The following is a 288358-nucleotide window of genomic DNA, read 5'->3' as shown; positions in this document are numbered from 1 at the left end:
CTCTCTCACTAGTTTATTTCCTCTTCTTCTCTATACCCAATCCAAATGTCAGCTTTATCATCGTGGTATGTGGGGAGGATGGGCAAATGGGGGTAGCTGGACCAAAGTTCTAGCTCTTTGAAATTCGTGCCCTAAGATCTAAATGAACACGAAGAACACAGGGGTGAAGGGAGGGAAAGAGAAGAATATTCTGCTGCTTCCCCCCCACCACCACACTCTGCGATGGCTGGCGTTGAAGCCAATGTCTGCAGTAACTTTCGACATCACCAAGTTTTAGTGGTTTTTGAGCTTTTGAAATTGAGGAACTTCGCCAAAACAACTTATTTGGAACAAAGAAAAACAGTATGTAGTACAGATGCAACCACTCTGATCGCTATTCAGGACCCACAAAACAGGACAGAAAATAACTTCAGTCCCCCACCCTAGTCCACCCACTGCCCCCCCGCAGGATTATTCTTTGAGGTTGGCATTTTCCAACTTTGGATGCAAAGTAGCTTCAACCTTTTCTGGTCCCCCTGAGATCAAAATCAAATAACAACAACAACAACAAAAGTCCTTTGTTCAATGTACACCTCCAAACAGTTTCAGCTTCATTACTAACTGAATAAGACCCAGGGAGTGAAAACCGGAAGCTCCTTTCAAAGCACTCCGCTTCTCCCAACTGTCCCCAGTAAGGACTGCTTCCTGCTAGACTCTAGAACTGAGAAAGGAGTTGGGGGCTGATCAATTCTTTAGCTTTCCAGGAGTTCCTACCTGTTTTGCCACCCCAAAATCGAAAGGTCAGGAGAATAAGTGGGGGCAGAGCGCAAGAACAGTCTTACTTGACAGGTGCCGCCATGGGTGGCACTGGCCCTTTCTGGGTCTGAGAAGTGTCGAGAGTTGATTCTCTATAATGGTGTGTTGTCATGGGTTCTTGGGAGATCCCCTCACTTCTATGGCCTTCCATCTGCTGTTCTTGTGACAGTTGTAAGTGAATGTCTTTATTTTTTTTTTTTTAAAGAGAGAGTGAGAGAGGAGAGAGAGAGAGAGAGAGAATTTTTAATATTTATTGTTTAGTTCTCGGCGGACACAACATCTTTGTTGGTATGTGGTGCTGAGGATCGAACCCGGGCCGCACGCATGTCAGGCGAGCGCGATACTGCTTGAGCCACATCCCCAGCCCTAAGTGAATGTCTTTAGACTGGTGACGATTAGCATGAACTTTTTCTACCTAGGTCTTCTGGCTCTCCTAGGGAGCACTCTGAGGTAGAATCTAATGTTACCCCAGACCATCACTTGGGTGTGGTTACTCCCTGAAGTATAGCCCTCTACTTCCCAGCTCTTGCTCTGACCTCTCAGAGTAGAGTCAGATACTGGTCCACTAATTCCCCTCAAACTGCAGGGGACACAAGTCAAGGTCTCCAAGTGGTGTCCCTGAAGGTCTTTTCACCAGTCATGGTGAGGGAAAAGCAACCCCTTTCCCTTCACTGTGGGTAAAGAGTGCTAACAGCACTCTAATAACTCTATCCATGATAAAGATCTAAACATCTTCAACTTTCTAACTATTCTTGGCCTCTTCAACTTTAGTCTTGTTGCATTCCAAAGTGGGTGAAGGATAAAGGTTGCAAAACTAGTTTCAACATCTTTTGTTTGGTTCTGCCCAGTAGCACTTTCCTACTACATATTTTGAGTTCACTTTTGTAACATTTGAACTATGATACAATTTACAGGAACTCGGGAATTTCAGAACAAGAGTTAAGAATGATCAAACATCAGCCTTCTCCTCCACAAAATCAGAGTCAGGTGTTTGTAGAATCTTTGACACACCTACTTAGAGCCATCCCTTCGGACAAATGCTCATCTTGTTTGAGGTCCTGCTCTCAGAAAGGAAGAACCTGAGGCCTAGATGAATTAAGAGACTTACTCAAGATCTCATAATTACAGACAGCAAAATGATGACCAAATCATGGTCCCTTGATACCTACTTTCGTGGATGTATTGACACATGGTATTGGCCAGATCCCATGAGTCTTGGAGAAAGTATGAACTTTGTATAGCTTGGGCAGACCCCATGGCTCTGCAGTCTTGCCTTCAAACTCTGGCTCTGTGAGTGACTCCAGGCATTTCTCTTGTCCTAAGACTTGATTTTTCCTACCCATTTAACATTGATAATAGTATAAAAAAAAATGGTTAATTTATAGGAAAGTACTTCTTAACTGTCTATGCCTTAGGCAAATGCTAGTTGTCATTATCATTATGGTGTGTATGGGAGTGACCCTGATTTTTTTTTCAGGATAACCTTGCTCTTCAAATTACAAGATTTATCATGAGATCACTAATTTGTGATGGTCTTTGGTTATAAGAAATGCAAAACCTAAATAATTCCAAACATTTTTCACATATCCCTTAGGCAATTGGAAGTCTATTACCTTGCTTATTAAAAACAAGATAAAACAGACAAAAAAAACCCCAGTATTTTAAAGAGAGTGGTTTGTATGTTATACTAACATAGTGTTAGAGAACAGCAAAGGAAATATACATTTATTTATCCTATATTCAAGAGCTGAGAAAAAAAATCTAGCTAAAAGAACAGGCCCAGAATGCAAAGCACCGTGAAATAAAGGCACAAGCATGATCACTGGCCTGGGCAACACAGTGTCTAGAGCAGCGGATGTCCACCACCCCCAAGGCTGTGAAAGGGGACACAGCCATTCTCTGCAGAGTCTATCTGTACCAGACCCACAAGGCACACACTCAAATGCCACATGGAGCCTGAGAATCTAACACAAAGAGGAAGAATACACACCAGGTAGCTTCCCCAAAAGAGTCCCTGGAACTAATCAATGTCAAAAGCACAGAGCAACTGAGGGAAGGTCAAGGCACCTCTTACTGAGGCTCAGAAGGAAGGCCATTGGCACAAGCTTCTTCCCCAGGCAGGAAACCCCGCCCTTTATCCTTGCTTGATCTCTTTGGATTGCAAAATACATGAAATGTGTTAGTCTGACCTAAGAGCCCTCCAGATGAAGAAAAAGGTAGGGGGGAGGAGGAACGCTCAATAGGGGAAAAACTTTAATCTTCATTGTCACCATTTTCTGAGAGAAGTGAGAGAGATCAAAGGAAAGGGCTTCCCTTAGCCTGGAAAACTCTAGTTACGATCCAATTTCAGCTTGGCTATAGGGGAGAATATGACCAAAATTGTATTTGTTCTTCTTTATGTTTATTTTATTTTTATTTATTTATTTTGGTACCAAGGATTGAACCCAGGAGTGCTCAACCACTGAGCCACATCTCCAGCCCCTTTTATGTTTTGAGACAGGATCTCACTAAGTTTCTTAGGGCCTCGATAAGTTGCTGCGGGTTGAAATTTCAATCCTCCTGCCTCAACCTCCCAAGCTGCTGGGTTTACAAGCATGAATCACTACACCTGGTGATTTATATTAGAGAAGCAAGTTTGCAATTGGCCATGAACACTGACCTAAATGATCCGTACGTGGGAGACTTATGTCTGATGCAGGCTGATGTAACGTGATACAGGTAAGCCACAGGGTGTGGTGGTCCAGTGAACAGGACCCAGATCATTTATTTCTGCTGTTCAAGTATATTTCCTCAATATAATCATTCATGTACACATTAAATCATTTATGTTTTCTACTATGATTTATAGGACATGTTCAAAGGAGGCACACCAACTTTACCTTATTTTTTATTAGAAAAGCCACTTTTCAGGCAGATGGAGAGGCCCACATCTGTAATCCCCCCAGCAACACAGGAGGCTGAGGCAGGAGCATCACAAGTTCAAGGCCAGCCTTGCCAATTTAGTGAGACTCTGTCTCAATATAAAAAATAAAAAAAGACTAGGGATGTAGCTCAGTGGTAAAGTGCCCCTGGGCCTGGAGTTCAATCTCCAATACAAAAAAAAAAAAAAAAAGAGGTGGGGGCATTTTCTTTTCAGGACTAGTTAGAAGTTTTCAGGACCATCGCTAATACTCCACAGGTCTAGTAACCTACTATTCTAATAGTTCTATTCGAAAGTACCAAATGGCTCCACCCAGACACTATGAAATTTATTCAGGGAATTTGGGAGACTCTGAGACAGGCAGGTAAGATGTGATTTAGTGCAATCAAATGGGGCTGAAGACAGCAGCAAGCATCCTGAAAAGTGACCTCAAGACATTAAGTCTGTGTTAAGTCAGTGTCTATTTGCCAAGTTGGGGGCCAACTCTGAATATCCTCCCTCTGAATTTATCAGACTTATTGAGCCACCCTGCTCTGTTCTATGACTATGAGTCCTTCCACTGGAAATGGGTCTGACCACCCTATGTTCTCCTAGGGAGGAACCTGGTTCCTGGAACACAGAAGTGGCTCAGTAGACATTGAACTGCTTGATCATTAAACCTTAGAGTAGTTTTTTTTTAATCTAACCATTCTCTCCTCATTTACTTCTTATCTCCCCAGGGACTAATGCTACACAGGCAGCAACTAGTGAGTGAATGAACAAATAAATAGATATGATAATAAATGCATATTGTCTGATTATATATAAAAGCATTTGTATAGCTTGTGCATGTAATAGTGTTTTTCCTAATGTCGTTTGCTTGAATATAGTACCATTATTCATTGTGATAAACACCTTAATAGTTATAAGACTGTCCTATTTACAAAATGCTTTCACATGCATTACCTGATTTAATCCTCACAGCAGTCCTGCAAAATAGATATTATTATCCCCCACTTAAGATAGGTGATTTGTCCAAAGTACACACTAAGCCCACAGCTGAACTCGAACCTAAGTTTTGCCACACATGCCTACGGTAATCTTTTCCCCAGGTTGAATGGCAAGTAGGAAGGCAAAGGTTATACTCATTTGTTAACAGATGTTTGTTTCTGAAGATCTAGCTGTGTGCTTCATCCAAATAAGGGGATATGCCATCTCTAAACTCCTGCCAGACTCTCCCACAAGACACCTGGCTTATTGCTGGCTATACCTGCTTTTGAGTGCACACCTGATCTTATGCCAGGTCACCAGACAGAGCCCATATTTGATTATTGCTACTTGATATCAAAACAACTAGCAAAAATGGGGAAAATTCAGGCAACTAACCAGTGACTATTTTTTCCTACACAATGACAAACAACCTTTGGGGTTTATTTATTTATTTTTTTGAGTTGAGTTACTGTATTCATGGAGATGCCACAATTATTTATTCTCTGCTTAAATGTCAGCCCACGACAAGAAAGCCAGCAGGCTTGAACAGCAGGATTCAATATTTTAAAACTATGTTCAAAATGTGGCCTGCATCCTAAGGCCCCTGGTGCTCTTTTCTGTGCTGATGATCTGTGGTGTTGGCATTGTTGCAGCAGACACACTTGGTACCCTAGAGCTGTAGGACCTTAGAAATCATTTAATGTACCAGCTTTCAATATTTGAGAAAAAAAGGGGGGGTAACTGAATATTTTATCTAAATGAAACATCATGTAGAAGCCCAATAAGCAGAGTAAATCCAAACAGATCTGGTTAGAATGGAGATTGTGATGAGTGTGAGCTGGCCCTTCTCCAAGCAGCCTTGGAGATATCCAACAGTGCCCTAAAGGGAGGGTAACCACATCATTTTATTTGAGAGGCCCTGAAAACAACTAAGGTCAAGAACTTAGCAATCCACCAACTTGATTCTGCTATTCTTTGAAACTCTATGATCCTCATCTCTGATTAATTTCTGCCTAGGATCCAGCCTCCTCCTGTGTCCCATCCAAAGTCCATTCACTTACTTCTGTTCCCTGTACAGAGAAACCCCCGCAGCAGTCTAGAGAACATCGTATTTCCCTAAAGCCCTGGTCAACAGAGTTAACTGGAGCCCTTGTTAAACACGCAGACTCCTAGGTTCCCTTCTTTTGCCATTCTGAGATGAAACCCAGGTGATTCTTGTGACTAGTGAAGTTTGGACAACACTTGCTGCGTGGAACTGCCACAGATATCCTCTCATACAGGATGATTTAAAGTGGACCTAGGTGGGCCACAATGCCAGAGAAGATCTAAGTACTGCCAGAAGAGTGTCCCCATTTCCTCACAATTGAGGAATGTCAGTTCTCTGGCATAAAGGGAAACCTTCCTATGTCTGTTCATTGTTGAGACCACAAGGTGTTGAAGGTACACCACTCTATAATGTCCTGTTTGACTTGCTTCAGTAGGAAGGTGAACTTCAAGATGTGGTCTCTACTCTCTTGCTGACCATCAGCTCTTGACCTTCCACTTCTGCTTAGGCACTCCTAGCTATTTTTTGCCTCAGAGTTGACTCCAGATCTTTCTTCCTACCCAGATGGAACAGGCCATTCCTAGCCTCCCAATGCAAACTGGACTCCAGTATCAGAGTGGCCACAGTTTGCTCACTGGTCCACTCCAGATATACCCACTTAACTGTGTTTACCTGCGTTGTGACTCAGGTGAAGTATCCTCCAGTCTGCTGGTATCACCCTTTTCTCTAATAATTGCCTTAAAATTGCTTGAGTCCCATCCCCACTTATGAGAGTCCCTCACCCCATTTGTTTTAGGAAAAAACAATTATTTAAGTATTTACGTTTCAAACTCTGAGCTTGTCTTATTTCCATTTCAGAGACCATCTGACCTGTCTCCTCACTGAACTTGATTCCAGGTCAGGTTGACTCTGCTTTGGCCCTGGTTTGATCTTCTGATGGTTGGAGAAGGTAAGACCACTCCTTCCTTTGGTGTAATACTGTCATTTTTAATGCTGGCCTCAAAGGACAATCAGAGAAAATAGCGGACACCTCAATGTCACATTATCCAGGATTGGGGAACAACTTGAGGAATTATAAGCACAACTATTTGCTGAATTTGATTGTTTCCAAGGTCCAAGGAAAGAAGATTTTAAACCCCTATGATAAGGGTTTCCTTAGGGACAAATTCTTATTCCCAGACTTTCTTCTGTCCCTTGAAATCTTCAGAGAGAGAGTCTTCACAATCCTTTACTCATAAATAAGTACTCTCTACCCCATAGATTAAATATATTTACCCTCTATTTTGTCCCAACCACATCCTCATTGCTTTCCAATGTGTATGCACACAAACACACACATGCATATGTGCACACTTCAGGAGAATCCAGAGGACAAATGATCTATCTACAAGGGGCACTCTGAAAATATCACCAACATTTGGAAGCATATGGAGATGAGGGCTGTTTGGGGTAGGTGCCAGTGTTCCATAGCTTTTCAATTTCAGAGTCACTATGCAAATGTAAGGTGAAATTACACTTCCTTATTCTTTATATCCACTGTGGCTCATTACTGGGTCACTTTTATTTATTTTTTATTGGTTCTTTTTAGTTATACTTGACAGTAGAAAGTATATTCGACATAATTATAAAAGCATGGAATATATGTTGTTCTAATTCAGACTCCAGTACCTCTCCTTCTCTTCCCCTTTCCCTTCCCTCTCCCCACTCCGTGCTCCCTTCCATATATTAGTTTTTCTGCCATTTATCCAAGTATGGAGATTCCTCAAAAAACTAGGAATGGAACCTGCACTTGATCCAGTTATCTCACTCCTCGGTATATACCCAAAGGACTTAAAATCAGCATAATATAGTGATGCAGCCACATCAATATTTATAGCAGCTCAATTCACTTTAGCTAAGCTCTGGAGCCAGCCTAGGTACCTTCAACAGATGAATGGATAAAGAAAATGTGGTGTATATACAATGGATATTCTCAGCCAAAAAGAAGAATGGCTTTATGACATTAACCAGTAAATGGATGGATCAAGAGACTATCATGCTAAGTGAAATAGGCCAATTTCAAAAAACCAAAGGTCAAATGTTCTAATATGTGGATGCTAACACACAATAAGGAGGTGAGTGACAAAAGTTCATTGGACTAGACAAAGGGGAATGAAGGGAAGGGAGGAGGGATGGGAGAAGAAAAGACAGTGGAATGAATCTAACATAACTTGCCTAGGTACATACATGAATATACCATGGTGAATCTCACCATCATATACATCCACAAGAAATTGTTGTTGTTGTTGTTGTTGTTGTTATTATTTGGTACCAGGGATTGAACTCAGGGGCATTCAACCACTGAGCCACATCCCCAGCCCTATTTTTTGTATTTTATTTAGAGACAGGGTCTCGCTGAGCTCTTAGTGCCTTGCTTTTTGCTGAGGCTGGCTTTGAATTTGTGATACTCCTGTCTCAGCCTCTTAAACCACTGGGATTATAGGCGTGTGCCACTGAACCTTTCTCAAGAAATCAATTTTTTAAAAAGTAACTCTGGGTCACTTTTAAACAACACACACATGCAGACACATACATACTCCCAAGAAGAAACAAAAACTCATTTTCCTAAAGCAATCTAATATTCAAAATTTTTCCAAACCTAAGAGAAAAATACATTTTTAAACAATTATGTAGAGGAGTTACAGACCCCTTTAGCCAAACTTCCACACTGCAGCCAATGTCTTCTTACCCATGACAGGCTGAGTGGGTTGCTCACATAGCATAATGGCAGCACCATAAAAACAGGATTAAAATCAGTCCTGAGCTTTTTCTACTGGCCTATTATTTTATCCTTTCCCAAATACTGTAAGGTAGATAGGACAGATAAAGCAACTTGATGGTTATCTTTCAATATTTCTCCTCCTCCTCTCCCATAGTAATAGAATTTTGGTTGGCCATATGGCCACCTTGTTGAAGACTGCTATTTTGGCTACTCCTGCAGCTGGAGAGGTCTTATGACTGCTTGATAGCTAATGGAAAGTGAGAAAGTGTGCCATTTTTCCTAGTCTTGCCTTTAAAAAAAATCAAGTGCATATATTTGACCCTTTACTTCCTTTCTACTTGCCATGAGATGGCCAGAACAAAAGCAGGCATCTTAAATTACAGGGATGGTTTACCTGTCTCTGGAGTTCTGCAGAGAAAGAAATAAGCACCTACTTTGTAAAGCCTGTGTATTTTGAGCCTGTTTGTTACAAAAGCTCAGGTGAATCCCTTTCAAAGACAGTGAAGTGACCATCCTCATGATGCCATATTTCTTTGCAGGTACACAACCAGTAAGAGGCAGAGCTGGGGCTTGGACCCAGCTCTCTAACTATGGTGCTTCCTTAACTTTCCTAAGGATGTCTTTGTCAAAATTTGTGTGCTTTTCAACAATCATATTATGATATCTGATATTTCATTCCAAGTCTTTCTGTAGTTTCCGCATAAATAGTGAGAAATTTTTCTCCATTTAAGATACCGTTGCCCAATAATCTTTCAGCTTCTATTTCCACAGTGGTGTCAACTTGGCCTGGGAGCTCAAGAGTGCTTTCTGGAAGCAAAGCTTTCTTTCTCTTTAATAGACTCGTCAGGTAATTTATAGTCTTGGAACATAAAGCAGAAAACTTATAACCAACAAGAATAAAAGAGGCTTTACAAATAAGTAAATAGGAAATAGAGTCCAGGTAATGAGCGCTAATTGCTCTGGACTCAGTGAATGTTCCTCTCCCTCAGTCCTCTCCAAGAGCCCTGCCGAGGCCCACAAGAAAATGGAAGTGAAATAATCTTTTCATTGCCAACAAAAATACAGGGAGGCAGAACTTTAATTTCAAACCATCATTCTTCATCCTCACCGGGAAGAATAAATCACACTTTGACAACCTGAGACTAATTCCATCCAAAGAATGGATGTTATTAACCTTATTCCCTGATTTGCTTAAATAACCAATAATAGTAAAGTCTTACAGCATTTATTATGGACCAAACAACATTCGATGTGATTTTCACATATTAACTCATATTAACTCTACGGGGTACATACAATTATCTTACCCATTTTATGGACAAAGAAACCAAAGTTACATATATGCTGGTTAGTAGACTAAATATACTCTGGTAGGTGTGGAGATTTTCTGCTGACTGAGCTGCTGGTGTGGTGGGAGTGCTCACATTTTATTCAGTAGCCTCCCACCCAAAATCACACTCCCCTGAAACTAGCCTGCTTCCTCAGCAGGCAAAAACTACTTGGCTGCTGGGCTCGGTGGCGCACACTTGTAATCCCAGTTGCTCAGAAGGCTGAGGCAGGAGGATCATGAGTTCAAAGCCAGTCTCAGCAAAAGCAAGGTGCTCAGCAACTCAATGAGACCCTGTCTCTAAATAAAATATAAAGTAGGGCTGGGGATGTGGCTCAGTGTTCAAGTGTCCCTGAGTTCAATCCCTGGTACCAAAACAAACAAACAAACAAAATTATATGGCTGAACTGAGTATTTGCCTAAAGTCAGCTTATTCTCAGGTGGATCAATTGTCCCTTTGTTCAGAAAAATGGTATTTTTGTTTTTGTAGAACACATCTAAGTGTTGGAAATTTTTGTCTTGTTATTCATCCATTTATTCTAAGGTTGTTTTTTTTTTTCTTAAAACATCTTGGTTATTGCTATCTAAATTCCTATAAGAACTGGAGTACTAGTTTTGATCTTTGTTGTAAAAATAAGTATCTTTCAAAATAAAAATGAAAATCCAAAGTTAACAAAGAACTCAAAAGGTGATTTTTGACCATATTAATCATGAAAAAATTCTTCTAATTTGGGCTGGGGATGTGGCTCAAGCGGTAGCGCGCTCGCCTGGCATGTGTGCGGCCTGGGTTCGACCCTCAGCACCACATACAAACAAAGATGTTGTGTCCACCGAAAACTAAAATAAATATTAAGAAAAATTCTCTCTCTCTCTCTCTCTCTCTCTCTCAAAAAAAAAATTCTTCTAATGGAATTGTTATACAATTCCATGTTTCATTTGAATAATTCCAAAGATTAGTTTAACTTTTTCGTATCAAAGCAAAATCACCATGTTCTATTGTCACATTGCTTTACAAAATCCAGTTCTACCCCTGAAATTTTAAAATAGTCTTACTTGTCAGTTCAATATTGGAGAGTCCATATAGTCTTCCTCTTTAAATAATATTATTTTGTCTATGCTTTATGTGACAAAAAAATTATAATTTTCTCTAGTCTTATTCTCTGTCACTTTGGGACAGCAAAGGGATTAGCTACCCCACCCCATGCAAAAAAAAAAAAAAAAAAAAAAGACATTAACCAAGTTTCTTAGTAATCTTCCATTGTAGATAGAAGTATCTATGTGTTCTGACTGATGACTAATTTTTGTCCCAGTACCACAAAAAAAAAAAAAAAAAAAGGCAGGGTGGGGGGAACAGGCATTAGGAACATATAGGTTGTACATTTAGAAAATGTACAATTTATAAAATTCAAATGTATAATTTATAAAATTCTTATGATTAATAAAAATTCTAAGAATGAGATTTGTCCTACATATTTTTCATGCTAACAATAGCTACTATGTTAAATATATCAATAATAGGCCAAGTTCTATAGTAGATTTTGGGATTTAGAGGCAGGCCTTTTGACTGATCTCAAAACCTAGGCTTTAAATCACTGGACGGAACATAAGAATCCTATCCTTGAAGAAGAGTCGCATTCGGTGGACTCATTGACTTATGACCTAGTTTATTCTTCTCCTGCCTGCATATCTCCAGGAAAGTATTCCCAATGCATATATAAAGTGAAGAGATTTGAAGAGGCATTTTTATGCCGCTAATAATTCTCTCATTGATGGATCCTAATCACATCTGTATTCATTTTCTATTGCTGTATAACAAATTACCACAAACTTTAGCAGCTTAAAAGATACCCATTTATCACCTAGCACTTTCTGTAGGTCAGAAGTCTGCCAGGGCATGCTGGGTTATGTGCTCAGGGCCTCCCAAGGCTGAAATCAGGGTTTTGGACCAGCTGTGTTCTCATCTCAAGCTCTCTGATGATGTGAGTAAAACTCAGTTCCCCTGGTAGAGGCCTGAAGTCCTCGTTTTTCTTGCTGGTTATTGGCCAGGACAGCTCTCAACTGCTCAAGATCACTCTCAGGTTCCAGGCACATGGCCTCCTTCTCTCACAACTGGACAGCCTGCCTGTCCTCAAGCTAGCAGGAGAGCATTTCACTGATGCGTCACCTTCTTCTAAAGATCTCATTTGATTAGTTCAGACCCACCCAGGATCAGCTCCTTTGTGACGAACTCAAAGTCAACCAATTAGCAACCTCATCCCAGGTGTCCATGAAATTGTGGACTATGATTCCATCATGATCACTGTTCCCACCCAGGGCATGTACTCCGGGGGGCAGAATTGTGGGGATCACTTCAGAATCCTTCCTGCAACAATCTAGAGCACTTTGTCACATAAGGGAGTAGCTATAATGGTTACTTTTAATTCTTAGCTCTGAAGAGGGAGGCAATGCCCAGATGGAACCTAATTATGTGGAAATGCCATTGGCAACTCTGCACTTGTCACTACCATTTTGAAATTTGGTATTTGACAGTTTAGCATGACTATTCCCTCAAATTAGGATAAACAGAGATGAACTGTCCCCCTTCCACTTTTCCATAGATGTACCTGAAGCAATGCACTTTCAGACCTCTCCTCATGGGGATGGGACCCAGAACTTTTCTCCTAAGAGAAGTTCTGTTGCATGTCCTAGAGCTAGCAATGAGAAACTGATGTGACTCCATTTTTGAGAAACCAGCTTCTACCTCAAGGCCTGTCCTAAGGAAGGGGGCGTGACCCTTGTCCTGGGAAAAATCCACAGAGCACTCCTAGGCACATACCCATCATGCTGAGTTGTTTGTCTGCAAAAAACAGGAGAGATCTGTGGCGCCAGGTGTCCCTGACTCATTTAGGCTAGCTGAAGACCCATTAGCAACCCCCTAGCAACCATCAATCAGCATGAGACAGGGAAAATACCTGGGATGCCAGATGACCCCCCAGTAGTTTATGGTGGTTGGGAATGTTGGGAAACCATGTAGTTTAGCACGTACACCCCTCATGGCCTAAACCTATCGTTCAAAGGAATCCTCCTCTTGTACTAACCAATCACCCCTACCCAAGTTGTTCCAGCCAGTGAATGTGCTAATCAATGTTAAGAGTTGTTGTTTGATTTTTTCTGTGGTATGGAATGATTTGCTGTGTGATGTTGTGACTCATAGAGTATCCCTCCAAAACCTATAAAATCTCACTGAACAAAGGACCGGGACTCACTCCCTGGGACCGCTGCATCGGGAACAGTTGTGAGTCCAGGCTCGAGCTTGCAATAAAGACTCTTGTGTGATTGCATCGGAGTCGGCTCCTGGAGGTCTATTGGGGTCCCATGAATCTGGCATTACAGCAGCACTGGGGGCAAGTCCCTCCGTAGGCCAGTTCTTCAGTGTGGCCCTGGACTTTATGGAAACTGAGCAGTTTACTCTAGCCTTCTCAATTATCCCATGAGTTCCTTGATATCATTTATTAAATATATTTCAGATATATTTAATAGCAAACTCTGTTATTTGCAAACAAAAACCTTGACCATAAATATAATTGGTTTTATTATTAACGGCAGATGTGTTGGAAAGCAAGGTTTTCAGGAAGAGCCTATCTGATGTGGTTGGGTTAAAAGGCAATGAGGCCCACACCGTGGCAGCTGTGGAGAGTTACTCAGATTATCATTTGGTCCCATGGAATGAGAAGCTTATCAAAGGCAAGTCTTTCAAGGACCAAGGAATTGCAATTATACAAAAAATAGAAGGACCTGTGGGGAAAAGGGATTGCACTCAGTGCAGTGGTGCATGTCTGTAATCCCAGCAAATTCTAGAGTCTGAGGCAGGAGCATTGCAAGGTCATGGTCAGTCTCAGCAGCTTAACAAAGTCCTAAGAAACTTAGCAAGACCCTGTCTCAAAATTTAAAAAGGGATGGGGATTTGGCTTAGAGGTAAATTGCTCCTGAGTTTAATCCCCAAAAACAAAAAGGAAGAAAGAAAAGAAGAAGAAAAAAAAATGGCAGATGAGAAGAAGCCTCGATGCTTCTAATTGTTATGGAAACAAAATGACAGTGTGATGATTAATTTTATGTGTCAACTTGGCCAGGCCATGGTATCTAGATATTTGGTCAAATGTTAGTCTGGATGTTGCTGTGAAGGAATTGTTGGAGACAAGATTAACATTCAAATTGGTCGAGTCTGAATAAAGCAGATTACCCTCCATAATAAAGGTGGGCCTTGTTCGATCAGTTGATGATTTTAAGAGAAAAAGACTGAGTTCCCTGGAAGAGAGAACTCTGCCAGTACATTGGCTTCAGAGCTGCAACAAGAACATTTTCCTGAGTCTCCAGCCTGTTGGCTTGTTCTACAGATTTCAGATTTAGATTTGCCAGTCCCTATAATTGCATGAGCCAATTCCTTTAAAATCTCCTTCCCTCCCCTGCCCTCAGGGAAAGAGAAATCTGACTAACACAGACAGGCTTAAAGTTTGACAATGACCTGAATGAAACTATAGAAGCACATAGGCCCCCAAAAGAAAGCCTAGCTCTGTGTGGCCACAGGGCTGTTACAACTGAAATTATAACACTCGGTGTTGTCCCATGGATTGTTGAATTACAACATCAGTTGATTTCACTGCCTCATCACTTCTCTAATTACTTCCCAGTCTGTAATTAGAATGGGACATACGGGAGGAGTTGGATGATTCACGGTGTTCCAAACTCCTAAATTCCATTGAGTTCCCAGGCCAGCTGAAGCTGAAGTAGCCCTTCCTGATCTGTCCGATGAGGCAATTTCTGCCTTTCCTGAACTCCTTGTAATTACTAGACAGAGGCCATTACCATATAAGGGAAATATACTTCTCTGCATGCCCCTTTCCTGAGAATCCTCCTTGTCTATAGGCCAGAGACCTATTGCAAAGTCAAATCAGGAAAGAGAAAGCTTATACATACATGTGTATGTGCACACAGAGGTGTTTGCACACATGCAAGCAAACAAGATTTTACGAATGTTTATCAGCACAAATCTGGTGAATATCTGTGGGAATGACATGAAGGTGCAGAGTAGTTTCTAGTGAGGACAGAACACTGTTCCCCCTCCCATGTGCTGCTCTTTGACACTCCTGCCTTCAAGAGGTAAGGCCTCTCGTTCCTTCCTCTTCAATCTAAGTGGGCTTATGGCTGGTTTGGGGACAAGGACATAAAAGACAATACATGTTTCACCTTGGCTGTCTTTGGGATGCTCAGTCTTAGATCCCAACCAACCATGCAGTGCAAAAGTCTGGGCAACCACGTAAAAAGGCCTCAGGTGGGGATCCAGGCTGCAGCCTCCACTGAGGTCCCAGGCGTCAATCAGTAACTATCCTCAGGTAGGTGAGCAGGCCTTCCCTCATCACCCCAGATTTCACATCTTTCATGTTGAGGCCTCAAACATCATGGAACAAAGACAAGCTGTCCACTCTTCGCCTTTTCCCAACTCCTCTCAGAACCCATGAACTTAGCCATCTTTTTACTATGGCGCTGAGTTTGGAGTGGCTTCTCACACAGCATTAGCAACCGAAACAGTACTTAGATCAGTTAAGAAGGGACATTAATTTAGATTGGGCTGTTATGAATATTAGTGCATTTATTACAGAGCCTGGAGTCAATGCATTAGGTCATACAGTTAGAGTCTAAGATTTTGCTCAGTTAGTTCAATGAAACCTGGGTTTGGTGGTAGTTTTCCTTAAGTGAAGATGTAAAAAAATTTAAAAAATAATATATATATATATATTATTTTTTAAATTTTTTAAATATATATATATATATGTATATACATATATATATATGTATATATTATGCAGTATAAATACCCAGATTTGAGATAAATAAGAACATTGGTGAATAGTTATAATTTGAAGCCATTCGCAGACATACACACACACACACTCACATAACTATTGCATTCAACAGAACGGAGAAGAAATTCTTTTCATCACATCACTGAAAAATATGTTGGTAAGAGCCAACGTCTTTGAAAAGTGTTATTTGCTCTGGGCAAGGGACACTGCCATGGAAACATGCTCTCTGATGAGTAGATCTTAGGTTGACAAGGGTGGAGTAACGGTTAACTTCAGGCGGGCGACCAGGGGCACAAGACTGTGATAATATTTACTACGGTCAGCACAACAATCATTTATATAAGAGTGTCACCTTTGACAGTGCTACCTGATCATGGGATTGCCAGTGCAAAACAGGGTCAATCTACTAAGATTATATATATTTATAAAAAATAAACAGCAACAAAATAATGAAAACCTCTAGTTCTGAAGAACAGAAACATAAAATGATCTGCCAAGGCAGTCAAAATCCAAAAACACATGTCAAGACTTGAATCAGTTCATTGGCCACAAAGCCCATCAGTGAAGGAGATCCCAAAACCCTTGAGGAAAGAACTTATACTGACATCACATGAAGGCAATATCTAACTCCTTCTGATGGCCTCATTTCCAAAATGTTCATGAGGTTTATGGCCACTGTGCAAGGATGACTATGCACCACAGGAAAAGGAAGACACTTGGGGAGATGCTGAGCATTGGCTCTGAGCTCCAGTTTCTACCTGGGAACCCAGGCTTTTACTATGGTTTCCTGGCCAGAATGGGAACTCTTAGGGCCAGGTGATAAGTTAGTTTTGAAGAACTAATCAGTCTTAAAGTGGATCCCATGCTTCCACTAAACTATCTTGTAGATATTTTCCCAGTTTTCAAAAGAGTTTGAATAGATACACTCAAGGACTCTCAAAATCCTCACATTAGCTCCTGATTCTCAGCCTAAAAGCTATTATGGTTGATGTGGTCAAATATAAGCCTCTGGACTACCTTCCCTCCCAAAATGTTTAATCAAAATCAGTAACACACACGTGAGATAACATCACCTAGTGCCACAATTAAAGACTTAAAAGATGCATAACTGGTTGATATCATCATATTCTCCTCTAATTTACCTGTCTGGCTTTTGCAGAAAAGGGATAGGTCTTATAGAATGACAATGGGTTATGTTTAATCAGGTTGTCATCGGGCATACATCAAACATCACATCAGAACATTGGTATGTTAGAGAATATCAGTTCAGTCCTGGACCTCAAAGGTAATTATTGATCTCTCTGATTCCTTGTTCTCTATTCTGATTGTCAAAGAACCCAGGGGCAGTTTTCTTTTACCTGGCAGGGACAGATACACACCTACACTGGTTTACCTGCCAAAGCACATGAACTCTCTGACTCTGTGCCATAATTTAATCCATAGAACATCATAGGAATTCATAGACTAATAACATTATGCTAATAAGTCCCTAGCCAGGAAGACTATGTATCCTAAATACTTTCATAAAACATACATACCAAAGAAATGAAAAATGCAGAGACTTGTCACTTCGATGAAAATTCTGGGAGACCAGCAGTTTCAAGCTTCTCCAAATATCCCTTCCAACATGAAAGAAAAGCATTGCACTGTGAATTCTTTGTCACCAAGAAAGGAAAACAATGCCTGCGTGCCCAATCTTTTTGTATTTTGGAGAAAACATATGTGACGTTTAGCTATGCCTCTCCAAATGCCTGAACAAGTCACCTGAAAGTCTTCCAACTTTGCATGAGGCACAAAGCAATGGAAGGTGTCTAACAGAATTATACTGCAGTGCACACCTTCTCAAAGTAAATAAGTAAGCACTTTTGAGAAATCCTGGGCCTGCCATTGGACCCTGCAGAGACTAAACATGTGTTACAACATGTGACTAGAAATAAAGCTGCCCTCCATGAGCTATGTGTTATCTAATTTACTGAGCTAGACTCATATTTCTTGCTGCATTTCATCGCTCCCCTGCAATTGCTTCTATCTGGAAAGATTCAAGAAGGTCCTGAAGAACACAAGTTGTAAGAGCAAGTGGCATCTACTCCTGCCATACTGCCATTGCTCTCTCAAGCACATCTCTAGTCTTGTTGACAGACTACTGTGGCCAGGTGATAGAAAAGACAAATATTCCAGCTTAATTTACTCTTGGCTCCATGGCCCATGCAATACTAACAGGCACCCTATACAGATCCCTGTATAATGGAAGTACCCTTTTGTGCCCATTCTATGTAGTAGATCCCTTTGTCCTTTTTTAATGCAGCACTCAATCACCCTACTTGCAGGGGTGAACTGCTGTAGCATGGAAACCCTACTTAGAGATGTCCTGATGGTCAGCATATAAAAATAAATATTCCCAACAGGCAGAACTTCAAATAGTACATCTCGCGATCCATTTATCTAGAAGGAGAGATGAAATGCAGTTCTATATTAATTTATAGGCACTAGTTAATAACATCAACAAGCCAGGGATTTGAGAGGAATAAGATTGGAAGACTGGTGATAAAGAGAATTGAAGCAAAAACCTCTCAGCCTAAGTCTAGAGTTTGAGAATATTTATGTCCCATGTGAATAATCAAAAAGACTGACATTGTGGATGGCTTGCAGTAGATGACTGGACAAGATGATCTGCCCTATGAATTTGTTAACATCTTCTCATAGTCACCCCAGTAACTATTTAATGATCTCATGAAAAGGTGGTCATTGTTTCAGAAAGGTTTTATTCATGGGCTTACCAACCTGGCCTTCCTCTCTCTGCTGAGTGCACAATTTGAAGGCAGCAGTGGACAAATATGAGCCCTGTCATATGGTACCATATCCCGAAAAGAATAGCCAGCCACCTGATGGCAGGTTAATTAAGGACCTCTTCCAACATGGAGAGAGTTGGAATCTGTTCTCTCTGAAATTGATCCATTCTTGACATGAATTGGTCTACCTGGTCTACCAAGCTTCTGCCAGCAACACCATCTGCGGACTTACCAAATGTCACTGTAATTCACATAACATTGCTTCTGACCAAAGATTTTATCTAAGCAAAATGATTAAAATATTGGATCGATGCATTTAGAATGCATTAAGGTTTCTAGCCAGAAGCAGTTGGCTTTATAAAGCAGTAAAATGACTTAGTTTTTATGCCTAATGGAAGATTTTTTTTAAAAAAAGAGAGAGTGAGAGAGGGGGACAGAGAGAGAGAGAGAGAGAGAGAGAGAGAGAGAGAGAGAGTTTTAACATTTATTTATTTTTTCTTGGTTCTCGGCGGACACAACATCTTCGTTTGTATGTGGTACTGAGGATCGAACCCGGGCCGCACGCATGCCAGGCGAGCGCGCTACTGCTTGAGCCACATCCCCAGCCCTTTTTTTTTTAAGTTGGGATACTTTCCTGTAGAATACGGTATATGTTATAAAACAGCAACTAATACATGTTGTTTTTTTTTCTTCCATGGTCAGAACAGATGGGCTTAGAAACCAAGAAGTGAAAACAGGAATTGTACCTCTTACTATTTTTTCAATGACTTGTTAATAAAAACTTTATCTGGGGCTGCAGTATAGCTCAGTTGAAGAGCATTTGCCAAGTATGTGTGAGGCCCTGAGTTCAATCCCCAGCACCTGGAGAAAAAAAAAATTTTTTTACTTCACACCCTCTGAAACACAACTTAGACATGCAAGGATATTTTGTTAACATTAGCATTTCTATAGAGTGTTTCTTTGTAAATGTTGATGGGAAACTAGAGCTCCCTCATACAGGCAGAATGACTAGAGACTCAAATTCCAAAGAATAAATGTTTGTGTTACTCTACACTAAAGAAATCCCAGTTAACTGAGTCAACACTTATCTGAAAATAAAAGTCATATGGAATGGTTAGTTGATGGAGAAAGTTATAAACATTAACTAAAGACCATTTGCAAAAAATACTACTGACTTTATGTTTTACCCTTGGTTAATTTAATGTTTTTATGGTATTCAATAATAAAATATCAAGGCAGAGTTGAGGAAACATAATCACCACTACATACATTAGACCTATGAACAATTTTACTAAGAGTCTTAGAGTCTTCTTGCTTGGGGAGAGGGTAAAATTTTTTTTCATTTATGTGAGAGATTTTCACCTTGTTAGGTGGGGACATAGTTTTTGTTGCTATCTTTATTTTAAGTTTGGAAAATGGATGTATGTCCAGACAAAGGGTAGACCATAGTAGATATCTATCTTGTGTGACTGCTCAAAGTGTTTAAATAATTTGCTTTCTTCTTTCGGTACTAGGGATTGAACCCAGGGATGCTTTACCACTGAGCTACATCCCAGCCCTTTTTAATTTTTTATTTAAATCAGGGTCTTGCTAAGTTGCTGAGGCTGCCTTCGAATGTGCGATCCTCTTGCCTCAGCCTCCTGAGTTGCTGGGATTACAAGCATGTGCCAAGGTGCCGAACATAATCTTCTTGCTTTTGATTGTTTCTTATTTTGCCTTATTTTCTCCAGCTGGAATTCCCCAAACCTATCTTTATACTCTTACAAATCATGCAAGGAGTTACCTGTTTTCAGCAATGTGGGAAAATGAGACTATACAGAGAATTCATTTTTGGATAGTGATGGAGGCTTCCTTTTTAATTCAGTGCTGAAACATGGATTTGGAGTCAGCCCCAAGGACTCTGGCAGCTCCCTCCTCAGGCAGACATGTGACATGGTTCTGGAGTCAGTGGTGTGACAAGTGACAGCTCCATGGTGTGCCTCAAGGTATCGCTCCTGGAGCTTAATCTGTTCCTCCTGCTCTCTCCAGGATCCTATGCAGGGTGACCAGTAGTTTATGACACCAAGTGAAGACACGTGATGTTGAAAGGGAGGCTATTCCTAACCTCCAGGGTCAACCAGGACTGCATTGAACACTGGGACGCACTGTAACCCTAATACTGTGCTTTACCAAACACTTTTTGCTACTTAAATTAGTCAGAGTTGACTTAACTTGCTTTTAATTAAGAATCCTAACCAAAGTACCATAGGGTTTTTTTAGGATTACAACATTATTTTATAATCTAAATGGACCCTGTGTACTATATATGATGCCAGATAACACAGGAAAAACAATATACATTATTTATAAAGAAACATAGATTATATCAAATTTGTAGAATCTATAATAGCAATATTAGTTGATAGTATAGTCATATGCATTTTTTTGTTTTGTTTTGTTTGTTTTGTTACCCAGGGACACTTTATCACTGAAGTACATCCACAGGATTTTAATTTTAAGACAGGGTCTCACTGTACTGTTATTTAGAACCTTGTTAAATTGCTAAGGCTGGCTTGGAACTTGGATCCTCCTTGCCTCAGCCTCCTCACTCTCTGGGATTACAGGTATGGGCCTCCAGAACTGACTTGTCATAATGCTTCTTGACCAAAAAAACATTACTTACACTGATGTTATATGTTGTTAATGAAGCTAGGAAATGGAAACAGAGTATCTCATACAGTGATTCACTAACATAAATGTAAGCTGAAGTTTGAGAAATAAAATATTATTAGGAAAAATATATACTTAAGGAAATGAATAAGTTTATCTATTAAAATTGTCATTATCCAATTTCTGCTATAGGTACAAGTTGTTATTTTATACTACAGATACATAGCTATGTGTGTGTAAATGCATACACATACGTATTGCTCGATGTTAATACAGGAATTTGTGCTGTACTACAAGAATCAAATACCGGTCTCATTCATCATTCCAGTATCTACATTTCAATGACATTACTGAACCTTTACTGGAATTTTACTTGTTCGTTCAAAATTTCACCATGCTGGTAGCTGAGAATACAATGAGCAATACAGATGTGATCCTCGGGCCATGATTGTGAGTCTACCAATCTCAGAAAAGATAAGTATTAATCAAACTATAATACCTTTAAATCAAACTACAAAACATAATGAATGTCATGAAAAAAAATGCTGTGATGCTCAGGGACCAAGGTCATGTGGGGACTCAAGAAAGATCTTTTTGCAGAAGTAGCATTGGAAGTGAGACCTGAAAAGGACTAAGCGATAACTAGAGTGAGTGCATATGGAATGAGCTGCTCTAGACACAGAGAAAAACACACAAAAGGTTGTGGAGCAAAACAGCATGACTCTCGGTTCAAGGCACTGAAAGGAGATGTGCCCCTGGAGTTGAGAGCAAGGGAGAGCTGGGCCCAAGTGCAGCTAGCTGCCCGTACCACAGGGCAGTACTGATAAAACAGGAAGGAGGCCTGGCCTAGATCCTCTCCCATTCTCAGGAACTGGGCAGGTCAGTAACAGCATTAAACGCAATACCAAAAATAGAAATTGGGTTCTGAGACAGCCAGTGGGAGTATGCCACTAGAAACAGTAAAAAGCAAGAGAGGTAGAGAGGGAAGCCAAGCCAAAGTCCCAGTAGGAAAGGAAAATGAGGAGTCCAGATGCCAACAACATCAAAACCAAAGTCAAAGATGAAGTTTAGGCCAAAATGTCAAGCTGAATACAGAGATCTACCTACCCTTACTCTCACCAATCCTTTTAGCCTGAATTTTTTTTTAAAGAATAATTATGATAAAACCCTAAAATACTGCATCATCATCTGAAGAGAAACTTCGGGAAGAAACAAAGTGATACAAAATTGAATGGAAAGGGGGTTGGGGTGTAGCTCAGTGATAGAGTGCTTGCTTAGCAAGAGTGAGGCCTGAATAGCTTTAGGAAGCCTGGGATTTCTGCAGGGTTAGTATATCTAGAAGAACAGCCCTGGGCAATTATCTCCAACTCACCTTTTCTTACAGTAAGCATTCAGGAATGTGCTGGGTGGTCACAAGTTAGCTTGCATCTGCTAAGCTTTAGAAACATACCCAACGTCTCCCCAACAGTTGGAAATGATTAAGTAGAAATCTCTGAGAAGGGCAGAAAGAGAACTCTTGAAGATGTTTGAGAGTGCTTTCCATCAACAGGTGGTACAAGACACTTCTGTGGGATATGACAACCAGGTAAGTTTCCCCTCCAACGAGACTGCTACCATGCCTTTTGCCCCAGATAGCTATCTGGATGTAGACACAAATCTTTTTCTACTGCTATTCCAGGTATTTGAGTTATTCACCTGAAACATTTTTGTTTTCCAACATTTCATCTTTATGAAAACTGCAGTTACCTATTTTTTAAATAAATAAATAAAGATAAATGATCCTTTAAGAGCACTTGGAGAAAAAGCCACATTACACATGACGGTAGTGTTGTTTAAGTTTCAAGCACAAATGGTTTTCCCTCAACATTGGATCAGAATGGTATTTCTTTGGTTAAAGACCTGATGCTGTGCTTAGCTTACATTTAGAAGCCATTTTATAGGAGAAAATCTGTATCCTCTTTGATCATTACTGTCATATTAAATATGGTGACTACTTCTATTATAAGAGGCACAGGAAGAGAAACAAAATTGAAAGGACAAAATTAAATCTCCCATTCAAGATTTGCTTATTCCAGAACAAAACTCATTGAGTTGAATGAATGACAGGAAAAATCATCTGCCATATTTGAAAATTTGTTTTCTCTTTATTTTTACCCTACAATGTAATTGAATGGGGAAATTAAATATAATATAATTCTACAATAAAAGTAAAAGCCATTCCAGGTATACTGTAAGCCTAAGGGCAACAAAAATGGAAAGTAGAGTAGTTTGGACATAAAGCTACACAGACTAATTCATTAAATTGTGGCCTTTGTATAAGCTACATGAGTCATAGCTTTTTCTCCTCCTAGCAGTTAGTAAAGGTTAGCTGCTACCACTTTGTCCCCCAAAAGTGAATAATCTGCTTGGAACAAGTGAGAGGAGTGTTGGAGCTGGCGAAAGGGGAACACTGAAGTAACTCCCAATCTCCATTGTGGTAAAGTGAAAAAGAGAAAGTAATGGGGGTGGGGGTGGATAGATCAAGCACTTGTCTGCTGGAGAGAAAATTTTAGGATATTGTTCTCTAAAATGGGCTGTCAAACACAGCAGGATCTAATAGGGGCCAGAGAAGCAAGGAAGAATTTCAGATAAGATCCTAAAGAATGATAAGGAACCTTGCCCCGATATTCAAAATCAAGCTATTCACAGACCCTACACAGACACATACACTACACAATTCTCAAAGAGCACTGAAAACATGAAGCCTTTGGGAACAAATTCTAAAATTCAATCTAAGAAAACATTGCTATGAAAATAAATAAAAAATTTTCTACATGTTTAGAGAATTGCCACGTATCTATTGTTGCCTAAGCAACTGAAACCATTTTACATTTTTAATTTGTTCCTTTTTAGATATACATGACAGTAGAGTGTTTTTTGACATACATACATGAATATAACTTATTCTAATTAGGATCTCATTCTTGTGGTTGTACATAATGTCGAGTTTCACTGCTTGTGTATTCATATATAAGGATAGGAAATCTGTGTCTGATTCTTTCTACTGTCTTTCCTATTCCCATCCCCACCGGCTTCCCTTCATTACCCTTTGTCTAATCCAGTGAATTTCTATTCTTCCCCTCTCCATCTTCCCTGTTTTGGGTTAACATCCACATATCAGAGAGAATATTCAGCCTTTGGTTTTATGGGACTGACTTATTTCACTTAGCATGATATTCTCCATCTTCGATCCATTTACCAGCAAAAGCCATAATTTCATTCTTCTTTATGGCTGAGTAATCTCCATTATGTATATGTACCACATTTTCTTTATCCATTCATCTGTTGAAGGGCACCTAGGTTCATTCCATAGGTTGGCTAATGGGAATTGAACTGCTATAAACATTGATGTGGCTGTGTCACTGTAGTAGTATGCCAATTTTAAGTACTTTGGGGTATAAACCCAGGATTGGGATAACTGAGTCAAATGATGGTTCCATTTCAAGTTTTCCAAGGAATCTCCATACTGCTTTACATAGTGGTTGCAGTCCAATTTGCATATATTCCCACCAGCCATGAGTGAACCTTTTTCCCCACATACACTCCAACATTTATTGTTACTTATATTCTTGATAATTCCCATTTTAACTAGGAATTATTTCATCTCACTGGAGTGAGATGAAATCTCAGTGTAGTTTATTATTATTATTATTATTATTATTATTATTATTTGTTTTAGTTGTAGATAGATACAATACCTTTATTTTATTTATTTATTTTTCTGTGGTGCCGACAATCGAACCCAGTGCTTCACATGTGCTAGGCAAGCGCTCTAACATTGAGCCACAATTATAGCCCCTCAGTATAGTTTCAATTCACATTTTTCTAGTTGCTAGAGATGTTGAACATTTTTTCATGTATATGTTGACCATTCTTATTTCTTCTGTGAAGTGTTTGTTCAGTTCTTTGGCCCATTTATTGATTAGGCTATTTGTATTTTTGATGTTAATTTTTTTGAGTTCTTTGTATTTCCTGGAGATCAATATTCTATCTGAGGTACAGGTGGTAAAGATTTTCTCCAATTCTGTAGGCTCTCTTTTCATTTTCTTGATTGTCCTTTGCTTTGAAGAAGCATTTTAGTTTGAATCCATCCCATTTATTGATTCTTGATTTTACTTCTTACATTTTAGGAGTCTTCTTGAAGAAGTCGGTTCCTAAGTGAACATGATGGAAAGTTGGGCCTACTTTTTATTCTAGTAGGTGCAGGGTCTCTGGTCTAATGACTAGGTCCTTGATCAACTTTGAGTTGAGTTTTGTTCGGGGTGAGAGATAGGGATTCAATTTCATTCTACTACATATGGATTTCCATTTTTCCTGGCATAATTTGTTGAAGAGGCTATCTTTTCTCCAATGTATGTTTATGGTACCTTTGTGTGGGTATGTCTCTGTGTCTTCTATTCTGTTTCACTGGTCTTCATGTCTGGTTTTTTTTTGTTTGTTTGTTTGTTTGTTTTTGTTTTTTTTGTTTTTTTGGTTTTTTTTGCCAGTGCCATGTTTGTTACTATAGCTTCGTATTATCATATAATGTCTGATGTTGTGATGCCTCCTGCTTCACTTTTCTCACTAAGGATTGCTTTGGATATTCTGGGCATCTTATTTTGCCAAACTAATTTCATGACTGCCTTTTCTATTTCTATGAAGAGCATCATTCGAATTTTAATAGGAATTGCATTAAATCTGTATAGCACGTTTAGTAGTATGGTCATATTGACAATGTTAATTCTGCCTATACAAGACCACTTCCATTTTCTAAGGTCTTCTTCAATTTCATTATTTAGTGTTCTATAGTTTTCTTATAGAGGTCTTTCACCTCTTTTGTTAGATTGACTCCCAAGTGTTTAATTTTTTTTTTTTGAGGCTATTGTGAATGAGATAGTTTTCTTAATTTATCTTTCTGCTAATTTGTCATTGGTGTATAGGAACACAATTGATTTATGGTTGTTAAATATATATCCTGCTACTTTGCTGAACTCTAAAACCATTTTATTATCTCACCATTTTTCAGGGCAGGAAATCAGGTATGTTTCTGTTGGGTGATTTTCCCGTTCCTTGTCATTGAGTGAGAGATCACTTGGATTATACATGGTTGACAGATTAGCTAGTCTAGAGGGCCTAAGACTAATTTCTACACACACTTGGTGCCTTGATGGCAATGGCTAAAAGAAGGAATTTAGTTGAAACTGTCAAGCAGAACACCTAGAAGTTGCCACTCAGCAAGGCAGTCTCAATGTAACCAAGTTTCTTATATGATGGCTGATGTATTCGTTGTTTTTGTCACACTGTGACCAAAATACCTGACTTAGAGGAATAACCTACAGGAGCAAAAGCTTATTTGGGGCTCACAGCTTCAAAAGTCTCGGTTCATGGTTGACAACTCCTTTGGAAGCAGAGAGGGGGCACAGAAGCCAGGGACAGGATATAATCCTCAAAGACACACCCCCCAGAGACCCACTTCCTCCAGCCACACCCACCTTTCTACAGTTACCACCCAATAGTCCATTCAAATTATTAATCCATCAGTGGATTAATACACTGATTAAGTTACAGCTCTCATGATCGAATCTAATCTGAAAACCTCTAACATGAGTTTCTTGTGGGGTCTTCTCACATCCAAACCCTTATTGGCCAGCCATTGCTGGCTTCCCCAGAGCAAAAATTCCAAGAGTCAAAGATTCCAAGTGTCTCAGAACTGAGCTCACCTTCTATTAGTCAAGCAAAACTAAGACAAAGCCAGATTCAAGAGAAAAGAATTCAAAGGAAATGAGCTCACCTCTCAATATAAGAAGTAGAAAAGAATTCGTGAGCATCTTGAATGTGCCAAAGATGGATAGTTTCCACTTCTGGACACATTGAAATAACTAGTACCAGAAAAAGCCTTCTAAAATAATCAACTAGATAACAGGGAAGATGTATGAAACAATTGTTTTCAGGTATTGGAAAAACTGCAGTGGAAGATTATAATCTCTGAGAAAAGAGAAACACATGAGATAACCCAACAATCACCTGGCTTTCTGCCTAGAGGCACATCACAGAAAACATTTGGAAAGGTGGAATCCAAGCAGAGCACACTGGGGTCAACGAGCTGAGAAGACAGAAATTGAACTTTGGAGAGGCTGAAGGGACTGAAAATTGAGGAAGGAGGAAGGAACACAATGAAATTATCCCATATCTGCATCAGTGTCTTAAAATCTTGGCTTAATACTAAGCTCCTGCCATATTGGGCAAATAAAAATTATGGGGGAAGTACAGCTACCAGGGACTTGTAGGATGAACAACTACTGAAACAAGTTTAGATGAGAAAGCCAGAGTGATGTTTGCCTGCTGGGAGACAATCAGTAATATAGAGAGCATTGGATTGTCATAACTGGCTGGGGAGCGCTGCCATGGATATCCAATGGGTAGAGGGCAGAGATGCTGCTAAAAATCCTACCATGTACAAGACAACCCTACCAAAAGAAAGAAGTATGTGAGCCAAAATTCCCAAAGTCCTGAAATTGAGAAAGCCTACTCTGACCTAACAAGGTATAAGAGTAAGCCTCCAATAGATCAAGCTGTTGTTACAGGAGTTAATACACAGACAAAAAAAGAAGAAAAACTGCCTCAATATTCTTTAAAGGAAACAACAAACTAAAAGAAAACAAGACAATTTTTTAGAAACATAATTACAGTGTCCAACTTCAAATGAAAACTTTCTAAACATTTAAGAAACAAGAAAATTTAACCCATTACAGGCAGTGATGCACATCCATAATCCCAGAGGCTTGGGAGGCTAAGGCAGGAGGATTGAGAGTTCAAAGCCAGGAGGATTGAGAGTTCAAAGCCAGTTAAAGCAAGGCACTAAGCAACTTAGTGAGACCCTGTCTCTAAATAAAAAATACAAAATAGGGCTGGAGATGTGGCTCAGTGGTTGAGTGTCCCTGAGTTCAATCCCCAGTACACCTCCCCAAAAGAGTCGGGAGAGTGGGTGGGGAGTCCGCAGAAAAAAACTCAGAAGTGACAGATATGCTGGACAGGGAATTTAATACAGCTATTATGAATGTTTTCAAGAAGGCTATGGTTGTAGCTTAGTGATAGAGCGCTTGCCTACCATGTGTGAGGCACTGCTTTCAAATGTTAGCACCACATTAAAAAAAAAACATAAAATAAAGGTATTGTGTCCATCTACAACTAAAATACTATAAATAAATATTTTCAAGAACTTAAAAATGGGCTGGGGATGTGGCTCAAGCAGTAGCACGCTCGCCTGGCATGCGTGCGGCCTGGGTTCGATCCTCAGCACCACATACAAAGAAAGATGTTGTGTCCGCTGAGAACTAAAAAATAAATAAATAAATATTAAAAATTCTCTCTCTCTCTCTAAAAAAAAGGAACTTAAAAAGAAAATATAAATATAATGAAAAGAGAAATGGAAACTATGAAGAGCTGAACAAATTTCTAGAGCTAAATTACATATATATAAAGAGAAAATTTTACCAGAAATTCTATAAAGATTATAAAATGCAGAGAAACAAAACTTTACACTGAAAACTTTTAAAAAACAGTCCTCAGAGAAAGTAAAGACACGAATAAATAAAGAAATATAATGTGTTCAAGGGTCAAAAAACCATATATTGTTATGATGTCAATTTTCTAATTTGATCTATTAATTGAGTAAAGTTTTAATCAAAGTATTGGCAGTCATTTTTTTCCCATTAGAAATTGACAAACTGATTCTGAGACTTATGAGAATGTGTCATAAGTTGGAAAATAGTTTGAAAGTTTGTTAAAAGTTAAACATGCATATATCATATGACCCATCTATTCTACTCATTCTTATTTGTCCATTAGGAATGAAAGCATATGGCCAGGTGTGGTGAGGCACACCTGTAATCCCAGTGACTTGAGAGGCTGAGGCAGGAGGATTCCAAGTTCAAGGCCAGCCTCAGCAACTGAGCAAGGCCCTAAGCAACTTAGTGAGACCCTATCTCAAAAGAAAAAATAAAAGAAAAAAAGGGCTGGGGATGTAACTCCAGTACTATAAACAAACAAACAAAAAACCCCAAAGAGGGTTGGGGGTATAGCTCAGTTGATAGAGTGTTTGCCTCACATGCACAAGGCCCTGGGTTCAATCCCAAGAAGAAAGAAAGACAGAAAGAAAGAAAGACAGACAGAAAGAAAGACAGACAGAAAGACAGAAAGAAAGACAGAAAGAAAGAAAGACAGACAGAAAGAAAGATAGAAAGACAGAAAGAAAGACAGAAAGAAAGACAGACAGACATATGCATATGAAAGGCTTAAACACAAACTTTCATCAGCAGATCTACTTCTAATACTGCTAACAGCTCAAATTTAGAAACACTTCAATGTTCCAAACAATGGAATACTTCTCAGTAAGAAAAAGGAATGGACTCTTTTTTTTTTTTTTTAGTTGTAGATGGACACAATATCTTTTATTTAATTTATTTACTTTTCTGTGTTGCTGAGGATTGAACCCAGAGTCTCACACGTGCTAGGCAAGTGCTCTACCACTGAGCCACAACCCCAGGCCCCAGGAATGAACTCTTAATGAATGTAAAATCACACATGAATCCCAAAATAACTGTGCTGATGGCAGGATGTCAGATTAAATGAGTAAACTCTATACAATTCTATTTCCAGGAACCCTAAGCTGATCATTAATTGGAGAAAACAATTCAGTAGTTGCTTATGAACTGGGAGCAGCAGGAGAAGGGATTTTAAAGGTGCATAAGGAACGCTGCTACATGAGTATGGCCATGTTAACTTTCTCCACTGGGGCAATGGTTTCATGGATATTTATACCCTGTACTTCAGAACTCATCCAATTGTATGCTTAAACGTGTGTACTCTATTGAATGTTAATTCCAACCTCCACAAGAATTGTTAAAAAAAATAAACAAAAGAACTCTTAGCCCATTTTTCCAAAATTTGATAAAAATTACAAATACTTATATTTAAAAAAAAAAGTACAATAAATTCCAAGTCGAATGACACAGAAAATCACACCAAGTGTTTTACACACAGAAACACACCACTCAGAGCCCCCTTAAAGGAAAGACTTGTCATCCCAACTCCAAGAGTGCTGTGGGCAGACAGCCTTCAGCTGTGAGCCTTCCTTCTCAACTCTGAGCCCTGAAAAAGTCTGTCTCGAGCAAGGCTGAGCTCCCAGGTGGGGCTGACATGCCGTGATTGATGTCGTTATCCAGAGTGTCCTGTGGGGCCAGCTGGGGCTGCTGGGCTTCCCTCATAGTTCCATGTCTTCCTCTGCCCACATCCTGCTGAACCTGAGCTGTACCCACAGGTGGGGACCCACAGGCACTCCCTAGTGAGCAATCTGAACACTATTGTCTCACAGTCTACTTCCAAGAGAACCCAACCCAAAATGACAAGGCACATCATAATTCAAAGATAAAGAAACAATTCCTAAAAGCAGATGGAGATAAAGACACATTACATATATGATTTTTAAATCCACTGACTTCTCATCAAAAATGCTGCAAACCAGAAAACAATGAGTAACTTCTCTAAAGTGATTTAAAAGAAAAAAGACTTCCCCATGCTAGAATTCTACATCTAGTGACGATAATGAAGGCAAAGTGAAGACCTGTTAGAAAAATAGGAAGGAGATCATTTCTCACCAGCAGACCTAGAGACCTGTACAACAAGAAAATAATTAACTTCTTTAGATGGAAAGAAAACAATACTGGGAAGAAAGGATGAGGAGTGGGAGAAGTGATAAATATCAAAGTACTTGTAAAAAACTTGTTTTCCTTTTGTTTTTAATTTCTTACATGAGAGTTAACTATTTAAAGCAAAAATAATAGCAATAGATTCTAGCATTTAAAACATGTAGGGCTAAGGTTGTGGCTCAGAGGTAGAGCATTCACCTAGCATGCTTGAGGCACTGGGTTCCTTCCTCAGCACCCCATTAATATAAAATAAAGATCTTGTGTCCACCTATAACTAAAAAATAAATATTTTTTAAAAACATATGGGAAATGTGTAAAAAATAGCAGCATAAGGGACGAGAGAGAAGATAGACCTGTAAGGTCAGATTTTAACATCTTTTCCAAGATGGCCTTTGGTCATCTTTGATACTCATGCAATTGTACAGCACCCTCCCACGCTGAATCTGGTGACAGTGTGACCAAAAGAATTCTACCAAAATGATTGGGTGTTGTTTTTGAAGTTAAGTTGTGGAAGGCACCATGGTTTCTGGCTTGCTCTCCTGGTTTACCTTCTCAAAGAAATCAAGAAGTGGGATTCATGCCATAATACAGGCCTCCTATATCATGAAGACAATAAATTAGCAATGCAGAGTAACTCTGTGGGGAAGAACTAAGGCCATTTACCAAGAAGGGCAAGTCTCTTAGGAAGCATCTCCTTCAGCCTCAATAAACTCAATAAACTCTTCAGGTGACTACATCCCCAGATAATATCTTGACTGTAAAATCATGATAAGCCTGAAGGCAGAAATACTCAGTTAAGCCACTTGCAATTTTCGGACCCTCCGAAACAGAAAGATTTTATTTATTTTTTTTCTATTTTTCTCTTAAGCTGCTAAATTTTGATGTGATTTGTTATACTGCAATGGATAACTAATAGAGATTTTGAATGCTATAATTCTGTACAGGGAAGTATCTTAAAGTAATATGGGCAGCCAGCTCACAATCCCTACAAGGCTGTTACCACTGAAACTTGAAATCTCAAGAAAGCAGTTAGGGAACAATTTAAAAAAAAAAAAAAAAAAAAAAAAAGGAAGAGAATCAGAACTAATAGGAAAGCACAAGTATAATCTGAATGAACTAGAAGTTGTCCCAGCCTCTCTGCATCTCCAAATTTAATGAAGAATATTCTGTAAGAAAAGCTTCACTCTTTGTCAGAGAGCCAAACACTGCTGACCAAGATTCAAAGAAGCTGAAGGAAGACTGGTGGTAGAAGAAATAGAGCAGTGGTACCTGGCTGTTGCCCCAGAGCAACAAAGCCAGCCAGAAAGCAAGTGACAGGAGCTGCAATTACATCTTGCATACCTGCACAACCTTTTGAAAATAAAAGCAACACGAATACTGTTTAGTTTCTGCCCTCAAATTTCACCCCAGGTATCCCCCGTGGTCCATCATAACCAGAAACAAAGGAAGGGAATTCTAGCAACCAGGTTAGCCTAGCCACACTCGCACATTACAAAACCATTACATATCACACAAGAAGGAATATATTATTTAGAGGTAGAGTCTGAGAACAAATTTTATAAAAATAAAACAAAGAGGAAGACAATAAGTAAAACAAGTGGGAAACTGAAAATAAATAGAATGTAGTAAAAATTCTACTTTTACTTTTTATGGACATAATGTAGTAAAAATTTCAGTGGAAAACTGAAAAACTAAAACAAAAATAACTCTCAGTTCAAGAACTAGGGAAAAGAAATGGTGTAACCAGAAAACAATAATAAGTTTATTATTTTTTTCAACAAAATCTATCTTATCAATAATTACAATATGTAAATATTTCAATACATAAAAGGATGTAATATGCAAACACTAAACATAAGGAGTGACTGAGTATATTAGACAAAATAAATTTCAGTTAAAATATTCTCAGAAGAGTACAGTTCATAATAAAGGGTTGACTCACAAAGAAGAGAACAAATCTAAATGTATATGCATCTAATAAATTCACAATTTAGTAGAAGATGTCAACACTTCTGTTTCGCTTGTAATATAACAAGTAGAAAATCAGTATGGATTAACACGACAGAGTAAAGACACAGAATGGGTAAACAGAAGTATTGATCACTATAGCATTGGACATTATACCAACAACTACTGTAGGACAGAGATGTTTGCATAAGCACATTAGGGTATGTTCACCATAACAGAGCTTATACTGGGTCACAGGACATATCTTAGTAAATGTTGAGGAAATTGAAATCATATATAGTATGTTCTACGGCGACAACAGAATGAAATTATAGAATAAAAAATATGTGGGATATTCCCAAATATTTGAAAATTAAATAGCATACTTTTTAATAACTAAATGGTCAAAGAAGAAATCACAAGGGAAAATAGAAAATCATTTATACTAAAGTATAGTAAAGTATTTAGGATGAAGCTAAGTGAACAACTAGAGGGAAATGTATAGCAGTGAAGTATTTTTGTTAAAAAAGAAGTGAGAAAAAAAAAGAAGTGAGGATTTAAAATGGTGATCCACGGTTCTCTCTTATGAAGCTGGAAAAGGAGAACACTGTAATTTAAAAAGAGAGGAAATAAAGAACAGGCATCAGTAAAATACTGAACAGAAAAATAATCTTTTAAAGATTCCCAAAACAGTGCTAGATTTTTAAGAGATTGGTAAAACAGATGAATACATGAATATATTGATCCAAGAAAGAACAGGAAGGGGAGAGACAAGAGACAGACACACAGAGGCACAGACAGAGAGAGCAAATGAGAAAAAGACAAAGGTTTAACACTGGAAATGAAAGATGGACCATTACTACCCATAAGATATTTAAAGGATGACAATATTATGAAGAAGGTTATGCCCATAAGTTTGACAACTTAGAGGAAACAAATTCCTTTAAAAAAAAACCTGCCAAAATAAAAACAAGGAGATAGAAAATATGAGTGTACCTTTTATCTATTTACAAAATTGGATTTCTAATATAAAACCCTTCCACAAAATCAATTCAACCCAGATGACTTCACTCATGAATTCTATTAAACATTTAAGAAGTAATGCTAATCTTATACATATCTCATGTATAAGCATTACCCTTATCTCCCACTCATTTTATAAGCATCAAAACCGGATAAGAATATTACTCAAAAGGAAAAGAAAAATGGATGTAGAAACAAAACCCATAGAGGAAAACATGCATTTCATAATTACAAAGAAATCATGAAGTGGGATTTATGCCATAATACAATGTTTAAAACTGAAAATCAGACTACAGGATATAGGAAGGAAATTATATGATAATATCTATAGATGTAAAAAAAATAATACATGTAAAAAAATAATTTGGCAAAATCCAACACATATTCATGATTTTAAAACAAGAATTCAGTAAACTAGGAAGAAAAAAAAAGGAAAGGAAATTCCTGAATTTTTGTTAAGGACAATTATAAAAAGTCTGCAGGCTGCATCTAAGTTTATAATAAGGGCTAAGATGACAGTCCTTACAATTTCTAGTCAACAGCATATTGGGGATCCTAGTTTGGTAAAATTAGGCAAGAAAAAAAAACACATATAGACTGAAAAGAAAAATAAGAAAAAAATTGCTTCCCTTTGTAGATGATAAATATAGAAAATATCTGAAGAATATAAAAATAATTAATAGAACCAATACTTTGATTTAATATAGGAACAAGGGCTGGGGAGATAGCTCAGTTGGTAGAGTGCTTGCCTTGCATGCACAAGGCTCTGGGTTCAATCCCCAGTACCACCCCCCCAAAAAGAAAAAAGTTCTGTTGAGATTAATATAATCACAAATGTAGGTTGATATACAAAATCCACTTGTATTTATATATACTAGCAACAAATAATTAGACATAAAAAATGTAAATAACATTTCAAATAGCACCCAAACATACATACACACACACACAAACTTAAAGTACATGCAAAGCCTATGTTTTAGGCCAGTTTTTGTTGCTGTGACCAAAATACCTGATAGGAACAAGTTAGAGGAGAAAAGATGTATTTCTGACTCATGATTTCAGAGGTTTCAATCCATGCCAGTGGTTCCCTTGCTTTAGGCCGGATGTGAGACAGAATTTCATGGCAGAGGGAAGCTACCCAACTCATGGCATCCAGGAAGCAGAGAGGATGAGAAAGGAAGGTTCTGGGAAGAAAATTAATCCTTCCAGGGCAACCCCTGCCTCTCCTAATGAACCACTTCCTCCAAATAGGTCCCACTCCCCAATATCCACTCAGCTATCAATGAATTAATCCATTTGCATTCAGAGCTCTCATGATCCAACCACTGCCTAAACATCTCAGCACTGAACCTTGCTGCATTGGGGACCATGCTTTGTATGTGAGACTTTGGGGACATTCCAAACTCAAACCATAGTAGCCTATGTACTGAACCACAAAGCACTACTGAGAGAGATTAGAGAAGCCCCGTGTAAATGGAGACATTCACCATGACCCTGGCTCAAAGGACTAAAGGTTGTTATGAGATACCTTTTCCAAAAGTCACTTATAGATTTAATGCAATCTCAACCAAAATCGGAGAGGATTTTTGCATAAATTGACAAACTGATTCTAAAATTTATGTGAAAATGCTAAAGACCAATAACAAACAAAACAATTTTGTAAAACATTATAATTAGAGGATCTTATACCACCTGATTTCAAGATCTACTATAAAGCAAAAGTCTGGTATTGATGTAAAGATGAACAGCTTAATGAATCAAAATTGAAAGTCCATAAGTAACACAAAATATCATGGCAAAAGTCTATGGAAGAAAATATATGATCATTTTATCTTTTATTACCAAGACATCAAAGTAATTCAGTAGGATAAGAATAATATTTTCAATAAATTTGCTAAAACATCTGGATATCCATGTCTCCAAACAGCTATGGAAAAAAGAACCTTTTTTTGCACACATCATACACTCAAAGCACTAACCATAAAGAAAAAATTGTCATCTGTATTTCATCAAAATTAAAAATTCTCTAGGCTTTAAAAAGTACTGCTCGTCAAGAAACACTTAAGAAAATTAAGAAGTCAGGCCACAGACAGGAAAAAGTCATTTGCCACACATATAAAGGACTCATAAGCAGAATCTTTATGAGTCAATAAGAAGACAAAAGTCTACTTTAAACTAGACAAAATCTATAGATAACAATTAGTATTATGCATTTCATAAAGATAGAAAAAATATTTTGAATGTTTTTACCACATAGAAATGATAAATGAGGAGATAAATATGTTTAACCTGATTTAAAAATTAGTAATATATACATATATCAAACATTACATGATACTAATATATATATATATATATATATATATATATATATATAACTTTTATGTTTTTATGTATCAGTTAAAAATTAAAAATAAAAATAGGACACATGTCTGAACAAACAGGAATATATATGAAAGGTTATAAAGCCATGAAAAGATGTGCATTATTATTACATACTAGAAAATGCATGTATAAATGATCATAAAATACAACAAAGACTTGAAAATGAATGTTACTAGTAAGTTCAGTCAAAATAGCCTCAAGTGGGAAACAACTCAAAAGTCCTTCAACTGGCAAATTGTGATATATTCATGTAATGAAATACTGCTCATTTGAAATAAAAGAAAAAAACTACTTCTTTATGCAACACCATAAAGAATCACTCAGATGTTATGGTTAGCAAAATGCAAAACATAAAAACATTATGTGAAGTTCTGCAACATGCAAAACTAACCTATAGTGATACATCTCAGGTCAGTGGTTGCCTGGGGTGAAAAGAATGGGGGAGATCAACTGCATTAAGGCAAAAGGAAATTTTGGAGGTGATGAAATGTTCTGTATCTTGATTTTTACATGGGTGATGTCTACACGGGTATGTACATTTGTTGAAACATTATTATTATTATTATTATTATTATTATTATTTTATACTAGGGATTGAACTCAGGGGCACTCGATCACTGAGCCACATCCCCAGCCCTATTTTGTATTTTATTTAGAGACAGGGTTTCACTGAGTTGCTTAGTGCCCTGTTTTTGCTGAGGCAGGCTTTGAACTTGCATTCCTCCTGCCTCAGCCTTCCAAGCCACTGGAATTACAGGCGTGCACCACTGCGCCCTCCAGTATTGGGTTTTCATTGGCATAATGAAATACCTGAGGCTAGCTAATTTTATAAAGGAAAGCAGTTTATTTAGCGCACAGTTTTAGTTGCCACAAGTCCAAACAGCATGGTGCAGGCCCTGGAGAAGCTACACACCTAGCTGTGTCACCTCATGGTGACACAGTAGAATGTGTGCAGAAGCAAGGGAGATCACATCTCAAAACACAAAACACAAGACAGAGTGATTCAGGGTTCAGGCTCACTCTTAAAACAACTGGATCCGGAGATTGCTCAGGAGTCCTATGAGAGCTACTTAATCCACTTGGAGGGCAGCTCCCCTTCTCAACAGTCCCATCATCTCCAAAATTATCACCCTATGGAACCAGCTTCCGACACATGAACCTTTGGGGACACGTTAAAACTGTAACACCATCGAATTGTATACTTAAAATATGACTATTTTACTGTATGAATGTTTTACCTCTATAAAGTTGATTTTTAAAAACAAACATTCTCTTCTTGTAACTGAAAATTTATGTTTCTAAATTCAATAAATGTGATAAATAAGGAATAGATTCAGTCAAAGATAAAATCAGTGAGCTAAAGAATCAAAAGTAAGATTTCTTAACTCAAAATTCATGCCAATATCAAGTGTGATAGGCTAGTTGGATATTTCAGATAATTAAAAGTTCCTGGGGATATAGCTCAGTTGGGAGAGTGCTTATTTCACATGCACAAGGCCCTGGGTTCAATCCCCAGCACCACAAAAATAAATAAATAAAGAAATAAATAAAAAATAAAATAAAATAACAGCCATCAATAAGAGTTCTAAAAAAGAAAACAGGAAGAATGGAGAACTTTTTTGAAGACAAATACAATCTCCCAGAGTTTAAAATAGTAGAATGAATCACACATAACTTTCCTATGTTCATATATGAATACATGACCAGTGTAACTCCACATCATGTACAACCACAAGAATGGGAAGTTATACTTCATGTATGTATGATACATCAAAATCCATTCTACTGTCATGTATAACTAAAAAGAACAAATTTTTTAAAATCACAGAAACAAATAAATTGATACACTCATACAATGCTAGTGGAACTGCAAATTGGTGCAGCCAATATGGAAAGCAGTATGGAGATTTCTTGGAAAATTGGGAATGGAACCACCATTTGACCCAGCTATCCCTCTCCTCGGTCTATACCCAAAGGACTTAAAAACAGCATACTACAGGGACACAGCCACATCAATGTTTACAGCAGCACAATTCACAATAGCTAAACTGTGGAACCAACCTAGATGCCCTTCAGTAGATAAATGGATAAAAAAATGTGGCATATATACATAATGGAATATTACTCAGCATTAAAAGAGAATAAAATCATGGCATTTGCAGGTAAATGGATGGAGTTAGAGAATATAATGCTAAGTGAAGTTAGCCAATCCCCCAAAACCAAATGCCGAATGTTTTCTTTGATATAAGGAGGCTGATTCATAGTGGGATAGGGAGCAGGAGCATGAGAGGAATAGGAGTTCCTACTCTAGATAGGGAAGAGGGGTGGGAGGGGAAGGGAGGGGCACGAGGTAATTAATGATGGTGGAATGTGATGATCATTATTATCCAAAATACAGGTATGAAGACACAAATTAGTGTGAATATACTATGTATACAACCAGAGATATGAAAAATTGTGCTCTATATATGTCATAAGAATTGTAATGCATTCAGCTTTTATATATAAATAAAAAATATATAAAAAAAGAATTTCAGCAAAATGATTGCTTATGTATGTAACTTAATTAAAAATTTTATCATTGAAGTTTGTGCTTCCTTGAGAGCAAAATACCTGAAAACAAAAAAAAAATAAAAATAATTTCCCAGAGTTGAAGAAAATCAAGAAGTTTCACATTGCTACTTGAGCCTGCAGATAAAGTAGGACAAATGAAAAAAGAAAAGTTTTAATCAACACAAATACTGGTGAATTTCCAGATTCTTGGGAAAACAAGAACATTCTAAAAGCTTTCAGACCCAAAACAATGTACAAAGGAACAAGAATGGACAGGAATAAGATCTTACTTGACAACATTATTAGAAAATAGTTAAGTGACCTCTTCCCTATTCTAGGAAAATGATAATTGTATAAAACTTCAAACCAGGTCAAACCAGCATTTACTTATGAGGGGTAGAATAGAGATGTTTGCAGACATATGACAACTGAGAAAAATTCATCCTCCTGATACATTTCCTGAAATAACCTCGGCTCTTTCCATTGATTTCCATCTCCACTTGGTTTATTGCTACCTGGTCTCTCACTTCTGGCACTGTCCCAGCCCATACATTTCCCACTTTGCAGCTAGGTGATCTTTTTATAAAGCAAACTGCGTCCTTCACTCCTCTAGTAAAACTCCTCGGGAATTTCTTCTCTGTATTCAGCTCCAGTCACTCTGCTTTCCCACCAGCCACTTCTGCTCTCCCGAGAGCCATTCCTTCTTTCCCTTTTCTCTCTAGGCCATTGTCTCTGAGTCTCCAGAATGTACCATGCTTCTTCCTAATTCCCTCTGCTAGGATGGCTCTTCCCCTGGTTCATTCTTCATCCTCCTTCAAGGAAGGCTTCGTCTTGATGCTATCTCCTTGGAAAAGTGTTCCATAGGCCCCCAGTCCCACCCCTGCCCCTCCATCAGATTAGGTTGACTCCTCTGTTATTGACTCTAATGGCACCTGTACCTCAGCGTATAATTACAGTAATTATGTATTATACAGCTATAATTAAATAAATATTTAGTAGTCTAATGTCTTTCCCCCTCCAAAAGACGGTAAGTTCTGTAAAGGTAGTTTTCATTTACCTACAGCCCTGTGGGTGAGAATGCCGTCTGTCTGTCCCCAATATTTGTTTTCCACTTCTCTGGCAACTGAGTCAATTTTCCAGTTTCTCTTGGTTGTGTAGCCAAATTCTGGCTGATGACGTGTGAGCACAAGCATGTGCAACTGTGGGTAATGCTCCTAAAAGAAATAGGTTTGATTTTCACTTCCCATTTTCCTTTCCTGATGGCTAGTAAATCATCATAAACCTGACTGAGGTTAACACCTTCGGGAGGGAGAAAAACATGGCAAGAACCAATATCCCTGACCCTAACTAAGGGGCAGCCTCGTACCCATGTTAGGATGATATGCTTGGACTATTTATTTTGCAATGCTGGGGATCAAACCCAGGGCCTTATACATTGCTGGGGAAGCACTCTACTGCTAAGCTCATTCCCAGCCTTTCTTGTACAATTGCATAAATTCTACAAGATAATACCGCAGCTAGATTGCTGAAGCCCAGCCTTCCTCCAGAAAAATACTACCCTTCCACCCAAAGGAAAAATTCTAGTCTTGCCTCCCCATTTTCATGTATGGTTCCTTTCACTCATGGGTACCATAAATATTTATTATATTCAATGATCTATTTATATAACCTTTCAATATTTTATTATCCAGTTATCTGGATGCCCTCTCTAAGAACTGCTGCTTCCATGTTATCAATCTTAAATTATAATGGGAAAGAGAATATAACTGCAAAATGCCTTCTAAGGAGTTATATTTAGTCTAAATGTGTTCTCAACTCAAGGAGAAATAGGGTATCCATACTGAAACAAGCAAATTTCAGGTCTATACAGGAAGGTCTTCTTGTATTCTGGGTTTTAAGGGGGTTGGGCAAAGACAATCTCACACAAAGATATGACAATTGTATAAATGTAAGTATATGTGAACAATTGCAGTAGTTTCTGAGTTTACCTATTTTAAGTAGGAACAACTCAAAAGATTTTTCTGAAGTGAGAATTTGACAGGGAATATAGCTCCGTGGTCGGACACTTGCCTGTCATGTGTTAGACCCTGGGTTCAAGCCTCATCACTGCAAAAACAAAAACAAAACTAAAATGAACTTTTGATTATGTATTTTCCCCTGCTTAAATTCCTACTTTGGATTTCCATTGCTCTTGGGATAAACATTAAAAACTTCCTGTGGCCTGTGAGCCCTTTTGGGATTCTCTGCCGGCTTCTCCAAACTTCCATGCCTCTCTCTCCTTTGCTTTTGTGTGTAGCCACATTTATGTTTCTTCAGTTCCTTAAAAAGTACTATCTCCTTCAGAAAACTTGGAATGGAACCACCATTTTTTTTTAATATTTATTTTTTAGTTATCAGCAGACTCAACATCTTTTGTTTGTATGTGGTGCTGAGGATCGAACCCCGGGCCACACATATGCCAGGTGGGCGCGCTACCGCTTGAGCCACATCCCCAGCCCCTGGAACCACCATTTGACCCAGCTATCCCACTCCTCACCATATACCCAAAGGACTTAATATTAGCCTACTACAGTGATGCAGCCACATCAGTGTTTATAGCAGCTCAATTCACAATAGCTAAGCTATGGAACCAACCTAGGTGCTCTTTAACAGATGAATGGATAAAGAAAATGTGGTATATATACACAATGGAATATTACTCAGCCCATAAAAAAGAATAAAATTATGGCATTTGCCTGTAAATGGATGGAGCTGAAGACTATCATGCTAAGTGAAATAAGCCAATCCCAAAAAAACTAAGGCCGAATGTTCTCTCTGATATTCGGATGCTAACACACAGTAAGGGTGAGGGGAGAGAATAGAAGTTCATTGGATCAGACAAAGGGGAATGAAGGGAAAGGAGGGGAGTTAGGAATAGAAAAGACAGTAGAGTAAATCAGACAAAACTTCATTATGTTCATATATGAATATATAACCAGTATAACTCCATATCATGTACAACCACAGAATGGGAATTTATACTCCATGTATGTATAATATGTCAAAATATACTCTACCATCACGTATAACTAAATAGATTTTTAAAAGTACTATATCCTTTATTTTTTTTTTTATTTTTTTTTATTGTTGGTCGTTCAAAACATTACATAGTTCCTCATACATCATATTTCACAGTTTGATTCAAATGAGTTATGAACTCCCAATTTTCTCCCGTATACAGATTGCTGCATCACATCAGTTACCCTTCCATTGATTGACATATTGCCTTTCTAGTGTCTGATGTATTCTGCTGTCTATATTATTCTCTACTATCCCCCCTCCCCTCCCCTCCCCTCCCCTGTTCTCTCTCTACCCCTTCTACTGTAAATCACTTCTTCCATTTGAATTATCTTGTCTTACCCCTCCTTTCCTCTTATATGTCATTTTGTATAACCCTGAGGATCGCCTTCCATTTCCATGCGATTCCCCTTCTCGTTTCCTTTCCCTCCCACCTCTCAACCCTGTTAATGAAAATCTTCGTCTCAAGCTCTTCGTCCCTACCCTGTCCTTGTTTCCTCCCCTTATATCAGAGGAGTCATTTGGTATTTGTTTTTTAAAGATTGACTAGCTTCACTTAGCATAATCTGCTCTAATGCCATCCATTTCCCTCCAAATTCTATGATTTTGTCATTTTTAAATGCAGAGTAATACTCCATTGTGTATAAATGCCACATTTTTTTAATCCATTCATCTATTGAAGGGCATCTAGGCTGATTCCACAATCTTGCTATCGTGAATTGTGCTGCTATGAACATCGATGAAGCAGTGTCCCTGTAGCATGCTCTTATTAGGTCTTTAGGGAATAGACCGAGAAGGGGAATAGCTGGGTCAAATGGTGGTTCCATTCCCAGCTTTCCAAGAAATCTCCATACTGCTTTCCAAATTGGCTGCACCAATTTGCAGTCCCACCAGCAATGAACAAGAGTGCCCTTTTCCCCGCATCCTCTCCAGCACTTATTGTTGTTTGACTTCCTAATGGCTGCCAATCTTACTGGAGTGAGATGGTATCTTAGGGTAGTTTTGATTTGCATTTCTCTGACTGCTAGCGATGGTGAGCATTTTTTCATGTACTTATTGATTGATTGTATGTCCTCTTCTGAGAAGTGTCTGTTCAGGTCCTTTGCCCATTTATTGATTGGGTTACTTGTTGTCTTATTGTCTAATTTTTTGAGTTCTTTATATATTCTGGTTATTAGGGCTCTATCTGAAGTGTGTGGAGTAAAGATTTGTTCCCAGGATGTAGGCTCCCTGTTTATCTCTCTTATTGTTTCTTTTGCTGAGAAAAAACTTTTTAGTTTGAGTAAGTCCCATTTGTTGATTCTAGTTGTTAACTCTTGCGCTATGGGTGTCCTATTGAGGAATTTGGAGCCTGCTCCCACAGTATGTAGATCATAACCAACTTTTTCTTCTATCAGATGCCGTGTCTCTGATTTAATATCAAGCTCCTTGATCCATTTTGAGTTAACTTTTGTGCAAGGCGAGAGATAGGGATTCAGATTCATTTTGATGCAAATGGATTTCCAGTTTTCCCAGCACCATTTGTTGAAGATGCTATCCTTCCTCCATTGCATGCTTTTAGCCCCTTTATCAAATATAAGATAGTTGTAGTTTTGTGGATTGGTTACTGTGTCCTCTATTCTATACCATTGGTCCACCCGCCTGTTTTGGTACCAGTACCATGCTGTTTTTGTTACTATTGCTCTGTAGTATAGTTTGAAGTCTGGTATCGCTATACCGCCTGATTCACACTTCCTGCTTAGTATTGTTTTTGCTATTCTGGGTCTTTTATTATTCCATATGAATTTCATGATTCTTTTATCTATTTCTACAAGAAATGCAGCTGGGATTTTGATTGGCATTGCATTGAACTTATAGAGAACTTTTGGTAATATTGCCATTTTGATGATGTTGGATCTGCCTATCCATGAGCAGGGTATATTTTTCCATCTTCTAAGGTCTTCTTCTATGTCTTTCTTTAGGGTTTTGTAATTTTCATTGTATAAATCTTTCACCTCTTTTGTTAGGTTGATTCCCAAGTATTTTATTTTTTGGGGGGATATTGTGAATGGAGTAGTTGTCCTCATTTCCGTTTCAGAGGATTTGTCGCTGATATACAGGAATGCCTTTGATTTATGCGTGTTGATTTTATATCCTGCCACTTTGCTGAATTCATTTATTAGCTCTAATAGCTTCTCTGTAGACCCTTTTGGGTCTGCTAGGTATAGAATCATATCATCTGCAAATAGTGATAATTTAAGTTCTTCTTTTCCAATTTTTATCCCTTTAATTTCTTTCGTCTGTCTAATTGCTCTTGCCAGTGTTTCGAGGACTATGTTGAACAGAAGTGGTGAGAGAGGGCATCCCTGTCTTGTACCAGATCTTAGAGGGAATGCCTTCAATTTTTCTCCATTCAGAATGATGCTGGCCTGTGGCTTATCATATATTGCTTTTACAATGTTGAGGTATGATCCTGTTATCCCTAATTTTTCTAGAGTTTTGAACATAAAGGGATGCTGTACTTTGTCGAATGCTTTTTCTGCGTCTATCGAGACTATCATATGGTTCTTATTTTTTAGTCTATTGATGTGGTGGATAACATTTATTGATTTCCGTATATTGAACCAGCCTTGCATCCCATGGATGAATCCTACTTGATCATGGTGTATAATTTTTTTGATATGTATTTGAATCCGGTTCGCCAGAATTTTATTGAGAATTTTTGCGTCAAGGTTCATTAGAGATATTGGTCTGTAGTTTTCTTTCTTTGAAGTGTCTTTGTCTGGTTTCGGAATCAGGGTGATGTTGGCCTCGTAGAATGAATTTGGAAGTTCTCCCTCTTTTTCTATTTCCTGAAATAGCTTGAAAAGTATTGGTGTTAGTTCCTCTTTAAAGGTTTTGTAAAACTCTGCTGTATACCCATCCGGTCCTGGGCTTTTCTTAGTTGGTAGTCTTTTGATGGTTTCTTCTATTTCTTCTATTGTTATTGGTCTGTTTAGGTTGTCTATATCCTCCTGGTTCAATCTGGGCAGATCGTAAGACTTAAGGAATTTATCTATGCCTTCACTATCTTCTATTTTATTGGAGTATAAGGCTTCAAAATAGTCTCTGATTATCTTCTGTATTTCTGAAGTGTCTGTTGTGATATTGCCTTTTTCATCCCGTATGCTAGTAATCTGGGTTCTCTCTCTTCTTCTCTTCGTTAGCATGGCTAAGGGTCTGTCAATTTTATTTATTTTTTCAAAGAACCAGCTTTTAGTTTTGTCAATTTTTTCAATTGTTTCTTTTGTTTCAATTTCATTAATTTCAGCTCTGATTTTGATTATTTCTTGCCTTCTACTTCTTTTGCTGTTGTTTTGCTCCTCTTTTTCTAGGATTTTGAGATGAAGTATGAGATCATTTATTTGTTGGTTTTTTCTTTTTTTGAGGAATGAACTCCAAGCAATGAATTTTCCTCTTAGGACTGCTTTCAATGTGTCCCATAGATTCCGATATGTTGTGTCCGTGTTTTCATTTAACTCTAGGAATTTTTTAATTTCCTCCTTGATGTCTTCAATAACCCATATGTCATTCAGCAACCTGTTGTTCATTCTCCAAGTGATGCTTGATTTTTCCTTTCTTCTTTTATCATTGATTTTCAGTTTCATTCCATTATGATCAGATAAGATGCATGGTATTATCTCTACCCCTTTATATTGTCTAAGAGTTGCCCTGTGACATAATATATGGTCTATTTTTGAGAAGGTTCCATGTGCTGCTGAAAAAAAAGTGTAACTACTTGATGTTGGGTGGTAAAGTCTATATATGTCAATTAAGTCTAGGTTATTAATTGTGTTGTTGAGTTCTATAGTTTCCTTGTTTAACTTTTGTTTGGAAGATCTGTCCAGTGGTGAGAGAGGTGTGTTGAAGTCTCCCATGATGATTGTATGGTGGTCTATCAGACTCTTGAACTTGAGAAGAGTTTGCTTGATGAACACCGCTGCACCATTATTTGGGGCATATATATTTATGATTGTTATGTCTTGTTGGTTTATGGTTCCCTTGAGCAGTATGAAGTGTCCTTCTTTATCCCTTTTGATTAGCTTTGGCTTGAAATCTATTTTATTAGATATGAGTATGGACACGCCTGCTTGTTTCCGCTGTCCATATGAGTGGTATGATTTTTCCCAACCTTTCACCTTCAGTCTATGGATATCTTTTTCTATCAGATGCGTCTCCTGTAGACAGCATATTGTTGGGTCTTGTTTTGTGATCCATTCTACTAGCCTGTGTCTCTTAATTGGTGAGTTTAAGCCATTGACATTTAGGGTTATTATTGAGATATGGTTTGTACTTCTATCCATATTTGTTTGTTGATGTTACTAAACCTGATTTGTTATCCTCTTTGACTACTTTCCCCCCTTTACTGTCCTACCTCCCATTGTTGGTTTTCAATGTTATTTTCCATTTCCTCTTCCTGCAATGTTTTGCCAAGGATTTTTTGAAGAGATGGTTTTCTAGCTGCGAATTCTTTTAACTTTTGTTTATCATGGAAGGTTTTAATTTCATCTTCTAACCTGAAGCTTAATTTTGCCGGATACACGATTCTTGGTTGGAACCCATTTTCTTTCAGTGTTTGAAATATGTTATTCCAGGATCTTCTAGCTTTCAGAGTCTGTGTTGAGAGATCAGCTGTTATCCTGATTGGTTTACCCCTAAATGTAATCTGCTTCCTTTCCCTTGTAGCTTTTAAAATTCTTTCCTTATTCTGTATGTTGGACATCTTCACTATAATGTGTCTAGGTGTGGATCTCTTATGGTTTTGTACATTCGGCGTCCTGTAGGCTTCTAGGATTTGGGATTCTGTCTCATTCTTCAAGTCTGGGAAGTTTTCTCGTATTATTTCATTGAATAGGCTGTGTATTCCTCTGGTTTGGAGCTCTGTGCCTTCCTGTATCCCAATGACTCTTAAATTTGGTCTTTTGATATTGTCCCATATTTCTTGGATGTTCTGTTCATGGTTTCTTAGCAGACTTGCTGAGCTGTCTATGTTCTTTTCCAGTTGAAATACTTTGTCTTCATTGTCTGATGTTCTCTCTTCTAAGTGATCTACTCTGCTGGTAGTATTCTCAATTGAGTTTTTAAGTTGGTTTATTTTTTCCTGCAATTCTAGTATTTCTATTTGTTTGTTTTTTATTTCCTCTATCTCCCTGTGAAATTGATCTTTTACTTCCTGGATTTGTTTGTCAATGTGATCTTTCATTATCTGATTTTGCTGTCTCATGTCTTCCTTGAGACTCCAGATCATCTGAAGCATGTATATCCTGATCTCTCTATCTGACATTCCATCTGTTGCACCTATTACCTCTTCTAAAGTTGAGTTGACCTGCATTGCCTGTGGTCCTTTCTTTCCTTGTCTTTTCATACTGCTGGCGTTTCTTTCTGCTTGGTGAAACTGTTGTGTTTTTGAAATTTTTCCTCTATTTATTTATATTGCTCTTGTATAGTTGAATAATCACCCTTGCAGGGCATGTAGTGGCTGTGATCCTCCTCCAATTGGTGTGATCCGTCTACCACGCTGGGAGGCCCTAGGTCTGCTCTGCTGGTCGGTCAAAGGTCCGCCTACCCAGCAGGCACGAGGGGCACCTCTATCACTCCGCAGGTTGCTGGGCCTAACCTCCCGATGGGTCAAAGGTTCGCCTAGCTTGCAGGGGGCTGCTCCCGGAGCGAGAGCTAGGCCTCCCGGGGGAGCCCGGATGGTGGAGGCCGACTGCCGGTTCAGGCGGGGTGGGCCAAGCCGCACTGGGTGCCGGCGGCTTGCAAACGCGGCTGGTATCAGCAGGACTTAACTCCTGCACCCGCTGCGGGGGCACCTTTATCGCCGAGTAGCTGCGGTCGCGTGGTTGGGACCCGGGCGGGTGGGGCCGCTTCTCCCAGGGCGAGATCTGGGCCTCCCGGGGGAGCCCGGATGGCGGAGGACTGCCGGTTCAGGCGGGGCGGGCCAATCCGCTCCGGGATCCCGCGGGTTGCAAAGGTGGCTGGCGTCTGCAGGACTTAACTTCTGCACCCGCTGCCGGTTCGGGCGGGGCGGGCCAAGCCGCTCAGGGTTCCCGCGAGTTGCAAAGGTGGCTGGCGTCTGCAGGACTTAACTTCTGCACCCGCCACGTGGGCACCTTTATTGTCGAGTAGCTGTGGCTGCCTGGTTAGGAACCGGGCGGGTGGGGCCACTTTTCCCTGGGCGAGAGCTAGGCCTCCCGGGGGAGCCCGTATGGTGGAGGACTGCCGGTTCGGGCGGGGCTGGCCAAGCCGCTCAGGGATCCCGCGGGTTGCAAAGGCGGTTGGCGTCTGCAGGACTTAACTTCTGCACCCGCCGCCGGTTCGGGCGGGGCGGGCCAAGCCGCTCAGGGTTCCCGAGGGTTGCAAAGGCGGCTGGCATCTGCAGGATTTAACTTCTGCACCCGCCACGTGGGCACCTTTATTGCCGAGTAGCTGTGGCTGCCTGGTTAGGAACCGGGCGGGTGGGGCCGCTTTTCCCAGGGCGAGAGCTAGGCCTCCCGGGGGAGCCTGTATGTCGGAGGACTGCCGGTTCCGGCGGGGAGGGCCAAGCCGCTCAGGGATCCCGCGGGTTGCAAAGGTGGCTGGCGTCTGCAGGACTTAACTTCTGCACCCACCACGAGGGCACCTTTATCTCCAAGTAGCTGAGGCCACCTGGTTAGAAACCGGGCGGGTGGGGCCGCTTCTCCCAGGGCGAGAGCTAGGCCTCCCGGGGGAGCCCGTATGGCGGAGGACTGCCGGTTCGGGAGGGGCGGGCCAAGCAGCTCAGGGATCCCGCGGGTTGCAAAGGTGGCTGGCGTCTGCAGGACTTAACTTCTGCACCCGCCACGTGGGCACCTTTATTGCCGAGTAGCTGTGGCTGCCTGGTTAGGAACCGGGTGGGTGGGGCCGCTTTTCCCAGGGCGAGAGCTAGGCCTCCCGGGGGAGCCCGTATGGCGGAGGACTGCCGGTTCGGGCGGGGCGGGCCAAGCCTCTCAGGGTTCCCGGGGGTTGCAAAGGTGGCTGGCGTCTGCAGGACTTAACTTCTGCACCCGCCACGTGGGCACCTTTATCGCCGAGTAGCTGTGGCTGCCAGGTTAGGAAGCGGGCGGGTGGGGCCGCTTCTCCCAGGGCGAGAGCTAGGCCTCCAGGGGGAGCTGCCTGCCGGAGCGGCTGATGGTTGGGGGACTAGACCTCTGTGCCCGCGTGGCCTTCCAAGATCCACTTCTCTGGGGCAACCTGTCACTTCGAGTAAACCTACCAGTTCACGGCAGCTCTCCTCTTAAGGAAGTTATGCTAGAAGTTCCTCCGTAGCTAGGCTGCAGCTGTTTCGATGAGTCTTTCATATCCCGTTAAAGTGGAGACGTTGGAGTCGCTGCTTCCTCGCCGGCCGCCATGTTGGATCCTCTATATCCTTTATTGAAGAGCCTTAATAATGGTTATTTCTTTTGGTGGATGTCTTCCTTCTTCCTGCCTCACTCAACTGATCTAACCCTTACTCAACTGTCATATTTTTAGGGAAGCAAGCCTTGCCTGATCTTCAGACTTATTCCTATTCCCAACTATATATTATACTTTTTCGCAGAACATATACAGTTACATATTTGTAAGCACATTTGACTCTAGGATGTCATCTTTACTGGTCACAATGCTCACAACAGCAAAGACATGTCTACCTTAGTCTTATGGAGAGACTTACTAAATATTATTTGAATAATATGAATGAATGAATGAATGAATGAATGAATGAATGAAGTGTGAATTGTAAGGTAAGAGTATAAGGCACCCTCACCGATCCTTCTCTTAGGGTCTTTTCTTAGGGTCTGGAATTCTCTTCACTGTTTTCATCTGATGAAGCTGAACATAGACTGGGAAATTTATCAAGGGTTTCTGGAATTTGATTGTTGAGTTTGAAATATGTATTGACAAAATATGTATCATCCTGTCAAACACACCAATCACCTACCACCCAAGGACAGGGCCAGGAACTCTGGATAATTTATGTAAATTAATTGCAACTGGGGTTTCATCATCCATTTCTATCCAAATACGCCATTCCAGTCAAAAGCCCCCACCCCCTAGATTACTAGATTACTTTTTTTTTTTATTGTTGGTCGTTCAAAACATTACATAGTTCTTAATACATCATTTTACTAGATTACTTGACCTAAGAGTACACTTTAGTAATCTAGGGGGTGGGGGCTTTTGACTGGAATGGCGTATTTGGATAGAAATGGATCTCTTGATACTGATCTCTTGGTTCTGCGGAATGATGGATGTATTGACATGCATGCCATTTCTTGAGAACTCTCTCTGTTCCTAGTAGAATCAACCAACATTAAATGTAACCTCCATTCAATTTACATACCTGCCCCCCCTCCCCACAAAATTCCACTCTCAAAAGTTACTTTTTGTATAGTTGGTTGTTTTTTTTTTTTTTAATATTTATTTATTTAGTTAGTTTTCAGCGGACACAACATCTTTGTTTGTATGTGGTGCTGAGGATCGAACCCAGGCCACACGCATGCCAGGCGAGCGCGCTACTGCTTGAGCCACATCCCCAGCCCTGTATAGTTGGTTTTACTGAATGTGGGAGTGAAGGGATTTACTTTACACAATCCAAGGAACACTTTTTCTTAGAAGTTCTTCAACTCTAACAAAAAATGAAGGTACCAGAGGTAATACTCAGAATACTCTTTGGAAACACACAACAAATACACAGTTGCCACCACAGCAAATTTATAGTCTGATGGAAAAGATAACACAAATACAAATTGGCTATAAATCAGAGTAGAGGATACATCTCACCAGCCAGCTCCTTTCATACCCCACAGGATTCTGGGAAAGGAGCAAAACTGGGGGAGTTCCTCTCTATTCTAATCACTTGAGGAGAACTTTTTGAAGGATTTCAAAACAGTTTCCCCCTCACAAAAAGGGAAAGGCTTTTTTGTCTACAGCTTTTTATTTTCATAACAGTCTTTTCTCTCCGTGAGAAGAGAAAATCAAATTCCCATTCTACACTCCAATCCCAAAGAGTAAATTAGTTCTAAAGAACAATTCTAATTCAAGGTTTTTCTTGTTTTGGTTTTGTTTGTGATGAGAGCTTAAGTTAGAACCCTGGACTATACTTTCTTTGCTAGGTAGTGTTATTAATGGTTTTATATTTAACACCAGCTTTGTTGTTGAAGTTATAGATAAATGGCTCTCAGCAGTAGTCACCTTGGATGCTTTTATTATGGGATGTTACATTTTAAGAAAAGCACAGTGTAGAAAACAACTCAGCACCTTAAGTCTTCTAAAATGCTTCACTCTGTCATATATTAATTCTGAGCCAAAAAGCTCATCATATCAGATGATTGAGAGTACAGAAGAGCATATTGTATAATTATAATCATCCATGACAGAACTGATATTTGATAGAAAGAATTCACTGAAAATGCAGATACTATCATAGTAGTACAATCTCTGAATCAAAGGCTCAGATTTTTATTAGAATCTCATGGTTAAACATGTCTTAATTAATAAACTGATATAATGAAGTTCTTTTCACATAAAATGATATTTATAGGTCTCAAAATATTTGTAACCTTAGGACTGGGTTGTGGCTCAGCCATAGAGTGTGTGCCTAGCATGTGCAAGGCCCTCGGTTTGATCCTCGACACCACATAAAAATAAATAAAATAAAGGTATTGTGTCCAACTACAACTAGAAAGTAAATATTTTTTTTTAAATTGTGACCTCTTTTTATCCTATAAGCATCAATAGGCATAATGTTCATTTTACTATAATCATGAAGAAAAGTTAATTTCCATTACTATTTATTTCTTTATTTTTTGGTACTAGAGGTTGAACCCAGGGGTGCTTAACCATTGAACTACATCCCCAGCCCTTTTTAAAAAACATTTTATGTTGAGTCATGATTTTGCTAAATTGCTTAGGGCCTGCCTTGCTTAGTTGCTGAGGCTGACTTTGAACTTGCAATCCTCTTGTCTCAGCCTTCTGAACCACTGAGATTACAGGTGGGTGTCACCATGCCCAGCAAATTCCATTACTATTTACTTTTCAAAAACCCATAGATTCTAAGATTCTACTCTGAATCACTGATTTTATTTCTTTCAAGAAATGGAAGATGTAAAGATTGAGAAACTGAGGTGAGTTAGAGATATTTTTCTCTGTTCTTGAAGAATGAGAAATGAAACTATTACATATGTATTCTGAGCCTTTTCTATTAGCTTTATTGATCAGATATTCAAAAACAGTTGAAAACAGAAGATCATAAATAAACTCTGCATTATAAATTATTATTGGTTGACTGACTGGGCCTGTGAATCAGTATATTACCTTCATTCCCCCAGAAACAGCTGCATTTCAATAAATCATTTATATTAGCATGTTCCCTATGGAGTGAGAGAGCTGGACTTGTCAACTGTGTGTGCATTTTTCTAGCATCTATAACAGTAACGGAAACAAAATCATAGACTTTAGGAACTACAAGGGACTTTGGACTCTTCATTTGTAAACTGGACATCCTACTTGCCATTTGTTACATCGTACTTGCTTAAACACGAGGAAAAACCTCAATCAGGCTTTGAAATACAATAAAATGTTAATCAACATTTAAGCCAATAAGAAGTAGCAGAAATGAGATTACTTCAACTGGTTTTAACTTACTTTTTATTTATTTCTTATCATTTTAAATGTATTTATTTACTTATTTATTTCATTTAGATTTCTGGGTATTGATCCCTGGGTGCTTTACCATTTAGCTATATTTCCAGATTTTTTTTTTAAATGTTTTTATTTTGACACAAGGTCTTCTAAGTTGCTGAGTCTGGCCTCAAATTTGCGATTCTTCCACCTCAGCCTTGTGAGTCCCTGGGATTGCAGTGTGTATCACCATGACTGGCTTAATTTCCTTTTTAAAAAATGATTCAAGAATTTTTCATTTTAATGGGTGCATTATTTCATCATTTCCCCTTGCTTTTCCTCTACCATTACACACAATTGGACTGGACTGTAGAGAAAGCTGTGTGGAGCCTGGAGGTACAAAACAAGATAGTGAAAAGTATGAATGGATTCCAGCAGAAGAGAGGCCTGGGAGGCAGCTTGGCCTAGTGGGTCCCAGACTGCAACTCGGTGGAAGTCCAGGGAGTTTTCAAAAAGGCAGGTTCTCAAGGACTACCAGAGAGATTTCCATTCATGTTGTAAGACAAGATCCAGGAGCATATATTAAATTTCTCAGGTAATTCTGATAAACAGCTGACCTGTCAAACCTCCATTTTAGAGAGTACATAACTGGAAATGGTTTTCACAGAATTAAGTATTAGTCAGAATTGAGATTAAAACAACTATCCATATCCCATGAACACCTAGTAATTATTTTAGGTACTAATCAGAATTGAGATTCAAATGCCAATAACTGTATCCCATAGATTCCTATATTCATGTTCCTCAAGGTTACCATTCCTAGAGAAGAATGGAGGGACAAGGAGCCAGCCTGGGAGAACAAGAGACCTAGCTACATGATTTTACCTGGGATTGTTTTGGTATCATGTACTGAAGAATTTAACTCAGCAATTCTACCAGCAATTCTACCAATAATTGATTTGATTTACTGATTTGTAAATTTAAATTGAATTGATTTATTGATTTATAGATTTAAATTGATTTGATTTATTGATTTTCAGATTTATTGATTTATGATAGTAAAGTTGACTAACAAGGGGATATTTTATTACAGTATATGTTTATGGCACAAGGGGAAAATATATGGCATTTAGCAATGACAATGGAGATGCATACATCTATAGAAAATAGTCACAATATGTGTAAATACACATATAGAAAAAATTCTGAAAATATATACATCAAAATATTGACAGTAGTTTTCTATGGATAGTGAGATCATAGATTTTTTTTTTAATTTGCTAATCATATTTCAAATACTTTGACAGCAACCTCATTTCAACTGTAATCAACACATACACACAACACATTTATATACAAATCTAGAAGTTTTATGGTTCTGGGAGCAACTTGTTACCAGTTAGTGATTTTCTCTTGATCCAAACTTCAGCCCAAACAAAAATAAAGATGATGAGAAGATTGTAGTTCTTTTCCTTGATACACTTTTCTGTGAGTATTTTTTGTGTTTGTGGTCTATAAAATTAAAATAAAAGCTTGTATGATGTGTATATTTGAATTAATTGTGTATTTGTTAAAGATCTATGTTTCTGTGAAGACGGTTCCAAACATATAAATGTGAATTTCACAGTAAATGTTAGTTTCCCTCCACTTGAGGAATTTGATTAGTGGTTTAGAAGGATACGGTAGAAGGGGCTATAACAGTAAAAACATATAGCAGTTTTATATAGAAGGAAAGGTGTGAGATTTTATAATTGACCCAATATTAGATCTACAGTTTCACCAAAGACCTTGCCTTTACTATGTTTATTAATAATTTAGCTATAGTGGTGCACAAAGGAAGTGGTTTGTATTTACAGAGAAAATACTGAAACCTCCATTGAAGATAAGGTTATATGGTCTAGCAATAAAACTGTAGGCATGTGTAATATATTACTATCTTTTCCTTGTTGACTGCAGTTCTAGTGAGCCAAAGGTGATTATTTCTTCTATGACACAGGGTGGTGATGGAAAGAGCATTTGCTGATTTTGTGATTTTAATCTCATCTCTTCTACTGACTAGTTCTGTGACCTTGGGTAACAGGTAAATATAAAGTTCAGGGTTCAAAATAAATCTAGAATGTTCCATAGAAAGTGCTATATTTAGATGTGTATGTATCTACATGGTTTTAGCTATTGTATATGTGCAATGTTTATCCATGAACTCAATATGCAATGTTCTTATATTTTTTAAGCTAGTTCATGAACTAGACATCATTTTTTTACAATCTAAAAATAGATTGTTTTAAGCCAGATTCCCCAGATCATTAAAAATTAAACATTAAAAGTAAAGGATTGAGCCGGGCATGGTGGTTAATGCCTGTAATCCCAGGAACTTGAGAGACTGAGGCAGGAGGATGGCAAATTCAAGGCCAGCCTGAGCAACTGAGCAAGACCCTATTTCAAAATAAAAAATGAAGTAGTTAAGCACTCTGGGTTCAATCCCTGTACTACAATAAAATAAATTATAATAAATAAATAAAAATAAAGGAATGAGAGCACAAGTTATTTTTCATGATACCAACTTCTTACTGCCTTAGAACTTCAGGGCCAGTTACCTTTATTTTCTTTCTTTCTTTTTTTGGTACTGGGGATTGAACCCAGAGGCATTTGACCACTGAGCCACATCCCCAACCCTGTTTTGTATTTTATTTAGAGACAGGATCTCACTGAGCTGCTTAGCACCTCGACATTGCTGAGGCTGGATTTGAACTCTCCATCAATCCTCCTGTCTCAACCTTCCGAAGTGCTGGGCTTACAGGCATGTGTCACCACACCCAGCCAGGGCCAGTTTTCTAATGGCAATTATGCCACATTGACGTAGGAGATAAATTTCGAGGCTGGAGATGTGATTTGATGATGTTGGCTTTATGTTTTGGGAGCATAGTTCTACATTACCCCTAACACATCTGGGTATATTCCAGGTTTGTGATCCTAATGGTGATAACTAATACTTGCTGAGTGCATATTGTCAAGCCCTGTGCTAAACATTTTACATGCTTTACTTCATTTATTCTTAATTGTACTGATAATGAAAGGGGGCACTGAGAGGTTAATTAACTTGCCTAAGGGTACTTAGCTAGTAAAAGGCAGAGCCAGGTTTCAAATTTAAGGCATCTGGCTCCAAAGCCACACCCTTAACAATTCCCCCCATATAGCCTCCTCTATGGGATTACTGCCAAACTCCAAGAGGAGAAAGGTCAGTCTCTTGTGCTGGCCTTGTACTCACAGTGCCTGGTTCTGTGTAGGTGCTCAGTAAATATTGCTAAATAAGAATTAAATGATATTGGTGTTTCTCAAATCAATTATAAGGTATTTTGCAAATGATTTGTTTCAAGTGATACAGTGTTAAAGTTTGCTAACTCTCAACTTGAAAAAAAAAAAAAAGCATTAAGGTTGCCCAGGAAATAGTGTCATACATTATCATTTGCCTTCCAATGTGGTAATAAAAACACCCAGATATCTTAGTGGCTTAATGTATCAGAATATTTTCATTTACAGCAAGTCCTCGGTAGGTTCAGTTATTCAGCCTGGCAGTTGTCCTCCACATAGTGCCTCCTCTCCTCAGAGGCCCCACCCTCCCTGAGGAGAGCTCAGAACAAAAGCCACAAGGTCACTCTGGGCTCTCCACCTCTACCTCTGCCTGAAAAGACCTGTAAATGACACACTGCTTCCTCTCTAGAGTCATTGGCCAGAATTAGTCGCATGGCCCCAACTAACTCTTGGGATCTAAGAAATAATCATCTCTGTGCCAAGGAGAGAACTGGACACTGATGAGCACTAGTAATGGCTTCCACAGAGATAAAAAGGAATGGATATTTAGTAGACACTGCAATTGCTCTTAACATTAGCGAGGTCCATAACGCATGTCACACAGTGGCCAGTGTTGCCTTTAGTGTGAGAGAGACATAAGAAAGAGAGAGAGGCATAATTTTAAATATGCAGGGAAGAGTTGTTATGAGAAACTGATGTGACTTTATTTTTGAGAAACCAGCCTCTATCTCAGAGCAAAGCCTATCCAAGGAAGGGGGCATGGCCCTTGTCCTTGGAAAAACCCACAGAGCACTCCTAGGCACATACCCACCCTGCTGAGTTGTTTGTCTGCAAATAACAGGAGAGATCTGTGGGGCCAGGTGTCCCTGACTCAGTCAGGCTAGGTGGGGACCCATAGCAACCCCCTAGCAGCCACCATCAGCATGAGACAGGGAAAATACCTGGAATACCAGATGACCCTCCCAGTAGTTTATGGTGGTTGACCAATCAGTTCAAAGGAATCCCCCTCTTGTACTAACCAATCACCCCTACCCAACTTGTTCCGGCCAGTTAATGTGCTAATCATGTTTTAGAGTTGTTATTTGATTTTCCCATGGTGTGTGATGATTTGCTAAGAGATGCTATGATTATGTGAAGTCCCTGTCTTCCCCAAAGAGTGTATAAAACCGCTGCAAACCCTGGGCTCAGTGCCACTCAGCGTCACCAGTTGCTGTGTGAGTGGAGGACCGAGCTAGATCACAATAAACACCTCTTTGCTGCTTACATCTATCTTGGTCTCTGGTGATCTTTTGGGGGTCCCAAATTTGAGCATATCAGTTACTGTAGGGCCTTTCTGCTCATAAATTGTAATATTCGTATATCACTTGTCTTATGCACATACAAAATGAAGATCACCTGGGGTGTGTGTGTGTGTGTGTGTGTGTGTGTGTGTATGTATATATATAATTTCACAGAAGGTAAAGTGCCAAATATTAAAAGAAATCTGTATAAGTATTTTCAAGCAAACAGGAGAGTATTATTATTACTGTGAGCTAGGGAAGCCTATCTGAAGTAAGACACCATACAAAGCCTCTAGAGGAAAAAAACTGATTTTTTCTGCTACCTGAAAACTAAAGCTTCTCTTTGACAAAAACACTGCATGGTTAAAAGACAATTGGTATGCTAGAAGGATATATGCCTAACTTGTTGAGAAAAAAGAACTTACATCCAAAATACATAAAAAATCCTAAAAATAAAAAGACCTAATAATTACAATAATAACGTATTGCAAGTATCAATAGCTTATGAAAATGTTTTTTTCCCCTCAGTAATAGAAAAGGCAAAAGCAAATTAAAACAGCAATGAGATAGATGGCAAAAATAAAAATGACTAATAAAGGCTAAGACGTTGGGGCTGGAGATGTGGCTCAGCGGTAGCGCGCTAGCCTGGCATGCGTGCGGCCCGGGTTCGATCCTCAGCACCACATACCAACAAAGATGTTGTGTCCGCCGAGAACTAAAAAATAAATATTAAAAAAATTCTCTCTCTCTCTCTCCTCTCTCTCTCTCTCTTTAAAAAAAAAAAAAAAAAAAAAAGGCTAAGACGTGCTGTACAGTAGACGGTAATGCTGTTCTGAAGGCTATTTACCAGTCGTTATTAAATTGAATATCCTCTTCAACCCAGCAATTCCTCCTTTAGATTTCTATTTTATAGAAATTTGTATGAACCCAAAAAATGCATAGGCACAATACGCATTTTGATAATTTTCATTGAAACATTATTCCTATGGGACAAAAAGGAAAATGACCTAAAATGTTCAACAATATTGAAGTGTAAAGTAAATGACAGTGCATCTATGTCATAGGTTTTTACACATAGAAGGAGGAAAAAAAAATGAGACAAAGGTAATTAGAAACTCAAGGAAAAATAAAAACAAAACTCCATAAGAAAAGGTCTGATGCTAAGATTTTAAAATGTGCCATGACCTTGAGCAACTGGTTGACTAGAACAGACTAATTTAAATTACACTAAAAAACCCTGTAATTTAAAAAAATTTTGCCAGCCAACATGGAACACTAGAACAATACAGAAAGAAATACCTCCTATTGTTTACCTCAGCAGTGAGCCATATTTGTGTAGTCATGAGTGTTACTATTGCTCTTTATCCTCCCCCACCCCCCATGATGCATAGGATCAACCCCAGAGCCTGGTGCTAGGCAAGTGTTCCCCCACTGTGCTATATCCCAGCCCTGAGTTTTCATTGTTTAGGATTAACCTACAAGCATTAAAACTTAATGTTACAAAATACTAAAATTTTTTGCCAACCATAACAATACTAGAGTTGGCATAATACATACATAATAAAGCTCTGGGAGTAACAGTGGCAGAAAGGGTCTGTGTGCTCAGATTCTTATCTTTCATAAAGGAGAGAAACACTCTTAGGAGACCTTCACTTGATCTCTACTGATTCAAATGTTTGCAATTTGGTATACTTAATATGAATTTTTGCAATGTGAATTCCTTGTGTAGTTAATAATAGATTTAAAATTTTAATTGCTATTTTTTAAGAAAGAGAAAATAAAGGGTAAGAATAATTTACAAAGCCCTCAAAGACCTAGTTAAATACCTTAATATACCTATGAATGAGTTTGTTATCTAATTATCTGAAAAATTCTTCCTATTTTCCACTTTAGAAATGGGGACATACAAAACAAAACAAATAACCCAATCAATAAATGGGCAAAAGAACAGACACTTCTCAAAAGAAGAAACATAAATGGCCAACAAATATGTGAAAAAATGTTCAACACTTCTAGCAATCAAAGAAATGCAAATCAAAAATACTTTAAGATTTCATATCACTCCAGTCAGAATGACAATTATTAAGAAATGCAAAAAATAATAAATGCTGGTGAGAATGTAGAAGGAAAGGTACACTCATACATTATTGATAGGACTACAAATTAGTACAAACACTCTGGAAAGCAATATGGAGATTCCTCAGAAAACTAGGAATGAAACTACCATATCACCCACTCCTTGGTATTTATCCAAAAGAAATAAAATCAGTGATACAGCCACATCAATGTTTATAGCAGTTCATAATAGCCCAGTTATGGAAGCACCCAAGATGACCATCTACAGATGAATGGATAGAGAAAATGTAGTATACATACACAATGGAGTTGTACTAAACCATAAAGAATGAAATTATGGCATTTGCTGGTAAATGGATAGAACTGAAGAACATCATGCTAAGTGAAAAAAGCCAGATTCAGAAAATCAAGGGTTGAATATTTTCTTTCATATGCAGAAGCTAGAGTAAAATAATAGGAAAAAAAAAGTGTGTATGTGACAGTATCAGATATCATAAAGATATAGGGAAGATCCGTGCAATAGAAGGAGATGGAGAAGGAGGGAGGGAGGAGGGATGGAAAAGGGAAGAAAATTCAGAATGATTTAACAAAATCATGAGCATGTACAAATATGCTTATGTGTCTATAAGGCACAAATTAAAAATAAACAAATAAATGAGTGAAAAAAGAACAATAGAGTAACAGGTAGAAGAATGAGGGAGGGAGCAGAGAAGGGAGGCAGACCTAAAGGATGAAGGAATGAAATGAGGAGGGTCGGGGGACAGACAGTGAATGTAGAAATGAAATGGATAAATCAAATTTATGTATGTATGATGTATTTTAAAGAATTTCCAAGTACCTCCATGTAAAGAATGTCCCTCTTTATTTTTTAAATTCAGATAAATGTGTATTAAATAACACATTTGAAATTCCTATAATATTCAATATAATATTAAATGAGAAAAATGATAAAGAAATATCACTCTATGACTTTAAAAACATTAAATTATCCAATATATCTCTTATGTCCCAATTGTACTATTTTCCTTGTAGAAAATCCAACTATCTTTTGTCTTAGATAAAAGCAGTAACATTGGAAAAAGAATTCTTGGCTGGGTGCTGGGTCACATACTCTTATAATCCCAGTGCCTTCAAGGCTGAGGCAGGAGGATCAGAGGATTGCAAGTTCAAGGCCAGCCTCAGCAATTTGGGCAGACCCTAAACAACTTAACGAATTGCTTAAAAAATGAAATATAAAAAGAGCTGGGGATATGGCTCAGTGGTTAAGAGCCCCTGGGTTCAATCCCCAATTTAAAAAAAAAAAAAAAGAGGCAAGAAGAAGAAGAGGAGGAGGAGGAGGAAAGAAAAGAAGAAATAAAGGAAGGAAGGAAGGAAGGAAGGAAGGAAGGAAGGAAGGAAGGAAAGAAGAAAGAAAAGCCCTTGGTCTAGTAGTTGACTACTTACTTGCTATTTTAAAACACCTAGCTTTCCTCCAAATTCCTGAGCTGTTTTCCTTTCAATCACAAATAAAAATGAAGGAAATGGTTGAGGCGGAAGTATGTTAATGAGAGCTTATTTTACTCAACTTATTATTTGTTCATTCTATACCTTCCCTGGTGAGCTGGATGGTGCCTGGCACATCCTTACACAAAGCATCAAAGAGCTTCTGCCTCCCAGAATCAGAGGCTGCTGGGAACCCTGCCGACTTCAAGGTCTGCCCAAAACCACTAATAGAAGAAAAAGCCAAGGATGGTAGCCCACTCTCTTCCGCCTTCCAAATCTCTCATCAAGATATCTGCTTGGCACAGCTCAAAGTGTACCTGAAACCCTGCTGACAAGAGAATATGAGAAAAGTTACTTCCAGGCTTCTAGCCTCAGCAAACGAAGGGAGAATCAAGGTGTAAACATACAGACACCTCTACACAACATCTGGCCCACTGGTGTATTAACAAATCAATGCAAGTAGCCCTGTTGGACTAGAATAGAAGCATTAAACAGGAATAGGGAAGAATGATAACTGGTTGCAGAGAGGAGAAAGGACAGGGAGTAAAAGCTAGATCTAAAGATGGAAGAGAGTTGTTGTGAGGGGAATGGGAAAATAAACAAGGAGAGAAATTAATTACAGTAGATGAGGTAGAGAGAGAAGATGTGAGGGAAGGGGAGGGGGGATAGTAGGGGATAGGAAAGGTAACAGAATACAACAGTCACTAATATGGCATTATGTAAAATTGTGGATGTGTAACCGACGTGATTCTGCAATCTGCATTTGGGGTAAAATTGGGAGTTCATAACCCACTTCAATCTAATGTATGAAATATGATATGTCAAGAGCTTTGTAATGTTGTGAACAACCAATAAAAAAAAAAAGATGGAAGAGAGTAAATAGATATTCACTAGTTGTCTATTATGGTTCTTAAACAGGAAAGTGACATTGTTAAGGCAGTCCTTTAGGTCAGGGAGGGAATGGATTTACGTTTGGTGTGGCAGTGGAAGGAAAGGAGAGAGGTAGGGAAGCCTTTTAATACACAATTTTAGGGAAAAACAACAACAACAACAAAAGGACAATTTTAGGGGGCTGGGATTGTGGCTCCGTGGTAAAGCGCTTGCCTAGCATGTGTGAGGCCCTGGGTTCGATCTCAGCACCACATATAATAAACAAAATGAAGTCCATTGACATTATATATATATAATCCACACTACCTGACTGATCCATAGCTCCAACATGATATCCTGGAGGAGCAGCAAGCCAACTGGGACTTTTATCCACAAAAAGAGCAACTAGGGGGGAAAAAAAAAGAGGCTGTTAAATCACCCCTAGGTTCAATCCCCACTATAAAAGAAAAAAAGAAAAAAGAAAATGCTCTTGAATACCAAGAAATTAGATTTTAGGACTTTGAAGGGAAAGACAAGTCAGATGCAAAAAGTTAAAACTCTGAAGGAGAGATTATTTTAAAAGCCTTTCAAAAATGAAATTTTAGCTCAAATATTTATTGATCATCAGCAGTACGGGACAAACTGTACCTGGGGCTGTAATTCTTACTCTCAAGGAATTTATAGTCTTAGGAAAGCGCAAAACAACACGCTCAGATATCCAGCCACCATTTATTGAACATCTACTGTGAAAGACAATATGATTAATAATTTATATGATGTTTATAATATTTACAAATACTCTGCAAGGTAGATATTTTCCTCAGATAACAAACAAAGAGACTAAATGTTTAGACTGGTTAAGAAATTACTCAAAGACTCACAGCTCAGGAGGAAATCTGAGCTCTAGTCTCCCTCCTGCAATTATTGAATCTGCCTGCTCCCAAGGGCTTGGTACAGCCAAAGGAAGCTTTGATGGGTTCTGCTCCCCGCTCCCCCCACATATTCAAGAGCACTAACAATTCATTTGTATGTATTTGTTTCCTAAAACTGGTCACCATTAACAGCTGACTATAAAGGAATAAAATTAGTTCTATCTCTGAAATTTAGAATATCCACTGGATGACTGGTAGGAGAATCAATTCATTGACTCAAAGATGCACCATGACACATTCTCCCATATTTAAAATCGCCTGTGCTGTCAGAAACTTTGGAAACTTATCTTTTAAAATAAAGCTGTTTACTAAAACAATATTTTAAAATGATCTATCTTACCAATATAAGTTATAGAGTTTTAGAAAAAGATCAACTCCTTACTGTTGAAAATAACTTTAGTTGTGCAATGTGTTTAAGAAGCCTAAAATCTCAAGAAGTACACAAAATTACAACCTGAGAGTTTTACCTGAAATATTTAATGAGTTATATAGTAGATTAAATGGTTGACTAAACAAATGGAATCTTCATCAATTATTCACTATCCAATTTGGGCATATTTTTGCATATTTTTTTTCAATTTGAGTCAAATTAGTTGGATACCTACTTTCTTTTCTATGAGTTAACTATTGATTGAATCATTGGAAAATTAAATTTACATTCATGTTTGTTTGCCTATGTAAATTCAAATTACATGTTTTAGTTAAAAATAATAAAGCCAGGCAGGTGGTGTGGTATACACCTGTAATCCCAGCAGCTACTTGGACGGCTGAGACAAGAGGATCACAAATTTGAGTCCAGCTGGGCAACTTAGCAAGACCCAGTCTCAAAATAAAATTTTAAAAAAGGGGTAGGGGTGTAGCCAGTGGGGATGCAGATCAGTGTCAACCTATTGGCCTGAACCCAGACCCTGAGTTCAATTCCCAGTACCACACCTGAGAATAGCCCACCTTGTCTGGTGCTTAAGGTGGCAGCAGTGGGAGGTCCAGCCAAGGGACTTCAGGCATCAGAAGGGTCACTTAACTCCCACCATTGCTTGTGCATTCCTGGAAGAGGAAAATACCCAACAAACTAAACATGAAGAACACATTATAATAACTCTTATCAAGCACAACAAAAGCTTTCCTGAAAGTTCAGGGGAAAGTTGTCCAAGCTTTTCTTTCAATAGCAAAAAAAAAAAAAAAAAAAAAAAAAAGACTATTGTTTAGCCAGGCATAGTGACTTGGGAGACCAAGGCAGGATGATTGCAAGTTGGAGGGCAACCTGGGCAGTTCAGTGAGATCCTGTCTCAAAATTAAAAAATAAAAAAGGCTAGAAGCCAGGTGCAGTATTACATGTCTGTGATCTCAGTGGCTTGGGAGGCTGAGGCAGGATTACAAGTTCAAAGCTAGCCTCAGCAACTTAGCAAGGCCCTAAGCAACTTAGCAAGACCCCATCTCAAAATAAATATAAAAATGGCTGGAGATGGGCTGGAGATGTGGCTCAGCGGTAGCCCGCTCGCCTGGCATGCGTGCGGCCCGGGTTCGATCCTCAGCACCACATACTAACAAAGATGTTGTGTCCGCCGAGAACTAAAAAATAAATATTAAAAATTCTCTCTCTTTCTCTCTCTCTCCCCCCTCTCTCACTCTCTCTTTAAAAAAAAAAAAAAATGGCTGGAGATGTGTCTCAGATGTTAAGCACTTTTGGGTTCAGTCCCCTATACACTACCTTCCCCGACAATAAAAAGGGGCTAGAGATACAGCTCAGTGCTTGAGGCCCTGGGTTCAATTTCCACCACTGGTGGGAGCGGGGGACGATGTTTAGAAGTAAATATTGATGAGATTTCATCCATCCATATTTCTCCATACACAGATGAATTAGAAAAATTCATAAAGCATATCTAATCAGTTTTTTCCTTTGTACAGAGATACACACTTGGAGAGTTCTTCAAGATTCTCTCATTCCCTACAGGGCTGCCTTGTTGCTAGGTAGGTTGGGCCCTGCACAAGTGGTGTGAGGGGGTTGCAATCTAGCCTGCTCCCTCTGGCCAAGCCCTGCACCCAGGTGCAGCACTGGGTCCAAGAGAAGCACAGTGTACCTTGTTCTAATTGGCCACACAGCAAGGACACAAAGGACCTGGCTGGGCTGGCTGAGGCCCTCTAGGACTTTGCTCTTGTGAGTAAGAAGGAAAAAAAAATGTAACCTAGAAAAAGATTTCTTTATGAGAATATAAGAATAAATGCATAAGTGCAACCTCAACTTGGTTTTTCTGAGCTCTATGTATTCTGGACAGCATAGATCTGAGATAACAGAGCACAGGGTCACAGCCTCTGTGATCTGCTCAGGGAGTGGGATGGAATGTGGTCAGGTTCTAGCTAAGCTTGCACATAAACGTGCTCTTCTCTGCCAGAGGGCATTTCCATGATTCTGCTGGCTCTCAAAGAACATAACCATATTTGTCTACTGAAAACCTGGCCTGAAATAGATTCCTGGTCAATATTATTTTATGGCTCTGATGGGGAAAATCTTCAATAATTTGCTTTCTTCCCACCTCCTTATAGTCTCCCCCCCGCCCCCGGCCACCTTGACCCTAATTACCACATGGCCTAGAATCCCAAAGTATTAGAAAGTGAAGGATCCTTTAAGACCAAACCCAGCAGCCTTTTGCTTTCTGCATGAAAGATCTGAGGCCACTATGTGCTCTCTGCCTCACTTAATTCTTCTGATATCTGCTCACATTTTGCATCATTCACAAGCTCCTGGAAAATATGAGCCAGAAAAATAGGCTCACTGAAAATCTTGCTCTGCATAATTCCCAAACAAAACTAAGGAGCATGAGTAGAGAAAGAAAACGAAAGACCTACAATGGTTTGGGAAATTAAAGCACTGTTGACATTCATTCTTTTTTTTTTTTTATGCCATACAAACCTTCTATTTCATTAGTTTAAAACTTCTTTGAGAGTAGGGGCTGTGTTTTTAAAATTATCTTTTAATATATATGTGAAATCTAGCATCTAGTATCAGGAATGCCCAAGAGTTTAATAAATATTATTTGTGGATGATGAGCTGGTCTATCCCCCGGCCTACCAGCACAATCCCACATAATCATCCTAGACAGATGAGAATCCGTCCTGCTTTTAAAAACCTCTAGGGAATGAGAATCTAAACCTTCTTCCATAACTCATTTTAGTGTCTAATAAGCTTTAGTTGTCTGCTGGAAGATTCTTCCTAAGAAGGTAGCATTTAGAATAGTTGCATTATAAATGCTAGACTCCCTCTGAAGGCTCTGGAGCCAGTCACTTGAATTACTAGAAACTACCCTATGGCAGGGGATAAATGAGGGAGCTTGGGTGGGTACAGGTAGAGAAGGCAGTCATATCAGGAAGAAAAAAGGCAGAAATAGATCTCTTCTCTGCTCAGAGGAAACGAAGTAATACACACTTGTTGAGAGAACTGTCCACTGTTAATGGGATTTGATGGGTAGTAGCCATCAAGTTGGAGAATTGGGCAGAGCTCTCTGATGGCAGAAAGCAAGTCTTTCATTGGTTACCCAGGTTTTTACACTCCCCCCAACAGTCTATGTCAATAAAATTGCTGTTACTGTTCTCTAAGTAGTATCCCCACAACATCAGCAGTAGTTCTCTTCAATAGAAAAGGAAACTACATATCCTAGCCATGCAATGTCAATCTGAATATTTCCTTTGTAGCATGTGTGTGTGCATTCTTGAGTGTGTAAGTATGTGCGAAGATGCTTGCGGGTGGGGTGCAGGGGTAGAATGACAGGAGGTGAATGAAGGAAGGGGTAGTTAGGAAACTAGCAACCTTTCAGGTCAAAAGAGGCTCACATAGGGATATAGGTCAGGGCTTTCCATTGCCCTGTATTCATGTCTTGGACTGCAGAAAGGGCAGTAGGAACACTGTGATCAGAGGACCTAAGCCAAAGGAAGACACACAAGGTGACCCGGATCCCTGGGGTGGGGGGATTTGGATGAAATGCAACTGGTTGGAATAACTACTACTGGACAGATTTGAGGAAGTATTCAGATAGGGAACAAACCAGACAAATTTTGAATTCTGATGAGTCCTTATTGTTTAAGGATAGAACATAGTCTGCATCTAGATGGAAGCATGATTTCGGGTAGCTGAGGGCAGGAGGGATGGGGCAAACAAGACCAGTAGAGGGGTTGGTACCTCAAAGGCAATCAAGAAATGAATCACTTAGGAGAATCTAGGTCAGTTTGGGTGAAAAATGTCCTGGTCTACAATGCCTTAGTCCTTCTTTTACAAGGTCTTCACAAACAGAGAAGGCATTTGACTGGAGAACAGTGGGAAACTGTGCATTTAAAAACCTAGGATAACACAAGAAGCCCTGATGAAATTAAGCGCCTGGAGAAGAGGAGTGGGTGGAAGCGTGTGAGTCATAAGTAGTGATTTGTGAGCATTCTAAAGAGTGTCAACCCCTGGGAATAGAACAAAGGCTCCATACACTAGTTCTAGCCCCTGTTTCCTATTAGCCCCCACAAGTCATTTTCTATAGCTTTGCAGGAATCTGGTGTTATTTTGCTCAAATTGTAAATGATTTATTTTATGAATGTTGAATCACAGGATTACTGTTGAAGAAAATAATCTCCACATAAAATAAATAAATCCCTAAACTCTGTTTTCCTCCCTCACCTGTGTGCACGGATGTGTTCATTGGGATGTCTGTTCCAGTTATCAGCATCTGCTTTAGAACACACGTTTTGAGAAGGGTTAGATCAAACATCTATATTCAAATCTAAAGTTGGCCAGAGCCTTAAATACCATTCCTACTTTTCTTGTCATTTTCAAATTTCTCTGAGACATTTCTGTGAACAGTAATGAAATATTGCTGGGTGTGGTGGCAAACTCCTCTAATTCCAGTGACTCAGGAGGCTGAGATAGGAGGATCACAAGTTCAAGGCCAGACTCAACAACTTAGTGAGCTCTTCAGCAGCTTAGTGAGACCCTGTCTCAAAATAAAAACAAAAAGGTCTGGGGATATGTCTCAGAGGTTAAGTTCCCCTGGGTCCAATCCCTGGTACCAAAAATAAAATTAAAATTAAAAAATTAAATACTACTTATTAAACCTTTTGGTTATAATGTACATTTTGTAAACCTTTGCTTACATGTTATTATGTACTTGCTTTAAATTAAATCAGGCTGCAGCACTCATTTTATGAGTTCACCAAGTATAAGCCTGATATGCCTATGGATGAATGAAAAAATTATATATATATATATATATATATATATAATACACTTTAGGGGAAAAATGTTTTAACATATATTGATTTAGGCTTAAACATTGCTAGAGTTTAGGGATGGATCTTACTTATTATTAATATTCTAATTTCATATTTTAAATGATCAGAGAAAAAGAAAGCCTTCCATATCTTAAATGTTTTTATAACTTTCTTTTATATACCTACAATATTTCTACATGTAAGATTACACCTAATGGTAGAACCAGAGCTCAAACTTTTTTTTAACATTTCTTTTTTTATCTCCAAACTACCTTACAGTCCTTTATTATGCTATAAAATTATCTCCCCAACTATGCCCCCCACTAACTCATGAACAAATTGACTCTTCTAAACAATATACCATATTTATCTAATAGCTTTGTTTCTCACGTTTGTGTGAGTTTATCAGATTGACTGGCTTGGCATCAGGTTTATGCAGTTGTTGATAATATTTTATTTTTTGTCAATTTTACAAGTAGTAAACATACAGATAGCATTCTAAACAAATCCAAATGAAAAGCTGATCTGCCACTTCAGGTGTATGAAACAATAGTAACTCATCTTGAATGCTTACTCTGTGATTTGCACATTAATGAATAAATCTAACATAATCTGTGCCATCAAGAAGCTCATGGTCTAGTGGATGAGAGACTATAAATCAAATCAGCAGACAAATACATGCAAGGTGGCTGCCACATAGGACTGTGTGATTAGTACAGGGAAGGAGCAGAGTCTTGTTGTAAAAAGAGAGTATATGAATAATAGAGACACTAAACCTCATCAGAAGTGATCAGCAAAGTCTTCTCAAGGAAGTGATGCTTGAACTGAGACCTGGAGGAGGAATGAAAGTGTAGGGCTAACTGGTGGAAGGCAGGGTGTGGAGGTTGGCAGTCTGGAAGGAAGGATGTCCCAGGAAGCTACTGCTCCAATGGCAAAGGCTTGGTGGTGAGAAGCATGGTGCACTTGTGATTCAAAAACTTGGTGTGACTGTTCCCATGGAGCCCAGGGGCAGTGGGGGCACATGAAGAGACAAAGGGGTGGGCAGGAGCCAGAACACATGAATCTTCAGAGGTTTTTCAGCTGTCTTATACAAATGTTTGGAGGAGAGCTGAAAAGTAAGCAGGCACAGTCAGGAGGTTAATGAAGATAAGAAACACAGACAGATGCTAGGTCTAATTTCCAAATATACTTTAAAAAAAATCAATTCATAGGATTTGAGATCTCTACGATAAAATTTATTTCAGAGTTCCAAACCAATTTACTTAGTCTATTCCAAGTAGATAATCAGTTATAATTTTAAACCTTCATGAAACGTAATTCTAAAATTCATTGCGGGGCAATTTTCTTCTTACCATCTGAAGTCTGGTAGGCATGCTGAAGTCCACACAGGAGCCCTTGGAGAGATCTCAATGGGCTGCCTTGTTGAACGGGCTGAGTTCAGGAGATGCTTCTCCATACATCTTTAGGCCGGTTTTCAGTAGGGTTTGTGAAATGGGGGAAATAGTTCCCAAGATCTTTCTGCCCTAACCAGTGGCCATTCCATCCTCTAAGATACAATAACCAAAGCTTCCCCACTGAGTGTTTGCCTGCAGTCTTCCTCCTTCTTACTTTCTTCTTCATAAACTTCATGTTCCTGTTAAAAACTCTTCTGTCCTTAGCCCCAGACCAATAATCTTTTTCTGTATTCCACCATAAGTAATGTCTCTGACACATTAAAACTCAGGCTAGATTCTTGGGTATGAATGTGCTTTTTTTCTTTATTTATTTATTTCTTTTAATAAACTCTCTCCCCTCCCCTTAATGCCCTACCTTAAAATTATGTTGCTATTTAAGAATAGATTTAGTAGTCAACACTTCACGGTTGAGGTGGGAAGAGAAGACTTTCATGTTTGGCTATGGGGAAGATAGTTGGGACAGAGGGTAGGAAAAGGACACAAAGAGTTGTCCTTTTAATAACAAGATACATAAAGTTGATTATCTTTGTATATCAATGGTGCTTCCTTATTGCAAAGCTGGGTTCTTTAAAGGAGACATTATAACAGAGTTAAGTCTACTACAAGGTATACTTCCTTTTTGCTGGGGCAAGCTCTTTCCAAAGACTTTGAGATGTCCCATTTTGGGGTTCTAAGAAAGAAGGTTTGCTACTCCATTTTCCCTGGAATAGAGTAATGCTGAGTTTCATTGCTCTGCAATGTTGTCTTGGGCATCAGTTCCCAAATGGAATGTGGCATGAAACATAATTCTTGCAGAGTTGCTCATGTGTGCAGCTGTGCATGGCATGAAAATTCCCAGAGCAAACCTTTGGGTTGCCAAACAGAGTTAGTCCTAAAGTACCTCACTGGAACATACCTCAGGGTCCATGAAGCATCACCACAGTCAGACCTCCATGCCCTTTTCCTCGTCTGAGTACCTCTCTCACTTCAAGGGAGGACCTAATTCAAGTTAAGTGTCCAACACCAGAGAGGAAGGCAGCATCAGATACAGTTTACAGATTATATCTTTAGAGCAAAAATCAGCAAACTATAACCCACAGAGGAAATCTAGCTCCTGATATGAATAGTGTGTATATTTTAAAAGGATGGGAGGGAGGAGGACAACAAAGAAAACTTGGTCTGGGAAGCCTGAAATAGTTACAATTTGACAGTGAATTTTGCTAACCCAGAGCCTTTTGGTTGCCCTTGCCCTTTCCCTGTACTCCGTTCTCTTTAACACCTTCTCTTCTTCTCCAGAAAAGAGCACAGTCCAGCCCTTAGCTCCAGGTTCATTTACTCAATTAAGTATAGTTAATCCTCATATCCAGAGGCAGATCCATTGACCTGGGGAACTAGGTGCTCCCCCTCCCCACTGAAGGGAGGGGCTGCTGTTTTGATTCTTCCTCTATTTTTCCTTCTTGCCACTTAGAGCTTTCCCCCCTCAGGCTGTAAAAGTTTCATAGTCCGGGACTAGGGTTCTCATCAGCCAGGAGCTCATGGAACTCAGGTCCTTGTGCATCCATTGCAGGAGCAGTGGAAAGGGACTCCTTTGGCCTATGACACCTGTAGTTCCAGAGAAAATTCATGGGATCAGTGAACTCACAATTCTCTAGATGCTGGCCCTTCAATAGTTCCCTGCCTCCCTTGCTAAGCCTGGATCTGTTTGCTATACCTCGTGGTGGGAAAGATTAATGAATTAATCTGCATAAGATTGTTTAGAAGAAACCCTAACACACTCTAAGTACTCAGTAAAGTACTAGTTCTTACTATTGTTGATGTTTTGAGGTTAAGATCTGTATTCTGGCTGGTCTTGGTCTGGGTTCTTTACCTCCTTAGGCCAATGTAGATCAAGGTAAAGTCTATAGGCCTGGGCATGTACCTCAGTGGTAGAGCACTGCCTAGCATGCACAAGGCCCTGGTTTCAATCCCTAGCACAACCTCCCCCCCCCCCCCAAAAAAAAAGTGAAATCTGCTCTCAAATTTTAGGCAAGCTTCTCCATAGGGCAGGTGAAATGTGTTAAGAGAAATTTCCATCTCTCTTGTTCTTTGTGTCTTTTACTATACAGAATAATATTGACTAAAACACCTTTTTTTTTTTAAGATAAGGGCCTGCTTTCATAAACAATTTGATGTATGCAACAATCCTGTGAAATATTGGCTCAGGGTAGGCATCCATGAGTGAACTAAATGAAGATTACGTGCTATGAGGCTTCTAATTAGCAGAATGATCTGGTGTGGTATATTTGTTATTCTCTATTATGGGTTGGTGGCCACCTAGAACTGTCTGATAAATATTTTGAATATCCACTCTGAAACAATGTAGTTAATGTGGTTCCTAGTTCATCAATAAGGACATTGAGTTTTGGAGTTGTTTGAAGCCTTGTCTAAGAACATACATCGATAGTACAGGTAGGTCCACAATCCAGTTTCTCTGGTCTCTCATCTAGCCTTATGCCTGTTATGCCTATTGTTAAATATGTATAAAATCAAATTTGTTTTGTTTGATTACAATAATAAACATGCACAGTCATCCTGGGTTGTTGTTCAAGGAACACTCACAGTAGAAGACTGCATATAAAGGGCAGGGAGCACTTGGGACTTCAGAGGAGTTCTCTGAAGTCTTTGCATCAACTCCTTTTCCTCAAAGGACAAATGGTTTACAGGACTATAGGAAAGGAGTGAGCTCAGCTGGTCAGTGACTTTTTTAGAGGGGCCTTGTCTCTAGACATAATGTTCCCTTGCCCTTTGTCCTTGGGTGAGGAGTTGCACTGCAGGGAAGGGCTGTGACTGTTCAGTTTTGCCTGTGGCTAGGTGGGACAAATTTAAGGGAAGGGAAACGTTAGGAAGCCCATTTGGTTGCATATCTAAACCCTGATGTTCTAAATAAATACATAGGTCAAGAAATTTAAAAAAATACCAAATGCAATTTATCAAACTGTGTTCCTTAGACCACCAGGTTTGCAAGATTTTTAAAAGTGTCTTATTGGGAGTTGGGTACAGTGGTGCATGCCTGTAATCCTAGAGGCTCACAAAGTTGAGGCAGGAGGATAACAAGTTCAAAGTCAGCCTCAGCAACTTAGTGAGGCTCTAAGCAATATAGTGAGACCCTGCCTCAAAATATTAAAAAAAAAAAAAAACGGGCTGGGGATGTGGCCTAGTATTTAAGTGCCCCTGAGTTCAATCCCTGGTAACAAAAATAAATAAATAGATATATATTCTGTGTATATTTGTATTTTAACACTTTATCATCTTTAAGATGATTTGACATTTTAGAATAATAAATATCCTCATGAAACCAATTAAAACATCTAAATGAGGACCATAATTGGTTTAGATGTGTGGTTTTTAACTGTAAAGATATATAAGAATTTTATTAAATATGTAAATGTTTTTGTAATGTTTTGAGAACTTAAGATTCACATTTTATAATTCGTTTATCATATTATGAGAATTATTTAACTACCTGTGATTCTTTTATTTATCAAGCAACCCAAGTATTTTAAAAAGGAAATTGAATGCATTTAATGTATAAATGCAGTTTAATAATTCAAGGGAATTTAATTAACCAATCTGTAAATATTCTTTTAAAAGGGAGAGTTAGATTTGTAACTTGAATTTCAAAGCAAAAAGGAAAACTAGATTTTCAAACCTGTGATAAATGCAATGGGCTGTCTTTTATTATCTTGTCTACAAGACCTGTCTTCAGGAACAGCCCAAACCCACATTGCCACAAGATGGCATGCCAGGTGGGAGTGAGTGGGACAAAGGTCTCCTTCTCTAATCAGTAGATGCACTAATAGTATTGAGAAGTGCAACAGAGGAAGTCCAACTGATTGATTACGACCAAGTCTGCATTCAATTAACATTTCTTAGATTCTAATTTAGGAGATGTGGGCCATATAAATGTGATGAAGGTGTGATTCTTCCCCTCAAGCTATTTCTCCTTTTTTCTGCTTTGCATTTCTCAGCTATTCTTCATTCACTGAAACACTTAGCAAACACTTGTGCTTTCCTGCCTTGATCTGTTTAGTTTCACTCAGCAAAAAAGCAGACAATGCACTTGGACAGTCTTGAGTTCAGATTCTTCTTTTGCTATTTGCAGCAGACTTGAGACAAACTGTTGGGTCTCAATACTTTAGTTTCTTCATGTTAATCTGAGATAGTAATATTATTTATCTGTTATGGACAACATGTTTGTGTACCCTCTAGTATGGCATCAGTAGCTGAGGCCTTTGGGAGGTTGAAGGAGAACTGTAAGTTCAAGGTCAGCCTGGGCAACCCTGTCTCCAAATAAAAATAAAAAAGATCTAGGGGTGCAGCTTAGTGGCAGAGTGCTCCTGTGTTTAATTCCCAATACCTAAATAAATTTAAAAAAATAAATAAAATAGAAGGTGGATCAAGTCACTTCCTTGACCCAAATCTTCTAATGGCTTTCCTATGCCAGGAGAAGGAACAAGCCCTTCATATCTAGTCCCTGACCCGCCTCTTGCCACTCTTTGCTTTGTGCCAAATTACATTGTTTTTACTTCTAAGGTACAGCACATTTCCCCAGCTCTGTTCCTTTGCATTTAATATTTCCTCTGCCTTGAATGTTTCTTCTGATATTTGCACACTTACTCTTCTGCTTGGTTTAGTTTTCTGGTTTCATGTCATCTTGACCAAACACCCTGCTCTAAACTACGTATCTAAAATAACATGTGTCCCAGCCCCCTTCCAACCTTATTTAAGTATGGTTACCCTTTGCCTGCCTTACCTGCAGCTGAGTGTGATTACTGCTATCTTCTGGCCAATGAAGTCGGGGATCATAAATGCAACTGAGAACATGACGCTGGAAAGGGAAGGCACAGTCCTCCATATCTCCTTTCTATCGCAACAACTGGAGTTTGAATGTGATGGTAGGACCTAGAAAAGCCATCTTACATAATTGTAGAAGATGTGTGTTAAGATAGTAATCTGGGTCTTTAACACCTTACTCTTAGATTTGAATGTGAGCAACATAAGAGTAAATTTAGTTAAGCTATTTTTATATTGTCTTTGTGGTAACAAAGTATAATCTAACTAGATGTATGTATTTTTTGAAAGTCTGACTATATATTCTAAGCTCCACTCAACATGAGACTGGAATGTAAATTCATGAAGAATAAGGGCTGTATTTGGTTCACTGTAAATGGCTTTGGGGGTTGGGGATATAGCTCAGTGGTAGAGCACTTGCCTAGCATGCCCTAGAACCCAGATTTGATCCCCAGCACCAAAAAACAACAGCTTCCCCAACATTGCCTTGCACAGTAGGCATTCAATAAACATTGTTGACTGAACAGTAAAACAATAAATATTCTATAAATGTTTGTTGAATGAATGAACAAATAGGCAAACTATCAATACTTCAAAGACCTGCCTGCCTGAGGAACTACCTGGCTAGTCAATGTAGGTAAGTGATTGGTCATGCCATACCCTGTATTATGCTGTGTGGGGTTAGTTTTGTGTTCATCCTGAGTCACAAACACAAGATATAACCTGCCATTTCCATTATCTAAGATAAATACTTGTGAGATAGTTAAGGGTTTCCTTTGTAATTTAAACGAAGACTCCCAAGTATAGTTCATGGTTGTAATGAAATCAGGTCACAGAGGCATGGAAAACTGAGACAAGTTTTCCACTGATGAGTAAAGGTCACAAGCAGCATGCTATGCACAGACAGGAAAATGAACTCTTATGTTGAGATGTGGGTTCACATGGCCAAGATGTGCATCAGTCTGAATGGCAAAAGCCACGAGCCTGAAGAACCACAGATGAATTGCACAAGTTCAGTCAATGTGAAACAGAAACATATCAGAGGGGATCAGCAAGATGCCTGGGGGTGAATGCTACAGACAGAAAGCCACTGCGTTCCAGGGTGAGTAAAAATACAACATGTGTTATAGCACCAGGATAATACTTGTGGTATCAAATATCTTTTTCATGCTATTAAGTTTGTTTTGAATACTTCAATTACGTAGGCCAGCTAATGTAAACAATTTAAAACACCATGGTGGTTTTAAACATACATATAGTAATGAGATCTTGTAGGCCTGGGATTAAAGCATTTTAAATGTAAAATGTTTTGTTTTTTGAGTGATGAATGTTGCCGAGGTATAGTGTCTTGCCATTCCACACTCCCTAGTGTAGTATTACTGAAGTAAAACAAGTCAGGATTTGTTTAGTCATTTTATAATATATACAAGTAACTTCTGGTAACAGTTGCTGGTATGAGGTTTCTTTTTGTTGAGTAATTAGCTAGAAAGTTCAAGAGAACCTTCTTAACAATGTCTCCCTTTCCTGTAGAATTTTTTAGTAACAGAGTAATTTCTCTTTTCTAGAAACATGTTAACATTTGTATTCAAAGCATAACCATTTTTAGATTAGGATAAGCACTGAAAGTTAGTAAGGATAGTTAATTCTTTTTTTATATTTATTTTTTAGTTGTAGTTGAACACAATATATTTATTTATTTATTTAATTTTATGTGGTGCTGAGGATTGAACCCAGGGCCTCACACACTAGTCGAGCACTCTACTGCTGAGCCACAATCCCAGCCCCAGGATAGTTAATTCTTTGTCCTTACCTCCCCTCGTGGGTCTAATTATTGTTTGAATTTTGGTGCTGCGTCTGATCTCAGGTGCTGGATATGCTGGAATGGCCAGAGGAGTGAGGAGGCAACACATGCCTTTGTATGGGGATCATTTATTTGAGTATTTAATGTTTAAGCTCCACTGCTGTTTCAGGTAACTTTCCAGAATATAGATCATGTAACACACCTCTAGTTGGGGGAAAATGAAAGTTGTTTCCATATTTAACTATTTCAGGTGTCTTCAATGAGTATGGTTTAGTAACGGTGGGCAAAGTGCATTTTACTGGAACAACTAAGTGTGGTACAGATCCCCAACTTTGCTGATATTTATCATGACATGCAAAGTAATTTGCATAGATTATTATTATCATCATTGTGATGAGGCTCAACTAACACTAAACAACTTTAGGAAGTAAGTTGGCTTAAGGCTGGAATTCTTGACTCTGTGACTCTAAAGCAGGGTAGGACGTCCTTTGTAGAGCAAGAGTCATTTTAGCAGAGGATAAATCTGGCCACAGGTTTGGAGATGACCCTTTTCATTGTTTTGTGGTACCATGATTGAACCTAGATGCACTTGACCATTAAGCCAAATCCCCAGCCTTTTTTTATTTTTTAATTTTGAGTTAGGGTCTCACTAAATTGCTTAGGGTCTTGCTAAATTGCTGAGGCTGGTTTTGAATTTGCCATCCTCCTGCCTCAGCCTCCAGCCACTGAGATTACAGGCATGTACCACCATGTCTGGCTCTAAAAATGACCTTTTTAAGAATCAGTATGGCTGGGAAGTCCTTATCTACTGAAGAGTGGTTTGATTTTATAGTAGCTGTTGTCTAGAGAAGACCCATCTGTAGTAGCAAGTGGTACAATGTGAAACTTCAAAAACAATCTAGGTCAAGGGCTGGGGACATAGCTTGGCAGTAAAGCATGCCTAGCATGCATGTGCAAGGTCCTGGGTTTGATCTCCAGCAGCACCACCATCACCACCACAACAACAAAACCCAGAAACACCACTCTAAGGAGGATAGTTTTTAGTGACATATATCATTAGTCAACTCATTAAAGTATTTTTAAAAGTAGGAAGATAATTATACTCTCCTTGCACCTGAAATAAGACCTTTGTTATGGGGTAAAGAAGCATGGGCTGTAGAATCCTGCAGAAATACAAAACTGGTTTTATTTGTGCTGTTTCCCTGTACACTCTGCAGAGTGTTTTGGAAACCTGCAGTTATCTAAATTCCCATCAGGTGACATTGTTTAATCTAACATTCCCTCTTTCATATATGAAAATAGCTCTAAGGACACACCACTGATACGTTTTGAACTCTCCTTTTAGTGGTTGGAAGGGAGTTTCCAATCCCACAATCCCACTCTATTTTCTCTGATAGTTTTCCTGCCCCCCCCCCCCCACTCTTATATTAGTCAGGAAAAGGATTAGTCAGGAAAAGGATTCTGGCTGCTTCCCCCAACCAAGGGTTCATTAAAGGAGAAAGACACTGACGTTGGCTACAAAATCACTTGCCTAACTAATGAATTATTAGGTGACTTGGAGTCCAGAGTGGTTAAAGTTATTTCAGATAATATGTTGTGTAAAAATTTAGGTCTCTTGATTATTCAGAGGAAAGATTTGCTTTAAGATGATTACCACATACTTCCAAATATTGCTAGAAAAATATGAGAACAGAACCTCTTATCCAGCCTGCGAAAATATTATTTTACTTTGAAAACTGTAATAACTGAAAATAAAAAAAAATTCTAAGTCATATCTTAAAATTAAAAGGGTGGCTGCTTTTTATGTCCTAGGTGTATACCGGGTGTGAGAAGCACCTTCACCCCTGATTTCTGAGGGGCTTATAAAGATTAACACCAAATGTGCTTTAAAACAAAAAACAACAACAAAAAAACATTGCACTCCTTCCCTCAATCATAATGTCGCATTATCAGTCATCTAAGTTACACTTTATAATCTGCCTTGATGTGCTACACACATGCAAAAAGTACACAAAGTGGATAAACTTCTACTGCTGACGTTGCATTGTCTGGTATATATGTATTTATAGTTTCATTATTTTATTGTTGTGAAATGAGAACCGATCAACTAAACCTTTCGAACAGACCCACCAGATGATAAATACCACCATATGTTTGATTCACAGTACATTTGGGCATACACACTTCGATTACAGTTTTGTGTTTAGTATCAAAAACCTTTTCTTGTGTGCATGTTTTCTCTACAGATCCGGTCATCTGGATTACATTTTGAAAATCGCTGATTACAGATAAGCACCTTTCCAGGTACGCTTCCGAGAAACACATGTATTTACGCACACAAAGGTGTGCACCGAGGTTTTTCGCAAACAAATGTCCATATGATGTCGGCGCCGCGCTCCCGCACATGCCCACCGCGTGTCCGCCCAGCCAGCCGCGCCGCGCCGCGCCGCCGGGGAGCCCGCGGCCTCCCCGGGAAAGTTAACCCGCGCTTCCGCACCGGCTGCAGCGCGAGCCTCCCGGCCTCCCGGCCTCCCCCGCGCCGCCCCGCACCCGGCCACCCGGCGGTGGGGGCGGGGTGCGGCGGCCGGTGCCCGCTGGGCGCCTCCGAGAGCCCGCGGGGCTAGCTTTCTTTTTAAAAGAATGCGCCGCACACTCCCAGCCCCCAGCGCGGCGGCAGCGGGCCGGGAGGGAGGGCGGGAGCCGGCCGGCAGAGCCCCCCCCCGCCGCGCCGCCGCCCGCGTCCGCGCGCCCCTCCCCCGCCGGCCCCTCCCCCGCGCGCCCGCCCGCCCGGCGCAGGCCGCTCGGGTTTGTTTTGCTGCGCGGCCGCCGCCGCCGCCGCCGCCGCCGCCGCCGCCGCGGGCCTCGCGAGCTCATTTGTGCCTGGCTGGTCCCCATTCCTCTCTCCCCAGTGTTGAGTGTCTGAGCCGTTGGCTGCTCCGAACCGTTTGGCTCTTTCCCTTAGTAACAGCTTTTACCTTCTGCCTCAATTCCTCTCCCCGCTCGCGCCCTTCCCCCGCGCGCCGCCTCCCCCCGCCGCCGGCCGCGTGCGCCCCCGCCCCTCCCCCCGCGGCGGGAGCACCTCCGCTCGCCACCTGGGGACCCGCGCCGCGCTCCCCGCCCCCGCCCGCCCGCGCCCATCCCCCGCGCCCTCCGCTCGCCGGGGTTATAATTGCCTCTCACCCCCCGGAGGGGTTATTTTGGGGGTGGTTGGAGGCGGTGGCGGCGGCGGCGAGGAGGGGAATTTCCTTGTGCCTCCATTCCCGGGAGGGGGGAGCGGCGTTGGAGGCCACCGTTTCCAGGTAAGCGCCGTGGGCCGGACCCTGGAGTGGGGCGGCCGCGGGCCGGGGCGGGGGGCGCGAGCCGGAGGCTGCCGGGGGCCCCGGGCCGCGGGGGGGGAGGGGCGCCCGCGGAACATGCATTTTTCAACTTGGCCCTTTGGGGAGCTGGGGCTTAGGTGGGGGAGGGGAAGGGAGGGAGGGAGGGCATTTAGGGTGCCCCCATCCCCCCTTTCCCTCTCAGGCTTCTTTGAAATGCTCACGTGCCTGCCCACCCCCTACCCTTTCCTGGTCTCGGGGGATCCTCACCCTAATTATGTTGTTGTTTTCTCGGAAAATGTGCACCTCGGCCTTCTCCCCCTCTTCCACCCTTCGTGCATTTACACCCCCTTTTTGTGCGTGTGTATGTGAGGCGAGCAAGGCTTTCAGGAAAGAATTTGCAGCAAATTGAATCAAGGAGCCATCATGAGGCCGACTCCTTTATAGCCTATTTTTAGCAGAGGAGAAGGCTCCTTTCGGTGCATGCTGTTTTGTTAAACCTTGGGCTGCGATGAGAATCCGTTCCCCTCCCGAGGCGCTTCCCTGGCCCTGCGCGGCGACCCCGGCTGGAGTGCAGGGGGCTGCGGGCGGCTGTTGGGGCCGCGCGTCCGGGGCGGGGGCGCCGGCCGGGGGGAGGGGCGCGCGGCCGCCGGGCCTCACTCCGGGACGTGTTTGTTTGTAACTTAGCGCTTTCTGCCTTCTTAGGGAGGTATTTGGTAGAGACTCTTTGAAGTTGGGTTCAGAAGTGTAGAATTGGCAAAGTTATTGCCAGCGTCCTGGTAAGTTTTGGGTGGCACGGAGTCACATTATTTTCTGACAGTGTAAAGGCCACGTTGTGAGGGTGGTTTCTCGGTAACTTCCTCTTTGCAACCGATGTCATTTTTTTTTTTTAAAAAGAAGCAGACTTTTATTTAAGCGAAATATTAATCGTAAATGGCAGCACTAGGAAAGCCATGCATGCGTTAACGTGTTCAGTATTTTTGGAAGTTCCTAATTTGCTGAAATAGGCATCACTTTGCAGTGGCAACCGGAATTAAATTTAGATTGTGGAAATGATGTGTTCCATGTAAAATTTGGGTTGTGATGGCTTTTAAGAAATCTCTCTTTGTTAGGTTATCCACACTCTGTAAAATAATTTGGTGATTACACGGGGGGTAAGTCTTAGAACCTAGTTAAAAATTATATATTCTGCGTGTTTGGAGTTTACTTAAAATCGTGGACTTTGCAGGTACCAGTTGTAGTAAGTTTCAATACCTATGTAATTTACAGTTAGGGAACTTTACTGTTGACTTTTCCAAACAGGAGCCTTATGCTGATCTAAACATGTTGTTAATAAAATATGGTGGGTGAAATGATGGGTTATTTTTAGTTTGAATCTTTAGTATTAATGTCTCCCTGCCCCCAATACAATTGAGTAATCATCTTCACCTCTCTTCCCTAAAGACTCCAGTTTGGATAACATAAGGTCCAATCGTTAGGATTTTTATCCTCTTACTAAAGCGACTTGCAATAAATATCCTGATTACACATTGAAGACAGTGACTTTTTGGGTTTCCCAATGTGATTCATGTTCATTTTTGTTAAATAAGACAGGTGCTCATTGGTGAATTCATTAATCATGACTTCCTGGGGACTGTATCTACTCACCATTTCAATAAGTTTTATGATCTTTAGGGAAGTAGGGCAGCTTTGTCTCCATGAAAACATTGTATATGTTGGATTGAATCATATGAGTTAATGGCAAGCTTCCCAAATTATCTTTCGGAGTTCTAGAAATAGTTTGCATTTACCAGTGGGGGAGGGGAGGCAGAAAGAAAACATGCCTGAGGGCCGTCCGGCTTGTTGTGTATTTATACTCTTGCTTTTAAATGGGTTTTCCCTGATTGTTTGGTATATGATTTTTTTTTCATTTCTGCTATCCTGTACTGTCTGATGTATGCAGTTGCAATCATTAACTCCATAAATAACTACTTTTTTTTTGGCCATTTGAGTAGTTATAATCAGATTATAGTATTTAGAACAAATTGGTGTACTGTATGGAGGATGAAAACAGTATGGGCATGAGAAAGTTTTGCTTACAGTGGAGGAACTTATTGTGACTCGTTAATGGCTTAAAAATTGCTGCTAAGCTCACCATCAGCTTAAAACATTCTTCTGTCAGTTTTGGTTATTAATATGGGAGAAACTGGAGTGGCCCCCTTATGGAAATTATTATTGTTATTTTTTATTGATTGTGTAATAGAAGTGTTAAAATATCTTAATAACTTTTACATATGTTCAGGAATCTTCATGATACTTGTGTTCTCAACACAAATGGACGTTTTTGCACAGTTACCAAGATACCTATCTACCGAGAGAACAAGAAAAAACTGCTTCCTCTGTACTGGGAACCTTTCAAGTAAATGAGAAAGGGCAGCAGCTTAATATAAACATGGGGTTACTGACAAAAGGAGCTGTGAGTAATGAACGTTTGGAACATTAACCTGTTGATTAAATACATTAGTTCATATATAGCAATACTGTATAAATATAACCTGGTCAGATGAGTAGCTGGCAAAGGAATCCCCTTTACACAACAACTTATAGCAGGATTACTATGAAGAATTTGTTAGAACACATTTTAGATGGAGTTAGTAGAAATTATTTGTTGGGCTTGTTCAATTTCAGAGTTGTTTATGTAAAAAGAATAGAGGAGAATGTGAATTGGAGGAAGTGTGGGGGAATGGCAGAAATACTGGCACTGCCTGGGACTTTGTATTTTTCTAGTACATGTGAATTTGACATAACATTTATAGTGTAAGTTATTTAAATGCAAAAAAAGAAAGGATCTAACATGAGGCATTTGTATTTTGTATTCAGACCTTCCCATAGCAGAGAAGGGATAGGACCTTAAGAACTGTAGAAAAGAATTGGTTAAAAGTGGTCCATTTGCAGACCACCTTGGCACTATCTCCTGCTCTACTAGAAAATTGAAGTTTGAAGATAGAAAAACAATTCTTTGAGAAAGTAGATGCTGAAGAATTTGGCTTTACCTATTGCCTTTGGGATTGTACTCAGAGGGCAATTAATTGTCCTTTAGTTATAGAGACAGAGGAAAGGGGCTCAGCCTGGTTTGCGCTCTAGGAGGTGGGTGGTGCTTTGTGTCATTTAGACCTTAGGCTAAGGTCAGTAGTTTTGGGCTTTCTTTGTGGAGGATGAAACAGAGGTGCAAAGAAGTTAATTCACTTGTTCAAGGCTCCCAAAATGTTCAGTGATATACAAGGATTCAAACCATGTCAGTCTGTGTTCTTTTGTGGTGACCTTATTTGCAATAGATTTTCCCACCTTCTTTTTTAGTCTTGGCTTGTAGATATCCTTACAAAAATCTTTCTTTGGTGCTGGGGACCCAACCAAGGGCCTTGTGTATGATCAACAAGTCCTCTACCACTGAGCTGTCTCCTTCCCTGTTTGTTCTTCCTTTTTTGTCCAGGCTAGCCTTGAATTTGATCCTCCTGCCTCAGCCTACTGGATAGTTGGAGGTACAGGTGTGTGTCACTGTGGCCTACAAAAACTGTGTTTATAATCACATTTATATTTTTACAGTTTTGTAGCTCTACTAACTGGGTCAAGTGATTGTACTGGATAAATGAAAGTTGTAGGATTCATATCATTGTGCTTAACTCCCTAGCAGTATTTAATAAAATGCAATCTTCTTGTTAGCTGCTGTATTTCCTACCTTGAGATTAGCAGTGGTGAAAGGAGCCTCTTGAAATACCACCAGCAGAAATGTTGTTTTGGTCCAGGCATGGTAGCGCAGGCATCCCAGTGACTCTGGAAGCTGAGGTAGGAGCATCTCAAGTTTGAGGCCTATTTATTGAGGCCCTAAGCAACTTAGACCCTGTCTTAAAAAAAAAGGCCTGGGGTTGAGGCTCAGTGTTAGGTAAAGTGCCCCTGGTTCAATTACAGTATCCAAAAGGAAAAAAAAAATGTTGTGTTCTGTGCTAGAAAATTTTTATAATTTTTCAGTTATAGAAGACAGTACAATGTTTTTTAAAAAATATTCTTAGTTGTTGATGTACCTTTTATTTATTTATTTAATTTATATATATGTGGTGCTGAGGATTGAACCCAGTGCTTCACACATGCTAGGCAAGCGCTGTGCCACTGAGCCACAACCCCAGCCCCAGTAGAATGTATTTTGACATATCATACATACATGGAGTATAAATCTGTGCATGAAATTAGCAAGGAAGAGCAAATAAGAGTATGCTTAACTTAAAAGTGTACATTTCTGAAAACTTGTGTAGGAAATAGCATTTATATTTTTGTGTTGTATAGTGGTTTAAATGAGGGTCCTTGTGGAGACCTGCCTCGATTCAAACTCAGGTTGTATCCCTCACTAGCTGTGTGATCTTGGAGTAGTAGTAACTCCTGCTGTGTAGTTATTTCACTTGGGCAATGAATGGGGCATTCGTTGAGCTCAGTTTGTTTGATAGTTTATGTCAGTTGAGAAGATTGAGTTAAATGTTTGTAATATGTGTAGATGCTTGGCATACCAAGGATCCCTTAAGTGTAATGGGATGGGTTTGGTTTTGAGGTTCATTTCTTTGTATTATATTTTATTTGCTTGTTATTAGTTTTAGTAGGGTCATAATGTCAAAAAAATTTTTGCAGTTCTGTTTCCTGAGGTCTTGGGAACATTTGAAATAAAAAACAATAATTTATTTATTCTCAAAGTTGTGAATAAGGGCTTAGATACACCCTGAAGAATTAGATTGAATGTTAACACTGGGCACTACTTTTTGGTGTGGTTATAGTCTTGGACCTTTTGCATGCCTTTGTTGCTATTCTTTTACTTGAGTTTTGACTTTTTAAATCTACTTGCACCATTTGGAACATTTTCCAAATCTTAAAATAAAAATGTGTAACTCCTTTGAGGCTGGATTCAGCAGAGCCTAGGATTTGCCTTTTAGTTTGGAGTGATTACTTCAAGTAGGCGTTTTTTTTTGTTTGTTTGTTTGTTTGTTTTTCCCCTCTAGTTTTGACCATTTGCCTGAGTTCTTGCTCCATATTTTCAGTTCTGTCAGGAAAGTTCTTTTCCTCTGAAATACCTGTAAATCTTGTCCTGATTTCATTTCCCATTCTTATTTCAGCAGTGATTTTTGCTCATAATAATCAATGATCAAGACTGTACTGGTACTTTGACAAGTACTGTGGCACTCTGAGCAGCTGATATCCTTAATTTAACAGGAAAATAGAGGTTTAGGTAGTGAAGGGCAGGAGTAGGGATGTAGGCTCAGTTTGTCTTATGCCAGTGTTCTTACCTGGCAGTCTACTGTCTATAGTGAATGAATGAGTGAGGGAATGGTCATTAAGTTTGGGTTATTGCCTTAATTTTTTAGTTGGTTGCCCTGAGCAACCTTTCTTCTCTATTCCATCTTCTGTAACTACTGACAGTGTAATTTATTTAAAATATTGGTTTCATTATGTCAGCTCCCCTGCTGGAAAACCCATAATGGATTCCCTGTGCCAACTGGATTGAGTTCATATGCTTCAGTCTGGCTTTTAAGGTGTCATTCTACCTAGTCAGCTTTATTTCCCATTCTTCCCTAACTGGGATTCTTGCCTATCTTTCAGATCCTGCAGTTTTGCCATACTCATTACAAATTTCTGTGATTTTGTTCATTCCATTTCTTCCCTTTGTCCTTTTTATAGCCTAGTTTCAGTCCTACTACTCCTGTAAAGTCTTTTCTGGCTGTCTTGACTTGGGATATTTCTTTGAGATCCTGTTGCATTTAATGAATATAACAAACTGCATATCTGTTGTTTCTGTGGTATGTGGCATGTTGTATCAACTACATATTACAATTCCAGAAGGGAAGAACCTGTTTTCCTTTTAAAAGAAATTGTTTTTTTTAATCAAGAGCTGAAATAATACTATTTTCATGTTAAAATGAATTGTTTATGCAGGGCCTCTGTTTAAATGAGAGCAGTGATAGCCCTATTTCACTATAACTAATAAGGTAGAATTTTCTTTTTTGAATTAGATTTCCAAGGATAGGTGTATTTATATTTAATTGTTTATTTGAATTTTAATACTGCCAGAGTGAAGAAAAAATCCTTGTCAGTTCTTAAGAGTTAGGTGAAAGTGGATATAGGTTTGTTCTCTTAATGGTGAAATAGTAGCCACAGTAGAGAGTCAAAACATAGGAACCATGTCACACTGAGTTGACTTTATCTGATTATACAGATTGACTATTTATCTGAAAGTCTTGGGTCCAGAAGTGTTTCAGATTTTGGAGTTTTTCAGATTTTGAAAATTTTTTTCAGATTTGATTTTGTGGATGGAACCCAAGTATAAGCATGAAATTCATTTGTTTCACATTCACATTGTACCCATAACCTGAAATAATTTTATATAGTACTTTCAGTGTGCCGGTGGCTTGACTTCATCTTGTTATAGGAAATCAGGTGTGGAATTTTCCACTTGTGGGGTCATGTTGATGCTCCAAAAGTTTTGTATTTTCTGATTAGGGATGCTCCATCTGTAGGCTGGCATAAATATGGTTAAAATTTTGAATTTTTTGAAATTCTAAATCTTTTTTTTTTTTAAATAATTTTTTAATATTTATTTTTTAGTTTTTGGTAGACACAACATCTTTGTTGGTATGTGGTGCTGAGGATCGAACCTGGGCTGCACACATGCCAGGCGAGCACGCTACCGCTTGAGCCACATCCCCAGCCCGAAATTCTAAATCTTTAAGGCTTTTCTTCCTTATTTTCTCAGTGGTATACCTACATAGTTTTTTTTTTTTTTTTTTTTAATTTTTCTAAAGCTTTAACTCTTGTTACATCATATAGCATTCTAACCACACTAGAATCTCATTTGGGCTAATACTATTAACATATTAATATTCAATATATAGTGTGTCTATTATACAGCATAACTGGGTTTAATCTACCAGAAGAATGTCATCTTAACCATCTTCGTTCAATAAGTTTTATGGTAGACCTGTGCGATATTAGTTCTAACCAACCAGGATAATTGACTCTACAGGTAAATAATTTGGTGTTATAGCTTTTCAACATTTAAAAAAAATTTTAGAGTTTTAAAATGAAAGCTTCCTGCAGGATTTTGAGTCAAAATGAGCTATGTTGCTTTCTGAGAGCTTAGTTTTGTAACTCAGAAATAATATAATGAACTTTGTGAGAGTCATGCTGAAAAGTCAGTAATTAAATTTCAGTAAATATAGAAAGAATACCCAGATTAAGGAAAAGATTTACATGAAATGAATAAATTGAGGAATGAATGAGGAAGAGTAGGTGTTGAATATTTAAACTGGGAAGTTTGCCTGTTTCCCCCTTTGTCTACTGAAGGTTTGTTTCCTTTTTCTTTTTTATATTTTCATGTTTTTTGGGTACTGGGGATTGAACCCAGAAGGGCTTTACCATTGAGCTACATCCCAGCTCTTTTCACTTTTTATTTTAAGACAGGAGTCTGACTAAGTTGCTTAGGGCCTCTCTAAGTTGCTGAAGCTGGTCTCAAACTTGGAATTTTCCTGCCTCAGCCTCCCTAGCTGCTGGTATTACAGGTATGGCAACCATGCCTGGCTTGTAGGTTTCCTATAGGAGGTAGAATTTAAGAAAAAGAAGAGAATGTGATGATCAAGAGCCAAAGATAGTTATTCCATTATCTTAATAGAACAGTTATTTGTATGAAATTTACTCTGGATGTGTTAAAACTTTTTTAAAAACAGGATGTTTAAAAATTTTAATACAGTAATTTTTTTTAAAAGTCTTTAGGACTAGATATCATTCTACTTGATATTCTTTGTTTCATCAGAGGTCAGAGATATCAGTTAGTGCTTTCACTTCTTTCTTTGTCTCTCTCCCTTGCCCTTTTTTAGTATTCTAAAGAGTGGGGCATTATAAAAAGGCAGTGAACTCTACACGGTTTTTAAGTGGATGTTTTGTGTTTTTATGTATTTTCTCGGAATGGTGAGTAGCATTTTAACAGGGATCCAATATTAAGTGAGGAGATTTTTTAGTAATTTTTTTTTTTTTTGAGCAAAACCATGGTTGTGTGGGGAAATCATTTCACTTCTACAAATATATATATAGCAATATGATCAGATAAAATGTTACCTAAAATTTGCTCATGTATATTAAATATACTCAGTCAACCAGTGATTGATTGAGTATATTTAATACTTTTAATTCCTTTATTAAAACTCTCTAAGTTTCGGTCATTTTAATAATTTTGGGGGGCTGGAGATGTGGCTCAATCGGTAGCGCGCTTGCCTGGCACCACATACAAACAAGATGTGTCCTCAGCACCACATACAAACAAGATGTGTCCGCCAATAACTAAAATAAATAAATAAATAAATATTAAAAAAATAATAATTTTTGAAGGATATCTATATGGAAAGTTTGCTTCAATTAATAGTTGACTCAAAAGCTATAGCCTTCTGTAGAACAATAGTCTTGAAAGCACTCTATTAGCAGTAAGCAAACACCATGCCCAGATGTGTATTAAAATAATAGAGCATTTTGGTTATTAACTACACATAGAACACAGCTGATAGATTAGGGGGAGGTGTTCTATGTGTTCCCTTAATTTGAACAGACTAATTGAGTAGAGTGTAGGCTAATTTTGTTTGATTTCTATTTAGTTTCTGTCATGCCATTAACTCACAGTATTAGGCATTTGGGTCATGGTAATAGATAATGAAATTCCTTAATATTCTTTTCTGTTTTTCTGCATAATTATTCTTTTATGAAATAGAACTTATGTATGAATTTTCAAGTATGGTTTGTGGCTATAGAATTGTTCTTTAGCACCATTTATTTATTTGGTACTGGGGGTTTAATTCAGGGGCACTTGACCACTGAGCCACATCCTCAGTCCGATTTTGTATTTTATTTAGAGAAAGAGTCTCACTGCATTGCTTAGTGCCTCACTTTTGCTGAGGCTGGCTTTAAACTCTTGATTTAAACTCTGCCTCAGCCTTCCAAGCTGCCGGGATTACAGGTGTGTGCCACTCTTCCCATTGTTAGCACCTTTTAATAACAAAATATAATATATATGTTTTCCCCCTAGTACAGTGTTTATTTAAATCACTTTTCTCTGTAAGCAATGAACATTTATAAGATCTTAGGATGGGGTTAGGAGTAGTCTGGTGTTGTGTCTGGGAAGTAGAGATTTCCTGTTCTTGTGCAAAAACAAAAGAACAACAACAACAAATAGGCCCACAGTGGTATTACATCTTTGATTTTAGACTTCCTTGTGTCCAGCCAACAGAAGTCACAAGTTTTGACATCTGTTGAGAAATGTTTGTGTGTGAATTGTTCCCTTATAGATTTGTTTAGATTTGGTGTTTTTCACTGACATTTAAAGTTTCTTCTCAAAAATGTCTAATTAAAAAAACAAGGGATTGGGAAATCCAATATCGTTTACTGACATTTTAATTTAAAAAGGAATATATAGTAAGAGTATGTGTGTTTACGTATATGCTTGTTGTACATGCTTAGCGAATGTAGAAAGATGTGTGAAAGACCAGCAGTGGTGTTGGAGTGGACAGATCATTTAGTCAGGTGTGGGAGAGACTTATTCATTTATAATCTTTTGAATTATTTAAATATGTTCATATACCATTTTGAGAATGGTAATTGTGAAAAATCAAAGTATCTCCTTGAGAATTTTTAATTTTTGAATTTGGACAGTCAAAAGAGCAAAAACTGTTAATATCTTGTGCTTTTCAGGCAGTTTTTTAAAGAAGTAGAACTGTATGTACGTATGTACATACGTGTACACACAGACACAAATCTTTCTGTCTCTCACACACACACACACACACACACATATTTTTTTGTACTGGGGATTTAACCCAGGGGTGCTTTACCACAGGGTCTCATGAGATACCTTGCTAAGTTGCTGAGTTTGGCTTTGAACCTGCGAACTTCCTGTATCAGCCTCCCGAGTAGCTGGGATTACAGGTGTGGTCCACCATACTTGACATGATTGGAAACACTTTTATTCCTCAGATTTGTTGGCAGAATAACAGACCAGTGCTGAACTTGTGATTTATGAATTCTGTCCAAGTTTGACCAGAAGTACATAAGTGTTGTCTTATTTCAGAGGTATTAGTCTTCCAAAGGTTTAGGAATCAGGTGAAAATTGGGATTCTCATAGGTTAATAGTTGATTTCAGGAATTGTGATACATTTGGGTACAGTGGGACTTATGGAACTATGCATTCTGATATTGTATGGACCTTATTGTGTGTGACCTGTGAACTTAATGTGTTATTGACTCCAAGGAGATAGAAACATTGATTTTAATTCTGTGGCACAGTTACTTAATGCTTGCAATCCTGAAGCCATGGCCCTCTCGTCATCATTAACAGAGGACGAAGTAGGATCTGCTCTGGTAGCAATCTCTCACTCTTGGTTGATGCTGTGAAGAGCTAGAGCCCGGCATACCTGGTTTGAATCATGTCACTCCTATTTACTGTTAGGGCTTTGGGAAATAGATATCTAACTATTCCAGTTGGTTTCCACATCTGAAAAATGGGACTAATGGATAATTAGTTCTTCACAAAGCAGTTGTGAGCATTGAAATGGGAACACATGTAAAGTAGCATAGAATATGGCAGAGAGAGAGAGGAGGTACTTAATAAATAAATGTTAGCTACTCTTGGTGGACTTTGCTAGCTGCAGCAGAAACAGCTGAAGAGAGGTGGAAAATTGACACCTTTCTGACAACTTATTCTGTAAACCTGTCTTGGCTGCTGTGCCAACTACAGAGATGAGATGGCTAATAAATGTTAGAATTTCTAATCCAGAGGGCTAAGACTACATTTGGTGACTGAACTTTTATTGCTCAGTGTAGAATAAGATGGTGTACTATGGAGCTTCATTAATGTATGATAACCATGTTCTTTTGCGTTAGTATTTTATATTGAATTTGATCACATTTTGACATTCTAAGAAAAAGAAAATTGCTACCTTCATTAAAAAGTAAATTGGGGCTGGGGCTATAGCTCAGTGGCAGAGTGCTTGCCTAGCATGTGTGAGACAGATCCTCTGTGCCACATAAAAACAAATAAAGGCATTCTGTACATCTACAACTACTAAAAAATTTATTTTTAAATAAATAAATTGGCCAGGTATATAGGTGCACACCTGTAATCTCTACTATTCAGGAAACTAAGGTGGGAGGATCATAAATTTGAAGTCATCTTGGGTAACTTAATGAGACACTGTTTCAAAAATAAAAAAGGGATAGAGAGTTCAGTGGTAGAGTACCCCTGTGTTCAATTCCTAATACTGGGATGGTGGTGGTGGTGGGGAGAATTTGTACTCCTCTTCTCCAGTTCCTAGGAGATCAAACAGTACTGCTTGGGTCAGTCATATACATATACATGTTACATTTTATGCAAACTATGACATGAACTTTTATTAAAAATACATATGGTGCAACACATGATATGTATATATACAAAAGAAACTGAAATAAGTTTTCAGGAGCTGATACTTGAACACCAGAACACCAGACACACAGTTATTTTCCATAATTTTCTGTCCTTCTCCGCTTTTTTTTTTTTTTTTTTGTGGGGCTGGGGGTTGAACACAGGGCCTTGTGCATATGAAGCAAGCACTCTACCAACTGAGCTATATGTGCAGGCCCCTGTTTTCTATTTTAAATATACTTTTATAAACCTCTATTTTTGTTATTTGTGGTACTGGTCATTGAATCCAGTGGTGCTTTACCACTATATCTTTAACCCTTTTTATTTTGAGACATTCTTGTTAAATTGTCCAGGTTGGCCTTGAACTTGCCATCCTCCTATTTCAGCTTCCCAAGTAGCAGGGTTTATAGGTGTGTGCCACTGCTACTGGCGTTTATTTATTTATATTTTGGGGTAAGAAAACCAGGTCCTCATACATGCTCAGCAAGCACTGTATCCACAAGCTACATCATCATTCCTCATTTCAGTATTTAAAAATAATGATTTTATTATTCGTTGAATTTAGAAAATGCTGGGTCAAAGGAATATAGAATTGTGATTTTCTACACTCAGAATGGAAACAAGGTGACATTCCGAACGATGGAGGCCTAGATAAGTCCCATTTATTGTTGCTGTGTCTTTAATATTCTAAGGCTGTGTTAGGATTCTGAAGTTCTGATACACCAGTTTTGTAAGGTGTGAACTGTAAGTAAGATACAAAGGATAAAAGGAATTTTGATGGCTAATAAATGTAAGCATAAAGACTTTTTGGGAAATCTGCAAGCAGCTGCAGATTAAGACCCGTGAATATTTCCCATAAAAGGGTAGTAATGATTAACAGGAATGACTGTTACAGTAGGTTTCTTATATCCTATTAGAGAAAAAGTTTAGATAATTACTTTATACTATTTTAAGCAAAAATGAACATGCCTTAACATATTGGTTGCATGAAATTATGCTATTTGAAGATTAAGTTTCTGTGATATTTAAACTGACATTCTGATCTATGACCTCTAGTCTCTGTTTCTAGCACAGACCTCTCCTTGATCCAGAGTTAATTTGTGGACTCTTATTAGGGAGAGCCTTCCTTGAAGACAGTTGTCTTCCACTCATTTTATTTTCAGCACCTAGTAGAGTGCCTGATACCCGATAGACTTGCCATTCAATTTTAGTTGAACACATGAAATTCTGAGTTATAGTTATAATACAGTAGAACTTTGATCTTAAGATGATTCACATATATAAAACTAGAAGCCCACCCAATTTCACAAATTCGTTGCCCCTTGGACTCATTGTGTTTATTATATGTAAGAATTGTGAGGGTCTGGCTCTGTGCAGTGGTACACACCTGAAATCCCAGTGGCTCCGGAGGAGGATGGTGAGTTTAAAGCCAGCTTCAGCAAAAGTGAGGTGCTAATAAGCAACTCAGTAAGACCCTATCTCTAAATAAAATACAAAGTAGGGTTGGGGATGTGTCTTAGTAGTTGAGTGCCCCTGAGTTCAGTCTCCCCAAAATTGTGAGGGTCTGCCTGATGATCCAGCATCCTGTCCTTCAAGGTATGAGTTCTCAGTTCATAAATCTGCTGATGCCTTTGCCTTTGAGTCTGGCTTTCCCCCAGGGCTGTTTATGCTCTAAATCCTAAACTAGCCCTTGCTCTATAAGTGAGTCTGTGGCCCAGATTGCCTCTTAATTTTGGCTGCCTCCTCTCCTACTTTAGTTACAGTCTGTTGTGGAAACAATTTGCACTTTCTTCCAGTGTTTTACTATTGAGTGTAGACTGGTGGTAGCATTAGATTTTCACTTGATGCTGATAAGTGGCAACAAGACAATTGGAAGACAGATGAAGGTCCTAATTTGAATAGAGTAGGTGATGGTAACACCATGTTGTCATGGAGAGCAGGGCCACATTTTTTTACTTATCAAAATATTCTGAGACCTGGGATATTTGGAGTAGAGGTTTAAGATGAGGGAACTTGGTCTCCTTGATTCTTTTACTTGGAGCCTTCTAAATTAGGAGAGCCTTCCAAATTAGGTGACCCTTTTGTCATTAAGGGAGGCATTTGAACTGCTTAATAGAAATATTAATTTGTTGTCAGGGAAGAAAGGATTTTCAGTTTAAAAGTGAACTAAAACAATTGCTACAATATTTCAGTGGTATTTTAAAAGAATACTTAAAAATGAATGTTTTAAAAATTCATTGGTAAATTTAAAATCACCAAGGATAGTACATTTAAGAGATGAATATTTTCACTTTCCCTTAAATGTTACTAAATGGGGGAATGAATGCATCCTACAGGCTTTTTTAGCTTTATGTTTGCTTGTCTGAACCAGTGTGCTCTTGCTCAGGTAGGTAACTTGGTCTTTGGTATCTCTAAATAACTCTACTCATTGTATGCAGGTGTATTTTCTAATTTCTTTTCCACTCCACCCCTCTTTGGGTCAGATGTTGTGGGGATCTTGTTGCCTTGTTTCAGCTAGCCTCATTTGCCTTTCTTGTGTTTTCTTCTAGATGACTCATATGTTTTGGTAGTGAATACATTGGTTTTTAGCATAGCAGTGACTTCCTACAAGTGAGAACTGGCAATGACAGGAAAGTGTGTTTTGTTTTGTTTTTTATTTTTAGACTGTAACAACATACTCATGTACTTTTGATAAATATTACTATGAATGCCTATGATATAATTTAAAAGTTAGGTTTGAAGCCATCTTCAAATCGTAGTTTTCAGGACTGTTGTCAGTGTGAGGGCTGGGACTGTATTTCAGTGGTAGAGCTTCCCTAGCATGTGTGAGGCCTGGGTTCCATTCCCAGCACTGTAAGAGTAGTAGTTGTCAGTGTGAATGGGGGCGGGGGTGTTTCTGGTTTGATTTCAGAATATATTCTGCATCTTCTGTTTTATTCTTTGTAAAATTTGGATACATTTTTACTTATCTCTCTGGAGTTTCAGTTCCTCTAGTTGCAAAATACCAAATACTTACAAGGATTTAATTGGAATACAAAGATGGCATAAGTTAAAAAGAACATTTGGTTTTACTCCAGTGTATATCTGTTTGTGAATGGGCTCTGTATGATTGTAAATAGGGGAGTTATGTGAGTATAATGAGGAAATTGCTCTGGCTTATACATTTTCTCTGGTGTATTCATGTTTTGCACCGAGTAGCAATAGCTAAGCTCAAAGTAGGCTAAGAGCTGAATGCAACAAGCCATGGAGGTCACTCTTGAGTTCTTTCTTCCTTTTGGCCTAGTTTGGCCATGTTTTCAGTTTTGAAAGTTATTGTGTGATTCTTCCCTATCTCTTGTGCATTTTGCCTATGTGCACCAACATTCTCAAGTATTTATTATTTTTTTTTTTGGTAGTGGAGATCTAATCCAGGGATCCTTTACTACTAAGCCATATCCCCAGCCCTCCAACTCCTTTTTTTTTTTTTTTTAGTTGTAGATGGACACACAAAATCGTTATTTTTATGTGGTGCTGAGGATCAAACCCAGGGCCTCACGCCTGTAAGACAAGTGCTCTACCACTGAGCTACAACCCCAGACCCCTTTTCTATTTTTTATTTCACTTAGTTCATTTAGTTGCTCTTGAAGTTGCTGAGGCTGGCTTTGGAATTGAAATCCTCCTGTCTTAGCCTCCCCCAGTTGCTGGGATTATAGGTCTCTGCCACCATGACCAGTCTCAAGTATTCTTTTTCTTACACCCCCCCCCCAACTTAATGTTGTATATTGCAATTATTTATGAGGAATCTAACATTAGAAATTTATTAGTATTTTGTATGGGTTTTAATTGCTTTTGTTAATGTTTTGCTTATAAAGTTGCATAAGTTTTGAATGTCTCCCTTAACCTTGTTTTTTTTTTTTTTTAAATTTCATAAAGCTGTTACTTTTAACAGGTGATTTTGCACAAAGTGAAGTTTTTCATGAGTGTATATATTGTCTTACAGAATGCACAGCACTGTGTGTGTGTGTGTGTGTGTGTGTGTGTGTGTGTGTGTGTAAGGTTTTGTCTGGCACTTTAGAGATACTCAGGAAATGTCAGTTTCCTTTCCTCTTCCTCAGAAGGCATTTTCATCATATTCAGCATAAAGTTCAGACATTTTTCCTTAGCCTTTGAGCCACCCCTTCCCCATGTGATCTGGTCCCCAGGCACCTCACAAACCTTTCCTAGTTCCTAGTACTCTTGTTCCCTGTGCTCAGCTATACCAACTTCCACACTCATTGAACAAGTTTATCTCTGTCTCAGCATCTTAATTACTTTGTCCTTTGCCTCATGTTCTGCCCTGATATTATCATATACCTTACTCTTTCATGTCATTCATATTTCAGTTTCAGTGCCATCACACCAAAGAGGTGACACTGAAGCAGCTGCACATTCCCAACCATTTTTAGTCATAAGACCCTTCTCATTGCACTTATCTTTTTTTCTAATGAAGTAGCCTTAATGGATGATTTACTTTCTTCCCTGGAGAATTTAAACTTCATGAGAACAGAAATAGGCTCTGTCTTGTCATTCTGTCTCCAGTACCTAGAACAGAACCTGGCAGGGACTTAGTAAATATTTGAGTGAATTAATGTCTTAGGAATGTTCTTGTCACCTGCTGGTATTCTTAAACTGGTTCATCCTTACAGTGGAATATTGAAAATAAGTTATTCAAAGAGGGTGTTCAGGGTAGGGTTAGAAGAGGCTTTGTTAAATTAGTAGTTATGTTTGGAAGCCCAGTGACATGATGAGAGCTGTATGTTTTTCTTAGAGGAATGTTTTTTTTTTTTTTTGAGAGAGAGAATGAATTTTAATATTTTTTAGTTTTTTTGCGACACAGTATCTTTGTATGTGGTACTGAGGATCGAACCCGGGCTGCACGCATGCCAGGCGAGTGCGCTACCGCTTGAGCCATATCCCCAGCCCTAGAGGAATGTTCTTAAAGATGGTATTTGAATCAATCTAGAAAACAGGTAAAGGGAATAATTAATGATCTGATCTTAAAATGTCATTTGTGCTAATCATAAATGCTAGATTTTTATTTATTTATTTTAGTTGTAGTTGGAAACAATACCTTTTATTTTTATTTATTTTTATGTGGTGCTAAGAATTGAGCCCAGTGCCTCGCACATGCTATGCAAGCGCTCTACCACTGAGCTACAACCTCAGACCCCATAAATGCTAGGTTTTAAGAAATTAATATTTCGTTTCAATTAAAGATACATAATTCATCATTTAAGTAACTTGAGGGCTAGGTACCATCATTTGTATTTAAGAAATTTCCTTTACATTTACATACAATATTGTCTTCGTTAATCATGCTTATCTCCTCAAGTTGGCATTTGAGTCAGAATTCTTAGTTGTACTGTAGTAACCCAATTCCTATTTTTGGTTTCATCCAAGAGAGGTGTGGTTCATTGGAATGTGGAATCCAAAAGTGGATTGAACATTTATATATAGGAAGAACATCAAGTCTGCAGGGCTTTCTGTCAATCCAAATCAGATCCAATTTAATGCTACCAAAAGTCTGTGTCAACAGCCTTGTAGTTTATTTTTTTTTTATTTTTTAAATTGTTGATGAACCTTTACTTTATTTATATGTGGTGTTGCGAATTGAACCCAGTGCCTCACACATGCTAGGCAAGCACTCTACCACTGAGCCACAACCCCAGCCCAGCCCTATAGTTTTTTTTTTTTTTTAGTTGGTTTCATACTTTCATAGTAGATTGGCTTTCTTTACACAGTAGAAATATAAATTGACAGTGCCTGAATTTTTATTTTCTCTTTCCTCTCTTGTAGAGACAACTGTTTTTTTTTTTTTTTTTTTTAATTTGGAAACTTGAAAGACACTGATCAATTTGGTTTTGGAAGGTGCCCACATGGCCACATTAAAACTGATTTCTCCCAAGTTCTCAGAGGAGGCCAAGAACAGTGGTTGTGAAAGTTAAGTAAATAAGAGAGTGTCTAGGGAGACCCCTTTTTCCCTAACTGACCTTTGTATTCATTTTTAGTTGGGAAGATTGGGCCTTTAGTTCATGATACAGTGGCACTTAAAGTTCTGTTTTATCCAGAAGTGACATATTCCTTGATCTTTAACTCTGAGCCTTTTCAAATAAAGAATTCATTTTTAAAATTAAAAATTGAGGATACTCATGTGATACTAATTGTAATTTTGTGGGAGGTACTGGGGATTGAACTCAGGGTCTTGTATGTGCTAGGCAAGTGCTTCACCACTAAGTGACATCCCTAACCCTTCTTAAAAAAAAAATTTTTTTTTTTCTTGAGGTAGTACTGCCCAGCTGACCTTGAAGTTGATAATCTTCCTGTTTCAGCCTCCTGAGTAGCTAGGATTACCAGTATGTGCCACTGTGCCTGGCAGTAATTGTAGTATTATGTACTTTGATTGTAGCTAACAAGGGTCTTCAGATGAATTGTCTTGTTAAAATGAGATGTAAAATAAAAATTTGATGCAATTTATTTTGGTATTCTTTTTAGTATTAACATTGCTAATTTAATAATAATGGAAGCAGATATTTAAAGGCACTAGGTAATTGTCAACAGGTTCATTATATAAGTTCAGGGGATATTTTAACGTCTCAGGAAGATAACTGTCTTTATCCTCATGAGACACTTAAATAATTTTAGTGTGTAACAAAATTAAGTTTTAAAAATGCTTAATTAGCTTACCAAAATAAGAAAATGAGTTGCTACATAGAGGAAACTTTCTGTGACCTAAGAGATTATTAAATTCTTTTAGACTTCATTTCCTTCATTTTTATGACATTTTACTGGGTTTCCTAGGTGTCCTCTGGATCTAATGTTCTATGACCTTAGGATTACATGCATAGTTTAAAAATTGTATTGAGCCAGATTGTAGGGAAAGTATACAATACTGATATCTGCCTAAACAGTCCCCCTGCCTTTTTTTGAGTGGGGAGCGAGTATTGGGGGGTTGAACATAGAGGTGCTTTGCTACTGAACTATATCTTCAGTCCTTTTTATTTTTTAAGACAGGGTCTCACTAAGTTGCTAAGGTCTGCTCTTAAGTTGCTGAGCCTGACCTTGAACTTGTGATCCTCCTGCCTCAGACTCCCTGGCTGCTGGGAGAACAGGTGTGCACCACCACACCTGGCTGAAGCAGTTCGCATTTCTCAGACTCATTTTCAGTTAATATTAGTCTCAAAGAATATATTTTAGATACCTGAATATGAAAATTTTATTCATTAATTTTTCTTTCATGAGTTTCACATGCATAAGTTATATCCCATTTCATTGTAGAGAATTAGAAGAAATAGCACCACATGAGAAGATACTGTTTACATCTATAACTTTACTAATACTAAAATTTCAAAATTCAAAATTGACAACTAACTGAGAATTTTCATATGATAAAATAATTTGCAAAAAAATTAATGTATAGGTTGTATGATAGGAGAAGAGGGTATCAAGGCATGAAGGTATCTAACAGTGTGGTCTTTTCTGGCCAACAGTTTGGTTTATGTCTAGCATGTGGTTTGTAAATTAAAAAGCAATGAGAAAAGAATAAGAAAGGTAAGCAAGAACGTTGTTGCACTGAAGAGTTTGGACCTTCTTTGAGAACTAGAGAAGGGTTTTAAGCAGAACATCAGGATTATATTTTAACCCTGGATGTAGTGCATGGAGGATAAGGATTTGGGAGGGAAGGGTCTTTAGCTCTGAATGGGAGTTGGGGGTGGGGGGAGAGTTAAGCTGGTAGTGTTAATAGGTGTGAATGACACCACATGGTATAGTATGGTATAATGATCAGTGTTTCTCAATTATGTAAAACAATTGGAAATTTTAGAGCTAAGGTTTTCTTCTCTGATTTGTTTTTCTGAGGAATGGGTGGAGATGATCAAGATTGAGAATTTACGGGGATGGGGAGTTCACTTGTTATTCGTATAGCTAATAGATAAATGCTAAAATAGGAGGGCAGGAATGGGAAATTGCTTGAGAATGAGGAATCTCATTTCCATCATGATTCTCATATTTTTAAAATTCCTAAAGATTTTACATTAATACGAAAGTTATTAGAATCTGGCAACATTAGTGTGAGTTATATATTATATATTGATTGTTACTATATACTGTTTTAGTCAGCTTTTTTGCTGTTGTGATTTAAAGAATTTGCCTAGAACAACTGTAAGGAGGAAAAGTTTATTTGGGAGGCTCATGGTTTTAGAGGTCTTATTCCATAGAAAGCCAGTTCCATTCCTTAGGGCTCCAGGTGAGGCTGAACATCATGGCAGGAGAGGGTGGCAAAGGGAAGCAGCTCACATCACGGTGATTGGAAAGGAGAGAGAGAGAGAGAGAGAGAGAGAGAGAGAGAGAGAGAGAGAGAGAGATACTGCACTCTTCAGATACAAATATATAGCCAAAGCCACACCCCACTTCCTCTAGCCACACCCTTACCACTTCAGTTACTCACTGATTAGGCTAAGGCTCTAACCCAGTCATTTCTTCTCAAAACTTTCTTGCATTATGTCATATGTGAGCTTTCTGGGGACACCTCACATTCAAACCATAACACATATATATATTGCTTTTATAAACTTGTTATTGTGGCCAGGAGTGTTAGCACATACCTGTTATTCCAATGGCTCAGGAGGCTGAGGCAGGAGGATCACAAGTTCAAATCTCTCCTGAGCAACCCAGAGAGAGACCCAGTTTCCAAAGAAAATGAAAATAAAGGGGTATGGGGATGTGGTTCAGTGGTTAAGCACCCCTGGGTGCAATCCCTGGTGACAAAACAAGACAAAACAAAACAAATGAAATAAACTTTGTATTGTGAAATAATTTAAGGCTTAAGAAGAGTTTTAAAGATAGTCTAAAGTTTCCATGTACCTTTTACCCAACCTCTCTGTGGTTCTGGATAACCATGATGTGTGTGTGTGTATAAAATGTAATCACTATCATTGCTTTAACAACTGGAATGGGGTACACACACACACACACACACACACACACACGATCTAAGCTACATCGATACAACAGTGAAATGTAGGCTCTAGTTGGATTTCCTCAGTTTTCCCCCAATAACATCTTTTCTTTGTTCTGGGACCCAATCAAGGACCCTATATTGCATTAAATTGTTTTCTTAGTTTTTTTCTTATCTGTGACAATTTCTGTCTGCCTTATTATCCATGATCTTGACAGTTTTGAAAACAGTGTTGGGTTTTCTGATAATTTTAATGTTGGAATGAACTTATGAGTACTTGGGAAGAATACCACAGAGTCAATATGTCTACCTTATTGCCTTGTATCAAGGGAGTAGGGTACATATGGGTATGTCTTATCACAGTGGTATTAACCTTCTTCAGATGGATAAGGTCATGTGTGTCAGGTTTTATTACTGTGAAACAACTGTTTTTCGTGTTCTATACTCTGTTCATTACAAGTGAATCCACTGATTGGAAATTTAGCTCAGTGGTAGAGTGTGTCTTGGCAGTGTGAGACCCTGGGTCCAGTCTGATGGGTAACCTAGGGCATTGGAAAGTTGAGGGACCTGTTGAAGGAATTAGAGTGTCATGGTAATGTAATCTTAGCATCCTGGCAGCACCTTAAAGGATGCATTGGGTTTAAGAATCTGTTGCCTTGATAAAGGTGAGAAGTGAAAGTATTAACTAAGAACTGTGACAGTGTTTCTCAAACTTGAGTGTGGATCAGAATCACCTGGAAGGTTTGCTAAAACACAGATTGCTCATCCCTCTTCCCCTCATTTCTGTTCAGTAGGCCTGGTAAAGGGTCTTAGAATTCACAGCTCCGGTAAGCTCCAAGTGATAGTAGTTTGAGGACTGCACTTTTAGAGCCACTGGGCTGTGTATGATAAAAGTATTGGACAGAAATGAATTAGGTGGAGGGATTTAAGAAATGGTTGTCGTGGATATCTTTATCTCCTGTTATGTATGTTGACTATGCCTATGCAGCTTGGTCTTGGTCTACTTTAAATCCTTTAGAACTTCTAATTTTTTTTTAGAGAGAGAGAATTTTTTTAATATTAATTTTTTTGGTTTTCGGCGACACAACATCTTTGTATGTCGTGCTGAGGATTGAACCCAGGCTGCATGCATGCCAGGCGAGCATGCTACCACTTGAGCCACACCCCCAGCCCAAACTTTTTTTTTTTTTAATATTTATTTTTTAGTTGTAGTTGGACCCAATACCTTCATTTTACTTGTTTTTATGTGGTACTATGTGGTACTGAGGATCGAACCCAGGGCCTCGCACGTGCTCCCACCTTTGAGCTGCAACCCCAGCCCCAAACCTCTAACTTTTTTTGACCAGTGAAGAATGGGTGGGAATTAGTTTTTGGAAACCCAGGGACATATGTGTGATTTGTTCTTTATATTACTCATGGAAAATTTGTGCTATTCCTCTGTTACTGGAAGTCTTTGTGATTTCTCTCTTGAATTAGAGGTATAATAGTGATTTTACACATAATGCATGTGTATTGGTCAGCTTTTTGTCACTCTGACCAAAAATACCTAACAAGAACAAATAAGAGGAGGAAGAGTTTATTTTGTCTCACGGTTTCAGAATCCATAGTTGACTGACTCCATTGCTCTGGTTCTCATGGTGAGTAGCAGAGAGAAGCTGCTCTGCTCTTGGTAGTTGGGGAGCAGAGAGAAGGGAAGAGTCCCTAGAGAAGATGCACCCTTCCAGAGTATACCCCCAGTTACTCTCATTCAGTCTTGTCCCACCTGCCTACAGTTACCACCTAGTCCATTCAAACTAGAATGGACTGATTGGGTTATGGTACTCACAATCCAATCATTTCACCTCTGAATATCCCAGCATTAACACAGGAGCGTTTGGGAGACACCTCATATTCAAACTATGACAGTTTAGTTTCCAAAGTGTTTTAATGTGACAGAATTATTTTGGATAGTTTTTTTTATGGATGGTATCTGTCATGACCAGGCCTTTTCCTGCTTTAATGTTGTCTCCGGGAACCCTTGTATAATGACTGAAATGTGAACTGTATTGTTTTTGTAACTCTGAATCTGAACATATAATGTAGTATTTTTAAAAAGCACAAGTTATTTTAAAATTTAATCATTTTAGTTGTGTGTTTGTGACTGCAGTGTGGTATAGTTATTTCTTCTTTAGACTAATGATTACATAAGGTGTGCTTTCTAGATTTTAAAGTCTTTAAAAAATGGTTACCCGTGGAATTTGGTCTCTAATGAGCAGTGTATTGGAGTGATAAATGTCAATTTTTTCTTTATTGATTAATGAACAATTTAAGAAAATAATAAAATGTAGTCACTGTCATTGCTTTAACAACTGGAATGGGGTTTTCATTTTGTTAAAAGGACATATAAAATGTGTGTGTATGTAAACTTGCAAGCAAGAATCCTAAAATAAAAAAGGTTAATTTTGCATAGGTTAGGAGATAGTGAAAAGCTAATGCTAAATTTAACATGATTGGCCATGTGGATGGAGGATAATTGGATTGGTATGGCAAAGGCAGAGAGGGTAGGCTGACAATTGCTTATCCCCTCCCCCACGTATATATTTCTACTGGATAAAATAATAGTAAAGTATCTAAAGATTTTACTGAAATGAATACTTTAGTTGTAAATCAAATAATGGAGACTTTAGGTTTAATAGGTAAATATAATTCAGGGACAGTTGGCTTTTATTTTATATACATGATATTTTAAGTAGTATATTTGGTATTGTAATTGAATGTGTACAACTTTGTATAAAGAGAAGTGTGTTATATTTGGAGAATTTAGAAAATGGTTTGTGTTTTTTAAATTTATTTAGATTTCTTTGTACTTGAAGTATATTTCTTAGAATTTTGTGCAGCCTGGTGAACACTTGTAAATATAATTTTGAAAAAAGGAATTCATAACTTTTTTGGGGGACTTGGGGGATTGAACCCAGTGGTGCTGTTCTGCTGGGCTATATCCCTAATCCTTTTTATTTTTTATTTTGAGATTGTGTCTTGTTAAGTTCCTGAGGGTCTTTGCTGAGTTGCTGAGATGAAACTTGTACTTGAGATCCTGAGGCTTCCAAGTAGCTGGGATTATAGGCGGGAGCCACCATGCCTGACTCATAATTTATTTTTAAGTTACCTGTGACAGAAACTTGTGTTCTTTTTAAAATATTTTTAAGTTGCCAATGGAGTTTTCACTTTGTTTTATTTATATGTGGTGCTGAGGATCGAACCCAGGGCCTCACACATGCCATGCAAGTGCTCTACCACTGAGCCACAATCTCAGTCCCATGGAGAGTATTTTCACTGCTCTAAACATCCTCTGTGCTTTGCCTATTTCTCTTTCTTCCAACTTGCATTCCTTGACTATCACTGACTTTTTCCTGTCTACATAGTTTGCCTTTTTCAAAGTTCCCTATAGTTGGAAGTATACAGTATGAAGCCTTTTCAGATCAGCTTCTTTTACGTAGTAATATACATTTAAATTTCCTTCTTGTCTTGATACCTCATTTCTTTTTTGGCACAGAATAATACTCTCTTGTCTGACTGAACCCCTTTATCCATTGACCTACCAATGATCCCGATTAGTTCTGAGTTTTGATAATTATGAATAAAGATGCTATAGACACCTGTGCGTAGGTTTTTGTGTATACATAAGTTTTCAGTTCATTTGTGTAGATACAAAGAAACATTGCTGGAAGGTGTGGTGAGGATATGTAGTTTTAGAGGAAACTACCAAATTGTCTTCCAAATATTTTGCATTTTTAAACAGCGGAGAATGTGAATTCCATTGCATAACATCTCCCCAGCATTTGAAATTTTTAGTCTTATAGACTTTGACAATTCTAATAGGTTATGTGTAGTGATAGCTCATTGTTGCCTTAATTTGCATATACATGATAATATTTGATGTGGAACATCTTTTCACGTGCTTATTTGCTATCTGTATATCTTCTTTGTTTAGGTGTTGGTTAAGATCCTTGACCCACTTTTTGAGTTACTTGTTTTCTTTCTGGTGAGTTTTAAGAGTTCTTTGTATGTGTGAAGGTCCTGGGTTTGATCTCTAGCACTGGATAACAGTCCTTTATCACATGTGTTTTGCAAGTATTTTCTCATAATTTTGTAGCTTATTTTCTGTACTGTCTTTTGCAGAGAAGATTCTCTTTAAAAAAAACATTTATTTATTTTTAGTGTAGTTGTACACAATACCTTTATTTATTTCTTTATTTCTTTTTATGTGGTGCGAGGATAGAACCCAGGGCCTCGCATGTGCTAGGCAAATGCTCTACCGCTGAGCCACAACCCCAGCCCAAGAAATTTTTAATTTTAATGAAGTCTAGCTTATCACTTTTTTCATGAATTGTGTCTTTTTTGTTACTCTTATACCCACGGTCATCTAGGTTTTTTCCCCTAGGTTCTAGAAGTTTTAGAGTTTTGTGTTTTACATTTAGGTCTGTGATCCATTTTGACTTAATTTTTGTGAATACGATGAGGTCTGTGTAGATTATAAATTTCTATGCTGTAGATGTACAGTTAGTTGCTCCAGTTCCAGCACCCTATTTGAAAAGAATGTCTTTGCTCTGTTGTTGAAGGTCAATTGAGCTGTATTTATGTGCGTATAATTCTGTGCTTTCTATTCTGTTCCATTGATATTGTCTAACCTTTCATGTATGCTGCACTGCCTTGATTACTGTAGCTTTATAAGTCTTAGGTGAAATAGTATAGTTTCTCCAATTTTGTTTTTCTCTCCTTTAGTGTTGTGTTGACTATTCTGCATCTTTTATATACAAGATATCCACAAAATAACTTGCTGGGATTTTGATTGAGATTGCATTGAATCTGTGGATCAGGCTGACAATATTGATTGTTCTATTTATGGACATGGCATCTCTCCATTTATTTAGTTCTTTGAATTCTTTCATCAAATTTTGAAGTTTTCCTATTATAAATCTTGAATTTATACATTTATATCAAAGTATTTAATTTCTTTAGGTATTACTCTGTTTTTTTGTTATTACTATGAAATACCTGAGATTGGATAATTTATAAAGAATAGAAGTTTATTTGGCTCATGATTCTAGGGGCCAGGAAGTCTAAGAGCATGTTGCATCTGCTTGGCAGCTATCGAGGGCTTTCTTAAAGCATTATAATATGGTGGAGAGCATCATATAAGGTAAAATACATGCGTTCAAAATGTATGACTCAGTAAACTTTCTTTTAGTTGAGGTATAATTTACTAAAGTAAAATGGACAAATATTGTGTAAGTGTAAAATTTGGATGAATTTTGACAGTTGACCATCTGACCATGAAACTCACCCCAGTCAACATTTAAAACATTTTTGAAACCTTCATTTTATTTATTTATTTTTATGAGGATTGAACACAGAGCCTCACAGACGTGCTAGGTGAGTGCTCTATCACTGATCCACAACCCCAGCCCTTAAAACATTTTTATCACCCGGAAAGTTCCTTCAGAATCTTTGTTCCTTCAGTTTCTCTTCTTTGTAGCTCAGCAGTTCTTTAGTTGTGTCTATGATTTAGCAATTTTTAAAAATGTATATTAAACCCTTGTAACTACTAACAAGATTAAGATACAGAATCTTCCATGAAGATTCCCTTGTCCTTCCTTCCAGTCAGCATCTTTCTCATCAGAGGTATCCACTGTTAGCTATACATCATCTGTGGTTTTTTTTTTTTTTTTTTTTTTTTAAACATTCCCCAGACTGTCGTGGGTTCAAGTGATTCTCCTGCCTCAGTCTTCCAAAGAGCTGGGACTATAGTGCCTTATTTATGTTGTATCAAGCAGTAGTTTTTCCCCTCCCTCCCCCCCCCTCTCTGCCTCTCCCCCCCATATATACATGAACATAATAATACTACTATTTACGTTAATGGACAGACTTTTCTTTTTTTTCCCTTCAGGATTGGGAATTGGTCTCAGGGTCTTGTGCTTGGTAGGCAAGTGTTCTCTCACTGAGCTACATTCTTGGCTACCCTTTCCTTCTTTTTTAAAGTATGATTTTTGAGACAGGATCTTGCTAGATTTCCCAAACTGACCTAGAACTTGTCATTCTCCTGCATCAGCCTCTCAAGTAGCTGGGATTATATATAGGTGTGCACCACTACATCTGGCGACATTTTGGTTTTCAACTTTGGGCTATTTAAAATAAAACTGCTGTGAACATTCTGAAGTACTTATCTTTTTTGACTGTTAGAGGTGGAATTGATGGGTAATAGGGTATAGTATATGTATGTATAATTTTAGTAGTTCACAGTTCCTCAGAGTGGTTGTATCATTGTACATTTCAGCCATCAATGTTTGAGCTTTAATTGCTCTATATCTTTAATATGTATTGGTCTCCCTTTCAGTTATTTAAGTGAAACTAGTGATGCCTCATTGTGTTTATAATTTGAATTGTCTTGGTTACAGTGTTGAAGATCTGTGTGTGTGTGTGTGTGTGTGTGTGTATGCATTTTTTTTTTTTAATGGGTACATGATTCTTAATTGGATGACAGAGCTTCGAATAATTGCAGGGTTTTTTTTTTGTAGTTTAGAAAAATTTGCCTATTGTGATAAGAGTTTGAAAAGTGCGTGTGCGTGTGTGTGTGTGTGTGTGTGTGTGTTGTGTGTGTACATATTCGTACACATGCTTCTTAACTTGTTTGAGGTATGTCTTTTTACTTTTGACTGACAAAAGTTACAATTTTAAGATTTAAATAAAAATTTGGTTACAATTGTCATTCTTCCTAAATTGCTTTTGAGTGTCTTGATATAAAATTGAAAGCCCTCTTTTCCATTTTGAGATTATCATATTTTAATGAGTCTAATGTGCCATCAAATATAAGACATCTTGTTATTTGGCGTATGCTCATAAAGTAGGAAAAATGCTGTTAATTAAACTGACATTTTCTTGTATGTAAACTTTCTGTTTTTAGATTTAATGTCTTATTACATACTACTCTCTGCATATATGAGGGGAAAAAAGTTTAAATGAAATAAATTGGCTAAATATTTTCCTCTTTTTGACTCATTGATGTTTCTCCACTTTGCTGAGTGCCATGAAGAGTGCTGGTAGGGAGTGTTTCTTAAATGGATATGGAGAGCTAAAAGCCACTAGTGGTGTGCCCTTAAGCTGCCTTTGCAATTGTAGAGCTAACCTTTTTTAGAAAAATTTAGTTTTAGGACTCTTGGAAAACTTGTCTGATTCTCTAGCTCCCAAATTCCTTCCTTTTAACTTTTTGCTATAAATGAGTTTAAAGATTGGCCTACTTAGGTTTTAGGTTTTTTTCCAAGTTGTTGACTGACTGTCATTCTGTAAAAGTTGATTCTGTTTGTGTGTTTACAAATACAACATAATAGTAGATGACCAACATGTAAGATGAATCTTGATTTTAGTCTTTTCTTACAGTAAATAAGTACAGTGTGAAATCAAAGTAATACATTCCCCCCCAAGTTTATCTGTTTGAACTTTTATTTTCCCAGCTCAATAAATAAATCAGATTGTCCTGTTCAGTAATGGTGTTTGTGTGTTTATATATTTAAGTTTCATAAATGCAAACTGTATATTGCCTTCTAAATATTCATGGACTTGCCAGTGCTGCTTGGGGGAATTTTCTCTGGTATTAATGGTCATTTTACAATAATTTCATTTTATGTAGGGTTTTACATGCTTACTGATGATTTCAGAATTCTTCACTTGCATTTTATTAATCAAGACATGGAATTAATCTCATTAACTTACAACGTAAGTAAAAATGTGAGATAGCTGTGGGAAATAATCTGTTTACCAGCTGCTTGTAAAAATATTCTTTCTTCAGTCAGGGTTTTGGGGAAAAGAAAACTTAGGGCACATAGACTAGCCAAACCACCATATAAAAAGTGAAGATGGGAAGAACTGACCAAAGGGTTATTAAGATAATATATAAACACAGCAGATGAACAGGAAATCATATCAAAGAATATAATACAAATAGAAAATTGTGGTGTTAAGCACAAATTAAATTTTCCAAAGCAAAACAAAACAGAAACTTAAAACTAGCTGTGTTTGTATCTATTTATATATCAAAGATTGTTACCTGGCTTTGCTTGTTTAGTATTTAATACATTTTATTTGTTTATGTTTTTAGTGTGTGTTTTAAGTGTTTAAACATGTTTTGTGATTTAGGACTCTGACATAAAAAGCAATAATAGAGCTGAATGAAAAAGGAAAATTTATGGAAAGCATCTCATGAAAACTTGGTTCAGGGATGTATTCTGGTATTGGAAATTGGAACTAGGAACTAAGAACTTAGTGGAGACTGTTCTGGATGGTATTTGGTTCTTCTTTCTCCCTACATACTGGATAATTCTGCTTATCAGATCCCATAAGCAGTGGGGATGATGGTGGGGGGCTTCCAGTAGCTCTCTAATTTTCATGTGTCTTGTCTAAGCACCTCAAAAAAAAAAAATTGCAGTCTTATTCCGTCCCTTCCCATTTTCCCCCCCTTTCTCAGATAATGTAGTGTACTCATACAAATACAGCTTTCTAGCCATGCTCTTAAGCACTAATAAATATTTTTCAGTTCAACTATGGAGAATAGATACATTAACATGGTGGTATCAGTGAATTCGAGCTATTTGTTAGGCTTTTAAACAATTTAAATAAACAAGCTCAGTTTACCAAAACAAGCAATACATGAGTTCTTATAAAGATGCATAGCTTGTGTCTGGAAACTAAAGGGGTTTTGGGGGCGGTTGTCCTAAACACACAAATGGTCATCCTCAGTCTTTGTCAAGCCCTGTGCACCAGGTGGCAGCAGTACGTTTCTTGCTTAGAAGGGGATCTCATAGGAGGTGGTTCTCCTCAATACTGACCCTGATTATAATTATTTACTTGGGTGACTTCCCTGTCCCTTTTCCACTAGACTGTTAAGGAATGATGTATTTTTAGTGCTTGAAAGGGATGCCATAAATGGCATATGTTAAGAAAGAGGAGAGAATGGATAAAAGAACTCACAATACTGAAAATGTGAGAATTTTGTCTTTTGTGTTTTCAAGTAGTTATCTTGATCAGACTTTTCATTTTTTTGTGTATAAATTGCATATATATTGACTTATGGTATTTCTTTTTTAATCATTCAATTCTGATAATACATGCTCTCTCTTAAAAGAGGGTCCTTATTTTATAAAATGTATACTCCAAATTGTGTTACATATGTGATTATTACTGTTTTTGTGGTAAGATTTTAGCATTAGAGAATTAATATAATTTCAAGAAGTTAGTTTATTCAGTTTTAGAAGTGATATTTTTTTTTTTTTTTTTACTTTTTTTCCTCAGTAGCAAGAATCAGGCTTAGCATTTTAAATCCATGATGGAAACTGATGTCTCCTTTTTGACCATTCAATGAAGTGTCACATAAGTAAAAAAACGTCTTCACTACAGAAATTAAATTATTCTTTTCATATTTTAGAGTTGTAGAGCTAAAACCTTAGCAGGATATCTTTCTGTTAAAGCTTTTTGAATTCTAATGATGAGAGCATATTGCACTTTTTTTTTTCTTTAAGGTACTGTGGATTGAACCATCTAGGGGTGCTTAACCACTGAGCCACATTCCCAATCTCTTCCTCCCCCACCCCTTTTGTATTTTATTTAGAGACATGGTCTGTCTGAGTTTCTTAGGATCTTGCTAAGTTGCTGAGGCTGGCTTTTAACTCAAGATCCTCCTGCCTCAGCCTCTCAAGCCCATGGGACTGCAGGTGTGCGCCATGGTGCCCACCCATATTGCATTTTTATAGCTTTAGTTTTGGAGGTGGGAAGATAATGTGTCCTTTGAGAGGCCTTAGTAATTTAAATGTGGCTTATAAGATGGATGTTCTGTTCTTTGATATATTCAATTATTTGTAGAAGAGTATTTATTTAGTATTACATTAGAGAAGTTAGGTTAATTTTTTGGATTTATATCTTTAGGATTGTTAGTGGCTGTTCAGTTTTCTTTAAGGTGGCAGTGCTCAGCCAAGATGCATGAAGCATCACAGATAATTTCCTAACTGAATTCATCCACAGGCCTGTCGGCTTCTTAGCTCTTCTTGATTACTGCTGTTTTTTTTTTTTTTCTTTCCTCTTTCTTTCACTTTCTCCTCCACTATCTTCTTTTTTCCTTTTTTTCTTTTGTACTGGGGACTGAGGCCTGGGGCATTATACCACTGAGCTACATCCCCAGTGCTTTTTAATTTATTATTTTGAGTCAGGTCTCTACAAGTTATCTAGGCTGGCCTTCAACTTGGAATACTCCTGTCTCAGCCTCCTGTGTTGCTGGGATTACAGGCATGCACCACTGCACCTGGCTCTAGTTATTATTTATGAACTGTCTCCTAGAAGCAACTTCATAGCAATAGGATTTTCAGTCTCTATATAATACCGTATTTTAGGATCATACTATAAGGGTGAATGACTTCTCTGCCAGAGTAGTGGCCCTTTTCCTTGTTCACATTTGTACATAGGAATTTGTAGTGTATAGTATGGTACTTATGTCCTATTCTATTCTTATTTGTGTTATGCATTAGTTTTAATTTAATATTGTTTTATTCCTTACATACTTCGCTAAATTATTTTTGAAACGAGGATTGGTAATTCTAAATAAGAGGAGTTCTTGGTGGAGAACACTGTTAATACTGTATTAAACCTTGGCTTGTCATTAATAAAATATGGGGTGCAGTGCAGATCAGTTTGCTGCTTTCTTGGGGCTATAAAGGATAATACTTACACACGTCTTGATTATAAACCAGCCTTCAAGTTGTGTAGTTCTATGGGGGTAGCTTCAGCTGAATTGGAATGAGAGAGGGAATGGGGAAGAGTTAAAGAAATTTTTAGGAGAGCTATATGGTGGGGGAAGCAGAGGGAGATTGAAGCAATTATAATTCAATTAGGGCTAATGAAGAGCAAAGTGAATGGGATAGCAAACTCTGAAGAAAACTATTAGAATGATAGAGAAATCTATATAGAAAATAAAGAAGAAATGTATAATCCTGGTCCAGCATTACTTGAGTAGGTGAGGAAAATAAATAAGGTTACAACAGTTTTCTGTAGAAGCTGCCTAGAGTATGGCTTACATCAGTCAAATATGTGGCTCTGGGCAAACCAAGAATGATGATCATGGCCTAGGAGTGAAGAGTAAAATGTATGATGCAGGGTGAAGATAGCAACTTAAGGACAGGTCCTATGGGCTGAAAGGGAAGGGCAATAGCTGGGACCATCTGTGCAGGAAGTGTTTCAGCACAACCAGGCCAAATGAGTAACTTAGTTTGCTATGATTATGTTTAATATATTCCTGAATTCCCTCACATTCTTGTCTCTTTGAACCAACCTAGAACAAATTATATTTAGCAGTATTTAGGACTGCAGTCTCTAATAGAAAAACTCTTTTACCCTTGGGTGCTAAAGAATTTTGAGATTTCACAGTAGCCAAGACTGGGAAATAAACTGCTGGTGTTCTGGGTATATATCTGGTTGCACACTCATCCTGTTTGCTACATTATTATGGAAACCATTTACCAACTAATAGAATCAGATGCACCTGTTTCTTAATATTGCCTCTCATACACACTGGAAAAGTTAAGCTATACTGAGAAACATGCTTAAAAAATATTTCATAAGTAGAGAGGGTTCAGTATGAAAAAGGTATGCCTTTGGGAGTCATAGATTTGGCTCTTCTCCCAGCATTGATTTTACTGTGACACCTGGGACAAGTGATACTATAAAAAGAATTTGAATAGCATCTTTAAAAAAGTCTTCTGATTCTGAGATCCTGTGAATTTTTTTAATTTTTTTTTCCTGAAATATATACAATCTTATTTCCAGGAAAGAATGAGTTTTAAATTATGAATATCAACTCACATTCCAATATAGTGAGGTTGTCTCAGATTATCACAAGTTGTAATTTGTGCCTTGATTTTAAAGGAAACTAAGATTAAAAAAAAAAAACAAACAACTTTGTGATTATTGTTGCTTGCTAATGCTTTCCTGTACTGGGTTTGAAGCTTACCTTAAGCAGGATTATGTCAAAAAATGTCCTTAAATGATTCCTTTCTGTTAGTTGCAGGGCATCTGAACAGAGGTGTTGATTTTTCCACATGGAAAGCCACTATGGGGTTTGCAGACAGACAGATAAAGCTGGGAATACTATCTACAAGTGGGAAGAAAAGTTCTAAAATACTCAACTACATGGCCGTGAAAAATAATGCCTGGATCAAAGAGACATGATTTTATTGTTTTTGCTGGACAGTTATTGAAAGAGTAGAAAAGGATTGGGACTGGTCATTTTTCAATTTTAGTGACCTGGTAATTTTGATCTCTGAATTTTGAAGTGGATTGAAAGTACCCTTCTTGGTATGGGAGTTGTTCTTACAGGCACACTATCATTTACCTTTGAATTTCTGTTTTGCTCATTTTACTTAGTTTTAAGGAACTGATAAGTCTTCTCTCTGCTAAAATATCAACTCCTTTTATACTACACTGTTGTTCTACTGTGTTTTTGAATCCTGTTCTCCTGTGTACCCCCTTTAAAAACTCAGTGCCAGTTAGTTTGAAAAAGTGTCAGTTACCCTTGGCCTTTTCAGTTTCTAGGGAAGAAGCATAATTAAGGGTACATTTGGTGCTTGGTTACCAGCATCCTAATTGTTCTGAAAACAGCCCTTTTTGACATTAACTTCTAGTTTGATGTCTATCCTTGTTATGGAAGCAGATCGATATTCTCAAAGTAGAGAACTTGGGAGAGTGCAAATATCTATGTATGTACTTTCAGATTTGTTTACATTATTGTTTCCTCACGTTTTTAAGAATTTTAGAGCAGAGATTAGCACAGTGTTTTTGCAAAATTTTGGAAAGCAAACATTTAAGGCAACTACTGAGGTCAACTGTAGTGGTAAGCAGCCATAGACGGTATTTAAATGAGTAGAAATGACTGTGTTCCAGTGCATTCTTATTTATGTAGACATTGAAATTGAAGTTCATATGGTTTCACATTATTTTTCTCCCCTCACAAAACTTAAAAATGTGAAATTATTTAGCTTGTAGGCCATACAAAAGTAGGTTGGATCTGGTCTACGGGCCATAGTTTGCCAATTCATATTTTAAAGCAATGATGAGTGGGCAGGGGTTGTGGTTTAGGGGTAGAGCACTTACCTAGCATGTGTGAGGCACTGGGTTCGGTTCTCAGCACCACATATAAACAAATAAAGATCCATTGACAACTAAACAATATTAAAAAAAAAGCAATGGTGATAAAGTGTTGTTTTCCTATGCTATTTAGGTAAATAATTGCAGAATTAGTAAATATAAAATTAGCAAAATAAATCTTTGAAATCCACAAAGTCTGGTATCAGTAAATTACCCAACCATTGTATTATTTTTACCCAACCATTTTAAATCTCAGTTTTCTTTTATGAAAAAGAATAATGCAAGTATTATAAATTATAGTTCTTAATTACGAACGCAGAATTCACCCTAGCTTTTGTAATCAGACTAGGGAATTAATAAAGATACTTCACAGTCACTGGGAAGTTTTGGGGATACAGGCTTTAATTCAGGCTTTTGGAAACATTTCCAAAACTAAACTGTAGAACTAGGTTTGAGAAAGTCACTGATACTGAGCATTTAGTACTAGATACTCAGTCTGAATGCAGATGGTACTGCTGTTTCATTGCTAGATATTCTGCATTTCAGCCATTGGGAAATGGTTAGCATTGTTTATATTGTGTACGTGTGTATGAATGTATCTTTTTTTTTTTTTTTAAATATCAGACAGCTATAATGAGCTCTTAGATAACAACCCTGAGTTTATGTAAAGCTTGTGTTCTAAGTTGGTATGTGAGTTTATCTAGAACCTAAAACACATTCTCTATTTAAAAAAAAAAAAATTGCAAATAATGGCTTTGTTACCCTGTGCCCAGAATAAGATGTATTACAAAAGCAAATTGTTTATTTTATGGAGAAAAATTTCTTGAAGATGAGAAGATACCAATTATTATAATTTTGCTACCAGGTGGCTGCTTGTTCTTTGTGAAATGTGCTTCTGTTTGATGTAAAGGTGAGGAACACTCAGAACTCAGTTATTTATTGCTTGATAGAAGATTGTATTTTTTAAAAAAATTTGTTTCTTCTCTTTTACTAAGTTCTCCCTTCAGGTTTTACTATCTGTTCTATGGAAAGGGAACATTTTTTTTTGTTTCTGTTGGCATCAGATTTCATTATGGGACCTGTTTTGGCCAATGGTTGAATAGAAGTAGCATATATCCTGTCTAAATGGAAACATTAGGAGCCATTGCATGAAGTGATTTATTTTTTTCTCTTGCCACAAGTAAAATAGGCTGTTTTACTAGGTTCCAGAATGAAAAAAATTCCCGTAGCAAATCTAAAGCTTACATAACAAAAATGACAAGTATACTTTTGTCTTAGTAAAATAGTGGTTCTCGAAGTGCTGCTAGTTTTGAACCCAAGACCCTTTCAGGGTTAAATTATTTTTAATAATGCTAAGTGCCTTTTTCACAGTGTTGACAGTTGCACTATGGTTCAAAAGTGACTCTTTTGAAAATTGTTGGCCTCTTAGGAAAAAAATCAGTGTAGTAACTTTACCATCACCACATATTTTCGTGATAATTTTTACTTAAGAATGTGTTTGATGAAGTAATAAAGGTTTTTTTAAAAAATCTTGATCTTAGCATGCATCTTTTTACAAATCTTCATAATGAAACAGGGATTGTGTACAAAACTTCTGAATGCAGTTATATGATGGTTGTCACAGAGAATAGCACTTGTGTGAATGAGTTATATGCTGAACTAGCCTCTCTTTTCACTTGAAGTAGTGATTCAATATGGTTATTCTGACATGTGCATTTGATGGACATTTTCTCGAATGAGTTAAGTGACCCTTTACTTTAGGGAAAACAGCTGACAGTATCAGTTGACATAAAATCTGAGCTTTCGAATGAAAATTAAGATTTTTGAAAATTATCAGCAACACTGAGCCAGTACTTAGACTTTTTCTGATTAATTTGGTATAGATAGTGAATGAACAATTTGCTGCTCTACAATGAAACACTAACATATGGTAGGCTTGCTATTATGTTTTGGATATGGGTGTCTGCCCAGAACTCCTGTGTTAAGGCAGGAATGCTCAGAGATAAAATGATTGGACTGTGAGAGATTTAATCTAATCAGGCCGGCTGACTGGGTGCTATCTGCAGGTAGATGGGGCATGGCTGGAGCAAGTGGATTACAGGGGTGTGTGCCCTGGAAGGGTGCCATCTTCCTTGTGACCCCTTCCTTTTCTCTTTTCTGGTTGACATGAATGGAGCAGCACTCTTACCAACCCTTCCAACATGATGGTTTGCCTCAGTTTGGGCCCCCCCAGCAATGAAGGTGACCATCCATGGACTGAAATCTATGAAACTGAGCCTTAAATAAAATTATTTTCCTCTAAAGTTGTTCTTGTTTGGTGTGGGTCATAGTGATGAAAAACGGACACACACACCTGCTTACTTCAGTTGATCCGTATTTTCTAAATGGTGAATGGCATTACAAAATCATGGATAAACAACCCATATTGCTAGACCACAAGCTTTTCATGTGACTCTGTGAAAAGTTCTTTGATAGGGTTTAAGATTTCACATCATAGTGAACCTTTAAGAAACTACCACTTGAGTTTTGCTGTAGTGTCAAAATATTAATAGTATCTATATCTGAAAAGTCTATAAAAAACTTTCCTTTCTTCAATTACTCTGTGTGAGGTTGGATTTTCTTCATTTTTCACCCAAAATAACACGCTGTAGTCGATCAGATCCAGAAGTAGATATGAAATATCTATAGTCTTATATTAGAGCAGTACTTAAGGAGATTTGCAAAAGTGTAAATCACTCTTCTTAATATATTTTTTTCTGCAAAATCTTTTAAAATAGAAATTTTATTTGTGTTAACATGTAATTGGTTATTTAAAAAATGAATGCATAAAATATACATTTTAAAGATTCTTCATTTTAATTTCTAATATACTAAATATAGCTCTAAATAAAAAAGTTTTGGGTCCTCAGTTTTTATGAGATTAAAGAGATGATTAAGCTGGGCATGGTGTTGTACATCTGTAGTATCAGATACTTGGGAGACTGAGAAAGAAGACTTGCAAGTTTCAAGGCCTGCCTGCGCAATTCATTGAGACCGTGTCTCAGAAAACAAAGCACACATACACAGACACACACATAAAAGGAACTTGGTAGAACACTCAGTGGTAGAACACCACTCTCAGTGGTAGAACACTCCTTGGTTCAATCCCCAGTAATACTAAAATGTTTAGAAACCACTGCTGCAAAATACTAAGATTTTTGAATTATTACCAGATTGTAACCCAGAGTAGGATGACAGTAGCAGCATAGCTAAATCAATCTTGGTGAGAAGTACAAATTGATACAACTTGTTGAGTTCCTCTTGGGCCATTATAGCTTCTTGCGAGGGCATTCATAAGGCACTGAGGTCACTCATTAGGGAGCATACAAATTGCCTTGCAAAGGGATGGATTATCTTTAAGAGATTCAACATGATGGTGGAAGTTGCCACAGTTAGGACTTTCTGGTGAGCTTTCATGTGGGACAAAAGTATTTTTATGCTTAGTCAATTCTAACAGGTCCATATACATCTCTATTATTCTTTTTCTGCTGTGTTGGGGATTGAACTAGGACCTTGCATGTGTTAGGCAAGTGTTCTACCACTGATCTATGTTCCTAGCCCCTACTTATCTCTCAAATTCATTTTGTTTCTTTTGAGGATATAAGCTGGAAATCTAGCCTCGTGATTAAGTCTCCATGTAAGAAGCAATATGTACCTTACTCTCTTTTCCCTTCCTTACAGTGTGGACAATGAAATGCACTGCTTGCTCAGTGGGATGACTTTTTTTTTTTTTTTTAAGCTTTTCTATAAGAAAAGAGCTACCCCAGATGATTGATAGAATCAATTTCTAGATTGTACCAGCATATTGTGCAGAGTGATCTGTAATCCAGGCTCATGTTTTTTTCTTTCTCAGCTAATCATACAGAATCCCCTATGTAGTTATAAGCCTTGTTTTATGAAGAAATAGCAGTGTGTCAGGAGTAGACACTGGAAATGTGAACATACAGTAGTACACACAGATTAAGTCTGTGTGTGTCTGTTTCAAAACTAGCCTGAACACTGTCTTTCTTGTACCATCACCACATGGTAATGAGCATTTCTATCTGTGTCAGCTTTAATGTAGTAGTTCAGATAATTGTAATAAGCATCCCATGTTTCATAACTACCTGTGGTTAGGTCCTCATTCTTTATCAGAACAAGTATAAAAATTATAAGAACTGTTTTCAAAAGAATATTTTGGTTTGGCAAAGACGACGTGACCGCCCTTTTTAGTGGTCTAGATTGTGCTACTTTTGAGATGTTTGCCAGTGCTCATGGCACTGATCTTTTATACTTTTATTATCCCTGAAATCATAGGCTCATCATGGTCAAGTGATAGAGCTAGTTGTATTGTAGCATAGATTGGGGTGAAAATTTTCCTCTAGGCCATGCTTAAAACTGTGGGTTTTCAGATCACTCAGTGAATAGAACACACAGTGAGTAGTACACACAGATCAAGTCTGTGTGTATGTTTTCAGTATCCCAAGATGCCCAGAAAGCTATTTTGTTTCTTTCATAGTTGTAGGAGATTTAAGGTATACTGCCTTATCTTTTGGAGAGTATATTCTGACATACCACAGTTCACTGATCCCTAGAACGGCATTACTGGTGGCAGGACCTTATTTCCTGGTACCTGTTTTCTATTTTCTGGCATGCATGTCTTATTAAGTCATCTAGTATACTGCTGTTTCCCCCTCACAAAGCCCTTTTGGCCAGATACTATCAGTGTAGTGAACCAGTGTGATGTCCACTGGTGTGGTGAAATAAATTAAGCTAGAAAGTTGATTTAACCTGAAATATAGTGAATAGATACTACTTACTGTAAAAGCCAAATGAAAAGCAATTGCTTCTGGGATTCTGTTTGTAGAGAGAATCAATTTGTCAGAATCATAGTTGCTTGTACGTACTGTACTAAATAGATCAAATTTGGGTACTGGTTATGTTTATAATCATTGTTAAAATCATTAAAATACTGTTGTTATTTAAGAATACTTGTGTTCTGCATCAGCAGTTTTGTTAAGTAAATATCTAATAGGGATTGCAATCTTTGTAGCTTTGAATTCTTTGATAATTCTCCCAGGGATTCTTTTTTTTTTTTTTTTTTTTGGCGGGGGTGGGGGTGGGGGTGGGGTGGGGAGAGCTTCAAGAGTCTCCATCTTACCTTTCCTGATAAAATACTATCATACTACTGCACCTCTCATGGTATCAGGAGGTATTTTATCTGTTGGTGAGACTAAGCTTTGCATTCATTACCTGGGGAAATATCCATGAGCTGTAAGATAGATGGATTGGTATACTAATAAATGGACTTGGGCCAAAGCCTCAAATTCTTTGAGCATTGTAATCCTCCATTCTGACAAACACCATAGTGGTGTTATCTAGGTCTTCAGGAGTTAGTTTAACAGTTAGATTTTATAGTCCCAGTTAGGTTTGGGTATTTCACTTTCCAGGTGCATGGTTCCCTAAGAAGTAGGAGTGGGTTGCCAAGAGGAAAATTATAGTACTTTTGATGTAATCATAGAGCCTTGTCTGAAGGATACTTTGCCTAGGTTTCGGGAGGGTCTTTGAGAGGCTATGTTTTTCTGTTTGGTGACTTATGTCTCCTTTGTCAAACCTGTCTGTATGCCAGACACAGCTGTTTATTTGTATAGAAAGGGGTCAGCAAACATTTTCTGTTGGGGGCCAGATGTACACAGTTACTGTTAAAAAAACAAAACAAAACAAAAAACTAGAGCTGTTATTGTTTTGGAGCAGCTAGACAGAGTACATAAATGAATGTGTCTGTGTTCCAATAGTTTTTTTTTAAATAAAAATGGAATGGGTCAGATTTGGACCATGAATTGTACTTTCTATACCTTTGGTACAGATCATGTGGTATTATGTTATGGTTTTAGAGACTATCCAGGGTTCCTGCAGACAAACTTATTTTGATGACAATAGGTTCCTGTTTATTTAACCTTGCCTGGCACCACTTGGTATTATAAAATCAGACTGTGTTATTTGGTTTTTGACTTTTGTTTTATAGCAAGGGTTGGAAAACTATAGCCTGCAGGTCAAATGTAGGCCGCCACCTGTTTTTATGTGGCCTACAAACTAGAAATGTTTTTTTATATTTTTAAGTCATTGGCAAAACCAAAAAGGATTTATAAAATAATATATTATATGATGGGTGAAAACCAGTGAAATTCAAATTTTCATATTTTATAAAGTCATACAGGAACATAGCTGCTGCATTCATTTGTGTATTAGGTTATAGCTGCTTTTATTTTATAAGGGCACAGGTAAGTGGTTATGTCAGATCTACCTAGTAGGCCTTAAAATAAATCACTACCTGACCTTTTACAGAAAAATTTCTTCTAATTTTTCTTGCTCTAGAGAATGGAGAAAGATTCTGTTAAGAATATTTCGAGGGCTGGGGATATAGCTCAGTTGGTAGAGTGCTTGCCTCGAATGTACAAGACCCTGGGTTCAGTCCTGAGCACCATCAAAAAAAAAAAAAGAGTCAACCTCTCTTTGCTATGACCAGCATACTTGACAAAAACGGCTTAGGGGAATAAATTGCACTAGTGGCTCAATCTCAGAGATCTCAGACCATGGTTGACAGACTACATTGCTTTGGGCCCCAGTTGAGGCAGAATATCATTGTTGAAGGGCACGCTGAAGAAAACTATTCTCTTCATGGTGACCTTGAAGCAGAGGAGTTGGGAGAGGTACTAGGGGCAAAATCACAAAGGTATTCCCCCAGAGACCTACTTTCTTCAGCCATGCTCCATCTGCCTATTCTCACTTAATCCATTCAAACTAGGATAGACCAATTGTCACAGCACTCATAATCTAATCATTTTTCTCTCTAAACATTTCTATTTGGTGTCTTGAGTCAAGAGTTTAGACTCTGAACTTATTAACACTCTTAACAGTAGTTGTCCTTGGACTGGGAATGTAGCTCAGTGGTAAAGCATTTACCTGGCATGCATGAGGCCTTGGTTTCCATCCCTAGCATTGTGGAAAAAATAATAAAAATTATACTCTAGCCAAATGGATTATTATTTTGGGGACATGGTGGTGCGTGCCTGTAATCCCAGAAACTTAAGAGGCTGAGGCAGAAGGTTCACAAGTTCAAGGCCAACCTCAGCAACTTAAAAGAACCCTGACTCAAAATGAAAAGTAGAAAAGACAGGAGAAGTTGTGCAGTGGTGAAGTACCTAGTACCTCACCCCCTCCAAAAGTAATTATCCCATTCTACTGTCCTTGTATATCTAATCATAGCCTTCATGTTTTTCTGCTGCAGTCTCTTATTTGGTTCCCAAAACCTTGGTTTCAGTATGCATTTCATTACAGATGACCACAGTTGATAAATTTTGTTATGGCCTGAATGAACTATGAGAGATCCATCTTGTATAATTGTCAATTATCCTAATAGAATTCAGACCTAACTAATTAGGTGGCACTTTTACATTTGCTCATATACCTACTTCACAGATTGGTTGTAAGAATTTCATAAGATATTCTACATTTGTGGGTACCAAGTTAAGTGCTTTTTACATTAAGAAATAGTAAAAATGCTTACTAGTGAAGTATCTGCCAAGTAAGTGTTTAGTAAAGGTTAGCTGGTATCTGTTTTTTAGTTTTTTTTTAGTTGATCCCCCATCATTCCTTCATGCATTATACAAAACTTCATTAGCCTTTTAAAATTTTAAAATTAAGGTTAAAGTAGTTGAAATAAATTATTATTATTATTTTTGCCTATAATAGTCCTTGTTTTTTTGACTTGTAAATAAATACAGTCAAATTTCATTATTTCTAGTACTTGTACTCTATAAAGTTGCTGTGGACACTGAATTGGCGACATTTGAGTCACTCCTCCTAGGTAAATACAGGATTAGGTTCCTGTGAACTACTTCTGGTCACAACAATTTTGTCAACTGATAGATAATAATTATTTTCTGTGCTTCTGTTTAAAAGATACCTTATTTAATATATATTGTTGATTCACTATTATTGCATTCAGAGCCAACAGCACTACAACTCATGAATGAAACTTACCTAACAGATGTTTTCTATATAAGGCACATCACAGCCTTTTTTCACTGAAGAGCATTAGATAGCATTTCATCACTATGCTTAGGGGCTGTTTTAAATAGTGAAATGACAAATAGAAAGCACAAAGCTGTGGCACTAAATAGATCAAATAGAGGACATTTTCTCACAGTATAATGGCTGAGACAAATTTAAACATTTATTTACAGTGTAGTGGCAGAATGCAGCATTGTTTGACTTCAACTGAGCAACCCCAGGTTTTTGCTGTTTTGCACACTTCTGTGTATGACCTTAAGAGTGCTGAAAGTATTAATTTTGGCACATATATATTTTAGCAAACAGGTAAATTGGCAAATTTGAAGTCTCCGAATTAGTAGAGATTGACTTTCTCTGATTTCATTAATTTATCATTTTAAATTCATCTTTATTTTACATCTTTTTTTTTTTTTTGTATCAAGGATTGAACCCAGGGGCACTTAACCAATGAGCCACATCCCCAGTCCTTGTTATAATTTATTTAGAAACAGGGTCTCACTGAGTTTCTTAGGGCCTTGCTTTAAACTGCTGAGCTTCTGGGATTACAGGTATGCACCACCATGCCACCGCTTAAAAAGTTTTTTAAACGATAAAATACACATAATTTATCATTTAACTATCTTAAACTGTGTGGTTCTGTACTACATTCACAATGTGGTGCAACCTATCTCAAGAAATTCTTTTAATCTCTGCCCACTAAAGAACAACTTCCTGTTCCTCCCACCCCCAGCCACTGGTTTATTTTCAGTATTTATGAATTTGAGTACTCCATATAAATGGAATCATACAGTTTGTCATTTTATGAACAGCTTTATTTCCCTTAGGCATAATATCTTCACAGTTCATCTTTGTTGCAACATGTGTTACAATTTCCTTCCATTTTAAGGCTTAGTAATGTTCATTAAATGCATAGATTGCATTTTCTTTTTTATTCACCTATTGAAGAATATTTGAACTGTCCAACTTTTAGCTAATTGTGAAAATTGTCGTTAGGAACTTTTAAAATGAAAATGCCCAGCTTTTATTCCTCTTAGCAGTTTATCTTTTATATGTTATACATGTATATTGTAAAAATGAGTGAACCAACCAAATAGAGCAGATGTGCTATAAAGTGACATGTAAAAGTTCTCGTTTGGGCTGATTCCATTCACCAAAGATGGCTTAATTTTGTACTTTCCTTTTTCCTGTGGTGTGATTTCAAAAAGTTGAAAAAAACAGCCACTAATATTATATTTATGAGGAAGAAAATGTAATGTCATTAACCTTTGCTTTGCTATTAAAGCTTACTCTCCTGTTAGTGAAAGGTGTACCTGCTCTTTTTAATGTTCATTTGTTATTTTTTATTCACACTCAGCGATCATTGTTTCTGGTGTTTTGTTGGATTCCTTTTTTGCTTACTGCTTACCTTTTCATGTTTTTCGTGTAAGTAAAATTTCAATTTTTGAATGTCTGAAATGGAGTCTCTGACTTCATGGTAAGTCTGGCTTTTGATAGCAGTGTTCTCCAGTGTTTTAGTGTCCTGATGTATTTATAGAAAATGAATAAGCTGCTTACACTAGGGTCCACAGGCAGCACACCTGGGAACCTGATTGTAGCATACTTGCTGGGAAAGCTTTGGGTTAATAAGAATCTAGTTTCAAGGATTTTTCTCTTAGAACTTTGGGGATACTGACCAGATCTTTAAAAACCAATGTTTCTGATCCAGAAGATGGCTGATACAGTGATTCTATTTTCTCTCCGGAAATTTCCTTGGTATTCTTCAGTTTTACAAATATGATTCTGTTATCCCTCTCTCCCCTATTACTCTGTCTTTTCAGTTTGATAAGGAAGTCCTTCTTTAGCTTTTCACCTGATCTTAGCCCCCCTCCCCTTTTAAATTGTTTTCTATCTCTGTTCTCTTTTTTTTTTTGCTTCATCTTCTGGGAAATTGCTTCAACCAACCTTGTATTATTGGTAAATAATTTGGTGTTTAGCCATACCCATTTTGTTTCTCAACTACATTTACTTTATTTTCTTATGCTTTAATAATTCTTAATAACCATTGCTAATACTTCTTTTTAAAATGTCGCCTAATTTATCTTGCAATGTTTTCTTGAGGCCCTCTGAGGATATTAGAATGCAAATACACTTTTCTGTTTCTTGTTATTGGTTCTCAATTAACAGTTCTGGCTATTCATCTGGCTCTTCTCCTTTATACTATTAGGTTTCAGGATTGTTTGGTGGATCTTTGTTAATATTGGCAACTTCCTGTTGCAGTAGGTAATTCTTTTTCTATCAGACCTCTATTGCATGGTGCATTTTGGTGTTGATGGGTTCTATGTGAAGTTGTGTGTGGTATGAATCACAGGACTCTCCTTCTAGGGAAATCAGGCAGAGTGGCATCCTGTTTATTTGACTTGGGTAACTCTTTACTTGCATGGTATTGAGAGACCTTCTTCCTTTTCTCTCTCCCTCTTTTTATTTGCTACCCCTTTTTCTCCTCGAGCACTTTTGATTTCTTATTACATTATAAGTCTGGTGTTCTCTCCATCATCTTTACTTCTCATGCCTGGTTATTTTCAGAGGAAGACTTAACCAGGCAAAAATTCCCACTTTATATAGAGATCACTTCTCTTATTTTATCCTAACTGAAGAAGCTGCCACCACCAGCATCTGCTTTCACAAGGTCAGAGGATGAGGTTATTTGTCCAGAATATGGGTAATACAGTGCCCTTTGAAGTACCCTATTGTTTCATTTTTTTTTTTTGTAGATGTGATTAGTTTGATTATAACTTGGAACTTGTATAGTGTCTATTTTCCCCCCTCAGCGTTTTCTACTTTGTATCTGTTCAGAAATCTTTAAAATTTATGATAATCCAGCAACATCTGTTTTTGCAATAGTGGTATAATTTAATTTAAATCTAAGTTGTTTTCTGCCATTTTGGTGGGATGTTGGGAAGGAGGAGAGCTAGATTTGTTCATTCTTCAGCCTTGAACTACAGTTGATTTATTTGTAATGATTTTAAAAGCCCTATACCTGCCTTTTAATGTGCATTATTTCTTTTGGTGTAGCATCTTAAGAGGAATTAAGAAGTCATCTTCCCTCCCTCCCAGTAACAAAGAGTATTTTAATTCTTAGCCTGTGCCATAATACTCTCTGCTGTTCTGTGGCCATCAGATCTCTTACTGAAGAAAACATGCACAGCCATAGTCATTGCTTGCCATTACTTCCTGAGGTTGCTTGTCTTTTAATAGTTATAAATTTTTATAGGGTTCAGTGTGATATTTTGATACATGTATCCAGTATATAATGATCAAGTTAGGGTAATTAGCATTTCTGTCACCTCAAACATTTATCATTTCTTTGTGTTGGGGAGCATTCAGAATCTTTCCTTCTTTGAAATACATAACACATTGTTATAAGCTGTGTGAGTGCTATAAGGTTATACATGTAAGCGAAGCAATTATTTTCAAGAGAGGGTGTATGTTGGACAATATTTCTCCATTCACTCATAAAAATACTGATAAAATTGGGTCGTTAGCAAAATAGGGGAATATTTCTTGGAAAATGATTTAGTAAAAGCCCTAGGGAAAAGAGTGAAAGACAAGCCCTGGGGAAAGAATGAAAGAAGGAACAGCTAGTTCATTTTTGTTCTTTGTCATCTTATAGATGTGCAGTGTAGTTTCAGGATATACTGAAATATCTGAATATACTAGGGGAGAGAGATGACACCTAACCCCAAATGCCTTTTTACTTAAGACCTTTTAAATCTTGTTTGCTTATTTATTTTTGAGATATATATTTAGGGCATTAAGTGAAGGATCTTACCGGGTCAAATGTTTTAAACACTAATTTTTGATGAAAATTGATATGTCAGTGCATACAACAGTAATATTGCTAGTGTCCATAGTTTTGAGACTTTTTGACATTTAATATTGCTGCCTGTATGTGTGTATATAAAACTGAAATTAGAGTTTCATGAAATAGTATTAGCCCTTCATGTGATGTATTCATATTATTTCATTATAAAAGGATCTGACTTTAATTTCATGTTATACAAATTGTTTGTGACCTGCAGGTTGGAAACTGTGAATTAGATTTTGATCTTTGGAGTAGTGGAAAAATGGAAGATTTGAATTCAAGTATATCTAGGTGGTTCTAGCTTGTGGTCTTGGGTAATTTCCTACTTTTGAGTCTATTTTTGCAGCTATAAACTGGGAATAATAACATCTTTAGCACAACTGTGAGAATTAGAAATACAAGGTGGCTAGAAGCCCTCTTTAATAATTAGAAGCCATCTATTATTGTCATTAATTTTGCTCTACCCCAGGTATTAAGTAAGCACTGAGATTCACACTTTATTTTTGCCTTTGTGGAGGTTAACATTTAACTGTAGGAACACATAGGCATAATTGCATGCAAGATGAGAAGGATGTTAGTAGAGTATATATGAGGTCTAAAAATTGAAAGGAGGGGCTGGGGATGTGGCTCAAGCGGTAGCCCACTCGCCTGGTATTCGTGTGGCCCTAGTTCGATCTTCAGCACCACATACAAACAAAGATGTTGTGTCGGCCAAAAACTGAAAAATAAATGTTAAGAAAATTCTCTCTCTCTCTCTCTCTCAAAAAAAAAAACTGAAAGGAAGGAAGTCAGTGGGGAAATCATAGAGGTGTCATTTTTATTTTTTTCAAAGTAAAGTATCAGACTAAGGGTGGATTCTTTCATATTACCTCCAGCTGATTGGGTTTTTATTTTAAGGAGACATAAGGGATGTAAGAAAACAGGAATGATTTTAAAGCTCCAAAGCCTGCTGTTTAAGAGAATTGCAGCACTATTTTGACCATAAATGATTATTTTTCCTTTTTGGCTTTATGGATAATTGGCATGTGTTCTAGAATGTAATATGGTCTTAGGGACTGAATTATCATGTATTCCCCTCAGGAGCCGCAAGAAGTCTAGTGTTCTGCCATTATTAGCTCAGTTCTCTTCTTTTCCTGTATGTAATCCCATTAGAGTAGCCTCTACTCTGCTTTATGGTTCCTGCTACATCATGACTTCCACTGATCATTGTCATACTCTTGGTTTATTGACTCTTGGCTTTTTGTTTGCAAGCTAGAAAGTCTAGTAAAACGATGAAAAAAGAGAAAGGATATGTAGTGGTACACTAAAGAAAATCCGAAGAACAAAGGATCTGGGTTGTTGGAATCAGTGGGTTAACTGAGCAGTGATTAAGAATCAGTTTCAATTATTTCTCTTTATAGCTTCTGTCACTTTATATTGGATATTTAGGGGCATGTCTGATTTGCCCAGCTTGAGTTATGTTTCAGCCTTTTGGCCAGGGAGTAAAGGGTTACATAATTGAAAATCCCAAGACTACAGAAGCTGTGTTCCTCTAAAGCCAAATCAGAGGAGTTAAACAACAACACACACACAAAACCAGACCTTCAATATGGTGTTAACTTTGTATGGTATGAGAGAGAGAAAGAGAGGGAGAGGGGCAGGGGGCAGAGAGAGAGAGAGAGAGAGAGAGAGAGAGAGAGAGAGAGAGAGAGAGAGAATATTGAAGTCAGACTATACAGTGTGTTTTGGGAAACACATTTGATATAAAAAGTGAGAACTTTGGAGCAATGTGGAATTAGAGCTTAAAGCATGTATCTTGAAACTAATGTGAGAGGAGAGAGATAATAAAGAGAATGTTGACCCAAGGATTTTAGATTCATTTATTTTAAGCTCTGAAATTATGTGATTGTATTTCTTTCTTAGAACATTCACTCTGGAGGCATTATAATGTTGGTGGGAGAGTAAAAGGCTATATGAACAGATAAGAGCAACAAAGACATTTAATAAAGCTATTTGCTTAATTGAAATCCAAATTTATAAGATCCTCTGTGATCTTGTCCCATCTGCCTGATTTAATTTTCTACTGTTTGTCCTTTGCGTACCACTTTCTAGCCACACTTCACAATTTTTTTTCTCAGATCATACTTGTTCTTACCTTAGGGGTCATGTACTTGCTGTGTGTGGCCCTTTGTCTAAAAATTTCTTAATCCTGGTTGTCACTTGCTTACATTCTTGATGTTTTGACCTCACTGCATTATATCCTCTCAGCCTTTTCTGATAATATTTTCTAATTTCATTGCATCTATGGCTTTCAACTGTTATTTCATTCTATTTAATTTTTAAAAAATCACAGTTAATACAATCTTATTTGAATTTGTTGTATTTGATTTTTGGTCCTGTTAACAGTGACAGGCAAAGAATGGTTGCCAAAGAAGACTTCAATGACCCCAAAATGGTTTGTTGCCAAGAACAATTGCATTAAAGAAAGGTACATCACAGTCAAAGGCTGCCTCACAGCAGTGGACCTGAAAAGGCAGAGGATGAGCTCCACTTGTTACCCCTTTGCAGGACCATATGTCTATCGTCATCTCTCAGATCAGAATTACTGATGTGTGCATGAACTCCTTGAACCAGGGAACCTAGAATGGGTCTCAGTGGACCTCCTTCTTTTTTCTCCTCCTCATTCTTTCTCCTCCTCCTCCTTTTTTTTTTTTTGGTTAATATTTATTTTTTAGAAGTAGTTGGACACAATACCTTTATTTTATTTATTTATTTATTTTTATATGGTGCTGAGGATTGAACCCAGGGCATCGCACATGCTAGGCAAGCACTTTAGCGCTGAGCCACAACCCCAGCCCTCAGAGGACCTTCTTATATTCTGCTGGGCACATAGATAGACGTTTTAATCAGCAGTGTATTAGTGTAATACTACAAAGTGTCATAGAACCTTTTTAACTTTACCATACTAGTATCGTCCATTTAAAAAATACATATGATTTTCATTTTTGATAAAATATATATAATACATAAAACCCAAAGTGCAGCTTGATGGATTTCACAAATTGAAAGCATCTGTGTAAGTATTAATTCAGGTAGCATCCCTACTCCATCCCTAGCCTCTGGGAATGTAACCATTATCCTGACTTAATGTCAATGCTTCATTATTTTTTACTTAATATAGACTGTATAGTATGCACTCTTACTTATGGCTTATTTTGCTTACTTTGCTCAGGTTTATATCTGAGAAAATCATCCAAGTTGTATCAGAAGTTCTCAGTGAAATCTTAATTTGCCTTTCTCTTACAAGGAGTATTGAGCAGCTTTTAACATTTTAAACTTTACCATTTTTATATTCTTTAATCAGTTTATTTCCCATATTCATAAGTAGAGGATCATTTTGTCTTATGGATATCTTTATATATGAAGGGAGTTAATAATTTGTGATATAAGATATAGTCATGCCTTTTGATTTTGTATATAATTAAATTTTTTGTAATTATTATAATTTTTACAATAACTTGTTTTTTTTCCATGGGCCTTCTGTTTTCTAAGCATCCCATAATGTTGATTAATTCACACCTTAATGTCAACAAAGATGAACATGGAATAAACAAAGAGTGATAATGTTCAAAGCCAAATTTGAATCAAAGACGTGTCAAATTAGAGTGTTCCCACCATCCTTGTTCGGTAGACTCTTGATATGTTGGAAAAGTTTAGTGAAGGTGAACTTAGGATACATGTGAGGAAAGTGGCTGTAATGAGAAGGATGCTGATTCAGAGGGAGTGAAGCTGGCAAACACTTTCCACTAAGGAAATTTCTCTGGGAAACATTTCATTACATCTAATGTACAAAAGGTAAAATATTAGAAGTTGGTCTCAAAGACAGTTCCCCAAGGTTTAGAAAAGATGCTTGCTCTATATCATTAGTTATACCGTGAGAAAACAAGTGATCTTCAAAGTATTTGATAAGTTAATGTACAAAGAAAATAATTGATGATTTTCTAATGTTTTAAATTATAGTAATTTTTATTTTCCTATACATTTATAACAGTAATGGAGTTTTTAATATTTTGGTAGAATTTTAAAGGTCATGTAACAATTGCAAAGCACTGATTAAGATTGCCTTCCTTGATTTCATCTTGCTTTGATCATTTTTATGACCACACACTACCATCTAAAAAAATATCTTTAAACAACCAACCAACCTCAAACTCTTTGAATGGGCTTAATAATTCTTCAGACAGTGATCCCTTCAGTTGTCTGTTTTGACCTTGGAATCAATCATAGGTTAAACAGAACCACAGATTTGGTGTTTATACAATGTAATACTAACATACCCTTAAAATTAGTATATCCCTGTAATTGCATACTGAGCACATTTATTCAGTATTTGTGGAGAAGTTGTGTTGAGAGTTTGGAGAGCTATGAGAATGTCTGGCAGTAGGCTCTACGAAACTTACTTTTAATAGGTGAGATGAGTTTTGACTATGAATAGTTGAATAAATAAAACAGGTTAGCAGTCAGTGTTATATGGTATCACAGGTGAAAAATTAATGAGGCTTAAAGGAGTAAGCAGGTATTTTTCCTGGGGGAATCATTTGTTAGAGAAAATAACAGAAATTTCTGACAATTTAAAAGCTTCTCATGTATCTTAATTTTATTGTATAACCCTTGTTTGATAAATGAAGCTTGACAAATGATTGCTGAATCATTAATATTATTACTATTTTTTTTCCTAAAGAGAATATTGCTAAATAATTCAGGATAGTAGAGTACTTAGAGTTGTATCCTGGCAAAATTGATATTTCCTGGTAACTTGGTAGAAATGCCAGTTCTTGGCTGAATCCCATATACAGCAGTAGAATCAGAAAGTCTAGGCGCAGGACCTAGCAATCTGTTTGATAAGACTTTTCTTTCTTGTAGAGCAGTAGGCATTTCTAGTCCTTTTGTAAAGTATGATGTTTATCAGCTTTATTAAGCTATTATGATTACTAGCTCATTCTGTAATTTGATTAAAGGTCATTGTTTTCCACCTTGCTAATTGAGAGTAAGTTCATTTGTTAATTTGAAGGACAATTGATTTTTTTTTAACTTTAAAATTCGAATGTATAGAAATTGAATAATCTAGTAAGCTACTTTAATTGTCTTGTGGTTAATTACAAAGAAAATTGGGCTGGAGATGTAGCTCAGTAGTAGAGTATCTGCCTACTTGCCTAGCATGTGTGAGGCCCTGAGTTCAATTCTGAATACATTAAAAGACAAAACAAAACAAAGAACAAAGAAAATTGCCAGCACTCTTCCTTGATATGTCAACTACACTGGCTATTTCATTGCCACCTAGAATTTCATACTGAGTTATTGTAGTAACACAGAGGAAATGCATCCTTGTCTTTTTTCACATTGTGAAATCTTGTGATACCTGTCAGTTTTACACTAAGTGCTTTTTGAATTCTGTCAGTTCGTTTATTATTATTTTGTCAGTAGACCTTTATTTTATATGTGGTGCTGAGAATTGAACCCAGTGCCTCAAACATTCTAGGCAAGCACTCTACCACTGAACTACAACCCCTAGCCCCTGTCAATTCATTTTTCCTAATTAAATTCTAATAATTAAGGAACTGTCAGATTGTTTTCCCATGTGACGCCATCATTTTACATTTCTACCAGCAAGATGTGAGGGTTTTAATTTCTCACATGCTCACTAACATTTATTACTATCTTTGTTTGTAGCCATCCTTGTAGGTGTGAAGTGGTAGCTCATTGTGATTTCGATTTGCATCTCCCTAATGGTTGTTGATGCTGTGCATTTTTTCATGTTCTTATTGGCAATTGGTATATTCTTCTGTGGATTAACTGTTCAAAGTTTAAAATGGGGTTCTTTTTATTGAGTTATAATATTTCTTCACACATTCTGATATAGGTCCTTGTGAAGTGATGCACAAAAATTTTCTCATGTTCTTTGGGTTGTCTTTTCACTTTCTTGATGGTGTCCTTTGCGGGAAAATGCTAAAATTTGTATGATATCAGTTTCCTTTTTGTTCTATGGCAACTTGTGGTTTTAGTCCCTAAGAAGCCAATGCCAAATCTAAGGTCATAAAGATTTACTAATGTTTTAGCTCTTATTATTAGGTCTGCAATCCATTTTGAGTTAATTTCTCATATGGAATGAAGAATGAATAAGGCCCCCCCCCCCTCTCTCTTTCTTTCTTTTTTGTGGATACGGAGGTTGAACTCTGGAGCACTCAACCACTGAGCCACTCCCCAGCCCTATTTTGTATTTTTATTTAGAGGCAGGTTCCCACTTAGTTGCTTAGCACCTCACTTTTTGCTGAGGGTGTTTCAGCCTCTTCGTTTATTCTTTTATATGTGAATATCCAGTTACCCCAGTACTATTTTTTAGCCTCAGTTAAAATGACAAAGTTTTCATGAATTTTTATCTAGACTTTCTGAATCTTACTAGCAGTTTAATAGATTTTGAATTTTGCTACTAATCCATTGTCCAAATTAGGAGAATAAATATTACTAAATACTGAGGAAAAGAAAATTCTGCCCAAGCACAGTTTTCAGGAGTCATTTTAAGAAGGATACAAACTGGAGCAAGGTTTTGTAATTATAACATTGCAAATTTTTAAAACGGGAAATATAATGTGTATTTGGGGATGGAGACTGGGAGAAAAGATTTTCCTGTAGTTTGAGAGTGGAGTTTAGCTTATTTTGTGCAACCCCAGAGGCAGTAAGTGAAAATTATAGGTAGATTTTGAATCCAAGAAAACAATTAGAGCTATCTAGCAAAATGTCACCCTTCACCTGGGAGTGAGTACTTACTGAAGGAGCTCAAGTGAGGTTGGATGATAGGTTATCATTAATAGTACAGAAAAGATTTGTACATTGAAACAAAGGTTAAGAGTTCTGAGATTTTGAGTTACTCAAATCACTTGATCAAGTTATGGTTTACATTTCACATCTGTGAAGCTTTTCTTTTCATGGCTCATTCTTTCCCAGACTTCTGTTAAGTAGTGGAATGAGAGTGAGGGAAAACAGAAGGTTATTGTGTTGAAGGATTAGATTGTAGAAGCACCCCAGTTTTTCACTAGCTAGCATTATTGTGCATTACCCTAAAAATTAGTCTCATTGCTTGAGCCAGTTCTTTTCTTTTTGGATTCCTCAGAGTAACTTTGTTGTCCAAGTAACACAAAGGATAATGGGGATGAGGCCACTGTAGCAACAGGGAAAGTAGAGTTGAGAATTAGAAATTTAGGTATTAGTGTAACATCAAATTTTTGCATGGTTGTAATTTGTAGATTGTGGAACAAAGGAAACTTTTATGAATTGCAGCAAAAGCTAAATTGTGATAGTGTAAATATTTAGAATTTCATTGTCATCTTTTCAGGAAAATAAAAAAAGCCACCATTACTGATTCAGGGAATTACGCGCTTTTTAAAATGATCCATTAACACAGTTGATTGTTAAAAATGTATTTGGGAGAAAATAGCGCCTATTTGTACTTTTAATGAGTGTATTTGAATCATTTTTTCTGAGGGAGGCTTTGAGAAACATCATGATAATATAATCTGATTGAGGCAAATGAATGAATTGAAACACCTGGCTTTCAAGCAGAATAAGGATCTTGTAGCTACAGGGCTCTTAAACTTCAAAGAAGTTTTATTTCTCAAAATAAAATTGGGAGCATGAAAAAATTAAATGTCTTTTTTCTTTGAAGTGAGATTTTTGGAATAATCTTTTAAATAGGTAAAACCTTTTAGGGTGAGCCTGTTCCATTAAAAAAAAAAAATGTTTCTAGTTGTTGATAGAACTTTCTTTATATATGGTACTGAGAATCGAACCCAATGCCTCATACTTGCCAGGCAAGTGTGCTACTGCTCAGCCCCATCCCCTGTTCCATGTTTTAAAAGTTATCTTATTTGCTCAATTTTAGGAGCTTTCCCTTATTTTAAAGCTTATTCCAAAATCTCATGGAAGTACAGCTTAAAACTTCTTGGTTTGCTTCCAACAAGCAAACCAAGTGGTATGGTTGTAGACATGCCTCAGTGAACAGTTGGAGCAAATCTATTAAAGACACCATCTAATTGTACTTTATAAAGACTTAAATTTAGAATTTTTGTTTTATATATGTATTCTCTTATGATTAAAAGTTAAAAAAGATATTGTTCTTAGTGTGATATAAGTTCTCTAAAGTTACTATTTTTTTTAAAGAGAGAGAGATACTTTTTTAATATTTATTTTTCAGTTTTTGGTGGACACAACATTTTTATTTATTTATTTTTATGTGGTGCTGAGGACCGAACCCAGCGCCCTGCGTATGCCAGGGGAGTGTGTTACTGCTTGAGGCACATCCCCAGCCCCAATATTTATTTTTTAAAGCCTGTTCAGATATGCCAATAAAAATTATTTTTTCCTTTGCCTGCTTTTATTTTTTTTAATATTTATTTTTTAGTTGTAATTGATTACAATATTTTATTTATTTATTTTTATGTGGCGCTGAGGATCAAACCCAGGGCCTTGCATTTGCTTGGTGAGCACTCTACCGCCGAGCCACAACCCCAACCCCTTTGCCTGCTTTTAAAGGGACAAACAAAAGATGGTTGTCAGCAGGTTTCTCTCCATGATTCTATCAGGAGTATAACACTTCATCTCCCCTCCTTAGTCACAACATTTATAGAAGACACTTCATGTGTGGGAAACAACTCACAGGTTGTTTTCCTATGGCTGACTTTTGTTCATGATTTTTAACTGGAGAGGGGTTCATTGTGTTAAAATGTACCCCACATTCAAGTATACTATGCTGTATTTTTTAAAAAAAATACCATTAGAGTTGGAAGATGAAGATGTTGATGTAAATTGTTTGGTATTTGTAGATGAACACAAAAAGACTAGTATTTGATTATCAATCCTTTCTGCACACATATAATGAATGATCTGCTCATTAATTTGCAGATATATGATGACTATTTAAGGGACCAGTTGCTCTTTGCAACTACCTTGTTTTGCTCTGTCTGCAAGAAGCCATTGATCCAAGAGCTCTGCTTTTCCTCATACTTGACTGTAATAGCTATATGAAAGCTATCCCAGCAAAATTGAATTTCCACCAGTGTGATTTCAGAGTTGATGGGCTTGTATGGTTACAGTTCTTGTCTTCTTCGAGCATACAAGAGTTCAGATTAGTGTGTGTATAGGCTGAATTTGACACCTGTATGAGAGGCAGATTTCATGATAGTGTTAGGGACTTTGGATCATTACTTTGCAACAGGAACATGGTGAACTTTTTGATGCTACTTTCTTGGTTCTGTCATAGCATGTTTTTTTGTTATTTTAGCCTAGAGTGATATTGTTATCTAAATTTCTAGATGCTTTGACACAGGCTTACAGTGTTTACATCTGTCTTACAGTGTAGTTATAGATTTTATTTTAGAGGAGGAGGAAATATTTTAATTGTGTAACCCTGTAACATCTAGTAGAATGTATTCTACTTAGTAAACAGTATTATGGAATAAGAAACTTTAAACAGTTACTATTTAGAAGTAGCAGTTTGTGAATAAATCAACATAGTATTGTGAGCCTTAATTTAAACGTATCATCTAATAGAATAAAACCTTATTAATAGTTTAGATTTTTAACTCTTAATGATTTCACTTTTACATCATTTGAAATGCTGGGATTATTCTAAATTTGTTCATCTGTGGGGTTGGGGATGAGGGTTGCTCCTTACTGTATTTCCTTCAGATACTATTTCTCTAGGGCTTATAATAATTCCAGGTCTCTGGAAATCATTGGTTCTTTTTTGGTTGCAACTTCCATGCATTTTTACATCTTTAGCTAAGAACTACTCTTACATCTTTACATCTTTAGCTAAACCAAGGTAAAAATCTAAAAGTATGTCAGACATGAAGGTAGTTGAACAAAAACAGCCCTGCCTACTTTACTTATCTAAATGAACAGGCTCAGTGAGATTGTGAGAATTTTATTTCCCATGTGTCAAAGAGAGCCAGGGTTCAGAGTCAATGATGGAAAGGAGCTATATAATTTACGTTAATCATTAGATAAGACCCCTTCTGTCAGGGAGTTTAGTATTTTAAAGAAACTTAATGCATAAGTAACTTGTAATCTACATAACTTTTAGTCTGGTTAAAAAGTTGCACATTTTTTGGGAGACTAATTTTTTTCTTTATTTTTTAGTTGTAACTGGACACAATATCTTTATTTTATTTATTTATTTTTATGTGGTGCTGAGGATCGAACTCAGAGCCTCACATGTGCTAGGCCAGCGCTCTACCTCTGAGCCACAGTCCCAACCCCAGGGAGACTAATTTTTGAAAAATGTGTGAAGTCAAATTTTGACTTCTTTTTGGAGGGGATAGGCTCTGGGCAGGAAGAGATTAACACCTGGGAAGATGTCTCACTGAAAAGTTTGGATTTTATTTTTGAACTTCTATTGTGAAAAATTTCAAAGTATACTGAATTCGAATCTTCCTTCTGTTTAATTTAAGCAGTTATCAACACCCATTAAGTTTAGTTATTATGTTTCTTTAATCTGATATAGTTTACAGAACCTAGGCTTTGGAGGCAAAGTCAACCTAGACTTGACTCTCTGAAGTACCTACTGTGAATAATTGTGTAAATGTAAGGAAGTAACCTGAGATTTTAGGGCCACTTATGAAATAAGGCTAATAAAATTACCGTTTCTTCAAGTTGATTTGGAAGCAAATGAGATAACATTTGAAGTCCAAAGATGCTATGCTAGATGACAGTGATTAAAAAAAAGTTAATTTGGAAAAGAGACAAATCAGCTGGTTGGAAGTGACAAAAAGAAGTTCAGCTGGAGAAGATTGCACCTGGCATGTGATTTGAAGGACATGTTGGATAAATGTCTAACATTCTTGTGGAGAATCCACTGAAAATTTTTATGTGTGAGGAGATATGGTCAGATTAGTGTGGAAAATAGTGTTAAGAGTGAGGCAATTAAAAGAACAGATAAACCTTGGAGTTTAAGTTTGAAGGTTTGGATTATATAGTCCAGCTTTTATCACTAGGTAATTGTATAATTTTGGTTAAATTATTTAACCTTCTGGACTTTATTTTCCAGCTCTGTAAAATGAATGCATGACTGGCATTTTTCAGAGAGAAATACTATGGGCAGGACAAAATAGTGAGGAAAAGCTTTTAGCAAGGAATTCAACAGGATCTTGAAAAATGCACAAACTCTAGGGGGAGAGGGAAACTAATAGCCAATATAACAAATATACTGAAATACAGAAGGTACTACTGGAAATAAACCTATTTCACAGGTTAGGGAGGGACACACTGTTAGAAAGTAAAGAGAAGTTTTAAGGTTATCAATTATGTACTCTATAAGCAGGATCTTTGTAGTTATGTGTGACATTTAGAATTGGTGTGGTGGGAACATGGCCCTCATAGTTATTGAAGTGAAGGTTGGTGAGTTACCTAGTGGTCTAGATTTGCCTTAATACAGCATTTTGAGATTATAGCTTGTAGACAGTTTGCTTAAGGAGAATATCCCAGTTTTTTTCTCCCTGAAATTTGATTTAACAAACCAAGACTTAGTGGAAGGAAAGACAGCAATAAAATGACCTTGAAGGATGTGAGTGAGGTTGATGTTCAGATTCATTATAAGCCTAAGGATTCAGTCATCCAACCATGGTATTGACCTTGGAGTAACAACCAAAAGTCACACAAGTAGGAACTAAACGATGTGCAAAACTGGTTGTTGACTGAGACCAGATCTAAAAGCAGCAGCATATCATAATGCAGTGAATGGCTTTTGGCACTTAAAAATTTTTAACAATTCTGTCATGTCATATTTGAAAATCAAAGATTGTAGGTCTTTCTGCCTTGGGATTGATAAACTATCTCCCCTTAATCACTTTATAGTAAAATCAAGGGAAGTTCTAATTATGTAGGAATCTAATCCTTCATTGAAGAAAGGGAAATGGGATCACCACATTAGATCACAAGTTGCTGGAAGACTTTCTAGGAACAAAATTAATTGCATAGGGTATAAATATTCTTGTTACATGAAACTGTTGTGGTTTCTTTCAAAACTTAATAAATATCTAGGTTTTTCTTTCTTTTTATTATGAGCTTATGCGTCCAGTAAGTCCTATTTTTGTTATCTGGAGTTGCTACCTCTGGTTTGCAGTCATTACACTCCATTGGTTTGAGTGCCAAAACATATCTCTTGATTTTATGAGATTTCATTTGGAGAAATTGAGAAAATAAGACACTCCCCATATATTTTAATGTGTACATTATGTTTGTCTCCTCCACACACACACACACACACACACACACACACACACACACACACACCTCAAGGAGTTTTCTTTACAGCTATATCCTTAGTGTCTGAAATGATGCCTGGCAAATAGTTGGCACTCAATAAATAGCTAATAGGTGAACAGTTGTGATACTTTACAGTATAACATCCTTTTAAGCCTAATAAGAATTCACAAGAAATTCTAGAAATTTCACAAGAAACACTAGAGATTCTTCCTAGGCCTTTCTTCTCCCTTCCTTCTATGGGCTTTGTTTTGAATAGTGAAAAGGTCTGACAAACCATATTTTAATTTTGTTTGGGAATTTAGTCATGCCTTTGGATAAAATACCACAAGAATGACCTCATTAGGTTTTTTGAGTAATAAGACTTGGTGTGGAAGATATCAGGGATGGGAGCCTGCGGAAGACATGTGTAGTAGTTAATGTTTCCCATCTCTGTGAAAGTAGTTTATTTCTTGGCCCTGGAAAACTAGAAGATTTTTGTACTCTTTTAAAAATAAAGTACTATAGAAGTAATGAATGCATATAATATTGAAACATTGAGGGTTCATTTCTAGTCTTGTCTGTCTGTGAGGAGACCCTAAAGTTGTGAACTTGAGTTTTGGTTCTGTTGGTGGTTACTGTTTTCCGTTTGTAATTCTTCAGGGTTTAGTGTTAGTGTTTATTGTGAACCTTCAGCTTATTTAAATGAAATATGCTTGATCATGTCTTTGTGAAATGTTTTTGCATGTGTAGCGTGGTTACAACTAGATTTTTTATCTCCCTTATTAGAATGTAAAATCCCCAGTAACCATGCCTGATCCTTAAATAAACTCTTAGTGAATGAATGAATGTTCAAGAATACCTTAGAGACTTGAAGAGATTGATTTTTGAAAGAACCGACTAAGGTCTGGGCCTTCTATATTGGCCTGGAATGAACTACTTTTTAGAGTGTGAGTTTTAGGGTAGTCATTGCTTGAGCATTCTATAAATAAGTCCTCAGTTTCTGGCATGGAATAGTGGATAAAATTCTAAATAAGGAAAAGAAAGTAAGCGACAGTTTATAAATCTATGAATGGCTATTGCCCATTTGAAAAAGTCTTGGTTTCAAATTGTTTACTACTTTGCGTAGTATGCAAAATAGCAAATTGATGGGGTCAGAAGACTCACTGGGTTTTGGCTGTCATTCTCCTCATTCTTTCTCATTGAATCCATTTTGCTCTTCAATGCTGCTTCTCTGTACTTTAAAAGAAATAGCCAGTTTTGCTTTATATTTCTCCTGATTAATGACATGGAAATAAAGGGGAATTCATTAAAACTCCAAGTGGGATTTGCTGACTTCTTTCAAATTAGAAAATTAGTCACTGTACTAGAGCAATTTGAAGTTAGACTGAATCAAACTGTTAACATCTTTATTACTACACTAGAGAAGATGCATATTAATAGAATTTATAGAACATATTAATTTGTCCCAGGTAGCAAACATCCAAGAGAACGGAGAGCTAATATCATCTGTAAGGAACAACCTTGAATGGAAATCTACAAGTTATTTCCTCTTAATGTTTTAAAATTATTTTGATGTCTCATCTGGAAGGGAAATAATTTCACACTATTCACTTAATAATCTATGTGACTTTCAAAACCAAAATAAAAGGTACTATTTTAAAATACTGTATAATTATGGGGGAGGCTTAATGGAAGCCTTATTAAATTTATCCATTATTTGCCATTACTGAAAATGTCTTTCCCAGGAATCCAGTGTTGCTGATTTAGGCAATAGTTTCATTTGCTTCTTAGTTACTATTTGGAAGCCAAGAAACAGGAATAATTATATTTGGACTGATGTTTGTTTAAAAATGGACATTTGATTATATAATACCCATTATAAGTACTTGGTTGTGTGTATTAAAATGGGTATTATTTCTTAGGAGCCATAAACTTTAACAAAAACATTTATATTTAAATTTTAAATATGGTTATGTATTGCTGTGCTGGCTAGAGGCCCTAATACCATACTCTTGACCCACTCCTCTAACTACTTCAGTAATCTTTTTTCCTCTCTATTTTATATCCAATATTTAATTCAGAAATATCCTGTTTTCAGAATGCCTGTAACAGTGTGTTTAAAAATAAACCATATTTTTGTTTTTATAAAGTAAGTTGCAAGATGTTTATAAGCATACTAAGTATTCTAGGTATTCTAATCGCATATATGGATTGATAGTTTATTATAGTAAATCTTTGGTTCTAATAAGGGCAGCTCAGTGCTTTCTATCACAAAATCTTAGAATGATAACAATAGCTATCATTTATTAAGTGCTTTTAAAGCCCCAAATACTATTAAATGTTTGATACACATTCTTTTGTGTAGTTCTTACAATAACCCCTTTGAAAGTAGATAATATTATGATCTTCTTTTACAGGTGTGTAGACAGGTTTGAGAGATTGAATAACCAGCCTAATGTTTTGTCCTCAGTAAGTGGTAGAGTCACTGTATCTTTGAAGTCCTGTTCTAGTTTTGAGTAGTTTTCTCTACCCTTTTTCCTGGTATTTGGTAAGAAACAGATGAATCTGTGAGGTGGATGACAATGCAAATGTTATTGAATAAGTGAATGCATTATACAATTAAAATTATAAAGAAGATGACATTTGTGTTTTACAGTTGTATTTTTAAGGTTTTTATGTGAAATGTCCTAGTATTAAACAATGTGGAAAGAAATAAGGAATTTGGTTTGGTTAGAACAAGGACATGAAATGTTCAGATAGTAGGAGAAGGGAAGCAAGAAATAAATGGGTGTGATAGAAGGGGTAAGATAGGGATATAATTACCTTCTGTTGAGTTCCATATCATATTAACTGCCAGTAAACCGAGAAGACTTGAAATGTAGCTAGCTTCACAGAAAGCCAGGCCTTTCAAAGCAAAGAAGAAAATAATCTCTTGCCTTCTTTGAAATAGCACAGGTATAAACTCAAACCAGTAAACTAAAAATATCTTACAAATATCACAGAACACATGTTTTGATAATATGAAAGTTAAAAGAAAGTTTAAGAAAAGTAGTTTAGTTCAGTCCCCTTTGTTTTATGCACAAAGAGATTGAGGCCCTCAAGAGGTTAAATGTTTTTGAGTATCTTGTTTTTAACAGAGATGACAAAATAAGCATTCATCTTTGTGTTGCTTGTGTAGTTGATATCATTGAAATCTCGTTTACAGTAGGTATTATAAGTTCCTATTCCAAAAACAAGTTAACTGAGGTTCAAAGAAGTTCCTAGACCAAGATCACACTGCTGATAAGAGGCAGAAAGTGGACTGTAGATGACAGATCCTAAAATTCTCAGCCATCCTCCTTTAGTTGTCCCAGATCTCTTTCCAAAGACCTTCTTACCCACAAAAGATGGCCAAAGGTTTTAAGGAAAGTATCACTTTACTAAGGGAGGTCTTTTTGACTAAAGAAGACTTTCTCTCATTTAACCTAAAAGTTGTATGCTGCATCCTGGATTTGTGGAATTTTGAGTGGTTTTAAGAATTGCTTCAGGATCAGTGATGTTTGTGGATAATATCTGGTTTGTTGCTTTTTTTTTCCCCTCAATAAAATTTTATTGAAATACCCATTCATTTCTGTTTTGTCTTTGGCTGCTTTACTACTTAATATTAGAGTTAGATAGTTACGTAAGAAAGTCCAAACGACCTGCAAAACCAAAAGTATTTACTTTCTGGTCGTAGATACCAACCCCTAACTCACTGCATGGCAATGTCTGAAAACTCAGATTCTGTAGTTATAGTTATATTCAGCCCTCTGAGTCTGTGAGTCCTGTGTCTAAGTATTCAACCAGCAACTACCGAAGATAATATTCAAGGGAAAAATTCCAGAAAGTTTAAATATGTATAAATAAAAGAGAAAAAAAATTAGAATGATTGAACATAAAAGACTTATATGTGAACACGAAAGTTTAAAAATGCATAAATAAAAGCATAACTTTTTGTGCGTGCGCGTGTGTGTGTGTGTGTGCACGCTGGGGATTGAACCCAGGGCCTTGTGCATTCAAGGCAACTGAGCTATATCCCCAGCCCAAATCATAACATTTTAGAGCTCTGAAACTAACACCTAATTTAATATATGTGCTTTTTAATTTGTGTCAAAAGCACTTCAAAGTGGAAGTTTTCATTTTAGTATCTTCCTGATGACTTATTCGCAGTTTTTTTATTTAAAGAGGCTTATCCTATTTCATCACTAACTAAAAATCAAAGACACTGTTTTTAAAATGTACTTGAGAGGCTCTTTGCTTCATTGAGGAACATCAGATGTGTTCTGTGTCAATCTGAGGTTACGCCAATCGGACATTGGTTACATTTGGGCACATTCCAAATCTGTTATCATTAAAAAGTTTATCAACTGTGAAAATGTTTTGAGTGTTAAGTTTTTAACTTACAAAAGGAATACTATAACTGGACTCTACAGGCACAGCAGCACACAAATAGCACAGTGTAAATGGCAGAACTTCACAGAAGTACCCAGCCAAGGGTGCATAGTGTTCATGGCAGTCCTGGCCATGTTGTCAGCCATGCAATTTTTCTGATATACAACTGTGTCTTCTCAGAGAAAGGTACTTCTTTTGGCTTGTTTATCTTGTTAACAACTAATTGCACCTGAATCCTGTGCCACTCATTGTTTAGGGCTTTCATAACTGTTAAGTTATTAAACTCTCATTATTCATTTTACATATTAAAAAAACTGAGGCAGTGAAAAGTTATAGTAATTTGTCTTAAATCACTTAGCTAATGTACAGAGCTAGGATGTTCAACTCAAACTGTGTGGACCCATAGATCAAGATTCTTTACCCCTATATCTGTGACTCTCCCTTTCCCCAACTTGTCCTGCTAGAGTCTGATTTGCACAGGTTATCATAGAGGCTAGTGCTGGCCCTGATAGCACACTTGATTGCTGAATTGGAAGAGACAGAACACACATGTAACCAACCAACCCCATATCATCCATCTAACTAGATGATTTCCAAGATGGGTGATAGAGCCAAGTTTCATTTGCTGTGGCCATTCATTTATATGACTTTTTTTTTTCCATTATAGTGAGTAGAAAAAAAGTACCTTTCTAAAATTTGTCACAGATAGCTGAAGCTTATTTAGTCTTTTTTTTTTTCTTTTTCTTTTTGAAGTCAGTGCACCTTTGGTGTTCTTCATGCCTTTTTTGGTAACTCCTGTTTTATAGTCATGGTCTCTATTTATGATGTCCTCATCATCATTGTCTTTCCTTTGCACGTTCAGTTTTAAGAAGACAGATTGAGTTTATCTTGTTTTTCATTGTTAATCTTAAAATTAATAAAACATGTACTGATTGATTGATTGTACTGGGAATTGAACTCAGGGGTTCTTTACTATTGAGCTATATACGTAGCCCTCTTTATTTTTTATTTTGAGACAGTATTGTCAAGTTGCTGAGGCTGGCCTCTAACTTGTGATCCTCCTGCCTCAAGTCTCTGGAGTCACTGGAATTAACAGGTGTGCATCACCACACACAGCTTAATTTACTCTTGATAATAGTATTTTTCTCTATGTCTGAGAACTACTTCATTTACAGTCTGATATTTGAAAGAAATCATTCTTCTGCTTCTCTTCCCCAACAGTAGATTAAGAATTAGAATCTTGGGGCTGGGGTTGTAGCTCAGTGAGGGGTAGAGCACTTGCCTAGCATGCATGAGGCACTGGGTTTGATCCTCAGCACCACACGATCGATCAATCAATCAATCAATAAACAAACAAACATAGATAGATATATTGTGTCCATTTCCTGTTAAAAAAAAAAGACTCTAATTAGATCCTTTCCCTCCACATAGGCTAATGGAGCTTTTAGAGGATATGACTAACTTGCAGGTTCTACCCTAGACCAATTAAATCTGAAAGAGGGATCCACTAAATTATAGCTAGGTTTGAATCTGGAAGGTCCTTTCTGTAATTCAGAGTTAAACTAAGACCCACCATCCTTGGCAGAGCTATTCTCATTTCTGCTAAAAAGGTATCGTCCTAGTGAATGATTTTGGGGTTGTGGTAGCCTAATTAACTTTTCAAATTCTTGGTATTTTGAATAAAATATTCTGTCCTTGGGGAGAGTGAGAAAGCTAATAAGGTCTAGGAATTCTCTCTTTGACTTAAGTGCCAATGTACCTGATCGTGTTGTCTTCGACAATATAGGTTAATTTCCCTGTCCTCACTCTAGTATTTCTCAAAAAATCATGCTAATACTGCTGTCTGACCTCACTATGTTTTTACCATTCTACTGGTTTCATTATCCCAAACTACTTTATTAAAATAACAAAGGGTAGCTGCTTTGTGCTAACAAGAAAATAATGTAAAATCTGAAGTATTTTGAGGCATTGTAAGTTGTACCATTAATTTAGTACCTTGTTTTTTGTGGAAGAAGAAATTAGTTGTAATTATATATTAATGACGTGCTCACATTTTTAAAGAAACTGACAGTCATGTATATCTGTCTACATATTTTAATGTCATGTTTTTAGTATCAACTAAAGTTTGTGGAAGTTCTCATTCAGATTCTCTATTCTTGGAAGTTATTAAACTGCTGAAGGCTTTTGATGGGTTGATGTTAGTGCCCAGTTATAAGTTTGGCTTATAATAGCACTTGAAATTCCTCAAATCTTAAACTCTTTTCTTTAGATTGAGTTTGTGATTTTTATTGACTTTAATTTGCATTGCTTATTCTGTGAAGGTTAAATTTTGAAATACTGATAACTTATTTTATTCCTATGCAGTATTTTGTCTTTTGTAAGTTTAATAAAATATTTAACCGTATATGAAACTAATTGGACTGAAACACTAACTGGATGATTAGACATTAGTGCATGTTTATAAATTGTTCTTTACTTAGGTGGATGTGTGGCCTTAAGAATGATTTATTTTTAGAAAATTGGGGTTACAATACAAAATTTTGAGTCTGTTTTTCCTCAAGTCATTTGAATAACAATGAGAAGTGAAAACATAGGTGATAATAGCAAAGCTGTGTTTATTCTGAGTCAGATTTCAGGGTCAATTATAGCTTATCCCCCTTCCTCCTTTCTACCTACTTTAGTTTCTGATAGTATAGAATAATGTCTGTCTGTCTGTCTGTCTGTCTGTCTGTCTGTCTCTCTCTCTCTTTCTGTAACTCCATGGGAAATAAGGATAGGGCCAGGGGTACAGAATATAGTGCTTCAGCGGTTTTGATGTATGTATAGTGGGTTATTAGGAATTGTGATGTTGAAGACAACTAATAAAGTTTATTTTTGTAAAATGAATCAAATCAGGGAGGTTCAGCTGAACTCTGATTTGCAAATATATTCCTTTTTTAATTGATCTATTTGCAGGTAATTACTGTTGTGCTATCAATCATGCACTAAGCAATTTAATCTGAATTTCATTTGTGACCTCCCCCTCTAGGAGTTCATTTAATTAAAAAGATATGTATATTTTAACAGTGCTGGGGATCAAACCCAGGGCCTTGTGCATGCTGAGCTACATACACAGCCCATTTAGTAAAAATCTTTCTATGCTGAATCAATTCTGGTTAAGATTCTTATAGTTTTCTTTTAATTTTTCAGATGATTGTTCCAAATTCTTCACATTAACTAAAAGTTCATCTTTAGCTTCTGTTTCTTTAAGCATGCCACATATATTTTCTTGGATTTATTGCTGGCCACTGGGTTGAGATTAGATTTTGTTGCTGCCCTACATAATAAGTACATTTTCTTATTGTTTTTGTTGTGTTTGTACTTTTTCCTAGGGAAAGGGTTCATAATGTCCATTTGCTTTTCAGAGGGTTCTTCAGATGAAATCAATTCCAGAGATCAGTTAAAGTACATTTTGTCATTTCACAGAATATTTACAATTTAAAAAAAAAAATCTTACCAATTATGTGTAGGTGGGCAGATCTTAGGTGTTTGTGTAGTCATCAACATCTTTCTATGCTGAAAGCCTATTCTAAAATTATTCCTTTATTTTAGGTAAAATGTTCTGAAATACAGATTATAGAAGCAAAATATTTTGTTACAAGAGGAGCAATTAGGTATAAAGTAGTTTTTGTGGTGTGATTCATCAGGTGCTTTTTGATTTTTTTTTTTTTTTTTGGTCAATGATGAAAGATCAACTTTTATTGGCTGCCTCCTGGAAGCAGAACTAAAATTATTGGTATAACCAGGCTTTCTTCAGTATTTTCAAAATAGCAGTTCATTGTTGAATTCTTCACCAATGTGATTTATTTGTGCTTTGAGTCTCTACTGTTTTTATTTTGAAATATGTGTGTACTACATATGAACTATATATGTCCAAGGTACTATTCTTAGTGCTGTGGAGAAACAACAGTAAAATGAATAAATCAATTCCTGGTCTCCAGACCAGAAACTTCTTCAGAAGTTTGATGGGGGTTGGGACATGATAAAAGAATAAGGTACTACACAGCTCTGAAAAGGGAAGTGTGCTGAAGGGGTTCTTATTTCTGTCTTTGAGTAGTGAGGTGAATAACCAAAGGAAGAAGCTAATTTGGATTGAAACATTGAGACAAAGAATGGGCTAGATTTGCTTGCATATAGAACCATGGAAGGATGGTTCGGGTGGGTGAATGACAGGATCATGACAGCAAAAGACTGCAGAGAACAGTCTCTATGGGGAGAGTAGGGGATGCTGAGTGAGATTAATAAGGGAGAGGTATAAAATACATATTTTGTTTACTGAATAAGGAAATACTTTGCTATAAATAGTTTTAGCACACATTGTTATATTATCTTAAATGCATCTCTAATTTTTGTTATCACTTTATAAAATAAATGTCTTTAAAAATTCCTTTAGATTATATGGTATAAATGCATTGCACAATGGCAGGATATGTGTAAGTGAGTTGACTAGGAAAACATTTGACAGAAATTGAAATATGACCTTGTATATACTTCTAGAAATTCTTCAGATTTTCAGGTTGAATTGTATGTGCTAATTGGTACATCTGTTGGCACACTGTTTACCACAGATTCATTTACCTTTCAAATCCCAGAATCAGATATTTATTTAATCATTTAATTATTTATTAAATCACTACTGTAGTCTTTTCCTTACTTAAGGAACTATAGACTAAAAGGAAATGTTAAATGAAGGAATGATTATAAGGGTAGAGGAAAAACATAAGTGAAAACTGAGAGATAGCTGCAAAGGTGGTGAAAGACTCAGTGACTATTAGTAAAGTAAGAGAAAAGAGGGAGAGGGGGTAAAAAACTGGAATTATCTAATTTAGTATTCTCAACAAGGTATATGTGTTTTTATGTGTGTTGTATATGTACAAATGGGTCAAACCAAATATCTGTTGCTGTAGAGTGCTATATTTATTTATGTTCAGTTTTGATTAAAGCATTTCGGTTTTAATATTTAAATACAAGAGTTCAAATATGCACCCTCATTTGTTCCTAATATCAGGAGGGCATGTACAATGTGGTGTATAATGGTATTTGTAGTAGAGTGAGGACTGCACAAAGCACCAGTGGCATTTCAGTTCTTTCATTGCCATATATTTTAGCTTACCATTGTGAATTATCTCGCTTACTCACGTTCATTATGTAGATTTATGAATTATCTAGTATATTAAGCAAATGCCGCCTAAAGATTCTTGTAAAAAAACTGCATGTAGGAAGAATAGGAATGAAAAACAGAATGGTACAACTGCTAATTATAAACTACTAAAGTAAGTTCTTTCCCAGTCATGATGTTCTTAGCAATAACCTTTAGGTAAATAGACTAGCGGTGTTACTCCATCACTTTATAGACCTGTGCTTGAGCACATGGGGAACTGTACTGGTGGTCAGCCTACCACTAGAGTCCTCTCTCTGAGACAGTGTGGGATTATAGTTGCTTGAAAGGTTTATGGGGTATAATGCACTGAAATTTAACAATTGAAAAGGGTTAAGGTATACTCTGTAAAATGTGAACTCTGAAAAGATTTTTAACAAGTTCTGAAGGAAATTGTTGCAAAACCAGTTATCTGTTTGTTGCTTTTTATTATTAATCAAAATGTAGAAGTTCAAGTTTATACCATTTTTATAGCTCATGATTTTGTTATGAACATAGTATATTGGACCTCAATGCAGTACTTATTGGAATGTGTTGAACTGAATTTGGGATTGAGAGCACTCTGGAGATTCATCTCTTTGAGTCTCATTTGTTCACTATGTCAACCTCTTAGAAGTGCTCTAAAGGTACTCTGAATGGCACTCAAACATTGCTGCTTTTTTTTTTTTAATACTTGCTTGAGACGTTTTCATTGGGTGGGGTGGGGGGGTGCATTACAGGCATAAATAAAGAATACTTCAAACATGTAGGATGGTATAGAAAAATCTTAAACTGAACTTATTTTAGGGCACACTGAATACTTTACTTTTCCTTTTTTTTTTAGAATCAGCAACAGCTTCTTGTGATCGGTGGTACCGGATCTTCAGTTGCGCATCCCTACATCAATGCACTGCCAATGGTAAGACTCTCTCCAACCCCGATTGTCAGTGTTTAAAGACTGTTATTATCTTGAAAGTACTAAAACTTCTCAACAGTTTGGCAAAGTGCATGTATTTTAAAACTAAGTAAGTTAAAAACGTATAATTAAGTTGAAATAATTTTTGAGTATTTAGCAAAGGAAACCCCTACTTTAAGGATTTCCATTTTGTGTAATTTTTATTACCTCTTAATAATCAGAATGGTTACATTTTGTGTAATTTTTATTACCTCTTAATAATCAGTCTTACATAGCATTGTGTTTTGTCAAATGACCTAAACCACAAATAGAATTTTCTCACTTAAAATTTAGTAGTCTTTTGTTTTCTGTCCAGCATTTTACTCAATTTTTGGGTATTGAGTTTATCTTAATATTTTTAGTTATATGCAGTTAAATGGCTAAAATTCTGCTTACATTTTATTTAACAAATATATTTAGATACTCATTCTTGTCTACTTAAAAAGATTATTATAATCCTTTCACTTGAAATATATCAAATCAGCCATTTGGTATAACAAAAACTACTGGGCTCTGTAGGGTTTGGGATTTGCTCTGTTTCCTGAATATGCTAGGAATCTTTGGCTTTTGGCAAGGGCTCTTATAAACATTAGATGATGGATTGGATTACATTTCTAAGGTTTATTCTAGCTGTATGCTAAGTGATCTCATTTACTTAAGTACAATTCAGAATGATTTTTCTTTACAGAAGTGAATTCTTTCCTAAATAGAATTGCTGTATATTTAGGGGATCAAATAGGAGAATGAAGTTTTACTGGCTTGTTTTTGATATTGGGGATTATATTCAGGCCTTGCACATGTTAATTATTATTGTCCCACTGAGCTACATTCTAGGCCCAATTTTCACATTGCCAAAGAATTAATTGCTTAGAAATATCCTCTATTTAAAGATGTTTTCTATAGTGTATTGCCAAAAAGTTTAATTATTTTTATTTTTAGTTTTAAACATTAAATATGGGAGATACAGAAACTGATTTGAGTTTTGTAGAATTTGGTAGGTAATCATAGGTTTATCAGTTTGAGTTAATAGGAACTAGAATAAGTAAGATACCTGTGAAAATACTGCTGGGAAATGATTCTTTTTAAAGATGGACTTTAAGGGTGTTGATGAAGAGGAAAACTTCCTTTGTCTCAATTATTTTCTGAATTCTTATTGTGGAAAGAAGTGGATTTTTTTCCTTTTCCTCTTCCCATTCTCTGTCTGCTCCTCCCTTTTCATTTTCCTACCCCCTGTAGTTGGTAGGGGAGGTTGAAGAAAAAAAAATGTTCCCCAGCTTTAGCTAGCACAGAGGATGACTTTATTTTTTCATCAATTTATGAAGCACTAGGCCCTTTAGATTGCTTGGGTGACCAATTAATTGTCATTACATTTGCTGTTTCCCATGAAGCACTGCAGAATTTCTCATTTTGTTAGAACTACTCCAGGTAAATCAGCTCTTACTGTGGTCTGTTTTTAGCTTTTTTGTTGGAAGTTCACATTTGAAACATGTTAATATTCTTGGTTGTTGGAGTATTTCTACTGTATTATATCTTCCCTGAGTATCATTTGCACAGACTTGCTGTGTGACTTAGTTGCAGTGCTGTGCAACCAACTATTTCTTCTAAGGCCAGAACTCCAGTAAATTTTAAATGTGCTACTCACATAGACTACTCTGTTTGTTTTGTTTTTGTAACAGATCATAGACTATGTTTGATTACATTATCCCAAATATATTCGCCGATTTCATTGAAAACCCCTGAAATCGTATTTATATCATGATCACAGAAGTTTAAGCTTATTGTTCATTACACATAGGTTAGTGTTAAGAGATAAAGATGGCAAAGATGACAACAGACGTGCTTGTAGTCTACCTGACGATCCAGAAACCATTTCTACATATTTGTACAATATGCTAGTAAATTTATAGATTGGTTCAAAATGGTGAGTTTCCTAGAAATAGTGCTGCTGTTAAACCTGTGTAATAGTGTACAGTAGTTCCCCTGTATCTGCACTTTCCCTTTCTAAAGTTTCAGTTTTCTTCCTGTATGGTTTGACAAGATTAAATGGGAAACTCTAGAAATAAACAATTCACAAGCTTAAAATTGCACACTATTCTGAGTTTCAATCTAAAGTCATGATTAATCTCACTTTTTACTGCATGGGATGTGAATCATCCTTTAGTCCAGCATAGCCACACTATCTGCCTTCCCTGCCCATTAGTCACTTAGTAGCCATCTGAGTTGTCAGATCAACTGTTGCAGTAATACAATGCTTATGTTAAAGGTATCCTTATTTTACTTAAAAATCACCAAAGAGGAGTAAGAGTAGTGATACAGAAATACCAGGGTATACAGCACGGAAGAACAGATTAACTCTGGTACTATGTGGTAGTGTTGTAGGCATATAGAGGGGGGAAATGATATATATAGGACCATTGGAGTTCCAGACATCCACTAGGGCCCCTAGTAGATAAGGGGCGACTACTGTATCTTATGTTTTTCCTTTAACATTTTATATGTGAATACTTTAGGGAAATAAGTAGTTACCTTCAGTACACCTAAACCCACTCACAACAAAATTATCATTGTTCTTGATAAAGTAACCCTGAGGGATTTATAATAATCTTTATTTGCCTTTACTCTTTACTTACTTATTATTTATTACTACACAAATCACTACACTTACTTATTACTACACAAATTACTTTAAGTTGTACCTTAAATGTCCATGATTGTTACTTTCCTATATGAATGTTTCATACTCCTTTTGTAATTATTCATTGCATTAATAAGACCCATTGGCCAATAGGTATATATAATTATTTTGACCTATTGTTAAAAAAATACTTATATTTTAGTTGTAGTTGGACACAACATCTTTATTTTATTTATTTATTTTTATTTGGTGCTGAGGATTGAACCCAGAGCCTTGCATGTGCTAGGCGAGTGCTCTACTGCTGAGCCACAACCCCAACCCCTTGACCTATTATTAATTTGGAAAGAATAGGCAGGTGCTAATAGGCTCTTATCTGGCTGCAGTAGTTGCCAGTCTTGTCTTTAACAACCGTGTGCCCATAACAATTCCCACTGGCAGATTATTTTGAAGTCAATAATTTATCATATAATTTTATTCATAAATATTTCAGTATTTGTCTATAGGAGATATAGACTATCAAGAATACACAACTTCAGCACCATATTACACTTTAAAAATTGACATTTCATTTTCATTTGAAAAAGGATTTAAGTATACTTTTTAAAAATTGTGGTAAAACCAAATAATATAAAGTTTAAGTTTACCATCTTGTATATGTATGAGAGGAGGTAGGTAGAGTGCTGGGGATTGAACATACAGCCTCTTGCAAGCTAGGAAGGTGCTGTGCTACTGAGCTACATCCCTGTCTCTTTAAAAAATAAAATAAAATTGTATTTGCTTGCCATGGTGGCTCATACCTGTGATCTCAGCCACTTGGGAGGCCAAGGCAGAAGGATTACAAGTTTGTGGCCAGCCTCAGCAATTTAGAAAAACCCTCAGCAATTTACAGAGGCACTGTTTTAAAGTAAAAAAAAAAAAAGGGGGTGGGGAGTGGGGCATTGGGAATGTAGCTCAGTGGTAAAGTGCCCCTTGGTTCAATTCCCAGTATGTATGTATGTAATTTACATACATGCATAACATTTATTTTGCTAAATTACCTAGGCTGGCCTGGAACTTGGATCCCCTACCTTAGCCTCCCATGTAGCTGGGATTATAGGTGTCTATCACCTTGCCTACCTAAGTTTACCATCTTGACCATTTTAAGTATACACTTCAGCATTGTTTGCTATATTCACATTGATTTGTAATTGATCTCTAGAATTTTTTTTTTCATGGTGTACAACTGTTACCTGTGCCCTGTTTCCTCTAGTCCCAGGCAGTAGCCTTTTTACTTCTTGTCGCTACTACTTTGTTAGTTTGACTACTTTAAATAGCTCATAAAATAACATCATTACAATATTTGACTTTTTAAAATTGTCTTCTTCTGTTTAGTATAATGTCCTGAAGTTTGTGTTGTAGCCTGTAATGTTATTTCCTTTTTTAAAAAGGCCGAATAATACTTGGTTGTCTATACATACCACATTTTCTTTCTCCTTTTATTTGTTGATGGACATTAGGACTGCTTCAACCTTTGGGCTCTTGTGAATAGTGCTATTGTTAACATGGATGTGTTATATTTCGTTGATATCCTAGTTTCAATTCTTTTGGAATTCATTTTTGGAATACTAGAGGTGGGATTGCAGGTTTTAACAGTAATTTTAGTCTTTTTTTTTTTTTTTAAATAAGGTTGGGGGATTGAACTCAGGGCCTTCCACATGGTAGTCAAGTGCTCACTGGGCTTACATGTATCTCAGCTCTAGTTTATCTTTTTCAAGGAATTTTCATACGTTTTTATGTAGCAGCGTCACCATTTTACATCCCCACCTTAACCTTAACAGTACACAAGATTACAGTGTGTACACATTCTAAATAACTTTATTTTCTGTTTGAGAGTGGCCATCCTAATGGATGTGAGGTATTGGCAATAATATCACCAACATAAGTTAGTTGTTCCTAAACTGCTATTAAATAATGTTTCTATAGAATCTGAACACAATTCATACATTTTACTTGGTTGTCATGTACAGGTTATGCTGCTACCCATTTATTTAAATTTTTCCCCTTTTTTTGTCCTGAAAAACTTCCTACATTATATATTTTGTTAGTTGTATCTTTGTAGTAAAAAAGTACTTCTTTTCCTTGTATTTTCTGCAAATCCTAATTAGATATATAGCTCCTCTTTTGGGGAGGCAGAATATTTCATAGGTGGTGCTAAGTGCTCCCATGAAGAGGCATATAACACTTGTTGATTCCATTCATGATATTGTCATGATCATTGTATAGGTTCATTATTTCCTTGAGAATGTACTAAAATGTCAATATACAAATGACATCATGCTTAGCTGTGATATTTCTGTAAAGAGAAACTTCCATCAGATATTTGGTTACTCTATGGCACAGTTCTGTTTGTGCAGGTAAGTTACATTGGAATGTTGTTTGTTTCCTTTCTTTGCTGATTTTCAAGGACTTAGTTGTTACCTAGATTCCTGGAAAGGTAACCACTAAGGGTTTTTTTTATTGTTGTTGTTGTTTTTCCCAGTGTTATTTTGAGCTTGTACATGTAAACATACAATGTGTTTTACTGCTTTGTATTAGCATTCTTATTAATGCTAATAAGAATTGTCAGATTGTCTTGGCCAGAGGAAGCTTTCCAAGTTGATTTTGAGTCTTTGACATGATGCCACTATTCTGGTATTGTTCATACAAGATGTTTATAATCTCTTGTGCATGCTCTTCCTTGGTCCCCAAATCAGCTCTGTCTCTGAGAAGACCTCGGTTCCTTTTAGTGAAAAATAGTAATCAGAGCCACAATCTAGTGCTAACAATGTTCATTGCTTCTGGTTGGGGGAAGTGAAGTACGTGTATGGTAGTTTTGATACAGATATAGCATTTTATTTTTTTTAATGTAAATTCTTTGTCAGTGTTTTTTCCTTTTTATTGATGGATTATAATGATGCACATTTGGATTTGTTGTTACTTATTGGTACATGCACACAATATCATATTTTTAATTTCATCAGTTTTATTCCTTGGCACACTGTCTTCTGCCACTCCACTGCTCTCTTTTCTGTTGTGAGGAGCTGCCCCCTCTCCCCTATAGTCCCCACACTCCTTCCTGCCCTCCCTTCCTTCCTAGTTTCCATATGAGAGAAAACATGTGACCCTTGACTTATTTCACTCAGCATGATATTCTCCAATTCCATCCATTTACCAGAAAATGATATAATTTCTTCTTTATGGTTTAATAAAACTCTACTGTGTATATATACCATATTTGCTTTAACTGTTGATGGATACCTAGGCTGCTTCTATAATATGGCTCTTGTGAATTATGCTGCTGCTATTATGGGTACGCATATATAGTATGCTGATTTTAGATCTTTTGGAAAAATATCAAGGTATGGGGTAGTTTGTCGTATGATGGTTCCATTCCTCATGTTTTGAGGAGCCTGATTTCTATAGTGATTATACTAATTTACAGTTCTATTACCAATATAAAAGTATCCTCTTCAGTGTTTGTTCTTATTTGTATTCTTGATGGCTGCAGTTCCAACTGGAGTGAGATGATATCTCTGTATAGTTTTAATTTGCATTGCTAAAAAAATGTTGAACATTTTTTTCATGTATTTGTTGGCTATTGGAATTTCTTTTGACAAGTATCTGTTTAGTTCATTTTTCATTTGCCCATTTGTTTATTATTTGTTTTTCTGTGGTAAGTTTTTGAGTTCTTTATACATTATGTATTTTAATCCTCTGTGTGAATATGAGGTAGGAAGGGTGTTTCTCCCATTCTGTAAGTTCTCTCTTCCAATTCTTAATTGTTTCCTTTGCTCTGTAGAAACTTTTAAATTGGATACCATATCATTTATTCTTAGGATTATTTCTTGAACTTTATGAGTTCTATTGAGGAAGTCATTGCCTCTGCCTAGATATTGGAGTATTAGCCCTGTTTTCTTCCAACCAATGCAGTTTTTGGTTTAATTGCAAGATGTTTGATCCAGTTTTAATTGACTTTTGTCAAAATGAGTGATACGGGTCCTTTGTTTATTCTTATATGTGTGGATATTCAATTTTCCTAGCACCAATTGTTAAAAAGATGCTCTTTTCCAGCGTATGTTTTTGGTGACCAGCTGACTATATCTTTGTGGGTTTCTCTCTGTGTTTTCAGTTCTTTTCCATGGGTCTAGGTGTCTATTTTTATGCAGTACCATGCAGTTTTTATTACTATAGGTCTGTAGTACAATATTGTGATGCCTCTAGCATTTCTCTCTCTCTCTCTCTCTCTCTCTCTCTCTCTCTCTCTCTCTCTCTCCCTCCCTCCCTCCCTCCCTCCCTCCCTCCCTCCCTCCCTCTCCCTCTCTCTCTCTGAAATGGTTTTGGCTCTTCTGAGTCTTTTATTCTTCCATATGAATTTTAGAGCGGCCCCTCCCCCATTTCTTTGAAAAATGTTATTGGTATATTGATGGAAATTACATTGAATCTGTAGATCACTTTTGATAATATGGCCATTTTAACACTTTTTAAAAAAAATTGTGCTTATCTGTTTTAGTCAGCTTTTTTGCTGCTAAAAGATCTGACCAGAATAATTTTAGGAAGAAAAGTTATATTTGAGGCCTCATAGTTTCAGAGGTTTCCATCCCTAGAAGGCAAGCTCCATTCCTCATGGCTTGAGGTGAGGCTGAACATGATGGGAGGAGAGTGTGGCAGAAGGAAGCGGCTCACATGATGATCAGAAGTAGAGAGAGAGAGGAAGAGTGGATCTCTACTCTCCAGATACAAAATATATATTCCATAGCCATCACCCCAATGAACCACTTCCTCCAGCCACACCTCACCTGCCTCCAGTCACCACTTAGTTAATCCTATCAGGGATCAGCTCACTGATTATGTTAAGGCTTGACCCAATCATTTCTCTTCCAGACCTTCTTCCATTGTCCCCCTTGTGAGCTTTTCAGGGACACCTCATCTCCAAACCATAACACTATCCATGAACATAGGAGATCTTTCCATTTTGTGGTGTTTTCATTTTCTTTCTTTAGTCTTCTATAATTTTCATTGTATAGGTCTTCCATGTCACTGGATAGATTTATTCCTAGGTTGGTTCGATTTGTTCCTCCTTCCCTCCGTCCCTCCCTCTTTGAGGCTATTGTGCATGGGATCCCCCCCCCCATTTCTTTCTCAGCAGATTTATTATTGGTGTACATGAAAGGCATTATTTTTGTATATTAATTTTGTGCCCTGCAACTTTACTGAATTTCTTTATCAGCCCCAGCAATCTTCTGGTAGAGCTATTTGGATCTTCTAAGTAAAGGATCTGCGAACAGTGATTATTTGACTTCTTCCCTTTTTAAACTTGAACCCCCTGTCTTGATTAATTGCTCTGGCTAGAATTTCTAGTACTATATTGAAATAGGAGTGATGAGAGTAGACATCCTTGTCTTATTCTGGATTTTAAAGGAAATGTTTTCAGTTTTTCCCCACTTTCTTTGTTGTTTGTTTGGGGTTTGTTGTGTACAGCCTTTATGATACTTGAGGTAGTAAGATCCTTCCTGCTCTATTTTCTCAGTGTTTTTATACCAAATGGGTATATCTGCAGTGATATCTCCTTTTGTATTTCTAATTTTTGGGTGGGGTACTGGGGATTGAAACTAGGGATATTTACTGTTGAACAGTACACATCCCAGTCCTTTTGTGTTTTGAAACAAGATCTCACTAAGTTGCTTAGCTCCTGGCCAAATTGCTGAGGCTTGCCTCTAACTTGCCATCCTGCTACCTTAGCATCCTAAGTCACTGGATTTGTTTACAGGTGTGTGCTACTACATGTGGCTTCACATCTAATTTTAATGTTTTGGGTCGTCTTTTTCTTTGGGTTAGTTTGGTGAAAGTTTTATCAACCTTGTCTGTCTTTTCAAAGACCCAACTCTTTAATTTCATTGATCGTTTTATTTTTTTTTATTGTCTATTTCATTGATTTTCATCTGACCTTAAGTATTTTCTTCCTTTTGCTTATTTTAGGATTATTTTTATTCTTGCTTTGTAAGGGCTTTGAGACTCATGTTAGATTGCTTATTTGGAATCTTTCTGATTTTCTTATGTGTAGGTGCTCATAGCTATAAATGTTCTTCTTAGAAATGCCTTCATAGGTGTTATTTGGTCTGGAATATAGTGTGTTTTTTGGAGAAGGTACCATGAGCAGCTTAGAACAAATTGAATTTGATTATTGTTGGAGGAAATGTTTTATAGATGTGTGTTAGGGTCATTTGATTTATAATATTTTTTAGGCCTGAAGAATCTTTATTAAGTTTATGCTGAGATGGCTTATCTATTGATGTGTTGAAATCACCCAGTATTATTGAATAGAGTTCTGAGTTTCAATGTCTAGTGACATCTGTTTTATGTAGTTAGAAGTGTACTGACATTTGGGACATAAATATTTAGTATCATTGAAATTTTTTGTTTAAGTTTTACTTTTACCATTATAAAGTGACTTTCCTTGTCTCTGATTAATTTTGGCTTAAAGTCTGTTTTGCAGATATGAGAGTTGCTACTTCTGCTAGTTTTCCAGCTACATTTGTATGGACTATTATTTTCCATTCTTTCTTTTAGCCTATCGCTGTCTTTTCCTTTTCTTGGAAATAACGTATAACTGACTTTTGTCTTTTAATCCATTCTGCCAGTATATATCTTTTAATTGGAGAATTGGAGACTTACGTTCATTGTTCTTAGAGACGTTTATTAATTATGCCTTTTTTGATTTATGCCTAATGAACATTGGGTCCTGTTTCTCATTCGCTTTTAGTTTGCAGTCCCACCAGCAGCGTATGAGTGTACCTTTTTTCAACATCCTTACCAACATTTATTTTTACTTTTATTCTTGATCATTGCCATTCTGACTAGAGTGAGATGGAAATCTCAGTGTATAGTTTTGATTTGCATTTCTCTAATTGCTAAGGTGTTGAATATTTTTCATATGTTTGTTGATTGATTGTTTTTCTTCTTTGAATTCTGTCTATTCCTTAGCCCATTTGTAGATTGGATTATTTGGTTTTTTTTTTTTTTAAGTTTTTCAAGTTCTTTGTATTTCCTGGAGGTTAATATTCTATCTGAGGTGCAGGTGGTAAAGATTTCTCTCATTTTGTAGGCTCTCTCTTCATGTTGTTGATTGTCCTTTGCTGTGAAGAAGCTTTTTAGTTTGAATCCATACTACTTATTGATTCTTGATTTTACTTCTTGTGCTTTAAATAAGAGTTCTATTGAAGCAGTTGGTTCCCAAGCTGACATAGAAAGTTGGGCCTACTTTTTATTCTAGTCGTTGCAGGGTCTCTGGTGTAATGACTAGGTCCTTGATCAACTTTGAGCTGAGTTTTGTGCAGGTTGACAGATAAGGTTCAATTTATTCTAGTTCATCCAGATTTCCAGTTTCCCTGTACCATTTGTTGAAGAGGCTATCTTTTCTCCAGTGAATGATTTTGGCGCCTTTGCTAGTGTGAGATAACTGTATTTATGTGGGGTTTTCTCTGTCTTCTATTGTGTTCTAACCATGCTGTTTTTGTTGCTATAGCTCTATGATATAGTTTAAGGTCTGGTATTGTGATGCCTCCTGCTTCACTTTTCTTGCTAAGGATTACTTTGGCTATTCTGGATCTCTTATTTAAATGAATTTCATGATTGCTTTTTCTGTTTCTATGAAGAATGTCATTGGAATTTTAATAGGAATTGCATTAAATCTGTATAGTGTTTTTGGTAGTGTAACCATTTTGACAGTGTTAATTCTGCCTATCCGAGAATATGGGATATCATTCCATCTTGTAATGTGTTTCTTTAATGTGTTGCAGTTTTCATTGTAGAGGTCTTTTACCTCTTTTGATAGAAAAATTCCTAAATATTTTATTTTGGGGGCTGTTGTGAATGGGATAGTTTTCCTAATTTCTCTTTCAGTGAATTCGTTACTGATGTACAGGAACCTGTTTGATTTATGGCTATTGATTTTTATATACTTGTTGAATTTATTTAATTTTAGAAGTTTTCTGATAGAATTTTTTTTGATCTTCTCAATATGAAATCATGTCATCAGCAAACAGTGATAGTTTGAATTCTTTTCCTATTTGTATGCCTTTAATTTCTTTTTGTCTCTTTAATTACTCTGGCTAGATTTCCAGGACTATGTTGAATACAAGTGGTGATAGAGGGCATCATTGTCCTGTTTCAGTTTTTAGAGGGAATACTTTCAATTTTTAATCCATTTAGCATGATGTTGTCATTGTGTTTAGCATAGATAGCTTTTACAATGTTGAGGTATGTTCCTACTATCCCTGGTTTTTCTAGTGCTTTGAAGAAGGAGTGCTGTATTTTGTCAAATGCTTTTTCTGCAGCTATTGATATGATCATATGATTGTTGTGCACTATCTTTTTAATGTTTTTGTATGCGATTTGCCAGAATTTTATTTAGAATTTTTGCATCTCTGTTTATCAGGGATATTGGTCTGAAGTTTTTTTTCCTTAATATGTCTTTGTCTGGTTTTGATATCAAGGTGATACTAGCTTCATAGAATGAGTTTGGAGGAGTTCCCTCCTTTTCTTTTCATGGAATAATTTGAGAATTGGTGTTAATTCAACTTTGAAGGTCTTGTAGAACTAAGCTGAGAATCCATCTGGTCCTGGACTTTCCTTGGTTAGTAGGCTTTTGATGCCTACCATCTTTTATTTTATTGCTTGAAATTGATGTTTTAAATCTGATTCAATTTAGGTAGGTCATGTGTCTCTAGAAATTTGTCAATGTCTTCAATATTTCAATATTTTCTATTGGATTATAAATTTTCAAAATAGGCTCTGGTTATCTTCTGTATTTCTGTAGTGTCTTTTGTGATATGTCTTTTTTTTATTATGAATTTTAGAAATTTGAGTTCTTGTCTCTCTCTCTCTTTGATAGCATGAGTAAGGGTTTATTAATTTTGTTTATTTTTATTTTTTTTAAAGAATCAACTTTTCTGTCAATTTTTTTGAAATTTTTTTTATTTCAATTTGATTGATTTCAGCAGTGATTTTAATTATTTCTTGCCTTCCACAACTTTTGGTGTTCTTCTTTTTCTGTGGCTTTGAGATATACTGTTAGGACAGTTGTTGACTTTATATTATCTTAATCAACGCACTGAGCTTTCCTCTTAGTACTGCCTTCACAGTGTCCCAGAGACTTTGATATGTTGTTTCCATGTCCTCATTTACCTCTAAGTATTTTAAAAATTTCATCCCTGATTTCTTCTCCTATCCATACATTCAGTGGTATATTATTTAGTCTTCGGGTGTTGGGGTAGCTTCTATTTTTTATTTTATCATTGTTTTCTAATTTCATTCCATTATGATATGATAGAATGCAGGGTAGTATCAATCTTTTTCTATTTACTAAGAGTTTACTAAGAGTTCCTTTGTGCATAAGATATGGTCTGTTTTAGAGAAGGATTCATATGCTGCTGAGAAGAAGGTGTATTTGCTGATTGACAAGATGAAATATTCTGTATATGCCCATTAAGTCCAAATTATTGATCGTATTATTTAGTTCTGTGGTTTCTTTGTTTAGTTTTTGTTTGGAAGATCTATCCAGGAGTGAGAGAGTTGTGTTAAAGTCACCCAGTATTATTGTGTTGTGGTCTTTTTGATTCTTGAAATTGAGAAGGGTTTGTTTGATGTATGTACATGCTTTATTGTTTGGGGCATAAATGTTTTCGATTGTTATGTCTTGTTGATGTATAATTTCCATAGGCAGTATGAAATATCCTTCTTTGTCCCTTCTGACTAACTTTGGCTTGAAGTCCACTTTATCTGATATGAGGATGGAAACCGCTGGTTGTTTATGTGCTCTTATGACTCTAATTCACAAAATTTCATATTTTGTAGAGCTGTTCACATTTTTTCTTTGAATTGTTACAAAGATATATTTTTATCTTAAAACATAGAAGCCTTTCGATCTTGTGGATCAATTCCTCAACTCTTCTGTTTTCTGGTTTTGATACTCCATGTATGTAACAAATTCTAAAAACTAATTTGGTTTTACAAGAATTTCTACTACTAATAAGACCCAACTGAGTAGTTTTAGAAGGTTTGCTTCTCACAGAATTAGACCCTTGATTGTAACTTTTTTTTTTTTTGAAAGGTGATTCTAGAAATTTCCAGCGGGAGAGCAGAGAATAGAGAAGAGAACCAAAACACTCCAAAGGGAAGGATTTATTGTGCAGAGGCTCAACTCAATTTGGCTACAGTGTTTCTTTGAGTTATTCTACTCTAGGGACAAGGGGCCCGGCCCCCGGGCCTGCTGAGTCCCGGGCCTGCTGAGTCCCGCTCCTGCTGCCCAGCACTGCCTGCGGCACCCCTGCTGAGCGATTCCCTGCTGGGCTGTCAGTGCACGCCTGTTTGCAATCTTGCAACCCGGTTGGGCACAAAAACACAAGCCAGTCAAACTGAGACAAAGTTTTATTTAGTGAGAGGCCGTGTGCGTCCCCTAACAAGTGGGTCCACCACGTGTGTGTTCTACCTGAGGGGGGGGGGCGCGGCTTCCCCTTCCCCCGGAACACCCTCCTACCATCCTTCCCAACCAATGGGAACTCTCCCATTACAAGAGTGACATGAGTAACCTGAGTCCTGAAATGGGCCCAGCTAAACAGCATGAGTCCAATTACCATATGAATGTGAATTGCTGGCTGGCAGTCATTAAATCCAAAGGTGCCTGTATCAATATTTTTGCTGTGGCTCCTAACAGGTGTCTGGATATTTTTTTCTATCAACCCCTTTCTTTATTGTTGAGGTTATGCTTTGGGGAGGACAGGGCATCAACTCCTTTGCACTTTATTTATGACCTGACCTAAGGTCAGTAAAGATTCCAGATTCTTTGTAATGAGAAGTGGAAATTTTCTTCAGGAGAGTTGAGTGAAGGGGGGATATGGCCTTGGCACTGCCAGCCTCTGCTGTCTCCATGAATATTCCATTTAATTGCCAATTCCAGTTCTTAGTGTAAATTAGCAAATCATCTACATTCTTCAGCTTCTTTGTATCTCTTTAACATTTTTTCTCTCAGAATTTGATTATCCTTAAAAGAACTGATAAAAATTAAGTATGGCCTGCCACTATAAGAGTAAGAGCTCAAAAGTATTGTGTCCCAGTGAAGAGGTAGCTACCTACCAAGAAGTAGTTTGCTGCATATTGAGGAGCCAGTAATTTGTTCTCTTATTGTCTGCCACTTAAGTGTATCATGTATAAATTAATTTGTTCTACTTGTTGTATAAAATTCATTGTCATTTACCATTTGTTATCATTTATTGTGTGACTTTGAAGTGGTATGAACTGTAAAGAATGAATGACACTGCAGTATGCATAGCATTTTTTAAAGTATTCATCCTAATTTAAGCCTCTGGGGAGCTGATTTTTCAAATCAACAATAAGAGGGTATATTGAAGAGGTGTAAGTCCTATAGAGTTTTACTTTAAATTTTTTTTTAATGAAGAAAAGGGCACACACAAAATGGAGTATATCTAACAATCCCTTGTTTCTTTGTTGTTAGATGATCTGAGGCTGCAATAACAAAAGTCTAAAATAGAACCTGAGGTGTTTTATTATTACTTAAAAGACAAACTCCAGATATTCACATGGATTCAATCCTTATATTAAATTGCGGTAAATTGCTATTGTTATTTTAAAAATAGTTTTCATACTTTGAATAATTTTAATGGAGTAACATTAAAATGGGTTTTATTACTGAGCATTATCTACATATTTTTAGGTTTTACTGACTTCTCAAACTCTCCATAGTCTATTAATTTAGTCTCACTAGGTTCTGGCCATTTACGTCAGTTTGCTTGGTCCAGTCTTAGCAATATAGCCATAAAATTTGAAACTGAAGACCATTGATTATTTCATAGGTATATTGAAGTCATTGAGGGTTCTTATTTTTGTCACCATTCTTCCTTCTTTTTATCCATTTATCCTTCCATTTGATAATATTGTATAGTTTTTAATCTTTGCTCTAAAGAGAAAGAAATATGCTAAAATTAGTGTGTAAAAGAGATATCCAGGTAAATATTTAATGGGATCATTTTGAATTCCTCAAAACATTTGTTTAGTTGTAGATGGACATGATGTCTTTATTTTTTTGTGGTGCTGAGGATTGAACCCAGGGCCCTCACGCATGTGAGGCAAGCACTCTACCACTGAGCTACAACCCCAGCCCACAACCTGATATTTTTTAATGGTGACTTGAAGCACAAGGGTTTGTGAACTTAACAGATTTTTTTTTGACAATTTAAAGTTAATAGGAATATTTTAAATGTTTAGGAGAAATTCCAAAAGACAATATTGATTGATTTTAGATTTGATTTACAAAATATTTTTATAATGATTAGCACACATTAACTACACAAATAATAGGTTTTATTGAGAAATTTCTATACATGTCTATGTGATTTGATCTTATTCATTTTCCTTTTATTTTCTTTACTACCCATTCCCATTCTCTTCCTGAAGAGTTCCCTGGTACTTTCATGTCTTTTGAAAGTGTTTTTATACTTGAAAAAGTAAATAAAAATCGTACTAAAAGTGAAATGGTTAGCATGTTTTCTGTGTTAAGAGTAGTTATCTTAAATATTCTTGCAAAGTTGTTTTTATCTCCATTTTATTGACAAGGAAACCATTATTTCTGTTTAACCAAGCCTTCTCCTCTCTTAGCATATGTCTGTACTTGCTTCTAATATGCAGAAGATAGAAATCATGGCATGTTGAAATAAAGCAGGACCCCAGATTCTCACAAAGATCAGTTGTTGATTTGTAATATGCTTGAAAAACAATTTGGTGATTGCAGTTGGGGGGAATTCTGGAGTAAAGAATCCAGTATTTGTTAAGTAAGCTTTAGATTATTTCCTTTTGAAGGAGGGATTTCATATTTGCCTTATAGGAACTTCTTTCCTTAATTGCAGACAGGATAGAATAAATGATATTTTTCATAAGAATAAGTATTCCCGGGCTGGGGGTGTGGCTCAAGCGGTAGCTCGCTTGCCTGGTATGCGTGCGGCCCGGGTTCGATCCTCAGCACCACATACCAACAAAGATGTTGTGTCTGCCGAGAACTAAAAAATAAATATTAAAAAAATTCTCTCTCAAAAAAAAAAAAAAAAAAGAATAAGTATTCCCTAATTTATTTATTTTGAAATAGTACCTTATAGTTTTTTTCCACCATTTGAAAAAATTATAGACTCTAGCTACAGTATAGCAATGGAAATATATTTCAAAATTAGGATTTATTTTATACTGTGCAAAAGGGCAGACACTTTCAGTATCATTGTACAGTTTGTGTATGTGTACATGTAAGCCAGAGTACTTATATTGAGACATCTTGGCCCTTATTTGCTGTTGGCTCTACTTCCTTCCCCCATCCTTTCACCTATATTACTAGACCTAGTCTGTACAGTGTGGAAGCCACTAGTTGTTGAGACTCAGAAATATGACTAGTAAGAATTGATATTCAGTGTCAATATAAGATGCTTGTTGAACTTTTGAAGGCTTTATTTAGAAAAAAGTGAACACATCTAATTGTAAAATAATGATAATAGCAGCCCCCCCAACACACACACACACACACACACACACACACGCACGGAATATGTTCTAAGACATCTTGAATGCCTGAAACTGGATAGTACCATACTCTCTGTATACTGTATGTTTTCTCAAATTTATGGGTTGTGTTTGGATTTTTCTATTTAATATTTTCAAGGCTTGGTTGACTATGGGTAAATGAAACTGTGCATAAGAAGGGACTGTGTAAGAAATGATAATATTCTGGATGTATTGGGTTAAATTAAATATATTACCAAAATAAATTACACCTGTTTCTTTTTTTTTTTTCATGTGGTTACTAGAATACTTAGAATTTGCATATGTGGTTTTGCATGGTGGCTTGCACGATATATCTGTTGGAAGGTGGTGTTCTAGATCTTTGAAATTACAACTACCTTGCTTGTCAGTTTCCTCCTGTCTGCTGGAAACCGGTAATCAGAATACTGAAGAAAATGGGTAATGCTAATATTTGGGAAGACTGGAATGACCCTCTTGTAAAGGTTCCTAAAATTAGATCCTTGGACTTTATTACAAAACAGTTTTCATTGCATATTGAGTCAATCCTCATTTTACAAACGGGGAACTAGTGCTATAGAAGTTATCCCATATCATATATTTTTGTCATAGTTACTGAACCAAGACTTGAATCTGATCCCATTCTTAGTTTTAATTTTCTTTTAAATTCTGCATAAGAGAATGTTCTTCAGAGGTGAAATGTAAAAAGTTTTCATGGGACCACAGGAGAGGATAAAATAATAGGGATGAAAGCATCTTGGTGACAGTTCTCTAGCTTTGTATCCTGTTGAAAATTAAACAACTTATTATTTCAGGAAATTTTTCATATATTAAAACTTATAATTCTGTTCTCTATTTGTATTCTCTTACCTAGGAAGATCATTTATTTTCATTGTTACTCTCCTTTTTCTATACTTTATTATCTATTTTTCCATGTTTTTTTCCTAGTTGTAAAGTTTCCATTTGTTTCTTTTTATACTTATAAAGAGAACATCTCTTTTCTGTCATTCCAAGTGCCTCTTTGTTTGATAATTCTCATATCTGGATCTTCTCAAGTTTGGCATCTATTGTCACAATTGGTCGGCTTTTCTTGGATCTTTGTATGTTTATTTAATTTTGGATGGTACCAGCTCTGGACAATGTTAGTTTTTTTAATTTGTAATTTTTAAAATTTAAAGCAGGTGATAATATATGGTTAGGCTCAGACTACAAATTCTTGAGTTTGTTTTTGTGGATTTTTTATGGTTCTGGGGATTGAACCCAGGGCCTTTCATATGCTCAGCAAGTGCTCTACCGGTGAGCTATATCATGGGCTCCAGACCATTAAACTTTGTCTTGCTTGTGGGCAGTAGTCCGGAATCATTTCAGTTTTCAAAGCCTTCACTATGTTGCTTTGGGTCTACTCCTTGAATTGTCCCACAGGACTTAGTTTGGCACTTGAACTGTGGCTTTCATCTTTAGTTTTGCACACCTGACCAGTGCAGTAAGAAGCATATGCTCTGTGAAGACTTTGGAGTGAATTTGGGACTTATTTTGATCTCACTAGTTAACTTCTATGCTTTGGACCTCTAGTATGAAGCTAGCGTGCTGGTCACGCGCAGATTAAGATTTTACATTTGGAGAGGGTGGATACATAGAGTGTGCTTATTCAGGTATGATCAACAGGTGATGATCCCTTGGTTTGTTTATTTTGAACACATTTTAAAAATGCTATTACAGGAAATGATTAGATTCTCTTCCTACTTTTCTAATTGCCCAGTTGTCATTTGTGAAGTGTGGTTTATGACATCTTCTAGTGTGTTGTATTTATTTTTCAGGCAAGAAATGCTGTCTAGATTTTAATGTTAGAATTGTTAGCCAGTTTGAAATGACTAGATTGTGTTTTAAAAAATAGTGTTTTTTTTTTTTTTTTTTTTTTTAAGAAATACGGTAACTTATTGATGACTGTTGACAGATTAAAAAGTAGATTATCACTGTTCAGGATTTTGTGGTTCTTTTATTATAATAAAGTTTTGAGAAACAAGTATATTGTTATTAAATGCAGTCCTATAATATCTAATTGTACCCTTGCTAATTTTACTCTTAGGAAGGCTATTCTGGTAGACTGGGTTATAGCCCAGTGGTACAGCACTTACCCGGTAGCATGGGTGACATCCTGGATTTCTTTCCAGGACCACCAAAAAAGAAGAGAAAGAAGAAACTTGGTTGGGAGCAATCAAGTGGACTTCACAATTATGTCACATACCAACTAATTGTTTAGAAAAATTCTCCTTCAATTACTATTCTTTGTACTTGTGCCTTTCTACAGAAGAATATTTTACCAGTATATCAGCCAGCCTTCAATTTTTGCAGCAGCTGCTTTACATCTGTATGTTGTTGACTAAAGAAAATACTTTTCAGGGGCTGGGGATGTGGCTCAAGGGATAACACACTCACCTGGCATGCTCGGGGCTCTGGGTTCGATCCTCAGCACCATATACAAATAAAATAAAGATGTGTGTCCGCCGAAAACTAAAAAATAAATATTAAAAAAATTCTCTCTCTCTTTCTCTCTCTTTTTCTCTTTTTAAAAAAGAAAATACTTTTCATAATATCTATACTTTTTTATTATTAAATATCTTAATGTTTAAGTCTCTTTGAAAAAGTGATGTAAGTGAGGTAAGGTATATGGAAAAAAATAGCTGAAAATAGCTCAAAACCAAAATAGAACCTTTTAAAGTATCATTTCTGTTATTTGCCATGAAATACGATGTTATTTGGTCAGCCCATTAGGATTATAAGTCATAATACCCAAACTAAAATGGAAAATATACAGTATAAATGAAAGTTTTGTTTTAGAGACTTTTATCTCAGGAACACTTGGATAGCTCAACCATTTAAAGACTAGCCAAGAATAAAATTTCATTCCCATCATGGTTGCTTTATTTTTGTCTTTGTTTCTACCAATCAGAGAGAAATTTTATTAGTGACTCTGAATATTATGTTATTATGTATTGCCAAAGTGAAATAGTCAAATGACTGAGAAATGAAATTATGTATATGCCAAGTTATTTTAAAACCATTTTAGGTAATTTGCATTAACACAAACATTAAGAAACAAGTTTTTCTTTTCATTAAATGGTATAAAGATATTCTGAATAAATTTTTGACTCATTCTCTGAGAGTTCTAAGTCTACCAGGTAAAAACTTTTGCATCATCATAAGTTCTAAGTAAATAAACATAAAACAGAACACCAGCTTATCTGTGAACTTATAACTAATGGTTAAATTTGCTAGCTCCTGGAGGATTAGCTAGAACCAGTTAGTTATATCCAGGAAGTTGCAGTTAGAAAACCACCAGTTTTTGAGGGACCAAAGCCTATTATTTGTTACCAATAGAAACTTGATTTTTCAACATAGATAAGGATCTTTGTGTTTTAGTTTTCTATCTTTTTATGTTTCTATGTGTTACCTAAAACAAATCATTTTTTTCAATTTGTCTTGTCAGAGGAGCCGAGTTGTATTTTGGGGAAGCTAGCTATAAAAAAATGTTACACATAGGGAAAATATAGTCATTTATGCAGAAGGATATCACAAGCATAATTATTATTTTTACTGCATATTAAAATTGTTTAATTTGCTGTGATTATTTTTTGTCATTTTATTCTTTATCCAGTTAACTTATTCAGATATAGTTATAAGGTACTTTATCACTTAAAATAAGAACTAGCCCAGTAGTGTTTCTGTTCTGTTTTGTAGATTTACTTGGGCATTGTGTCTGGCCAAAAAGTAAGTCTTTTCATGTCATAATTTGGTTACTTATTACCAATCCTGTTTAGATGATAATATTAACAAGACTGGAATGTCCTGAAAACTGTTTTAGCAGTTAAGTTATAAAGTAGTTGCTTTTTGCAACTACAATTTTGTGTCCTTTTAAACTTTACACCTAACAAAAAATCCTACATTTTATTGCTTCTTTCCAAATTATTCTATAGACTTATTCAGTGTTAAAGCTAGAGGAAACCCTTGCTGATTATAGTAGTCTTCTCTTTATCTGTGGGGATACATTTCAAGACCCTCTAGAACCCTGAAACCTGGGTAGCCCTGATCACTAGTATATAATATGCTAGTTTTCTGTGAATATATACCTATGATAAACTTTAATTAATAAATTGGTCACAGTAAAAGAACAGTGATAAATTTTAAATATAATAATCATAATAATATACTGTAATAAGAGTTATTTTAAACTTAGCAGTTTTTTACTTCTGTATTCTCCATTTAATATTTTTTAGGGCATGATTGACTGTGGGTAAGTGAAACTGTGTAAAGGGAGTTGTGTATAAGGGGGACTACTGTATCTAAATCAGTGCCCTCATTTTACAGATAGGAAACTGAGGTCTTAGACTAGAACAGAGGTCTCCTAAGTCAGTCCATGACTGTTTCTATTACATCATGCTGCTTGATATTTGTATTTATGGAACTCAGCAACATCATATACAGGGTGAGCTTTTTTTTTTTTTTTTTTTTTTTAATAACACAAAAGTGATTTGCTGTTCTCACCAGCTGCTTTTATGCCAATAGCTATTTTAACCCTTTATAAAGTCTAATAATTTCTTTTTGGACTTTTAAAATTTTTACTTAGAGAGTTTTAGATACTAGCTTGGGATATAATAAAGTGGTAAGAGTACTTCCTACTGTCTGTGGTGGCCTGTATTACACCCAGGCACTAAAATAAAAAAACCAATAAGCAAAAACATCTTAAAGTTTGTGGAATTTTTCTTTTGTTGGTGCTACTATTTCTTAGCATTTGACTACTATTTTTAAGGGTTATACTCTCATTAAGATGACTACTTCTTGGTAACTACTGCAATGTGACCAGGCACTGTAGCAATAGTAGATTATTTAGATTGTTTTGCCAAGGTCACCTGCCTGCAGGGAATTGCTCCTCCCAACAAGGAATTGTTAATGAGTACCCCTCTGGTGGCTCCATTCCTACCTTTCTAGGGCAGATGTGGGAAAATAGGAAGAGGTGCCCCCAGGCAGCTCCTCTCTGGGCTTTTGGTCACTGCTTAGCCAAGATAAAAGAAAGGAAACCTAAAATTTATAATAAAGTCAAGTCACCCCCACTCTCTGGTGTACAAACTCTGGAACCCTTCCTCTCTGGATGAATCTCTCTCTGTTCTATTCTTTAAATAAAAATTCTTGCTCTTGCCTAGGCATTTCTCAGGTGTTTATTCTTCAACACTAGGGAAAGGGGACCCCCATCCTGATTTTCAAAACCAGTTTCACCAGTAGTCCAGAAATGATGTAAGCCTATGAGAAACTGGAAGAGGTAAAGGGAATTAATGTTTATTTCTTTTGTCTTGAATGACAATTTCAGATGATAGTTTTAGTCAAAATTCAGTAAAGGTATACACACTGCCTTGGGGGTACTGCATTGTTAGTCTCTTTCACTTTTAGAAGAACTTGATGTATTTGTCCTGTAATATTTCCCATATTTTGGCTTTAGGTTATTGTGTGCTTGAGCATATTCCATTTCTTATTCAGTGATTTCTCTAAAGTGGTAGTTAGAGACTTGATTAAGTTCACTTTTTATCTTTGATCATAAGGTCCTTTTCCTTGTACATCATGCCATGAAGCATAAACCTTCTGGTTATCTCACTTTCAGTGATACTGATATTGATTAGTAGGTTCAAGTATTTTTAGCCTGCTCCATCTGCTGTGGTCTAAATGTCGTTTTGAAATCCATGTTGAAATCTAATCTTCAAGTTGTCATAAGAGTTGATATCTTTCAGAGGTGACTGGGTCAGGAGGATTTTAAAAGAGGCTTGATGGAGTCTATTTGTCTCCTTTTTACTCTTTCATCTCATGTGGATGTAGTAACAAGGTACCCCATATGTTAGGCTGTAACTAGATACCAAGTGTGTTGGCACCTTAATTTTGATTTCTGGTTTAATATAATTTTGATAATAGAAGCCCAAATGAACTAAGACATCATCCATTATAAAATTTCTTAACAGCTTTTCCCCTATTACATTTAAGCACCATACATGATTGTGTCCAGAGATATTATTTTCTTAGAGATGAACAAAATGGTTATTTCCTAATTGTATTTTATGCTTCTCTGTTGCTTAGTTGGAATTCTGTAAAGAAGGATTTACAATTAGTATCGGGCTATCTTGAAATTGAATTTGTACTGAAAAAGCAGGTATTTACCTGACAGCCTTGGTTATCAATTTTTAGAATAATGAATTGATAGTACACTAACAAGATATTTCATTTTTAGCTTTTAAAATATTATAAATTAAGAATTATATTTAATATATTTTAATGTAGTAGTTCTTTATTTTATTCAGACCATCTTTGGCTGATGAAAATGAGTCCCTTTAAGTTGGCTACCTTCTCTGTTTTTTTGTGATACCAGTCATTTTTCATAGTTTCTTTGCTTTCTTAGGGGACCTGCTATTTCAGGCTTCCTGGTTCAGCCCTGATATTGGCCATTACTCTAAGGAATTCCAGTTTGTTTAAGTGAAAAATGTTTATTTTAAGGGACTATAATGTAGGCATGGTGTGCTCATTACCAATTGGGTTGTCATTAATTGGCTATGGGTCTTTTTAGAACTAGGTATTGCATGTTTTTAGTAAGAGAAAATAATTAATGTTTTTAGTAAGGAAAATAATGTTTTTAGTAAGAGAAAAATACTAGTTTTTAATGTATATTTCAGCTTGACTATGAGTACATATTTTAAGGCTTTATTTTCATTGTATGAATTTTATTGAAAATATTAATGTGATCATTAAACTATTTTTTTAATTCACTTCCATCATATAAAATTTTAAATGAAAGCAAAATAATTCAAACTATTTACTATCAAGGAGAATTATCTCTAGGATAATTTGGCACATTTATCCTCCCACTTCTTGTAATCTCTTAGGATATTGCTGTATATTCTTCAGATACAGCCAATTTGAAGAATACTATACTATACCATGAAAAAGAGGCAAAACCTTTTCTGTATTTATATATATTGTCTTATTGAAAATTTTGTTTTATGATGAGTAGAACATAATTTCTTTATGATGAGTAGAACATAATTTTCTTTCAGGGATTCTGTGTGTGTGCACTTGCGTGCGCACACACACACTGAGGCAAACTCTGGGGATCAAACCCAGGGCCTTGGATCCTAGGTCTTGGACATGTTAGGCAAGTGCTCTCCCATTGAGATCCATGAGTAGGCCCCATAATACCATTTTAAAGTGTATTTATTTCCCTTATGATAACAGCTTCATTGGTTTACAGTAATAAAGATTTATTTTTTATTCACCTTGCATATAGATAATGTGGATTTACTGTGGGTTGCACGGATCCAGGACTTTGGAGAAGGCTTCATGTTGGACATGCTCAATCTTATAGCAGAAGAAAAAAGCAAGAAAGCTAGTAGACACACTAATGTCTTTTAAATGGTATTTTTCACATCTGTGCAAATTCCATTGGCCCAAAGTATGTCATACAACCAGTGTTAAAGTCATTGAATTGCGGGTGAATAACTCTATAGTAGGAAAAGAAAAAAGTGGTTAAATTCTGAACAGTAACTACGGTAGTGTCCTTTTAGCTACAGTTTGGGTTTCTGTGTTTTCAGTTACCTATGGTCATCTACAGTCTGAAAATATTAAATGGAAGATAACAAATTTGTGTGTGCTGTTTTGGGTGGTATGATGAAATATGTAGCTTCATCCTGTCAGAGACGAAAATGATTTTTTTGTCTAGCATAACCATCCTACATATGCTGCCAATCCAATAGTCACTTTGTAGCCATCTGAATTATCAGATTAAGAATCTCAGTGTTAAATTGCTTGTATTCAGATAACCCTATTTTATTTCATCCATCAAGTCTTAGGTTTTCAATTATGTGCATAATTCAATGAAATAGACATAGTTCATTAAAATAGGTTGAAATCATAATCTAGAGCTTACATATTTATTAACTAATATTAATATATACTATTATGAAATTGTATATTATATACTATGTTTAAGTTTTTATGTGTTCTGTAACTGGAATGATCGGATAAAATTAGTTAATAATGGCCTGACAGTGTAAGGATAGTATTGCTAGAAGTTTAATTTTGATGTATTGTTGTATTTGTTCCATTTCATTATTAACCTGTAACTTATAAATCAAACTTTATCATAGGTCTGTATATATAGGGAACAATGGAGCATATACAGAGTTTGGCACTATCTGCTGTTTGAAGCATTCACTGGGGGTCTTGGAATGTTTTCCTCCAGGGAAGCAGGTACTACCGTCTACCCCAATACCCATGTATTTCTTCCAACTAGTTATCATAATTAATATTAGTTCTGATTTCACTTTAAAGGATTATCTGAAAGTCAGGTTGATGGATAATTGAAGGTAAGGGAGAAAGGCTTTTATTAGCCCTTGTCTATACCTATTATCTACAGCATGGGAAGGGCAAAATAGTGGGCTTTTTTAAGTTTAGTTGTTGTGTTGAATTTTGTCCATCAAAGTTAATATGTTGGAGTTCTAACTAGAATACTTGTACTTCAGAATGTAATCTTAAAGAGGAAATTTGGATAAAACACAGGGAGAACATGTAGGAGTGCCTGGAGTGTTGCATCTGTAAGCCAAGAGCTGTGGTCTGGAATATGGCTTCCAAAATTCAAGTTGAAACCCAGTCCCCATTGCGGTGATATTAAGAGGTGGGATGTAATTAAGTCTTGAGGACTTTGCCCTCATGAATAGAATTTATGCTCTTACAAAAAAAGGTTGGAGAAACTCTCCCAACCCTTGTACCACTTGAAGGCACAGCAAGAAAGCACCATCTCTGAAGTAGGAATCCCTTACCAGATACCAGATACGTAGCTCCCAAGACTTGGGCTCCCCAGCTTGTAGAACTGTGAGAAATTCCTTTTATTTATTGCCTGTTCGAAGTATTTCGTTCTAGCACCCTGAAAGATTAGAAGAAGGACCTGCGCATATCTTTCCTTGGCACCTTTAGGGGGAACATGGCCCTGTGCATACCTTAATTTCAGACTTCTAACTTCAAGAACTGTGAGACAATACATTTCTTTTGTTCTAAGCCACCTGTTTTGTGGTACATTGTTATGGCAGTTGGGAAACTGATGTACTGTTGGCTTGATTAGAAGAGTGCTGGAAGGAATGTGAGCTATAGCTATAGGTTTCTGTATAAGTGAGAGTTTACTGCCAAGCTAAAAACTGGGGGCTTTGATAGAGGAGTTCTTCAAAATAGAAGTCCAATAGCTAGGGAATAAGAAACTATTTGAGGGTAGGTAATTAAAAAAAAAAAACATTTATTGGATAATAATGGGGGATGTCTAGCTGCTTGACAGAATTGATGCTCTCTGCTTGGATTGAGAATCACACCTTCAAATTTCCTGTCCCTTCCAGTCTGAAAAGGTAGAACATACTTGATTAGTTCTTTCTAAGCTGGAACAATGCATCAAACCATATAACACAAAGTTATTATGTAGGAAAAATTTGGAAGTTAGAAGGTGTTATGGAATGTTGAAGTCCTAACCTTCACCACCCATGAATGTGACCTTATTTGGAAATGGGATCTTTGCAGTTATAATCAAGTTAAAATGAAGTCATTGGGATGGCCTCTATTCCAATATAACAGATGTTTTAATAAAATGAGGAAAATTTGGACCCATGCACTACGAGGAAAATGCCATGTGAAGGCTATAACATAAGGATGGTTGATGTGAAGACTGAGCAGAGAATGAACTGTTGGTGCCACAGGCTATTGAAAACCTACAGCCATAGAGCTGGAAGATGTGTAAAATGATTTTCTACAAGAGGTGTTGGAGGGTACATGGCCCTGCCAACACATTTGATTTCTGGCCATTAGAACCATGAGAGAATAATTCTGTTGTGGTACTTTATTATGACTACCTAGGAAAATGATATGGAAGAAAATAGGGATTTTGAGTACTTTGTACTCCAAAGAGCTGTTTCTCTTAAAATCATCACAATTAACATACATTACCAGAATATTTTTACTTGGATATTTTAGTTCCCAAACTTGGTTGTGCATTGTATTCACTTTAGAATCTTTGAACAATACTGCTGTCTGCCTTCCATATCCAGATATGTCCAGATATATGGAGTGTGACATGGGCATCAGAATTTTTAGAAGCTTCTCAGAAATTTCTAATGTATACCAAATTTTGAGGAGCCATGGGCGAAACCTTTTGACTTTGGCCAATACCTCACTTGGACGTATAAAATTTTGTTAGTGAAACTTTTAAAAGCCTCTTGGTAAGCCCTGCTCCCTACCATCTCAACTCATTTGTGTTTTAACCTACCATGACTTTTTTTTTTAAGTTGTTTATTCCTTTCTGTTCTTGGACAGCCTGGCTAGATATGATTATATTAATCTTCAAGTATAATGGATTATTTATAAATGTCATGCCAGATCTATTTTTAAAAAATATCTGAGTTATATGCATAGCTGCATTTAAAGAGTGAATTGGTAGGGTTACATATATTGCAAGAAAATAAGTAACTAATAAACATTAAATGTAGTATTTAGAAGTTTTAATTATTCAAGTCACCATTGACCATTCTTTTGCAAGATTGGATGAGCAATGATAAACTGAAAAGATACCAAAAAAACCTACCTTCTCAAGTATTCCCTTTTTTATCTTCAGGTCTCACACTTTATTTTATTTTTTCCCCATTGTCAGATCATAAAGTGAGTGATTTTAGATTATCCATTTGTCCAGTTCTCCAATTTACAGTAAGACTTGAAAGTCTTCTTTTATGTTTGTTACCAATCTCTTTTGCCCTTTGTTTTCCAGATTTACTAATAGCTGGTTTATAATCTTTTGTACAGTTTTCCTATCCTTCCAAAACATTGACTAGTCATGGACAGTTGTTTTGATTTACTTAGGGCCAAGTAGTCTTTTTATTGTTTTCTTAGGATTTCTACCCCCTTTTGGGGAAACAAGAAATAACCTTACCTTCTTATCCAGTAGCCTTTTACTGTATCAGTTAGTTACATTTTTTTTCTTCTTTATTCTTCCTATACTATTAAACAAAGTTCCTTTCCACTCTGGTGACAGACTGCTTTTTAAAGCTTTAGCATGTATTTCAGTCTTTAATGTCCTAATGATATATTCCAAAGGTAGAATGATAAGCTAGCTTGTTTTAATTGGATAAAAAAATTCATTAGCTTTCCAATTTATACAAACTCAGAGCTTTTCATACAACTGGAAGGGTTCGAGCATCTTGATTTTTATTTTTTTATTTTTATTTTTTTTTTAGTATTGGTTGTTCAAAATATTACAAAGCTCTTGACATATCATATTTCATACATTTGATTCAAGTGGGTTATGAACTCCCATTTTTACCCCGTATACAGATTGCAGTATCACATCGGTTACACATTCACGTTTTCACATATTGCCATACTAGTGACTGTTGTATTCTGCTACCTTTCCTATCCTCTACTATCCCCCCTCCCCTCCCCTCCCTTCCCATCTTCTCTCTCTACCCAGTCTACTGTAATTCATTTCTCTCCCTTGTTTTGTTTTTTTTTCCCTTTCCCCTCACATCCTCTTATTTGTAATTTTGTATAACAATGAGGGTCTCCTTCCATTTCCATGCAATTTCCCTTCTGTCTTCCTTTCCCTCCCACCTCTCGTCCCTGTTTAATGTTAGTTAATTTTTATTTTCATACTTGCCTTTCTCTGCTTTCCCAGGCTGGCAGTGGTTCCTTTACCTCAAGTCCTGTCACTGACTACCCCTCAGTTATTAAAAAGATGGTCCAGAAATAGACCTTGTCTTCGCTTTCCTTAGAGATTTCACTTTTTGTACCCCTTCCCCTATCTATACACCCTGACTATAAATGGTTTAATTATTCAACATACTTATTCTTTTAGAAAAATATTTTTATATTTTAAAAGAATCTTAGGTACCATCTCTGTAAACAAGTACTCCCTTCTATTTTGGAAGTTGAAGTCAACATCTTTTGACTATGTGGTAGCTCTTCAGAGGTCTTTTGGATGTAAATGAAGGAGGGCTGTAGCTAATATCCATTGGTTTTAAAGTTCACTGTTCCCAGTCTAGATAATTTGCTGAGAGGTATTAAAATTGCTCTACCAAGATTCTTTTTTTTTTTTTTTAAAGAGAGAGAGAGATTTTTTTTTTAATATTTATTTTTTAGTTTTCGGCGGACACAACATCTTTCTTTGTATGTGGTGCTGAGGATCGAACCCAGACCGCACGCATGCCAGGCGAGCACGCTACCGCTTGAGCCACATCCCCAGCCCTCTACCAAGATTCTTAATTAGTGTTTCCTATCATCAGATGGACTGCAGATGTTCTGTTTAAAAAAACAAGGTGTTCTGTGTAAACCATGTTACTTTGTGGGCTGTACAGATGTAGGTAATAAGTTGAGTTTGACAAATAGGCTATAGTTTGCAGATTTTTAGTATACATCATAATTTTGTTATCCATAGATGACTGATTCCAGTAGTTATAGTTACTAGTGAATAACTGGTTTGGTCTATTGTTCTATGTCAGTGTTTTAAAGGATGATAGGTCCTAGTAAGTATCATGTGTGGTTGTGTGTTTGATTTTTGTTTGTTTGTTTAGTTATAGATGGACACAATACCTTTATTTTATGTATTTATGTGGTGCTGAGCATCAAACCCAGTGCCTCATACTTGCGAGGTAAGGGCTCTACTACTGAGTTACAACCCCAGCCCTCTTAATGAGATGGACCTTTTTTTACCCCTAATTCTTGAAGATGTCCATCTGGAGATATGACCATTTAAAAAAATATTGTAATGTGTTTTTTAGGTGTGAAAAAATACTTTATTAAGATTATTGTATTACCTGGTATTCTCTTGTGATTTGCAGGTTTCATCCATAATACTCTGTAAATTGTGCCAGTTCAATTACTGAAGGTTGAAAGAGGGAAGAGACAATGTAAATTCAGTTTCCTGAAGAAGTGGAGGCTAGAAAGGTTCACATGGCATGCATAAAATTATACAGGCTGCTTGTGATTTTACCTCTTTTGCATATTTTCTTAAATTTGTGATTGAGAGCTCTGGATTGTAGTAAAAAGGGGAAGGAAACAAAAAGTAGTTTAGAAGTTTATCTTTTCTTTTTTATTATTTTTGAGTTATAGGTGAGCATAGTATCTTTATTTTTTTAATTTTTATTTGGTGCTGAGGATCGAACCCAGAGCCTCAGGCATGGTAGGCCAGTGCTCTACCTCTGAGCCACAACCCCAGCCCGAAGCTTATCTTTTCTAAGTTATACTTTAATTTCTTAACATCCACCAATTATTTAGCTCTATGGTGACCATTAATCTGTTAACAAAACAACTGCCTCTGGCTCCAGAAAAGTCTCACAGTATAAAATTTGCCTATAAAAATTACCCTTTATGTAAAATATACATGTTACCTGGCATAGGCTTGGGAAACTTACCTGAAAAATATGCATGTATCAAAAAAATCAGAAGGTAAAATCCATGCCAGTTCATAAACTATCTTGTCTACCTGTTTTGTTTTAAATGTGCATTTATTTCTCTGGGTGGGGAGTGAAGAAATCATAAACTTTTCACTAAGATATTATATTCAAATTATTAAAGACATTTTGTAAAAAAAATAGCTTATGAATGAGATGAAGAACCAATGATTTATTTAAAAAGGATATTTTCATTTTTAGTGAATAAAATAATTTTCATGAGATTGAGTATTTAAAAATATAAACAGCATTTATTCTCATTTTAAGTATGAATCTCTTTGGGCTTAATATTACAGACAGCTGTGAGAGACGATATCCTTAAAATATTTTAAAAAACAGTTTCAGTTTTCAGGGCTAATAAACACAACAAAGTAAATATACTCTTTGCCATTGATGTTTTTAAGAAATCAAATGATTTAATTTTGCTTATTATTGTTTGACTAGTTATTGTATTAAAATAAGCTGAAACACATTTCATTTAGAGCTTACTGTTTCTTCTTGAGATTGTCTAACTATATCTAAATCATGTTGTATTTGCTTTACAGTTTACAAATATATTTAAAAATACTGAATAAAATAGGATTTCATTTAATAGTATACTTAATTTATTGTGTTTTAAACTATCTTTTAGAAGATATTAAAGTTTGGTCTTAAAATTTACCTTCCTTCACCATATGATATTTTAAACTCAAAAAAGTTGTGTTTCCTAACATTAGGGTTTTAATTCTTTTAAATGAGGTGGGAAATGAAGTGAAGGACAAAGCACTTTTTGGTAATGTCTTGAAGAATTTTTTTTTTTTGGGGGGAGGGGAAAAGGGACATTAGTGGGCAGAACATGATGGATATTGATACAACATGTCCTTTCATCGTCTTAAAGGTAGTCTTTATTTTCTAAAAGGTAGATTCTAACAATTGTGAATTAACTTATAAATTTAAAGGTATCAAATGATTAAATGGAGAGTTTTTTTTAAGAATTTGTGATAATGAAGTCCATCATGCTGCCCTGTGCCTATAGTCCTAGCTACCCTGGAGCCTGAGGCAGGAGGATCACTTGAGCATGTGAGTTTGAAACTAGTCTAGGTAACATAGAGAGCCCCTGTCTCTATGGAAGGAAACATATAATATATGATGATTAATATTTTAGATTTTCTGGGGCTGCCATGACAAAATACTGCAGACCGGATGGCCAGAACTACAAAAATCTATTTTTTCCCCACAATTCTGGAGGCTATATATTCAAGATAAAGTTGTTATCAGGAATGGTTTGTTCTGAAGACTCTCTCCTTGCTCAGAAGTGGATGCCTTCTATGTCCTTACATGACCTTTCCTTTGTGTGCATGTCTCCCTGGGGGACTCTTTTATAAGGGCACCAGTCACATTGAATTAGGGTTTACCCACATGGCCTCATTTTAACTTAATGACTTCTGTGACCAGGGTTTGTTTACATTCTGAAATGATTTAATACACACACACACACACCCCTTGTTTACTGTGATTTTATAGTTAAAAGGCACAATTCTAGAGCTGTATGGGGTGGATCATGACTGTCATTCTAGCCATTTGGGAGTCTGAGGCAGGAGGATCATAAGTTGGAGGCCATCCTGGGAATGTTATAGCTCAGTGGTAGTGCACCCTTTCATTTGATCCCCAGTACCATCCCCCCCAATAATAATAATAATAATAGGCCCTGCCATATTAATGTAGGTGGTATTATCACATTGTGTCTTGGTTTCAACAAGTTTGACCAAATTGGCTGTGATAACCCAGTGAGCAGCCTGGCCACAGATGACCTGTTTTTATCAACCTACTGTGATTGCTTCACAGTAGATTGAAAACACATACACAGCAAACAAAATAATTTTAGTAGATTATTCTGTATCTAAAAGTGGGAATAGTATGTGATAGTAGAGGCTGGCTGATCATTTTGTTTTGTCATTTATTTATATCATTTTTCATATAAACTGTACAGTGATAGTCTGCACTGAACATGGGACTTGACAATATACATTATGTCTTGAAATTAGCAACAGGACTCTCTAGTGCTAAGAATTCTTTGTATTTATTTTGGTGTCCCCCCCCACCATGGAATTCATCAATTTAATAACATTTCCATACACATGTACTCATGTTATTGTTATATTAAAATGAGGAAGATAATAAATATTGTGTAAGGACTAGATAGCCATGTATGTATTATATAGCACATAATCTATAAATGGAAATATTATTCTTCATTTTCCTTAACATTCAAAATAATAAGTAGTAGTATGCACATAAATGGGAATAAATAGATATATTTCAGATATTTTGAATTAAAAAGAAAACTTATCCACCAATATGCCTCTTAAAGAAGCTTGTAAGGTACCTACATTTTACATTCTTTGCCTACTTCTACCCTCAACCTTAGGTTCTGTCTGATCTCAATTTGCTTTACTTTTTCTTACCCAACCTGTAGTTAACTAATTGTCTTTTCTTCCCAACAACTTTTTAGGGCATAAAGGTGTGTCACTAGTCTACCCTTTTTATTTATATTTTCAAGACCTGTCATTGTACCATTCAAAGTGCTCAACTATAGTTTTGAGTAAATGCATTAAAAAGATCTAAATAAAATGCTCAGTGCATTATTTTTGTAGTGTTTCCTTGTTATCTAACACATTTAATCAGCACTTGTTTGGACATCACTCCAAAGTAATATGAGTAATTGTACATTTGACCTTCCTGGATCATGGGAGCAGAACCATAGGGCCACTCTCCTTGCACTGTGTGATTGATAATGTTTAAATGTTCTGGTGCAACTCTGCAGGGATTTCCTTCCTTACCTTCAGTTTAGCATTCTTTAAAGCATGATTCACTAGAAGCCTGTGCATCTTAGAAAGACCCATGGCATAGTGAGACAGTTGTTATCATTAAGTCCATAGTGTTAGGTACTGTCTGTGGGTCATATCCAGTCTACTACCCTTAAGGTCTACAAGCAGAGAAAGGTTCTTACATTTTAAGTGCTTGGGTGGTGAGAATCAAAAGAATGCTAATATTTTATGACACAGCAATTATCATGAAATTTGAATTGCAGTGTCCATAAATAAAGATTTATTGGAACACAGCCACACTCATTTGTTTACATGTTGCTGCTTTTGCAACATACGGCAGAATTGAGTAGTTGTGACAGACCGTATGGTTGGCAAAATCGAACAAATTATTTAACTGTCTGGCTCTTTACAGAAAAGTTTGTTGACCTCTTCTTTAAATTATTTCTGTGATAAAAAAAATGGATAAGTTTAACTAGATACACTTAAGTCATGTCTTTTACCCATTCTGTGTTCAAGATTTTTATATATCCAGTAAGAGTATTATTTGGATTTTAGGAAATTTTTCCTCAGCTTCTCTGCCTCATACAAATTTTCAAACCGTTGAGACTTGAACATTACATAAATGTTCAGAATGGAGATGTCAAATTCTGCCAAATTATGTAGACAAAGCCAGAGTAGATGACTTGTTGTTTTCCCCTACCCCGTGTTTTCAAAATATCTTTTCCTAAATAAGTAATATTCTTGATTTTAACAATTTACTGTTTTTCTACTTAAGGAGAGTAAAGGAAAAAATAATATAAAAAAGTTATTTGATATCATTAAAATATTATGTTGAAGCCCTCTTTATAAATTTTGCTGATGTTGCCTTGCAGAAAAATAGCAGCAGCCATGTTTTGATCATGTAATAATTTGTTAACTATGGAAGTAACTTTTTTAGGGATTATTATTAGGCAATATAGAACCTCATTTTAAATCATTTAATAAAAATCAAATGGTTTTTACAACATTGTTTACAATTTGTTTAACAATATTTTACTGAGAAAATAATTAACTTTGTTTTATTTTTAGGGTTATATCCTGTGTTGTGACCTCATGGTTTAAGTGGGAATAAAGATGAGTATAAGCAGTGATGAGGTCAACTTCTTGGTATATAGATACTTGCAAGAGTCAGGTGAGTACTTTTATAAAGTAAATAGGCCTCAAATTATTTTAATATTCTCAAAATAATCTTTTATGCATTTGAAATTTGTATCAGTCCAAACTGTTGAACCTTGTATGTTTCCTTAATGTCTGGACTGCCATTTTAAAGCTGTTTTACTGCATGGTTTAACTCTCTGACTCTTTCAAATATGTTGGAATTATCTCAGGCAAATATTTGTAACAACCAGTTTGTCTTTCTCTGTTAAAAGGCCATTTTTATAATTTATTATTAAATAAGATTATTGCACATGTTTAGTCGGAACATATAAACTCAGATATCATCAGTTTGAAAATGTATGTCCAGTGTCCTCAGTTAAATATTATTGGTCCTAATTGCAGTTAGCATTTCAAAAGTTAAATTAATTGTAATTTTTAAAGAATGATATCCTAAGTATTATCCCATTTGATTAAATGTATCATGAATATGAATTCTGATGAATGTATTGGACATGGTTATAAACACAGATCATTAAGTCATTGGCAATTAATATTAACTAAATCCCTGATCATCCAAGTTTTCTAGATATGTTAATAGATTAGGCAGCAAATAGAAGGATTACTGCAAGGGAAAATGAATGGATCAAGCTAAAAATGTAAAAGTAGAAGAGGGAAAACTGTTCAGTATAGCTGGAGTGTATGACAGTCATAAAGATAGATTGCAATGATAAGTGCAGATTTTTAACATTAGATGGAATAATTTAGTTAAAAATGTAAACTGCTAATCCAGAGATTAAATTTTAGAATTTATACCTTAAAGTGCATTTAAGTAGTAGATTGAGATGTGGTATAAAAAAGATAATTTTGTTAGTTGTATGTGAGGGAGGACAGAAGGAATACAATAGAGATATAAACTTCTAGGACATTGAGCTCTTAGGTTTTGATTTTTAGACTGGATTTTTAGGCAATTTTTTACTGAGAAAATACAAAGCCCTTCTTATAGGGCTTAGGGAGTTGTCCTTTTATTTTCGGGGAACCACATGGCCTTAGATTTAAACCCCATTGCTTGCTGAAAATGTCCCCATCTGTATTCTAGGTCTGAGTCTTTCTCTTGGGTGGATATTTTCTATTCCCAAGAACCTTCACTGCTCCTCTATGAATAGCTAAGAAGACAGGGACCAAGAAGGAAGTTCAGGGAAGGAAGTAACCAACCAACAGATAATAACTTATTATGAATCTTTAAAATTAATAGATCTTGTTTTGTTTAAACTGGTATGGAAGGTCGAAGACTTCCAAATATTGATTTGAATAAGATAAAATGACTAATAAAGTGAAAAAGTAGTGACCTGGTGATTATTTTCTATGTGACATATATAAAATACTTTTGGTCAAAGTGGAAAAGAGTTTATTGGATCAGAATAACACTGTTTTCTACTTTTAAACCTGACCACCTCTTTAAGCCAGAGCTTTGAGTCTTTTGGACAAAAGTCTCACAAATTGAACAAATACTTTTACAACTGAAGGGTAGATAGATTGGAAATATATTATAAAAGCTTATTGATATAGTAGGAAGGCAGCAATTTAGGTTGAACCATAGAAGGTTTTGGAGTTCAAAAACAGTTGAACAGCTCATCAGTGTTCTGCAGTTCATTCAGCTTGTGCTGAGGTGAAGCAGAGCAAATCGAGGTTAGAGTGTTAATGAGTGTTCAAATTTTCCTGTTTCCAAGTGGAAGTCTACAAATTGATATTTTATGTTCTTATAAGAATATATAATGAGGAAAAAGGGGCAGTAAAATAATATTCTGGTTTAATTTCTGAAAGAGTTGGAGTGATGAAATATTATCAAAAGCATACTTAAAGTTGCTTATGTTCTCAGAGAAACCCCTTCTAAATTCCATGTTTTAAGGTATTTTAAGTCAGTAAAAATAAAGCAAACAGTATATTTTTAAAACAACATTGTATTATGGACTGATATGTATCTTAAATCCTTTAGAATTGTTTCCTGCATCATTAGGTGTGCTTTTTGTTATTCTTCAGAAACTTAAAAGTTTCTGTGTACTGGTAATGAGGTACATTAGTAAGTCACATTGCTAAAAATAGAAACACCAGTCCTTTCTGTTTATGTTATGATTTATTGGGAGTAGAATCAGATTCTGCTGATAACATTTTGACTTATGGCAATTTTTATAGGTTCACAACATAAAATTTATAAATTTAGGAACAGTCTTTAGCAGAGTTCTAAAGTCTGATCCTCTGACCACCTGTATCAGAATCAGGTAGGAAGCATTGAGTGGGGCCCAGGAATCTGCATTTTACAAAGCCCCAAGATGATTCATAGGTGTAATAATGTTTGAAAGCCAGTGGTCTGTTTTAATTGAAGGACAGTTGAAACTTGACAACAGAGTTGACACCAGGAAGGTAACATGTTCTGAATATCTTGGAAAAAATTATAATTAGTAACTACTCAAGATGAAGTAGAAAGTATGAAACGTACATGCACTGAGATTTGGAGTGCAAAACTATCTTCTAAAGAGGAGCTAGCTGCCTTTAAGAGTGGTGTATCTGTAGTTGTGACCAAGGTTTACCGGGACCAATGAGGCATATTTTTGTCAGAAAGGTTACCATGAGACATAGATTTTAATTTACCTCAAGAAACAGGAGGCAGTAGAGAGTTTTAAGAATTTTATAGTTCCGTGAACTCTGGACAGGGTTCACAAAGAATCCAGACTCTCACCCATAACCAGATTCTGTAGATCTGGTTGCTTGCCACGTCATGTATTCCAAAAGCTCCTTCTTGGTTCTGATTCCTGATTATACATAAATTTGGTGATTTTTGCAGTTGATTCAAGTTTGGAGTAACCTGGTCCAGAATTCCTTTTCAGGGTTATTTTGGGAGTAGTGTATTTAATACCATAACTTATGAGGGATAATTATTGAGAATTAATCATTAAATATTTAAGCAGTATGACACATTGCTTGCAGGTTATAACTGTTTTCTTTTGAAAGATTTAAAGCAAATATAAAAGAAACTATAGAGTCTTAACACTGCTTCCTTCCTTACAAAAGAGCATTGATTGAATTGGGGTGGGAGGTTTGCAGAAAGGGAGCAGTCAAGGCAAAGAAAGAATGTGTGCAAAGGTGTTGAAGGATCTGGTTGGTGAAGACTCCAATAAGAAAAATAAAATTTCCTCCCCTATCTAATTATCTAAAAGGCTCTCAAGGTTCAGAGACACCTTGTGAAAGTTTTGTTCTGCTTTGATACAAAAATGCTTTTGAAGTAATATTTTTCAGTAAGAATCTTAAAGCATTTCTTCTCTGCCGTGTTTAATCTTGGACTGTGGTTTCTATCTCCCGAGGGAATAAAATTACCTAAATTAGCTTAGTGTTAAGTTTTTGTTTTTTTTTTTACTACTATCAGTATTAGAAGATATTATATGTTAAAAGTCCATCTCCTTCCCCCAGATTACATACCTTTTCAGAGAATCATTTTCCTCATTCATAAAATTTATTACTTATAGAAAAAAGATTACACTGTGATCATCAGCCTTGAATGTTTAATGGACTTCACTGTTACAAATCAGCCATCTCCTCACACATCAAAACAAATTAAAAGTAGATTTATTGTTGGGATTTTATTAATGTTATGATTTTTAATTTTTCTCAATTTTATCTCTAGAAAGTGCACCTAGGGTAATTAATTGGTGTTTACCATTCTGCACTTATATGAAATAGACCCATATTCGTGTATATTTCCTAGGAAATAAACACTTTTTCCCTTTTGAGATGACTTGAAAATTGAAAACATTTGAAATATAGTACTGTCTGTATGTCATACTAGATGATTGACTGGATTCAGCATTCTCCCTTTAATTGGTGTTTGCCCACTAGCATTAATTTGATTGCCCCCAAAACTTATACATTTATCAATTATGTGCAGATAAATACCTTAGAGGCTTAGAGTAGGATGTTTTAAAATTTCCCTCTTTCCTAATCCCCTTTCCTTCTTTTGCCTCACCAATGACTCTTGTCAGTTAAAGTTTATTTTTTTCTGAAGAAATTGTTCCTGGTAATTTTTTGTGAACCTCCCTTTTGTCGTTTTATATGCAAATGTGCTATAATATAATCTTGCTTAAATTGTGTATTTAGTTGGAGAATTCTTTATTAGACTATCATCTTACATGTTTAAGAGCTCCATAGCATCTCTATTGATGTGTTTGACTATTGGAAGCCAGGGAAACAGTTGCTGCTTATGATTGAAAGACTAACTGGAAGTGGCAAAACAAAATGACTTCATTATTAAAATAAGTTATTTTCACACTACTTTAAAAAATTCTAATGTTTTAGAACCGAGATTCATCTCACATACATTTACTGTTTATTTGAAGGTGATGATATATGTAGCATTTAATTGATGAAAGCTCATCTCATTTCTTTTACACTTCACTGCTTTTCATTGTTCACTTTTCTAAACTTTAAAAAAGATCCAGTATATAGGCCTTGCACCAACCACACCACTTTTATGAGATGGCACTATTACTCAAATGTTGAACAGGTTGAGCATCCCTAATCCAAAAATCTGAAATCCAAAATGCTTTTGAACAACTAATAATAAAAATTAAAAAAACCCCAAAAACATAACAGACACTAGTATGGCAGTATGTAAAAAAGTGGATGTGTAACCAGTGTGATTCTGCAATCTGTATACGGGGTAAAAATGGGAGTTCATAACCCACTTGAATCAAATGTATGAAATATGATATGTCAAGAACTATGTAGTGATTTGAACAACTAATAATAATAATAAAAAAATGCTTCAACACCAGCAACTTTGAGTGCCAGTAAAATTAATGCAAGTAGAAAATTCCACATCTGATCTCATGTGAATGATACCAGTCAAAATGCCGGCATGCTGGGGCTGGGGTCATGGCTGAGAGGAAGAGTGCTCGCCTAGCATGTGTTAGGCCCTGGGTTCGATCCTCTACACTGCATAATAAAATGAAATGAAATAAAATAAAATAAAGGTATTGTGTCCACTTACAACTAAAAAATAAATGTGTTTTAAAAAATGCAGGCATGCTAAAAATATTATGTAAAATTACTTTCAGACTGTATATGAGGCACACATATGAATGTGGTGCTGCTTGGGAGACAGAAGCAGGAGGATCACAAGTTCAAGGCCAGCTTGGTCAAGTTGGACCATGTTTCAAAACAAAAAGGGGCTTGGGTTGGAATTTAGAGGTAGTATGCTTTGAGGTTCAATTGTTTGTTTAGCCCCATCCCCCCAAGGAAAAAAAGGATTTTGTGTATCAACTTGGATTTCATCCATAAGATCTCATTATATATGTACAAATATTCCAAAATCCAAAGTCTGTTACATACATAGTCTCAAGCATTTCAGATAAATACTCGACTTATATTTGTTTATAAGATCACACATCAAAACCATGTGTTATTATCTTTCAACTTAGAAAACATGATCAAAATAGGCAGAAAATAATATGTATAAAGTTTAGGTCTTCACCTATATTACACATAGCTTATTCATTCACTTATCTCATTTAGCTATTAATCTATTAGCCCCATTAATGGTTAGTAAAAAAATGTCAGCAAATTACAGTGTAGTTTTTTTTGACTTGAATAAAGGTAACTGGGATAGGTAATCATTCCTTCCTTCATACCTCACTTCCAGTGGCATTTATAAGCAGACTGTAACATCGGATTGGATGGAGTTAGGTTAACTTGCTAATCAGTAATGTGCCGCTAGCCACGAAGAACAGGAGAAAAGAACTCGGTATCTGATATGTTCACCTTCAATTATCCTTCTAAATTTTATGAGTAAATGACTACCTACAGAAGTACAAGTAGGTACATAGTTTTTCTTTATAATAAAAGGTGGAGTGACCTTGATTTGACATATATAGTTGTTGTATACTTGTTCAATTAAAAGTAAACAGCAAGTACTTATCATAAGTGCCACTAATTAAGGTACTTTTATACTTCCAAATCAGTTTTTCCTGTTTTGTAAGCTAAATAATCATTTTTGTCAACACAGAAAATTTCTACTATTCATTCCTGCTGACATACTTATGAAGGACAAAGGTCTTTTGAGATAATTGCCAAAGTTGTTTAATCTTAATTTTTTAAAAGAATACCCAGTATATCAAGGATATAAGGAAGTGTATAGATTTTAGTGGCATTATAAATTTTCGCGCGCGCGCGCGCACATACACACACACACACACACACATATATATGAAATTTCTTTTTTGAAAGCAGTTTGGCAATTGTGAAACTCCCTTTAAAATGCTAATGTTCCATTCAGCTTTTGGGGAATCTTTCCTAAGGAGAAAGAAAAAAAATATTTATGGCAAAAGCCTATACATACAGATGTTTGATGCAAGAATCTTTTTAAATAGTGAGCACTGAAAAAGGTGCTCACTATTGGTATGAATAATTCTTTGCCACATATATTTATTGACTGAATATTATGATAGCATTAAAATTATTTCAGAAAATAGAATTTGTATAAAGTGTTTTTTGTGTTTCTGTTTTCTTTGTTTTTCTACTGTGCTGGGATTTAGTTCCAGGACCTTATGTATTGTAGACAAGCACTGTACCACAGTTACATCTACAGCCCTATATTGAAGGACAATACTGGGTACAAAATTGTATATCTAGTGTGTAAGTGCTGTGCCTAACTCTTCAATATCTAGTGTCCCCCTTAACATCCCTTACCCACTTTCTTTTTACCTTTTCTGAAATCTGGATCTGAAGGGCAGAGTTAGAAATAGTTTTTCCACTTTGGAGGCGCTGGGGATACACTTTTCTATCTGAAGTTTAATAGGACTTTGAATAAAATTGCACCCCACCCCTTCAAATTAGGACTCTATGTTGTGTTCATAGTTAAGCTTTGCCTTTTAAAAAATCTTTTGGTCTGGTTCAGATACCCTATTCCATAACAATGGTGTTTCAAAGTCCATTTTCTTATTTCTGTGCTCCCTGTGCAGAGTAGAGTAGCTGGTTCTGGAAAACTGACTCCCATTCAAGAACAGGATCTCTAACATCTGAGGGAAAACACTTTCTGGAACAAAAACTACAGAGAATGGTTTTTTGATCCCCTGTGTAACATTACACACAGATGCAGGCACATACCTGCTACTCTATATCTCTGTCACAAACTATTATTGTGTACTGAACTTCATGGTCTTCAGCCACATTGTCTCTAGATTTTCTCTTCTTATTCCCTAAATCTTACTTACCTTATTGAGTATTACAGAGGTATTATTCATGTCAGATTTTGCTTTTACTCCTGAAAAGAAACATGCTATATTCTGGCTACTAGATTTCATGGTGCATTTCATCAGGTCACACATTTAAATGATCCCTTTTGCCTTCTATGTAAATTAAAAGCTGTTCCTGAAAAAGTTTTTCTCATTAAACATATTTATAAATAAATGGGGACTCTTTTGTGTGTGGCATAAACTTTGTTCAAGTTGTAGATTGTTTTTTCAAAGAAGAGTTAAGCCATATGCTTTTTTAGAGTCACAGATTTTTAGATATGCCAAAATACATTATTGTAGAATTGCATTCTCATTTAACAAATGTTTATAGAGTTACTTGGTAAACCAGGTGATATGCTAGTTTCTCAGAATTAAAGGATTACTAGACTTAAACCCTTTTACTCAGACAGTCCAGTCTAGTAATCAGACATGTGCATAAACCATAGACACACAGGTAATAGCTATTTAGTGTGGCAGCTGCTATGCATCAACATTTTGCACATTCTTTTGGCAGAAAAGAATAGGTGAGTGAGGGTCAAGAGACAGTAGAGTGATGGAATTTGGAGGTAAAATGACAGAGCTTGGCAAATGGTCGAATGCCAGAGGCCAGAGGAGAGGTGGGAACTTTATGATTATGATTTTCAGGTATAATGAAGTGAGGACAGAATTTCCTAAAGGGGGCGGGATTTTTAAGGAAGAGAAGAATAAAAGTAGTGTTGAACATAATGGAATTTGGAGGTAAAATGACAGAGCTTGGCAAATGGTCGAATGCCAGAGGCCAGAGGAGAGGTGGGAACTTTATGATTATGATTTTCAGGTATAATGAAGTGAGGACAGAATTTCCTAAAGGGGGCGGGATTTTTAAGGAAGAGAAGAATAAAAGTAGTGTTGAACATAATGATTTTAGGTTGCCTCTGACTGAAATAAAGAGAACATTATAATTGAGCATGTTAACTGGAACTTCTTTAGGGTAAACATTAATGGGAAGTTCCAAAATGATGCTAATGACTACTTCAGGATTGTTTCGTTACCATTGAGAATATCCTGAACACATTTGCGTAACTTGGGATGTATATGAGGATCTAAGATGGCTTCTCTCTTGACCTGACAGACGGAATAATATCAAGATGTATACAGCATTCCATCCAGAAGTGGGCACAGTTCCTCCTGAAACTCTCAGATAGGCAGAGTACTACTTCAAGTTTAAATTATAAGCAAATTAAATAGAGTCTAAATGTAGCAACTTTGAATAAATGGTACCCATGAACAGAATATACAGAAATCATGGACTTTGTGTAATTGTTGAATCTTATGTAAGTCAACACACTTTTAAAACCCTGCTGCTAATACAGCTAAGATATAATGTTTCATGCCTATATAATGCTACTTTCTAGGAAACTGAGTTGAACACAATACAGTGATGTACTCAGGAGCAGGTGTTCACTATCTCTCTGCCTTAACTCTATCCTTGTCTATGTTCTGACTTTGTTAAAGAGGAACAGTAGCGTGTGTTGGAATTTGAGTCCTTACTCTCTTACTTAGAGGCTGTTTTCCCCACCTGGTGATTCAGATGAAAACATAATAAATTTTGTACTTGAGAATGGCAGCCGACACATTGTGTAGGCCCTCACTATGAATGGTATCTTCTATCTCTAAGTTGTTTCAAATTCTGAACCATTTGGCCTTTTGGCTTTTCCTACCTCTTAGTTATGATTTATTGAAGAAATTATTTAGGATGTAGCAGGGTATTAAAAACAGGAGTTTCCAGCCTTATTGCTTGTGGATTTCATTGCTGTATCTCAAATTCCTTCTCCCAATTCTCCTGAGTCCCTAGTCTTAGCTTTCTACCCTAGCAATCTGAGACTTATTCATATTCCAGGAGTTGTAGGTTTCTTGATAAGACAGTTTTAAATGATGCTTCCCCCCCCCATTAGTATTTTTTAAAAATCATTTTTATGAACTCACATTAAGCCGAAAACTATGAAGTGTTTAATCATAATAATTTTGCTTGTGGTTGAAGTCAGGAGGTTAAAAAAATCCAGGTCTTTTAAAAGTAATGTCTTTTCACTTCTTACCTCTCCCTCTACCAGTATGTATGGATGTAGTAGGGTTAGATGTTCTAAGGAGAGAAGAGAGCCCTGAGGAATATCAGCTTAGGTGTGCTTTGACTATCTGAACTAATTGAAATATTTCCTAGCTACATGCTATTTGTGACCCTCATGGTGTTTATTGTAAACTGTTCATAGGTTCCACAAAGAACCTTAAGAGTAGGAGCATAAAATACAAAAAGCCATGTATAAACACTGAAAAACAAGGATAAACTGTTAGATTGTTAAGTCAGTTTAACTAAGAACCAAACTCATTCATTTACTTTTTTTAGTTTGAACTTTCTTAAAATTCTATATATTCTATATATATGTGTGCAAAAACTTATAAAATTGCTCCCTTACTGATAAAATATGATGAATATTTTGTTAAACAGAGCAACCCCTTTTGGGTCTATTAGTTTCCTAGAACTTCTGAGTATGGACTAGATTTTCATAAAAAATAAGGCTAACTAAAGAGATTTTTGTTAAGTGAATATTCTGGTTTTAAGTATTTCACATGAAAAGTAGATAATTTAAACACTCAGCTCATGCATAAAGAAATTTAAATTTTAGAATTTCATTTATAAATTTGCTTTCATTATACTCTTTTATTTCTGAAGTAGTTTGAAAAAGCTGCATTATATTAAAGGTGTTAGACAATTTGTATGTAGAAAATTAAATACACTGGAAATATTAAGTGTCAGTCTTTTGTGGTCTCAATTATCCTGAGTGAAGTAATTAAGTCACATGATTTCCAAAGGCCTTTTTAACTTTTTAAACTTGATGCTTTTGTTGAGGAAAATTATGTATCACTGCTGAAGTTTAGAAAATTTGAAGCCAAGCAATCCAGTAAGTACTAGAAATTTTGAAGAGTACTTTAAGTAATTAGGAGAAAGGGAAATACATAAAGGCTACCATATTTAGATATATTTTTTTTGTTATTTGTTTGTTTAAAACACTTGACCTTAGCTATCATTCTAGAATTTAAATGATGGAATGCAATTTTGAACGATTGTGGAGGTCTTTTAATTCATGTAATTTAGTTTGTTGGCACTAGGAAAATAAATACTCATACCTTTTCTTTTGCTTTTAGGGTTTTCTCATTCAGCATTTACCTTTGGTATAGAAAGCCATATAAGTCAGTCTAATATAAATGGTGCACTCGTCCCACCTGCTGCATTGATTTCTATCATCCAGAAAGGTCTACAGTATGTAGAGGCAGAAGTTAGTATTAACGAGGTAAGGCAGACTTATTTCAAATACTAATCCTTAAATGTGTTCTTAAATTAGCTGTCATGTCTGTTTGTTTTCTCATTGTCTCTGACTTTAACTTCCTTGGCTTAATAGAAACGAAAGGGTATTATTCCTGTTGTATTAGATTGTTCAGGCAAGGCATGTTGGATCACAGGTATAAGGACTATTATTTGTAACTTATTTTCTTTAATATGTTTTTATAAGTAAGCAGTAGGAAATGATTTTCATTAACACACCAGCATTGTATTGAAATACTGAGACCAAATTTATGGTGGAGAATTGGAAACTCAATGTTGTTTGGATATACCCTGATTTTAGAAGCAATTTATAATTGAAGCCAGCTCTTAACACTATTGTCTAAGATCCACATATGAAGTAATTTGTTTAGTTCAGGTGTCAGCAAACTGTGGTGCATGCATGAGGCAAATCCCGTCTGTCCCTGATTTTATATAAATGTTTTAAAACACAGACTCATTCATTTATTCTGGTATAGGCTGTTTATGATAGAATTTGGTAGTTGTAACAGAGCCTATGACCTATGAGGTCTAAGTTAATATTTACTAGCTGGGCTTTCACAGAAGTTTGCATACCTCTGATCTAAGGTAACATTTTCATACATGGATAGGAGTCAGAACATGTGGAGTTTTTTTCTTTATTTTCATTTGAGAAATTAAATTTTTCCCCTTTTGCTAAAATTTACCTGAAACATTTATGATTTCTGTATCTGTGTTTATTAAATACATAGTATACTACATTATTTATGGATTTCCTCATTCCTATGACTAAAAAATCCATTAGTACTAATTGAAATATGTCTTTATTGTCTTTTAGCACTTTCTCTTTCAAAGTATGCTTTATTGTAAGGGTGATAAGCAAGTTCCACCACTGGCCATAGGTGGAATCTCAGTTTAGCCAACAAATTTTGTCTGAATTTATCGTAATATTCCACACTGTATCTGTGTTGGTTTTAGTAAGTAGTTTGTATTTGTGTTAAAATGTTTTTTTCCTCTGAATAATTCAGTATAATCTAATTCAGAAAAAATGTGCTGAATTTTTGTAACTCAGCGTGTTCTATCACATTACTATAGATTATCAGTAGTACATGTTCACTAGTAAGTGAACCAGGCTTCACATATGCATGTTCCTAACTAATTTGCATTGTTTCTGTTTCTTACTTGCTGCGAGTTACTGTGTCTCTCTTTGTGCTCACTGGAGAATTTTATTAATTATGAACTTCCTAATGTTAATAAAGTGGAGCATTGGAAATTATAGCAATTTCATAAAACAGAGAGCACTAGCCTATATTACTGATGGAACTTCTCAAACATCAGAGCAGCGAAGACTTAACTGGAGAGCTTGTTGGTCCCTGATTGTTGAGCCTGCCCTCAGAGATTTGATTCTTTAGCTTTGATTCTTTGTTTTTTTCCCCTGATGCTGGGGATTATTGAATAGGCAAGTGCTTTGCTGCTGAACTACCCTCCACCTCTAGACCTAAATCAACATTTCATATAAGCTACCAGGTGATGGCCTTGCTGTTGGTACTTGGGTAGTATTTTGAGTAGCACTGGGTTAAGGGATCCCAGCTGCCATTGACTAACTCTATAAAGTCTTTAAATCTTACTGTGCTTTCATTTCAGCATTAATAAAATGAGATGATTATATGGCATGATATCTGAAGCCTATTTCTGCTTTAATATTTTAATAAAATCACAAGGAACTTTATTTTCCAGCCAAAAATATTTTAAAAGTTTTTAGTTTCTTAAAGAAGTGTGATTGCTGCTCATTATTCTCAAGGATTGTTTCTATGACCCCCACCACCACAAATACCAAAATCTGTGAATGCCAAAGTCTGTTACATTAAGTGGTGTATTATTTGCATGTACTACATATATCATACTTTCAATCAGCAATTGTTGTTCTGTATTGTTTAGGGAATAATGACAAGAAAAACGTCTGCATGTTCAGTACATGTAATTTTTACCATAAATATTTTCTATCCACAGTTGTTTGACTCTATAGATTGGGACTTGTAGATACAGAGGATTGGCTGTATAATGTGGCACTAAGCCACTTAAAATTGTATAACTATTCCATATTGATTGTCTTTTTTGACAAACAGAATTTTAGAATCAAAAACCTTTGTACCATCTGGGCCTATGTTCTTATTTTCAGCATTGACCTCTTATATTTCAACTGCATCTTTCCAGCATTAATCAACATGAAGTAAGTGAAAAGAAAAATTTGAACAGCCAGCTGGAGTTGTCTCCTAAAGTGTCCTTCTGTCCGTTCTTCCTTGCATGAGTTCTGAAAATGTCTTTCATGAAATGAAGATTTTCATTTCTGCTGTTGATTGAATATAAGTAACCCTAAATAGTACCTTTTATTTCTTCCCTCTCATGATTTTCTGTATCCAGGATGGTACCTTGTTTGATGGTCGACCCATAGAGTCTCTGTCCCTGATCGATGCCGTAATGCCTGATGTAGTACAAACAAGACAACAAGCTTATAGAGATAAGCTTGCACAGCAACAGGCAGCAGCTGCTGCAGCTGCTGCAGCTGCCACCAACCAACAAGGATCTGCAAAAAATGGAGAAAACACAGCAAATGGGGAGGAGAATGGAGCACATACTATAGCAAGTGAGCTAAAAGTTTGTAGACTCCTTTTCAGGGAAAATATTTTGCTTTCTTGAAATGCCCCATCTTCTAAATTGAAATAACTTTTAACTGTTTCATTTATACCAGCTTGTTGCCCTAACTTCTATCATAGAGTTTTGTTTTTTTAAAGCTCCACAAAGCTAGATTTATTTTATTGTTTTTATTTTCTTTAAAAATATTTAAAAACCCCTTCTTCTGCTTTTAAATGAATTTTTGCATCTGCATTTAATTTGTAAATAAAATTTGCAAGGCTAGTTATTAACAAATAAAGTAAAGCTCTCACAGTGAGCTATAAAGGTGATTCTAAATGTTATAAGAATGATATCAGCAGCCCCTACTGGCAGAAACACAGAATAGTATTGCTATATATTATATTTAGTTCAGACCATTTTATCATTCTAACCATGTGTAGGTTTATCTTTTCCAGTCCTTTTCTTCCTCATCCTTGCTTCCTTCATTTCTTTAAAGTATTCATATACATACTTTTAAAAAATAGTATCCTACTTAAGTTGGGAATTTATTTTCCATGTGACAAAGACTGTGTAGTTATGTTAAAGTTAACCTGACATAGCAATAACAAAGTTACATTGTATATTATGAAAAGGAAAACATTGCTTATTAAGTACCCACACCCCCCCTTGTGTTGTCATATTACCTAACTGGAGTTTTCTACTTGTTCCTCATGATACAGATAATCATACTGATATGATGGAAGTGGATGGAGATGTTGAAATCCCTCCTAATAAAGCAGTCGTGTTACGGGGCCATGAATCAGAAGTTTTTATCTGTGCCTGGAACCCTGTTAGTGATCTCCTAGCATCAGGGTGTGTTTCTTATAGTGATTTTACAGTACCTTTCTAATGTAGATTGCTGAATGGATAACATGTGTTGTGTTGCTTGCTTATTGTCATTTTTGCCTCAGTAAGTTTTTATTCCTTCATAAGAAAAGTAATTTTAGAGGCTTTAATTAAACTTCATACTTCCAAGAATGCTTGGGGGACTTTATTTCCATCATTTTCTTTATACAGTGAAGAAAATTTATGGTAAAAATTACATGTACTGAACATGCACAGATGTTTTTCTTGTCATTATTCCCTAAACAATACAGAACAACAATTGCTTACATAGCACTTACATCATCCTAAGCACTTAGATGATTGAAAGTATGATATATGTAGTACATGCAAATAATACACCACTTAATGTAACAGACTTTAGCATTCACAGATTTTAGTATTTGTGGTGGTGGGGGTCATAGAAACAATCCTTGAGTATAATGAGCAGCAATCACACTTCTTTCATACAGTGAAGAAAATGATGGAAATAAAAATCCCTAATAGTCTATTTTTTAATAATACCTATTATTAGGATATTATTAATAGAATATAAATATGTTGTTTTGATTAATAATAGGATATACATATGTTGCTTTGATTCTGGGATTCTTGAATTTAAAATACATTACATATTTTGTAGGTCTGGTGACTCAACAGCAAGAATATGGAATCTTAGTGAAAATAGCACTAGTGGCTCCACACAATTAGTACTTAGACATTGTATACGAGAAGGAGGGCAAGATGTTCCAAGCAACAAAGATGTGACATCTCTAGATTGGAATGTGAGTATCATCATACTGTTCATGATGGATGTACTTACTCTAGTATACTTGGCCTCTCATTTCTAATAGGGTTTGTCTATTTGTTCAGATATTTTTGGATTTCATTAAATAGTAACAAGTGGGAGTCCCACTGAAATATGGTGTTAAAAATAAAAAATGGCCCTGCAGTAGTCAGACCAGGGTTCAGGTTCCTAGCTCTTCAGTATATCTGAAAGCATAACTTGATAAAATTGTTACTTGACTGTAAAGTAGAAGTATGAGAATTATACTGAGATAAATGTGTAATTGATGAAAATCCTTAGCATAACTTAATAAAACCCCAACAATTGAGTTGTTTGTTGGAATATGTGTAGAAAAACATTTTACATTTCTCATTATACTATGAATTGATAATTTTTTTAAACATTTATTTTTTAGTTGTAGATGGACACAATACATTTTTTTTTTTTTTTATGTGGTGCTGAGGATCGAACCCAGGGCCTCATTCATGGTAGGCAAGCACTCTTTCTCTGAGCCACGACCCCAGCCCTGAATTGATAAAAAATTTTATTGCTAACTCTCTTTTACTGATCAATAGTCCAGATGACCTCCAAGGTTTATTCCGGCTGTAGAAGTCTTATAATTCTTTGATTCTCTATATGATTCAGAATTTTTTAGGATTACTTGGCTACCCTGGCTTACCATAGTGTGAGATTTCATTATTGATACATCTTTAGTCTTTCAGTATCAAAAATATTTGTTACCTGTACAACCCCTCTCATGATCAGGAGTCTTTTCCTCTGTAAGTAAGCATCCTTTCTTCCTCTGGACTCTGTATTTTTTGGGGCTCTCCAAAGAATCTCCTAGGGCTATTGATGTGGTTCAGTGGTAGAGTGGCATCTGTGAGGCCCTAGGTTTGATCCCCAGCAAAGTCGGGAGGTGGGGAATCTTCCAAATCTTTGTGATGTTTTTTTGTTTTGTTTTGATACCAGGGATTGAACCTGAGGGCGTTTAAGCACTGAGTTACATCCCTAGCCCTTTTTATATTTCATTTAGAGACAGGGTCTTACTGAGTAGCTTATGTCCTCACTAAGTTGCTGAGTCTGGTCTTGAACCTGCAGTCCTCTTGCCTTAGCCTCCTGAGCATGTGCCACCACACCTGGCCCTGATCTCATATCTCCGGAATGAGATCTATCTTTAAAAAATGATTATTCTGTAGACGAACTCTAAATAGGGCTGAGGGGTGGGAGGGAAAGGGAGGAGGCATGAGGTTAGAAATGATGGTGGAATGTTATAGTCATTACTATCCAAAGTACATGTATGAAGACACAAATTGGTGTGAATATGCTTTGTATCCAACTAGAGATGTATGAAAAATTGTGTTCTATATATGTAATAAGAATTTTAATGCATTCTGCTGTCATATGTAAATTTAAAAAAATTAATCAAAAAAAGATTATTCTAGCTAAAGATCTCAGTTTCTGTGGGATTCTTCCAAAACCCATGGCTAGACTTTTTTAACGTTCAAATCCAAAATTTTCAGTAATGTCTTTACCGTTTTTCTGCTATAAAGTATATATTGACAGTTATAAAAATTCAAAATTGTTTAGCACATTGCTATTATTTTTGTTATAGCATTAAAACTAAGAATTATCTTTTTGCTCCTCATTTTATTTTAGGTAAAAGCCCCTAAAACTTCTTTTGTTTATGTGACCCAGTGATTATGTCAGTTTAATGAAATTTTCGGTTTACACTAAAAAGGATGGTTAATGAATATTCATTTGTTCAGCTTGGTGATTCTGAACTGTAAATTATAGTTTTATAAAGTGTGGGCTTTTCAAAAAGGAAAAAATAATATATTTTCTTGGCTGAATGGTCCAAGAATGAAAACATTTGGGAACCTGTAGTTTAAAGGAAACTTGACATTTTTACTTTTGGCTTCAGTGTGGCTCCACTTCCTCAGATAGAACCCGAGGGTTCCAGATGCTAGCAGAACTCCACTTGTCACTTTCCCTACTGCTCAGTGGCTTGGGGGGTCTGAAATAGGCAATCTTGTTTTGAATATCCTTATGAGAAACATCAAGAAGTTGCTAAGGAAGGCAGGGTTTCTGTATGTCCAGTAGTATTTTCCCTTCCCTGCAATAGTCTTCAGTGCACTTTTACTATTAAACCATCAAGGCAAGACACAGCAAGGAAATTTTATATGGATTTTTCTTCATGGTAAGGTACTCCTCGGCAATTGTATAGCCTGCACACTCTGAGTGTTTTCCTTTTGTTGCTCTTTGATTAGTAAATATCTCATAGTGGGAAGTTATTAACAAAGAAAAGAAACAGTGTTCTAATAATTTGAAACAGCAGTATTGTTCGGAATACATACCTTGTTTAGACAGTAAAGGATTTAAAGGAGGAGTCACAAAAAGTTCCAGTTTTACTTAAATATTTTGGAAGATTTTGATTTTTCTCTTAAATCGTTGTAAACTTCGCAATCTTGATGTCCTTCCCAATCCTCCTCCCTGCCTCCGTCTTAGTCATGTACATATAAGATCGATCGCAGCAGACCTTTGGACATGCATGAGAAAAACACTGACCATTCTGCCCCATAGTAGTTACTGTCTTTGTTCAGATTGAGTATAAAGCTTAGAGAGAACACTAACTTCACAGCATGAAGGGTGTTATATACTTCTTTGGTGGCATTCACAGATAACCCTGTTAGGTTTTTAAGCAGAGAATGTTAAGAGTAGGCTGTACCAGGAATTTAAACATGAATTGTTTTTAATAACAATTAAATGGCCTTTCTGGGTTATATATTGAAGGAAATGTGTTTCTCTTACAGAGTGAAGGTACACTTCTAGCAACCGGTTCATATGATGGATTTGCCAGAATATGGACTAAAGATGGTAAATGAAGTGTTTCTTTTTACAACATTTTTGATCTGAGTTACAAAGTTTGAAGTAATTTTAAAGTTTTTGATTTTGAATTTTAGGTAATCTTGCTAGCACCTTAGGGCAGCATAAAGGCCCTATATTTGCATTAAAATGGAATAAAAAAGGAAATTTCATCCTGAGTGCTGGAGTAGATAAGGTAAATGCACATTAAACTAAACTCTATAAAGGTTAATGTATTGCATAGTATAATTGAAAGTAATAATTTTATTTTTTGCTAATCACATGAATAAAACATTCACATTTCGGAAGTTCAAGTATGAACTTATGATAGAAATAGAAATGCTTTCTTAGGTTTTCTGTCAACTTATTCCTGAATCTACTCATTTCTTTCTTTCTTATCTGTATGACCATTTCTCTCTCTCTTTTTTTTAAAATTTATTTTAGATGTTGATGGACCTTTATTTTATTCATTGATTTATATGTGGTGCTGAGATTCGAACCCAGGGCCTCACACATGCTAGGCAAGCGCTCTACCACTGAGCCACAACCCCAGCCCCATTTCTCTCTTTTATTGGAATCTGAAACATAAAGAAATAACATACCTTTGCTCCCCTAATAAATCTGTTCAGCGAATATGGCTCTGGAGTGATTCCAAAGCCAATCCTAGAGGCAGTCTGTTATCCTAGAGCCAGTATGTTAGCTGAACTGGTACTTAATTGAAACTGTAAGAAATGCAGGTCTTGTCTAGTTTCCCTAACTAGCTGGGTGAATCTAGGTGGGCTAAAAATAAGGCCTCCATCCAACTTTAGTTCCTTAGGTCATGTCCTCCACCAAACCTCAGAATAACCAAGGGTTTGAGATTATTTTAATCTACGAAAGGACATGTTGTTAATAATTAACTGTGTGTGATGTCAGGGAAGTAGGTTTGAGCTTTATATTTAGTAAAAATAAAAAAAATGATAAGAAGAAAAGAAAAAATATGGGATGGGAAGAAGAAAGTCAATCACTACCATACATAATATTTTAGTTTCCTGGAGTTTTGAGAACTGATTTCATTATTAACCAATAATTTGCCACATTACAACTCAACTGTTATTAGAATCTTACACTAAATACTCTATCACAGTGGAGTTCGTTAAGTAATCCAGTAATGCCTACCACTTTCTTGACAATCAGTAATTTTTATCTGAAGTAAGTTGATTAAAAAAAGAAAAATCACAAGGGAAAAATCAAATTGCTTAATGATCATTTCCTTCAAAAATGGAGTGTATATAGCATTGTTTGACTTACTGTTGGGGTAAAATAAATTGTTCAAAATTAAGTCCAAACATTTCATACTGCTTTGATGCACTTAGGCATTTAATTTATATATTTAAGATAAACTCCTTTTAACTTCATAGCAAAATTTGTTTTTCTTTTAATCTTAGACTACAATTATTTGGGATGCACATACTGGTGAAGCCAAGCAACAGTTTCCTTTTCATTCAGGTAAATCTTTGCAGTTTACATAAAAGCTGGAGCTTTCTTGCATTTTTGTAATTTAACTTTTAGTAGCTTTAATTCATTTAAAATCTTGAAATATAAAATACTAATCTTTTTACTAGTCCTTCTAGGAGCTGATATTCTATGACATTCTGATTGTTAATTGTCAGAGTATCATAAGATGTTTTCTGTGAAGTGTACCATAAAGAAAGCATCTGTAGCCTGGTACAATTGGGGATGGTTTTATTTAATGGAAAGAACATAGGTTTTTGAGTGAGAAGATCTGGGTTTGGATGTCATTTCCACTTCACTTAGCAAGTTTTATGAGTGAGCAAGTCACTTAACCTTTCAGAGCCTCATTGTCACTATCTGTAAATGAGGGATAGTAATGTTTATTTGCAATGAGGATAAGAATAAATGGTGCATAGGAAAATGTTGTATAAACTTCTATTAATTTAGGTATTGTTGTCATTTTCTTGTTTTAGATATGTAAGTTGGACTCCTCCTGTGTACATGAAATAAAAAGCCAGGCTTTTCAAGTGTTGTTAGAATTGTTGCATCTTAGGTGGATTTCTCTTTTAAAAAATACTGATCCTTCTTGCATGGTGTGGACCCATGTACCAGGGCATGCAGCTTGATGAGTGAAACAACTGAATTAGTACCCTACTCCTTTATAGCCTAGAACCTTTGTGCCTGTCTTCAATGGATTTTTTGACTGAAGTAACCACGTGAGGTTAGCTGCAACAAGATACCTAATGATTCTCAGAACAGTAGTTTTAGTACAAACTGATTTGGCTGCTGCTTTCACGATTTTGTTGTGGTTAGAAAGAGTTTTGATCTAGAGGCTAAAATATAAGATGGCCCTGGTTATTCTCAAATCTTTAGTAACATTTCCTTTCCCAAAGAGACAGTGGCATAGCATCACCTTTGAAGTAAAACTTGCAGCATCAGGCATTTTACTTTTTGTCTTTTTTAGTTTACTGTGAGGAGATAAGCCAAATAAGACACAAAATGATTTTTCTGTAGTATGTGAATAACTTGATTTGCAAGTATTTGTTAAACATTAAACACTTTTGCTTGAGTGAAGCTTATGCTGATAAGCATTAGCACATCAGTTTTGGCTTTCCTGATTTACTTACTTTTTACCTTCACTTCTAGTCAGCCATCTCCCAGATAGGATTCCCTTAGGCTTCTGGCTATTCCTCAGAAGTTTCTCATATACATCCTAGGACTAATTAAAGTTGAAATTATGTGTACTAGTTACCATGTAATGAATACTCATTTTACTAGAGATGGTCTGCTTTGTGTAAATTATTCTTGTTTATTTGTTGTTGTTTAGTACCAGGGTTTGAATCCAGGATGCTTAACCACTGAGCCACATCCCCAGTGTCACATGTCCCCCCTTTCTCACACCCCCCATTTCTTGAGACAGGGTCTTACTGAGTTGAGGACACTGGTTTTAAACTTGTGATTCTTCTGCCTTAGCCTCCAGAGATGCTGGGATTACAGCCATGCACCACTGCCCCTGGCTTGTGTACATTATTCTCATGAGCATGATGAGTGAGATAGTATGGAAGTCATATTACATATGAATTTATTATATTTTGACATAAATATATACCGTTGAAACTGCAACCACCCTGAAGATAGTGAATACATCAGTTACCTTGTAAAGTTTCCTCCTGTACTTTTGTGGTATCACTCTCCTATCCCCAGGCAACATTGATAATGTTTTTGCCATGGAGGTTAATTTATATTACATAAATGGAATCACTGTACATACTTTTTTTGGTATGGCTTTCACTCTGTGTAATTATTTTGAATTCTTCTATGTTGTAATAAATGTCAAATGTTATAGTCCTGTTTATTGCCACTAATATTCTTTTATGTGGCTGTACTACAGTTTGTTTATACAGCCATTGAAGTAAATTTGTGTTTCCAGTTTGAGGCTATTAGAGACAAAAATATTATATACATTCATGTACAGTATTTACATAGGCATGTATTTTTATTTCTTTCTATGTGAATAACCAGAAGTAGAATGGTAGTTTCTTATCAAGTTAAACACTCATCCCCTAAATACTATAGCCAAACTGTTTTAGGAAATGGTTTACATTCTTACCCTTCCATGTACTTTTCAGCACGTGGTATATAGTTATTTTTTAAAATGTAGCCATTCAAATAGTTGTGTAGTGATATCTCACTGGTTTTAATTTGTACTTTCTCATGATCAGTGACACTAAACTTCTTTTCATGTGCTTTTTGTCCTGTCTATATCTTCTTAGTGAAGCATCTGTTCAAAGCTTTTTTTAATTTAAATTGGGTTATTTTTCTATTAGTGTTTGAGTTGTTCATATTTCTTGGTTACAAGTCCTTTATCAAGTTTATACTTTGCATATTTTCTACTAGTCTTTGGCTTATCTTTGCATTCTTTTTGTTTTAATCTTTGCATTCTTTTATCAGTGTTCATCAAAACCAGTAGTCTTAATTTTTTTTTTAAGTTACAGGTGGACACAATATCTTTATTTTATTTTTATGCGGTGCTGAGGATTGAACCTGGTCCCGCATGCATGCTGCTAGGTGAGCAGTCTACCTCTGAGCCACAACCCCAGCCCCTAGTTTTAGTTTTGATGAATTCCATTTATTTATTTCTTCTTTTATGTATCATGTTTTCAGTGTCAGACTAATCTCATTTTTCTTAAAGTGGAAGTTGAGTTCATTGAATTTTTTTGTTTTTGGAGGGGGATGAGGCGGTGGGTTCACGGATTGAACTTCGGGGCAACTCAACCACTGAGCCACACCCTTATCCCTATTTTGTATTTTATTTAGAGACAGGGTCTCACTGAGTTGCTTAGTGCCTCTATATTGAGAGTTCATTGATTTTTGAGACCTTCTTTTGTAATAGAGGTATTAAATGCTTTAAATTTACCTTTAACTACTATTTAATGTCCTCCCAATATTTGCCATTCTGAATTTTTTATATATAGCTTGTGTTTTTATTCAGTTCAGAATACTTTCTGCCTTAATTTTTATTTCTTCATTAACCCCATGGGTTATTTAGAATTGCATTACTTGGCTTCTGAGTATTTGGGTATTTTCCACAGGTCTCTCTAATATTGATTTTGAATTTAATTCCATTGTGCTTTATAAATGTCATTTAGATCAATTTGTTTGATTAAGTTAGGTTGACCCTTTATTATCAAGTTAATAACCTTTCCCCAGTTAATATTCTGTGCTTTGAAATCTAATTCTGTGTTAATAAAGCCTTTCTGACTTTCTTTTAATTGGAGTTGGCATGGTTTATATTTTTCTCTATTTTGCTTTCAATCTGTTGATCTTTATAGGTGTGTCTGACATAGATAGCATAGTTGCGTCCTGCTTATTCATTCAGTCTCACATTCTCTACCTTTTCATTATAATATTTAGACTGTTTACATTTAATGTGATTTGTGATATGGCTACATTTAAAGTCACTTTTTTCTGTTCTTTTTACTTCATTTCTGCATCCATCTGTATTAATCGAATATTTTTATGATCCCATTTTTTCCTTCCATCTATTAAGTGTAATTCTTTGTTTTATTTTAGTGGTTGCATTAGGATTTACAGTACATACCTTTAATTTATTACTGGTTGTCTTGAAGTGATATTTAAAATGGGATACATATTGAAGTAATTGACTTATAGCTACCATTTCCTACATACTTCATTCCTTTGCATAGGTAAATATCTCCATCTGGTATCATTTTTTTCTGCCTTAAATAACATTTCTTACAGTGCAGGTGTGCCAATTATGAATTCTTCAGCTTTTAACAATCTGAAAAAATCTTCATTTCTTTTTCTTTCTTTTTTCTTTTTTTAATTTGTTTTAATTAGTTATACACGACAGTACAATGATCTTGACATATCAAACATTTGAATCAGATGGGATATAATTTCTCATTTTTCTGAGTATACAGGTTGAAGAATTACATTGGTCATGCAGTCACGTATATACCCACAGCAATAATAATGCCTATTTTATTCTGTCCTTCCATTCCTCCCTTCCCCTCCCCTCCCCTCCCATCACTTCTCTCTACCCAAACTAATGTGACTCACTTCTTTTTTTCCCCCCTCCCATCTTCATACCTGAATTCTGTATAACGAAGGGGCTCTCCTTCCCTCTTCCATGCAATTCCCCTTCTCCCTCCCTTTCCCTCCCACCGCTCTTTTCTATCTAGAGGTAATTTTCTTCTCATGCTCTTCCTCCCTACCTCATTTTGAGTCACCTCCCTTATATCGGAGAAGACATTCGGCATTTGTTTTTTTGGGATTGGCTAACTTTACTTAGCATAATCTGCTCTAATGCCATCCATTTCCATGCAAATGCCATGATCTTGTTGTTTTTTAGTGCTGAGTAATATTCCACTGTATATAAATGCCACTTTTTTTTTTATTCACTCATCCATTGAAGGGCATCTAGGTTGGCTCCACAGTCTAGCTATTGTGAATTGCGCTGCTATAAAATTGATGTGGCTGTGTCCCTGTAGTATGCCGTTTTTAGGTCCTTTGAGTATAGTCCGAGAAGAGCAATAGCTGGGTCAAATGGTGGTTCCATTCCCAGTTTTCCAAGCAATCTCCATACTGCTTTCCAAATTGGCTGCACCAATTTGCAATCCCACCAGCAATGTTTGAGTGTGCCTTTTCCCTGAATCCTTGCCGGCATTTATTGTTGACTTCATAATGGCTGCCATTCTTACTGGAGTGAGATGGTATCTTAGAGTAGTTTTAATTTGCATTTCTCTGATTGCTAGAGATGGTGAGCATTTTTTTGTGTATTTGTTGATTGATAGTATATCCTCTTCTGAGAAGTGTCTGTTCATGTCCTTGGCCCATTTGTTGATTGGGTCATTCTTTGTTGTTGTTGTTTAACTTTTTTCTTTTTTCTCTTTTTAATGTGCTACTATTTTCTCTTTGTTGATAATTTGTCTTTTTTCCCGTGGCTGGTCTTAATATTTTCTCCTTTTCACTGATTTTGAAGAATTTGAATATGTTGTTTCTTGGTATTGTTTTCCTTATGTTTCTTATCATTGAAGGTCATTAAGCTTCTTGGATCTTTTGGTTCATAGTTTTCTTCAAATTAGAAAAAATTTTGGCAATTATTTTTTCAAATTTTTTCTTTCCTTTCCCTAACTCCTACATTTTTGGGGGGTGGGTGGGGTGAGATTCTTATATATTAGTCTGCTTCAAGTTGTCCCACAATGTACTGATGCTGTATTTTTTCTTCTTTCTTTTCCCCCTTCTTCTTCCCTTCTTCCTTTCTTTCAGTGTTTTCTGTTTTTCACTTTGGATAGTTTTCTGTTTTTTATTTTGGATAGTTTCTATACTGCCTTTGGGTTCACACATCTTTTTAGCTTCTAGAATACATTTTATCCCATCCACTATACTGTTGATTTTACTTGTAGTTTTCATCCAAGTTTGATTTAACATATTATATTTCTTTACTTTTAAAACATGTATATATCCCAGTGCTTTCTTTCTCAGGAAGCCATTATAGATGTATGCTACCAAGATGAAAAAGGCCTGGAATTTAGAAAATATAAGATCAACTATAGAAGAGAGGTAAAGGGAATTTCTGGGCTGATGCTAGAAGCAAATTTCAGGATGAGAGTTGGGCAGCAGAATTAGTTTACAATCAGCCCTGAGAGGGGTAGGATGACAGATGGCCCTAGGGGATGGCTCCATGAGAAAACCAAATGAGTAGTCCACCTGATGTGTCTGAACCAGCCAAGAGCAGATCTACTGCTGTGGCAAAGAGGTGAAGGTTAAAACAATTCATAGTTATATAGAACACTAAACAAGCAAAAATATGAATGCTATTCCTGGGAAAACAAAATGTGTGTAAGAAAAAAATAACATTGTAGTTACCATGTCACTTAGTTATAAAAAATAGCAATATCAATAGTGGAAGGGCTAGGAGAGTTCTTGCCTAGCAAGCACAAGGCCTTGGCTTTTATCCCCAGCACCTCAAAAAAGACAGACAGACACACACACACACACACACACACACACACACACACACGATTTACATTATATTAACCTAATAAAAATGATAATTTACCTACATTAGGAGAATGGGGTAGGGAATAAATACTTGATTGAACATAAGACAATTGCAAGACTACTAAATCATATCTTCTATAGTAAAAACTCAAAAGATATATGTACAATAAGAAAGAGCAGTGCATGCATATAATTTAGAAATATCCTAGAAACTACCAGAAAGAAATTTCCTCTGATAAGAAGGAAGCGGAATTACGAATGAGGTAGTTAAGGAAGGTAACCATTTACTGTTTCTTATATAACACTATATTTTTCATTAATTATTAATTTGTATTCATAAAAATTACATTTTCTGAAATCCCTGGCACATAAATAAAATAAAATAAAAATAAAACATTTATATAGTTGCAACTGTTTTTAATTTAGGTTTGATTTTTCAAGAAATCCAACTGAGCCAAATGTTTGAATAAAGTGATATATTAAGGAAACTTTTTTTGAGGAGGGGCACTAGGGATGGAACTTCTGGATGCTTAACCACTGAGCCACATCTCCAGCCCTATTTTGTATTTTATTTAGAGACAGGGTCTCACTGAGTTGCTTAACACCTTGCTTTTGCGGAGGCTGGTTTATAAACTTACAGTCCTCCTGCCTCAGCCTCCCAAGCTATTGGGATTACAGGTGTGCACCACTGAACCCCGCTATTTAAGGAAACTTTTTAAAGAGAAACAGTGAGGTAATAGAGAGCAGATTGGAAAAGAAGGGGGGAAAACCAAGTAATGATGAGAGTTTCTTGGGTAAAGAAGGCCCAATCTTGTCCCGATTCCCAGGTATTAGGAATATTTAGTAACTTCAGAGTAATTCCAGTCTTGAACCAAGGGTGCTAGTTTTTTTTTTTTTTAATTCTAATTTGTTGTACATGACAGTAGAATGCATTTCAATTCATAATACACATATAGAGCACAGTTTTTCATGTCTCTGGTGTACACAAAGTAGAGTCACACCCATTCATGTCTTCACACATGTACTTAGGATAATGATGTCCATCTCATTCCACTGTCTTTCTTACCCCCATGCCTTCTCCCTTCCCCTCCTTCCCCTTTGTCCCATCTAAAGTTCTTCCCTTCTTCTAATGCTCCTCCCCCCAGCTCCCAGCCCCATTTTGGACCAGCATTCTCATATCAGAGAAAACTTTAGGCATTTATTTTTGGGGGATTGGCTTATTTCACTTAGTGTTATATACTCCAGCTCCATGCATTTACCTGCAAATGCCATGATTTTATTCTCTTTTAATGCTGAGTAGTATTCCATTGTATATATGTACCACATTTTCTTTATCCATTCATCTACTAAAGGGCATCTAGGTTGGTTCCATAGTTTAGCTATTGTGAATTGTGGTGCTATAAAATTGATGTGGCTGTGTCCCTGTAGTATGCTGTTTTTAAGTCCTTTGGGTATAGACTGAGGAGAGGGATAGCTGGGTCAAATGGTGGTTCCATTCCCAGTTTCCCAAGGAATCTCCGTACTGCTTTCCATATTGGCTGTACCAATCTGCAATCCTACCAGCAATGTATGAGTGTGCTTTTTTCCCCACATCCTCACCAATGTTTATTGTTATTTGTATTCATAATAGCTGCCATTCTGACTGGAGTGAGATGAAATCTTAGAGTAGTTTTGATTTGCATTTCTCTAATTGCTAGCAATGATGAACATTTTTTAAAATATATTTGTTGATTGGTTGTATATCTTCTTCTGAGAAGTGTCTGTTCAGCTCCTTGGACCATTTACTGATTGGGTTATTTTTGGGGTTTTTTGGTGTTAATATTTTTGAGTTCTTTATATACCCTAGAGATTAATGCTCTGATTTGCGTTTGGTAAAAATTTGCTCCCATTCTGTAGACTCTATTTACTTCACTGATTGTTTCTTTAACTATGAAGAAGGTTTTTAGTTAGAATCCATTCCATTATTGATTCTTAAGGAAGTCAGGGCCTAATCCAACATGATGAAGATTTGGGCCTACTTTTTTCTTCTTTTAGGCGCAGTGTCTCTGGGTTAATTCCTAGTTCCTTGATCCACTTTGAGTTGAGTTTTGTGCATGGTGAGCAATAGGGGCTTAATTTTATTTCACTGCATGTAGATTTCTAGTTTTCCCAGCACCATTTATTGAAGAGGTTATCTTTTCTCCAATATATGGTTTTGGTGCCTTTGTCTAATATGAGATAATTGTAGTTTTGTGGGCTAGTCCCTGTTCTGTACCATTGGTCAATACCATGCTGTTTTTGTTACTATTGCTCTGTAGTATAGTTGAAGGTCTGGTATAGTGATGCTACCTGCTTCACTCTTCTTGCTAAGAATTGCTTTAGCTCTTCTGGGTCTCTTATTTTTCCAGATACAGTTCATGACTGCTTTTTCTATTTCTACTTCTATGAGCAACGTCATTAGGATTTTGATTGGAATCCCATTAAATCTGTATAGTGCTTTTGGTAGTATGTGCATACTGACAATATAAATTTTGCCTATCCAAGAACAAGGTAGATCTTTCCATCTTCTAATGTCTTCTGTAATTTCTTTTTTTAGCATTCTGTAGTTTTCATTGTGTAGGCCTTTTCACCTCCTTTTTTAGGTTAATTCCCAGATATTTTATTTTTCTTAAGGCTTTTATAAATGGGATAGTTTTCCTATTTTTTCTTTCAGAGGATCTGTCACTGATGTACAGAAATGCCTTTGATTTATGGGTGTTGATTTTATGTCCTTCTGCTTTGCCGAATTCATTTATTAGTTCCAGAAGTTTTCTTGTGGAATTTTTTGGATCTTCTAGTTATAGAATCATATTTTCAGCAAATATTAATAGTATGAGTTCTGCTTTTCCTATTCATATCCCTTTAATTTCTTTCATCTGTTTAATAGCTCTGGCTAGAGTTTCAATAACTATGTTAAATAGAAGTGGTTAAAGAGGGCATCCCTGTCTTTAAATGTTTTTAGGGGGAGTGCTTTAAATTTTTATCCCTTTAGAATGATGTTGCCCTGGGGCTTAGCATAGATAGCTTTTACAATGTTGAGATATGTTCCTGTTATTCCTAGTTTTTCTAGTTTTTTGAACATGAAAGGGTGTTATATTTTTTAATTTTTATTTTTTCAAATGCTTTTTCTTCATCTATTGAGATAATCATATTGTTCTTATCTTTAGTCTATTGATGTGGTTAATTACATTTATTGATATCCGTATGTTGACTAACCTTGCATCCCTGGGATGAACCCCACTCGATTGTGGTGCACTATCTTTTTGATATGTTTTTGTATTTGTCAGAATTTTATTTATTTTTTTAAACTTTATTTTAATTTTTTTAAAGTTGTATTTGGACACAATATATTTATTTATTTATTTATTTTGATGTGGCGCTGAGGATCAAACCCTGTGCCTTGCACAAGCTAGGTAAGCGTTCTGCTGCTGAGCCATTACCCCAGACCCCCCTACACACACACACACACACACACACACACACACACACACACACTCTAGAATTTTATTGAGAATTTTGCATCTATGTTCATTAGAGTTACTGGTTTAAAGTTTTCTTTCTTTGATTTATCTTTGTCTGGTTTTGGAATCTGGGTAATATTAGCCTCACAGAATGAGTTTGGAAGTGTTCCCTCTCTATTTCATGAAATAATTTGAGGAGTATTGGTATTAGTTCTTCTTTGAAGGTCTTGTAGAACTCAGCTGTGTATCCATCTAGTCCTGGGCTTTTCTTAGTTGGTAGGCTCTTAATGGCATCTTCTATTTCATTGCTTGAAAGTGATCTGTTTAACTTGTGTATATCATCCTGATTCAGTTGGGCAAATCATGTGACTCTAGAAATTTGTTGATGCCTTTGATATTTTCTATTTTATTGGAGTACAAATTTTCAAAGTAATTTCTAATTATTGTTTGTATTTCTGTAGTGTCTGTCATGATATTTCATTTTTCATCAGGGATGTTAGTTGAGTTTTATCTCTTCTGTTCATTAGCATGGCTAAAGGTTTATCAATTTCATTTAATGTTCATAGAACCAACTTTTTGTTTTGTAATGAAATCAATTTCATTGATTTCAGCTCTTATTTTACTTATTTTCTGTCTCTGCTGCTTTTGGGTGTTGATTTGTTCTTTTTATAGGGCTTTGTGATGTAATGGTAGGTCATTTATTTGTTGACTTTTTCTTTTTTTAAGGAATGAACTCCATGCAATGAACTTTCCTCTTAGTACTGCCTTCATAGTGTCCCGGAGATTTCAGTGTGTTGTGTCAGTTTTCATTTACCCCTGAGGACTTTTTAATCTCCTCTTTGATGTTTTTTTGCAACCCATTGTTCATTCAGTAGCATATCATTTAGTCTCTAGGTGCTGGAGTAGCTTCTATTTTTTTTTAACTTTATCATTGATTTTTAATTTCATTCCATTGTGATCTGATATAAGGCAGGGTAGTATCTCTACTTTTTTGTATTTGCTGAAATGCTTCTTGCCATAATATTTGGTCTTATTTTAGAGAAGGGTTCCTGTGCTACTGAGAAGAAAGTGTATTCATTTGTTGATCGATGAAATATTCAATATATGTGTTAAACTCACCAGAATTCTTGTGTTATGTCCATTTGACTCTTGAACTTGAGAAGAGTTTGTTGGATGAATGTAGATGCTCCTTTTTGGGGGGCATATATATTTATAATTGTTATATGTCTTATTGATGAATGGTTCTCTTAAGCAATATAAAATATTCTTCCTTGTCCCTTTTTGGCTTGAAATCTACTTTATTTGAGATAAAGATGGAAACCCCTGCTTGTTTTCGCAGTCCATGTGGTGGTATGTTTTTTTCCCAATCTTTCACCTTCAGTCTGGATGTCTTTTCCTATGACCTGAGTCTCTTGAAGGCAGCATATTGTTGTGTCATTTTTTAAATCCAATCTGCCAGTTTGTCTTTTGACAGGTGAATTTAGGCAATTAACATTCAGCGTTATTATTGAGACATGATTTCTATTCCCGGTGTTATTTGTTTATTTTTGGTATTAACTTGATTTGGTTTCTCCTTTGATTGTTTTTTCCTTTAGTGTAATACCTCCCTTTGCTGATTTCCATTATTGTTTTTTGTTTCTTCCTTGAGGAATATTTTACCGAGGATGTTTTGTATTGCAGGTTCTAGTTTGTAGTTCTAGTTGTTTTTAGTTGTAAACAAGATTCTTGCTTGGTATATGTTGTCTAGGATCTTCTAGCTTTCAGGGTCTGGGTTGAAAAATCTTCAGATATCCTAATTGGTTTCCCCCATATATATAATATATATATATATAATCTGATTTCTTTCTCTTGTGGCTTTTAAAATTCTCTCCATCTCCTGTGTGCCAGGCATTTCCATTGTAATGTACTTTAGTGAGAATCTGTTGTGATTTTGTAAATATGGTGTTCTGTAAGCCTCTTGTATTTGATTTTCCAGTTCCTTCTTCATGTTTGGAAAATTTTCTTTTTCTTTCTTTTTTTTTTTTTCTTTTTTTAATTTTTATTGGTTGTTCACAACATTACAAAGCTCTTGACAAATCATATTTCATACATTAGATTGAAGTGGGTTATGAACTCCCAATTTTACCCCAAATGCAGATTGCAGAATCACGTCGGTTACACATCCACAATTTTACATAATGCCCAATTAGTAATTGTTGTATTCTGCTACCTTTCCTATCCCCTACTATCCCCCCTCCCCTCCCCTCCCATCTTCTCTCTCTACCCCATCTACTGTAACTCATTTCTCTCCTTGTTTATTTTCCCATTCCCCTCTCAACCTCTTATATGTAATTTTGTATAGCAATGAGGGTCTCCCTTCATTTCCATGCAATTTCCCTTTTCTCTCCCTTTCCCTCCCATCTCATGTCTCTGTTTAATGTTAATCTTTTCTTTCTGCTCTTCCTCCCTCTCTGTTCATAGTTGCTCTCATTATATCAAAGAAGACATTTGGTATTTGTTTTTTAGGGATTGACTAGCTTCACTAAGCATAATCTGCTCTAGTGCCATCCATTTCCCTGCAAATTCTATGATTTTGTCATTTTTAATTGCTGCATAGTACTCCATTGTGTATAGATGCCACATTTTTTTTATCCATTCATCTATTGAAGGGCATCTGGGTTGGTTCCACAGTCTAGCTATTGTGAATTGTGCTGCTATGAACATCGATGTGGCAGCATCCCTGTAGCATGCTCTTTTAAGGTCTTCAGGGAATAGTCCGAGAAGGGCAATAGCAGGGTCAAATGGTGGTTCCATTCCCAGCTTTCCCAGGAATCTCCAAACTGCTTTCCAAATTGGCCGCACCAATTTGCAGTCCCACCAGCAATGTACAAGAGTACCCTTTTCTCCACATCCTCGCCAGCACTTGTTGTTGTTTGACTTCATAGTGGCTGCCAATCTTACTGGAGTGAGATGGTATCTTAGGGTGGTTTTGATTTGCATTTCTCTGACTGCTAGAGATGGTGAGCATTTTTTCATGTACTTGTTGATTGATTGTATATCCTCCTCTGAGAAGTGTCTGTTCAGGTCCTTGGCCCATTTGTTGATTGGGTTATTTGTTATCTTATTGTCTAATTTTTTGAGTTCTTTGTATAATCTGGATATTAGGGCTCTATCTGAAGTGTGAGGAGTAAAAATTTGTTCCCAGGATGTAGGCTCCCTATTTACCTCTCTTATTATTTCTCTTGCTGAGAAAAAACTTTTTAGTTTAAGTAAGTCCCATTTGTTGATTCTTGTTGTTAACTCTTGTGCTATGGGTGTCCTATTAAGGAATTTGGAGCCTGACCCCACAATATGTAGATCAGAGCCAACTTTTTCTTCTATCAGGCAAAGAGTCTCTGATTTGATATCAAGCTCCTTGATCCATTTTGAGTTAACTTTTGTGCATGGCGAGAGAAAGGGATTCAGTTTCATTTTGTTGCATATGGATTTCCAGTTTTCCCAACACCATTTGTTGAAGATGCTATCCTTCCTCCATTGCATGCTTTTAGCCCCTTTATCAAATATAAGATAGTTGTAACTTTGTGGATTAGTCTCTGTGTCCTCTATTCTATACCATTGGTCCACCCGCCTGTTTTGGTACCAGTACCATGCTGTTTTTGTCACTATTGCTCTGTAATATAGTTTGAAATCTGGTATCGCTATACCGCCTGATTCACACTTCCTGCTTAGAATTGCTTTTGCTATTCTGGGTCTTTTATTATTCCATATGAATTTCATGATTGCTTTATCTATTTCTACAAGAAATGCCGTTGGGATTTTGATTGGCATTGCATTAAACCTATAGAGAACTTTTGGTAATATCGCCATTTTGATAATGTTAGTTCTGCCTATCCATGAACAGGGTATATTTTTCCATCTTCTAAGATCTTCTTCTACTTCTCTCTTTAGGGTTCTGTAGTTTTCATTGTATAAATCTTTCACCTCTTTTGTTAGGTTGATTCCCAAGTATTTTATTTTTTTGGAGGATATTGTGAATGGAGTGTTTTTCCTCATTTCCATTTCAGAAGTTTTGTCGCTGATATACAGGAATGCCTTTGATTTATGCGTGTTGATTTTATATCCTGCCACTTTGCTGAATTCATTTATTAGTTCTAGTAGTTTCTTTGTAGACCCTTTTGGGTCTTCTAGGTATAGAATCATGTCATCTGCAAATAGTGATAATTTAAGTTCTTCTTTTCCTATTTTTATGCCTTTAATTTCTTTCGTCTGTCTAATTGCTCTGGCCAGTATTTCGAGAACTATATTGAATAGAAGTGGTGATAGAGGGCATCCCTGTCTTGTTCCAGATTTTAGAGGGAATGCCTTTAACTTTTGTCCATTCAGAATGATGCTAGCCTGAGGCTTAGCATAGATAGCTTTTACAATGTCAAGGTAAGTTCCTGTTATCCCTAGTTTTTCTAATGTTTTGAACATAAAGGGATGCTGTACTTTGTCAAATTCTTTCTCTGCATCTATCGAGATGATCATATGGTTCTTATCTTTAAGTCTATTTATGTGGTGAATAACATTTATTGATTTCCGTATATTGAACCAGCCTTGCATCCCAGGGATGAATCCTACTTGATCATGGTGCACAATTTTTTTGATGTGTTTTTGTATTCGATTTGCCAGAATTTTATTGAGGATTTTTGCATCTAGGTTCATTAGAGATATTGGTCTGTAGTTTTCTTTCTTTGAGGTGTCTTTGTCTGGTTTCGGAATCAGGGTGATGTTGGCCTCATAGAATGAATTTGGAAGAGCTCCCTCTTTTTCTATTTCCTGAAATAACTTGAAAAGTATTGGTATTAATTCTTCTTTAAAGGTTTTGTAAAATTCTGCTGTATACCCATCCGGTCCTGGGCTTTTCTTGGTTGGTAGTCTTTTGATGGCTTCTTCAATTTCATCCATTGATATTGGTCTGTTCAAATTGTGTGTATCCTCCTGACTCAGTCTGGGCAAATCATAAGACTTAAGAAATTTATCGATGTCTTCACTATCTTCTATTTTATTGGAATATAGGTTTTCAAAATAATTTCTAATTGTCTTCTGTATTTCTGTAGCATCTGTTGTGATATTGCCTTTTTCATCCCGTATGTTAGTAATTTGAGTTCTCTGTCTTCTTCTCTTCGTTAGCATGGCTAAAGGTCTGTCGATCTTATTTATTTTTTCGAAGAACCAACTTTTAGTTTTGTTAATTTTTTCAATACTTTCTTTTGTTTCAATTTCATTGATTTCTGCTCTGATTTTAATTATTTCTTGCCTTCTGCTACATTTGCTGTTGTTTTGCTCTTCCTTTTCTAGGGCTTTGAGATGAAGTGTGAGCTCATTTATTTGTTGGTTTTTTCTTTTTTTGAGGAATGACCACCAGGCGATGAATTTTCCTCTTAAAACTGCTTTCATTGTGTCCCATAGATTCCGATATGTTGTGTCTGTATTTTCATTTATCTCTAAGAATTTTTTTATTTCCTCCTTTATGTCTTCTGTAACCCATTGATCATTCAGTAACATATTGTTCATTTTCCATGTGACGTAGGATTTTTCCTTCCTTCTTTTATCATTGATTTCCAGTTTCATTCCATTATGATCAGATAAAATGCATGGTATTATCTCCACCCCTTTATATTTACTGAGGGTTGCCCTATGGCATAATATATGGTCTATTTTTGAGAAGGATCCATGTGCTGCTGAGAAAAAAGTATATCCATTTGATGATGGTTGATATATTCTATATATGTCAGTTAAGTCTAGGTTATTGATTGTGGTATTGAGTTCTATAGCTTCTTTATTCAACTTTTGTTTGGAGGATCTGTCCATTGGTGAGAGAGGTATGTTGAAGTCACCCATAATTATTGTGTTGTGGTCTATTTGATTCTTGAACTTGAGGAGTATTTGTTTTATGAATGCTGCAGCGCCATTATTTGGTGCATAGATATTGATAATTGTTATGTCTTGTTGGTGAATGGTTCCTTTTAACAGTATATAATGTCCTTCTTTATCCCTTTTGATTAACTTAGTCTTGAAGTCGATTTTATTCGATATGAGGATGGCCACCCCTGCTTGCTTACGAGGACCGTGTGCGTGGTATATTTTTTCCCATCCTTTCACCTTCAGCCTGTGTATGTCTTTTCCAATCAGATGTGTCTCCTGGAGGCAGCATATTGTTGGATTTGTTTTTTTAATCCATGATACCAGCCTATGTCGCTTTATTGGAGAGTTTAAGCCATTAACATTCAGAGTTACTATTGATATATGGTTTGTACTTCCAACCATGTTTGATTATTTATCCTTTTTTTAAAAAAAATTTAGTTTGTTTCTCCATGATTATCTTTCCCCTCGCCCTCTGTCTTTACCGAGGCACTTCCCTCTGATGGTTTTGGTTATTGTTTTTCATTTCTTCCTCGTGTAGTGTTTTGCTCAAAATGCTTTGCAATGCTGGTTTTCTGGCTGCAAATTCTTTTAACTTTTGTTTATCATGAAAGATTTTTATTTCGTTGTCATACCTGAAGCTTAATTTTGCTGGATACAGAATTCTTGGTTGGCATCCATTGTCTTTCAGTGTTTGAAAAACATTGTTCCATGACCTTCTTGCTTTCAGCGTCTGTGATGAAAAATCCGTTGTTAACCTAATTGGTTTACCCCTGAATGTAATCTGCCTCCTTTCTCTTGTAGCTTTTAATATTTTCTCTTTGTTCTGTATATTGGATATCTTCATAACAATGTGTCTTGGCGTTGGTCTACTCTGATTTTGTGTGCTCGGTGTCCTGTATGCATCTTCAATTTGTATATCTGTTTCCTTTTTTATTTCTGGAAAGTTTTCAGTAATTATTTCATTCAGCAGGTTTCTCATTCCCTTGGTTTGAATCTCTGTACCTTCTTCTATCCCGATGACTCGTAAGTTTGATTTTTTTATGTTATCCCATAACTCTTGGATGTTTTTCTCGTGATTTTTTACCAGCCTTTCTGAGTTGGCTAGACTCTTTTCAAGATGATATATTTTGTCTTCATTATCTGACGTTCTGGCTTCTACTTGATCCACTCTGTTAGTGATACTCTCAATTGAGTTTTTAATTTGGTTTATCGTTTCCTTCATTTCTAGAATTACTGTTTGATTATTTTTTATAATCTCTATCTCCTGATAAAGATGCTTAACTTCTTCTTTTATCTGTTTATGTAATTCATTCTCAATGTGTTCTTTCGCTGCTTGAATTTGCTGTCTCGTATCCTCTTTAAGGTTCCATTCCATCTGTCTAAGGTGTTCCTTGAGTTCTTTATATGACCATTTTTCTGATGACTCTAGGTCCTCCTGAATATTTAGGTTGTCTTGCATTTTTTGTACTCCTTTTCTTCCTTGCTTTTTGAAGCTGCTCATGTTACTTCTTGTTCTGTTTGACTGCTGAGTTACTGTTCACTCCTATAAATTTATTTGATGCTTGGGAGGAGAGGTATTAGAAGGGAAGGGAAGAAGTCACTAAAGAGAATGAGGGTAAGCAGGTAGAATTCAAGGAAGGGGGGATAAGATAATTGAAAAGAAATGAAAAGACAAAAGAAGAAAATAAATAGGAAATAAAAAAGAAAAAAAATTTAAAAAAATTAAGAAAAATTAAAATTAAACTTGGAAGAAAAAATTTAAAAAAAAAATTAAAAAAAATTAAAAAACAAGAAGGAAAAATGAAAATGAAAGAAAAACCCAAATCAAAATAAAAAAAATTAAAAAATTTAAAAAAAGAGAAAAGAAAAAAGAAAAAAAACTAATAAATGCAGTCTTAGAGTTTGATTAACTTCTCTTCCAGTAGGTGGCGCTGTGCCCACCATGCCAAGTTTCTCCTGTCAGTACGCAGGAACCAATCACTGTGCAGCAGCTCTTCCTCCCAGACTGGGCGAGTCTCCAATCCTGAGTGCCTAGGGCCTCCTCTTGTGTCTAGTCACTTCCCCACTTTTCCTCTAGCCAGGTCCCTCTCACGGGTGCCGCTCACCACAATACTGGGTACACGCCAGGTCTGCTGCTCCCGGGAGCCCTGTTGTCATGAATGACTGGGCACACTCTCCCTGTTTGCCATTCCCTCAGACCCTAAGTTTGTAGAGCTTGGGGCTGAGAATCCTCAGCGAATTTTACTGCCCCTCCGGTAGCCACGCCCCCAGTAGCTGGTGCAAGAGACCTCAGCTGTCAGCACTGGTGGGAGCGGTAGTTCCGCGCCGCGGGTCCCGCGCCACCTCTAATTCCCTCGGTCTGGCTTCCGCGCTCACGGGAGAGCTGGGAGGTGCCCTTAAGGTTTCCCCGATGTGTGGAGAGGGAAGGCTAGGGAATTACACACCTGTAGCCGCAGGATTCAATGAAGTTATCTCCTCCACCGCAGTCTGATGACATCAGTTCTCTGCCATGGTGGTATCTCTTGCAAATGGCGACAGTTCGTTTCCCTTTGCCGGGTGACCAATGCAACGGGTGGGTCCTTACTGTCTCTCCCAAGCCGCGTTTCAAACCTGTTTCCACTACCTATGAAGGCTCGGTAGGCATTTACCTCCGTAGGATCAGAAGGGCCGACCAGTTGTTTCAGCCGGATGGATCAGTGCTGAGTCGCAGCTGTTTGTCTGCGGGAAGCAGGCGAACGGGAGCTTGAATTCAGCTGATCCGAGCCTGGAAAATTTTCTGATATTATTTCATTGAATAGATTGTTCATTCCTTTGGTTTGGAACTCTGTGCGTTCCTCTATCCCAATAATTCTTAAATTTTGTCTTTTTATGTTATCCGATGCTTCTGAATGTTCTGCTCATGGTTCTTACTGTCTTTACTGTGTGGTCAACATTCTTTTCAAGATTATATATTTGTCTTCATTGTCTGAGGTACTGTCTTCATGATCTAATCTGTTCGTGGTGCTTTCTATTGTGTTTTTAATTTGGTTTATTGTTTCTTTCATTTTAAGGATTTCTGTTTGTTTGGTTTTGTTTTTTGTTTTTCAGAACCTCTATCTCCTTATTGAAGTAAACTTTTGCTTCCTGATTTGCTTATTTAGCTCTTTATCAAAATGGTCTTTTGCTTCCTTTATTTGCTCTCTTATATCCCCCATTAATTCACAGAACAGTTTAATCATGTACATCCTGAACTCCTCCTCTGTCATTGCTTTCCTTTGTGCTTGTCATAGATTCTAATAATGTAGTATCTTGGTTTGTTTGAGGTACTTTCTCCCTTGTTTTTTCAAGTTGTTTGTGTGTCTTCCCTTCTAGCATTTTGGATATGAAGCATTACAGTTTTTACCCTATAGGTTTATTGTGTCCCTGCAGGATTCCAATACCTCTCTCCTTTAACGGGGAGAACAATATTAACAGACCCCAAAATATAAAACCTAAAGCTAAATAGCTGCTAATAAGACGTTTACGTTTTTGTCACAATATACAGAAATTGTAAGTTAAATCATTATCTACAATATAAATAGTAGGTTTGCAAAAACGGTCTACAGTTTCTGATGGTGGACAGAGATCCATGGGTGAGGTGTAGAATGAGATGCTGAGGGGGTAGGAGGTGATGGTATAGAGTTATTAGATCTTAGAAAGTGTGAAAGAAGAATCTGAAGAAGTTGGTTTAGTAGGAGGAGGAGAGAGAGAAAGTGATTTTGGGGAGACAAATAAGTGGGAAGTCAATAGAGTACAAAAAACAGAAATATTAAGAAAAGTAAGAAATATAAAAATAGGAGATAAAAGAATATACAACACAAATGGGTACTGTACCATTCAGACAATCTGATTCTCAGTAGCTTAATTCATGAAAAGTACTTGGTTTCACAAATGTTGGGGATTTGAGGGCAAAAAGAGAGTGGGGGGGAATCTTGAAGGAAGATATAGGGATTGTTTTTGTTGGAGATCATTATCTTTCCTGCTTCCCTTCTCATCCAATGGGTGGGTTTTTCAATTGTTTGCTGGTGTATCCACCCTCAGGATGGTAAAAGTTATTAGGGTGGGAGGGTTGGTCTTCTGGGCAGAGCTCATGGAGATGGGGTGTAGCACTTGCCGATCCTGATGGGAGACTGCACCCTAAGGATCTCCTTTGGGGCCTGCTTGTGCGATGTGGGTGCCTGGTCTTTTTATATTTCATGTAGACCTCACAATTCCTGGTCTCTAATTAACTGTACCTTACCCCTTCCTTTCTACTTCCAATCAGGAACCTTTCTCTCTGGAGGTCTTGTGGTCTTTGCTTTGGGGGCTGCACACTCTTTGCAGAGAGCTGTTTTGTACTGGGCAGTTTGGGGCCACGTTTTGTGAGCTATGGATGGTCTGCATAGCCACAGGCACTGTGCCAGGTTAGCAGGTGCCAGGGATATGGGGGAGTTGGGGACTAAAGAAAGGTTCTATGATATTGCTTCTAAGCCCCAGCCAGGGTTCCAAGCTGGCGGTTGCCTCAACTAAAGATGGTGATGAAGGTGTCTCAAGATAGAGGTGGCTGCTTTCAGCAATGGGGTGTCAGGTTGGTGGGGCCAGGTGGTGGTGAGATGTAGCTCCATGGCATGTGTGTTGTTGTGGCTGGCAGCTATCTCCAGATCCTGTGCAGTATCCCCAGGTGCAGGCTACTGGGTATAGTGGACTGTGGAAGTGGCTGTAGTGTACCAAAATGGAGGCAACTGGGGAAAGCCCCTCGTTGGTAGATGGGGGTCCACATGGGAGCAGCATCCAGGATTCCTGCACAGGTGGGCAGCCAGAAGTCCTGTGCAGGTGCTGATGCTGGTAGTCCTGGTCTAGCACCCAGAGGTCCTGCATGGGAAAGTGGCCCGGAGTTTTGCACTGATGCTTAGGCCTGGAGACCTAAGCCGGCACAGCGGCTGTGATTCCTGTGCAGGAGCAGTTGTGGGGATCCTCTAATCACTTGCAGAGAAACATTATTCCCACTACTTGAATCCCAGGTCACAGAGTGACACAGAATGCAGCCTCCCTCTAGCCTACCATCTTGGATCAATGCTAGGTTTTTAACCCTCTTTCCTCCCCAAACCATATGCCACCAGTCATTGGGGATTAGCCATCATGAGGTACATAGGCAACAGCAGAGTAAAACAGTTCTAAAACAGTTCTGTGCCAAAGTTTGCCACTGGAAGTCCTTAGCAAGCACTCTGAGGTTAGCTATGACACAGCACAGGTTAAAGGATCTATGAGAGGAAGGCCACATACCAGCTAGAGCAATGCTACCTTATGACAATAAGGAATGTAGTCAACAGTTTACTCAGTGTCTAGCCATAAAATGATGCAATTCTCGAGTGTTTTCTAAATTGGTATAAAGTCTCGTAATTTAAAAGGTTGTACTAAAGGTGAATTTATGTATGTCACTGTAGTTTTCTTAAGGTTGCTTTTGGGAAGGGTTAAATATGACATGGAGAGGGAATTGGTGAATTCCATATACCTTCTGTGGCTAGTTCCCTTTAAATATTCCTTTCCCATCTAGTATTACTTTGGTTTATAAACTGACTCAACCAGAAAGTATTCTGAATCCTGGTTTTTCATTATAGAGATATATCCCAAACTAGATGACATCTAATCATATCATTACCATAAGCTTCCTTGAGCTATGCTTTAGATCTTAAGTGTTTACCTAATTGTCCTGAGCCAGGTAATGAATTCAGTCTCGTTCTTGTCTCTTGTCCGTTATCTTGTTAAAAATGTTACATCATAATTCTGAAAATTGTCATTAATTTTCCCCCTATAAATGCTTCAAGTCTTCTTTTTTTTCTGTCTAATTGTTTATTGTAATACTGGGATTGAACCTTGGGCCTGGTGCATTCTAGGCAAGTATTCTGCACAGAGTTACACCCCCAGCCCTTTTTATTTTAAGACAAGTTCTGAGTTATTTGGGCTGTTCTCACACTTAGGATTCTCCTGCCTGAGCCTTGTGAACAATTCGGATTATGGGCCTATACCCCCACATCTGGCTCTTCCTATCTTTTTTTGTACTTCTGACTGTACATTTTTACTTTGTTGCAAGTTCTCATACGTGATACATTCCTTTATTTGTTTAGTATAGCAGGGTTCAAAACATCTGTTTATAATATGTTTAGTTTAAGCATAGCCAGTCACTACTGTTCTTAGATACAGTAAAGGAATGGTTTTATTTTCTGATCTCCTTTATTAAATGCTTTGTGTCTTATTATAGTAACGAGTACTATGTGTACAACTTAACTTTTGTCTTCCCATGTTTCTCTAAGTTTTTCTTCTAAATTCTATTATCATACTTTCTGTAAAAGGCCAGAAAGGAGCTATTTTGGGGCTTGTTTGCTAGAGGGTCTTCAGTGGAACTAGTCAGCTCTGCCCTTAAGAGTGCAGAAGCAGACATAGAAACATGTAACCTAATGAGCTTGACTGGGTTTCAGTAAAATTTTTTTTATAGACACAAAAATTTAAATTTCATGTAATTTTTACATTCAAGTATCTTCTTTTAGCCACCTACTTCTATCCCGATTGACTGTGGCTCCTGTGCCACAGTATGCTTGAAATCCGGAGGGGTTTTTTTGGCTCATATTAACCCAATTACTTGCTATCATTACCTTAATTGTTGTTGCTAATTACTGAGAGTCTTGTACCATGCAATAGGGGAAAATAAGAATGTTTTAATCATATCAGAACTAAAATCGAACTAAGTGTTAAATGCTAGCCAGCTTTTTAGGTTTTAAGTTCAATTATTTTAAGAGGTATTTGATTTTTTTTAAGGGGTATTTGACTAGATATTTCTTAGAAAAAATATTCACTAATGATGTTTCATTGTTCCGTTATCAGGGGGTTAATGGCAGTAATACTTACATGAATAAATTTTGTCTAACACTTGTAATTTTGCAAAGTTCTTGCATAATCTTCATAATATCCTGTATACTAAGGTTATAGGTAGAATATTATCATTCTTAAATAAGGAATCACCATGAGAAGTTTAGTGACTTGTTTGGGTCTGAAATCAAGTTTCTATGCTAGTAATTTATGGAACAGATTACTAGGCCAGTATATTTTCTGTTAGGCCTTGTCTCACATAGAAATAACTAAACAAAAATTTATTAATGGTTATTATATTTATTTAGCTTGTTAAATTTTTTCTTAGTTTCTTAAAAAGTATAAGATGAAATACTTAAGTGTTATTTAGCATACTTGTTATTCAGTACATGTGGAATAAAAGCAGACCTAACTTTTATTCCTTTCCAGCACCGGCATTGGATGTTGACTGGCAAAGCAACAATACATTTGCTTCTTGTAGTACAGATATGTGCATTCACGTCTGCAAATTAGGACAAGACAGACCTATTAAAACATTCCAGGGACATACGGTAAGAAACCTTTTTCCCCCTTTAAAATGACAATGATTAAAAAATAATGTTTCAGAATGTTTTGAAGTATGTATGCTTGATATCCAAGTATCACTGTAGTTTGTAAACCAAAAATGTGAAAATTTACTGTTATTTTTAGAATGAAGTAAATGCTATCAAATGGGACCCAACTGGCAATCTCCTGGCCTCCTGTTCTGATGACATGACTTTGAAGGTAATTCATTTAGTGGGAAGAGATGGGTTAGGGGTATACATAGTATGGCTACTCTGGCTGTTTTAAGATTGTTTAGAATATCCCTGTTACATTTAAGCCTAGCTGAGTACTTGCTGACTCTTGAATGATTAATCCCCCCCCACACACATATTTTGTATTTTCTTAAATATGTAAAAATTCTTGAATAGAATAAGTAAATTTTATTAAAAGAAAGGCTGTATCATGTAAATTATGATATTGTATTAATCAGTATTCTCCATAGAAATAGAACCAATAGGAAGTGAGAAGGGGAGGGGGTTGATCTGTAAGAGATTATGAGGAATTTGGTACACATGACTATGGAAGATGGGAAGTCCCCCTATCTGCTGTGTGCAGTCTGGAGACCCTGGAATGCTGGTGCTGTCTGAGTCACAAGGCCTGGGAACCAGGAGTACCAGTGATGTAAGTCTCAATTCAAGAGCTGAAGACCCATGTTCCACCTCAGCAGTCAGGCCAGGGAAGAGAATTCTTTCTTCCTCTGCCTTTTTTATTTTATTTCATCTGTCACTAGATCTGCATAATGTCTACCTACATTAGGAAAGGAAATCTGCTTCACTTGTTTCTCATCCAGAAACACCCAGAGGTAGAGTTTAACCAAATATTTGAGTATCCCATCCTCATCCTTTCTTGGTTTCTTCCCTTTTTTCCAACCTGCTTCCTCTATTACCTTACTTGTTTCTCCTCAAAGTTTCCTTAATATATCACTTTACTCAAACAGTTGGCTCAGTGTATGATTTCTAGAAAATCGAACCTAAATCAGTAAGTAAATGTGGATTAACTTCTCTCAGCACTGTGTATGTACTCTGCTGCTCTGGATGTATCTCAGCTTCTGGCAGCAGTGTGGATGGTTGTCCTACTCTTGTTAGTCTGCTCTCAGATTCATTCCTGACCATACTGTGCCCTGCTAATGTTCTGTAACCCAGGGGCCTCACTTTGCAAATCACACTTCCCAGGTTCCTGTGCCTGTTTTTCCAGATGGGTTCATACAGTGGAAGACAGGCTGGGTCTCCGGGAAGGGTCTTGCTCTTGCCAGTCAGATTCTTCTCTGTATCTCCAGTTCCCACTGGACAAACATCTCCTGCTTTCTCTGCAGTCCTAGTCTTCTTGCAGTTGTTCACCTCTGGAGGACCTCACATTCCTCTGTTTTTCACTCTTCCCAATATTTCTAAAATTATTTCCTTGTATTAAACTCCTTTTCTTGGATTACCTAATTTAGATTTCTGTGACTCAATAAAGTTGTCACAGAAAATTAAACATCATAGATAATAATAAGTGTGATAAGTTATCTTCACTATTAGGAAGTTATTTGTTGGTGCAGTTAAAGTTTAATTGTACCTGTAAATATTTGACCACTAAATACTTGAGATCTTGGTAGCATATGTGCATTTTACTAAAATTCTATGAATTGTATTAACTTGATTTTACTGTGGTATGATTGTATAATACCCTTACTGGGAAATTTGATACATAGCATAGAACCTTGTACTAAGTGAGGGAGCCTAATGAACATGCCACATACACATTTCAATGTGGATTTTTTTTCCTTCTTTGTTGTGTGAGTGGAAAAACAAACAAACAAACAAAAACAGGTCTTTCACCTAAGAATATGGCATACCTCAGTTAGGGAAAAAGAATTTTGAGGTAAAGAACAACCTAACACAAATCTCAAATGAATGAAACCTGGAATCCTCTTCTGCATTAACTAACTCTGCTGAATACAGTTGTATTCTTGACTTTGCAGTACCAATGGCTGCAGACTAATGCCCGTTGCAGATACGACAATTGTGAAAACTGTTTTCCTTCTACCCTAAAAAGACTAAATTTATCCTGGAAACCTTATGGACCGCTCCATCCATCCCTATAAGTACTTGCTGTGTTTTCAGACAATTCTTGAGTCTGGCCCCAACTTGCAAGGTTTGCTAGTAAAAATTATTTTGGGACAGTGTATGGCACATATGAGGAAATGAAAGAAGGCTAGTGTCATGGATTGAGTTACAAGCTGGAGGAATAGGTTGGAACTAGAAATTTTCAGCCTTTCTTCATCTTGGATTTTAAAGAAGTGACAGAGAATAATCTTAAGAAACTCTTTAAGAATTAACAACTCAAGAAGGATAAGAATTAACAACTCAAGAAGGATGAGTTTCCAAAGGGAAACTGAGAAGTAATGACAAAAGTGGAAAGAGAAGCAAGTATGTAGAGAAGAGTTTTTCAAGAAATGGTGGTGGCCAATAGTATTACTTGCTATTGACCGGTCTAATAAAATAAGTTTTGGAAACGTGTTTTAGATTTATTTATTTCGGGTTATAAATACTTAACCATAAAAAAAAATCACTATGATAACGCTTCATTGCCTTCCATTAGTTACGTTACCGAAATGTGAATTTCAGCTAATTTTTATTTCTCTTTCAGTTGAGGTTACTATTTGTGTTTGGCAAGATATTGCAAAACCTCCATCCCCTGCCCCCTCCAATGTTTGTATTGAACACAAGAAATACTTCTGTTACAGACTTCTGTTAATTTTTGTTCAAAAATAATAAGCATTTAAAAATCTGTGTGTGTGTGTGTGTGTGTGTATATAAACTATAGGCCCATTTTGATCTTAGGAAAAGTTATTCTCCACGTGGTCATTTTAACTTTAATTATTGTATCTGTTAGTTTATTCTCTATGAGTTATCATTATATTAGTTATAGGTTGCATTTTTTTCACTTCTAAATTTTAAGAGCAATTTATAATTTTGGGGAGAACAGCATAAAAACTAGGCATTCAACAATTTAGGATCATTAGTCAAGGACCTTCTTAAAAATTGAACTTGCACCATCTAAAGGTATCCAAAGTAATCTTAGAACAACTACAGTTAATTCAGCCTTCAAGTCCTCAGAATAGTGAATATTTATAGAGGGCTTAAAAGCTAATTTATCGGGCTGGGGATGTGGCTCAAGCGGTAGCGCGCTCGTCTGGCATGCGTGCGGCCTGGGTTCGATCCTCAGCACCAAAATACAAACAAAGATGTTGTGTCCGCCGAGAACTAAAAAATAAATATTAAAAATTCTCTCTCTCTCTCTCTCTCCTCTCTCACTCTCTCTCTTAAAAAAAAAAAAGCTAATTCATCATTTTTATAGAGAGAGAAATGTTAAATATATTCCATTGCATACAAATCTCTATAAATATTCTCTTGATTCCTATAATTGTTCTGATTTTCTGGCAAAATAGCATTTTAAATGTTTCCATTTTATAGAAAAAAATTATATTTGTTTTTCTTTTTTATTTAGATATGGAGTATGAAACAAGACAATTGTGTCCATGATTTGCAAGCACATAATAAAGAAATTTATACTATTAAATGGAGTCCAACAGGACCAGGGACAAATAATCCAAATGCCAACCTTATGTTAGCAAGGTGATATTTCCGTTTTATTCTTCCTTTTATGATTCTTCTATAAATAATAACTTCTACTAACTATGACAGAAAATTAGGGAAGTTTCCATGAAATAGGAATCTATTTTACAAGAATACATTTTATGGAAAGCTTTAAACATGGGGTTTTCTTAGTAGTATTTCTGGGAAATAAACAAATATCAACTGGTGATATCTAATGTTGATTAACATGCAAGTAATTGAGGCATAATATGATAAAATTTCATCAGCATTTTTTAAAAAAGATAAAATATAAAATATGGGAAATTTTGTGTGGATCAGTAAAAATGGATTATTTAAAGAGAAGAATGCAGTAAATTAGCCCATTTATGTTTTCCAATTCAGGGATTTGGAGATGGTTTAAAGCTGCCTTTCTCTTTGGTTAGCTTTTACTTTCTAAAATACTTTCATCTTAACAGTCCAGTCTGCTTCTCATAAAGGATTTGTAGCAAGCCATTTAGGAATAGCAGACTATGGGAGGTTGGGAGAAGTCTGAGAAAGCATTCTATAACTTATAAAAAATTTTTTCCCTCCCTTTTCAGTGCATCCTTCGATTCTACTGTTAGGTTATGGGATGTAGACCGAGGAATTTGCATCCATACTTTGACAAAACACCAAGAGCCTGTGTACAGTGTAGCTTTCAGTCCTGATGGCAGGTATCTGGCAAGTGGTTCTTTTGACAAATGTGTGCACATCTGGAACACACAGGTATGTCTAAGTTATTTAAATGATCATGATCAAACACTCAAGGATTTAATGGGAAACATTTGCTTTTGCTTACCCAACCCTCCACCCTTTTGGTTATTCCTCATGCAATATTACTTCAGTTCTTACTTCTAAAAATGAAATACATTTGGGGGGAATTTCCAGTTAAATAAAGATGAAAACAAATATTTTCATATGTACACCAGAATTTAGAAATAGATTTAGATTTCTTATTTTTATTTATTATTATATTTGTTTTTTTAAGTAGCGTAGTAGACATAGAGTGTGAAAGCTTAAGACACATTTATTTAGGTAAATGACACTTTCTAAAAGAATTCTTTGAAGGAGCTCTATATGAGTAATCAAAAATATATTAAGAAGCCAGGCATAATGGTGCACGCCTGTAATCCCAGCAGCACAGGAGGGTGAGACAGGAGGATTGTGAGTTCAAAGTCAGCCTTAGCAACGTCAAAATACTAAGAAATTTAGTGAGACCCTCTCTCCAAATAAAATACAAAATAGGACTGGGGATGTGGCTCAGTGGCCAGTTACCCCTGAGTTTAATCCCTGGTTCTCCCCTGCCCTTCAAAAAAAAATGTATTAAGAGATAAGATTTTATGGCTGAACACAGTGAATTATTAGGGGGGAAAAGAAAACTTGTAATCCATATGATGTTTTCAGAGACTGTGCTGTGTACAGGTCCTTTCCTAAAAGTAGCATCACCTATTGCTTTCTTTTTCTTAAAAAAAATTTTCTGGGGCTGGGGTTATAGCTCAGTGGTAGAGCTCTTGCCTCGCATATATGAGGCGCTGGGTTCGATCCTCAGCACCACATAAAAATAAAGAAATTTTTTAAAAAGTTGAAAAAATTTTGTTTCCCGTGTTTTAGTTTTTGTGTTCCGTGTACCACATTTCTTTTATAGTGTAGGCTCTGCAGTCACCTGTCTCTTCATTCGTCTTTGCAGTTGTAGGACACATGTTGCTTGAGTTATTTTGATCTTTTTGATTTCTATAAACGTATACTAGAAGAATAAGGCCCTTGACGTATGAATATTTAATGTTGATATTTCACTGTTACTTTCTTGTCTCTGCTTTTCCATTTTCTCTCTTTATGAATATTTGCCTGTGTTGGATATATTCTGTAACTAAATGTACATGCTTTAGAAATTTGTTTCTGAATTTTAACTGTGTCTGAGAGGACACTAATTGTGTACCTAACTCAACCTTTTAAGACTTTTCAGTAGAATATTTGTAAAAGTGAATCAAAATATAAATAACAGTAATATAAATCTTCACACATATTTAAATTAGTCTTGTTTTTCATTTTCACATTTAATTATATTTTAAACAAAATATTATTATGAACATCCATATGCCTACCAACCAGATTTAATTGATAGGAACCTCTTGCCACAGTTGTTTTAGATCCTTTTCTTTCTGCATTTACATGACAAAAGTAGATAGAGCTAAAGTGTTTACCTCCTTTCTTTTTTCTCTTCCTTCCTAGAGGCTCTAAGCAAACCTGTACAGTGTATTTGTTATTCCCATGATGTATTAACTCACATGTATTAACTGTTTTGTGTTGTCAAATTGTACATAAATGGTATGAAATTGTATATATCATTTAAAGCTTCTATTTTTTTTACCATTTTATGTTTTAATTATAATCACATGAATACATGTAGGTCAAGAATGATGATTACTCTAGAACATTGTCTGAATGTAGCTGTTTATTCATTTTCTAATTGGTAGGCTTATAAACATTTGCTGTGAACATTCTTGCATGTGTTTTCTTTTGCAAATGAATGAAGGTTTTTCTAATACTTTTACCACACATACATAATGTGCGTGTACATACATACTTGTCTGTGAATGTGTATGGAGATTATGGGCCTACAAAACTGCTTTCAGACTCCTTATACCAAATTTTTACTTCTAGTAGCAATATTTTGGATTTCCTATTTTTCTCTGTCTTGAGATCATCAAACTGCTAAATATTTGTCCAATTTGGTGGATAATACTTTAATTTGTTCTTCCTTGATTGTTGGTGAGTTTAATGTCCTTTTAAATTCTTATTTTCCATTTGAATATTCTTTTTTTGGAGTAGATGCACTCAGTGCACACATCTCCCCTTATATTTCTATAGTGTTTTCATCCCCCCACCCCTATTGAATAGTTGGTGTTCTGTTCATTCTGTATTCTAATTCACTTTGGTCATATGGATTGCAATGATCTTGCAGTTCATTTTTTTTTTTCATTTTTTTTTTACTATGGTATTTATCATGGAGAAGTTTTTAATTTTAGTTTTCAGATTTATTTTTTTTTATTGCTTCCTTTCATAAAGTACTTTAAGCTTTTTGTATGTGCTTTTAACTCCTTTGGGATTGATTTTTATATATGGTGCAAAATAAAGTTACTTTACTGTTCTTCGCCTTTGGTCTTTAATATTTCCAACAAAGAGCATATACATTTCTGGACTTTGCTTATGACTGCTTTGAATCTACATACATTTGGGGGGAATTTCCAGTTAAATAAATGCCTTATTTCCAGTTAAATAATGCCTTATTTAAGTGTTTGACAGGTAAATGACTGAGGCTTTTCCCAATATCTGGCCCATTGGCCCTTTAGTCGTAACCCTACTTGTTGACCATACCATTTTGGTTAATTGTAGTCCAGTTCAAACTTAGAGATTAAGTATTTTGAAAAGTATGTTTTTAACTCCAAAGACATCTGTAGATTATACATATTTTATTTTCTATACCTCAGCTGAGTTTAGATTTTGTTGATGACATTCTTTTCTCATTAACTATACTCCAGGCTTACTGTATACTTAGTTTTCATTAATCCCATAAATTATCAGAAATTTTAGGTAGAACGCAAAAGAAACAGCTGGGCCTTCACATTCTTAAATCAGCCACAGCAAGCATCTGTGGTTTGTGCCACTATTATCAGACTGAATTTGAAGAGGAAAGAAAGGAAAATAATATTCCAGGCCAGTAGTTAACATGTATAGACTATATTGGGAAGTATTTGTAAGGTATGTGGTTTGCTATCATGTTGTTTTTAATTAGAGCTGCTCTTTTGCTTGACTTTTTAGGGTAACATAAAACTGCAAGGGTCACTTCTGTGGTTTGTCCTAGCAGAGTGCTAGAAGCACATTTTTCATGTTTTTCAGTTCTCGAAACAGGGCTTCTGCCCTCTTCCCTATTAATGACTGACTTCATAGGAATATACATTTTTGGACTGAATTGTAATTATTTAGAGCAGTGGAATGATTTTTGTTTTCATTACTGAAGGAATTAAATAATTTAGTTCTACTTTTGGCTAAATTATCAATGAAATTATTAGTGTTCCTGCTCATTTCTTTTTAACTTATAACATCTTTCAAGAATAATATATAGGGCTGGGGATATAGCTCTATTGGTAGAGTGCATGCCTTGCATGCATAAGGCCCTAGGTTCAATCCCCAGCACTAATAATAATAATAATAATAATAAATATTATTTTATCCTCCTCTTTGACCTATTTCCTTCTGTAGTTAAGGACTACTGAATAAATATAAATAAATATGGTATAAACAATAGATTTATATTGGGATTATCTTTATTTGTTATATTTCCTCTTTGAAATGTTTTATCAAACAGAATTAATTTTGTTTTTGAACATGATAGCAAAACTCATGCTTTTTTAAGTGATAATAACAAATATGTATTTCATGTCACATACTAAATCTTTATTTATGGCTGTTATTATCTGTATCAAAGAAGCCAAAGATATCTTAGTCAAGTGTTGTCATTAACACTAGTATAACTGAATATGTGTTAGAGTAATCTTTTGAGAGCAAACTGATAGTATTTTTACTTTTTAAAAAAATCTTCATTACATTTCTAGCATTTCAGAACTTGCACTTATTTTGGACTTGAAGCTAAGTCCAGCTTCTGATTGCTAGACATAAAACCATGTAATATTTTTATCTCACTGTTGGATTTGTAATTTTAATTTTTAAGATTCTGCTTTTCATTTTTTAGACAGGTGCTCTAGTTCACAGCTATAGGGGAACAGGTGGAATTTTTGAAGTTTGCTGGAATGCAGCAGGAGACAAAGTTGGAGCCAGTGCATCAGATGGTTCAGTAAGTATAATAGTTTCTAAAGGAGTGTGAGAGAGAGAGTTTGTGTGCGCATGCATGCACCTGTGTTTACCCATTGGAATGTGGCTTATCGCAGTAGCAACTAATTACTGAAGTTCTTTGCAAAGTAAATTTTAAGAAATGATATTGATTTTTTTCTCCCCCGAAGGCTATATACTCTTTATGTTCATTATATTCAAATAATGTAAATAAAATTTAGTTTCTCTTTTGCTGGAAGATTTTCTTCATAATCAAGGAAGGAACAGTTTTTACATAAATCTTAGTGAGATTAAATATAGTGGACTTTCACTCTGAGAGAAATTAGAATTTTTAGTGCCTATTTCTACTTTTTCCTTCCTGTAGAAGACTGTTGGTGGTTCAGGGAAGGAAGATTAGATGCTGTTGATTTCTGCAGAGTAAGGTGTGATATTGAAAGACTCTCAAGATGAGTTTGTACATTTTTAAAAAATATACCAGCTATGGCTTCTGGAGCTCTAAAAAGCAGAGGGAAGATGGAAAACCATTAGCTGTATACTGAAGCTATAGCTAAATATTATTTGTGAATGGTCTACTTTGTATGTTTCCCCCCTTCTTTTTCATGAACAATGCAATTCCTAATAATTCTAGCTATGTTTCTTCCCCAATATTATTAGCTTATGGTTGTTTCCTTTGCTTAGATAATCTTTTAACTTCTCTGTTAGTAAAGTGCCCATTTTGCTGAAGGTTCATGAACTTAGAACTGAGAAACAGATTTGGAATTGTACCACAGAAAAGTTAAACTTGAAATGTAAAAAAAAAAAAAAAAAAATTCTGAACTCATGGTTGATTATTTTAATTTCTTTCAGGTTTGTGTATTAGACCTTCGGAAATAGCGCTACTAGTTGGAAGCCATGGACCGACTATGAATGTGTACATAGCCAAAATGACTGTCCCTGACCCACGTACTGCTATAGTCCCACTTGAACCATGGCCAGTCCACTACAGCCAAATCTAAAAGAAATATATACATACAGTGTATATAAACAAAATTGCACCCTGAAGATGACAGAGTTTTGTCACAGCTTGTGAATTCTGTTCACCAAGTGCTGGAATCTAATCTGCTGTGCCCCTAAAATAGCATTTAGAAGTTTGGATATGAAAAACAGAAGAAAGAGATATACGTTATAAAAGCAGACCATACATACATGTACCAGTTTTTGGATACTAATGACAGCCTTGTCTCCCCCTTTGAATCAGCAGACACCATGGATTATATTCTTTTTTTTCCTTTCAGTAGTGAGCAGTTTGTATGTACAGAGAAAATGGACTTAAAAAAAAAAAACTTGCAGCAGTAGTTTGTTCTTGCTTTTAAATTTTGTTTTTGGTTTAGATTATGGATGCATGAAGTAAGGGAGTGAATCAGTTTCTTGTTTATATTTTTTTCACCTTTTAAACAAAAAAAATCTTAAAAATATTTTAATGCATTCTTTTGAAGAGGTTAATGTTTGGTACATTTTATGGCTCCCAGAGCATATATTCAATTGGTGCATATTGTGGAAGGAAGGGGGAATTTGAAATTAAATGAAAACATATGACTTGGGTCATGGCAATCTGTAAGACACATCAGTAAAAGGGTATTATGCTCTGTTTTTTTTTTGTTGTTGTTGTTGTTGTTTGTTTGTTTTTTTTCTGGTTCTTTTTTTTTGTGATGTGGCTTAAATACAATAGTTTCTTTTTTGGGACATATTTCTGCCAATTAAAGACTAGAAGGGCACAAATTTTTTTTTTTAATACCATAGAGAAGATACATTTTTAAAAAATCTTCTGATGTTTTGTAGCCATAACTGAATTATGGTTAAAATGTGCACTATTGTGAAAAGGAGCAAAGTAGTTTTGGGTTTTTCGTTGTTTATTTGTTTTGCTTTGTTTTCTAAGAGATTAAAACGTTTCTGGATAAGGATTAGCTTCTCAAAGTGTCCATCATTCTGTATAGAAGCTTAACTATGTAATGTAACCAAACTCCAGTATTAAGAATCTCTCATGTTGATTTTCTTTTATACAAAGCAAGATAACGGCATATAACACTGCCATTACATGGCAATATGCTTGCTACCTTAGTTTAAAAAACAATCTTTAAAACAAAAGACTTGCTTCAAGGTATTTTTAATAGCAGTGATTCAGAATTAAAAAAAAAAAAAGATAATTGCACTAACCTCCTTGCTGCTCTGATTCTGCATTTGTGGTACTTGTGACTACATTTTTTTTTTCAAGTATAAGATAGATTTAAGCTGCTATTTTTTTTTCCAGTAATCACTACTCTATCATGTCTTTTACTCTGTTTATGTCAAGTGTTTTCTTAAAGATAACAGGCATCAAATCTCTTGTGCTCATGCAACTAAAAGTAAAATATACAGACAAATGTTAGCATGAGGCCATGTTTATGTGTATGATTAACAGGGTTTGTCATGATTAATATAAGAATCTAGGAGTGTCAATTTGGAAGAGAATAGTTGTCAAATTTATATCTTACAGATTTTAATTAAGGAATTGTTTATTATCAAGCTTAGCAAATTTACAACACTATTTCTGTCAATAATTATTTTGAGGCCTTTACTGCTAAAATTTTAACCTGTGTTCTGTGTTGAAGTGGAAACTGATTTAACCCAAGTTAATGCAGCTTTGATTTGCAGCATTTGTTGTTTTGCTATTTTTACAAAACAGCATTGATTGAAGCAAGTCTTGGTTTTACTAAGGTAGAGTAGCATTTGCTATAGGTAAAGAGAATAAATACACTTAATTTTCACAATACATTGTTATATGTACCCCAGTTGTTGATAGTGGGGACTATGATACTGTAATAATATTTTTTAAGATTTACATCCAGAGAGGCAGTCATTCATGATGGTTTTGTGCCAGCTGTTTTTAGGGTTTTGGATCACATTAGAGATAATTTAGAACTTATTACCCTGTGACTTATGTAGGAAACCTAATATGCTGAGTATCTGGCACTTGAAATCCTGCTTTTATTGCTAGAGGTTCACATCTGGTTGACCTCTGTTGTTGTTTAAAAAAAATAAATAAAAATAAAAAAATCTGTGCAATAATTTTTAAATGTGCTCCCAGGAATAGACACAAATGTTTTGAGTATGTTTAAGCTGCATTTTCCTTTAGTGATGCATTTGTCAATTGCACTGAATTTAAATCTGAAAGTCAGAGGTGATTATTGATAGTACTTTTGTATTTTGATATGGACAATTTATTCATTTGCATACAGTTATTGACTTTTTTCCCAGCTGATTAAAAGATAGTCAAGAAATTCTGTAATATAGCTGTCAAAATGGACAGCTACATTTTTATGATATTGTCATCTTTGCTGTTTTTTTTTTTAAATTCTTTAGCTATTTTACTTACGCATAATAGCCACAATAGGACATATAAAGATTATAAATGCAGAGCTTTATTATCCTGAAGTCTTGGGTCTTTCAAGTGTAAACTTCTCTGAAAGGTATCCATTTTGTAGGCTTGGGTTCTTGGTGAGCATACAATTGTTTGTTTTTGCTGCTGTTCTCACATCATCATTGCCTGCTGATGTGCCACGATGCTGCTCCAATAGACAAAAACAAGATCGTCTCTAATTTGAGCAGTAACATGATTGCAAGAGACCAAGTTTCACAGCCTGTAAAGTTCTATATTTGGGGTTCTTACTCATTTTTCCTCCCATTTTTTCCTGAGAATTTATTCCTGAAGATCAACTGAATCCAGTAGTTGGTCTATGGAATTCATTATGTTTTATATGCTACTGTAAGAAATGTATGATCATATGGAAAAATAGGAAGGGAAAATTTGATTAAAATAGAATGAAGAAAGAACAGCTGCCACTCTTAAATGTCATAAAGGAATTTTTTTTTTCTTCTCCAAGTAGGAAATCCCTTAAGTACTTACATTTGCTCCAGTCCCCTTTCCAACAATCAGGTAATATTACTGACTTTCAAATGACTTTTAGAAGTGGTAACTGATAATTTCCTAATAGGTCTTAGAACGTATCAAATTGTTTTAATTAATTATTCTCTAGGTAAGTATGTTTTAGGGTAAAACATCTTTTACAGATACTGAAAGTGCCTCCTTTTGTGGTGTAAAAAACAAATTATGGTGCAAAAGTAATCACTAGATTGAATTACACGAAGGTTTTTTGCTTTTTGACATACAAAAATGTCAAGAGAAAGGCCAAAGATTTGTACTTTTTCACTTAACTTATAAAAGCACTCCTTTTTTCCTTAAACTTCTTTCTGTCAAATTAGATTTAATGAGAGAGTACTATTTTTAAGGAGCTATCTGTTTATGTAGACTGATTTTGTTTAGAGTAATGTAAACTAATAATGAGTAGAGGCCTGAAGAGGACTGTGCATTTTTGCTATTAAAGGAATCACAAATGACCATACTTCTGCGAGCAAAAATGACGAGTTTTATTAGATAAGTAGAAAACTAAATCTTAAATGCAGTGCTGTTTACTCTTTTAAGTCAGTTTTCATTTTCTTATATACATTGTACATTTCTACAGAACCTGTGTTTATTCTCATATGGTAAGGAAGGTACTTGCACATGGTAAATTACTGTTAACAGTTTCCGAAGAAATCCTGTTTCAGTGGACCAACATTGTGGCATGGCAGCAAATGCCAACATTTTGGGGAATAGCAGCAAACCTACAAGAGACCCTGATTGGTGTTTTTGTTTGTTTATTTGTTTGTTGGTTTGTTTTTGGTCCCTTCCCCCTTCTCTGAATCAGCAGGGATGGAAGGAGGTGGGTAGGGAAGTTATGAATTACTCCTTCCAGTAGTAGCTCTGAAGTGTCACATTTAATATCAGTTTTGTTTTTTTAACATGATTCTAGTTAAATGTAGGAGAGAGAAAAAAAGGAAGTTCACTTTTTTTAATACACTGATTTAGAAATTTGATGTCTTATATCAGTAGTTCTGAGGTATTGATAGCATTCTTTATTTCTGCCTTTACGTTACCAGTATTGAAGCAGGGTGAATAACTAGGGCATATTTTTTTTTCTAGTAAGCTGTTTCATGATGTTGTCTTTGGAATTTCTGGATAAGTTCAAGAAAACATTCTGCATGTTGTATCTAGTCTGATGTATTTACCCATCTCATTAAAACAAAACCAGGCAGACTGCATTTTGTAGCTCTGTAATCCTTGAATACAGAAGTAATTTTCTCTTTCCTGACTTTGACATTGTAGCTATAATGTTTTCATTTTAATTTTTACAAATCCTTTGGGTCTAATTCTGTGAGCCTACCTATAGCACTGGATTAAAATGTCTGCATCATTTCTTTAGTTATCCAGTTAACTTTAAAACTGTTGTAAAAGTGTAAACCAGCCCATGACAGTTTTTTGTACATGTTAAACAACTTTATTGTTCAGTTTTCATGATTATTGTGTAAGGAAGACTGATATAGATGTTCTATGCTGTCCTGGACCATGTTAATTACACTTATGATGTATTTTGGTTCCACATCACAATGATTTGTCCCCAATGACCCTTTTATCCTTTCTAGGCACATTTTTTGTTGTTGTTGTTGCAGATTCCCTTTGCATTGTATTGCTTTGACAACTGTAATTTGAATCAGATCTGAAAGAGGTCCAGAATAAAATATATTTTGATATTATGTTGGCTGTGTACATATATAAAACCTTTGATATCTACGTAGTTTGTATAGTCTATTTGCTAGTCAAGTAATAAGAGAGGGATGATATTTCCTGTTTACATTTAATTACTTTATTTCCTCCAGTGTTGTGTAGAATAAACCTTCTTGCTCTGAGTTAGCCTTCATAACATAACATGTCTATTTTCTCCCTTACTATTGTTACCAATTATAACAACTTTCATCAGAACCCCCAAATACTGTTTCATAAACATTGTTTTCCAAGATAAATACTTAAAAATTAAGCCCATAGATAAAATTACAAATTTTACTATTTTATTACTTCTTGCAGAAGATAAGATTTTTTTAAATGAAGGAATTATTTTCTATTTTTATTAAAGAATAATAGAGCATCTAATCAGCTGAGGGATAGCAATTACTTTTAAGTTATTTTGAAAACTCAATATTGTATTTAAAGGATATTATCTCACATAACCAATCTAAAAGAGACCTCAGATTTATTTGTTTGCTTAGCATGCAGTTGAGAACAAAACAGTGTCTACATGTTATTGGCAATTTTTAGGGCAGGAGGCTCAATGTCCTTAATGATATTTTCCCCTTCATATAGAACATTTATGACATTCATTTCCATCCTTAGCCAGGATGTTTATGTTATTACAACCTTAATAACCTATGAGAAATGATATTAGGCATCTTCCAGGTTTAATTAATCTCAGTTCCTCAGTGTTACATACAGACTTTTTCAGAAGAATCATTGAGCAAATTTTTGTATTTTGTCTTTAGAAAACTTCTTTCTCCAGGTCTTCTGTCTTTTCTTTCCATTTCCTTAAACAGAAAAAATACAAGTATACTCTTACCATGTTTTATTAGTTATAAGCCACTGCTAACTAAATCTTTGGTTTTCAAGGGGTTAACTTTTATTGCATGGCATAGATTGTTAATATGCATTTTATACTTTTCCAGAAAGTATTGGACTACTAAGGATTAGAATCCATGTGAGCTTGAAGTTAAGCTGAAATTAATTTAAGCAGTCATTGAAGGGATTACTTTTAATTTCATAGTTCTTATACTTTTCATGGATTAGATTTCTTACCTGTTATAATACATAGCCAATGAAAGTTTACTGTTTTTCAATATAGTCCTTTGAAAAATACAGTGAGGGAAAAGCCACCGTGGAGGGTGCTTTTCTCTACTGTCCCAAAGCTCCCTGTCAACAATGAAATGTTAACCCTATGCTACTTTTTCTGCATGCTTCTTAAATGTTATATCTCAATGCTTAATTGTCCTAACTTGTAATATTTTTGTATTAAATTTTTTAGGAGTTCCTTGTAATTTCTTTATAATTTAAAATATATTAAACACAAAGTGTTTAGTAAAGTACAGATGACAATTACTAATGTTTCTTGGTTGTTGGGTTTGCATGATTAGTTGGGAAGACAATTCACATTTTAATAATTAAGACCAATGGGGTGAGATCTACACTGAAAAAGATCACAGTCCTCTTATTTAGTCATTGTTCTGTTTTTAAAAACAACTTTCTAACATACTAATCCATTATCAGAATGGGCTGTGTTAAGAAATAGTGTGCTACAAGATAGTACAAAAGCATAGTTTGGAGGACTGCCGGTCAGCACTGTGGAGAACTCAAGCACTACAGGAGAACTTCAAGTAATCAAACACTTGCCTTAAAAATACAGTCAGACTGACTCAGCCTGAGATCAGACGTCTGAAAAACATCAGCTTAGGACATTTTGAAAAATCTACACATTGCATGTTGACTTTTTCTGTGTAAGTTTTTGTTGGCTTATTTTATACACAGTATTGCATTAGGTTAATTTTCTGATTTCCAATTTGGTTACCTAAGGAACAGTATACTCCAGTGGAGGGCAAAGAATAGCTAAAAGCAGAAACGCTTGCACATTTGATGGCATAAAGTGAAATAATTGAATTTAAAATGACATGGAGATATACTATGTAGCATTAGTTTCATATTTCCAGCTGAAGTTGAGATATTTTAATGTTTGGAAACAAGATTTAAAGTGGGACATACTGTTAAAGTCTTGCGATAAAGAGATCAAGATTAAATTAGAGGTAAGTTTATTTGACTTTTAAAACTGTCAGTTAAACACCAGTGTACATTGGAATTCTTTTTAAAACAAAATACCTGGCCCTACCTTTAACCTGTTTGGTCAATATGGTAGCACTAAGTAAGTGCAGTTTCTTTTCATTTGCTTCTTTGCTTTGTATAGATGACCTGTGTGGGAGGGGGCACTGTCACTGGCATATGTTTTATTATAAGAGTGTATACTTTAAAAGAAATTCGGATACAAGATATAAATAATAGATTCCCTTTGAAAACCCTTAACCAAGTCATCAGTGGTATCTGCTGGTAGCATTTGTATCCTTCCAGACTTTTTTGGAGGTGGGGGAGCACATACCAAGTATTAAACCTAAGGCCACTTAACTGCGGAGCCATGTCTGCAGCCCTTTTAATTTTTTATTTTGAGGCAAGGTCTGGCTAAGTGGCTTTAGTCATGGACTTGAGAAACTCACCTTTTCATTGAATTCATCAGGGAATGTTGTCACTACCCTGTAGATGTAGCTTGAACTATAGGGTTTCAGAGCTTGCATTCTGCCTAATGTCCCAGGAATCTGAACTCCACCATATTTGTTTGTTTGTTTTATTTGTAGGTGGACACAATACATTTATTTTATTTATTTATGTGGTGCTGAGAATTGAACCCAGTACCTCACACATGCGAGGTAAGCGCTCTACTGCTGGGCTACAACTCCAGCCTCCATCATTGTTATTTTTTTACCTAAGTTTTCCCCATCTATAAAATGTTGCTAGTGATAGTTACATCATAGACTGGTTACAGGATTAAACTTTTAATACATCTGTAAAGCCCTTAAAGAACATTGTCTGGTTATGTAAACTGTATTTCACCATTTTGATTTTTTTTATGGTTGCATTGTATTACACACCAAAATTTAGCCTCCTCGATGTATATTTACTTTTCTTCATTTATTCCCATTAAAATCAATGGTACACAGTGAGCACAGTAGTTGCACACCTTTATAATCCCAGCTCTTCTGAGGGCTGAGGCAGGAGAATTGCAAGTTTGAGGCCAGCCTTGGCAACCTAGATGAGCACCCGTCTCAAAAAAGGGCTTGGTGCATAGCTCAGTGGTAGAGGTAGAGCGTCCCTGGGTTCAATCCCCAGTACTGCCCCTCTATTTCTACCTTTACACATAAACACAGTAGTGCAGTAAACAAATATCTGCGTATATGTAGGACAGTTCAGCAGTCCGCTCTGTTTCACACCCCAGATTAACAGCCACTTCAAAGAATCTATAAAACTCACCGCTCAGTCATTTTCTGGCAATTTCAAAAGGGGTCATTTAGGAATTTGTTGTAGGGAGAGTTCTTGGGAATCATGTTTTATAGATTTAGTAATAGTGAGAGAAGGTAATTTAGACAAGTGAGAGGCATGGCAGGGTTTAGGGAAAAACAGCCTTTTTTTAAGCATTTAGTGACTAAATGCTTAAGATACAACTAGGATTTGTTAATCATGGGTGGATTTTTCTGCTGCAGAGCACAGTAAACATGTTAAATCTAACTAGGGTGCATGGAACTACCAAACTGAATACCATATACTTTTATTGAGAGCCAAATTCTTAGTCCATATGGGAGCTTACGAAACATTTGGGGTTTTTTTTTCCTGAAACTTGGGTTTTTTTTTTTTTTTTTTTTTTGGCCACTTTAACTCATTTTCCCACCCCCATTCCTGAGTTCTTGTTGGATTTTTTTTTTTTCTTAAAATATTTGTTGAGTATTTAGCATGTCCCAAGAAGTGTGTCTGGCACTGGATGACTAGTGAGCTAGAAAGAAATAGGCTCTGTTCTTTCAAAGGGAAGTTAGAAAAAGAATTAGATTGAAATATCTAAAATTACCATTTTTCTAAGTCAGAACTGTTGAAGATTCAAGCCATTCAATGTAATTTAAAGGAGAGAGGTACCTGAAGGTCAGAGGTTTTTAGTCTTTAGCTCGCATGACTGCATCTGTAATTTTTTTTTGTCTATCTTGTAGTAGTAGTCACTATTATAACTTTATATATTTGCATATTTACATCTTTTAAACAGTGTCCAATAGATGCCTTAACCATGAAGGACAAAGAAATTAAGTAGTTCTTATTAAGAAGTTTATGATTTTTACCTGTTAAGAATAATAGGCATATTTCAACTATTATTGCTAATATAGCCAGGAACTCAGAGATATTGGAGTCTTGTATCAGTCATTGTATCCCTTTTCTCGAATCTTCATGCCCTATCAGGTTTCCAAAGAAGCAAAAGTAATAGAATATTAAAGAATTACATTAAAAGTGATATGAGCTAATTTTATCACCAGAGGCTGGTTTGGTTTAGTACTTTCCTGCTCAAGAGTAGCCTATCAAGCAACTTAGCAAGACCCTGTCTTAAAAAGGGATTGGAGATGTGGCTTAGTGGTTGAGTGCCCCTGGGTTTAATCCTGGTACCAAAAAGACAAGACAAAACAAAGCCAATCAACCAACTGGAGACTTCTTAGGAATCATCTCAGATCCCTATGAAATCAGAAGCTGCAATTATAGTATCTCCCAAGAGAATTGTTACACACTTTAAAGTTTGAGAATTCCTAGTTATGGCCAAGTCAAAATGGAGGGTCGTAAACCTCCCTCTCCATGCCCATCCCACTTTCTTGAGGCTAGCAGCAAATCTTGAGACCACTGTAATACAGTTATTGGTAGGAGTAGAGGGAGAGAGGAAGAGGTCTCCAAAAGGAACCCTGACACTCTAATGATTAGAAGATCGAGTGAAAAAACAATATAGAGTATCCACCTTTCTTTAAAGGATCCTCATAAAAGACGGGAACCCTAATTAGTTGGGAGTGGTGGTGCATATGTATAATCCCAGCTGTTTGGGAGGCTGAGGGCATAGAGTTGCTTGTTCTAGGCCAACCTAATAACATGGTGAGATTAAAAAGTCTGGGAATATAACTCAACAGCAGAGTGCTTGCTCAGCATGTGTGAGGTCCTGGGTCCAGTCTCCAGTGCTGTAAGAATAAGCAGTAATCATGCCCATATTAGTAATGTCATAATTATCTCAGACTCTGAACAATTGAACAAATTACTTGGATAATCTGGGCAACCTACCCTATCTACTTATGTCTATCTGTAAACTGGGGAATGATTACTTCCACAGGTTGTAAAGATTAAAAAATAACACATACATTTTTAAGTGCTAAACCTACCACATAGTAAAGCATGAGAAATAGAACATTCCCTTCCCCTCATTGTGATGGTGGTACAAGAGTTAGGACGACATTTCAGGAGCAGAAGTTCCCATCCTTCTCTGTTCAGATTTACGTTATGTACCTTGGGTTATGTTACCACAGCTGTTGATGTTCAGTAATCACTTTGAAAATGACTATGGCTGCTTAAATTCTTTTGGAATCATCCTGTGGATTTTATTTTCGGAGAGGGCTGGTGAGTCATATCTTCCCTGTATCCTTGCATATCTGTGACTACCTGTGTTACCTTACCCAGAAATGAATACTCAATACCAGTGTACAACTCAATTGGTCGATGCTGAAGTCAGTCAAGGACTCTCACATGAGAGTCAGTGACATTCTATTCTAGACCTACTATAGTAGAACATATGCCGAGTGAGTATCCACAGTCTGCATCTTTCATGAACTCTACAGAGAATGGCTGGCGTGGGACCCACCAACTTTTGTCAGTCATAGTTGCTGTGTAGTTGTCTAAGGCCAATGTAGACTTTTTCTTCTTACAGGTAAATTTTTTTTGATGGACCTTTTTTTATTCATTTATTTATATACAGTGCTGAGAATCGAACCCAGTGCCTCCCACATGTGAGGCAAGTGCTCTACTACTGAGCCACAACCCCTACCCATACAGGTAAGTTTTTTTATACCCAAGGATTCATTGACCCTTAAATATGGTAATTACTCAGGTTATGCCTATGTATTGATCATGTCTGCTTTGGTCCTAGAACTTAGGAAATTATTTCTAGCTACACATATATATTTCCCTTTTCTTAAAGGAAATAAAGCTTATTTGTAATTGAGTATGGCATTTCATGATGTTTTGTTGATCTTTGCTGCAAACCCAGTTGAAGTAAGTATGTATGAAGATACAATAGCACCAAATATATAAAAGCACCATTATGATTTTTATTTTCTCCACTAGTGCTTGGTAGATCTAGAAAGTAGATGACTTGGGTAGTGATAGAGAAAAGCAGGAACACTGGGTGCAGAGCATTTAACAGTCCATGGGAGAGCCCTCTAGTTAATGAGGATAGGATAATACCTAGGAGAGGTACAGGTAACATTGTTGGAAAGTTTCGTGTCTGGAAAGACTCCATTTCTCTGAAGGGAACAAACTGCAGCCTACCTTGAGGACAAGAACAAACTGTCTCACATTTGAGTTTAACTGTGTCTAGTGTGTAGACGTCAGTAGGTGAGAAGGTATGCTGCAACAAAAGGGCCCATCTGTTTGTAAAGTGAAGGATGCTCAGTTGTGGAGAATCTTCTGGAGATGGATTAGGGTGGAAGTTAAGTGGCAGGGCCTGGGGGTGACCTGTTGTTCATTATGAACCAAGCATCTGGGAAAATTATTTTCTCCCCAAATTCAGTCACAGTCTATACCATACTGAAATACATAATGCACCATCTCTAAGGTTTCTTCTCTTTTTTAATTCTTTTAAGTTATACATGACAGTAGAATGCATTTTGACATATCATACGTACATGGAGTATAATTTCCCATTCTTGTGGTTGTACATGATGAGGAGTTACACTGGTCATGTATTTTTTCATGATCATAGGAAAGTAATATCTTTTTCATTCTACTCTCTTTTTCATTCACATCCCTCCTCCCTTTCTTCCATTCCCCTGTCCAATCTGTTGAACATCCACTCTACGTACCCCACCCCAGCCTATTGTGAGTCAGCTTCCACATATCAGAGACTATTCGACCTTTGGGTTTTTTGAAATTGGCTTATTTCACTTAGCATGATAGTTCCAGTTCCATCTATTTTTTAGTAAATGCCATAATTTCATTATTCTTTATGGCTGGATAATATTCCATTGTGTGTATATGTACTACATTTTCTTTATTTGTATATTGAAGGGCACGTAGGTTGCTTCCATATCTTAGCAATTGTGAATTGAACTGCTGTGGACATTGGTGTGGCTGTGTCGCTATACTGTGCTGATTTTAAATCCTTTGGGTGTATACTGAGGAGTGGGATAACTGGGTCAAGTGATGGTTTCATTCCAAGTTTTCTAAGAAATCTCCATACTGCTCTCCAGAGTGGTCGCACCAATTTGCAGTCCTACCAGCAATGTATGAGTGTGCCTTTTTCCCACATCCTCACTAACATTTATTACTTGTATTATTAATAATTGCCATTTTGACTGGAATGAAATGGAAATCTCAATGTAGTTTTGATTTGCATTTCTCTAATTGCTAGTGATGTTGAACATTTTTTCATATATTTGTTGATCATTTGTAGTTCTTCTGTGAAGTGTGTGTTCAGTTCCTTTGCCCATTTATTGATCTGATTATTTGATTTTGGGTGTTGAGTTTTTTGAGATGAATGCTCTGTCTGAGATGCAAGTGGCAAAGGTTTTCTCCCTTTTCTCTCTTCATATTCTTGATTGTTTCCTCTTCTGTGAAGAAGCTTTTTAGTTTGAATCATTTATTGATTCATTTATTCATTTATTGAATCATTTATTGATTCTTGCTTTTACTTCTTGCACTTTAGGATTTTTGTTGAAGGATTTAGTTCCAAGCTGAAAAGTTGGGAGATTTGAGTGTACGTTTTTCTTCTAGAAAGTGCAAGATCTCTGGTCTAATGCCTAGGTCCTTGATCCACTTAAGAGTTGAGTTTTGTGCAGGGTGAGAGAGGTGTAAAATTTCATTCTACTACATAGAGATTTCCAGTTTTCCCAGCACCATTTATTCTTTTCTCTAATGTATGTTTATGGCACATTTGTCAAGTGTGAGATAACTGTATTCATGTGAGTTTGTCTCTGTCTTCTGTTCTCTACCATTGGTTTTCATGTCTGCTTTGGTACCAATACCATGCCATTTTTATTATTATAGCTCTGTAGTATAATTTAAGGTCTAGTATACTGATGCCTCCTGCATCACTTTTCTTACTGAGGGTGGTTTTGGCTACTTGGGGTCTCTTATTTTTCCAAACAAATTTCCTGACTGCTTTTTCTATTTCTGTGAAGATTGTCACCAGAACCTTAACAGGAATTTCTTGAATCTGTATAGTGCTTTTGATAGTATGGCCATTTTGACAATAATAATTCTGCCTATCCAAGAACATGGGTGATTTTTTCATCTTCTAAGATCTTCAGTTTCTTTCTTTAGTGTTCTGTAGTTTTCATTGTAGATGTGTTTTAACCTCTTTTGTGAGATTTATTCCCAAATATTTTTTGAGGCTATTGTGCATGGGATAGTTTTCCTAATTTCTCTTTCAGTGGATTCATCACTGATGTATAGGAACACACTTGATTTATGGATGTTAATTTTATATCCTGCTACTTTGCTGAATTTAATATTTAGAATTCTGGAAGTTTTTTGGTCTTCTAAATTATTGTGTTATCAGCAAATAGAGATAGTTTGAGTTCTTCTTTTCCTATTTATATTCCTTTAATTTTGTTACTCTAATTGCTATGGCTTGAGTTTCCAGACCTATATTGAATAGAAGTGGTGAAAGAAGGTATTCCTATCTTGTTCCAGTTTTTAGAGCAAATACTTTTTCCATGTAGTTTTTCTCTATGTAGAATGATATTGACCTTGGGTTTAGCATATAATAATTTTATAATGTTGAGGTATGTTTCTACTAACCCTAATTTTTCTAGTGTTTTGAACATGAATGGATGCTGTATTTTGTCAAATGCTTTTTCTGTGATTCTTGTTCTTAAGTCTATTAATTTGATGAATTACATTGATTTTCGTATGTTGAACCAACCTTGCATCCCTACGATGAACTCCACTTGATCATGGTGCACTATCTTTTAAATATGTTTTTGTATGTAATTTGCCAGAATTTTACTGAGAATTTTTGCATCTGTGTTCATCAGGGATATTGGTCTGAAGATTTCTCTCCTTGATATGTCTTTGTCTGGTTTTGGTATCTATGCAATACTAGTCTCATAGAATGAGTTTGGAAGGGTTCCTTCCATTTCTATATCATGGAATAATTCAAGGAGGATTGGTATTAGTTCTTTGATGGTCTGGTAGAACTCAGCTGACAATCTATCTATTCCTGGGCTTTTCTTGGTTTGTGGGCTTTTGATGACATCTTCAATTTCATTGGTTGAAATTGATCTGTTTAAATTTTTTATGTCAGTTTAGGTAGGTCATATGTCTCTAGAAATTTGTCAATGTCTTCAAGATTTTCTATTTTATTAGAGTATAAATTTTCAAAATAGGTTCTGATTATTGTCTGTATTTCAGTAGTGTCCATTATGATATTTCCTTTTTCATTATGAATTTTAGGAATTTGAGTTTTCTCTCTTTCTCAGGTTAGCTAACAGTATATCAGTTTTATTGATTTTTTTTTTCAAACTAGCAACTTTTTGTTTTGTCAATTTTGGGGATTGTTTCTTTTATTTCAATTTCATTGATTTCAGCTCTGATTTAGTTATTTTCTGTCTTCTGCTTTTAGTGTTGATTTGTTCTCCTTTTTCTAGGGCTTCAAGATGTAATGTTAGGATTTATTTGTTGCCTTTCTATTCTTTTAATGAAATAGCTCAATGCAGTGAACTTTTCTCTTAGTACAGACTTCATAATGTCCCAGAGGTTTTGATATGTTGTATCACTATTCTCATTTACCTCTAAGTATTTTTTTATGTCATCCCTGATTTCTACCCATTTGTCATTCATAGAGTATCATTTAGTCCCCACGTGTAGAATAGCTTCTGGTTTTTTTTTTTTTTTTTTTTTTTTTTGGTTGTAGATGGACACAATACCTTTATTTATTTTAATGTGTTTCTGAGTTATCGAACCCAGTGCCTCACACATGCTAGGGAAGTGCTCTACCATTGACCACAAGTGCAGCCTCACTAGTTTTTATTTTATCATTGATTTCTAATTTCATTTTATTATAATCTGATAGGATGCAAGGTATTATCTCTATTTTGTTGTCTTTGCTAAGGATTGCTTTGATATAGCCCCTTAGAGAAGGGTCCATGTGCTACTGAAAAGAAAGTATATTCAATCATTGATGGATGAAACATTTTATATATGTCTATTAAGCCTAAATTATTAATTGTATTTTTTAGTTTTGTAGCTTCTTTATTTAGTTTTTGTTTGGAAGAACAATCTACTGGTGAGAGGGGTATGTTAAAGTCACCCAGTCTTATTGTGCCGTAGTCTATTTGCTTGAAATTGAGAAGGATTTGTTGAATGTGTATAGATGCTATATTTTGGGAGGCATAAATATTTACAACTGTTATATCTTGTTGACATATAATTCCCTTAAGCAACATGAAATGTCTTTTTCCCTTTGATTAACTTTGACTAGAAGTCCACTTTATCTGAGGATAAAAAAACCCTGCTTGTTTACAAAATCCATGTGAATAATATGTTTTTTTTTTCCCATCCTTTAACCATCAATCTGTGGATGTCTTTGTCTATAAGGTGAGTCTCTTGAAGAGAGCATATTGTTGGATCTTGTTTTTTAATCCAACCTCCACTCTATGTCTTTTAATTGATGAGTTTGGGCTACTTACATTCAATGTTATTATAGAGATATGATTTTTATTCTGTGTTATTTTGATTTATCTCTGGTTTTTAATTTGAATTACTTTGTCTGTTGATTCAATATTTCTTTAGTGTAGTTTCTCCCTTTGCTGGTTTTCAATTTTATTTTTCATTTCCTTCTCATGAAATATCTTACCAAGTATGTTTTGTAGTATAAGCTTTCTAGGTGTGAATTCTTTTAGCTAAAGTGTTTATCACAGAAGGTTTTTATTTCATCATCAATTCTGAAAGTTAATTTTGCTGGGTATAGTATTCTTGGTTAGCATCCTTTTTTTTTTTTCATAGGTTGGTATATATTATATTATTCCATGACTTCTGAGCTTTGATGGTCTCTGTTGAATGATCACCTGAGATCCAGAATGGTTTCCATCTAACTGTTACCTTCATTTTTCTCTGGTAGCCTCTAAAATTCTATACTTATTCTGTAATTTAGGCATTTTCATAATAATGTGCCTTGGTGTGGGTCTGTTATAATTTTGTATATTTAGGGTCCTGTAAGTCTCCTATATTTGATTTTCCATTTCATTCTTTAGGTATGAGAAATTTTTTTTCTTATATTTCTTTGAAAAGATTGTGTATTCCTTTGGTTTATAACTTGGAGCCTTCATCCATCCCAATAAATCTTACATTTGGTCTTTTCAGTTTATCCCATATTTCTTGGAAGTTCTGTTCATGGTCTCTTAGCATCTTATCTCCACAGTCAACTTTGTTTTCAAGATTCTATATGTTGTCTTCATTGCCTGAAACTCTTGTCTTCCCAGTGATCTAGTCTGTTGGTGATGCTTTCAATTGAATTTTTAATTTGGTTTATTGCTTCCTTCATTTTGAGGATTTCTGCTTGTTTGTTTTTGAATCTCTATCTCTTCATTGAAGTGATCTTTTAATTCCTGCATTTTCTCTGACTTTACTTCTTATACTGTCCTTTACTTTGCAGATCAGTTTAATTGTGTATATTCTAACCGTCTCTGAGATGTCTTCCACTTTGATGTTGATGGATTCTGTTATTAGAGTATCGTGGTTTGTTTGGGGCAATTTGTTCCCTTGCTTTTCCATGTTGTTTCTGCGTCCACCCATCTAACCACGTGGATCTGAGGCAATAGAGTATCTATGCTGAGACATATAGTGTCCCTGAAGGTTTCCAGTACGTTACTGTTTAGGGAGAGACAAATAATAACAACCAATGCAAACAATATAGAGCATTAAAGCAAATGGTTCCTATTATGACTTCTACAATGTTAATCATCACAATAAACAAATGATATGATCAGTTATTGCTCAAGTTTGCAAAAGGGTTTACAGTTTTGAATGTTGAACCAGGGAGAGGACAGAAGTGATGATTATGAGGGAGGAGGAGAAAAGATAGAAACAAAAAATTAAGAGAGTGAAAGAACAATAGAGATTAGCTTTTAGTTGAAGAAAAGAGAAAAAGAATCAGGAAACATAAGTGAAATGTATATAAAATAAAAATTTAAATATAAAAGAGTACAAAATAAAACTAACATATACTAATCAAACATCCTAGTCCTCAAAAAAACTGATCCCTGAAAAATAATTTGATTCAAAAATGCTAGAAATCAGTAAAAAAAAAAATGAGTATGTATAAATGTCCATGTACTATATGTTCTTTTTCACAAAGAAAAGAAAATGAGAGAAATAAAATCTCAATGAAATATTCAAGAATTTTTTCTGTTAGAGTTCAAAAGATTCTCAGCTTCTCTCTCAGCAGTTTTAGGTGGGGTCGGCTGGAGGAGGATGCTCCTCGCCTTTAGGTTGCTGGAGTGAGAGAGGTAATCCGGCAGGCAGAATTCCTGGAAGCAGGGTGTAAGCTTAGTTGGGCTGCAGGCTCTTTGCTGAATGCCAATTTGGAGATTTTAAATCAGTGCACCTCTAGGGCCTACTACTTTCTTGTCCAGGATGGAAGAATGTACTCCAGGGATCTCTCCTGGGTTCAAGGAGCCAATTCTTAGTCCAGTATATCACGTGTGGACCCCATGTTTCCTGGTCTTGAGTTCAGTCTCCAAACTCAATCTCTGCTACCCCTGTGCTTCTACCTTCCCAGCCAGATACATCTCTTCCAGCAGCTGCAAGCATTGTAGGGGGATGGTTAGAGCCAGGCAGGTTCCCATGACCAGTTGTCTCCTGTGTAAACCTCTCTCCATGTTTGATTTTCTCCTGGTCACTTAAGCATACTCTATATCATATAACATATTTACTGGGCTTGTATTTTGGGACAAACTTGTGTTTGCCAGGAATTGGATTCCTCAGCTGCTACCGCTTGGAAAGATGGTGGCTTCATTCTTGCCCAAAGATACTGTGCTGCCAGCCTTTCAGTTTAGTCAGCAATCTCCTTGATCTCTAAATGCTTAGTATCTAGACAAGCCTCCTAATAATGGGGGTTCCTTTAATTCCCTTATCCCTCCACTTTGCTCTAAGAGGGACCATGTTGGTGCTTCTGGGTCAGCCATGGCAGAGGCTATGCTGCTGGGGATTTCTTATATATCCAATCTCCTGAGTCCTCAATCTGCTCAACTGTCCAATTTTAAATTCCAGTAAAGTTCCCCCTGCCTTTTTTTTTTTTTTTTTTTTTTTCCTTTTTGGTTTACCCACCTTGCTGAGAAGTTGCCTGTCTATTTTCTTGGTTTCATGCCATGGAGCAGCCAGGAAAACTACCTCCTCTATTGCACCATCTTGAAAATCCCCCCAGGTTTCTTCACTTGCTGATTATCAAATCTAGAGCTAAGGAACTGCACTACCATTGAGCTACATTCACAGGTACCCTACCTTGATTTATGCAGTACTGGGGATTGATCCTAGGTGCTCACACATGCTAGACAACGCTTTATCACTGAGCCCCATTCCCAGCCCTTTTTAAAGAAAATTCCATTTTAAGACAGGGGTCTTACTAGTTGCCTAGGCTGTCCTAGTACTTACGGTCCTATTGGCTCAGCCTCCTAGGTTGCTGAGATTATATAGGCAGGCCTGTGGCATCCCACGGGGCCCTATTTTTTATTTTACCACTGAACTCTCTTCCCAACCCCTTTTTCAATGTTTAGGATAGAGTCTCACTAAGTCGCTAAGGATCTCACTAAGTTGCTGAGGCTGGCTTTGTGATCCTCCTGTCTCAGTCTCCAGAGCCACTGGGATCACAGGCACATGCTGCCACACCAGCAGTTTCTTAACTGTTAGACTCTATTTAGCTGAGGACTTCAAACTTGCCATCCACCTACTCGTCTCTCACTGTCTACTGTTTCCTGCCTCTGCTCTGTGTTGTGTCACCATTTCTCTCAGCTTTTTTTTTTTTTTCCTATAGAATTGTTTCTTAAGTGTCTCTTAATAATCACTGGTTTCCTAAAGGACCAAGACTGTCATACTTATCTCTGGATCTCCAGAGCCTAGCACAGTATAGTAGATAGTTATCTGTTAATATGAGTGTTGATAAGCGGGGCAAGATTGTCATCAAGGTTATTGGTGATGAAAAATTACATATAATTAGATATTCCTGGAGATAACATTGTAGAAATGAGATGCTAACATAGTGCAGTGAAAAAAAAAAAAAAAAACACCAGCTTTTTCCTATGGATGGGAGCTTGAATCAGGTGATTTTAAGAATTAGCAGTCATCTAAATAATTTAGCACAGTGACTGTCATATGTTAGGCTTTCATACATTGCATTATTGTTGCTATTAAAAACATTGTGGAGAAAACATTTAACACAGAATGATTTGTTGAAAATAATTTGTTGTAATTAGATTTACAAGCTATGGACAGGAATGTGGAAGTAAATTGTTAAACAAATTGTTCTTTACACTGTATCTTTTTATGATGAAATATCTTAAAATACATAATTGGTTTTCTGTATGCAACTGGTTAGGTGATAATGATGTGTGTGTAATCAGTTCCCTTCTCTTACTTTATTGTATTGTGTCTTGATGTAGTGACTACTACATTGATGTTTTGTTTGTTTTGCATTGTCAAGAGTTGGGTAATGAGCTAGCAATGGTGGCACACACTTAGAATCCCTGTTCCTGGGGAGGCTGAGGCAGGAGTTTTGCAAGTTCAAGACCAGCCTCAGCAATTTAGCAAGGCACTTAGCATCCTAATGAGATCCTGTTTCAAAGTGGAAAAATAAAAAGAGCTGGGGATGTGGCTCAGTGGAAAAGCACCCCTGGGTTCCAAAAAAAAAAAAAAATTGAGTAATACATTTTTTAAAGGAACCGCACCAAAGTCCATCCTGTAATCTGTTATTTTTAGAAAATATCAGAAACTGCATTAGTATTAAGAATAATATTTCACAGTTTTTTTCCTTTGGGCTTCTATTTCAATTATTTCAGACTTCAATTTTGAAACCTTAATCAAGGTCAAAATAACACTCTACTCTGCTTATATTTGGTCGCCCTTGTCTTTTCAGCACAGACCTTTTGTTCTATGCAGTCTTACTTTTGATGGTAATACATGTTCATTTTTTTTTTTTTTTACAAAATTTCCAAGTAAATAAAATGGGATTTGTGTGTCCGAACACATGTATATAAGAGAAAATTACAGTGCAAATTTTACTGGACTTTGAGCAGCAGCACTCTTAGATACTACTAACTATAGGCCATTAGGCCATTTCTGTGAAGAATAGGCATCCTGCTGACCCCCACTGGACATGTAGGATGAGTGAGAAATCAAGTCTCTGAGATTTTGCAGTTATTGTAGTACGACCATACTGATACTGATTATACTCATTCCCCTGCTCACATGCTGACCCAGCTAGACATTTTTCATTTTAGAAATAGCCTCTTTTAATGTCAAATGTTAGGAACACTTTACTATGCATTTATAAACATAAACAAATTTTGTATTGACATAAAGGAAATTGTGCTATATTTGTTTTTGTGTGACTTGATTTTATTTAAGTTAATAAAATATTTTCCATTTCATTGTTTAAACAATATAGCTGTATTGAGATGTTTAAACAGCTATATTGAGCTCTAGTTAACAAAATAAATACTTATTTAACTTATGTAATTTTATGTGCTTTAACATGTAGATGGCTGTGAAATAATCCCATTTAAGACATCTGTCACTTTTGAAAGTTTCCTCTTGTCCCTGAGCATCCTTATATCTTAACTCTTCTTTGTATCCTGCCCCACCATTCTCAGGCCACTACTGATTTGCTTTCTGTCACTATAAGTTGGTTTATGCTTTCCTAAGTTGTATACAAATAGAATTATACATTGTTTACTACCTTTGGGAGGGGACTTTCTAACTTCTTTCACTCAGCATAATTATTTTGAATTTCATTCATGTTTTATCAGTCATTCCCTTTTGGGATGAAGTACTTTTGGCTAAGTGTCCTACTATATGAATATACCATAATTTCCCATAGGCCCTAAGTTCCCATACATCCTTTATACCCTATTTATCCTTGCAGTAATACATTTGGGATATTTATCACAACTCATAAATTGACATTGGTACAATACTTTTAACAAAACTAATTTATTTATGTTGTTCCACTGATGTCTTTTTTCTGTTCTGGGATCCAACCCAGGATACCACATCAATGGAGTCATTGTGCTTTTCAGGTCTGCAATCAGTCTCCCCTATTTGTTATGTTCTTGTCATTTGGGGAGTAATTTATTAAGTATTTTATAGAATGATCCTGAAGCTGGGTTTGCCTGGTGTTCTTCATGTTCAGAATTTTGGAGAAGACTATCCCAGGAAGAATTTTTATTACAATTGGGTACACTATAACAACATGATTATTGGTTATGTTAAATGAACATTTTGCAAAGGTAGTTAAGTTTTCTCTACCATGAAATTCATATTTTTCTTTTTTCATACTCATTAGAACTGAGTTATTGATACCAGCCCATATTCCAAGAAGGAATAGTAAGCTCCACCTCCTAAAGGGGAAGGACATCAGTGGATGTATGTTGAAACCACCTGGCCGTTGATGCATATTTTAGGGGAATACTCTAAAGCTGTGCAAATAGCTTGTTTCTCCTTCAAGTCTGGTTCTCTAATTTTCCCTTTCATTAGTGCATCTAGTCTGTGTCAATCATTACTGTGGTGTTTTGATCATGTTCTTTTTTTAAAAAAAATTTATTAACACATGTTAATTTTACATATTAATAGGACTAAGTGTGACCTTTCCATACATGCGTGATTTTCTATTTTCATCATCACTTTTTCATTTTATTTGGAATTTTTCTGTAAAGATGATTTATCCCTTATCTTATATTCATGTGTTCATTCAATCACTTATTTATGTCAGTGCAAAGTTTGGGAATCTCACTTTTTTTAAAGGGATGTTTATTTTTTAGTTGTAGGTGGACATGATACCTTTATTTTATTTTTATATGGTGCTGAGGATTAAACCCAGTGCCTCACACATGCCAGGCAAGTACTCTACCTCTGAGTTACAACCCCAGCCTGGGAATCGCACCTCTAATGCCAACTGCAAATGTGTCTTCAAGATTACTCTCAGGGCCGCCGAGGAGTCAGGAAGTTCAAGATGGCTGCCGCGGAGACTCGGTTGCTGCCAGAGCAGCCAGACAGATACCTGGGTAGACAAAAGGAACAGGTCATACTTGTATCTGAGGAAAGCATTGCTGGAAGGAGACAACCGCAAGTACAAGTACCAAGGCCCTGAGGCTGGAAGATGCTGATAATTCTGAAAAGAGTATAAATGAAGAAAATGGAGAAGTATCAGAAGACCAATCTCAAAATAAGCACAGTCGTCACAGAAAAAAGAAACATAAACACAGAAGTAAACATAAGAAACATAAACATTCCTCAGAAGAAGACAAGGATAAAAAACATAAACATAAGAAACACAAAAGAAAAGAAGTTATTGATGCTTCTGACAAAGAAGGTATGTCCCCAGCAAAAAGAACTAAACTTGATGGTTTAGCTTTGCTTGAAGACTTGGAAAAACAGAGAGCCTTGATTAAAGCTGAACTTGACAATGAGTTAATGGAAGGAAAGGTCCAGTCTGGGATGGGGCTCATTTTACAAGGTTATGAGTCTGGCTCTGAAGAAGAAGGGGAGATTCATGAAAAGGCAAGAAATGGAAATAGATCTAGTACTAGATCTTCAAGTGCAAAGGGTAAACTTGAACTTGTGGACAATAAAAATAGTACAAAAAAAAGAAGTAAAAGCAGATCCAAAGAACGGACTAGACATAGGTCAGATAAAAAGAAAAGTAAGGGAGGTATTGAAATAGTTAAAGAGAAAATAACTAGGAGCAAGTCAAAGGAAAGGAAGAAGTCCAAAAGTCCATCCAAGAGAAGTAAGTCTCAAGATCAAGCAAGAAAATCAAAATCCCCTACCCTTAGAAGGCGATCTCAAGAGAAAATTGGGAAGGCCAGATCTCCTAATGATGAGAAGATTAAAATTGAAGATAAAAGTAAGACAAAAGATAGGAAAAAAATCCCCAATTATAAATGAAAGTAGAAGTCGTGATCGAGGTTAAAAAATCCAGATCCCCAGTTGACTTACGAGGTAAATCCAAAGACAGAAGGTCGCGGTCCAAAGACAGAAAATCAAAAAGGTCTGAAACTGATAAAGAAAAGAAGCCAATTAAATCTCCCTCTAAAGATGCTTCTTCTGGGAAAGAAAATAGGTCACCCAGTAGAAGACCTGGTCGTAGTCCTAAAAGAAGAAGTTTGTCTCCAAAACAACATGAAAAATCAAGAAGAAGTAGATCTCCACTTCTAAATGATAGAAGATCTAAGCAAAGCAAATCACCTTCTCGAACTCTGTCTCCGGGTAGAAGAGCCAAGAGCCGATCCTTAGAAAGAAAACGAAGAGAACCTGAAAGAAGACGACTTTCTTCTCCAAAAACACGACCTCGAGATGATATACTCAGTAGACGTGAAAGATCAAAAGATGCCAGCCCTATTAATAGGTGGTCTCCAACCCGAAGAAGAACAAGTAGATCTCCCATTAGACGAAGGTCACGCTCCCCACTTAGACGTAGCAGATCTCCAAGAAGAAGAAGCAGGTCTCCTCGGAGAAGAGACAGAGATCGTAGGAGCAGATCACGCTTGAGAAGGAGGTCTGGTTCACGAGGTGGTCGCAGACGAAGAAGCAGAAGCAAAGTAAAGGAAGATAAATTTAAAGGAAGTCTTTCTGAAGGAATGAAGGTTGAGCAGGAGTCTTCATCTGATAATCTCGAAGATTTTGATGTAGAGGAAGAAGATGAAGAAGCTCTAATAGAACAGAGAAGAATACAAAGGCAGGCAATTGTCCAGAAATATAAATACCTTGCTGAAGATAGCAATATGTCTGTACCATCTGAACCAAGCAGCCCCCAGAGCAGTACTAGAACACCATCACCTTCTCCAGATGACATCCTAGAGCGAGTAGCTGCTGATGTTAAAGAGTATGAACCGGAAAACGTTGATACATTTGAGGCATCAGTAAAAGCCAAGCATAATTTAATGACTGTTGAACAGAATAATGGTTCATCTCAGAAAAAACTTTTAGCACCTGATATGTTTACAGAATCTGACGATATGTTTGCTGCATATTTTGATAGTGCTCGACTTAGGGCTGCTGGCATTGGAAAAGATTTCAAAGAGAATCCCAACCTCAGAGATAACTGGACTGATGCAGAAGGCTATTATCGTGTGAACAGAGGTGAAGTCCTAGATAAGCGTTACAATGTGTACGGCTACACTGGGCAAGGTGTATTCAGTAATGTTGTATGAGCCAGAGATAATGCAAGAGCCAACCAAGAAGTGGCTGTTAAGATCATCAGAAACAATGAGCTCATGCAAAAGACTGGTTTAAAAGAATTAGAGTTCTTGAAAAAACTTAATGATGCTGATCCAGATGACAAATTTCACTGTTTGCGACTCTTCAGGCACTTTTATCACAAGCAGCATCTCTGTCTCGTATTTGAGCCTCTCAGTATGAATTTACGAGAGGTATTAAAAAAATATGGTAAAGATGTTGGTCTTCATATTAAAGCTGTAAGATCCTATAGTCAGCAATTGTTCCTGGCACTGAAACTCCTTAAAAGGTGCAATATCCTACATGCAGATATCAAGCCAGACAATATCCTGGTTAATGAATCAAAAACGATTTTAAAGCTTTGTGATTTTGGATCGGCTTCACATGTTGCAGATAATGACATAACACCTTATCTTGTCAGTAGATTTTATCGTGCTCCTGAGATCATTATAGGTAAAAGCTATGACTATGGTATAGATATGTGGTCTGTAGGTTGTACCTTATATGAACTCTACACTGGAAAAATTTTATTTCCTGGCAAAACCAACAACCATATGTTGAAACTCGCCATGGATCTCAAAGGAAAGATGCTAAATAAGATGATTCGGAAAGGTGTATTCAAAGACCAACATTTTGATCAAAATCTGAACTTCATGTATGTAGAAGTTGATAAAGTAACAGAGAGGGAGAAAGTTACTGTCATGAGCACCATTAATCCAACTAAGGACCTGTTGGCTGACTTGATTGGGTGCCAGCGACTTCCTGAAGACCAACGTAAAAAAGTACACCAGCTAAAGGACTTGTTGGACCAGATCCTAATGTTGGACCCAACTAAGCGAATTAGCATCAACCAGGCTCTACAGCATGCTTTCATCCAGGAAAAAATTTAAACGAGATGAAGAAACTCCAAGGGTTTGAGTAATTAAATACAAAGACTGAAGAAATTTCACAGCAGTTTATTATTAATGTATATAAACTTATAAATATTTCTCCAGCAAATTTGAGGAAGCATGATATATTTGAATTAACACCAAGGGTGATATTTCTTTTAGAAATGTTAGTTAATCTGTTTTGTGTCTTATGTGAAATTTCACTGTAGAACTGTTTTAATTGCCAAGACTGCACAAAATTACATTGCTAATGTATATGGTTGCAGTTCACATAAAAGACAAAAGCATCTGTTATAAAATGAGTAGTAATATGGGTGGTTGATTCGTTTTTAGCAGAATTGGCTTCATTTTGGTCTTCAGATAAAATGGCCAGCATAAATGCTGTTTATATTCACGTTTTCCTAGGTGTGTGTGTGCAGGCCACAGCAGCATGCCCTTGGTGTAGTCAGTGCCGAAAGGGGTCTGTTCTTTCTTGAGCCTGCCTGCAGGGACGGTCTCCTCTTTTAAAGCAGGTTGTGTACGACATTCAGTACACTGAAGGTAAGCTAAACCATCAACATCACTGGTGTTTTAAGATGTTATTTTATTGGAATAATTGACAAATGATGGATAATAGCTTTGTGGCAGAATTCCCTGCATGTGTGATAACTGATCTTGTTTTATTTTTTGGCATTGCAACTGTGGCATAGTTACAATTTCTGTTCTGTTCATCACATTTAAAATTTGAAGAGTACGCGCTTGATGGATAGAGCGCCTTCAGTATACTGTTTCTTATTAACTTTACTTTTTAAAAATCAACTTGCTATAGACTTTATATACATTTTGTTAAATACAGTTCCTAGTGACATAGAAACGATGCATAGTTTTCATTTACTAATTACAAATGTTGAGGCCTAATTCTCAAAGTCCTCATATTTAAAGGTTAGATAGACAACATAATGAAATTTTTAACTATTTTTATGTCATTTTGAAAGTGTACTGCTTTATGGTAAAAGTGTTTTTTCATTTGTTCATTGTTTTCATTATTTGTGATCATGTTGTCTTTCAATACAGGCATAAACCTTCCACTCTTGAACAAAGCAGCTGCTTTTTAAAAGCGGTAATTGCTTCTTTACCTTTTATTTCTTTTGTAAATGAAGCTTTTCTTTAAGATTGTGACTTTAAAGTGTTGTCTATTGCATAAACAGTTGACACTCACTTATTGTAAAGTGAAGATTGTTCTACTGCATGTGAAGTGGACCATGCAGATTTCTGTATGTTCTCAGTATGCATCACTAGATAATAAAGTCTTTTGTGAACAAGGCAAAAAAAAAAAAATACTCACAGTTGTGGTTTATTACAGGAAAAAAAAAAAAGATGTATGAAAGCCAATGTAAGAGGAATGTGGAGTGAGGTTCAGGAAACAACTAGTATGGTTTCTAGTCATCCTTTCCCGATGGCGCTGTGCATGTAGCACTCACCGTTGCCTGGGACACACACATGGCTTGCCAGCTAGGGAAGCTCTCCCAAGCCTTGGTGTCCAGATTTGGTAGGGTCTGGATTATATAGAAGTAGATGGCTAGCCACAGGGCTGAGATCAGAGTTGGAACTAATACTCAATGCCCCAAGGCTACCCACCATAAATCTCAGTATTAGCATGGTTTATTGATATGGTTCAAGGTAAACAAAAATACCCTTATAAAGCAGTACCTTCCAAGGGTTTGGAGCTTACTTCACAGAAGCCAGGGACAAAGGCAGACTCTCAACTTCAGCAAAGTTCACCCTTTATTACACCATTAGAGTGCACTTATAGATATTTTATTCTTTGTTTTCATCTAATCAACAAATACTTATTGAATACCTTACATTTTTATTTAGGATTAAAATTCAAAATTAATTTGTTGCTCATGTTATACCTCCTTTCCCAGTGAGAGCTCTTTCAGTTTGGCTCTTGTGTCCTTTTCACATGTCCCCATCCTTTTTAAAATAAAGCACTTTTCTACTCCTCTGCTGCAGCCACAGAATAAGTCATTTCTTCAAAGAATCCTGGTTCCTTTAACTGGAGAATAGTATTTTGAAACCAATACTGAGCTGTCAATGTTTCTAGTCTGCTCAGTGGGTATAGCCAGTAAACAGGTCTATTTAACACATGTATACTTATATTTATACATATTAAAAATACACTCAGCCGGGTGTGGTGGCTCATGCATGTAATCCCTGTAGCTTGGGAGACTGAGGCAGGAAGGAGGATTGCAAGTTCAAAGCCAGCCTCAGCAATGGCGAGGCACTAAGCAATTCAGTGAGACCCTGTCTCTAAATAAAATACAAAATTGGGCTGGGGATGTGGCTCAGTAGTTAAGCATCCCTGAGTTCAATCTCTGGTACCAAAAAAAAAAAAAATGCACTCATACTGATATCTGTGACTCTAAGCATCACTGGATTTTAGCCTTTCTCACTTCTTTCTTGTAACCTGGCTCCATTATCTACAATTCCTTTGTTTTTTCAGTCCTAGTACATAGGTGAATTCCTTATAGAATTACTAAACTATACCTGTGTGCAAAACCAATTTACCAACTGGAGTACAGTGTGTTTTGTAGAGCTCTTTCATCTTTACTCTGCCAGAATCTAGTCAAAGTTGTGTTTCTTGGATCAGTATTTTTCCCCCCTATCCATTCAGTGAGCTTATGTAACATTGGCTTTTTCATTTGCAATATTATTGGTTTCATTTATCAGTCTAGATTGCATCCTGACACCCTAGTGAATTATTTCTAAATTTGCATGTAATAAATTCATTCTTTGCAATGGGCAGTTCTGTGGATTTTGATAAATGCAGAGTCATTTTTACACCAACCACCAAAATGCGGTAGAGAAATAGTTGCGGGACTATGAAACTCCCCATGTGCAATCACTTCACAGTCAATTCCTCTCCTCTTTTCACCCTTCAATCAGTGATCTATTTTCCACATAGTTTTGCCTTTTCTGCGATATCAGATAAAATTGTATAGCCTTTAAGTTTAGCTTCTTTCAGTTGTTAAAATGAATCTATGATTCATCTTCTTTGTTGGGTTTATCAGTGCTTTATTTCTTTTTATTGCAAATTACTACTTCATTGTATTGATATACCAGTTTGTTTATCCATTCATCTGTTGAAGAACATTTTGATTGTTCCCATTTCAAACATTTGACAGTTATGCATAAAGCTGATAGAAATATTCATGTACAGGCTTTTGTATGATCTGAAGTTTAAAGTTCAGATCATACAAATGTAAATGGGTAAATGTACAGGAGTAGGATTGAGAGATGCTGTGAAATATAGATTTAACTCTTAAACAGCAAAACTTCGTCAAAGTGGCTAAACCATTTATTTATTCCCACCACAATCAAATGAGAGTCCCTATTGCTCAACATCCTTAATGAGCATTTCTAATTGTCAGGGTTTTTGTTTTCTTCGTTAACCAATTTTAACAGGTGTGCAGTGGTATCTCGATGTAGTATCTTTTCATGCATTTATTTGCTAGCCAGATATCTTCCCCTCTCCTTGGTACTGGGAATTGAATACAGGATGCTTTACCACTGTGCTACATCCCCAGTTCTTTATTTTTAATTTTAAGTCTCACTAAGTTGCTCAGAGACTAATTTGCTGAGGCCTCAAACTTGCAATCTTCCTGCCTCTGCCTCCTGGGCCACTGGGGTTATAGGCATGTACTACCACACCTGGTAACCAGCCAGAGACATGGTGCAGTGTCTGTTCAAAACTTTTGTTTATTGTCTAATCGAAATGTTTGTTTCCCTTTTTTGAGTTTTGATGGTTCTTTTATATGAGTTCTTCATTAGATATTTTTTCCACTTTTAACAGTATCTTTCAAAATGCAAAAATTCTTAATTTTGATGAAGTTCAGTTTATCATTTTTAAAGCAATCACCATTTGGTGTCATATCTAAGACCCTTTGCCTAATCAATGTTCACAAACATCTATGTTTCTTTTGGACGTTTCACAGTATTCAAATTTACACTTGTGTGTATTTATTTTGAATTAATTTTTGCATATGGTACAAGATATGAATTGAAGTTCTAATGGGTATCCAATTCTTCTAGGAACATTTGTGGAAAAGACTGTCCTTTCTCCACTGAACTGCCTTTGTCCTTCTTCATCAAATTTAAATCTTTCTTATTTGTTGGCATAGGCAATACTGTTGTTTTTTAAATTCCAGTTTTCAGTTGTTCACTGCTAGTACATAGAAATGCAATTGGTTTTTGTATATTGACTTTCTATTCTACAAACTTACTAAATGTACGTATTTGTTCTAATAGCTTTTTAAGGGTTTCTTTGCAAGTTTCTGTGTAGATAATAATGCGTCACCTGCTGATGGACATAGCTTTTATTTCTTTCTACAATCTGCATGTCATTTAAAATACATTCTTTTTGTCTGGTTGCACTCACTAGGACCTCTGGTATGATGATGAATAGGAGCTGTCAGAGCTGACATCTTTAATTTTTTTTTTCCTGATCCGAGGGAGACAAACACTCATTCTTTCACTATAAAGCATGGTGTTAGCTATAAGCGTTTTCTAGATGCCTTTTCATGAGGTTGGAGAGATTCCATTTTGTTTCTTGTTTGTTGAAAATTTTATTATGATAAATGCATACAGTCATTTTTTGAAAGTTTTGTTAAGAATAAATGTTAAATTACAAATACTCTTCCTCCATGCATTGGGATAGTCCTGATTTTCCTTCATGTGCCTATGGATTCGGTGGAGTACATCAGTGGGTTTTTCAAAATTGAGCCAGTGTTACCTTCCTGGAATATGCTCCATTTGATCATAAAGTACTATCATTTTTATATATTTCTGGACTATTTTACTAATATTTGGTTCCATGTTCATGAGGTATATTGTTTGTAGCTTTGTTGTTCTTTATCTTGTTTTCAGTATCTTGGTATTAGGATAAGGCTGGCGTCACAAATGATTCAGAAAGTGATCCTTCCTCTTTTTTTTTTTTTTTTTTTTTTTGGTACCAGAGATTGAACCCAGGAGCACTTTACCACTGAACCACATCCCCAGACATTTTTTATATTTTATTTAGAGATAGAGTCTCTCGGAATTGTTTAGAGCCTCGCTAAATTGCTAAGGCTGACTTTGAGTTCTCAATCCTCCTGCCTCAGCCTCCTGAGTCACTGGGATTTGAGGTGTGCACCACCACACCCTGCTGATCCTTCTTCTTTCATTTGCTGTAAAGTTTTATGAATAATTGGTGTTATTTGTTCCTAGAAATCACCAGTGAAGTCATCTCAGTCTAGCACTTGTTCTGTTGGGATGTTTTAACTATGAGTCTATTTCTTTAGTAGAGGTGAGTTATCCATGTTTCCTATTCTTCTTTGATATGCACAACGGACAAATATTTCAAAGGCACAAACTAAGTTTTGAACATCAGGGTCAAGGTTGTTTGCAATGTCCTCTAATAGAGGTTTTTAATAGTTCTAAGATATGTTGCTTGCTTTTTCACTCCTAATATTGGTAATTTATGCCATCTCTTGTTCTTTGTCAAAGTGGCTAGAGGTTTATCTATTTTATTTCTCCTTCCAACTAATTAAGTTTTGATTTGTTTTCTCTATTGTTTTCTGTTTTCAATTTGATTCCCTTTCTGTTCTTTATTATTTCTTCTTCATGTTTTAGGTAAATTTGCATTTAATTTTCTAGTAAAAGTGGAAGTTTCAGTTCCCAGTTGGAGGAACACTTTCCCTTTTAAGGCTCTGCATGTCCTTGCAAGGACTTCAGTAGCTATATCTTACAGATATATTATGCTTTCATTTTTATTCAGCTTAAACATAATTCATAATTTTCCTTGTGACTTCTTATTTGGCCCATGGTAGGGAGTTTTCTTTTGTTTGTTTTGGGGATTTCTGTTGGTAATGTGTTGTTTAATTTCCAATATTTGAGTGTTTTCCAGATACCCTTCAGGTTTTTCTTTCTAGCTTAATTCATCATGTTCAGAGAACATCCTTAGTATGAACTTAGTTCTTTGGGCTTTACTAAGATTTGTTTTGCAGCCTAGAACAGAGTATGCTTTGGGGACTTCCACGTGCACTTTTAAGAATTTTTGTTCTCCAAGTACATGAAAAAAAATGCTCACCATCTCTAGCAGTCAGAGAAATGCAAATCAAAACCACCCTAAGATACCATCTCACTCCAGTAAGATTGGCAGCCACTATGAAGTCAAACAACAACAAGTGCTGGTGAGGATGTGGAGAAAAGGGTACACTTGTACATTGCTGGTGGGACTGCAAATTGGTGCGGCCAATTGGTGCGGCCAATTTTGGAAAGCAGTTTGGAGATTCCTGGGAAAGCTGGGAATGGAACCACCATTTGACCCTGCTATTGCCCTTCTCGGACTATTCCCTGAAGACCTTAAAAGAGCATGCTACAGGGATGCTGCCACATCGATGTTCATAGAAGCACAATTCACAATAGCTAGACTGTGGAACCAACCCAGATGCCCTTCAATAGATGAATGGATAAAAAAAATGTGGCATCTATACACAATGGAGTACTATGCAGCAATTAAAAATGACAAAATCATAGAATTTGCAGGGAAATGGATGGCACTAGAGCAGATTATGCTTAGTGAAGCTAGTCAATCCCTAAAAAACAAATACCAAATGTCTTCTTTGATATAATGAGAGCAACTATGAACAGAGCAGGGAGGAAGAGCAGGAAGAAAAGATTAACATTAAATAGAGACATGAGATGGGAGGGAAAGGGAGAGAAAAGGGAAATTGCATGGAAATGAAGGGAGACCCTCATTGCTATACAAAATTACATATAAGAGGTTGTGAGGGGAATGGGAAAATAAACAAGGAGAGAAATGAATTACAGTAGATGGGGTAGAGAGAGAAGATGGGAGGGGAGGGGAGAGGGGATAGTAGGGGATAGGAAAGGTAGCAGAATACAACAGTTACTAATTGGGCATTATGTAAAATTGTGGATGTGTAACCGACGTGATTCTGCAATCTGCATTTGGGGTAAAATTGGGAGTTCATAACCCACTTCAATCTAATGTATGAAATATGATTTGTCAAGAGCTTTGTAATGTTGTGAACAACCAATAAAAAAAATTAAATTAAAAAAATAAATTAAAAAAAAAAAGAATTTTTGTTCTCGTGTTAGAATGTTATGAAGTGACAGTTGGGTCAAGTGACCAAATCTTGTTTAGCTCCTCTGGATGATTGATGCTTTTCTGTCTACTTAGTCTATTGATTAATCTGAAAAGTGTATTGAATGTTTGAGGAAAGTTTGGATTTGCCTACTTTTCAGTTCTATCATTTTTTTGTTTTATATATCTTGGGAGTCCTCTTTTTAGGCACATGCATATTTAGGATCCATTGTTTCTGTGCAATAAAATCCTCTTAACTTTATATTCTTTCTTCTCATCTCAAAATCTGTACCTTGTGATCAAAAAATCAATAGTATATTCAAAAGAATATTAAGCTTGCTTTGATCTAGAAACCCTGGCCACCCACCACTTCTCTGTCACTTAGTAGCTACAATGATATCTTTTACCTTCTCTCATTTCCTTCATCTGAAAAAAAAAATTAGGACAATAATGTTTATAGGATTCTTATGAGAATAAGTATAAAATAGATTAGAATAATAATTGGCACAGAGAAAGCACCAAGGAGCGTTGGTGGACCTTGGAGGGCTTTCCAGGTAGTCACTGTCTGTAGCCTCATCCTTTCCCTCTGCCCAGCTTCCCGGCTGGGGCAGGGAGCCTGCAATTGCTCTTTCTAGGACTTTCTTGTTTTCCCTGTGCACTCTCCTAAAGAGACAGCTGGTGGGGGAGAGGCATCTCGGAAGATGACTGAGCCAGTCTTTTTTCAACTATGTGTACTTGCTCAGGCAACAGCCATGCAGGTTCCAGATGTGACAGTGTAGGCTCAAATCTGCCTTGTGTCGCTACAGCTCTTGCAGTGACTCCACAGTACCCCATGTAGTTATTTTCTAGGACTGCTGTAACCAGTTACCACAGACACAGTGCTTAAAACAACTCAAATTTATTATCTAACTGTTCGGTAGTTCAGAAACCCAAATGGGTCCCATTGGGCTGAAATCAAGGCCAGACTTAGATTTACTCAGCTAAAATGTGTCAAAACCAACTAACTCCCAAAGTATGATTTACAATTGGACTTTATTATATTCTACAGTTGAAAATCTAAGGCTGAGCTACAACATGGACAGGGCTGCATTTCTTTCTTTTGTCTCTAGGGAAGAGTGCATATTCTAAAAGTCCTTGTCACTTTTAGAAGCTACCAACATTGCCTTGGCCTTTTTCCTCTGTCTTCAAAGTTAGCAAAAGTCAAGCAAATGCTCTCCTATTACCATCTCACATGTTCTTTTTTGTAGGGGTGGCGGGTACCAGGAATTTAACTCGGATGCACTTGACCACTGAGCCACATCCACAGCCCTATTTTGTATTTTATTTAGGGACAGGATCTCCCTGAGTTGCTTAGTAGCCTTGCTTTTGCTGAGGCTGGCTTTGAACTCATGATCCTCCTGCCTCGGTCTCCTGAGCTGCTGGGATTAGAGGCATGCACCACCACACCCAGCTATTTTCTTTCTAAATTTTAAGTCATCTGATGAGCAGCTTCCATTCCATGTGCAACCTTGGTTTGCCTTTGCCAGGTAGCGTACCCTGTTCAGAGGATTAGGATATGAACATCTTTGGGTGCGGAGGGGTTGGGTCATAATTCTGCCTATTTCATCCCATCATACCTCTCTTTTATTTTACTTACTTATTTTATTATTGTGGTGCTATGGATTGAACCCAGGGCTTGTGCTCTACTTCTGAGCTACATCCATGGTCCTTCATATTTTGGTTTTGAGACGAGATCTCTCTGAGTTACCCAGATCAGCCTTGAACTTAACTATCCTCCTGCCTTAGTCTCCGAGTAGTGATTCCAGGCCTGTATCACTACGTGCAGCCATCCTTATTTCTTTTTTAAAAAAGTTGTTTTAGAGAATATGAAATGTTGAAGAGTTTAGCATTGGGAATCACTCTTATTGCTGCTAAGTAGCTATACTTATGCTGAGTAATAAACAGGAAGCTCTGTCCCCTCCTTCCTGACATTCCAGCAGGTAGCAAGTTTTTTGTACATTGCCTCAAGGAAGGCATATGGCAGGGCAGAAAGCAGAAATGTTCTTCAGGTCTCTAAGTTTTGTAACCCATAAGCTCAAGTCCTTTGGAGAAGAAAGTGGGGTTTCAACACAGTAAGAGTGTCACAAGAAACATGAAGTGAAAAAGATTTTCTTCAACCATGGTGGCAAGGACTGGGGACCAAGTCTCAAAGGACTTTTCCAAGGGGAAAGAGTAACTAAAAGTGAAAGGCTGTGCACTGCAGGATCAGGGAAGACCACCTCGCTTTCAGACCACACCCCCGTGTAGTCTGCCTAATCCTGAGAGGGACAGTAAACGATGTACAGGCAGGTGGGACCCTGCAGCCAAACCAAAGGCTCCCATGTCTCCAGAGGGGCTAAAAGAGGCAGAGAATCATCAGTTCTAAGGAGACCATAAACACAGGACAGATGAGCTAATCTGTTGCACCAATAAAGGATTATCTAAAAGGAACATTCCTGTCCCTGTCTGTGCTTTGGAATTTCAGAAGGCCTGAGGGTTGTGTCACAGCCCAGGAGAAAAGGCTGGTAGGGATATTCATGAATACTAAGGCATGTTTTTTGTTTGTTTGTTTGTTTTTTAATCTAAGCCAGTGAAATAGAGTAGGCTGGAAGGTCGCTCAGAGTCAGAAATAAAGTTTTGTTTAAAAAAAAGAAGAAGAAGAAAAAAGAGTGGGTATAGTGGCACACAGCTGAAATCTCAGCTACTTGGAAGGCTGAGGCAAGAGGATGGCAAGGTTGAGCCAGCCTGGGCAACTCAGTGAGACCCTGTTTCAAAACCCTGTTTCAAAACAAAAAAAATAAAAAGGATGTAGCTCAATGACAGAGGACACCTGGGTTCAATCCCTAGAACCACAATCAATCACAAAAGAAAATTCCATTACTTTGATTTTTTTTTTACATGTTGTTGAATATCATTCACACCTGGTGCTTTGTAGTTGGCTTGCCTGAAAATAATTTATTCTGCCTAAATTGACAAAATAAACTTCTGTATTCAACAATGTTGGTGAAGAGTAAAAATAAGATGAGTCATCTGTTTATCTCACTTAACAATCCTGTGAGGAAAGAAATTTACTTAAATATCTTCAACTGCAGAATATAAGTCTAAATATAAGTTATCCTTTGGCAATCAGTTGGTTTTGACACATTTTAGGTGGAGTAAACAGTTGTAGTCAGGAAGATCCAGGGAGGATTTAATCTAAACTCGCTTAAAATTTTTTTCTCTAAAGTCTAATATTATAACTTGATAACATTTTTACAAACTCTTCACCTTCCCTTAAAAGAAATTATCTGAAATTGCTTCTTGACAGGTAATGACAGCATTTTAAACAAATAGTCTGAAATGGTGTTGCTTCATTTTCAATACAGTGTTCCAAAAATGAAATTAGGGTTCTTTAGAGTGAAGATTATGTCTTGAATAATCAGATTGAAGTGAGGGAAAATGGTAAGGCTTCTTCGTAAATCTGAATGGAATGATTCGTGAATCTCTGCATCATCACTGTGTACTAAAGCAGAAGTTGGAGAAGGTACTTTGGTGGGCAAGTACTTTTAAGACACACATAGATGCTGTATTCATTACTGTGTAAAACTAGTGTAAAAACAGCTGTTAAGAGACCACAAATTCCTCCCTTACACACACCATTTCTTTTTCACATGCTGTATACCTTTGAAAACTGCTTTGAATGGATGACTTCCTGTATGACTGAACTGATTTTAATTTATCATGTATCACTAATAGTTAAGAAAGTACCTGGTAAATGGTTGGAAAGTCTTTTTAGATTGAACTTAAAAAAGAAGAAGAAGGAGGAGGAGGAGGAGGAGGAGAAATCAATGAATAGACTAGTCATGGCAACTCATGTCAGTAAGACTGGGTGTTTGCTGTATGCTCAAGACAGGAGGAGGAGGAGGAGGAGGAGGGGGAGGAGAAATCAATGAATAGACTAGTCATGGCAACTCATGTCAGTAAGACTGGGTGTTTGCTGTATGCTCAAGACAGCAGTTCCCACCTGCACTAGCTGGGGGCCTTTGCTTGGCCAACTCCAGAGCATTGGCTGTACCATGGTCCCTGATGGAGTGGATCAGAACAGAAAGAGCATCTGGATTTGAGTTGGTGATGCTTTGTGTTTCACCTAAGCTCCCAGAAACTGTTCCCCTGCCACAATGCTGGCATCAATGCTGGGTTGCTCTGGAAATTAACCACATTCATACATAGGGCACAACACACTCTGCAGATGTTAAATATTGTTATTTGTCAGTAAAAGAAAAAATGTTCTGGGATTGAGACAGTGCTTACATTTTCTGGGGGAAAAAAAGTACCTAATATTTTTGTTCTTGAAGTAGAGGTTTAATTAATTTGTACCAGTTGATTGATTTACTAAGTTATATTTTTTTTAGGAGTTACTGTTCTGCGAATTCAGTAGAGTTGTGTGTTCTCATAAATCCAAACTCCGTTACTGTCAGTCTCCCTTAGTACCCACAGCTCTCTTACTCAAAGTCACTTAGCCAACATCTTAAAAAGTTTGATAATGGGGGAAAAATGAATCCGTTATCATCAAGATAGGTTAATCTAATTGCTATGAGACTTCAAGCCATTCTCCATTAGCAGCTTGCATTTACTAAGACGATGAGAACAGTAAATTACAAAATAATGACAATGCATTAAGAATGAAATTAAAAATACATTTTGCATAAATATTTGAGATTATGAACCTAAATGAAACATCAAGATTGTGAGTTAAAAATATAAGAGTTAATGTTAGAAAAATTGTAGAATTTGAAGTGTTTTTTAATGAGAAAAAGTTATATTCTTATGATTTTTCAGCCATCTTGGTAAAAGAATTTTAGGATTTGGAGTAGATATAAAGATAACCTTTAAAATCAACCGTAGCATTTTTAAAGACCGAAAGTAAGTAAATATTTAACAGCTGGTACTAAATATCAAGTCAGTGGTGGAGAAGGGTCATGAACTCCAGAGAGCAAGGACTAAGTCTTTGGTATATGTACTATGTTTTGTTAATTCATAGGTTGAGTCCATGAAATAAAAGATCCACATACTAATATTTGGTCCTAGTTAATATTTTCTCCAGTTATTCATTGAAAGCATTGGGGTGTCATGGAAATCTGACTCGGAAATGAGCAACTCATATAAACTCAGGCACATCTTCTTTAAAATTCTGTTTGCTTTTTAAAAAATCTGAAGAGTAGAAATAAAGTATGACACTTTCTGGTGATCGCAAGCTATATGCAGGATGACTTGGAAAATAATAACTGTTTTATGTCATTTTTCCATTAACAACACCATACTTGCACAGATGGCTCAGGTGTTGGGACTTTTGACCATGATGTGAAGTGAATTGACACTGTGTGATGTTTGGCCATGTGATGAGTAGAGGGTTATATGGTGACAGCTGCTTGAGGTCCTTCTCCCCATTGTTGGTTCCCTGCTGCCTTCCTTCTCCCTGGCTCACATCAAAAAACTTGCCCAGTAATGACAAATTGATAGTGATAGTTCCATGACCATCATTCTGGAGAATATTAGTCTCTGCTAAATAACTATGGAAAAGATCTACTTAAGAAACAGATTTGCTATTTTAGCAGCAATAGACTCAAGAGTGGTGCTCAAGAGAGGGAGCTCCTTGCACAGTTCCCCTGCAGGCATTAGGGAAATGTCAGGTGTTGTCAAAATGTCCAGATGCCACCATTTTTGTTCAGACAGTACTAACATCTTGTGACATGCTGGAAACTCTTACGCACAGAGGAATTGCCTCTCCACAATGTGGACTAGGAGCATGTGGCTGTATCTTTCTTTGAAGAAGAATATTCTTCTTGCAGTCCAGTATCAAAAGCCCAGGAGTTTTCAGAGTTCTGCTCCACTTTGCTGGTGTGCTTCAATACACAAACCATTTCTGCAGTTACACACATCTGGTTTTGAAATGTAGATCTATTACATTTCCTTAGTGTTCTGTTTTCACCCACGAACAAAGTTGGGATAATAATCCAGACCTTTCAGTGCTATTATAAGGACTGAATGGCATCATATATATCAGTATATATGAAGTGTTTAATGCGCACAGGAGCAGCTTGATAAATGTTAGTCTCCACATGGATAAGTTATTTCACAGAATAAGTTATTTCACCTACTCTAGAAAAAGACAAGGATTCAGTGTTTCTGTTTTTGTAGAGACACTGTTGAAGTTCCCACTGGGCCTCCTCAATATTTCCACAGCAGACTGACTGGAATCCTACTGGCTGTTTTTAGGAAAGCAGGCTGGGATCAATCCACACAATCCTAGGCCGTTCCCCTGGGTGCATCTGAAAGGGTGGACAGTGCTACAGCATCTGCAAGAGTTTCTGGGCCCTCTCATTTTGGGGTGCCAGTGTCTACCAAGAATAGTGAGGTTAGAGACCACAGCAAGTAAGTGCCCTCAGCTCAGAGGGAAGGTGATGACCACAGCCATAGATTACCCACAGGTCAAAGTCAAAGTGAGAATGAGGCCCATATCCTGGAAGTCTCCAGAAACCCAGGCTAGCAGGGGTTGAATGCACAGAAAAGCTTTCTGCTAGCCTCAGATGATACCCAATTTCCTTATGAGTGGCTTTTAATTGCCTTTGGGGTTCTGGCCAGGGTCCACATCTCCAGTGTCATCCTCTCTTTCCTCATGTAGATTGTGCTTCAGATACAGTAAAAGGATTTGTGTTCTTTAATCTCAAGGCTTATTCTATGGTCTTCTGGTTTCTAGATTTTTGGCAAAAGGCTTTTTATTTCTCCCTAGGATGCTATCTTTTGCCTGGTGACTATTTTTCAGGCCACAGCTTGAGTCTTTTTTTCTTTTTTTCTTTCAGGAAATCCACACTCCTTTCTGGGTGAGCCATGTGCTTTCATTGTATTTTATTGATTCATTAATCTAAGAATTCTTTGGCTCTCATTATGTAGTGAGTGAGTATTATTCTCCCAACGAAAGTGCTTTATTTTCTAATACTTAACCTTTTATCTGGCTGAAGCTCCAATTCCACCAAGCAAAACCTCAGAATGTCTCAGGATTTTCCTCCCGATCTCATCCTCACCTCGGAATCAAGGTACAGTCCCAGGATCCAAAGCATGAGGCAGACTGCGGTAGTCACGGAGCAGTGGTCCTGGTAGTGGGTGCTCACCCATTGTTGTCCCTGTCTTAGAGTCCCTTCAGGGACAGATTCTCCCGGCTACACATGCTCCTCAGGGACATCTTGCAAGGCTGCCTGGTTTTCCTGGCTGTGACACTGGATGCCACTGAGTTTCTGCCAGCCCTGCTGGAGAACTGGGAAGGACTCTTTCCTCTTTCCAAAGAATTCCTCCCTAACTCCTTCCCTGCAAGCCCGAAGAGCCTGCCACTGATCTGCCAGAGAAGTGATGATCCTTCTTCACTGTTCCTTGCTGTCTCTCCACAGAAGCTGTTCAAAACTGAACTTTCATTGCCACCTTTTGCTTCCTTAGTGACTTAGTCCATTCTGTGCTGCTGTGACAGAATACCACAGATTGGGTAATGTGTAATGAACATAAACTCAGTTGGCTCACCCTTCTGGAGTCTGCAAAGTCCAGGTCAAGCTGCATCAGGGGGACTTCTTGCTGCAGGGGTAAAAGAGCAGACAAATAGAACTTGCCTTCTCAAGCCCTTCCATAATTGGCATTAATCCATCCATGTGGGTGGAGCTCTTGTGACCTAAACACCTCCCAATAGGCTCCACCTCCCCACACTGTTGCACTGAGGTTTAAGTTTCCAGCATGTGCTTTGTCGGGGAGGGCATATTCAAACCATAGCACTTAGCAAACTCTAAAATTCTAGAGCTTAAGACTAGGGAAAGTAAGAATTCCCTCTGGAGGTAATGAATACATTGCTGCTGTGACCTAAAGACCTGAAAAGAACAATTTTAAGAGGAAAAGTTTGCTTGGGAGCTCACAGTTTCAGAGGTCTAGGTCCATAGACCACCAGCTCCATTCCTTAGGGCTCCAGGTAACACAGAACATCATGGTGGAAGGAAGTAGCTCACATGATGATCAGGAAGCAGAGAGAGAGCTACACTAAGCTCACAAAATATAAACCCCAAGGACACCTCCCCAGGGATCCACCTCTTCCAGCCACACCCTACCCGCCCCCCAGTGTCCACTCAGTTAATCCCATCAAGGGCGCTAATTTACTGATTGGGTTAATAGCCTCATAGTCCAATCATTTCACCTCTAAACTTTCTTGCATTGTCTCACACATCAGTTTTAGGGGGACACCTCATATCTAAACCATAACACCGCCTATCTGAAAGGTAAGTGGAGAGAAACAGTAAAGAATTAAAAAGACTTCTTAATATCCCCAAATATTGTCTATCTTTAATAGCCAAGTATAGGGATATAGACCTAAATTAAAAAGCATTTCAAATACCCTTTTCTTTACTAATCTCTAGACTTTATCGTACAATAAAACTATTTTGTTAATTTTATTCCAGCATTTATTTTCGGTCTTCTCATATTCCTTATTTTTTTCTCTAAGATCTTTTAAATGTCCCCACACCAGACTTAACTATTTGGACAAAGCATGTACCAAAATTTGAGTATGAAAAAACAAAATGAAGCTATGGGAAGCAAACCAGAACTTGGTTCCCTCTTTCTGCCACTTAAAGAATATGTACAGGTTGACTTACCTTTTTTTCTATGAACTAATATCCTCTTAGAAATCATGATATGTAATAATATTAACTTGTATTAAGAGATAATGGTCTTTTTTTCTGCCTTCTTTTTTGGGGGTATTATTCTTTTTCTGTTTTCTAGTAAGGAGAAAAGTAAACAGCAATAAATACTCATATGCACTTAAAAGTAGTTTCATTACTTTTTAAATTACACATTTTGTTGTTTTTAATTATCAAGTTCAATATTGCAGCATATTGAAGTTCTTTAGGGTTTTTTAAGAAAACATCATCATCACTTAATGTACCTCCCTCGTCTGTTGGTTCCCTCAGCCTTGTTCTGGCAGCTGCTAGAGGCAAAGCTCTTCCTTGTGAAGCTCTTCTGTCGTGTTTATGTGCATATTAATGAAACTCCACAACTTCCCTATTTTAACTCGAACAGAACACTTCACTGCCACTTCAGCTGATTATGGCTCTGGATAATTGCCACAGTGAATCCCATATTTAGTGGAAACAAAATATATTGATGACAAACATGTTTCTTATCAAAAGCCAGAAAGATGGATCTGAATTCAGATTGTGCAGTGGAAACAAGTATGTAAACTCATTAGACAGACAAGATGCAAATGTACAGAGCCTGGCAGGAATGATGAGGACAGCTTCAAACGTGAGGGAGGAGGCAGCATCAGGCCTCATTATTGTAAAAGCTTGGCTAGAAAATAGATTTTTCAGGACATGCTTGCGTGGAGGTGAATATTAAATCATCTGGTCCCTGGGGAGGAGACTGAGTGAGTGCCCAGTCAATGTGGTGGAGCAGCTAATGGGCTGGAATCACTGCGATCATGGTTGTCATTTTTCATTGTGCTTCTGTTCCAGTTCTGCCTAATCAGAGGACTAAACCAGGAATTCAAGGCCATAGGTTCTCTTTTTATAGTTACAGTTAAAAATACAATTTGATTTTCACATATCTATACCTAATGTCAATTATGTGTTATGCACATACAGATTTCTTAGCCCAGACCAAACCTCCAGGACTATAGAGAGAGAGAGAGAGAGAGAGAGAGAGAGAGAGAAGAACAAGAACGCGTGTGCATTCCTTATTCTTTATTCTCTTTGAAGTCCCACCTGAAATGTGACTTATGTGATAGGCTTAATAATGACTCACCAAAAGAAATCCGTGCCCTAACTCTGGAATGTTTTAGGTGATCATGACTCTTGGGGTAGGGAGATTATCCTGAATTATCTGGGTGGACACAAAATGCCATCGCCTATGTCCTCACAAGAGGGGACGGCGGGGGGGGGGGAATCTGAAACAGAAGAGAAGGCTACATGACTGTGGAAGAAGAGGGAGGAGTGATACAGCTGCTAGCTAAGGATCGCTGACAGCCAGCAGAGGCAGGGGACAGATCCTCTCCTGTAGCCTCTAGAAATGGTGCAGCTATGCCAATACTTTGATCTTGGCCCAGTGAAACTGATTTTGGACTTCTGGCATCCTGAACTGTGAGAGGACATATTTCTATCATCTTAAGGCATCAAGTTTGGGATAGTTTGTTTCAGCAGCAGTAGGAAACTTTCTTCGACCTCCTGCATTGAGTTCTCAGTTTGGGGTTAGGTGCCCTTTCTGCATCTTTTGACAATAGCCAGTACTGATGATGGCACTGCTTAGCAGTTACTTGTCTAAATTCTGTAGATGTGGGAACCCTATTATTCTTATGGATAAGAAACTTAATTTATTGACATTGTATTACTCAAACTTCCAATGTTTAAGGATTGCCATTTTAGCTTTCTAGAAAGGGACTGTGTGGTGTGTGTGTGATCCCAAAGATCCAGATACCTCAGTCCCAACCAACTTGCAGTTTAAAAGGGAGAAAAAAAGAAAGCAAACAATTTTTTTTTAAATATTTATTTTTTAGTTATAGAGGTGGACACAATATCTTCATTTTATTTTTATGTGGATGCTGAGGATCGAACCCAGTGCCCCACACATGGTAGGCCAGTGCTCTACCTCTTGAGCCATAGCCCCAGCCCCACAAACAAAAATTATCTGTTTCTGCAGAAGAACTGACATTTGAGAAATAATTGCACATTATAAAGTTCTACATTTGAGTGATTAAATGTAAAATTTCCTTTGCTTTAAAGTTTTTAATACAAACTGAGTCTTTTACTGAGCTTACTTAATAAAATGGATTTATAACAAAATGGCCATGTATAAGATAATATATAAGTCAGACTTTGGAAAATGTGCCAATGGCATTTTTATTTTTTTCCGGTTGGTGCCATGGGACCCAGATGTCACCCTGTGGTGAGAATTGGAATCCCCTGAAGGGATGGCAGTTATGACTGATAGTCTTCATGGGAAGAGGTAAATCCCAGAATAGGAAGAGGTGGAAACTGATGTAGAAGATCTTCTTTACTCCTAGGACCAGGAGTGAATTGGACTCAAATTGCCACATCTGAAGACACCTGCAATGGTGTTAGGAATGGGACAGAATAGCACCTAGCCATCTGAAGGCACATTGAAAACAATAAACCAGACAAGTCTATGCTGTTTGGCTACAAGTACACTATCAAAAGGGTAAAGAGTGGGCAGCATCTAATTTAGCCTGGATCTGTGAAGTCTTCTGGACCTGAGATAATATGTTTGATTTTGGCTTTATTAGTAATGGAAAGAATAACTTGGGATGTGAAGAAACGGTCATGGAGACTTTTTGATATGGGAGAACGGGCCTTGGGCATGTCCAAACTTCCTTCTCATCTAAGTAATCAATGTCTTCAAGTTGGTATACTTGATAAGTATTTTTTTGTTTACCCTAAACCAGTAAAGATGAATCCTTTGACTGACACATTTGGCAGTATATACAGCTTTTCCTGTAGGATTTGGAACCAAACATGGTGGATTTACCCTTTGGTGAACGCCTAAGGCAATAAGCACAGGAGATAGAAAAGAGAGGTTTATGACTTACAGCAGGTGAGGAGAATGCTGGAGATAACTCCTGAAGTGGAGTCTCCCCAAACAAAGGAAGCAAGGGAGTTTTATGGGGGAGACTTTTGCATATCCATACAGGAGAGGCATGTGTCTTTGCATGTGTAGTGGATGCATTCCTGCATTCAAGATATGATTCTTCATGGATATTTTAAAATGGCAGATAAGCACACCTCTGGGGCAGATAATTTAGCATTTTAATGAGATTTCATGGGCAAAGTTTACTTGCTCTAGGTCACCTAGAGAAGGGAATGGGCCATTTTGGCTCTTTTGGATTGGTTCCTTGTGGTTTTCTGTGAAAAGCCTTATCTGAAAGGCAACAACTTTGAAGGGATGCAAGCAGTCAACAGCTTCCTTCCCCAGTAGAGAGCGCAGATGCTTAACCCTGTCAGTTCCTGCTTAGCTGGGAACCTGCTGAGATGCCTAACTCCTCTATCTTAAGGAGTCCAGGGATGGAGGTCACTCTTACAGAACTGCTTCCTGCCTTCATATAGCCCTGAGTTAGAGAAATAAAACCCTCTTGATTCTTACAAATTAGGTCTTGAGATTACAAGGGGCACTCTGTATGGGCCAGTATTGCCACATGGCCATTGTTTATACCTTGAACCACTCCAGGCAAGAACGAACAAACTTAGCTAAGAGGTTGAAGAGGTAGGACCCAGAAAGCAGTAGTAGCAGTGACACTGATGAACACTGTCCTTACTTTGAAGAATAGCAGGAGTATTGGCCAGTGAACCATAACAGAATAAGGAGGCACCCTGAGCTAAACATCAGAGATACAAAAGTAGTGTTGTCCTGTTTTATGCCTACTTACAGTAGTATGCAAGTCCATTGGTTATGGCGTAACTACATTGAACAGTTACAACTTTCTGGTCAAACACATCATAAGCAGACAGATGGTCAAATAATGGAGATAAATAGATCAACCAGGAGGGCAGAGCCCCAAAAAACAAAACAAAACAAAAATCACTCATCACACTCAGGTGGATGAATCCAGGGAGTTACACCTTGCAATTTAAGAAAAGAGTGAATACTTAGTAAAATTAAATAAGTCCCTGTCCAAAATGAGTTAGGATGATCCTGAGGAGACCCCAACCCCCAGGCTTTTAAATGCACCCAATTCCCTAGTTCCTTGCCCTAGAGTTTTATTTCTGAAGGAGAAGGAAGATTGAGGATTGTATATCTCTTAAGGGCAGACATTACCCATCCTAGGTTGATTATGTGTTTACTTGCCATTCAACCTCTTGAGCAGGGTACATTCCAGAGCATATTCCCTCAGAGAGGAGCTTCCATACAGCATCTCAAAGGAGCTGAGCTTGGCCTCCCTTTGGGGGTATCTCCGATGTGGGTCAGAGCAGCAGGTAAGAGTTTTAACTGGTTTTCTTGAGCTGTTTGGTGCAATTTGGCCAAGGTAATCTTAAGTGTATAATATAATCTCCATTGTATTCTAAGCATCTGGGAGACTCCTGTTGCTGTCTTTGAAACAAGAGCAGGTCCACTGTCACTTTGGGTAGACTGAGGACATCCAATCCTTGAGACAATTTCCTTTAGAAGACCTTTTATAACCTCTCTTGCTTTTTCTGTTCTGTAGGGGAAGGCCTCCATTCACCTAGCAAAAACATCCACAGAAATTAAGAGATACTTAAGTCCGCCTGGGGAAGCTGGTATGACTGTGATATCCACTTGCCTGTCCTTTCCAGGCAGTATGCCTCTGGCTTGCACTCCCCTCACCAGTAGGGGCACAGGCAACCTTGTTGGAATGTTGTTTTGTTGACAGTTGTTGGTATCCTTTGTTATTTGAGTCTTCACTCTGGTGCACTCCTCAGTTAGAGTCTGTTATTGCCTGGAGCAGTCTAAGGATCTGCTTTCCAGAATTAAATGTCTTTTGTTGTCACTGGGAGGCCTCTCTCTTTCCTGATTACCCTATTAGCATGGATCACTGGGAATGTATATCTGGAATCAGTATGTACAGTTAAATTCACTCCCTTTTCCTAAATTCAGGGCCTGGGCAGGGGTCTTATTTCAGCCTTCTGAGTGAAGTTCTGGGGGAGGTATTTTATCTCAGTGGTCTTATGGAGAGACCACTGTATAACTAGCCTGAAGTTGGCTGTTAGCTACAGAACTGCTCCCATCCACAAACCATGCTTCAGCATTTGGCAGGGTCTCATTCTGAAGGTATTTTCTGGTTGAATACACTTAGCCTATTAGTTCCAAGCAGTCATGTACTATTATGGTTTGGATCTGTAATGTCCCCTGAAAAGCACATGTGTTAGACAATGTAGCAATATTCAGAGGTAACTTGATTAAGATTATAAGAGCTATAACCTCATAAGTGGATTAATCCATTTGATGGATTAATAATTGGAATGGACTACTAAGTGATAACTATAGGCAGGCAGGGCAAGGCTAGATTAAGTCAGTCACTAGGACTGTGACTTTGAGCACTAGATCATTTCTCTAGTGTGTTCTCTCTCTCTTTTTCTCTCTCTTGCCTTTCTGCCTACCATGAACTGACCATTTTTCCTCCATTGTATTTACTATGTCCTTCCACCATGATATTATATCTCACCTCAGATCCACAGCAATGGAGTTGACTGACCATGAACTGAGCCTTCTGAAACCAAATAAACTTTCCTCACTGTTTTGGTTACAGGGATGAAAAGCTGATTAACACATACTTTGTTTTTGTGATACAGGTAGCAAAGTGGCTGGGTTAAGTGTCCAACAAGGTTGTAGTCAGATGGGGGACATTTACCACCCAGTTAGGCTACTGTAGCATCCAGCCATTTGTCATCTCTGATGGGGTTCATACTGTTAGTGGCTTTCCCAGTTTTGATTTTTCTGCCTCCTTGATTAATAAACAGGTTGCCTTTAAGCATGGTGACCATCCCCAAGACACAGTATAGAATTGTTTAAAGATATAGACTGTTACTCTTCTTAGGGGACCTCAAATCTGAATTAATGCACTGGCTGTGATCTCTTATCTGTCATGAACATATAAATCAAATTACCTATTTAAATGTGGCAAACCTAGAGCAGGGGTACTCATCAGCTTCTCCTGGAGCTTATCAAAAGCTTGATTGCACTGTCTGTACCATTCAAAGAAATAAGTCTCTCTATAGTTTGTCATATAGGTTTTATTATTATTATTATTATTATTATTAACTCAAAAATTGGAATCCAATATGGCAGAAGTCTGACACACTAGAATTCCTCACAATGGCTTCTGGGTTTTTGGAGGGGCTAACTAGCTGATAGTTTTTTTCCCCCCACTTGGGGTAGCTGCAATGTCCTTCAGATATTATAAACCAGATATTTTACTGTTTTTTGAAAATCTATGCCTTTTCCTTAGAGACCTTGTAGCCCTTTTCACTCAAGAAATTTAAAGCTTCTACTGAAGCCTCCTTAGATAGATTTATAATTAGTATATTGACTACATATTGTCGTTATGTCTGACTTTCCAGACTTATTTTCATTGTTTCTTTTCAGAATCTCTCCAAATATGATAGAGGAGTTTTTGAATCCCTGAGGAAGCACAGTTTAGCAATGTGGCTGTGTTTGGTGTGTCTTTGGGTTCTCCCGTTCTAAGCCAAAAAACTGCTGATACCCAGAGTTCAGTGGGATGCAAAAGAAGCATCCTTTAAATCTAGAGCCATATAGTAATTACTGCCCCTGGGCAAGTTAAATAATTATGTATAGGAATTAGTAACTACAGAATGACTTGTCTCCCACAGCTTTGTTTATTGCCCATAAGTCCCACGCAAACCTATATTCTCCCACCCCTGATTTCTTGTCTGGCAGGGTGAGAGTATGACAGGGAGACCTTCAAGGTCTTATTAAACCCGAGTGAGAAACTGGTCAGGCAGGCTTGGTTTCAGCCATAGCCTGAGGTTTCAGGGGGTATTGTTTTACTGGAGGCCAAGTGTTAATTTGTTTTAAGATGATTTTTATTCAGGTTTGGCACTGATAGCTCATGCCACTTGCCCCTGAGCCCAGACCTCAGGTTTTACTTGAGTCAGTGTGTTTTCAGTGACATTTTTAGGAACTGTTGTTATTTCATCGAGAGCTCTGCAAACTCAGCTCCACAACTCTTAGGAACCTGTATTTCCATCTTATTCTATTGAAAATTGATGGTTATCCTTAGTTTAGTTAACAGGTCTCTTCCTGAAAGGGGAACTGGGAACTCAGGAACATACAGAAATGAGTGCTTTAAAATATTTGAACCTGCTCCACAGGTTAGAGACTTAGTTTCTCCCTCTTCTTGGACCCCTTTTATGTTACATTCTCTCCCAGGCAGTTATCTTTTCAATAGTCAACATGGAATATGTAGACTCAGTATTGAATATAAACTCCACTTCCTTTCTAGCTATATTAAAGGGAACCTGGGGTTCCTTGGAGAAAATCTGGATCATATTAAGGGAAGCCAAACAGGGATTCTGTTGGCCCCATCAATCTTTATCTTCTGCAAGGGGAAGCTGATAGGAGTTGTATTTGTCCCCTACCTTCCCTCTCTGGGAACGATTCAGGCATTAACTCTTCCAGTGTCGCTCCTGCTTGCAGAAAGCATACTACTGGTTCAGTCCCAGCTTTGATGGGGTCCGAGTGCACTTACTCATGATAGTTTGCCTTTTACTCCTGGGTTACTCAAAGCAGGCAATCTCTATCGGTTGAGAAGGGTTAGCTTTTGGGCCCACAACCAATATTTGGAGTTTTCTCTGGATATCAGGGGCACTCTGAAATGTGAACGAGATTCCCAAGACTACCTGGCTCCCCCTCTCCTCGTTCTTTCAATGGTGCCTGAAGGCCAAAGTATTTTCTTATGGCCTCTGCTGAATTTCTCTGTTTGCATCAGTTAACTGAGAGTTTGTTAGCTTCTTTTATCCCTTTGAAGAGCATATTCCTATAATGCTCTAATACAGCTCACCCTGCAGCTGTGTTGGAGTCCCCATCAGGAAGGACTCCTGGGACCCACTGTTCAGCAGTCAGCCAAACCTGGTTGTCAGTGTGATTAACAGGCTCCTTATCAGCTTACTTTGGGGGCCTCTGTCAGCACAGCTGATTTTCCTTCTCCAGGCAGGAGAGTGGACACAACAGTTTGAATATCTACCCATGGAGAAGTGTGAGTTGTAAAGATACCCCTCATAAGAGAGAGCAGTCCTCCCTGGCCATGTGCCTTCTTGTTGTACAAGTCAGAGTACAATCTGTACAATCATGCCCCTCACGATAAAAGGCACATGTACATAAGCAAGATGTCCCTCTCCACCTGGAAACTTTTGGGGGGAAAACCCCACTTCCTGGTTTGTAATTACTCTCATATCTGGTGATACTATAAGAAAGAGGAGGATGTATAGGACCAGGGGATGGTCTAGGTGCAGAGACCCTAAGGGAGGCCTTCAAACAAGAGGGCCTGGGCAGAGAGGGTGTGGAGGAGACTGATTCATCTGCTCATGAGTTGGGTCTTGTGGAGCAGTGGGATTCAACTCTTCCCAGACCTGGGAGAAAGTAAAGCACTCTTCATCTTTCAGAGGAGTTTCAAACATTAGGAGAGTGTTTCCCTTCTTGGTCAAAGGTTTAACCTTCATTTTGGTTAATTTACTCTTCTTTTAGAGTCCTTCATTCTGATATAAAGCCATAAAACCATGTGTGTGGGGAATGTCATCCCATTTAACCCTCCTTCTACAGACTAGATCTAGCTGTATTGTGATTTAGGGACCCATTCTCAAGCCATTGCTCCTGGTCTCCCCCAGACCATTTGTGGCCCAGATGTGGTAGAGAAAAAGATCATGTGTTTCTTGGTCATTGACAAAAAACCATTTTTTTTTGCCAGTGACGAAGGAGATACCCTAATGGGCTTCCTTCTGGTATGGAGACTTTGTGCCTATACAAGTAACCTTCTGTCACAAATTTATTTCCAGCTACATAAGGAAGGGCTGGCAAAAATGATTAGATGGAACACAAGTGCCATATTTTACCCAACTATGATTTTCAAATTTGGTCTATTGCCAAAGGATTTCAGAACATTGAAGCTGTAAACTTACATATCTGTAGGTTCTGAAATATTAAAAAGCCATGCTTTTTTCTGAAGCTCCGAGATTTGATACTTTTTATCCTAGAGCAGATCTGCACAAATTCTGTAGTGAGTCTTACCATGGCCAGACATCCCCAACCAGTCTCCCCTTCAGGCTGGGTGAAGATATTTTATCATCTCCAAATCCGTTAATTGGTGGCAGCCAGAATGGACATGTCTTGTAATTTGCCAAGCCTCTAGCTGATATTAGCGACAACAGAGATGTCACAGTCTCCTGGACCTCTAGTTGACCTTTATGTCCACTTTCTGCACTAGGTTCTTCACATTATCACCAGAATCCTGTTAGCCTACCCAAGGGTCTGCCACTACTCATTGATCCAGGGAACTTCTAAGCAAAAGGTTCAGGGTGGCTGCTAAAGTTCACCTAGGATGATGGCAGCACAGGGCTGGTCTGTCAGGTGCCAAGTGCTTTCTCTGTCTGCTTGGGACCTGCTCTTGGCATCATGGAAGAGCCAGCTCAGGACAGGCTGTTGCTGCCCACTGTTTCTGTAGGGAGCCAGGTTGGCATAGGTCCACAAAGCTTCCAGAGGTCATCACACTGGTTTGCTAAAATTTGTAACCTAACACAAAGGGCTTGCCTCTTGGTGAGTGCAAAGCCAATAAGCACAAGCAGGAGATAGAAGAGGAAGAGAGGTTTATGACTTACAGCAGGAGAGGAGAATGCAGGGGACAACTCTCGAAGAAGTTTCTCCCCAAACAAAGGAAGCAAGGGGACACTTACGCACATTCATACAGGGGAGACGTGTCTTTGCCTGTGGAGGTGGACGTATGCCTGCACACACACAGTTTAAGATCGTGGTTCTTCACATGTTGTATGTTTAAAAATGGCAGATGAGAACACCTCTGGGATAGAGAATTTAGCCTTAGAATGAGGTTATAATGGACGAAGTTCACTCCTCTAGGTCACCTAGAGGAGGTAGTGGGTGATTTCAGCTGTTTTGAATTGGTTCCTTGTGGTTAACTCTGGAAGCCTTTATCTGAAAGAAAAGACAACTTGAAGGGCTATTAGCAATCCACAGTTTCTTCCGCAGACGGATGCTTAACCCTGTAAGTTCCTGCCTGGTACCTCATAGGTGTAGTCAGCTTTCTAATTCCTTCTTATGATACCAGTAGCAAAATGATACCTTCTGACATTTCCTCTTCCTCTCTGATTACTATTACAGCACTCATTCAGTGGCCATATAATGAAACTTGAGCCAGTTGAACATGAGTAAAATGGATATATGCAATCTCTGTCTTCCTAACTAAGAGAAAAGCTTCTATTTTTGGACTTTGTTTGGTGGTGCTGGGGATTGAACCCAGGGCCTTATGCATGCAAGGCAAGCACTCAACCAACTGAGCTATATCCCCAGCCCCCCTTCCCATAGTTTTGTATATTCATTTAACATTGACCCAATTTTGTCATGAAAGACAATGCCCCAAAATAATGCAAAGAAATAAGACTGAGAAAACTCATGTTCCTCAGTGATTTCCTGGAGAAGACCTCCTCCACCAGCCTCCAGCCACTACGCTGTTAAATAAGAGAGAAAAAGAAGTCAATCTACTTTTGAAGTCACTTATTTTTGATGTCTTTGTTTTAGCAATGTAATTCCTATTCCAACTAATACAAATATTGATAGCTATCATTACAAAAACCTTAAATATATGTCCTTGCCCTAGATGTTGGACAGTAAGCAATGAAAAAAATAAATATTGCAGATACTGGAAAGCTGGTGAACCTTGTAAATGTCAAGGCAATATTTGGTAAAATTGTCCTCTGCAATTACTTGGAAAGAAGACCACATGTCACATCATTAGCCAGTTGAGAAGAGCCAGGATCTTTATACGCTGGCTCCTCTTTGCTGCTTTTCATAGGATATTATGGGAAATAAATGAGCCCAGGGAAAACTAACCAATTTGCAAGGAGATCTGGGAGAGAAGAGAACCCATGTGGTTGGAAAAATCAACTACTCTAAATCACACAAAGACAGGAGATGGGATGTCAGTAAGAGTGTTCTTCAGTGGCTTCTGCTTGAAAGATTCTCAACTGAATAAGTGAGTTAGATCCAGCAACAAAGATCAGATTAAGCCTATCATGTCAGACAGCCTCAAGGAAATTGTCTTTAAAGTGGGGAGAGAGTAATGTCTAAATTCTGAAGCCAGAGAACAAGGCAAGCTAAAGTATTCACAAGTAAGAACTCTGGGTGGTTACTGACACATTAAATCCAACCGGAATCCAATAAACCAGAGACCTACCATGTATTTGGGCAAATTATATTGCTAAACAAACCACAGATCTGTCATTGTTTAATCCTAATACAATCCTCAGGCTCATAAAACTTCATGAGTGGAAAGCAATCTAAAAAGAAATGGAAATTCCCAAAGAGAGGCTAGGGAAGGGATGATTCCAAACCCAGATGTGACCATGGAGGATAACAGCCAAAAAACAAGCACTTAGAGGTAAGGCCCCAGAAGCCTAGGGGAAATGGATGTGGGAATTCCTCTTAGAATCCAGAACCAAAGTATTACCAAGGGAAGTACTACCACCAGGCCAGTGCTCTCTGTAGTTACTGCCTGCAAGACTTCATCATTGCCAAGGATCAATGGCAGGTATATATTTGTTTCTCTATCTTTTTTTGGCATTAGGATTGAACCCCGGGGTGCTTAACCACTGATACAAATCCCCAGTCCTTTTTAATTTTGCAACAGGGTCTTGTTAAATTACCTAGGGCCTTACCAAGTTGCTGAAGCTGGTTTTGAACCTGGCATCCTCCTGCCTCAGCCCCCTGAGTGGCTGGGATTACAGGCGTGCATACTCTACCTGGCTTGTTTTTTCTTTTTTCTGAGAAGGAATTTCTGTTGTGCATACCTGGTCTAACATACTATTGTTTATTGAGAATGCTGCGAGTGTGGGGAGCATCAGAGGTGAGCGACGGTAGGGGGAGAGGATGAACTGGTAACTTGTCAACTGGGAGACACATCCAGATCTGGTGGAGGAGGCTGATCATTGCCCAGGTGGCTCAGATTTTAAGTTTTGCAGGAACCAAAAGGGATCCTGGGCTGTCTCTTAGGGAAGAGGAGAATGTGTTCTATGTGAGAGAATAAAAATCTCTACAGTGCTCTTTGGGTGTTCAGAGGGTGAACTCTGGGAAAATTCTATTCATTTCTCAGCTTTCTTTGCAGTTAGATGTGGACATTTAACAACTTTTGACAACTTTTGTAATGGAAGAACAATTAGAAAAACCTCTGTTCCTGACTTGTATAAACCTTTCCAGCTCATACTGGACATATTATTCTATGAGACATAACTTTCTCTTACATAAGTCATTATATTTTGGGAAACTCTTTGTTACATCTGTTTAATCTCATATAGATGCTCTCCAATTTATAATGGGGTTGCATCCCAGTAAACACTTTCTGGGTTGAAGATGTTGTAAGGTGAAAATGCATTTCATATGCCTAACCTGTACACCTAACCTACCAAGCATCATAGCTTAGCCCAGCCTACGGTGAGCACGATCAGAATACTCACATCAGCCTATAGTTGGGCATTGTAAGAGAGCATCAGACTGCATTTCACTAGCTTGGGAGAAGCTCAAAATCAAAATTCAAACTACAGTTTTTAAACATGTATTGCTTTTGCATCCTCATAAAGTTGAAAAATACTAAACTAAATCCTCAGAAATTGAGAATCATCTCTTTTTGCTTCTTATATAAATATCAATTGACTGAACATGAAAACTGCTCTGGATTATACTTGGCTACCTGCTCACGGTGTTACATGAACGTAGGAAAAGCAAGTGGCCATTCTTGGAGATGGCTCTTAAAGACCATTTTGGGGAGTGTTGAGAGGCGACAGCATGTGGATGAGCTGGTACATCTGTTGTCCTCAATACCATGGTTCTCATGTCTGGGACGATAGGGCTCAGGGTGAATCCTACCACATCCATAGCTTGACTTCTTCTGTCAGAGATCTTTGAACTTATCTTTGAACTTTCCTAGCAATTCCTCTGGCATAACTGAGTATTTTGTAAGCATGATGGAAAAATCAATGTGAGATCCCAATAAACCCCCAAATCTCTCCAAATGTACTGAAAATTAGTGAGAAAGCATCACTTAAAATTCTGTTTATGCTGTGCTCTCTTTTGTTAAAATCTTCTCATAAATGTCTTGCTGCATGAACCTCACCCTCATGGGATGGTGATATCTGTAAACTTGATCACTAGTACAGAAAATAAGTTGTAGCCTAAAAAATATTTCCTTATTTCCAATTCTGTACTCGATACACTACCTTTAAGTGCAATGAGGTTTCCTAATGACGGAGATCAGAGGGAAGTAGGTGGGATCTATTAGAATACTTCCTAGTTTCACTTCTCCTTTTCCTCCAATCACCTCTAGCTCTTGGTTCTTGCTTTCCATCCTGTGTGTGAGCTATGATGTTCCTTCTTCTCCACTTTGCCAAACTGCTTGACAGTGAGCAGGGAGGATACCAGAAAGACCTCAAATCCCCCGATTATGGAAGAAAACCATTGATATTTGAAGGTTTTAATTCTGTTACAACCCTCGATGATCATAAGGTCTTTGAAAGAAGATTCCAAAGTTCAGATTTCAAAAGAATGACAACTGAAGATATTCCTGTCAACTTGGACTCCCCTTGCTTAAATTTCTAGAGTGGGACTATCTTGGTTTTGAATCTGACCAGACTTTCCCTTCTGGCTGTGCACTGTGTTTGGTTGGTATTTTACTCATGTCTTCCTGGCATTTGACTCCTTGCCCATTTCTGCAATTGTTTTCATTATGTGTATTTTGGTGACAAATATTTATTTGTAGAGGTTCCAGCTCCTTATGTGCTTAAGAAAATAGCCACCTCCTAATTTTCTTTCTTCTTTTCTAAATAAATACATAACCTGTATGGTTTTGTATTATGCTGCACATTTTAGGATGATGTAATTCTTTTATGCTCACATGCAAATAAGCATTATCCAATAATAAAAAGTGCTAGATGTACTTGAATCAAAAGCTCTGATAATTACACAATCTTTAAATTAATTAATGAGCCAAAGGCAGCTAAACATTAGCATTTAGAAAGATCTCTCCAGCATTAGCTACTAATGAGTTCATTGAGATCCATCATGCAACTCGTTTTGGAAAGCATAGGCTGTATTTAATCATATTCAATCAGGTCTAATATTGAAATTATGAACACAAGGCATTGTTGAGTGTGAAATTACCATAGAATTTTAATTGTTAAACATATTTCTTGTTGGTACTCCCAGATGAATGATAATTTGAAGGAAGTAGGTAATCTGAATACAGTGGGCCATTTGCTGAATAATAAGAAATTCTAAGGTGTCCTGATTCTAGTTAACTGTTCATGTACAGATGATTCTACACACATTCATTTCAGCTGCTTCAGAGGGTATGCTGCCCTCAGGCAGAGGGGTGTACTTTTGACTTCTTTTACCTTTCAAAAGATAATTTTCTCTGGGAATAAAAATGGCTTTTTTTTTTTTTTGGAAAGGATAATTTTTTTTGAAAATTTTAGAAATATGTTATTTTGACAATTGATTTATATTATGAAAACATTTAAATGGAAATAAAACAATACCGAACTACCCTTTACTCCCCACCTGCCTTCTTTTTACATAGTAGCCACATTCTGAAGAGACCCACTCCCCTGACCTCTAACAACATTGAAGCACTTTGCCTGTTTTTGTGCTTTTAATAAATAGAACCTTTTAGAATAGATGGTATCTTTCTTTTGTCTAGTTTTAGTTCTGCATAACATTGTAAGATTTATTCATACTGTTATATGTCATAGGTCACTCATTTCTTATTCTCTGTAATAATCCACTGT

The 288358-nt window shown here is 36.8% G+C and overlaps 1 protein-coding gene and 1 pseudogene across 6 annotated transcripts; both read left to right on the top strand.

Moving 5' to 3' along the window:
* Positions 1-78878: 78878 nt before the first annotated feature.
* Positions 78879-237288, top strand: Tbl1xr1 (TBL1X/Y related 1). Of its 5 annotated transcripts, none has more exons than XM_026382756.2 (16): positions 78969-78982; positions 147217-147291; positions 180933-181035; positions 191462-191607; positions 194037-194259; positions 194969-195101; positions 195754-195895; positions 198708-198771; positions 198858-198955; positions 200187-200247; positions 222936-223057; positions 223197-223271; positions 226581-226708; positions 227269-227434; positions 231459-231560; positions 232403-237288. In XM_026382756.2, the coding sequence occupies exons 3-16, from the start codon at positions 180978-180980 to the stop codon at positions 232427-232429; spliced, it is 1545 nt and encodes a 514-aa protein (XP_026238541.1). In that variant the 5' UTR covers positions 78969-78982; positions 147217-147291; positions 180933-180977; the 3' UTR covers positions 232430-237288. The 5 variants fall into 5 exon arrangements, with proteins under 5 accessions (XP_026238561.1, XP_026238541.1, XP_026238545.1 ...); XM_026382760.2 differs by lacking the exon at positions 78969-78982 and adding an exon at positions 79727-79776; XM_077795314.1 differs by lacking the exon at positions 78969-78982 and adding an exon at positions 81435-81452.
* A 17256-nt stretch (positions 237289-254544) lies between these two features.
* Positions 254545-258110, top strand: LOC144253412 (serine/threonine-protein kinase PRP4 homolog pseudogene; annotated as a pseudogene). Its single transcript, XR_013343282.1, has 3 exons — positions 254545-254613; positions 254649-257736; positions 258065-258110. The product of XR_013343282.1 is annotated as a serine/threonine-protein kinase PRP4 homolog pseudogene (transcript).
* Positions 258111-288358: the final 30248 nt, after the last annotated feature.

Source organism: Urocitellus parryii, chromosome 2 (genome assembly GCF_045843805.1).
Source record: "Urocitellus parryii isolate mUroPar1 chromosome 2, mUroPar1.hap1, whole genome shotgun sequence".
Taxonomy (NCBI): Eukaryota; Metazoa; Chordata; class Mammalia; order Rodentia; family Sciuridae; genus Urocitellus; species Urocitellus parryii.
This window is presented reverse-complemented; position numbering and strand designations above follow the sequence as displayed.

What these genes read in the sequence shown, in the direction of transcription:
- Tbl1xr1 (XM_026382756.2), top strand. Translation starts at nt 180,978, where the DNA reads ATGAGTATAAGCAGTGATGAGGTCAACTTCTTGGTATATAGATACTTG. An exon ending in AGTGATCTCCTAGCATCAGG is followed by an intron (nt 195,102 to 195,753) that starts GTGTGTTTCTTA and finishes CATATTTTGTAG; the next exon opens with GTCTGGTGACTCAACAGCAA. An exon ending in ACAGTTTCCTTTTCATTCAG is followed by an intron (nt 200,248 to 222,935) that starts GTAAATCTTTGC and finishes ATTCCTTTCCAG; the next exon opens with CACCGGCATTGGATGTTGAC.